The following is a 288358-nucleotide window of genomic DNA, read 5'->3' as shown; positions in this document are numbered from 1 at the left end:
AATGAATTGGACATTGTGGAAAGACACAGCTTGTGTTGGTGCTTTTACAGAGTGCTCACGACAGCCTCCCAGCTGTTGGGATTTTGGACCAGAAAATTCCCAGATACCACATCTTGCTGGCCAGTCCACACCATTTGAGGGACACACCTGCTACTGGGCACTAATGAGACCGCCTTGATGACCGAAGGACATAAAATAATCATGAAACCTGAGATACTCGTAATGTCTTGGGTGATGTCAGAGAGACACTCTAATAAGGAAGGCTGTGCCCAGAAGAGTTCCAGAATAACATGGAAATGGTTCATATAGGGGTATGCTGCCAGGGAACACAGGGAGCCTCCTTTCCTCTAGGACCGCCTTTGGAGCCACCTGAGGAGCCGCTGGAACCAACTGTCATGTGGATGGTGTCCTAGGAATGGCTCTTGTCTGGAAAACAAAGGGCTGTTTGGTTTATGGGTGGCAGTTTCAAGATGAATGGACAACATCCTGTTTGGAAATCTGTAATCTAGGCCAGCACAGTGGCCAAATAGAACGTCTCTTCCAAACGGGGAAAAGTTTGGGTTCAAATGGAGAGAAGGAAAAATAGTAGCTACGGGTAAAGGATTGAATAAATGGGTTATGTAATGAGGGAAATCCCATGTTACACGAACATCTCGAAAGAGGCTCAGAGCAAGAGGTGATACGGTCTCTTAGCTGGACTGTACCAGATGCATGAAAGGGTGAAGCCATGTGTTGTTGAGATGACAACTGCTTTGGGAACCTGGCAAGATTGAATGATGGCTTGCAAATCTGAGTGGCATCACCATAGGAGACCTTTTTACAGGAGATGATTGGATAGCTATCAATGGCTGAATGGCATTCTAGTAAGATGCCAGTTAACTTTTAAGATTGTTTTGCTAGAAGGGACCCATGTTTGAGAATGGGGTGGTGGTGGTCTGTGATGTTGTGATTTATAATAGATGTATATTTGGTCTTTGTCCCCATTTCTGGCACAGAGCTGCTAAAACCTTGGAATTTCCTAAGTGATAAGAGGGATAATACAAAGGTGTCTTTTGTTAATGAGATGACTTTTGGAACTACCTAAGGATGAGGGCTGGTTGCCAATGGAGCCAACCAGGGGACTAGTGGGTTGGAACCTTCAGTCCCACCCACTGACCTTTGGGGAGGGGAGAGAGGCTGGAGATTGAGTTGAGTCACCAATTGTCAATTAGTTAATCAACTGTGCCAATAGAATGAAGCGTCATAAAACCCCAAAAGGGGTTTAGGACTGAACCCTTAACCTGTGGAAACTGATGGGATGTCTAAGTGGATAGCATCAGAATTAAGCTGAATTTTAGGGCGCCCACCTGGTGTCTGAGAATCACTTGTTGGTGATCCCACTGCCTTTCCCACACACGCGGTGTGATCAGGTCCAAAACCTTCCCACCCATGGAGCATGCCGACTCTGTACACCGGGAGATAGGCTTCATTAATGTTTCCCAATCACTGTGGGCCTTACCTGTCCTCACTGTGGTAGAGTGATGGAAGGTGGGCACAGCCCCATGCAATAAATGGCCAAGTGAGGAGAGGGAAGGCCCTGGTAGGAATCGGAGGCTCTCGAGGCCTTCGCCTTCCCTTCTCCTCCTTCCTCACCGCTCCAGGTCTCAACCCTGGCAGATTTTCCTTTGGCAGCAGGGGGGCCTTGTGAGGTATGTTTCTCGATTCTGCCCCCGATCAGGTGAACGCAGAGGGTGGGGGCTCAGAACCTGTAGCATCTGGGAGGAAACGAACATAAAGCCCGGAATGTATTTGAGCACGTTATGGAGTGTGTGGTCTCAGAAGACACCGGCCAGTTAATGCCTTTCAGCTGCGGAGAGCCATAATGCAGAGCCCAGCCCCAAACCTGTGATAGCCGATCAGTCCCTTCTGTTTTTTGATGCACAAAATCTTAAAGGCTTGAATTTCAGTTAAGGTATAGTTTCCAATCTCAGTTTCTATTTTGTGATTTCCTCCTGATTCCTTAATCTTGTGTTGTTACCAGAAAAACGTGTGATGATGTTCCTGTGCAGCCACTTCCCTTCCCAGGAACTCTGGGATTGGGGTCTGCCTCCATGAGTGCAATACTCACAGGTCTTTGGGAAAAGTCCCCAGACCTGAGAGTGTTAGTACCAGAGCCCGGGCAGTGAGCGTGCCGTAGCACTGAGCAACGCCCAGGAGCCCAAGAAATGCCGAGGTTTTGCATTTAACAAGGAGCTGATGGACCTTCTCAGGGATTTTAGGAGATGCTGGCTGCAGATGTTCGGGATAGTTGTATTTGGTTTTTTCTTTAAGCAACATCGCACCAGGGATTGGACCCATGATATCCCATTGGGTCAGTGGACACAGAATGACAGCAGCGAGTAAAGCAGTGACACACAGACCATGGTCCTCTGCTGCATTTCCCTTTCGTGGTGCCACTGGTTTCGATGGCAAGGCTACTAGGACGCATAGTCTAGGCACAAGCCACGGCCAGGTGGTCACGGGCAGAGGGCTCCTGTCCTCTTTACGAGAACGTCCTTTCCTCGTGTCTTTGGTCCAAAACATGGACCACACTCCACTTGGGTGTCACAACAGTCCTGGGGTCCAATCCCCAGGCCTCTGGGCACGGAGGACCCTCACTGTACATTAATAATCAAGGCCTTTTCATCTACCGGTCCGATCTTGTTAGATAATATGGCCTTGACCCCGTTGGTCTGGGAAGATGCTGAATTACTACGGCAGCGGTGACATTCTGGGATGGATGCTGCAGGCAGCAGTGAGAGCGGCAGTAACCAGCAGCACAGGCAGCATGGCCTCTAGCAATTAGCGTTCCTTTCCCAGATGGTTACCGCTTGGGTTAGTCGGTCGGTAAACCAGGTGCAGCTAAAGGGCATTGCTCTCCGTTAAGTGCAAGGACAATTGTGCAGTCCTGCCCACTACGCCAACTGTTTTGGTCTCAGCCTGTGGATAGTGCCGCTATCAGCCGAAAATACCTGGGGGCACTCAGCTGGCCCAGTGAGCCCCCCACAGACCTCTCCCCTTTTGGAAACCGTGTTGTGGCTGAACCAGTCCTTGGGGTTCTTACAATCTATAACAGGAAACCGGGGGAAAATCCCAAGATTTATTACTTGTGGGTTCTGGAGGGTACAAGGCATGCCTGGGGCCATACAGTGAAGTTGGGAGAGAGGCATGAGTAAGCAGACCGGGGTTCGGCTTCTACTGGGGTGAAGGGTGGGGGCCTAGGGTTTTGTGAGTTCAGACTTGATTGGTGAATTTAAGACACAGGACAGGAATTAAAGGGAAAAACAAGAAGCCAAATAGTTACCGAGGTTAAACAGATTTCTCTAAAATAAAGGAAACTTTTGCAGGATGGGGACAGGGAGCAGCTTGGTTCTTTACTCACTTGTGCTGGCAGTGTGTTCATTTGAAATAGCTATGTTGGGGTTGCCTGGGTGGCACTGTCAGTTGTATGTCTGACTCTTGATTTTTGGCTCAGGTCATGGTCTCATGGTTCATGGGTCGAGCCCCACAGCAGGCTCCAACTCGTGCTGATGGCACAGAACCTGCTTGGGATTCTCTCTCTCTCTGCCCCCACCTCCACCCCCTTCCGTATGTGCCCATGCATGCATGAGTGCGCGCTCTCTCTCTCTCTCTCCCCCTCTCAAATAAAACAAACTTAAAAAAAAAATGAAACAGCTGTCTTTCAAGTGGATGCCTCAGCAATGAAAAGCTGAAGTCAGGTACTGGTGTTGTAACAAAAAACGAACCAATCGTCAGGTGCTTATGCTACATTTATCTTGTTACTGGTTTTCATTTAACTTTGTTGTGGTCAGGGAACACACTGTATGCTTTCAATCCTTTTAAATGCTCTAAGAGTTGAATGGCCAGGCATATGCCTGTTTTAGTAAAAGTGCTACATGCACTTGAAAAGAATGTATATTCTGTAGCTGTTGGTAAAGTGTTCCATCAAAGTCAATTAGATCAAAGTGGTTAAGTGTTATTCATATTTTCTAGGTCTTTATTGAATTTTTGTTGAGTTCTGTCAGTTGCTGAGAGGTGTTAAAATCTTCAACTGTGCTTATGGGGCGCCTGGGTGGCGCAGTCGGTTAAGCGTCCGACTTCAGCCAGGTCACGATCTCGCGCTCCGTGAGTTCGAGCCCCGCGTCAGGCTCTGGGCTGATGGCTCAGAGCCTGGAGCCTGTTTCTGAATCTGTGTCTCCCTCTCACTCTGCCCCTCCCCCGTTCATGCTCTGTCTCTGTCCCAAAAATAAATAAACGTTGAAAAAAAAAAATCTTCAACTGTGCTTGTGATTTGTCTTTTCTTCCTTTAAATGTCAATATTTGCTTTGCCCATTCTTTTTTTTAAGTTTACTTATTTTGAGAGAGTGAACACATGTGAGCAGGGAAGGGGCAGAGAGAGAGAGCAAGGATCCCAAGCAGAACCCCTGCTGTCACAGGGCTTGAACCCACAAACCTCAAGATCATGACCTGAGCTCAAATCAAGAGTCCGAGGCTTAAGTGACTGAGCCACCCAGGTGCCCTGCTTTCTCCATTTTGAAGCGCCATTATTAGGCACATACATGTTTGTCTTCCTAAATCAACCCTTTATCATTATTACCCTTTATCTCTAGCAATACTGTCTTAAAGTCTACTTGATCTGATATTAACAGTTCTACCCCAACCTTATGTTTAGTGGTTATATGTAATATTTTTCCCATCCTCTTTCCATCCTTGTCGTTATCGTAAAAACATGACTCTTAATGAGCATGTAGCTTGGTCTTATTTTTATTATCCATTAGACAATATCTTTTATTAAAATGGTTGAACTTTGGGTCTACCATTTTACTTTTCGTTTTCTGTTTTCCCTTCAGGCTTTCTCTTCTTTCTTCCTTCTTGCCTTCTTTGGGTTAAAAATACTTTTGGCTTTCTGTTTTATCTATTGGCATCTTAGATATACCTCTTCTCATGATTTTTTTTTTTTTGGTGGTTCTAGATTAAAATATGTAAACTTAACTTTTCATATTATTCGTAGAGTTAGTATTGTACCACTTCATGTACTTTGAGCAGATTCCTTACCTCTCTGAACTTGCTTCTTCATTTTAAATAATAATGAACTTGTCTCATGGGTTAACTATTAAATGAGCTAATGCATATAAAGCAAATAGCATGTTGCCAAGAGCAGAATAAGCAAGCACTACTACTCAGCATCATCACTAATAGAAGTACTGTTATTACTACTGGTCTGGTGGCAGCTGTTGTTGCTAGTATTTTTTATTAGCACTTGACCTCCTGAGGCCACAGGGGAGCCATATTGAGCATTCTCAGCAGCTTAACCTGTTTGAGGTCAAATTTTTCCACCTGCTATCGATCACCTATTCCTCCAGATGGCCTGTTTATCAATGAGTCTGTCGCAGCAGGGTACCCGTCAACTGCCCCTTCCTCGCCTAGGCCTGGCTATCCTTTGCCCACTCTTGAAGCTGTTCCTGCACCTAGTTCAGCCAAACCAGCTGAGCACAGCTAGTCCTTACCCCACCCCTAGGCTGATCCTTATCACAAACAAAACCCGAGTTGCTTTTCAACATTACACCATCTGTTGTCCTGAGCAAAGTGATCTGAGGCCAGTCCCACAGGCCTCCCACTACCTTCAAACACATACTTCCCAGCGTGAGAGGACCTCCTACATCTTGGTCTCTCCCCCCCCTTTTTTAAAACATTTTTTAAAATGTTTATTTTTGAAAGAAGAGTGACAGCAAGAGGGAGACACAGAATCTGAAGCAGGCTCCAGGCTCTGAGCTGTCAGCACAGAGCCTGACATGGGGCTTGAGCCCACGGACTTTGAGATCATGACCTGAGCTAAGTTGGATGCTTAACCGACTGAGCCACCCAGGTGTCTGTCTTTACTATTTTTGTGTGTGTGTGAACGGTTTCATTGTGTGAACAATGAATGCCAAATACAGGTTTTCACGGAGAACACAGCCTCACACACAGCATACAGCTATGAAAGCTAGAGCTGGAGAACAGCACAGAGCTGTTTGTTATGGAGGAAGAGAACCTGCCTTGTGTTATGGTGTTAACTAATGTTAATTACTTAGCTGCATGATGACTTAGTGTATTGTTTTAGTATAAATGAGGGTTAACTTAGGGACCGAGGGATACATGAGCAATTTTCCATTGGACTTAATGGTAATTATATTCTTGATATAGAATTCTATTCTCCAGGTCCATAAATTAATAAAAATACACACAGATATACATACATGTAAGGTTTTTAGACCTTTATTTTAAAAACATGGTGTACACACAACCTCCCCCACCCCCCAGTCTGATGTGGAGGCATCTGCTCCTACACATTCTTTTCCATGGAACACCAGCCAGCCATGGCATATTTTGCTGCAGTTTATTCAATCATTCTCTTACTGATGGTTGTTCACATTTTCTTTTGTCCTTATCAAAAAATACAATATACGTTGATAAACATATAATCTTAAGTACTGGCACTTTATTTTTTCTTAGGGATAGATCCCCAGGAGTGACTCCTGGATTAAAGAGTATGTATATATTTTTTAAATGTTTATGTAGAGAGCGAGCACAAGCAGGGAAGGGGCTGAGAGACAGGGAGAGAGAATCCCAAGCAGGCTCCATGCTGTCAGGGTGGAGCCCAACGCGGGGCTCGAATTCACGAACCGTGAGATCATGACCTGAGCAGAAACCTAGAGTCGATGCTTAACCAACTGAGCCACCCAGGTGCCCTGAAGGCTACGTATATTCCTAATGTTCAGAGACAGAGTAGCAACTTACATTTCTAACAGCAGTGTGTGAGATGAATCTTCTTCCCTGCTTCCTTGCCAGTAGTAGACAAGATGACAATTTGACAAAGACAAACTTACTGGACTATAGATGTTCTGTGAATCTGTTCAGAAAGTCACTCACATTCATGGGTGGTCACAGCACATCAATGATACTCAGAAACAAGGAAAAAGGCCAGTTCCCAGTGACAATTCTAGTGTGTGATTCATGACTGACAGGGAGAGGAACTTGGGAATTTGAAGTCAATAGTAAGATACTTTACCTCTGAGTTAGGCAAGAAGTTTTTTTAGGTTGTTAAACACGTATGGAGAGATCACTGAAAAGTCTAACTTATAAAGTGTGTGTGAACCTTTAAAAGAAAGGCTTAACTTTTACTCAGGTTCCAAAGGGAAATGCTTTTGGCTGATGACAGTGAAACCCAGGGAGTGAAAATGCCTCCTTTACACAGGATGTGGCAAAAATGCATTTTTAAAGTGGGTTGTGCATGTGGACATTTGAAAAAGCACTAAGACATTTATTAACTTTTTTCTCTGAAGTCTCTGAAATGTAACATTTGTGAACCACATACACATCCTACTTTTTGTAAGACAATCCATAAAATATTAAGAGAAACAGGAGAACACAAATAAAAGCACAAGGAGTTTATGGGTTACACAGTATGTTAAAAGACAGGCATCTGTATGTAAACACCCCACTGCAAAGGAACTGCGCACGAGGGACGTGGGCACTCTCTCCAGCTGTGGTGCCTACACTGAGTGACAGCCCACAGTGGTCTTTCACTCCCTAAATCCCCTCTTAATTATCTCTCACTTATATATTGATGTGAATAATGCTTTTAGCAACCTCCGAAGCAAGTTAAACCTTCAACACTGTCTTCTGTTTATTGAAGAGGCAGCTGAATAACGACGGTCCGACCAACTTCCCTATGCCAGCAAGTAGCAGGAGAAAACATACGCTACACGCTATTAAAACTGTGACCTAGTTCATGTGGAATGCGTACTGGGTTGTAAAGGTACTGAAAGACACGTGGTGTTTAGTATGGAAAATCTTACTCATGTCCTAACAGAGGACAAGAATTTCCAACTCCCAGTGACTGTGTTAAATTTACATATATAGATGTAAGACAAGATTTGTGTTTTGGGGCATAATCTCATACACAGCCACTCAACTCCCGGGGTATGGTCTGCAGATCCTTTATGCTGCTGCCCAGAATAATTCAAGATTTTAAAAAGCTCACTGTAACAGGACTAAGCATGTCTATTTACAACTGGATGTACGCTTTAGCTGGGCAGCGTATCTAACCTTGGGTATAAGGCTGTTCTTAGGGGATCTTGTTTTTACATGTGTTTTGATTTGATGGATTGTATCCCCCCCGCCCCGCGTTTCCGCGTTCCTTCAGTACCTTTGTGCGGTCTGCCCCCCGCTGGAAGGGTTCGGATTTTTCCACAGAACAAGCTAGCTGCAGTCTCAGGGCTTTTCCCCCATGTGAACCCTCTGATGGACACTGAGTCGGGACTTCCTGCTGAAGGCCTTCCCACATTCAGAACACTCGTATGGTTTCTCTCCTGTATGGATTCGCAAATGTAATCTCAGGGTTGACCTCTGGCTGAATGTCTTGCCACATTCGGTACATTCATAGGGTTTCTCTCCCGTGTGAGTTCTCATGTGTATGATCAGTTGTGAGTTCTGGATAAAGGATTTTCCACATTCGCTGCACTCATAGCGTTTCTCCCCCGTGTGAATTTTCTGATGTATAATGAGGTTGGACTTTTTGAAGAAGGTTTTTGCACATTCGTTACACTCATAGGGTCGTTCTCCTGTATGAATTCTCTGGTGGGTAGTAAGTTCAAACTTCTGGGCAAATGTCTTGCCACAGTCACTGCACTCATAGGGCTTCTTCTCCATATGTGCTCTCTGGTGAACGATGAGGTTTGACTGGTGGGTGAAAGCTTTTCCGCATTCAATACATTCAAAGGGTTTCTCCCCCGTATGAATTCTTTGATGTTTAATGAGGTTTGCCTTATGGGAGAAGGTTTTCTTACACACGTTACATTCATAAGGTTTTTCTCCAGTGTGTATTCTCTTGTGACTAATGAGGAGTGACTTAAAGGAGAAAGCCTTGTCACAGTAATTACAAATAAAAGGTTGTACCAAATTTCGTATTTTCTGATGTTTAAAAATGGCTTCTTTAAAGACTTTCCCACTTTTATTATAGTCAGAGTATTCCAACCCATGATGGGTTTTCTCTTGCTTCAGATAGAGGAGTGCTTTTCCAAATCCATTACACTCATCAGCTCTCTTTCTTATATAGCTTCTATTACCATTAAGTAAGTCTGAATTAGACTTCAAGGTTTTTTCGTATAAGTCGTATTTATAGGGTACTTGCCTTAAGGAAACAAAATCTGTGCTCAGATTAAATGTTTTTTCAAAGAGATTACCTCTTTCCTCAATTGGGGTTTGGTTCTTAAAAATGATAAATGGTCTCGCCTGCTCATCTGGGTTGCTGGGGTCCCGCTCCATCTGGTCGTCAGCTTTCCACACCTCTAGGAAAGAGCACACGAGACACGCTGTCAGCCCCTTCCTGCCATGTTAGAGAATGTGAAGTCTCCACCAGTGTTCCATCGTAGGGCTGTCTCTGTGTGTGGGATCCGGGCTTCCAGGATTAAAAAGTCTCCATTGCAAATTTTGCCTAGTTCTTAAGCTTGGAAAGACCAAAAAAGCCTGTGGCAAAAAAAGAATGGAAGCTGACAATGGACTCGAGTAGCACTGCCAGATTACAGAACGACCTTAAAAGGTAAAGTGAAATAAAAACAAAGGGCAGCAGACAGGGCACAAATGACGTAGGCAAGCTGACAAGTCGAGGGAGGCAGGAGGTTCAGCGTGTCCTCAGGGACACGGAACAGTCAGCACAGACCAAGAGAACAAGTGGACGAAGATGCGAAGGGAACAGCAAGCAGCCTGGGCAGATCTGAGTTTAGCAACTGCCACTTAGGCTCTGAATTGCTGTGGTCAGACGGGCACTTCCTCTCCACACTCCTAGTCTCTCTCCCCGTTTTTTCTCCTCTGCTCTTGCAAGCCACACACCTTGCTAACAGCAATGCTGCTCACAGGTCTGCAGACATAATCCTCCTGCCAAGATCCAAATCTCTCATGTACAACTTTTGCAAATGGATGACAAGATCCAGAACCCATAGTCTGAAGGAAATGGAAAATAAATCCAAGGGTTCAAGATCCTTGTGACAGAATCATGTGTTTTACTTTTTTCCATTGAAACACCTTATTTTTTTCCTTCTAATGTGTTCAATTTCTTCTCTAAACAGGTCTTGGCGCTGCTGTTATCGGAAGGAATCTTAAGGATCAGACTGACCCAGCCTTGACATTCCTGACTCTGGTGATCTTGCTGGCATTTGTGTCTAGGACAATGCATCACTCTTAGACTAAGGAAGAATCTATTACACCAGTTCCATCACCTAAAATATCAAAGTCACCATTCTGGCAAACTGGGAATACGAATGAAAGAGCAGCTAATCACAAAGGTTTAAGACAGGTTAGGTAAATGTCAAGGGTCAAGTGTGAGAGAAAAATATAAAAGTTCAACAAAAAATGTTAAGCAGAGACAGACTGATAGTTGGAGGTAGGATTTTGATATCTGAGGAATCTTCTGGTATTGGCCATCTTTAAAGGTTTAAGGATCTGAAAAATTGATTCTTAAAAAATATTTGAAAATAGTTCAACCCATTCATAATCCCTAGGATACTGCGTGGATTGGCTTCTGATGCTCCTTCTCTCTTTTGACATCTTCCCCAGAAAGTTCTGACCTGACCATTCTTACTATGCTATCTACACCTCTTGTTGTTGTTCCAACTTGAAAATCACATCTGACTCGATAATATCAGAGAACTTCATAACGGAACACAGCTCCTATCTGCTTAGACTTCAGAAATCCCCCAAATAAAGAAGGTAGAACTTCAGCGTCTCCACTGTCTCTCGGCTTTAACACCTGAAGCTGCAGCCCACAACCACATGGTAGTAATTCAGAAGCTCAGAATTTTTGGTAACTGAGCAAGGACATAAATGCTAGGCCAACACGGAGCTGCACTAAAAGCTGTGCTTACCCACTGAGAGTAAATTGCTGTAATTCTCCAGCATCACGTCCATGTAAAGGATCCGCTGTGAGGGGTCCAGTTGCTCCCATTCCTCCTGAGTGAAGTCCACAGTCACATCGGTGAATGAAACCGATCCCTGAAATGGCATATTACTCAGATGGCTATTCATTCTGAAATGATGGGCATTTGGCAATGTAGGAAGGATATGTGAAAACTTATTCTTACCTTGTAAAATTTACACAGGACGCCAACTGACATCTTCACTGTTTTCTCATGTTTCCAAAAAATATGTTTATAAATAAAACATTTATGCAGATCCCCTAGATCTCTGGCACTTGCCATATACAACAGGTATCTAAGATTAATAAAATACTGTTTCTCCTCTGAAAATATGTAGAGGAAGATAAATAGGTAAACAAATACACAGTATTTAATGTTATCTGTACAAAGATGATACTCAGATACTATGTTGGGGGGTATCAAGTTTAAAGAGTTAATTAAACCTTTATTTAAAAAATTTTTTTTAACATTTATTGATTTTTGAGACAGAGAAAGACAGAGCATGAATAGGGGAGGGGCAGAGAGAGAGGGAGACACAGAATCTGAAACAGGCTCCAGGCTCTGAGCTGTCAGCACAGAGCCCGACGCGGAGCTCAAACCCACGGACTGTGAGATCATGACCTGAGCCGAAGTTGGACGCTTAACCTACTGAGTCACCCAGGGGCCCCTAAATCTTTAAATATTTAAAGGCAGCAGACGAACTTCCAATTACAAGGCAAAATGTCAGACGTAAGTAGAGATCTCTCTACCATATCCAAGCCATACCAATGGTGCAAAAGCAAAAATAAACAAATGGAACTATATCAAACCAAAAAGCACCTGCACAGAATGGAAACCACCAACAGAATGAAAAGGCACCCAACTAAATGGATAAAATATTTGCAAATCATCTGATAAAACAATCCAATTAATAAATGGGCAGAATATCTGAACAGACATTTTTCCTAAGAAGACCTACATATGGCCAATGGATTCAAGAGAAGATGCTCAGCACATCACTAGAGAAATGCCAATCAAAATCACAATGAGATAATACCTCACATCTGTTACAATGGCTGTTATCAACAAGAGATCACAAATGTTGGTGAGGATATGGAGGGAACGCTGGTACACTGCTGGTGGAAAGGGAAACGGATACAGCCACTTAGGAACACACTATGAAGGTTCCTCAAAAGATAGAACTATCACATGATCCAACAATTTCACTTCTGGGTATTTATCCACAGAAAATAAAAATACTAACTTGAAAAGATATATGCACACCCACATTCACTACAGCATTATTTACAATAGCCAAGATAGGGAAACTTAAGCGTCCGATAATAGACAAACAGATAAAGAATATGTGGCATATATACACAACGGAGTATTTCTTAGCCATAAAAGAGAAAATCTGGCCACTTGTGACAACATGAATGGATTTTGAGGACATCATGCTAAGTGCAGTAGACAGATACTGTATCATCTCACCTCTATGTGGAATCTAAAATAAAACACAAAAACCAAAACAACCAAGTTCATGCATACAAAGAACAGATTGGTTGTCAGGGTGGGGAATGAGCTAAATGGGGCAAAGGGGATCAAAAGGTATAAACATCCAGTTTTAAAATAAATACAACATAGGGATGTAATGTACAGTGTAGTAATCACAATTAACAATACCGTATTGCATATTTGAAAGCTGCTAAGAGAACAGATCTTAAAAGTTCTCATTACAGTAAAAAAAAAAAATTATATATGGTGATGGATGTTTACCAGACTTATTCTGATCATTTAGCAATATATAGAAATATCGAATAACGTGGTACACATGAAACTAATAATGCTATATGTCATTCTATGTCCATAAAAAAAATCAGGGGTGCCTGGGTGGCTCAGCCGGCTAAGCGTCTGACTTCGGCTCAGGTCATGATCTCACAGTTTGTGGTTCAAGCCCCAAGTCAGGCTCTGTGCCGACAGCTCGGAGCCTGGAACCTGCTTCTGATTCTGTGTCTTCCTCTCTCTCTCTGCCCCTCCCCGACTCATGCTCTCTCTCTGCCTCTCAAAAATAAAAATGTTAAAAAAAAATTAAAAATCAATAAAAAAGAATGTTCACAGTTAAATTTTACATAGGACCCCAGAGCCAGAAAAACAAATGCTCATCGATAGATGGATTTCTTACGGTATACTAAAATAATCGAGTCTTATAAAGCAATAAAAATGAACTAGTTCCGGCTACACAGTGAGGATTTCACAAGAGCTTCAAGAGTCCTGGCTATTTTCTATTTCTTGGCCTGAAAGACGACTACATGGATTTATTTGTCTATATGCACTGGGCCAGACGATAGATGCAATAAGAACTTTTGTATGGCTGCCAGACCAACGGGGATAAACCTGTGGCACATTACTTGGACTCAAGTTATGATAATTTAGAAATGACTCTACCATCAAATATGAAAATTTTCTGTATTTCTTCTCCTTATTTTCCATACTCCATACAAACAAAAAACTCAAAAACTTGTTGATGAAACACAGTTCTGATACCATAGCATTAAAAGGGATGTCAAGCATGACCAACTTCAAAAACTTTTGCCAAAACAGTATATAGTTTCCATCTGGAAGGAATGTGGTATTCTGGCTAGAAAGCCTATGGTCATGAATAGAGGTAGAGCTAGCGTATTTGACATCTAAACAGACCATTTTTTAATACCCCTTCCTCAACTCTTCAAACTATTAGATCCTCCTTGACTTACGATGGTTACATCCTGATTAACCCATTGTAATATGAAAATATAAGTCAAAAATGTATTTTTTTTAATGTTTACCTTGATTAGACGTGGTTATTCATTACCTCCTGAAAGCTGATAAACTAACCACTAGCCCAGCATTCAACACCAAATTTCTTTTCCATCCCTCTTTCCCATGGCTTTCCTAAGCAAAGGTCTTCCCAGTAAGGTCACATCTTACATCACTCTTAGATGTGATCCTGCCTTATTGTGAGTTCCTGCTCAGTTTTAAACCCTGGAGTATTTTGTTTGTCTCTCTTGCGGCAATCATTTTGCTTTCTTTTGTTAAAAGTGTCTTATTCCTTCCACTCTCCCCTCTAGATGTTAGATTTTTTAGGACTTTCCAAAACAACTCTCCTCAGACCACAGAAGAGCATTAACCCCAAGAAGAACAAATACAATCACATTATGTACATCATCACAAAACTGTTAAAAATCCCAAAAGAAAAAGGAGGCACTGCCTAATGGGGCACATAAAACTGCTAGCTGATTTTTCAACAGAAACAATGTAAGCCACTAAACAACAGAGTATCTTCAAAGTACTGAAAATGCTAGAATATGAGTTGGCAAACTTTCTACAACGGGCCAAGTAGTAAATATTTTAGATTCCGCAGGCCACGTGTAGTCTCAACTACAACCAATCAAGTCTGCCACTGCACCGTGAAAGCAGGCACAGGAAACACGCAAACAAATAGGCATGGCTATGTTCCAAAAAAGCCTGATTCCCGGACAATGAAATGTGAAATTCATAGAATTCTCACATCGTGAAATACTATTCTTTTGATTTTTTTCATAGCCATTAAAAAAATGTAAAAACCACTCTTAGCTGTGAGCCATATAAAAGGAAGGCAGAATGCCATCTGGCTCATGGACATAGTTTAGCAGCCTGATCTAAAATGACAACTACTGCATAGTAAATGTCACATAAGTGCTAGCTTTTTTTACTGCTATAAAACGATGTGAACCACAAAGAAGACAAACCTAGCAAGAATCAGTTGGACGTAAGAAGCATCAGGGAGCAAATAAGTCAGCAAAATAAGTTATTAAAAAACGTATATATGGGATGTGGGAAGGAGGTATTAAATAATTAGCTGAAACTAATTTTTGGATGCCAGAAACCTGGGAGTTGTGACACAGAGAATGTATTGTGTTTGGAAGGAAAATATAAATCGTGATTAGCTTTTTAAGTTTTGTTTAAAATATAAGCTAAAAAAGAGTAAGTTAAACCTTTAAAAGAAATATAAAAATATATTTTGACACACCAGTAGAGGAAGAAAAATGCTCAAAGTGACAAAGAGAAGAAAACCAGTAATAAGATAAAATAGAATAAACATTTAATAAAAGGTCAAGACAAGTCTTTAAAAAAAAAAGACTTCGGACAAGTCTTCAAAAAAAAAAAAAAAAGACGCAAACTTAAATAACAAAGCCTTAAAATAAAAGGTACAGAAAAGCTAGCACAGGAACATTAATAATTCATTAAAAAAATTAGTGAAAACAGAATTCCAAGAATATGTATAAATCATGACCCCAAATTCTGTCAATTCTATTTAATGTGTAAAAAATATGAAAAGAAGTGGACAGACCTGCACAAAACTTACATTATTGGCCACGTCTAAAGTGAGGAAACAATCTTTAATGGTCAACAGGATTTTAGCATTGAATAAGGTGACTTAATGCCAGGAGTGGGAGCCTGCTAAGGGAGGTCAGAACCATGATGGTGAGACAGCATAAGAGACAGAATTCATGTGTGAATTGTGTAACATAACAACCTTCAATACACATACTGTATGGAAGCAAATAAGCCAAGATGTTCAGTCTTGACTTGGATACTGTAATAGGTTGACAATTATTAGGCTGGACCATACTGAAATTGCTGACAGGCAACTGTTGTACATACAAACATTGCTATTTCATTAGGCTCAGCCTAATCCATTTTCATTTGTATTTCTCTGCATTTTCACACTTCACAAAATCAAACCAAAAAAAGGTGAGAAGAACTATCTTAGGAACTGTCATGCAAACAGGAATTAAAACACAAATCGTCAGAAAAAAATGAAAACAGTGGATACAAAGAGCAAATTCTACAAGTTTCAGGAGACAACTAAAAGGTCACGTTCTGATAGGTAGAAAGGCCTTTGTACTTCATGACTACAACACTAAAAAGCGATCACTTCGAAATTCTGAGAGAGGAAAACAACAACAAAAGCTGGACAAATACATATAACAACTTGCAGGTATTAGCAACCACTGCACGGCTACAATTATTGAAAGAACAGTGAACATGACGGGAGGCCCACATTACCAATGATGATAAAAATGCTGAAAGAAAAGAATATATCAATCTTGAATTCTATATACAGCATAAATGTCCCTAAAGGTAATTTTTAACAGTACCACAGAGAAATAGAACTGAAGCAGCAAGTGGCACCGTTGCTACATTGAAAAAATAAAAATTAGCATTTGGGTCTGCAAAGCAACTGAGATTTGGGGGCAAAGTAATGAAGGTAAAGAAGGCATAGAGAAGGGGGTCTAAAATTCTGCATAAAAATTCACCTCAGATCTTTGGGTGGTTCCTAATACGTGCAAGTAGGAGGGAAAGCCTCTAGGAGAATTAGTAGAGGGCAACAATTTTGTTCTGCCAGACAGTTAAATTATTGGCAAAACAAAACGTAACATTCTTCAGAGCGGAAGTGTGTGTCATACACGTCTACCATACAAACAAAAATTACTAGACATGTGAAAAACCAAAATAGCACAATAAAACAATAAACAAGAGATCAACAGTCAAAAGCATATGTAGAGATAATCCGTAGGTTAGAGTTAGTACACAAGACTTCAGATTAACTGTAAAGTAATATGTTAAAGAATACAGACAGGGGTGCCTGGCTGGCTCAGTCAGTAGAGTGTAACTCTTGATCTTGGGGTTGTGAGTTTATGTAAGAGGAAAAAGAAATACAGAGAAAAAGATGGATAATGTAGATGAAATATGGGAATATTTCAACAAAGAACTGGAATCTACAAAAGGGAAGTATATGGACATTACAGAACTGCAAAAATCGTTTTCAACTAAAATTTAAAACACACTGTATAGACTTAATAGCAGATTAGATTCAGCAGAAGAAGTGTGCACTCGAAGGCAGGCCAATAAGAAAATATCCAAACTAAAGCAGAGAGAAAAAAATGGGGGAAAAGTCAAAACATAAGAAATGTGAAGTATGGCCCAAAAGTCTAATATACTATTGCTTAAAATGCTAAAAACAAAAATATATAATGTGTAGTCTCACAAGTGGAGGAAAAAAATGGGACAGAAGCAATATTTGAGATATAATAGCTAAGAATTTTCCCCAATATGGTAAATAGCATCAACCACAAATCTAAGAAACTTAATAAAGCCCAAGCAGAATAAATGTAAAGACAATTATACCTAAACACATCACACTCGAACTGGTGAGCGCCAGAAAACAGAGTATCTTGCAAGTGGCCAAAAGAAAGATTCCTTTCCTTCAGGGAAAAACAATAAAAGTGAAGATTCATTTCTTAACAGAAACCACAGAAGTGAGATAAAAACAGAACGTCATCTTTAACATACTTACGGAAAAAAGAAGCCCTAGAATTTTTCAAAACAAAGGTCAAAAGGCGTATAGAGACAAATAAAAGCTGCAAGAATTCACCGCAATATACTGTATACTGTTCTTGGACCATATTGAGGTGGTATAACATTAATTCAAGGTGACTAGTATATAAGCTATAATCCCTACAGAAGCCACTTAAAAAATACACCACCTCATCATAAAAAGGGAGATGTGGCTATATTTATATTGCCAGAGATAAAGAGGAGTATTCCAAAATGACAGAAGGGTAAGTCCGTCAGGAAGAGAGAACAATCATAAATGTGCATGTGCTCAACACAGCTTCAAATTACATTAAGCAAAAACTGACAGAACCAGAGCAACGGATGGACAAATCCACATTGATACTATCCATCAAGCAAGTATCACAATGGAATGAAGATATTTTCAGAAACGTAAAGCCTAAAAAAATGTTCTCCCATACCCTTTCTTAAGAAGATACTAAAAAATGTACACCAATAAAACAACAGTGACCCCAAAAAAGACAAAGACGTGGGAAGAGGCAAACAAAAGATCGATACCAGAGCTGAAGGAAATCCCCAGGAGTCTGAAAGAGACTGCAGGGTGGCAGGGATGTCTATTGATACCAAACCGCTTGTCGTACATGGGAACAGTGCAACTCAAAAGCAGGCATTTTGAGGCCTGTCATACACAAAAAGCCTACTGCCACTGTACCACCTTTTTAACCTGAGGGCAGAATGCCTGGGTGAGCCTGGCCCAGTTTCTTACTTGCACTCAGTCTGACTTGTTTTCAACGTGTGCTGGTGACATCTCCTACTTCTACCTTCCACACCAGGCTACCCTGCATCAGACGACACTCCACCTTACACAAGTGTCCTGCTTTGATGGACTCCTGACAGTTGGCAGTTACCACTAGGCTAAGAAGCAGCGAATACAGGCAACCCCCTGGTTTAATTCTATTTCTACCAGACATTCAATACCTGATTCACGCTTTGACCCTGCCAGATAGCCCAACCATGTGAGCCCTATGTTTTCCTATGTTTCTCATGACCTTGCCAATGACTTCTCCAAATGGAATTTTTGGAAATTCTCAGAAAAGCTGAAGCCAGACTGACTCAGAGACTGTATTCAGCTCATCTTCTCCTAGAAACCTTTATCCAATACCAGCAAAATTGCAGGACACAACCAGACTTATGCTTATTGGATAACTTTTGACACACTGCTTCCCCAGTAAGGCTGTATCATTTTAGACTATGACCAATAATGCATGCGTGGTTTCATCTCTCTTTGGTTAATACTGGCTAATAAAACTTTAAAATATACAGCGATTAAAACAGAACAAAACAAAACCCAAGTCTTGACAAAAGGGAACATGGGTGCATATAAGGACATCTTAAATCTTAGGGTCTGGAAGCAAAAGAAAAAAGAACTCCACCAATCAGAAAGAAAATTATGCAACACAAGGCAATATAAACTCCAGTTACAGTTTCTCAAAACTAAATTTCATGTTGATGAGGCATATATGTAGATAAGTGGTAAAATCTTTAAGAAAAGCAGGGGAGGGGCACCTAGGTGGCTCAGTCAGTTAAGCATCCGACTGTTAATTTTGGCTCAGGTCACAATCTCACAGTTTGTGGGATCGAGCCCCACATCAGTCTCTGTGCTATCAGCACAGAGTCTCTCTCTCTCTGCCCCTCCCCTGCTTGCTCTCTCTCAAAATAAATAAACTTAAAAAAAAAAAAAAGAAAAGAAAGAGGGGCACCTGGGTGGCTCAGTTGGTTGAACATCTGACTTTGGCTCAGGTCATGATCTTACGGTCTGTAGGTTCGAGCCCCACATCAGGCTCTGTGACAGCTCAGAACCTGGGGCCTGCTTCTGATTCTGTGTCTCCCTCTCTCTCTGCCCCTCCCCCACTCACACTCTCTCAAAAATGAATAAAAAAACATTTTAAAAAAATTAAAAAAAAAAAGAAAAGCAGGGGAGTAATTGACAAAAATGTCAAGATAGAGGATACCTACTAGGATGATTCAATGGGAGAATGTATCATCAAGAACAGAGAATGTTCTAATTTTTTTTTTTTAATGTTTATTTAGTTTTGAGACACAGACAGACAATGTGAACAGTAGAGGGCAGAGACAGAGGGAGACACAGAATCCAAAGTAGGCTCCAGGCTCTGAGCTGTTAGTACAGAGCCTGATGCAGGGCTTGAACTCACGAACCACGAGATCATGACCTGAGCCAAAGTGAGACGCTTAACGACTGAGCCACCCAGGTGCCCCGAGAATGTTCTAGTTCTTAACTTGGGCAAGGTACATGGGTGCCCATTTTCTTATTATTCTTTAATGCACACACATTTGTTATACATATTGTTATGATGCACATAAAAGTATTACAATGCTTTATATACTCTCTGTATATGTGTTCCATTACACAATAAAATAATAAGGAAACTCTAAGTTTTTTTATGGAAAGACTTCAGATATGTTACTGAGTGATAAAAATACAAAATTGAGAGAATGAAAAGACAAGGCACAGATGGGGAGAAAATCTTTGCAAAACACACACCTGATAAAGGACTGATATCCAAAATATATATAAGAATTCTAAAAAATCAACAATATGAAAACAACCTGATTTAAAAATGGGTTAAAGACCTTACTACACACCTCATCAGTGAAAATACAGAGATGGAAAATAAACATATGAAAAGATACTCAACATCATGTCATTAAGGAACTATAAATTACAATGAAATACTGCTGCACACCTATGAGAATGGCCAGAATCAACCACACCGACAGCACCAAACGCTGGCAAGGATGTGGAGCAGCAGAACTCTCACTCACTGCCCGTGCGGGTGCCACATGGCACAGCCACCTTGAAAGACATTTTGGCAGTGTCTCACAAAACCAAACCTACTCCTACCATACGATCTAGCAGTTACGCTCCTTAGTACCTACCCAAATAAGTGATTTTATCTGCACACAAAACCCTGCACGTGAATGTTTGTAGCAGCTTTATCCATAATTGTCAAAACTCGGAAGCAGCCATTCAATAGGTGAGTGGATAAATAAATGGTGGTACATCCACACAACAAAATATTATTCAATGGTAAAAAGAGATGAGCTATCAAGCCATGAAATGATATACAAGAACCTCAAATGCATATTTCTAAGTGAAAAAAACTAATGGTTACACACTGTATGACTCCAGCTATATGACATTCTGGAAAAGGCAAACCTATGCAAACAGTTAAAATGATCACCGATTTCCAGGGGCTCAGGGAGGTGGAGGCTGGGGGGGTGGGGCGGGAAGGATGAATAGATGAGGCACGGGATTTTTAGAGCAGCAAACTATACTGTATGAAACTTTAATGGTGGGTACATGTCATTATGTATTTGTCAAAATCCACAGAACATACAACACCAAGAATAAAACCTAATGTAAGCCATAGATTTTAAAGTGTTCATATTGGCTCATGAACAGTAGCAGGTGTACCACATTAATGCAAGATGTTAATAACAGGGTAAGCTGTGTGTGTGGAAGGAATGAAGGAATACACAAAAACCCTGTACTTTTCACTCACATCTTCTGTAAACTCAAACTGCTCTAAAAAATGAAGTCTATTAATTAAAAACAAAACACATATAAACAAATCAGCATGATTAATATGCTTCCTATAATAACCTGTATTTGTACTCATGTAAATATGTACATATAAACTCTGAAAAGCTACTCAAGTGGGGAGTCTGGGTGACTCAGTTGGTTAAGCGTCTGACTTCAGCTCAGGTCATGATCTCACAGTTTGTGAGTTCGAGTCCCACATCAGGCTCCGTGCTGACAGTGCAGATCCTGCTTCGGATCCTATGTCTTCCTCTCTCTGTCTCTTCCCAGCTCGTACGCACGGGCACGCACGCACACTCTCTCTCTCTCAAAAATAAACAAACATTAAAAAAATAATAAAAAGTCTGGGGCGCCTGGGTGGCCCAGTCAGTTGAGTGTCTGACTTCGGCTCAGGTCATGATCTCACAGTTCGTGAGTTCGAGCCCTGCGTCAGGCTCTGTGCTGACAGCTCAGAGCCTGGAGCCTACTTCAGATTCTTTGTCTCCCTCTCTCTTGGCTCCTCCCCTGCTCACATGCTGTCTCTCTCTTTCTCGAAAACAAAGATTAAAAAATAATTTTAAAAAATAATAAAAAGTAAATAAAAAAGAAAGCTACTCATGAAAGTAATGACAGTAAAGCTACTCATGAAAGCTACTCATGAAAGTAATGGTATTGTGGAGGTCTGGGGGGAGAATTTAAATACACACCCAGATATTTACTGAGTTTTTTGGCATCCTGCTAATTTGACTGAAAAAATAAGATACACACAAAATCCTGCATTTGCAGTGAAGAATGCTATACAAAATAACCAGAGTCAAACTGATAAACCCATGGTTTCTGGGGATGTTGTCCAAAACACCATCTGTATGAAGGTCCATAAAATTTACTCAGACCTGATATCAGAGAACGAAGGAGATGCCACTCATAATCAATTCAAGACAATTAACTTGGTTTGCTTTTTGGCTGCTGGTATTGATCAATTATTCTTACTACATTTTCCTTAAGTTTTGCTCATCTCTGCCTTTATGTTTCATTTCCTGGGTCCTTATAAACTTCCTCAAATGCACTGAAAAAACAAAACTGGGAAAAACAATCAACTCACCTGGGATTTGTTCATTTTTTGTAGTTTTGGGGTAAAGGCTGAGAACTATGAAGGCCGAACTGAAAGAAAAAGGAAGATACTGTTATTAATGATGTGACCTGCTTTGGAACTCCTACAATGACTTATTTACAAATCCTTACACATCATTTGGGAAAACACCACCTACTGGGAGAGTCCCTTGCCCTCTTCAGAAGGGACCTAAACAATCATGGTGGCAACACTTACCTTCAATCAAACATTATGAGACACCAGAAAAGGCCAAACTAAGACAACCCACTATCAACACAAACTTCAACTGATGGTTATCAGACAGGGAATTTAAAATAACTATAATTCATATTTTAGAAGCTTTAATGGAAAAGGCGGACAACATAAATAAATGGGAAATTTCAGAAAAGATGAAAACTGCAAGAAAAAATCAAATGGAAAAGAAAGCAAGAAATTACCCAAAATGAAACATAAAACAAAGTAGAATGAAAAATTAAATAGAGAATCCAAAGACTATAGTTCAATATCAAATGGCCTAACAAACATGTCATTGGAATCCCAAAAAGACAATCAAGAATGGGACAGAAGAGGTATTTGAAGACATAATGACTGAAGATTTTTAAGAAATAATGATATCGGGGCGCCTGGGTGGCGCAGTCGGTTAAGCGTCCGACTTCAGCCAGGTCACGATCTCGCGGTCCGTGAGTTCGAGCCCCGCGTCAGGCTCTGGGCTGATGGCTCGGAGCCTGGAGCCTGTTTCCGATTCTGTGTCTCCCTCTCTCTCTGCCCCTCCCCCGTTCATGCTCTGTCTCTCTCTGTCCCAAAAATAAATAAAAAACGTTGAAAAAAAAAAATTAAAAAAAAAAAAAAGAAATAATGATATCAAACTATAGCTCTAAGAAACTCAAATAGTTTATCTAAACTGAATAAATACCAAACCAAACAAATATGTAAGACATCATATTCAAACCACTGAAAACCAAGGTTAAATAAAAAGTCTGGAAAGTAGCCAGAGGGAAAAATGACACATTATATAGAGGAACTACATAAAGAATCACAGTCAATTTCTCATCAAAAACTATACAAGCCAGAAGACAATGCAGTGACATCTTTAAAGTATGTATGTATGTATGTATTTAATTTATTTTTGAGACTGTGTCATAGCAAGAGCAGAGGAGGGACAGGGAGAGAGGAAGACAGATAATGCCAAGCAGGCTCCATGCTGTCAGTGGAGAGCCCAGTGCAGGGCTCAAACTCATGATCTGTGAGATCACGACCTGAGCCAAAATCAAGAGTTGGCCACTCAAATGACTGAGCCACCGAGGCACCCCTATTTTTTATTTATTTTTTTAAGTTTATTTCTTTATTTTGAGAGAGAGAGAGAGAGAGAACGAACAAGCAGGGAAGGGCCAGAAAGAATTCCAAGTAGCCTCTTCACTGTCAGCAGAGAGCCCAATGCAGGACTTGAGCTCACAAACTGCGACCATAACCTGAGCCGAAATCAAGAGTCAGACACTTAACCAACTGAGCCACCCGGGTGCCCCTGAAGTACTTAAAAAAAAAAAAAAAAAGTGGGGCAACTATCAACCCAGTATTCTATACCCAGCAAACATATCCTTCAAAAAATGAAAGTGAAATCAAAACTTTTTGAACAAAAACAGAGAATTCATTACCAGTAGATTTGTACTAGAAGAAATATTTAAAGTAGTTTTTCAGGTAGAAGGAATATGATACCAGACAAAAACCTGGATCTACACAAGAAATAAAGATCTATGGGAATGCTTAAAATAAAGATGACTCTAAAGAAAACCTTCTTACTTTTAATCACTCTAAAAGACAAATGATTGTCAAAAAATAGCCCGTACGTTTTGTGGGCTTATGGCATATGTAAAACTACAACATATGATGGTACAAAAGATGGGATGATGAAATTGGAGAGTATATTATTATAAAGATCTTATATTACACATAAAGCAGTAAAATATTACTTAAAGGTCCACTGTGATTAACTCCAGATTTGTATTGTAAATGCCAGGGCAACAACAAAAGAATTTTTTAAAGGGGTATAAATGATAAGCCAATAGTGGAGGAAAAAAATGAAATCATAAAAGTACCAACTAATACAAAAGTAGTTGGAAAAAGAGTTAAATACGAATGAAGACCAACCAGGACAAGTAGAAAAAAAAACTAGCAAGATGGTAGATTTTAATTGAACCATCTTTTTTTTTTTTTTTTTAATGTTTATTTACTTTTGAGAGAGACAGAATGCAAGTGGGTTAGGGGCAGAGAGAGAGGGAGACACAGATCTGAAGCAGGATCTAGGCTCCGAGCTGTCAGCACAGAGCCTGATGCTGGGCTCGAACTCATGAGCTGTGAGATCGTGACCTGAGCCGAAGTCGGCAGCTCAACCGACTGAGCCACCCAGGGGTCCCATAATTGAACCATCTTAATAACTGGTATAAATACACCAATTAAATGATAGAGGTTGTCAAACTGGATAAAAAAAAGGAAGGCCAACTGCTTTTAACTGTTTATAAGCGGGTTTGTTTGAAATATAAAAACATAGCTAGATCAAAAGTAAAGGGATGAAAAAAAAGATATGCCTTGCAAACACTAACCAAAATAGAGTGATTATATTAATATCAAAGTAAACTTCAGAATAATATTACCAGAAATAGAGTGATATTACATAATGTCACTGTGATAAACAACACCTGGTGAATGTGTCAAACGGCCAGAAGGCATAACAATCCTAAATGTATATGTACCTAACAAAAGCATTTCAAAATACAATAAGCAAAAATTGACAGAACTGAAAGAAAAAAAAAAACAGATAAATTCACAATTATAGTTGGAGACATCAATACTCTTTTCTCAGTGACAAAACAGGTAGATAGAAAACCAGTAAGGATATAGAAGAATGGAACCACGCTATCAACCACCCTGACTCATTTTGTATTTACAGAAGACTCCACCACCAGCAGCACAATAGTCATTAAATTATATGTTAAAAATTCCCAAGATAGATCATATTCTTGGCCACAAAACAAACCTTTCATTCTAAAGAAATGAAATTTGTAACAAAGTGTATTCTTTGATGAAAATAGACTTAAACTAGAAATCAATTCTAGAGATCTGTTAATTACTTCTTTCCAAATACTTGGAAATTAAACAACAAATTTCTAAATAACCAAGGGTTGAAAAAGGAAGTCACAAGTTTAAAAAACCCATAGAACTGAATAGAAATGAAAGCACAACATACCAAAATTTGAGGGATATAACTAAAGTAGTATTATGGCATTAAATTATTACCTATATTAACTGTAACTACAAACAGTTATAGCATTAAACTGTATTAGAAAAGAAAGATTTTAATCAATTACCGCAGTTTCCACCTTAAGAAAGCATAAAAAATTTAATTAATTAGTTAAACCCAAATCAAGTATAAGGAAGGAAATAATAAAGTTAAGCACAGAAATCCATAAAACTCAAAACAGGGGGGTACCTGGCTGGTTCAGCAGGTTGAGCACCTGACTTGATTTCAGCTCAGGTCATGATCTCACAATTTGTGAGTTTGAACCCTACGTGGGGCTCTGCGCTGACAGGGTGGAGCCTGTTGGGATTCTCTCTCTCCCCCGCCCCAACCATGCACTCTCATACTCTGTCTCTCAAGATAAACAAATAAACATTTAAAAAATCCCTCAAAACAGAAAAACAATGGAAAAATTCCATAAAACCAAAACCTGGTTATTTGAAAAGATCAATAATATTGATAAACCTCTAGCCATACTGACCAAAAGGGAAAAAAAAAAAGGAGGGCATTAATTACCATTATCAAAAATGATGGAGGAGACACTACTACAGATGCTACAGATATTAAAGAGTTATTCTTTAATAATAAAAATAGAGGGACACCCAGGTGGCTCAGTCGGTTAAGCCTGGTGTGGGACCTGATTGTGGCTCAGGTCATGATCTCACAGTTAGTGTGGGTTAGTGAGTTCAAGTCCTGTGTCAGCTCTGCGCTGACAGGGCGGAGCCTGTGTAGGATTTCTCTTTCTCTTTCTCTCTCTCACCCTCCCCTGCTCATGCTGTCTCTGTCTCTCTCAAAATAAATAAACTTAAAAACATTTTTTTAAATAATAGATAACCATTAGCTATGCTAATTAAGGAGACAAAAACAAAAAGGGGGAGAAATCCCAAATATACAAAATAAGAACAGTGGAAAATATCAACAAATACAAGAGAAAAAAATATGAAATGATGGAAAAATGATTTCATTTTCAACAATACACTACATAAGGATAAAGAAAAATAACCTTTTTTTTAAATGACAAACTTCTGTAAAGATGATAAAGTGCACTTAAGAGAGACAAAACAAAACAGGGCTTGAACACTCGGATGGCCTACAATATGATCCAACATCATAAAGGTGTCCATTCTCCCTAATTAAATGCAGCCATTATTCGGATCATAATAAAAGTATTGGCAGATTTTTAATGCAAATAATTCTAAAGTACCAGTGGAAATCATCAATCAACTTGCGTAATCTCAAAGTGGTAAAAGGCTTCTGAGTGCCATAAAAGAGCAGAGCAGTAAATTCAACTACAAATTAATTCAAAACGCCTGCAAGGCAAAACTATCAGGGAACAAAATCAAAAGGAAAATGAAAAAACATGTGCCACTTACACAAAATACCGGGAGGCTCGGGTACTCCACCCATCTGAGCCTCCGGTTTTTCCTTCAGTTGCAACTGAGATACTAGCGACGTCACAGGCTAGGTGTGAGGATTAGAGGAACACTTAGCCGAAAAGGCTTTCGCAAAGAGGTCGGAGGTCTCCTCTGGTACGCCGCGTGCATCAGGAAACTTGCTGGGGCTTTCATTCCTCCCTGCACCAGGTGATGCTCGGGCACTCAGCACGCGGCTTCCGGGCGCCGCCAGGTGTGTGCGGCCCCGCCCCCGGCCTCGCCCCGCGCCCGCGGGGCCTGGTCACGCGCGCACCCGCCCGGGCTTCCGGACTCGCTCCCGCGCGACAGGAGACGCTGGCGGCCGGTCGGAGGCGCTTCTCCTGACAAAGGGAGGAAGGCGAGCCCTCGCCGCCGCCCTCCCTCGCCGCCGTCCCCGCCCCCGCACGTCCGGCCAGGCGGGCCCCGCCAGCCCCGTGCGGAGGACGGCGCGGGGCGGCCCCGGACACCGCCCCGAGGGTCACCGACGTCTGCAAGTCGCTGAAGTTTGGGCTCCCACCCTGCGCGGACAGGAGCCCATCCCTCATCTCCTCCTCCGCGGCCCCCAGCCCTCGCGTAGCTGCATGGCAGCCCCCCCTCATACCTGGAGGGGCACAGCCTCCACTTGTGGCTCAGTGCCAAGCCAGGTCACGGCGCCGGTCAGCGAAGATGCGCGGAGACCGGGGCCCTGTCACCCACTCGCGGCAGGAGGTGGGGGAAGGGCAGCCACCGGCGCGCTCGCAGCACTGCACATGCGCAGATGCAAGGGCTGCTAGCCGTCCCAGGGTCCTCTGAGGGGTGGTTCATCCAACCTCGGGACTACACTTCCCATAAGTCTTTGGGGCCCCGCTGTAGGGACTCTCTGGAAAGTCTTCGTTTAGTTTAGCGGGTGGCATGAGGCTAAAATGATCCCTGGCCTGGACTGTCCATTTACCGCAGCAAGGGTTATGGATTACAACCACCTATTCCCAGATTAAAAAAAACAAACCTGACTTTGAAAGATTACGTAGGTAATCCATGATAACGTATTTAAATTAGAAAATATGTATAAAATAAAAGCAAGTATCTAATTTCTCAAAGATAACCGTATGTAACATTAAGTGCATACGTTTCTCACTTTTTAAAAATCTAATTAACCATGGGGCGCCTGGGTGGCTTAGTCCGTTAAGCGTCAGACTTTAGCTCAGGTCATGATCTCAAGGCCTGTGAGTTCGAGCCCCGCGTTGGGCTCTGTGCTGTCAGTTCAGAACCTGGAGCCTTCTTCGGATTGTGTGTCTCCCTCTCTCTCTACCCTTCTCCCACTTACGCTCTGTCTCTCAAGATGTGAATAAACTTTAAAAATATTTTTAAAAAATAAAAATAAAATTGATCAGAGGCACTTGCAGAGCACGTGACTCTTGATCTCGGGGTTAAAGGCTTGAGCCCCTTGTTGGACGTAAAGATTACTTAAAAATAAAATCTTAAAAAATAAAATTTACCCTAAAGATATCATGTGCTGGAACTAGCTTATTTTTTAATTTAAAAATTTTGTTTTAATTTAAGAGAGAGAGAGAGAGAGAGAGAGAGTGTGTGTGTGTGTGTGTGTGTGTGTGTGTGTGTGTCTGCGCACGCGCGTGTGTGGGCACAGGAGCAAGCAGGGGAGGGGCAAGCAGGGGAGCGGCAAGCAGGGGAGGGGCAAGCAGGGGAGGGGCAGAGAAGGAGAGAAAGAGAATCCCAAGCAGTCTCTGCACTGTTAGCGTGGAGCTTGACACGGACTCCAACTCATGAATGTGAAATCATGATCCGAGCCAAAATCAAGAGGCAGAAGTTTAACTGACTTTGCCACCCAGGTGCCCCAACTTTTTTCTTTATTTTTAAAAGCAGTTTTATGTTCACAGCAAAATTTGAGGAAAAATTTCATATACCACCTGCCCCTGCATATACATGGGCTCATCCACTATCAATATTCCCGCCCAGAGTGGTACATTTGTTATAAGGAAATGTACATTGACACATCACCCAAAGTCTATATAGTTTACATTAGGATTTACTCTAATATATAATGACATGTATACACCACCATACATCCCTCCTCCCACTCCCTGAGCCCCTGGAAAACACTGTTATTTTTAGGTATGCATAATTTAGAATAATTGGAATCATATAGTATGTACCTTTTCAGATTAACTTCTTTCACTTAGAAATATGCATGAGAGGGGCCCCTGGGTGGCTCGGTCAGTTGAGCGTCTGACTACAGCTTGGTCACGATCTCACGGTTTGTGAGTTTGAGCCCCGCATCAGGCTCTATGCTGACAGCTTGGAACCTGGAGCCTGCATCAGATTCTGTGTCTCCCTCTCTCTTTCTGACCCTCCCCTGCTCCCATTCTGTATTTCCCTCTCTCTCAAAAATAAATCAACATTTTTTTTTAATTTTTTTTCAACGTTTATTTATTTTTGGGACAGAGAGAGACAGAGCATGAATGGGGGAGGGGCAGAGAGAGAGGGAGACACAGAATCAGAAACAGGCTCCAGGCTCTGAGCCATCAGCCCAGAGCCTGACGCGGGGCTCGAACTCCCGGACCGCGAGATCGTGACCTGGCTGAAGTCGGACGCTCAACCGACTGCGCCACCCAGGCGCCCCAATCAACATTAAAAAAAAAGAAATATGTATTAGATGGGGCACCTGGGTGACTCAGATGGTTGAGCATCCAACTTGGGCTCAGGTCATGATCTTGTGGTCCGTGAGTTCGAGCCCCACATCGGTCTCTGTGCTGACAGTGTGGAGCCTGGAGCCTGTTTCAGATTCTGTGTGTCTCCCTCTCTCTCTGTCCCTCCCCCGCTGTGCGCTGTCTCTCTCTGTCTCAAAAATAAGTAAACGTTAAAAATTTTTTAAAAAAGAAATATTAATTAGAGGTTCCTGCATATCTTTTCATGGCTTGATAGCTCATTTCTTTCTTTCTTTCTTTTTTTAAGATTAAAACATTTTTATCTCTACACCCAATGTGGATCTTGAACTCACAATGTGGAGACCAAGAGTCCCATGTTTCACTGACTGAGCCAGGCATGGGCCCCAATAGCTCATTTCTTTGCCACTGAATAATATTCTGTTGTGTGGATGTACCACCATTTATTTATCCACTCACCTATTGAATGGCTGCTTCCGAGTTTTGACAATTATGGATAAAGCTGCTACAAACATTCACGTGCAGGGTTTTGTGTGCAGATAAAATCACTTATTTGGGTAGGTACTAAGGAGCGTAACTGCTAGATCGTATGGTAGGAGTAGGTTTGGTTTTGTGAGACACTGCCAAAATGTCTTTCAAGGTGGCTGTGCCATGTGGCACCCGCACGGGCAGTGAGTGAGAGTTCTGCTGCTCCACATCCTTGCCAGCGTTTGGTGCTGTCGGTGTGGTCGATTCTGGCCATTCTCATAGGTGCAGAGTGGTAGCAAGTAGCTTTTTTTTTTTAAGTTTATGTATTTGTTTTGAGAGGGGGAGAGAGCACACGAGCAGGGGAGGGGCAGACAGAGAGAGAATCCCAAGCATGCTCTGCACCATCAGCTCAGAGTCCAAGGCAGGGCTTGAACCCACGAACCATGAGATCATGACCTGAGCCTAAGTCAAGAGCCAGATGCTTAAGTGACTGAGCCACATGGACGCCCCACAAGTAACTTTTAATTAAAATAATGGGTAGTCTCATAAAGGTATTGGTACATCAATATTCATAGCAGCATTTGGCTGCTATTCATAACAGTCAAATGGTAGAAAGAACCTAAGTGTCCATCAACGAAAGAATGGACAAGTAGGGGCACCTGGCTGGCTCAGTCAGTTGAGCATCCAATTCTTGGTTTCAGGTCTGGTCATGATCTCATGATCGGATTGAGCTCTGAGTCAGAGAGCACTGTCAGCGCAGAGCCTGCTTGGGATTCTGTCTCTCTCCCTCTCTCTGCCCCTCCTCTCTCTCTCTCTCTCTCTCTCTCAAAATAAATAAACTTTTAAAAAAGTTTTTAAAAAAAGAATGGATAAATAAATGTAGTATATACGTACATTTGGAATAATATGGAATATTATTCAGCCAAAAATGAATGAAGTTCTGACGGAGGCTGCAATGTGAATGGACACTGAAGATACGCCACATGAAACAAGCCCGATACAAAAGGAGCAATGCTGTGTAGTTCCTCTTACATGAAGTATCTAGAATAGACAAGTTCATAAAGAAAGGAGAATAGAAATTACCAGGGACTCAAGGGAGGGAGGCGTGGAGGGTTAGCTCACACTGGGCAGGGAGCTTCTGTGTGGGAGAGTGGTGGTGGCCATACCACACTGTGAATATGCTTAAAGCCACGGAATTGTATGCTTAAAAAGGGGTAAAATGGTAAACTTCATGTTATGTATATTTTATCAGAATTAAAAAATTATATACTGGATGGAAGTGATGGATACATAACTCTAAATTCATAAAAATCAAATTCTCTGAAAGGCATTTTTGTTATTTACTATTTGCACTGTTTTGATTATTTTGCTTGTTTGTTTGATGGAATAATATCATACTTCATCAGGAAGAAAAACAGAATATTTGGGACATTTTTTTTAAAAAGAGAGACTAATAACTACTAGATATAGAAATACATTACACAAATTAATGAATACTAGTGAGAGACTGGAATATTCATCATTCTTGGACTACTACTTAACAATTCAAAGGAAAAAATGTTTAAAATGTTAGCTCTCAAGACTGCACACTAGATTTATTTGTTTGTTTTTATTTAAATCTAGGTAGTTAACATATACTGTAATATTGGTTTTAGGAGTAGAATTTGGTGATTCATCACCTACATGTAACAACACCCAGTGCTCATCACAACAAGTGCCCTCCTTAATTCCCATCAACCATTTAGCTCCTTCCCCGCCCACCTCCCCTCCAGCAACTCTCATTTGTTCTCTATAGTTAAGAGTCTCTCATGGTTTGCCTCGCTCTCTTTTTAAAAAAAAATTCCTTCCCCTATGTTCATCTGTTCTGTTTCTTATAAAAATAAGAGTGAAATCATATGATATTTGTCTTTCTTTGACTTATTTCCTTTAGCATAATACACTCTAGCTCCATCTACCTCGATGCAAATGACAAGATTTCATTCTTTTTTATGGCTGAGTGACATTCCACTGTGAGTATGTACCTACACACATACATACCACATCTTCTTAATCCATTCATCAATTGATGGACATTTGGGCTCTTTCCATAATTTGGCTATTGTGGATAGTGCTGCTATAAACATCTGAGTGTATGCATGATGTGCCCCTTTGATTCAGTATTTTTGTATACTTTGGGTAAACACCTAGTAGTGCAAATGCTGGGTCGTAGGGTAGTTCTATTTTTAACTTTTTGAGGAACCTCCATTCTGTTTTCCCGAGTGGCTGTGGATTCAAGATTTAAATTTTAAAGTGGAAGCCATCAAGGTTTTAAAGACATGATTGGGGAGGAAGGGTGCATCTGGCTGGCTTAGTCAGAAGGGCATGCAACTCTTGACCTCGGGTTGTGAGTTGGAGCCCATGTTGGGTGTAGAGATGAGAGGAAAGAAAGAAAGAAAGAAAGAAAGAAAGAAAGAAAGAAAGAAAGAAAGAAAGAGGAAGGAAGGAAGAAAGAGAGAGAGAAAGAAGAAAGAAAGAAGGGAAGGAGGGAAGAGGAAGGAAAGGAACGAGGGAAGAAAAATGGAATGTTTTTTATATTCTTTGGGTGAGAAGGTATGACACCAAAGTCAGAAATCATAAAGGAAACAATGGACAAATTCAACTACAGAGAAAATTAAATCCTGGGAAAAAAAATGCTTTAAGCAAAGTTAAAGACAAACTGGAAAAATATATGTGGTACATGTATAAAAGAATAAGGAATTTAATTTATAAATTCTCACAAGTTCATTGAATCACAGTAAGAAAAATAAGGATATGAATGGCCAATTAAAGAGGAAGCACATAGAACAATAAATTTATCAAAAATGTTTCTCTTGGGGACACCTGGGTGACTCAGTTAGTTAAGCAACCGACTCTTGATTTCAGCTCAGACCCTGATCTGAAATCATGGTTCCTGAGTTTGAGCCCTGCTTTGGGGCTCCACACTTTTAGGTCAGAGTCTGCTTGGGATTTTCTCTGTCCTTCTCTCTCTGCCCTCCCCCATTCTTGCTCTCTCTCTCTCTCTCAAAAATAAAACTTAAAAAAATGTTTCTCTTTACTAAAAATCAGCATTATAATGTACGTAATATCTTTTGGACCTATAAGTTTGGCCAATATTTAAAACAATAATGATACCCAGGGTGGGAATAATTTGTAAAAATATTTTCATACACTTCTGGTAGGGGTGTAATATGTTAAAAATCTTTCTGAAGGCCTCACTGAATCAAAATTAAAAATGTGTTAATTATCATAATCCTCAATCGTGTACAAGTGTGTACATACAAGCATGTCCTCATGTTGTAGCTTATATTTGCAAAACATTGGAAACAAACTAACAATATTTCAACAGATGCAAGTAAAATCAATTGTAGTGATATCTGAATAGAACTTGGAAGGCACTGAAAATGATAATGTACACTGACTACATGGGGGAGGTGTCTAATATACTGAGAAATTTACAAAATGTAGATCCCACAAGAGTATGTAGAGTGTGATACTATTTTTGTCAAAATTATGCATGTTTTGAAAAGACTAAGTACTGGAATGTACAAAAAGAAGGAAGATCCCCCACCCCCCATATGCACACATAAAATAAATTCTCCTACCGCCTTATGCTTAACAGCACAGAATGCTGCCGGGTGTGGACTGCTTCTGAGGATCCTGAAAAATTCAAAACCACATTATTGTCTATTAATTTTCTCTTAGGAATAAAGGACTGGGGCAGAGAAAGTTTTGGGAAAACACATTGCATATTTTAATTTAAATGTTGCTTATAATTTTTTTTGACTTTCCACTGACATTTCAGGGAGGGCTGGCTTCCCAGTCCATTACTCGGTGTATCCCACAGGTCACTGGATCTCCTTCCAAGTGTGGTGTAATATCTACTTCTGTCCTGACAGACACTGGCACCAGCATTAAGTACATGCTTGGATGGCCCTGCCAAAGGATGTAAAGGGATTTTTTTTTTGAAGTAATCTCTCCATACAACGTGGGGCTTGAACTTATAACCATGAGATCAAGAGTTGCATGCTCTACCAACTGAGCCAGCCAGTTGCCCCAGATGTAAACGGATTTTCACTGTAATAGTAGTGACTATTTAAAGTGGAGTACATAGGAGTGCCTGGGTGGCTCAGGCAGTCGAGTGTCTCACTCTTGATTTCGGCTTAAATCATGATCCTGGGGACCTGGGACAGAGCTCTGGATTGAGCCCCTCGTCCGGCTCTTTGACGAGCACTGAGCACTGAACCCTGAGCTTAGAACTTGCTTGAAATTCTCCTTCCCTCTCCCTCTGCCCCTCCCCCACTCACACTCACTCGCTCTCTGTCTCAAATTAAAAAAATAAAGTGGAGCACATAAATAATAGTGTGGTTTGTTCATCAACATTAACAAAAAAAGGTTTTATTTCTGTCAACTTGCTCAAAAGACATTACCATGGGGCAGAGATCATATATCACAACACATGACCTTATGAATGAACTTTAGCACTCTGTTACATTAAAATCCATTAGTCTTTCTCGCACTTTGGATCATTTATCCAGGCACGATTTTGTAACATCATGCCTTGGTCGTTTGAAAAATAACTGGCTCACGGAGGCATTAAGATCTTTCAAGTATTGATACATTTTATTACATAGTATCAAAGGACCACACTAATATCACCATTGGTCTCATCAGAAAAGTTTTAAGCATTGGGGAAGCTGATACATGTTTTTGCCAAAATTCTTCTAAAAATTTTTCTTTTAATGTTTTTATTTATTTTTGAGACAGAGAGAGACAGAGCATGAGCAGGGGAGGGTCAGAGAGAGAGGGAGACACAGAATCCGAAGCAGGCTCCAGGCTCTGAGCGGTCAGCACAGAGCCCGATGCGGTCCTCAAACTCACAAACCATGAGATCATGATCTGAGCTGAAGTCGCACGCTTAACCGACTGAGCCACCCAGGCGTCCCAAGTTCTGACCAAAATTCTAATTTTCACCTGAAAGCTCATTTTTCCCTCGGGCAACAAATATAATCAGTTGCTTTCCTTGAAGCGACAGCTTACTTCATTCATTTTTGAGAAAGTGCCTGCCAAACACCCAGGCTTCCTTTGTCAGCCAATCAAGTAAAAATGGTGTTTCGTGAGAAAAGCCGCTAGTGCAGCTCACCACTCCAACGACTGCACAAGTGATCTTCCTGGAGACAAACATCGTGCTCCTGTGTGCAGCAGAAATACTCCTGCATACTTCCCGTTTCATCAGAGTGGCAAAAAGATACAAAGTTCGAGGCCTAACACCATTAAATTGTTACTGCTCCAGTAAGGTCATTTTTCAGTGAAACTAGCCCTTCTCCTCTGTAATTTCGTGAGAACACAGAAGGCAATGACGGCCAGTTCAGTTTGGTGCCACTCTCTGGAATCCTGCTGGGGCACCAGCAGCTCCCCCCTCTCCTCCAAATGCTTTTGCACCATCAGTGCGAAACTGATACTGAATGTCAGTTCAATGAAATAGGAAAACAATGTCTAAGCATTATTATTAAAGTAATCTTGACCTCCTGGATCTCCTGCCACTGTCTTAAAGACCCCAGGAGTCTGCAGACTACATTGACAGCACAATCTTTGTGTGGCATTATCACACCTAAAAAAAAAAAAAAAAAAAAAAAAAAAAAAAAATTAGCATCGTTTCCTTAATAGTATTCAAATATCCAGCTGGTGTTCATATTTCCAGATTCTTTTCATAAACATCACATAGTTCTTCAGATTGTCGAAACTCAAGATCCAAATGAGTCCACGTCCTAAGATCGGTGTCTTTTAATACGCAGGTTTCCTCCGCCTCCATACCTTTTTTTCTTTTCTTTGCCATTAATATGTTGAAAACACTGTGTTATTCTGCAGAATTTCCACATTCAGATTTTCCCCGATCACCTTGGAATTTAACTGTCAACTTTCTGTTCCTTCATCTGGACTTCAAATCTGAGAAGGTCAATCTTTAGGAAGAATTTCTGGCCCCAAATTAACGGTGGTTCTCTACTCCTTTCCAGGGGTTAAAACGATTCTTTTTTTTTTTTTCTTTTCTTTTTTAAAAAAATTTTTTTTCAACGTTTATTTATTTTTGGGACAGAGAGAGACAGAGCATGAACGGGGGAGGGGCAGAGAGAGAGGGAGACACAGAATCAGAAACAGGTACCAGGCTCTGAGCCATCAGCCCAGAGCCTGACGCAGGGCTCGAACCCACGGACCGCAAGATCGTGACCTGGCTGAAGTCGGACGCTTAACCGACTGCTCCACCCAGGCGCCCCACGATTCTTTTTTTTAAGGCGCTGAGTGACAGGTTCAGTTCCTCCACCAGGTGTCTTTATTTTCTACTCCTTGATTCAGCATTCCTGCAGTCAAGGTTTATCAAGCACCTGGGAAAGCACAGCTGTGAAGGACACAACACTCCCTCCGTTTGTGAGCTTATATTCCAGGTGGGGGGGGGGGGGGCAGGCAGTGAACAGAAAGCAAAATAGGAAGTGTGTCAGATGGCATTCACCCCTGAGGAGGTGCCCCACGGGGTGCATCTGGGAACAGACTGGCTAGAAAAGGCTTGACTGAGCAGGTGCGGTTTGAGCCAAGACTCCACAATCAGGTGTCAGGCTCCATGATCCTAATTCGGAGACTCTACAATCAGACCCCCCGACTGGCAGATGTCCTCGGTTATTTCCAGCGGCTGACAACACCATTCCATCTGGTTTCCGATCGCCCCAGCAGGCCGGCCTGCCTCCCTCTTTCATACCCGAGAGGATGGAAGGGAATGACCGCTGACCACAGCTCAGAGTCTGGGGGCTCTGAGAAGTGGCTTTCCACCTGTTTTTCTCATGGCAAAGTTACAGAGCAGGAAGCTCGCAAAAAATTCTCCCGAATCGGAGCAAAGTGAATACCTCATGCTTTCGTTCCTTCATTTTCAATAAAAATTAAACAAAAATGGAACAGCCTGAACCTGGCAAAATCCAGTTATCTTACTGAGCATCTGACAGGTCTATTGTTCTCCCTGATGAGTGAAGGATTCCTCACATGGCCAATGGCTCAGAAAGTTTTCGCCCAAGGACCCCCCAGGGGCGTACAGGGACTGCTTCATTCTCTCTGCCTATCCAGGACTATGCTTAGCATAGATGAGGAATAAAAGAACGACGGGGGCAGGAACTTACGATGTCTGTAACACAGCTGTCACCAGGAGCCTCCAATTCTGCAGTCCTATCCACCTGAAGGTATCAGGCACGGCCTAGGCATCCTGAATGTGGCAGTGTCACCCCTGTCCACCTGAGGGGAACCAGTGGCACCCTGTGTCTTGCATCAGAGGGAGCTGCCTCTTCAGTCCATTTCTCCTCCTGGCCGGGTCTTAGGACTGCCAAAAAGCCCCAGTCGCGCCGAGTAAGTTCTAGCACTGGATGCATTAGTTGTACAGAGGATGTAGAGATACTTTCATAGGGGTCAGAAAGACATGGGTATGAGTACTGTTGGGCAGAGTGCTTATAAAACTAAGCAGTTGAATCAAAGATTTCCATTTTTCGTGAGTTGATCCAGAAAGGGAATGGATCGGGGGGTCTACTGGTCCAAATACCTCTGTTTACAAATGGAAGGACTAAAGCCCAGAACTTCCCTGGCCTCCGGAACTGGGAGAAATACACGTTTGCGGTTGTTGATGGATTCAGCAGCTCTACTGGACTAAGATAGGCCCTTCTTAGATGGCACAGTTGCTTTGATTTTTCGTGTTTTTGATGACTTTGATGGTTTTGAGGAGTACTAGTCAGGTGTTTTGTAGACTGCTGCATTATTGGCATTTGCTTGGTGTTTTTCTCATGATTAGACAGGAGTTATGGGTTCTGGAGAGGAAATGCTCAGAGGTAAAGGACCATTTTCCTCATATCACATCAAGGGTACGTATCAGTTTCCTAACACTGTCATAACAAAGTACCACAAACTGGCTGAAAGCAACATAAATTTATTCTCATAGTTCTGGAACCTGGAAATCTGAAATCAAGGTGTGGGCGAGGCCATGCCGCATGTGAAGCCTCTGGAAAAATCCTTCCTTGCTTCTACGTCAGTGGGCTCCCTAGCTTCTTTAGCGTGCTGCTGCATTGTCACATGACATTCTCAGCTCTTGTGTCTCTGTCTCTTCTCTTCTTACAGGACACCAGTCGTTGGATTAAAGGCCAACTCTACTCCAGAATCACCTCATCTTAACTAATTACATCTGCGATACCGAATTTCCAAATAAAGTCAAAATCTGAGGTTGGGGGAAGGACTTGAACTTTGGGAGGGTACTCTTTTTTTTAAAGTTTATTCAGTTTTGAGAGACAGAGAGAGACAGAGTATGAGTGGGGGAGGGGCAGAGAGAGAGGGAGACCCAGAATCTGAAGCAGGCTCCAGACTCTGAGCTGTCGGCACAGAGCCCGATGCAGGCTTCAAACTCACAATCCATGAGATCATGACCTGAACCGAAGTCAGCCGCTTAACCAATTGAGCCACCCAGGCACCCATGGGAGGATGCTCTTGAACCCAGCACAGGTACCTGCTATCAACGTGATTTATGGCTGGTGATGTTGACCTTGGCCATCTGGCTGAAGTAGTTTGTCAGATCTCCCCCCTGTAAAGGGACTCTTTTTCTTTCCACTCTCCATACTGTACTCTTTGGAAGGAAGTCATTATGAATAGCTCACATTTAAGGAGTGGGAAGTTATGCTCCCCGTATTTAGGGTAGAGTATCTACATAACTTGTTTGGAATTCTGCACAGGGGACCTGACTCTTTTCCCCGTGTATTAACTGACTCAACCCGTCCAGTATATACGCATGGTTGTATCTGAATTGTTAATTCGTGCCCCTGTACCTATGTGCAGTTCCTTCTGCCCATTAGCCTTACAAACTCCTTTCCCAAAGTCACTTAGGTCAGCGTTTCTCCCCCACTCCTCCTTCAGTGAGGTTGCTTCCCACATTTAGAGAGATAACAGTTAGATAGTCTTGTCACAGTCCGCATTCCTTCTTGGGATCTTCCAGCCCCCTAAATGGTTTTTTAAAATTTGTTTGCAGCAGGGTTTACTCTTGGTGCTGTAAAGCTCTATGGGTTTTGAATATTGCATAAAGTCATGTATCCACCATTACAGTAGCATCCAGAATAGTTTTACCACCCTAAAAATCCCTTGTGGTTCTTTTATTCATCCCTGCAGCTCAAATCCCTGGCAAGCACTCGTCTTTTTGCTGCCTCCCTAGTTTTATTTTTTCCAGAATGTCACATGTTTGGAATCATCCAGCATGTAGCTTTTTCAGGCTGATTTCTATCATTTGGCAATATGTATTTAAGATTCCTCCATGTCTTTTTGTGACGTGATAGCTCCTTTCTTTTTGTAGCTGACAAATATTCCCTTGTACTGATGGACTATGGTTGGCTTATCCATCCACCTTTGGATGGGCATCTTGGTTGTTTCTAGTTTGGGGAGATTATGAATAAAGCTGCTATAAACATTCATGTGCAGACTTCTGTAGGGACATAAGTTTTCAACTCGATTGGGTAAGTACTTAGGAACATGACTGCTGGATCATATGGTAAGACTATATTTAGCTTTGTAAGAAATTGTCAAATTGTTTTCCAAAGTGACTGTACCATTTTGCATTCCCACCAGCAATGGATGAGAATTCTTGTTGCTCTGTGGCCTTATAAGCATTCGATGTCAGTTTTTTTTTTTTTTTTAGTCATTCTAATAGGTGTGTAGTGGCATCTTGTTGTTTTAACTTGCAATTCTGTGATGACAGGTGATGTTTAACATTTTTTCATATGCTTATTTTCCATCTGTATGTCTTCTTTGGTGAACTGTCTGTTCAGATCTTTTGCCTATTTAAACAAAATTTTTTTAACATTTATTCATTTTTGAAAGACAGAGAGAGAGACAGAGAGTAAGTGGGGGAGTGGCAGAGAGAGAGGGAGACACAGACTCTGAAGCAGGCTCCAGGCCCCGAACTGTCAGCACAGAGCCCAATGTGGGGCTTGAACTCAGGACCTGCGACATTGTGACCTGACTGAGCTGCACTTGGATGCTTAACCGACTGAGCCACCTAGGCGCCCTGCCTATTTTTTAATCACAGTTTTTGTTTTCTTATTGTTGAGTTTTAAGAGCACAGCTCACACCCAAACCCCAGGTCCTAAATATTACTATTCTCCACTAAAATGAACCAGAAGTCCTTGGAAAAGTGGTTGATTGCTGGTCTGGGCAGGGGAAAGACAAGACCAGCCTGGAGCATCTTATAGTAGTAGGAAGTAAGACAGGGCTCAAAAAAAGGTGCGGGCTGGTCTGAAGGGCAGAGAAACCTAGATGACAGAGGCCTCCAGTGGCCAAAGCCGGAACTGAGCAACAAAATAATGACAATTAGATTATAACCTACGGAATAAAATAAATATCCATGAGTCCATATCGGTAATATATAAATAATTGCGTGAATAAATAATAAGGAAAATGGCTGGCTCTTTATTAGAGAATAATTCTAATTAAATAATATAGAAGGAATAAGAGAAGGAGAAAATCACCAATAGAACACGCAATAACCACAATAACAACTATTGCAGGCAAGATCCACCAATGGATGCTAAAGAGAGTGAATGAAAGCGAGGGAAAACAGGATATTTGCAGTCGTAAAGTATCTACCCCAACATATTTATTAGTTGAAAGAGAAAAATAGTAACTTCACAGTGCAGAAACCCCACAGGCATGACCTGCACCAAGTGATCAAGGTTAATGTCACTGCTAATAAGACATATTGACATCTTAAACCACTGATATGGTATATTGAGAAGGGCAGATCGCTTCTGTGGTATTCTTGCCAGAAAGCATGACCTCAATCTACTCACGAGAAAACATCAAACAACCCAAATTGAGGGACATTCAATAAAGTAACTGACCAGTACTCCTCAAAATATCAAGGTCAGAAAGACACGGGAAGACTAAGGAACTGTCACAGATTATAGGAGACAAAGGAGCCGAGACAACTAAATGCAGCGTGAGATGATGGAATACGGACCAAACAAAACCCACCCCAAACAAGAGAACATTCATGGAAGAACTGGCGAAATCAAATCTGTAGTTTAGTAATGTACCTATTCTCTAACTGTATCAATTAATATTTTACTAGTTCTTAGTTTTGACAATTGTACTATGGTTATGTATAATGTAAACGTTAGTGACAATCAGGCTAAGGGCATATAGGAACCCCCTGTACTATTTTTGCAACTTTTCTGTAACTCTAAAATTAGTTCAAAAGAAAAAGTTAAAAATAATTTTGACACCCCCCCCCTTTTATGTGTTAGCTATATAAAAATATCTTCCTCTTCTAGCACTGGTTGAATAGATGCATCTCCAAGATGGTGCCTCAGTTGTACCTCCCAAAGGTCAATCCACCTATTGCTCTGTAAGGTCACTGGCCTCTGACCTGACCATCAAAAAAAGGGTTGTTTGACGTTAGGTGATGTTATGTGGTATATACTATGATGGCGGATCAAACACTCAGTGAGCCTTCAGACAATAGTGCTGGCTGAGGCCATGCAGGCAGGAGAGGCAAACCCATACCCATAGTATGTGTCGTGTGGATTTCAGCTGAGATAAATTAATTGCTCCCCTTTCAGAGTGGAGGAGGTCCAATGTAATCAGCTTGTTACCAAGTGGCCGGCTGGTCTCCCTGAGGGAGATTCAACGTTGTGTGGGATTCAATGTTGCAGTAGGGTGAACACTTAGCAGCGGCAATAGCCAGATGGGCCTTAGTGAGTGGGTGCCATGCTGGTGAATCCGTGAGTAGCGTCTATCCCCACTGCCATTGTGCCAGCACCGGTGTGGTCACTGACAGCGGTTGGCCAATGACAACCGGCAAAATCATGCTGTATACTTCGTTTGGTCTTTTCCACGGCAGATGCTCTCTGGTGGATGTTAACAGGTGATAGATGTGTGACTCTTTTTTTTTCTGATTTTTTAAAATGTTTATTTATTTTTGAGAGAGAGAGAGGCAGAGCATGAGCAGGGAAGGGGCAGAGAGAGAGGGAGACACAGAATCTGAAGCAGGCTCCAGGCTCTGAGCTGTCAGCACAGAGCCCAACATGGGGCTTGAACTCTTCAACTGCGAGATCATGACCCGAGCCGAAGTCAGATGCTCAACCGACTGAGCCACTCAGGCGCCCCGATGTGTGACTCTTTGTGCTTACTCCTAGAGATCCATCTACATGCCTCTTCTCCAAATCCCTTAGGCCCTGATTTTCCCATCTTTCTCTGCATAGGCCCTTGACCACACAACCAAGCCATTCACCAGTGTCCACGAGCCTATGTTTATTCTTCTCCTGGGCCACTTTTCTTTTTACAAAAGGGGCTGATGAGGTGCATGACCTGGAGCTCTGCCAAATGGGAGGACTTCAGAGTTATCCCTAAGTGGAGCTGTAGTGCAGCATTGGTCCATGTTGGCTCACACCCTCATGTTGAACCAACCCATTCACGAATCAAGCTTGAACTCTTCCCCCTTCTATCGGCTGGTCCTAAGAGTCCCCCACTATGGCCATAGGTGTGAGCTGAGGAAAAGGTGCTAGGCAAGCAATGGTGGGCGACATGGGGACCTGAGCCACTTACCCGTACAGCTTACTTTGCCTTCCGGCCCTGCTTCTGCCCAATTTTGTCTGTTCTCCTTTTGTCTAGTAATGGGTTGTTTCGGACCCACCTGACTTTATGACTTGGTGAGTCTGATAGAATAAAGCTCAGGATGGCTAGCTCTGGCTGGCCACATGGCCACTTGATGTCTCATGGCCACACCCACCATCTTAACCAGGACCTAGTAGTGGGCCAGGGACACTTTTCCGAATAGTGTATTGCTTTCTGTTACAAATGTCATGGCCCTGCTCCCAAACCTTATGGATCTACATTGTGGTTCTCTTAGGGTTCATTACAAACTCTCCCTGGCATCTCTCCTCCAACCATAAATGCCTCCAGTACCATTAGCTGCGTGTGGCTAATGGAAGCATAGATATAGAACAATTCCATAGTACAGAAAGTTGTACTGGAGAGCACCATGTCTGGATCTAACAACTTACATGAAATACAGAGACTAGAGAAATATATTAAACAATACCACATGGATGCAATCATCCAAATACAGAATGTGGAAAATTCTACAGAACAGGTGACCCAGTTTCCTTAACAAATAAATGTCATGGAATAAAGGGCGGGGGTGGTGGGAAACTGCTGGAGATTAAAAGACACTTATGAGCCATATTAACCAAACACATTGTGTGGATTTTCACTGGATCTTGATTTGAACTAACTAACTGTAAAAGAGACATTTTTTTTTTTGAGACAAGCCAGTTAAGCAGCACATTGAGAGTGGAAATGCGATTTCATTCAAACGTGGCTGGGTAGAAGGACCCAAGTAGGAGTTTGTATTCATGATTCAATTGAGAAGAAAAACAAAGCTGGAAATAGCTTTATCTTAGTAATGTTAGCAACATGCTTCTCCAAATTTGCTGTGGAAGGAAAACTGAGCTTGGAAGAGCTTCAAGAGAAGCAGCCACATCACTGCAGGATGGTTAGGAAATCCACCCAGTGGGAGGCTGGAGATGAAAGGACAGCTGTCTCTTCCTTCACTTAGCTGGTGAGTCCTTAGCTCTTCTCTTCCAGGGAGGCTTCCTGGCTTGCCTCACTGCCCTATTCCATGCCCTCCCCGTTCCTGAAGGGTCTCCCTGCACTTCCCTCCTCACGGCCCTGCTCAAAGCCTCCTCTAACTGTGACACTGGCTGAGACTTCCAGACTTGCAGGGTAAGGGAGAGGGAGGGTGTGTGTCAAGGCCCCGAGCTGAGTCAGCCGAGCTCAGGGGATATAGGAACCCTAACGGAAGCTGGAACTCAGAGGCCAAAGAGGAGACTGGAAAGAAGTGGAAAGATGAAGAGGTCAGCAGCAGGAACCAGCAAGACCTTTAAGGCCATGGCAAGCGGTCTGCCTTTGTTGGAAAGCCCAAGGGAAGCCACAGCAGAGCTTTAAGCCAGAGAGAGGTTGCTATCCTCTCCTGCTGTGTGTTAGCTAAGCCTCACCTCTCCTTTGGAAGTACTGACCTGTGCCTGCTGCCACACCTGACTCAGCAAGGTCTGGCAGGGCCACCTTAAGGCCAGATCACCTTAAGCAGTCCCCCTCCCCCCGCCCCCCCCCCCCCGCCCCCGCCCCCTGCACAGCCAATGCGCTGGGCGCTGGGGTGGCCTCAGTGCCCACGCCCCTCCGGCTGCTGCCCGGCTATGGCCAATCTGCTCCGGGCTGCGGCGACCTGGGGGCTGTTCCCCTGGAGGGGCTACTGCTCCAGGGGGACGCAGGTAGGTGGGGGGAAGCCCATTACGGGTGGGTGGGCCAGATACCAGGTTTATACCAGGCTTCGTGCTGCACCAGCACCCTGTGACCTTGAGCAGAGGATCACCGGGCTCACCCTGTGCCAAAGGTCGGTGTTGAGCGAGCCTAGCCGAGGACCCCACAGCTGCCACAGGTGGAGTGGGGGTGTAAAATGAAAAGCTTGTGGGCTCCAAGGCGCCCTCTTTGGGGCTCCCGAATGTAGACACATCTGAAACAATGCCCCGGGAGGTGAGGACGATGTGGGGTTGGGGGCGCCTCAGTTGACAGGCTGTGGAGTTTTTCCTTCCTGTCCTTCCGCATCCACTGGTGTGCCTGGGGCAGTTTTGGAGGAAGGGCAGACGTAAGTAACCTTTCCAGGCCAAGGGAGGGCTGGCTGCGTTATGGAACCCTGGGATGCTCCTTTCTGTAGAGTGAATCTGGTTCCTATTTTTACCCAGGGTTTTTTTTTCCCAAGTGAAACGTGGAGCCCGATGGTTCTGTTTGGAAAGGGGCACTCCTGTAGAGTGGCTTTGCTTCCGGGGGGCCCACTGGCAAGGCCAAGCTGTGCTGACCCCGGGGTGGTGTCAGTGGGGGGTGGGGCGGGGGAGGAGGCCAGAGGTGCTGGCAGCCCCTCCTCCACTCCCGGACCGCCACAGGGGCAGGGCTGCGGGCCCAGGTGTCTCTGAGTGACTCTTGGCTGCGTGTGTCTTCCCTGCAGGGTGAGCTCAGCAAGGGCTTTGTGGAGGCTCTGAAGGCGGTTGTGGGGAGCTCCCATGTGTCCACCGCTGTCGCCGTCCGCGAGCAGCATGGTCACGACGAGTCCATGCACAGGTGTGGGGGCCCCTTCCCCTATCAGAGCCCCGGGCTGGGAGTGAGAGTCCCGGGCTGTCTTCTCCCCCACCCATCTGTTTTTGGGGGGGTCTGGCATTCTTTACCTCTTCTCCACACCCATCCCTCACCCACTGGGCAGCCCCAGGCCCTGTGATGCCTCTGGGCTCCTTGGATGTGAGCAGGACCAGAGGGTACCACACTCCTCGAAGTTGCTGAGCGTCTTGTTCTAGGTGCCAACCTCCAGACGCCGTGGTGTGGCCCCAGAATGTGGAGCAGGTCAGCCAGCTGGCCGCCCTGTGCTACGGCCAAGGAGTGCCCATCATCCCATTTGGCACGGGCACTGGGCTTGAGGGTGGAGTCTGTGCGGTGCAGGTATGCAGGACCCCCCCTCCCCCCCCCCCCCCGGGCTCTGGCTCTCTCTCCCTTGTCACTTTTGTGGCTGCCTCCAGCCTGCCTTACCCGCAATCCTCGGGCTCTGGTCTGAGTGCCCGGAAGTCAGCCTTGAGATGGGGTCCTGTGGAATGTGGCCTGGCCCAGGGACGTCCGAGGTCGACTTCCCCTTGGCCTCCCTCCTGTCAGGGCGGTGTCTGCATCAACCTGACCCACATGGACAAAATCCTGGAGCTGAATCTGGAAGACTTCTCTGTGGTGGTGGAGCCAGGCATCACCCACAAAGCTCTCAACACCCATCTGCGGGACAGCGGCCTCTGGTTTCCTGTGGGTAGGCTGAAACTTGAAGCCCTTCCCCGGGCCCCTGAGGGCTCCCTGGTGGCGGTGCTGTTTCTAGGGTTTGAGGGGACTCCTCTGTCCCCGGGCACCTGTCCCAGGCTGCCTTCTGCCTGCACTTTGCCCTCCAGACCCAGGTGCAGATGCCTCTCTCTGTGGCATGGTGGCCACTGGGGCCTCGGGCACCAATGCCGTGCGCTATGGCACCATGCGGGAGAATGTGCTGAACCTGGAGGTGGTGCTGCCTGGCGGTGAGCTGCTTCATACCGCAGGCCTAGGCCGTCATTTCCGGTGAGCGTCTTCTACGCATGGCAATGGGGCCTCCTGGATTGGTGGGCCAGGCTTCTGAGGGCTCTGAAACTCCTGTCGCTTGGGCCAGGGTTGAAGGTTTCCTGCACCAATTAGGGCTGTGCAAAAGAACATCTGCCTTGCTGGCAGGCTGGGCCGGCTCCCTACCTGGCAGGGGCCTGGGGGACAGTGCTGGGCTTCCAGACCAGGCTTGGGGCTGGAAACCGATCGTCTTAGGCCCTGGCCACTCACCTACCTTGTGTGTCCCCGGGGTCCAGGAAGAGCGCAGCTGGCTACAACCTCACAGGGCTCTTTGTGGGCTCTGAGGGGACACTAGGACTCATCACAGCTGCCACTCTGCGTCTGCATCCTGCCCCTGAGGCCACAGTGGTCGCCACCTGTGCATTCCCCAGTGTCCAGGCAGCCGTGGACAGCACTGTTCACATCCTCCAGGCTGCGGTGCCCGTGGCCCGCATTGGTGAGCCGGGACTGAGCAGTCTGGGTGGGCTCCCTGGAAGAGGCCCCTCTTGAAGTCTGGGCTTCAGCTCACCTGCCCTCTCCTTGGCCCCAGAGTTTCTGGACGACGTCACGATGGATGCCTGCAACAAGCACAGCCAGCTGAACTGCTCCGTGGCGCCCACTCTCTTCCTCGAGTTCCATGGTTCTGAGCAGGTCCTGGCCGAGCAGCTACAGCGAGCAGGTGTGCTGGGGTGCTGTGGGGTGGAGGGCACAGGCTGGTCCCGAGTAAGGCCGCGTGTCAACCTGCCTCCCCCCGCAGAGGAGATCACCCAGGACAATGGAGCCTTCCACTTCTCGTCGGCCAAGGAGGCTGAGGAGCGCAGCCGGCTCTGGGCAGCGCGGCACAGTGCCTGGTACGCAGTGCTGGCCCTGCGGCCGGGCTACAAGGTGAGCTGGGCTGGGGTGGAGGCGACACCCGCAGGCCGGGCCAGCACCCTGTGCTCGGCCCACCGCACTGCTGTCCAGAGCAGCAGGCTGAGACCCACAGGGGGCAGGAGTGCCCCAACCCAGCTGCTACTCAGACACTGTCCAGTGGGAGAGTAGTTGTCTGCCAGACGCTCCAGAGGGAACCCCCACCTGAGCAGGGCCCTGGGCACAGGCACAGAGAGGGTGCGCTTAGGGTTTGTGAACACGGAACAGAAGCCGCCTGGAGAAAGATGATGACGCGGAAGGTGTCAGCCGACAGCAAGGGGAGGCTGGGTTCCGGGAGCCGGAGTGCAGACTAGGCGGTGTGGGCAGCTGGGGGTCCTGCATATGGGGCCAGGCGGGGATCGGAGGGGAGGGCTGTGAAAGCCTCTGCAGGCAGGGCAGAGAGCCCCCTCTGGCCAGCTGTCTGGTGGTACGGGCCTAGACAAAAACAGTTTTTGTGGGTGAGGCCGTTCTTAGCCTTGACCACAATGACCTCTTACCTCTGAGCCAGCAGGGGGTGGGGGTGTGGAGAACCTCACAAACCTGCCCCAACCTAGGGCTATTCCACCGACGTGTGCGTGCCCATCTCCCGGCTGCCAGAGATCCTGGTGCAGACCAAGGAGGACCTGAAGGCCCAGGGACTCACAGGTCCGCATGCCCGCTGCTGGAGCGCCGTGGGGGTGGGTAGCGGGAGGGCTGGCCCGGGGCAGCAGCTCTGTCGTCTGGGCCCCCAGGAGCCATCCTTGGACACGTGGGTGATGGCAATTTCCACTGCCTCCTGCTGGTGGACCCAGAGGACCCCGAGGAGCTCCACAGGGTCATGGCCTTTTCAGAACTGCTGGGCAGGTGAGAGCAAAGCCCAGGGAGGGCGGCTGGGAGGTGGTGGGAGGAACACTGCTGAGAATCTCTTCATTGCCACCTCCCCCCGCCCCCAGGCGGGCACTGGCACTCCATGGGACATGTACTGGGGAACATGGCATTGGGCTGGGCAAGCGCCAGCTGCTACAGGAGGAGGTAGGTGCCGTGGGCATGGAGACCATGCGGCGGCTGAAGGCCATGCTGGATCCCCGAGGCCTCATGAACCCAGGCAAGGTGCTGTGAAGGCCTGAAAGCACTTGGCCCACAAGCCCCCAGACAGGGGAACCTCCTGTTCTGGAACCTTTCTTCTTGCCACAGAACAGTTCCGCCTCCGCCCAGAACTGCAGGGGGCTTGCCTGCCTTCCCCTTGGTCTGAGCCTCGCTGCTGCTGGGGGCCAGCTCCCTTAGCCTGACTCCACGTGCCTGGTGACAGGAACACTCCTTTCCTGGCGTGGGAAGGGATCCCCCACTCTACGTTGATAAGGCTTCCCTGGGCCCCTAAAGCAAACCAGAGCCCCATTTGCTTCAGTGTGGAGATGAGCAGGCAGCCCCTATGCATGGCCTCCTGTGCCCGCCTCCCTCCCACCCCCGTCAGGTTCTCTGTCCTGTGGCCAGTGATATCCTCAGCCCTCATTCTGGGCCTGTCCTTGGACTTACTGCAGCCTGGGGAGGGGATGGTGCTTAGGCTACAGAAGGTTGCTTTCAGGGACCCAGGTCCCTGTCCCAACTGCTGTTTGTGAGAAGCTGAGAGCCCGAGGATTTGCCCATGGTCACCATGAGCCTGGACCGGGCCCAAGAACATTCTGAACATGTTCTTCAAGCGGCTGTTGCCAATCAATGGAAATGGAAGTGAAATTATTCTGCTTGTATTATACTTCTCGATGGTGTGGTGTATTACATTACTAGCTTCCCCCCACCCCCGAAGTCAGATCTGCCCACCCTGGGGATTCCTGGTGAGACCACTCAGTCCGTGTACTTCAGTTGTTCCCAAGCCCACAAGAGGGCGCCCACCACCATGGCATCCGCTCTGGGCAGAGGCACCCAGGACTCCCCTGTCCAGGGCCTACAGCTCTCTGCCCTGGGTACCCCTACTTCCCCAGGTTGAGGTGGGGGGAGGCTTGGTGTCCCAGAAGCCAATCTCTAAATCCCATCCCAGGAGCCTATCATGTGGGCCCATCTCCCTCACCCCCTTGGACTTGGCGTCTGAATAAAGATGAGCAAAGCAGGGAAACCAGTGGGACTCTCCATCTCACCTCACCCCTACTCTCCTGAGCCACCACTGAGCTCCTTCCCTGCCTCCACCCCACAGGCCCCTCCCACCTTTCCCCATCAGCTGTCTAGGCTCTGGGCAGAGGCCGCCCTTCTGGGACTCCTCAGCCCAGCATGATTCTCAGAAGCCCCTCCTCACTGGACTGAGCCCCATTTGCTCCTCCGTGACATTTCTAGCCCTGGGCTGTGAGCACTGTGCCGAGGGCTGGTGTGGGGGCAAGCCTCATTGCCTCTCCCCAAACCACCCCGGTACAGGAACTACCTAAGTGTTAGCTGCATGCATTCTGGACAAACAGCTCTCTAGTACCCACCCCCACCCCCCCCGCCCTGCAAATGGACTGCCTCACCCCCAAGCCCAGGGGAGAAGCCTGCAATGGAGGCTTCTCCCCTTACTGGGCAGAGATCTACTTTGATGAAAGAACAAACACACTGTTCACTGAAATACCAGCCCCTGAAGATTCAAGTGACTATTTTTGCCTTATTTTCTTTGTGTGTGTACTTTCTGGAGAGCCATCTGGAGTGGAGTTACACACTTCTTGGCACCATTTACCTGCAGAATTCAGCACCTATCTCCTAAGCATAAGGACCTTCTCTTAAAAACCTCAACACCGTTGAAGGGCTACTAGATGGTCTTAGTAAGGTGCAACTGCCCGGGAAGCCCCCCTCCCCCCTCCAAAGCGTGCTGAGCCCTTAGCAGAGAGAGGGGGATGGAAGTCACCTTGAGATTCCAGCTGACTCCCTGCCCGCCCAGAAAGAGAGACAGAGGCCTGGAACGAGCATGACAGAGACCAGGCCTACCTGGGAAGCTGGGACTAGCCTGTTCCACCCCCGCCCGAGGGGCCTGCAATCCGGGTGAATTCTGGAGGCCAGTGCAGCCAGCAGAGGGCTGCCATGTGCCGGGGGGGGGGGGGGGGGGGGGGAGTGGAAGTCACTGGGGGGTGGGGACAGGCACCAGCCCCGGGAGACTGGAATAGGGCCCGCCCGGCGTGGGCTCCAGCCTGCCCCACTGGGTCACGACCGACCGTTTGGCTCACCCAGGGCCAAGCCACCAAGGTGGTCATAAAGGCCTCTGCCTACAGGCCCAGGGGTCAGGCAAGGAGATCTTCGGGGCCGGCTTTGCTGGAGGAATTAAATTTAGAACAGGGAGACACAGTTGCCAGGCAGAAGCGGGAGGTGCTGTGAAGAGAACAGTGCTCTCTGCGATGACAGAGCTATGAGGGAGCCTGCTACGCATGTGCCAGGGGCTTCCGGGCACATTCTCTGACCCTCACGGTCACCTCCCAGCTGTGTGACTGTCCCCGCTCACATGTGATTGAAACTGAAGTTCAGAAGAACAAAGTTGTTTCTCTGAGATCATTCTGCCCAACAGAGGAGCCCACATGCAGACCGTTTCGAGCTCATGTTCCTGTCACCGTAGCGACGGTCGGTCCCCGGGGTCCCCACCATGATGCTAAGGCCCAGGCTCAGACCCACAAGGTCTTCTTCGGCGTTTCCGAATGTGCTGAGCGTGCCTGTGCCCCAGTTCACGTTTGCCCCCTGGCCCGCAAGGCCCCTGCCCAGAGTAGGTGCTTTAGGAAGCATCTGACAGATGTTGGACAGCCCGCCGAGCACAAGAGGGGCCCGAGGAGGGGTTGGAGCGGAGAAGCTTGAGGCATCTCCCTCCGGGGTTTTCCTTCACAGGCTCTGCAGGAGGCTCCGGAATGCTGCTCCAGGAGCTGGTCTGGCCCGGGGACAGAGGCTGGGCATGCGCCACTCCCCCTGCCCTGAGCTTCCCGCCCGGCTTTAGGTGTGCCAACTCTTGTGAGCCCTGAGCGGCTGGTTCCAGTTCAAGGGCTCTGAGCTGGCTCGGCCCCAAACAGGGCCTCTTTCTGGGCCTCAATGAAGCATGCCCATGAGTCAGCACTGAGACGTAGACTGAGCAACAGGCAGGGCAGGGCAGGACGTGGGATGGGGAGCGGAGGATGAAGGAAGGCAGGGGTGGGGGTGGGGAGTGAGGGGACTGGGCCAATACCTGGAGGAATCCGCATCCTTGCAGCCTCCGCTGGCTGCGCGATCTCTGCCCCCGCAGATCCTTCCTGAAGAGTTCTGTCACAGCCACGCCACAGGTGATGGCAGATGGACTCCATGATGCTTAGGAGGGTCAGTAAATCTGAAGGACTCGGGTGTGACCTGCCAGGTCCCCCTGCCCAGGCATGACTGCTCTGAGGACCACTTCACGCGCCTGCAGCGCCAAGCCTGGAGGAAGTTGCTAAGGATGTAGGTGAGGGAGCGGGGGACAGGCCTTCAAGCCCCATTTCCTGGTCGTGTAACAATTACCTCAGTAAAATAAAGTCACACAGTGCATCTTTTATTAGACATTTTAATACCATATCAAAACACCTTGACTAATGAAGAAAGCTTTTTCTCCAAGCTTTGAACATTTTTTTTAAACATTTTATAAGGTTTTTTTTTTTTGTATTTTAATATATAAATACAGAAACCTATCTTGCATGGGCTGATGCCACGTGTGAACATCAATGGCTAAAATGTTCTCAAACAGAGTGCCTGAAAACAGGGGTAACTGTACATATTCCTTTAATAAGTCTTTTGTCTGTTTAAGTTTTCTGGAAAAAAAAAAATCCACAAGGGTCTAAGAAAAATGTTCAGGCATTTTTGCAGGACACTTGTGATTGTTAAATCCTCTGAACTGACCAGAACCAGGAGGGGAGGGAGGAAGAAGAAAAGGAAAAGGAGAGGAGTAGGTCCTTGACGGGTTGTTTTTTTTGGCAATAAAGTTACATATCAGGGTCCTGGGGGAGAAATGTGCAAAACCAAGCCAGAAGAATGGAGGGAAAAAAAAAACCCAAAAATACCCAAGGCAGAGTGGTTGGTGATGGAGAGGGCCGATGGGGGCGTCGGGCATGGGAGGAGGCCACGTGTGCCTGCTCCTGGGCCATCGGGGCGTGTGGCCCTGCTCGGTTCTGTCACTGAGTGGGTTCTAGCTGGGCAGCAGACAGCAATCTGTAAACATCACGAGGGAAAACACCAGTCGACACTAGACTTTTTTTTTATAATTTTTTTTTTTTTTTTTGTAAACACTTTAGACAGACCCACAACGCCTTTCAAAGGTGAAAAAGAAAATGCCCTTTCCCTCCTGGGATGAGGGGTGAGGGGAAGGATGGCGGTTGATTCTTTCTTCTCTCAAACTCGCTCTCATCCATTTGGTGTCCTCAGGGAGAAAGGGAGAACCATTCTCTGGAAGTCAGTGCAGAAGGGGTGCCCTGTTCCCACTGGTGTCCCCAGCTCAGCTCTGCCCGTGTCCGATGCCTCCTCTCGGGAACGGGGGCTGGCCGGTCCCTGTGTGGATCGTAACACGTAAGTCGCGCCGTGTCGGCGAGGCCGGCCGCGTGCATCCTGCCGAGGCTGGCCGGGCGTCTGTGGTTCCGCTCCGGGGCCCGAAGCCAGAAGTCACGCCGGGATTTGGACTCCCGCTCCGGCGCCGGCCCAGTCCCTCTGCCTCACTCTCACCCTTGCTTTTTCTTCTCCCCGTGTCCTCAGTTTTTGAGGGGAAGGTAAAAAGAGCAAAAGTCCCTGATTTGTCTGACATCATCAGCTGTTCTGGGAGTTTACTTGGAATAAATAAAATAAACCTAATGAAGAACAAAGGAAGACAAAACAAACAAAAACAAGGGAGAGAGAGAGAAGAAAAGAGGCCCCAAAACCTTTGGATGTGAGATGAGGTGGAGTCAGGGTTTTGGTTTCCCTGGGGTTTTTGTCTGTTTGCCAGAAAAAAAGAAAGTGCTAGCCCAGGACTCGCAAGGGACAGGTGGGATGGGGGACAGGCGAGGATGGTCAGCAGAAAAGCAAGGTGCCCTGGGGAAGAAAGGGACAGTCAGACTGGACGGTTATACAGGGGACCACGTGTGCACATCTGGAGGGAAAGGTAGTCGTGCTGGCCTGCTGTGGCTGATTCATCTGGAAGCTGATGAGTGTGTGAGGGTAGGCGAAAGTATGTGGGTGTGAGTATGTGTGAGTGTGGCTGTGCGTGAGCGGCACAGTGTGCGTGTGTGAGCGTGAGGGAGGTGGCCTGCGGGCATTAGAGCAGCGGTTAAGGTGATCACTGATGAGCACCACAGAGGACAGGGCACTGTCCCACAGGGTGTCTTGTTTAGTAAGTCTGATGTCCACTCCTGTCCCCGAAGAGGCAGAGACCCCGAGACGCAGGCTGACTCGGGCCACCCCTCACGCACAAGGCGGGGCTGGTGAGAACCCAGTGTCGGTCCCCTCCCACCCGGCACCTTCCGAGGGGGTCTTTCTGAACCTTCCTCAAGGAGATTCACTCTAGATGTCTGCACACACTGGCCTCTTCCCAAAGAACCTAGTTCTGCCGAAGCTCCCCTTCATAACCATGGGAGTTTGTACTTCCTGTCCTTCCTGGAGAATCACCTCCCCCCACAGAACCACTGACGAGATGCTCCCCTACCTCCAGGCCCCAGAGTGACTTGAGCCTCGGCCTTGAGCCCAGAGCACCCCCAACCACAGGCTCACCTTTGAGAGGAGTCAGCAAGCGAGCCCAGCAGGGTCAGTCCGCAGGATGTTCTGGACAAGATCTGTTCACTTCAAACCACGAATCTATGCAACTGAGGCAGGGAGGTGGCAAGGGGAGACATGTTACCCGTGGACCAAGCCACTCCTTACGGGGCGCTCTCCAAGGGTCAGGCTTCTGATCAGGAGTTTGCTAAATCTCACTTGCTCGCGCCTCAGGGAAAAACAAGCGTGTCCCCATACACCCACTTTTTGAAGCAGGAAGGAGAGAACCAGGACGGATCTTGGCTCAGCCCGAGGCATCAGCCCGGCACGATGGGTACAGGATCGGGTGGATCTGGGTGCTGGCAGGAAACGGCGAATGTGGCCCTGAGAGGGACCAAGGCCTCGCCTACATGGAGGCCCGAGAGAGGCAACAGCTACCAGGGGGAAGGTGAGAGCTGGAGGGCCAGGCAGGGCAGTGAGCCCACCATCTCTCGGGCTTAAAGCACAAGCAGATGGAAACCAAGACCCGGCAGGCTGGCCGTTGCTCTGGGCACTGGGGTCCCGGGAACCCCTTCTTCCATCAAAGGGACAGCCTGAGGCTCCCTCCCTGGTGGGACCTTCAGGAGATCCCCAGGCTCTACGGAGCTTGGTCAGCTGTGGTGGGCACACGGCATGGAGCCTGTTCCAGAGAAGTGGGAAGGGGAGGCCCAGCCCTCCAGCTTAGGGACATTGCTGGGGAGGGCCAGACAGGAGGCTAACAGTGAAACCCTGGTGTCCAATGTTCACAGAAAGGACCATTTGAACCAGACAGGTAACAGAGATTGCCCAAAACAGCTTTCTGACTTATGTACCAACATAGGGTAATTTTCAAAGACAGGAACCAGGTTGATAATTTGCATCGTTCTCCCCCAGAGCCAAAGATTTCTATCTCCTGGTTCTGAGTGGTGCCTTCTGGGGACACTGGAGCAATCTGTGCTGGGCCCAGGCCAAGAGCACCCCCTCACCCCACCCCGACCTGGAGCCTCTCATAAACCGGCCACGTCTGGGTACCAGGCGCCACAACCACCTCGTGGCCAACAGCCCTGTGAATCGGGCTTTGGAAAAGCCCGCGTGTCAGGAGAAGCTCTGGGACTCAAGGAGCCGAGAGCAGATGGCACAGAGCGTCCTCCTGTCTTGGGTAAGGAGGTGTCTTCTTTCCAGCTGGAAACAAGAACGAGGCTCATACTGGAGCCTGAGGACAAATCTCAGCCCTGCTAATTATAGCAGCTTTCAGTGCCGTGGCCCCACAGGTAGTGGCTATTCCTGCCTCTGGCCCTCTGGGGAGAAGGGGCGGGTGCAGGGGCGGCTCGCACACCCCGCCCTGTTGCCTCTCTGGCACAGATGACGGTCCTCGCATCGTGGAGGAGAGGGGCCCGCGGAGGAAGATAAGGCTCAAGGAGACGGATGGCGAATCAACCTTCCAGGTGGGGTCCTAAGTGCCTCCAACCTGCGGGGCTCCACGGGTCTCCCCGTCAGCCCCCACCCTCCAGGCCATCAGACCAGAGACCTGCTCTGCCCTACACTTGGCATGTTCAGACCTTCTATCTGCGGACCTCTGCTTCGACCCCTCTCAGAGCCCTTGGCAGGGAGGAGAGGTCATCCCGCAACCAAAGGGGACAGAATGGCTAGTGCTGAGGGTCCGTCCTTCTCTCCCCCACCTGCACAGAAGGAGCCCTCTGGGGTCTCGGATGGGGCTGAGCTGGCCCTGCCGACCCTTTCGTACCTTTTGTGATAAATGCACAGGCAGGGCAGCCTGGCTATCGTGTCCCCCTGAAGCAGCTCCTCCAGGCAGATCACACACTCACCCGCGTCTTTAGTCAGCACGTCATCTGCAAAGGGAGGACAGAGGAGAGTGGGAGAGGGTCAGTCGCCAGCAGACAGGTGGTGCAAGGCAGGCAGGGGTCTAGGAGCTGGTTGGGACCGCCTGGGTCCCCTGAAGTGGGCAAGGCTCTGTGGGCGACACAGAAGACCAAGGGTACCTTGACCTGAAGGTACTGCAGAGACAAGACACGCACACGGCACATGAATTATCTGAAGACAAATGGGATTAATCACCAAACAAGGGGCCAGAGGATGGAGGCTGAAAAGGGCTGGGAGGGGGACAGGCACGTAGCAGAGGCAAACCATTTCCCTGAACGGAGCATGCCCCAGACAGACACACAGACCAGGGGCCGCATGGAGTTCTGGTTGGGAAAAGCATGGTGACGGGTACGAGGCAAGAGGGAACGGAAGAGACAGGTGCTCAGCAACTACTCGTGAGTGCACAACAGCCAACAGGTGGAATCAGCCCATATCCCCCCCCCCCCCCCGCCCAACTGGTCAGTGGATAAACAGACATGGGCCATCTACACTATGGAATATTACTCAGCTGTGAAAAGGAGCAAAGAACCAAGGCAGGCCACAATGTGGACAGACTGCAAAAACACCGTGCTGAGAAGCCAGACACAAAAAGTCACCTACTGAACGATTCCATTATATGAAATGTGCACGACAGGCCAATGTGGACAAAAAGCAGATTAGGGGCTGGGGCGGGAGGGGATGGGGAGTGGCTTTTTTACGGGCGAGCGGTTTTCTTTTTCTCCCTTTTGGATGGTAAGAACACTTACCACAAGATCTACCCTCTCAACAGACTTTCAAGTGTGCACTACACTGTTGCTAACTGGAGGCACAAAGCTGTGCACCAGCTCTCCAGAGCTTCTTCATCTGGCACGACTGAAACTCCACATCCCCTGAAAGGCGACTCCCTGTCTCCCTATCCCTCAGCCCCTGGCGACCGCCACGCTATCCTCTGGCTCTTTGAGAAGGACTCTATTTTAGATACCTCACGAAAGTACAATCGTGCCAGGCGTTTTCTTCCAAAAATGTGTGTAACTAGATGGAGATGATGGTTGCACAACACTGTGACTGTCCTGAACGTTACTAGGTTGTGCAATTCAATTTAAAAAGGAGAAAAAGGCCCCCCACAGAAAAGAATGAATGGAAGGAAGCTACCGCACACCACAGGCCCCTAGCGCAGCCACAGCTGGAAAGGCCTGGGCAGAATAGGGAGACACCATGGCTGAGTCGGCAGCCCTTTATTAAATTTCTGTGACATTCTGGGCACCGGCAAGTCAGTGAATAAGCCACGGTCCCAGGATCGAAGTCCTAGTCTCACAGGGGAGGCTGACAAGAAAATGGAAACGAACAGCATGGGAATTTTTAGGAAGCCTGACGATGCCCACAGGCCCAGGTGTGAGGGTATGGCAGATGCCTGCCTTATCAGGGCAGAGACTGTTCAGGGAAGGACATCCCAGGCAAAGGGAACAGTACCCGAGCATCGGGAACCGCAGGAAGCTTGCTATGGCCTCTGCAGAGAGACGCGGGGTCTTACGGGGAGGTGGGACCAACTCCCTCGGGACGGACTCGTGTTCTGCTGTGGTGCCTAGGCTTCATCTGGTTCACTGGGAGGCCCTGGAGACACGGTCTGATCACGTCTGGTCTCTGCTGACCACTGGAGAAGGGGCTGAGAGAGCCCAGAGATGGGGGGCCTACTGCGGAGGCTGACGCGGCAATGCAGGAGCAATGGATTCAGGGCCTGCACTAGCCACGGGGGCACGAAGGGAGGAATGATGTGTGCTGACCAGGGCAGCCAGGCAAGTGGCAGGTGCTCGTCACTATGAGAGGGGACCCAGGAGGAGGACAGGCAGGACAAGTGAGTTCAGAGCTGGGTAGGGGATGCTGACCGGGCATCTCCATTTGGACAAACTAATGAAACCTCCGGGAGACTATTCAAGTCTAGATGTGGGGTTTAGAGGAGAGACGTGGGTGACGGGTGTAGATGTGTGATAAAGAGATTTGACTGACATCTAAGAAGGCCGAAGACAGAACCCGGGTTAACTCTAACATCTGGAAGGCAGGTGCAAGAGATGAAGGAAGCAAAGGTTACTCAGAAGTTTCCCAAACCACAAGAGAAATACCGAGAGGGTGAGGTTATGGATGTTAAGAAAGAGCCTGAAGCAGGATCAGTTCCCCACTACTAAAAGATTGTAATTGTTCTTGAGCACCACCAAATGAGATACATCCTGAGGTTGTACGTGTGTGTTCAATTGAGCCTCACAACCTTATGAGCTAGGCAGGGCATGTGTGTTATTTCCATTCTGCAAAGGAGGATACAGAAGCCAGAGAAATCAAACATCTTGCCTGAGATGGGGGCCTGGGAGTGGCAGTGCAGGGCCTGGGACCCTCTGCTTGGTGCCCTCCTCCGCCTGTTTTTGTGTGCTCTCTGATGACTTTGGTGGAAAGGAAAACATGTGGGGCCTAGGAAACAAGGATTCTTTTTTTTTTTTTTTTTTTAATTTATTTTTAAGAGACAGTGTGAGCAGGGAAGGGACAGAGAGAGATGGAAACACAGAATCTGAAGCAGGTTCCAGGCTCTGAGCTGTCAGCACAGAGCCCGACGCGGGGCTCAAACCCATGAACCGTGAGATCATGACCTGAGCTGAAGTCAGCTGCTTAACCCATTGAGCTACCCAGGTGTCCCCACCGCCTTTTTTAAAAGTACGTTCATGCCCAGAGCAGACCCCAATGAGGCGCTTGACCTCATGACTCTGAGATCAAGACCTGAGCTCAGATCAAGAGAAGGATGCTTAACTAAGCCACTGAGGTGCCTTAGAATTCTCTCAAAACGAGAATTCTTCATGGCCTAGAAGGCTAAGGTGCCTCAAATCTCCCCACCAAGAACCCTGAGGAAAAAGCCTAAGATAGGACCAGGTCAATACTGAAGTCCCTGTGCACTTGAGCTGTGACAGAAGTCACCTTCTGCTTCCCGGCCAAGACAATTTGTGGTCACTTTTTGTTAACATCAGGTTAACCCACAGGCCCACCTGAAAGGGTGACAAGAACGGAAAAAGCAAATGGCACATCACCAGTCTGCCAAGGGGAGGGAAGCCTCAGACTCCGAATGTGGCAAGTGGCAGATCGGTAAAAGGGCAGGATCCCATTTCTTAAAGCACCAGATACCCTCCATATTGAAATGTATGTGTGTATCCACCTGGTTGCGTTGGCAGAGAAAACGCCTGGGAGAATATACATTCTGATGGTGAAGGAAAGGAGGACTAGAAGAAAAATGTCTTTATATATTTTGAAATTTGTTTGCACATGCATTGCTTTTACAATGAAAAGCGCCAATAAAGAAAAGTACTGGTGTTTTCATTCGGCTCTGAAATGCATCAAAAGATAGGATGGGCTGGTGGACAGAGGTGTGACAGAGCAAGTACCGTAAGACGCAGACTCCAGACTCTGGGTTCTCTGCGTGTTCACTGCAAAACCCTCAAACTCTGCTGTATGTTTCATAGTTTCATAATAAAACACTGGAGGAAAACACCCCAATAAAGATGGGAAGGAAAACAGTCTAGCTTTGAGGGGGCAGAGTTTTACGACGGACCTTCCTGGGAGCCCTCTCCGCCTCAGGCGTCCCAGGGGGAAAGTGAGTCTGGGCCCCAGCCCCGTTTCATGGTTCCTCCCTTCCTCCCCACTTATGGATGATTCCTATCCCTGGGGTGCAGTAACGTTACAGATTCCCAATTAGTGTCCTCTGCATTTCCCCCCACTGACTGATACCCCAGCCGTGAGCCCAATGGGTAGGTTAGAATTCCCTGGGTCCCCAAAGCTTCCCGAGCCACTGGCTGTGCTCTCCACCTGCACTGGCTCCAGGCCAGAGCAGAGGTGACAGAGATATAGGAAGGGAGCCAGGAATGGAGAGAAGGCCTGAGGTTTGCTCGACTCTCCCCTCTTTTCATACTGGATGTCACTAGGGGAAGACATAGGACGCACAGGGTGGTTCCTTGTCTTATCAAGGACTCCGGCTTGAGCACATGAAGGTCAGATGCATCTTCTTAGAAACAATCAATTACCGTTCGCACACAGTGCGGTGTTGCGCCTCACCAGCCAGCCTGGGGCTGCAGCACCAGGCCTGGAAGCCCGTGGGACAGGGGAGCTCAGGGCTGGGGCCCTGACAGCCTGGGGAAGCCAGTGGCACCCACACCCGGCGCGGTGCCCAGGGAGCAGTATTCTTCCCACAGCGGAAGGCAGGCGGTACACAGATCCGGCCACAGGCCTGAGCAGGTTGAGTAAAACTTCCTGTCCCAATCCCTGGGGCCCTGGAGTCAGCAGCCCCCAGATGTCCGTGGGAGCTCAGCAGGGGAGTGGAAATGGCTAGGGCTGACGGTTGGCTATCAACTAGCTCCTCCAAGTCTTCCATACACTTCTTGTGGGAGGCTGCTGCCTGCTGTCAGGAACCTCGAGGCACAAAGCCGAGGACCCTGGGCCTGCCACAAATTGAGGCCACCAGGGACACAAACGTCCTTTGATGTCCCCAGAGGAGGGGCCTCAACTGATGCTGGTTGATGAGAAAACAGGAATGAAGCTGTGCTTTCTGCCTTTTTCTTATTGGCTCCCGACAACCCCCCCCCCCTCCACTCCCTGCCCCACCAAGTCCCTGATGCCCTGTGCAAAGCCAGTGTCACTGCCCAAGAGGGAGTTTAGAAGTGTCTGGTCTGAGTGGGAGTGGTGCTAAGTGATGCCAATATCTGTCCGTCCAAATGGATCAGGGAGCCAAACGAGAGGCAAAGCTCTCTGGCACCACAGTGGGAGAGGGTGACACCAGGGCAGGGACTGGGGTTGGGGGGTGGCTGCATACTTCTACTCCTGCCTTGAGATACGGGGTAGAGGGGCACTCTGACAGCTGCTATTTGTCAAAGCAAGATGTAGGAGGAGGAGAAAAGGAGGCTTCATTTCTTTGGGGCCAGCTGTATGCCAGAACTTCACAGAAACATCTCAATGAGTCCTAAAGACCCTAAGGGAGTCTCTGGATCAGCTCATGCAGCTGGTAAGTGGCCATGACTCCCAAGACAAGTTCCACATGGCCACCTTACCTCCCTTCCTTAAAAGACCAGGTGATGGAGTCTCTTCCCTTGGGGCAGGAAAACACCACCCATCTCACCCACAACTTCAGATCTTCCTCTTCTTGTGACTGTGTGCATGCAGGGGCTCCGGCGGGGGGGGGGGGGGGGGGCGTGGGGGTGGAGGAACCTAGGTGTAGGGCTGCCATGTGGGGCTTGGCTGCCCCGTGGAGTGCTGGCTCCACGTTCCCCAAGGGACTGCCCGAACGGCTGGTCTGGTGGCATGGAGGGGGCAGGAAGGCCCAAATAGCTACTGATCCCTTTCTGCTGGCAGTCTGGAGGGAAAGCTGAAGTTGGTGCAGCTCGGAGCCAGCAGCTGAGAGCAGGACGATACATAATGCATTTCCTCTGGTGCTTAATGGCAGTCAAAGCCCTGGCGGGAAGGAAGGTAGGAGCCAGAGGGAGAACCCTTAGCAAATGACGCAGAGACACTGGCCCCACCTCCTGGCCTCATTTCCTGCCCAGGTGCAGCAGAGCCTGGTCTCCTCAACAAGGGCAGAGCTGCTGGCCCAGTCTCCTGGGGGACAGGGAGGAGCAGTGCCATCGGCGCCGGTTTCGCCGGCTCCCTTCTTGGGGAATCTCCAGGAAAAGGGGAAACTTGGAGCAGAGGGTTCCCCTCCCAGCAGTGGCATCCCCACCCCAACGCCCAGACTGTGGGGCACGCTCCAGTTGTTCTGGTGGGCTGGGCTGCAATGATGGTGGCCAAGAGGGGGCAGCCAATAAAGCTTACGCCCGGAGGGCTTCATCCCTACTGAGGCTTCCCACGGCGACCCAGCTCAAGTCTCTTCTGTAACTACCCGGTTCTGATTTCCCCACTGCGGCAAGCCCCTGTGGGTCTCCTGCCCACGGGTTCCCCGCTCTCCCAGGGGCCCTCCAGTCACCAGCCCTCTTCCTGTAGGAGGGGCACCAGGACCGACACCTCCGAGTCCGGCACTGCCGAAGCATCTAACGGTAGACACTGCCAGTGCCCCACTGGGCTGGGCACACTCAAAGGCCAGGACCTGGCTCCCCCAGGCCTAAGAAAAGGCATTTCCATGCCAACCACAGGCTCTCAGCAGGGACACAGGCCAGATAAGCACCATTTACACAAGTCTGCTGCCTTGGGGTAAACTCGAAGGAGGCATTCCTGCCTTTTTAGGGAGTCAGATTCCCTCTCCATTAAAGAAACTTTGTGTGGCATGCAGCATTTTAAGAGCCCTAAAGTTGGGGGCAATGACTTTTGGCGGAGAGGAGGGAAGAGGGTTGTTAGGACCCTAGAAGCAGAGCATGGGTCCAGAAGAAGAAAGAAAGAGAAGAAAGAAAGCTGAGGGGAGACAATCTCCTGAAGCTATTTTGATAGCAACCAAGCTCTCCTTAACACTGCTGGCAAAGGAACCTGAAACCCCCCAGAATCTACCAGGGCCAAGGACTCCTGGCTAGTCTTGGAATGTGGGCCCCCTAAACTTTCCACTGACAGCTGGCCATCTGTCACGCCCCCGACAGTATTATGGTTCTATTTTGTTCATAGCAAAATCAACTGCCCCATCCAATCTCAAGGCTCGTACTGCTAGCTGAGCAATGTGAAGGTCAAAATTTAAGTGCATATTCTTTTTTTTTCTCTAATGTTTATTTATTTATTTTGAGAGAAAGGGAGCGCGCAAGCAGGGAGGGGCAGAGAGAGAGGGAGACAGAGAATCCCAAGTGGGCTCCGTGCCACCAGCACAGAGCCCAATGTGGGACTCGAACCCAAGAATCATGAGATTGTCATGACCTGAGCTGAAATCGAGAGTCGAATGTTTAACTGAGCCACCCAGGAGCTCCTTGAGTGCATATTCTTGAGGGTGAGTTCCCCCTGGTCTCAGAACCACAAATTGATGTTGCACATAGAGAGAAATTAAAGGGCCATTCAAGCTCACTGCATTTATCCACAAAAGTGGGTCCCCCCAATTCCTCCCTCATCTCCCAGGGGTCCTGAGCTCAGAGCCACCCGTGGATGAGGAGAAGGATGGAACATTCAGTGCTCTGGGGCCCTGCACCCATCCTACACCCTCAGCATGGGGCAACTACTCACAAGCCTTCCTAGCCAGGTACTTGCCCTGGGAGCACCAGTTACTGGCCTGCACATTTCTCTTGAGCACTGGGTGAACCAGTTAATCTAGTCTTGCCTTTCCTAAATTTTTTTTTTTTAATCTGGCAGGCCGCTACTGGAGGCTTTCCAATCCACAGCTCAGGCCAACCCTCATAATAAGAAAAATACTACTTTCTATCTGCCTCATTTAGGAGGTTTCTACTTTTTTTCCTTTGGTGGTTAACTAAATTTCATCTTACATAACCACTGCAAATTTTCTAGAAATTTCCCCAATTAGTGCCAGCAATTACGGAAAGTGTGTGTGTGTGTGTGTGTGTGTGTGTGTGTACACACGAGAAATCTCCAGAGGAGTGACCAGAAGTTCTGGTGAATCTTCAAAAGGAAACAGCACTTTTCTCTATTCACTAAGAAAGCCTCATCTTGCCTACTTTCCAGAAGATTCTGAGAGCTCTATACTTCACAGATTAAAGAACGTAAAGAAGTCTTCTCACATTTCTTTTGAATAGAAAAGATAAAGTGAAGTTGGTGGGGATGATGAGAGATCAGGCGTAAAACAGGTTATTGGCAAAACCAAAGTAAACACCCAGATGTCCTGACCTGGGACTTTGGCCTACGGTCCCTGAAATGCCTGTGCTCTGTGTGAGCTAGAATAGGCCCTAGACAAGTTCTGGAGACTCCCACTCCACATACATATCCCCAGTGGCAAATGCCTTCTCTTATCTGGAAGGTTTAGATGTCTTCACAAAACACAGAGACTGGCTATCAGGCATTAAGTGCACACAGAGAGGCCAGCCCGCCATTTCTGAAACCTCTCCATCCCCTTAAGTCAAATTCCACTGAAAGGACCAGACACAACATGCCTCTCCTTGCCTCTGGTGGTAAAGGGTTGACTTTTGTAAAGGAGGTGCTTGAGCCTCTAGTTTACACACACACACACACACACACACACACACACACACACACACACACACTCACATCCTGAAGAGGCGGCCCTTCAATTAGAGGAGGAGTGGAAAATGGAACAGAACTGAGAACAGCTGTAGTTGGGTCTCACGTTGGTTGGTCAACTTCCTCTTCTTCTAAGGGGACTCTGACTCTGAGTGTGGCTTCTGCGGGTGGCTTGTGCTCAGGCTGGGCTGCCAAGCTGGCTCTCCTGTGGAAGTGAGGGGAGAGGGACAAGGGCCCCTTCCCTGTGGCTGTGGGCAAGGAGGAGAGCTCCAGGCAACACCGGGCACTTACAAGTCTCTCGCCTTTCCTGTTCTCCTAATGGGGCATGTGGGTACTTCTCACTCAGGTGGCCCCAAGAGCACTCTGTCCTCCACAGCTGCCCTTGCAAAGTTCTCCCTGATGACATCAAGAGCCCAGTCCTCTCGCGTGGAACCCACTCTGAGGCTGCTTTGTGTTCTTATGACAGCAAGGCAGTGTCTACAGAGAACTCTCCCTAGCAACCCACAGGACAAAAAGCGGTCTTCATGAGGGCTCTGCACATGCGGAGAATAAGTGAACACAGTTTCTGGGCCATGGCTGGGGAGGGCTGTGGGCCACGGGAGAGAACTCGGCTCCCTCCATGGTCCCAGGCAGAGACGAGGAACATGACAAAGTAGAGCTGGAACATCCTTTAAGGAACGTATGCTGACGAGTCTGACAGGAAGCCCAGAGCTCACATGACAAGTTTCAGAGATGTGGCAGCGGTCAGTGTCTAGGGACAGTGAGAGGCTGTCCATAGGGAAGAAGAAGGGCTTCCTGGGCACCAGGTAGCAGATGAAGGGGAAGGAAATGCTGGGGGCAGAGGTGGGGCCACGACGTTCCCTGCGGCTGGTCCTCTGACCTGAGCAAATACGACCAGACTGAGTGTCGTGGAGACAAGCAGATAACCAGCCTGCCCACATGTACTCAAGATCTTTCTGCTGAGCAAGTAAATCAGAGATAAGAGAATAGTAGGGTGTGTTTATAGGAGAACGAATGTCAGATTTGTCAGATTTACCTCGAGGGAACAATCTGGAATCATCAGGCCTCCTGGGCTAACGCTGTGTGGAGGCAGGAGCCCAAGGACCGCTCTGTAAGGAGAATCTACTCAGGAAACCTTCATCGTCAGGAGGGGGTTCAAGCGATCAGAGGCTCACCTCCCATCCAGTCCACAGGCTCTGAGAAATCACAGAACTTGTCCCGAGCACCGCTATGACTTTAACCCCAGAAGTAGCCCCGTGACGGGGCCGGAGCACACCCCCCTCAGATCTAGTGCCTTGCAGAAGGCGCAGTTCTCTGATGAACACGGTCTGAGGACCGGACTAAGCACACGAGAGTGAACACAGGGTGGAAGCCCACAGCACCCAGCACTACACAGAGGTCAGTCCACTCTGGAAAACGAAAGACAACCAGCCCGTGGATGGGCTCACATCTTTGAGGGTGACTGTCTCCGATCAATGCCAGCTGTAACTTCCTGAGCACTGACCACGGGTCAGGCTCTGTATTGACGGGTTTTAGGTGTGAGTATCTTACTTTGTTCTGACAAAATCCTCACAGCCAGGTTACTGACAGCTCCATTTCATGGACCTGGAAACTAAACCTCTGCTAAGCTCTTGCCTCTCAGACCGTCCAGTCAGTCAGTGATGGAGGCAGACGCTGATGCTCACTGTCCACAGAGGCACCACATTAGGAATGGCCTGGCCTGGAGATTCTACCTGTTGTGTTCACTGCTCGGCTCTGAAGCAGGAAGCAGTGGGGCCTTGGTGGAGCGACCAGGTGGCAGGTCAGCATTTTGAATCCCTGAAGGGTGTCCACTTGGTGAACGTATTCTGCTGTCGACGCCAAGGCTTAAGCACTCCGTGCACACCAGCAGCACAGATGTCCCCTTCCCCAAGGAGAGGTGGCGTCCCCTCCAGGCCCTCTGCCCTCAGGTGCGTAAATGGGCAAAGGCCGCATCTCCCAACCTGAGGTGCAAGGAACTAAGGGGGCAGAAGGCCTGGGCACCCAAGAGACTTCTGGGTGCCACGGGCCTGACCCCTGGGCCGCCTTCCTGCTCCGCTCGGCTGCCTCTCCAGCTGGTGGCACCGAGACGCCTTCAAAAGTCGGATTCCTCAACACCACGCAGGCATTCCCGCCAGAAAGGGGGGTGCAAAGGTTGCCCAGAACCACTTGAACTCGGGAAGACCCTCAGTTGGAGACTCCCCCGCCCCCGGCCAAGCCCTTACCATTGTAGGAGAGGCGAGGTTTGCTCAGACACATTATAAAGTGCATTTCCATCTCATCAGAAGCCACAGACTTGGAACAAATGGGGCACTTGAAACCTGAAAGACAGGAAAACGGTGTGAAATGTCTCCTCCAAACCAAGCACGTCCACAATAAACACAGAAACCGAAGATGGCTACAGTCACGTGGGGGTCAGAGTCAACATGGAGAATTACAATCTGGATACACCCTAGACCCGATTTCTCCTTCATGAATTGCTATTTATCACAGCTCCCGAATCCCCCTGTTTCGCCAGTGCTCTCCCTGCGACAGGCCCATCGGTGAAGCTTATCAGAAGTCACTGGCAGCTGGTATGAGTTTTATTCTCCATTTAGATCCTTTCCCCAGGGGCTCTAGTGGGCAGCAGCGATAGGGAGGAATAAAATCCAGGCAAACAAATAATCAGTCTCTGAGTAACAAAGTGTTTAATACCCTTCCTCCTCACTAGCTCCAAACCACACAGCTGATCACCTGTGGGAGGAAGGCATAGAGCCGTACCTCCTCGACCACCCATAACCAGGTGGCACCTTGCCTCCCTGCGGCTCAGGCAGCTGTCCCCTGAGAGTGTGGAGCAGCAGGGTGGCCCTCTGGAGCCCTCCCAAATGCCACGCACGCCTTGGCCATATGCCACTGACAGGAACAGCTGTTCCACTACACCAGGCAAACACAGGGCGTCATGACCCTGCCGTCCCCCTCCCAAGGAAGTCTGGACTGCTTAGACAGCCAAGGAGTTTTACCAGAACTGTGCCCAATTATTGGAGATTTTGGTTGAGAATCTTCTGAGCTGCACTCCATGAATCAAACATAGTCCCTTGAGTTATTTTTTTATAAACAACTTAAAAAAAATTTTTTTAAATGTTTATTTATTTTTGAGACAGAGGGAGACAGAGCGCGAGTGGGGGAGGGGCAGAGAGAGAAGGAGACACAGAATCCGAAACAGGCTCCAGGCTGTGAGCTATCAGCACAGAGCCCGATGCGGGGCTCGAACCCACAAACCGTGAGATCATGACCTGAGCCGAAGTCGGACGCTTAACTGACTGAGCCACCCAGGTGCCCCTGAACAACTTTTTAAAGATAAACGATCTCCAATTTCCCCCATTTTAATTTTTATTGAAATTATTTTCAAGTGATCATTTCTTTTCTTTTCTACCAGGAAGATCTAAGACCATCAGCAAGTTATTACTTATTTGTCCACATCAAATTTCATACGTCACAGCCTCTCTCTTTTATGACCACAATTCCCACGCAGCTTGGACATCTTAGGTCCGTGACGGCACATCTAAATACTGTTGTCAAGGTTTGACTCTCATGTTAAACTTTTAGTTGAACTGTTCCATGCACAGTTTCATGGGATGCTGGTAATATCGAGCAGCAACAATTTCTTCTCAAATAGATAACAGGCTGAGGGCTTGTACTGACTGTCAGCTGCTCCCTCCCGGACAGTGTCTCTCCCAGGGCCTTGTTCATTCTGTATGGAAAGCCCTGCACATTGACAGCTGCTGGTGCTGAGACAGGAAGCAAACCAGCTCCCGTGTTCCCATGTAAGGCACAAATACTTTGCTTAAAGTCTTCTCCAAACCCTCCTCTTTTCAGTGACAATGATCTATAGGACCAGACAGAAAATCCAGGGTCCGGTTAAGGACAGACAAAGTGGACCTCACTCCATGGCACAGTCCCCATTCCCCCAACCCTTTCCCTCAAAGATCGTTAGCATCCTGTGTCTCAGCTAAAATGTCTGGTGGGGTGCCAGGGTGGCTCAGTCAGCTAAGCGTCTGACTCTTGGTTTCTCCTCAGGTCATGATCTTGCAGTTGGGGAACTTGAGCCACTCACTGGGCTCTGCAATGACAGCGTGGAGATTGCTCGGGATTTTCTCTCTCTCTCTCTCTCTCTCTCTCTCTCTCACACACACACACACACACACACACACACACACACACTAAATAAATTTAAAAAAAAATAAAAACTAAAAGTCTTGCAAATGCTATCAATCCAAGGGCTGTATTTTCTGATCTCTGGGTGGTTATGAATCTATTAATAACAAAACCAGAAGACTGTAAAGAAACATGGTGAGAGAGGGTCCATTCTAAATTTTCAGCCAAAACCAGATCTCAGATGTGTCAGGCTGATTCTTTTCTAACTCAGGTTAGAAATCTACAGACCCAGTGTGGCGTATGTGGTGGACAAGGGAGTAATGCACTTGAGTCTTGTAGGACAAGGATGTCTTCACCTCTAACCCAAGTCTCTCTGCATCCTTGGATCTGCCCTCAGGCCCGGGCCCTGCAAAGAAGTTAGTATTAAGTAACATCCCACAGAATGACCAACCATTGGGAGATTGTCTTATTTTCTTCAGAGATTCCTTCATCTTTTTTTTCTGACTCAGAAGACCAAGGTTTTACGACTTGGTGACTACAGGACTTTTCTAGTTTAAACTTGCTACGTTGGCACACTGTCTGCAGGCTGAGGGCTCCGCGCTGGCATGCCAGGGTGGACGTGCTCTGGACCCGCTCCTCCAACGCCAGGCCCTGATACAGTCACTAGGAGGTGCTCAAGCGAACTGTTGCTACTGATAAAAGGCCTTACACTTCACATTACTCACTTTTCTGATACACTAGAACAGATTCATGGTTATCACTATAATAGCATCAATCACCCCTCATCCCAACATGATTCCCAGAATGCAGGAGCGGGAGTCGAGTTACAGCTGAGGTAGTGGGAAGTAGGCCACCCAACAAGAAGGCCTACAAGGAAATGTCACCGGACATTTATGTCCTAGAAAAACAAACTCCCAGGTTTAGGCCAGTACCTTCCTTGTAAAGACAAAGAAGCCTTGAGGGAAGACATCAGCTCAAACACCTGAGGGGGTGGGGCTGAGACCAAGTCAGATTTCTTAGCTTGCAATCTAAAGTCCTTTCCATCAGGGAAGAAGGCCCACCACGTGTGTGATATTGTGATTTATGATAAGACTATGTATTTGGTCTTTGTCCTGTTTCTGGCACAGAGTTTATAACGCCCTGGGAATTCCCCAACATAATAAGACCAGTAGTATTTGGTCTTTTGTCACTGGTTCCCGAAATAGCTCCAGAGCCAGTAAGGTAAAAGGAATGTCTCGTTATTCATAATGAGTCCCTTTCAACCACACCAGAATTTATGTTAATGAGGTGACTTTGGGAAGGTCCCTGGTACACTAAGGATGGGGGGCTAGTTCCAAGGGGAACCAACCAGCTCATCAGAAGGTCTGAACTTTCAGTCCTGCCCCCAACTTCTGGGGAAGGGAGGGGCTAGAGATGGAGTTCAATCACCAGTGGCCAATGGTTTCACCAGTCATGCCTATAGACCGAATCACAGGGCTGAGAGAGCTTCAGGGTGGTGAACACGTAGAGCTTCAGGGAGGGTGGTGCCCCCCCGGACAGGTTATGGGGGCTCCACGCCACGTCCCCATACCTCATTCTCAGCATTTCTTCCATCTGCGTGTTCCTGAGCTCTACCCTTTTAAAACGAAATGGTAATCAAGTAAGTAAACTCTTTCTCTGAATTCTGAGAGCGGCTCTAGCAAATTAAATGAACCCGAGAAGGGGGTCATAGGAACCACTGATTAAGAGCCACTTGGGCAGAAGCATAGGCGACAACATGGACTTGGGACTGGTGTCTGAAGTGGGGGCGGTCTTGTGGGATTGAGCCCTTAACCTGTGCGGTCTGATGCTACCTCTAGGGAGACAGTGTTGAAATTGAGTCAACTGCTTGGCGGTGCTGGGAAACACACTTCAGAACAGGGTTTTAAGAAAGAGGTGGGTTGGGAAATATTCCATCTGGCGAGGGAGCAGCACTGTGGTAGCAAGAGACCTGTACTTTAGTGAAAGCAGGGTTAGTGCCACTTTAATCACCTACCTCTGGAATGGGGGTGGGTAGGGATTGAAAAATAACTCAGTCTATTACGTGAGTGGGCAATGACAAGACCACCTGGGCTTTCCAGGCTCAAGATGTGGAAAGTAATCTACCCTCCCCAGACCTGTTTCCTCACCTGAAAAATAGAGTACTTTCCCTCACTCTTGAAAGGATCAAATGTAGGGAGCCTGGGTGGCTCAGTCAGTTAGGCATCTGACTCTTGATTTCGGCTCAGGTCATGATCTCACGGTTCATGAGATGGAGCCCCGAGTTGGGCTCTGCATTGACAGAACAGAGCCTGCTTGGAATCCTCTCTCTCCCTCTCTCTCTGCCCCTTCCCCTGCTTGTGCTCTCTCTCCCCAAATAAATAAACTTAAAAAAAAAATGAATCAAATGAGATAATAAACCTGAAAGCACACGAAGAAGCTAATCAAATGTATCATCGAGCCCGGCAGTACTTAATGAGGAGGAAGGAAAAGGAAGGCTGGGGAAGGATCTGGAGGGCGTAGAGGCCACGGGTCATGCCAAGCGCGATGGCAGGGGAAGGAGCAGGAGCTATCTCTGCTTGTCCCACCCTGTTTCCTCTGAACTTCTGGAGCACTGTGCACGGCACTTTCTACACTGCCAGTGTGGAACAATGGTCCCTGTTCAGCCTCTACGGCTCCCACTCTTGCCTGCGATGACAAATAACAGCTCACATTTGTTGAATCGTTACTGTGAGCAGCCACTGGGCTTTATGTGTTTCCTCACTTACCATAAAACAGAGTGGGTACTGATCTTCACTTTGCAAAAGAGGACACCAAGGTGACAGAGCCAGGGAGCCAGAGCAGGCACACAGCACCCGGGAAGACTGACCACCCAGCGTGTGCTCTGCTTGCCGGGCTGTGCGACAGGCAGGCTGGTCTAAGGAGGAGGCGTTATAGGGCAAAAGGATGGTAAATGCTACACAAATGCTGGTGTTACTTAATAGTAACTTCAAAGCCTCCGCACTGTCCCAGCAATTTCTTCTGAAGCATCGTGGGCCTGGATAATCCCATAAACTGAAACAATTGATAATGTTTTTTTTCCTGGGAATTCTGTTACTATGGAAGGACGGAACTATGCCTTCTACTTGGCACTGAGCCTGTAGCACTGGTTTCAAGACACTGAATTTGCAAATTACCTTTTAAATAGAAAATAAACAACAAAAGGTAGGAGAGATGGAGAGCTAAGGGGAGAAAACTATCGTCCCCACCTTCTTTCCCGAAAGGTCATCCGATGATCAAGATGGACTCTACCACTTTACTGCCCCAATCTTTTCTTGTAATTGTCCAGTCTCGATTCAGCATCAACAGCCCTATGGAATGATAAACACTGTGATCTTTATGAGCTATCTGAAGGTTAAAATATCTAGGAAATTTTGATACCATTTTGGAAAGCAGTTCAAGCCAAATTAAAGTCAGCCCTGTGAACAAAGACAAACCAAAGGTCTGCAAAGTCACCCAACTGACGAAATTTTGTGAGATTTTGTAAGGGCCCTTCATCAGCACTCAGGAAGCGTGCACAAGAGATGCTTTCTTTTCCTTCACGACAAAGCTACAGGTGGAGCCTCTGGGACACTCCTTAACTGCATCTGAGACCAGACTGCCCACCACGCCCCGGAGCTGGGCGACAGACAGCAAGCACACCCAGCTGCTTTCCCTTCCCTATCTTTATTTTCTTTCAGAGGCAGTGCCCTGCACGTGTCGGGTCTTCCGTATTTGCCAATAAGGGGGGGAGGGGAGGGAAGTGTCAGCTAACTCAGGCCTGCTGGCCAAGTCTGACCGTGGGGCCCCGAAGCCATCGTCTGCTCCCACCAGGCCTCAGCAGAAGTGAGGAAGTTACATGGTTCCTTGTGCTTCTCTGCCAACCTCCCGAAATGAGGAAGGAATCAATGACAGGGCACCAAGGGGAATTTGTCTGCAATTACCCGATTCTGCGCCGGGCGGGCTCTACCAAGCAAATGCTGCTACAGGATTTCTCCGCCCCAACCTACAGGCGCCCTTCTAATGGAGGCCTCACTTCTGTTCCTTCTCTTGTCATCAGATCAGCCCAAAATTATACAGCCAGAACAGCCCACGAGAATGTGACCAGCCAGAGCCCAGCTGCTTCCTGTCTTTCAATAGCAGATTGCGTAAATGAGGGAATCCTCAGCTGGGCTACAGACCAGAGCTCCTGAGAGAAGACAAGCCCCCACTCACCACCCACTGCAGGGCGTTGACCCCTGTAACTGCAGGGTCAGGGTAAGCCCCACTGGTAGGTGAACCAACAGAGACCCGAGAAACATGCACATGGTCATGTACAGGATGCATCTTCCTTCACCTGGGTCCTTCTGACGGGGCAAATGAGGAAGGACGGGAGCACCGGCTCAAGTTACGACTCTCTCAGTCCTCCACGACACTGATCTTGTGATGTAAACCAAAGTTTTTCTCATTTCCCAAAACTGCAACCTTCTCCTTTAAGACCTGATTTCTCGGGCGGGGCGGGACGTGTGCTCTGCATGTTGCCCCAGTTCCCTCCCTGACCCTCCCTCCTATGCTGATGCGCTATTTTAACGCTGCCCCAGTTCTGCCTGTCTCTGGGATCACCTAAAGGGAGAAATCTAAAGAAGCGACCGGGGAAAAGGCAGCCAGGCCGTCCAGGCAGGACCTGCCGTCCCGGGGAAGAGGGGCTGATGCAGACTCCTCTCCCCCAGAGAGCACTACCCTCAACACTGCAGCCCTGTTCAGTTCCAACTTTCCAGCCTGGATCTTTCCCTCTCACAGCCTGTGGTGTTTGTCTATGAAATGAGACTTGACTAAACGAATGTGGTTAAATGGGATTTATTACAAAAGAAAGATCAAGGGGTAACACAGGATGACTATCTTTGACATTTCTATACTGCTGAAGAGATGTGTCCCCACGAGCAGATGCCCCATTCTTCACACACATTTTCTCCCCCAAATCCTGAGCAGTAACTGGAAACCAATGCGCAATTTAGGAGTTGGTAAGGTGTGGGTCAATCTCTCCTGGAGAACATTCTGGACCGGGGAAAGGCTCAGCAATTCTGACTTGCTTTTTTCAGTATCTCCCTTCTGGACTCAGCCTCTGTACTTCCATTCTAGGGGGGATGCTCACCTGGTGCCCCAGCAACCAAGAAAATTCCCGTAAGTGGATATCAGAAGAGAGCCACACTGATACCTAAAATCAATTTAATATGTGTGTGTGTGTGTGTGTGTGTGTGTGTGTGTGTGTGTGTCTATTTTTTAACATGTCTGTTGTGATGGTTAAGTTTGTATGTCAACTTGACTGTGTCATGGGGTGCCCAGATATTTGGTTAAACATTATTTCTAGGTGTATTTGTGAGGGTCTTCCTGGATGAAATTCATGTTTGAATTGGTAGACTAAGTAGATGGCCCTCCCCAGTGTTGGTTGGCATCGTCCAATCCATTAGAAGAGCTGAACAGAATAAAAGGGGGAGAAAAAGAGATTTTCAGCTGTCTGCCTGACTGAAATGGGACACTGGTCTTCTGTCCTTGGACTGGGACATATACTATTGGTTCTCCTGGTTCTTAGGCCTTCAGTTTTGAACTGGAACCAACGCCAAAGGGCATTCCTGGACCTTCAGCTTGCAGAAGACAGATCATGGAACTTCTCAGCTTCCATAACTGCATGAGTCAGATTCTTACAATATGTCTCTTTCTCTGTCTTTCCCTCCCTCCTTCCCACTACCACTGGTTCTGTTTCTCCAGAGAACCCCACACCTCTACTTATTAAATTGCTAAACAATGAAGTTTAAAAGAATGACAACATCAAATGCTGGCAAGGATGAAGAGCAACTAGAACTCTCAGATATTGCTGGCAGGAGCTATTTGGGGAAATGGTCTGGTAGTTCTTTATAAAATGAAACACACCTAGCCTGACCCAAGCAATTCCTTATTTAGATATTTACCCACAAGCAGTGAAAACATAGGTCTACAAATAGATGTTTGTAAGAATTTTCATCAGAGCTTTATTCATAACAAGCAAAAACTGGAAATAACCCAACTGTCCATCAATAGAATGGGTAAACAAACTGTGGCATCATGGAATACAAGGGAACACAATGGAACACTCCTCAGCAATAAAAAGCATGACTACTGATATATGCAAAGCATGGATTAATACTAAAAACATGCTGAGGAAGGATACAAAAGAGCACATATTATGATTCCAAATATATGAAGCTTTAGAATAGGGAAAACTCTGTGGTGGAAAAAATCAGGACAGTGACATCTCCAAGAAGAGGAAGGAGTTGGGGTAGCAATTAACTGAAACAGGGATGAGCGACCTTTCTGGGGTGATGAAATGTTCTCTATCGTGAGAAAGGTTTGGTTTATACACATGCACATACATGTCAAAATTCAGTGAAGGTACACTTATGATTTGAGATTTCACTGTTTGCAAATTTTACCTCAACCAGAAAAAAACTAAGCAAATACTGAACTGTAGTTAATGGTACACATGTTAAAGCATTAAGAGGGGTGTGTACTGATATCTACATTAAAATGAAATGCATAAAAATGATGTAGAAGTTAACCTTCTTTCAACTTTTCTGTACATGTGAAATTTTCATTATAAATCACCAAGAAAAGTATCAAGCAGTGAGATGTATGTGTGTGTGTGTGTGTGTGTGTGTGTGTGTGTGTGTGTGTGTTGTGTGCATGTGTGCCTGCATCAATTTAGCTACAGTGGTCAGGGAAGGCCCCTCTGAGGGTGACAGGTGAGCAGAGAACTTGGTGTGTTAGAACAGCCAAGGCCAAGTCATAAGCACATTAAGTACCAGGGGCAACAGGTGACAGCGGGGACAGGCTCTTTCACTGTCTATGCTCAAATACCTTTTTTTTAATTCTGATCTTGTCTGGGTATAGGATTCTTTTTTTTTTTTTTCTTCCAGCTTTATTATGGTATAATTAACAAATAAGTGTCATTTAAAGTGCACAATGTGATGATTTGATATATGTTGTAAAGCATTCCCACAACTGAGTTAACATATGCATCCCCTCATATATCTACCTTTCCTTTTGGGTGAGAATACTTAAGATCTTAGCAAATTTCAATTATACACTGCAGGATTTTAAGGTTTCAGGTCTTGTACTAAACTCTTTAATCCACTTTGAGTTGATTTTTGTGTATGGTTTAAGATAGGGATCCAGTGTCATTCTTTTACATGAGATATCCAATTTTCCTAACACTACTGAACAGACTATCCTTTCCCCATTGTGCATTCTTGGCACCTTTGTAAAAAAATTAATTGACCATATATGCATGAGTTTATTTCTGGCCTCTATTCTGTTCTATTGGTCTATGTGTCTGTTTTTATGCAAATACCATATTGTTTTGATTACAATAGCTTAGTAACATAGTTTGAAATCAGGAAGTGTGATGCCTCCAGCTTTATTCTTCTTTCTCAAGATTGATTTGACTATTCAGGGTCTTCTGTGGTTCCATCCACATTTCAGGATTGTTTTTCCTATTTTTGTGAAAAATGCCACTGAAATTTTAATATGAATTGCATTGAATATGTAGATCACATTTTAACAATATTAAATCTCCCAATCCACAAACATGGAACTTTTGTATTTATTTGTGTCTTCTTCAATTTCTTTCATCAACGTCTTCTAGTTTTCAGTGCACAAATCTTTCACCTTCTTAAATTTATTACTAAGTATTTAATTGTTTTTGATGCTATTGTATACGGGAATGTTTTCTTAATTTCTTTTTCTGATATTTCATGGACTTTACTGAATTTGTTTATTAGGTATAACAGTGTTTTGGTGGAGGCTTTAGAGTTGTTTTGTTTTTTTGTTTTGTTTTGTTTTTAAGTAGGCTTCGTGCCCAGAGCAGGACCCAATGTGGGGGTTGAACTCATGACCCTGAGGTCAAGACCTGAGGTGACTCTCCGCCTCTCCCTCACTTGTGTTTTCTCCCTCTCTCTCTCTGAAAACAAATTTTAAAAACTTTAAAAATTTAAAAACTTTAAAAAGGCACCTGGGTGGCTCAGTCAGTTGAGCGACCAACTCTTGGTTTCAGCTCAGGTCATGATCTTGTGGTTCATGAGTTCGAGCCCTGCACTGGGCTCCACGCTGGCAGTGTGGACCCTGCTTAGGATTCTCTCTGTCCCTCTCCCCTCTTGCATTTTCTCTCCCTCCCTCTCTCTTTCAAAATAAATAAATCTTAAAAAAACAAAAAAAAAAAACCCAAAAACCTGAGCTGAGATGAAGAGTAGGATACCTAACCGACTGAGCCACCCAGGTGCCCCTTTAGAGGTTTTTACGTTATGTCATCTGATGTTTTACTTGTACCTTTCCAATTTGGATGACTTTTGTTTCTTTTTCTTACCTAACTGCTCTGGCTAGGACTTCCAGTATTATGTTGAATAAAAGTCTGAGTATAGGATCATTGAATTGCTTTCCTTTTCTCCCTCAACGGTCTACAGATAAATTTCTGCCATAGTCTCGCTTCTTGGTGTTGCAAATAGAAAATGTGATACCAGTGTGATTCTTTTTCCTTTGTAAATGGTATGTTCCTTTGGCCTGAAAACTTGAAAGATTTTTCCTTTCATCCTCAGAGTTCAGTTATTTTACCAGGATATGCTTAGATGTGCCTTAGTTATTTCCCCCAGTGGTAAGTCATGAGTGCCGTTCACCAAGTATTTCTGGCATTCCTCCTTCCAGCTATACATTATAGTAGGACTGCGCTTGCTTACTCCCTTTGAAGGTAAAGGTGGGTTGTGATTTGCCTGGACTAGTGAAATGCAAGTGGAAGTGATGTATGCACTGCCAAGCAGACTTTAAGCACTAGCTCACGGTCACCACACACCTGCACCGCCACATTGGGATGGACCCTCCACCACCTCAGCTTCCTGAGGACCAACGAGCAGACCACCACCCCACGCCCCCCACCCCTTGACCTGTTGGATACTGCAGGGTGGGGGAAAAAAATCAATGTGTGGAGTTAAACTACTGAGCTTGTGGCACTGTTACTACATTATAAATCTAGTTCTAGCCTGTCCTAATACACTCTTCCTCTACCTCTTCCTCCTTCTAGTATTCCTATTAGTTGTATGACAAATGTCGTGGTTACATCTTCTAGGTCTCTCATCTCTTCCATCACTTCTATGTCTTGGCATTTTGTCAGGAGCTCGGCCTTTCTAACTCCTTCTGGGCCGTGGCCGCCCATCCCCTGCTTGGCTGGAAGAGGTAAACAGCTGGCACTGGAAGTCAAAAAGATGAGACGTGCATTCCAGCCACTATCTTCCCAGAATCCTCTCTGTTTGGATATTCATATTCTGCTTTTTAAGTATACAGAGTTCCTTGCATCAGCAACAATCCGCATACTTGTCATTTTCAATGTCTGTGCATTCTATAGTGACAATGTGCTTAGCTCTTTTCTTCTGTGGGTGTTTAGATTCTCAATTTTTACCTACTATAAAGATTCTCTCAGTAGTGTTCTCCATTCTCTACTCTAAGCACAGTATATTCCACCCACAAAATATTTTTGCTGTTTCTGGATTCTAGGCTGATGGGTTTGAAGGAAAGAAAATCCTATCAGGAGTCAGAACAACCAGGCTCTCCCAGTCACTAGCCAGGTGGTCTGGTGCAAGACACTTAGCAGTATCTGCATAGTGCCCAACACTGTTCTAAAGCCCAATCAAAGACGGATGTGCGAGTGTCCTGTGCAGAGAAAAAGTCATGTGGAACGTGGAGTGGCCATTTTACCAGGCTGTACTCAGTACAGCTCAACTATACTGAGGCTTACTGTTAACATCTGCCTAGTTGAGGAAACTCACAAATTCTTCAGGCAAAGAAATGGAAATGAGCTGACCCTACATAGTATATTTTGTGGACTCTAAGATGGTCATCCATTTAAAGACACCGTTATGAACCTTCAAGAGAGGAAAAAACTCCTGCCAATTATAATTTTAAGATGTGACTATCTGACACATCTTGATTTTCGAGTTGGTAAATTGTGAAATGTATGTGCCTTAGAATCAGTGAATATATGAAAAATACATATATGGGTATTTAAAAATATATACGGACTGGGGGCGCCTGGGTGGCTCAGTCGGTTGGGCGTCCGACTTCAGCTCAGGTCATGATTTCACGGTCCATGAGTTTGAGCCCTACGTTGGGCTCTGTGCTGACAGCTTGGAGCCTGGAGCCTGCTTGGGATTCTGTGTCTCCCTCTCTCTCTGCCCCTGCCCTGCTCGCATTGTCTCTCTCTCTCTCTCTCTCTCTCTCAGAAATAAACATTAAATAAACAAACAAATAAACAAAATATATACAGAATGAATCCCAATCATATACCCAATACATGTAGTATTCCTGTTCATTTGCTGCAAATGAAAACAGGCTCAATGAAGATATCTACAGAGGGAACAAAGGGAAGATCTGTGTGCGTGGATATGTGCCTGATGACATCAAACCCACCCTACTGCTACAGCAATTCTAGGCAGGTGGAGCCCGACAGCAGCATTCCAGTCAAGTGAAGAATAGGAAAGGCATTTGCCAGGAACCAGAGCTATGGCTACTAATTAGTTCTGTTCCCTTTGACACTCTAACCCATTTCTTCCAGACAGAGGCCCTAAAAGGTCTGTTTAGGAGGGAGTGTTGGGGAGAGGGTTAAGTGGGGACCTGAGGGTCTGACGACCCAAGCCTGAGGTATGAATACAGAAAAAAGCTTTAGAGTGAGCGTGATCAAGTCCCCAACTAGGAGCCAGGAAAGATCAGTGTCAAATTATAATCCTTTGTCACCTGGCTACCATGCTTAGGCAAGTTTAGGGGCATCCAATCATGATTTGAAAAGTGTGCATGTAGACTCCAGGTGAACATTTGGCTTTTGTTTTAGAGAGGTCTTATTTAAAGGATGGATCATGGATTATAGGAGGAAGATGATCTAAAATCTAAAGAGTCAAGCCAGAATTTCTTTAAATTCTTAGATATTAGTGATCACCCAAAAGCTAGGCAACGGGAGAAACAGGTCCGGCCAGGAAATGACTAGTTACTAGCTGAATACCATGCTTTCCTCTCATTGGCTGCCCCAACTTCATTCCAATCCTTTGTATACCACACACCTATGGGCCTTGGACCTGATACCCGTAGCCACTATTGGAGTGGGCTTTCCAGTGTCTGGGCAATGCCAGAGAACACTCTTAGGAGTGGGCAGAAATCCTCAGCCTTTTCTTCCTAAACTCAACAGCAATGAGTGGGGCCAAGGTGATGTGGGTCACCTCAAAAAAGACAAAGGGAACAATAAAATCTGGTCTTGAGGCAAAAAAGGGAAGTTATCACCTGCAGAGGATCTGTGGACTGATTAGCAACAGAAGGGGGCCTCACTTCTTCCAATTCCAGAGGGGGACACCGTCTGAGCAGGACACCAGCCGCGCAGGTCTACCGTCATTCACAGCAGTGCCCACGGCCAGGACTGTGCTGAGAATCACCCTATCACTGGCCTGGTTCTCCCCTGTTTATACTCTTTTTCAAGTCCTGGGGTCTTGACTGATTTATTTAAAAATGGACCTTTAACGAACTTTGTTGTTTTTTTTTTTAACTAAAGTGTGCATATGTATGCTTTTGGAGGTGGAATTGGAGACGAAAAGGAGAGTAAGGGAAGGGACAGAGAAGGAAAGTCTCACACAAAATCTATACAGAATCAATAGTTTATTTCTGAGTTTCTGAAGGTACTGTCTACCCTAGCGTCCATATGGCCGATGGGAATTTCACTTGGAGAGAAGGAAAACAGTTGAATGTATGACTATATCATGTTCAACCAGAATCCGACTCACCAGGCAAATGGACGTGACACTAAACAGCTAAGTGACTGCTCGTCGTGAAAAACACCATTTGCCCGGCCCTATCGATGCCGACAGCCCCGGCCTTCCTGGAGGTCTGCCAGCAGGCTCTTCCGCAGCTCCCAGTGTCCTTTCAGGATGCAGAGCGCGTGCTGCGGTACTCCCTTCCTAACAACTACCCCCTCCAGCCTGGGCCCTGGCACGCAGCACTTCTGCAGGCTGAGCTCGGTTACTTGGCAGAGTGAATGTTGGCTGGCTTCTTGCCTGGGCCTAGACCTGGCCCCTTCCCAGCAGGGCATCCTCTGCTCAGCTGTACCTCCAACACAGAGGTAGATGGAAGCAAGGACTCAGAGGACACAGTCCTTGAGGCCACAACTGTGCTTTGAAATGGAATCTAAAGAGGAAGAAGCCGAAGAACAGAATGGGGCTGTTTTGATAGTCTGACAGCAGTAGAGCGATCCATCTTATCAAAGGGAACCAACCGTAAGGGTAAGAGAAGACCTTCATGCTTCAGCCTTTGCTTTTCTGTCATCCACGGCCGTGAGTACCGCAGAGGAGGAGACGGAAAGACCCTGGAGAGCTCTGAGGTACTGACCAACCAATGAGTTCAAAAAGGATTCCCCAGGGACCCTCCAGACACAAAGCACGAGCTAGAAGGATCATCAATTCTAAGCTTCCTAAAATAGTGTATGACCACTATCAAGACATATAAAGTGTGCTACTGGACTGGTTTTCTTCATCTCTGGTTCAGATTACTTTGAGTCTGGTAGACAAACAGGGGAGAGGGAGAGGGGACAGCAAGAGGAAGACACTCCGACGTGGTGGCAGAAACAGGGCAATACCTCACAAATCCCTATTCACGGTACCAGTGCCAGGTGAAGAAAGTCAGGGGTCTCCTAGGGAAACGTAATCTGGCTGGCAGGGCAGCCAAACACTGTGATATGATGTGACATATAGAATCACATGTATGTCAGTGGACAAGATGTCAAGCCAGCAGGCTGACCCTGTACTGCGCCTTACACGCATGTATGAAACGGGAGGACCACATAAACTGGGAAGTCCTTCTGCATGCTGACATTTTTGGCTTGGTGACTATTTTTGCACAGATTTTAACATCCCCTCATTTCAAGTCAGTACATCCCTTCACAAAATATTGGCATCGGGAACCTAAATACCCATAAATATCACTTAATGAAATCCGTGGAAGACAAAAGAATCAACAAACAAAAAAACAAGCAACCAAACAGAACGGAACAACATGGGTCTGGACTCAGAATTCTGGCATTCAAGTCCCAAGTGACGTCGCCAATGCCAAGTCACCTAGCCTCCGTGAGCTCCCCATTTTTTTCTTTGGCCAGCCTAGCCATTAACAAAAACATATGTGTAAAAAGCCATACAAGCGTGTGACAGGCAGAATAATGGTCCCCCAAATATGTCCAGATCCTAATCCCGGATACCTGGGAATGTTACTTTCCATGACGAAAAGGACTCACAGATGGGATAATTTAAGGATCTTAGAACAGAAGATTATCCTGGATTAACCAGGGAGGCCCAGTGTAATCACAAGTCTCCTCCTTAGAAGGGGATGAGACTGACCTGAGAATCAGGGGAGCAGACATCAGAGTCAGATGTGAAGATGCTAGGCTGTGGGCTTTGAAGAATGGAAGATGCCATTGAGTCAAGACAAGCAGGAGCCTCTACAAGCGGGAAAGAGTGAGGAAACGGCTTCTGTTCTAGAACCTCCAGAAGAAATGCATTCCTGCCAACACCTTGATTTTAGCCCAGTCAGACCATTTCAGACTTTAACCTCCAAAAATGTAAGAGTAAATTTATGTTATCAAATTTGTGATAGTTGTTATAGCAGTAATAGGAAATGAATGCAAAATATTTTAGGAGACATGGTTATTCTCCTAAAGGATTGAATTTTAAAAGGGGGAAGTAGCTGGGGTTCCCTGACTCTACTAAAAATTACTGCAGCATGATATCCTCTCTTGAGGCCAGCCATCTGCACACACTCAAATGGGATGAGCAACCAAGTGGGTCAGTCTGTCTGTCCATTCATTTTTACTCTAGTTATTAAGGGGTTAGGAAACATGGTGAAACACTGAATATAATTTCTACCCTCGAGGAACTGACAATCTATTAGGGAAGAAGAGAGATAACAAGGCCACAGAGTTCTTATTCTTTCTGCCATTTTCCTAGCCTTAAGTGACTGTCTAGTGGGTGCACTGAACATGCAGCTTCTTGACCTGAACACTTCTAGAATAGACACCATAGGATCCATCAACCTGAAATAATATGCCAGGTTCTGTGGCAGGTATGTTTTTTTCTGGGGAACAGATCCATAGGCTGTCAAAAGGGTTTAGGTTTGTAACCCCAAAGTTCAGAACCATTTGTATAATAAAAGATTACAGATAAAAGATTATCCACTATTTTGAGATATTTTGAGAACAGTGCAAACACTTAGGACTTACTTTTAGTATGGAGAAGAGGGACTGCCAAGAGAAAGAGAAAACTGAACCAGGCCTTCCAGGGCTCCCTACCTCATGATCAGGGTCATTTAACATTTACTAAAGCATACCAGAGGGCCACTTACAAGTTCCACTAAACACATTTTCCCGGGGCGCCTGGGTGGCTCAGTTGGCTAAGTGGCCGACTTCGGCTCAGGTCATGATCTCGGGGTCTGTGAGTTCGAGCCCTGTGTCGGGCTCTGTGCTGACAGCTCAGAGCCTGGAGCCTGTTTCAGATTCTGTGTCTCCCTCTCTCTGACCCTCCCCCGTTCATGCTCTGTCTCTCTCTGTCTCAAAAATAAACGTTAAAAAAAATTAAAAAAAAAACAAAAAACAAAAAAAACCAAAAACACATTTTCCCTCTCTACCGAGTCCGCATACATGTGCTAGTCCCCAGCTTCTACAACACTCTCATTATCACCCACACCTTCAGCAACTGCCCCATTTACAATGAGGAACACCAACAAGGAGTTATCTGCGATTGCCTTCTTCACTTCCTCTCCTTCCTTTCCTTTTGAACTGGCCCAAACCCCAAAACTGCCATTACCAAGATTACCAAGGACCTCTCCATGGTGCTGTCCTAAAGTCAATTTTCCAACAATCAGCAGCATTTGAGAAAGATGACCCTCCTCCACCTGCCCCCACCACGTTGTTACACTTGCTTTTTGGTCCCCTATGATGCCCTTTCCTCTGACATCTGCTAGTTCCCTCTCACCTCCTTAGACAACCCCTCTAACAGACACCAATCTCGATCCACCCTCCCCAGCCCAATGTGTTTTATTTTCTTCTTAGCATTCACCACCGCTGCGCCGGCTATCTGTCACCCCCATTACAATATAAGCTCCTTGAAGGCAGAGTCTTTTTCTTTTCCTGCTGTGTTCCCAGACCATGGCATATGACAGACTCTTGAAAATATCTGCTGGATGAATGAATATCACACTTCATGGAACTGTGTGAAAGAGGCCCAGCTGTACAACTGGAAAGAGATAACAAATTAAGAGTATGTTACACTGTTGTTTGAGTCCATTCCCAGCGGAGGCTACCTTCCACCACTCAGGGCTCCACCAACTGCCATACCACAGTGAGAGTTAAGTAGGATGGTGAAGTGTTTGTGAGACCGAATGTTAGTTCAAAACCCACTGCGGTCACGCTGCTTCCTGCCCAACTTGTGGTTCTGACACAGGGTGTTGATAGTAATCACATGTGCGGGTGCACAGAGCGCAGGCACCCTTGCTACCGCGAGCGTGGTGTGCAGCGGATGTGGACGGCTCCGCTCGGGCTGCCACCTGGGCAGGGCTTGAAAGTCCTGGGGGCCAGAAAGAGGTCAGCCCTGCGCCCGTGCTAAACCAAGTTATGTTGAGCTGAACACCCTCTGGTTTCTCTGGTTTCTCATTTCTCCTACCAATGAGAGCAGGCAGGACCTCGCTACCTCCTCCTCCCCGAGAGGAAGTGCCTGCAGGTGGAAGAGCAAGAGCAGTGACCTTTCTGCCCCCTGCAGGGACTGCCTAGGGTCCCCATAACCATTTCCTGGAAAGTGAGGACTTTGGAATGCTTTAGCTAATAGATAGATTTCCTTAAAAAAAATGGGGGCACCTGGGTGGCTTAGTCAGTTAAGCATCCGACGTCGGCTCAGGTCATCATCTCTCAGTCTGTAAGTTTGAGCCCCGCGTCGGGCTCTGTGCTGACAGCTCAGAGCCCGGAGCCTGCTTCAGATTCTCCATCTCTCTCTCTGCCTCTCTCCTGCTCACTCTCTCTCTCTCTCTCTCTCTCTCTCTCTCAAAAATAAATAAAACATTTAAAAATGTAAAAAAAAAAAAACAACCCTCTTTATTATGGAAATTTTTCAGACAAACAAAAAATAGAAAATAATGGGCTTCCAGGTACTCATCACTTAGTTTCAACAATGATCAACTCAGGGTCAATTCTGTCTCATTTTCTCTTAGGGTATCCAGGTCTTGGTTTGCCTAGACAATCTCAGTTTAAGCTTGTCCTGGTGTAATTAAGAGCCCCTCTTCAGTCTCAAACATGCCTGGGACTAGACAATAAATTATATAGTCACCTGATCTCTACCCCAACCCACTCCTCCAGGCACCCAGATTCTTTGGAAACAAATTCCAGACATAAGTCCATCTATAAATAATTCACAATGTGGTAACAAATATTTTAATAGAGATCAACACCCATTAGACACTGTGCTCTTTCAACACTCTTACCAGGGGCTTTCATGTCTCATAAGAGGGGAGCCAAGAAGGGAGAGTAGGAATTGCCCCTGGACAGGCTCTGTGCTATGTGCTTGCATGTGGGTCCCCACAGCTCATGGACAGGGCGAGCACACACATGGGGAAGGCAAATGTGTGCTTGTGCCTGCCTGACTCCACTGACTGGCCTCTTGGCACTATACCTGTATGGAGCTGCCTCCATACAGGACTCTAGAAACAGTCATGGACAACAGGGTATCAGGATAGAACTCGGCAGCCGCGGCTTATTGTACACATGGACACAAAAGGAGCAGTGGGATTTTGAACAATTCAAGTGAAGAAACTCAGACTTCAAACTGTCCCACAAGAGAATAAAACCTCAACCTTTGTCTCTGGGTGGTGTCGCCGGGAGACTGCAGAGCTAGGCTAAAAGCTGGGTGGTCTAAGCAACCTATCTTCCTAGCATTTAGGAGACAATAGAGAAATGAAACACAATCGTCTCTTCTGAGTCCTCAGAAGAAATAATCCTACAAAGTTCACTGGTCTACCCCACCAATGGGGTATGTTTCCCAGGCCACCTCTGGGTGTTTCCCAGAGGCCAATCAAAAGACAGCACAGGATGTTCGCTACAGCATCCAGTCGGGTAGCAGTGGGCTTCAGGCAGCCCCGACGATAAATGGGTAAGAACCGTGCAGAGCATGGACACTATGAGGCAGTACGCAGCAGGCATCAGCAGTGGGCGGAACATACACACAGGATAGATATGAACACAGCGCCAAATTAAAACAAAGGAACAAAGCATTTTCACTTAAAAAACATATGCACATGATTAACTAAAATCCACACACAAAAACAAAAATGAAAACTACGCATATGCACACAAAGTAACAACTCACGATACACCAATAAGAGAATAAACGTGTGCACGGCTGGCTGTGGAGGGGGATGAAGACTAGGAGTAAAAGGGAGTAAATCAATGTACAAATGAATAAAACCAAGAGAACGGCCTTGCCCAGACCAATGATAAAATGCCACAAACTGAGCAACAGTATTAACTCAACCTCTGCTCCAGAGGGAGCCACACACACACACACAAAAAAAAAAAAAAAAGAAAGAAAGAAAGGAAAAAAAAAGCGCTATTAACAGAACCCAGCAAACCATCAATACTTGTGAAAAGTAGCCTGGCCTCAATTTCTCTAACAGTATCTTTCACCCAAATAGCTAGCTGATTGACAAATGGTCCAGGACTCGGGATGGGAGAGGAGGCCTCACTTGTCTTCGCCATCTGCACGTGGGAAGGGTATGACGAATGGCAGCACCTGGGCTTTGTCACTTTAGCCCCTGCCTTTCAGAGGTGAAGGTGTGGGGGTGGCTCAAAAGGAGGCCCATCCGCTGCAACGCCTCTCCTCAGAGTGTGGACCTGGGAGTGCTGGTCCCAGAGGCACCTACTTCCGGCTGGATGACTCATGTCACAGCTCTGGTTACATTTCTTACCAGAAAAAGAAGGGGGTCTGATGGGAGGCTCTCAACCCACAACTGCTAAGTGCCAGGCACTGATTGGCATATAAGTGCCAGTCACTGATTGGCATACAAGGCAGAAAGCGCTCCTTCATGAAGCTTAAACTCTGATGGGGGCTGCATATGTATGGGTATGCAGGCAGGGGGACCACCTCATCATCACTGCTAGGACAGGGACAGGACAACGTGCCAAATGCAACTGGCAGCAGAGCCCTCCCTGAGATCTTGAGGCTGGGGGCTGAGGAGGCAGTGACGTCAGAGAGGTTTCTGGTAAGCAGGCACGCCTCAGCTGAGACTAAAGGGTAAGTAGAAGGCAGCCAGGCAGCTAGGTTGGGCGAGCAGAAGGCCTGAGGACTGTTCTCTCAAAGAACTAAAAAAATTATCAGTGTGGCTGGATCAAAAAGGTAAAAACCCATCACCAGTCGCATGGAGTAGCAGACTGTATTCTCCAAAAATGGCCTTAGGAGTATTCCGAGTCCCACACACACTTGCAGAACCTTGCCGGTCTTCACCAAGCTCTGGAATCTTTTCTCTTCCCATAAACCTGGACGGGTTTGTGACTGTTCTGACCAAGTGAGTCGAGTGGAGATGCTATGATGCATGAGGCTGTCATACAAGAGATTCAGCTGCCATCTCGCTGTGTCTCAGGACCCTCCCCCTGGAACCCAGCTGTCATGCTGCGAGGAAGCACAGGCCAAACATCGAGGTCTCACGCATCAGCGTTCTGGCTGAGAGCCCTAACTGAGGTCTCAGCCAGAGCCAGACATGTGAGTGAACAGACCATCAAGACACAGTACCCAGCCAGCCGGTTTTCCAGCCGAAGCCCCAGATATCAGGAGGCAGAGGCCAGCTGCTCCTGCTGTCCCCAAGCAAATACCAGAGCCACAGAATCTGTGAGCATAACGGTTATTTTACACCTTCTAGTTTGGGGCTATTTTGTTACACAGCTCGAGGGTAAGAGCAAACGGACACATAAAAAAAGTAGTGTATTCGTATAATGGAAAACTACCGCAGCAAAGCAAATGGAAGGTCTATGACTACGCACCTAACAATACGGACGCGTCTCACAAACATACTGTTGAGGAAGGAAACAGACATAAGAGCATATGGTTTCTGATTCTATCTAATTAAAGCACAATTATAAGACAAATCCACGTTTTACAAGTCAGGATGGCTGTCACCTGCTAGAGGGGCAGTGACTGGAAAGGGGCATGAGCGGGTCTCCTGGGATGCTGGTTACAGAGTTGCTCAGTCTGTGAAAATTCATCAAAATGCACACTTAAAATGTAATATAAGCACTTCTCTGTATGTACATTAAACTGTAATTTTTAAAAAGTTTCATTTTTAAAAAAATGTTGACAGGTAGAATGGCAAAAAAAAAAAAAAAGTGAGAGCTAAGAGGGAGATAGGGATCAGATCTGATAGGGCCTTGTGAGGCACACTGAGAACTTAGGTGCCTCATTCCGGAAATACTACAAACTATCCAGAAACTCTGGATTTTAGAACATTTTAGAAACACTACTCTGGTCACAGTGCAGTAAATGGACTGGGTTGGTCTGAAAGCCTGCAGAGCAATTAGGGGGTGCTGCAGTCACTCAGGCCCAAAGTGGTGTGAATGGAGAAAAGCAGGTGTGGGCCAGGCTACCCCACTGCCCTGCCAACCCCTGGCAAACATTAAGGTCCCTATGCCACTGGGGCCTCCGGACTGGCTGCCCAATGGGCCATCTGGCAGACTCAGAATCCAGGAGGGACATCTGGTCAACGCGACCCTGAACAATTATTATCTTGATTACTAAAATTTTCTGCTTCCTCTTATATATTGTGCCCAACCCTGGGAGAAAAGCGTATGGATGACAAAGATCTCTAAGGGGTTCATACTCTGGGGTTTGTTATCTTAGAAGTTAGAAGAACGGGTGCAGGAGTAGTTAACAATGACGCTCAAGTTTCTGGCATCAGGAAGTGGGTTTTTATGAAGCTTTAAAAAACAGTGGTTTTTATGAAGGTATGAATCCTAGGAAGAGGACGGGTTATGGGAAGGGGGTGGGGATGAAGATGATGGGCAGTTTTGAACACACCAAGTCTTGAGGACTCTGAGAGACATTCAAGTGGCGACAGCTGGCGTGTCTGGTGTAGGAGCTGAGGCCCAGAGGGAAGATGTGGACTGGGGATGTTCATGAGGGTAGAATCAACTTAAAACAGAAAAAAAAAAAAAAAAAAGAAAAAGCCACGGGAACAGATAAGCCCACTCTAGGAGAACGTTTGAGGATCTCCGCCTGGGCCCTGAGGGAAAATAATATTTAAAAAACCACACTTAAACATGAGCGCAAATACTACGGATACTGGAAGTAGAAGGGCACAGCTAGGAATAATATTTACAGTGCATACGCTGAGATCCTAAGCAAAAAACCCAACCAAAACAAAAAAAAATGAAGTTCCCAAACTGCAGATATCTGCAAAGCAACTCTTCTTACTTTCTTTCCTTTTGTTCTTGTTTCTCTTAGCTGCAAAGTGGTGTTGCTAAAAGGCTACGTCTTGCCTTTGGCTAACCTTCACTCAGATGGTAAGACAACGCTGTTCACCTCTCTGGCTAACGAGCGGCAGGAAGCACACCTTTTCTCACTTTCTTCGGCCCCACTGGTTCTCCTCAGGCGTCAGCTCGGTTCCATCCATGTGCTGAATGGAACTGGGGAGGTGGGAGTGGACCCTCGCATTTTTGAGTGCATCCAAAATAACTTGGTGAGGCAGCCTCGGGTCCATTTGGCAGACAGAAAAGAGGCTCACACAAGGAAGGAAATGGACGCAGGGTGACAAGGGAAGTGTGTTCTCCAGCCCCGGCCACCAGGGCCACATTTCAAACTTGGATTAGGGAGATTACACTCCGTGCCCGTGGGGGAGGCACGATGGCTGGCCGGGGATGTGGAAGTTTGCTGCACAGACTCCGGACCCAGAACCACTCACTCACTCACGGTGGCAGCTGGTGCTGGAAGCCCTTGCACGCACCTGGGGCGCTCTGCCTCCAGAGGTCACGCTCCAAAACCAGGTCACTGGGTCTTTCACTTTTTGGACTGACCGATGTTCGAGCTTGGCTTTAAAAGGCAAAAGCAACCAAGGGGACAATCTGTGAAAAAGGAACGGCAGGTGTGGAGGAGAGCTCGGCGCAGCCTCCCGAGGAGGGGTTTGCTGCACCAGTGCGGCCGCCCCGCGGGCTGCTCCCCACGCACACGGGGACCTCGGCCAGGCAAGGTACCTTCACTGGGGATGGCGCACCGTGTGGGGATGCCCCCCAGTCATGTAAGCACGTTATAAGACGTTCGCTAATTCTGCCATGCTCTTCCAGTTCAAGGCTTTCCCAGGGCAATGTGCTCTTGAGGAACGCGGGCACTGGAATCCAAACTTTGAGACCGGTTTCACGTGATACTTTTCTTCCCCAATGTAGATCAATAGGTTTTTATTTGTAAAATATATTTCTGGATAAGATATTTATATTTTCATTTTTTTTTTCAAATCATGCCATCTCCAGGATTTTGAAATCTGCTTTGTTTTAAAGTAGATTCCATGCCCAAAGTGGGACTTGAACTCATGACCCCAAGATCAAGAGTCACAGGTTTTACTGACTGAGCCAGGAAGCACCCTGAAATCTGCTTGCTTTTTTTTTTTTTTTTTTTTTGAGAGAAAGAAGGAAACAGAGAAAAGCCCATGTTCAAGAGTGAGGGAGGGGTCAGAGGGAGAGGGAGAGAGAATCCTAAGCAGGCTCCCCACCCAGAGCCTGACTCAGGGCTTGATCTCACGACCTTGAGATCATGACCTGAGCCGAGATCAAGAGTCGGCTGCTTAACCGACTGAGCCACCCATGCACCCCTGCTTTTTCATTTAAAATATATTTTCTTTACATGGAAATAATACAACTTCCCTCATCTCTTTTTTTTTTTTTTTAATTTTTTTTCAACGTTTTTTATTTATTTTTGGGACAGAGAGAGACAGAGCATGAACGGGGGAGGGGCAGAGAGAGAGGGAGACACAGAATCGGAAACAGGCTCCAGGCTCTGAGCCATCAGCCCAGAGCCCGATGCGGGGCTCGAACTCACAGACTGCGAGATCGTGACCTGGCTGAAGTCAGACGCTTAACCGACTGCGCCACCCAGGCGCCCCTCCCTCATCTCTTTTAAGAAATGGTTACGTTGTACGGAGATATAATTTCTCTAGCTAATTTCCGACAGATAGACATTTAGGCAGTCCCCAGTTTTTCAGTATTAGAAACAACACTACATCACGACAGCACCTGAGTATCTTGGGCACCGTGTCCAGTATCATCCTTTGGGTAAATCTCACATAGTAAAACTGCTTGGTTAAGACACAGATACCTTACAACACAACTCGTACCTACCACAAAAGGGTACAAGGCTACAATTAAGTAAAAAGTCCCCAGCTGAACTCCCGGAGGTATTAATAACAGTGTCGTCTACATCCTAGAAGGACATCACCATCTTACCATCTCCTCCTTTGCTAGATCCCCTTCCCAGGATTCCAGGTTTTCCTCGTTCTCGGTTTGCTCCCTCCTTAGGATGGAGGGCACCCATCGGCAGTTTCCAGGGAAAGAGAGCATTTTGAGACTTTACAAATGACCTAATTGTCACCTCACATGTCTGTGGGTGGGGGGCTGGCTGACTGGTGGTGTCACTGCAACAGGTCAGAGACATCATGCTGCTCTTTGCTGATCTTTGTTCCTGCCCTCTGGTTGCCAAGGCCGATTTAACACAGCCCACAGTTCATGGCCCACGGGCCTGTGCAAGGCCTATCTCGTTTTCTTTCGCCCTCAAGTCATTCCATTCACCTCCCTGCAGACCTTCTGCTCCAGAAGGTACCCTTTAATGTACTTTACGTGCACACCCTGCTTTATAGGTGTGCTCGTGAAACGTGGATCATGATTTTCGGAATGTGGCTATTTTACTTTTTTGCTCTTTACTGAATCATTCCCATCAGCAAACAAATATGCTGGGATTTCAGCAATTTTGGAAAAATGCCTTCTCTTGACTCAGCTTCCCCTGACAGCTATCTCCCGTTTTTTTTTTTTCTCATCATTTTGCATCCAAACTCCTCCAAAAGGCTGTCCATACTTGTTAATGCCTGTCTCTTCCCTCTCACCCCACACCCACCTCCATGAGACTTCTGCCTTCACCACTCCGTCAAAATGGCTCATCAAGGGCACTGCTGGCCTGGTGCCACCAAACCTACGAGTCGCTTTTGGGTCCTTATCTGCACGGGCTCTCCCAGGGGCACAAGCCAGGCCAGCGCTCCTCTCTGACGTGCTCTCTTTACTTGGCTTCCGTGCTGCACTCTTTTGGCTTTCCTCTCACCCCGCTAGTGGCTCCTTCTGTCTCCTGTTTTGTTTTCTCCTCTTCCTCCCAACCCCAGGATAATAGTTGATGCCCACAGCTCAGTCCTGACCCTCTACTATTCTCTTTCTACATCTTCTCCCTTCTGAGTATGGAGGCTTTAAATACCAACTACGTTTTTGCCTTTTTGTGCTTGAAAAAGTTCTTCCTTGTTCCTGTGACACAAAGACATTCTACTTTTCCTCCTACTTCTTTATAATCCCACATCTGCAAACCTTGGGGCCTGGGAGTTTTGGAATTGAGACTGTTCCAGACTTAAAAAAGGTGATGTTATGCAATGTCTCTATTAACATCTGGGACAGCCCCACATAATTACACGTTAATAGTTTTGAAGTGACCCACCAAAGAAATAATTGATTCAGGCCAGGATCATCAATAGATATGAAAACGATTAAATTTTATCATTAGAATGATAAAATCATTCCGTTGCCAGAGAAGAGGACACCTGCAAGTCACAATAGCCCTGGTAGTAAGTTCCTCACTGCAAAGGGAAAAAGTATACCTTCACCAGGGGAAGCCTTGGCGGTCACGATCGTACCATATGATCAAACTTAACAGAACTGTAATGGTAGAAAAATCTGACATTCAGTACCTATCTCCTTATGTGATACAATACAAAGTATGCAGCAAGAACACCTACATTCTTCACCAAAATGTTTAAGCTGAAATCAATCAAGCCTTGAGACCCAGCTTCCAGTTTATAATGAAATACCAGGGAAGGTATAGACAGAGAAACAAAGTAAATGATACCACAAGGAAACAATCAGACAAACCCAGAATGAGGGACATTCTGTAAGTCAGTTGGTTCTGGTCTTTATAAGATGTCAGTATCACACACATGCACACACAGAGCTGTGAATCAAGAGAAATTAAAGAAACAGACCAACCACCAAATGTAATGCATGAACCTTGACTAAAAATCTTAGTTCAGTAAAGACAGCTGACAAATATATTTTTGGTCTGAGACCAAATATCCTTCAAATTCGAATCTGAAGATTGAGCAGAGAGGGATCTGGGTTAGGACCAGGGAGCTGGCAGTTCCCCCAACATGCTACGGTGGGAGGAACCCCCTTCCAGAAGGAATCGATGACCCTATGTCTTACAGAGTTTTATCCACAGTCTACCTTGCATGCTATTTTGTGTATGTTTGTATCTCCCACACTAGATTGTTCCTGAGGATAGTGAACATGCCTAGTTTATTTAGTTTTTTAAACTTATTTTTGTATTTTCCATAGTGATTTATAATAGCAGCTGTTCAAAAATGTTCACTACACATTGTTCAATGAACAATAAATAATGTTCCAATGCTCAATAAACATTTATTGAGTGGGGGAAAAACATTCTGGGGATAAATGGGGGAAGTCTGAATATGGACTGGGTATTGATATTATGGAATTGCTGTTAAGTTTTAAAAGTGTGACAATTATAGGGTGATTCTGTAGGAAAATGTCCTTTCTCTTGTCCTTTCTCTTATACTACCTATAGTAGTAGTAAGTAGTATGTAAAGTTTCACAATGTTTGCAACTTACTTCAAATGGTTCAGCAGGAAGAAAGAAAGAAAGAAAGAAAGAAAGAAAGAAAGAAAGAAAGAAAGAAAGAAAGAAAACAGAAAAATCTATATATATACACACATATATAGATAAAGCAAATACAGCAAAAATGCTAAGTGTTGAGTTCAGGTACTAGACATGTGGGTGTCCACTGTGATATCATTTAAATTTTTCTGAATATTTGCAAGTTTTATGATAAGTTTTTTAAAAAACTGCAGTGAAATCTGTGATGTTCACACAAACAGGATAAATAAATGATTACAAATAAACAGCCTAATCTCAACTAAGTTTTGCTGCCATGTGGGTTATGAAAGAGCTTCCAGTTTTCAGAGTTTTCTGGGTTTCAGATTTGTGGATAAGAAAAGGTGGACCTGTATTAATTTTGTGGTGTTACCACTCTCATTTAGGTCTTTTAATTCCTCTAGAATTTTCTGTGACATTATGTGGAGATCCGGTTTATGTATTTCCATCTAGTAAGTCAATTATCCTAACACTATCTAATGTGCAATCCATCCTTTCCTCACAGATTCACGGTGCCCCTTTATACCAAATTATGGTCCCACTGATACATGGGTCTATCTTTGAGATCTTCATTCCATTTTTGTCTGTTTTACCTATTCTTGCATAGACACTATACTGCTTTTAGTACTATAGTTCGATAGCTCATAATATCTGGTGTAAAAGTCCCCCTTTTCTCTTTTTTCTAAAAGTTGACTTTGTTACTTCAAATGCATTTAACGATAAAAGATTTAAAAAAATCCAGTTAGAGTCCCAAGGAGAACTGCACTTGTGGCAGACTATATTTTCCAAAGATAGTTGTGCCAATATATATCTCACCCCACACATTCTTTCTACAATGTGATATTAACATTCCTCAATCGACAGATGGGGTCTATGTTCCTTTCCCTTCTATGTAGAGTGATCTTCGTATCTGCCTCAACTAGTCATGTGCAGAGGTGCACAGCCACGATGCCAGGGGACTTCCAAGGCTAGGTTCAAAAAAAGGTAATATGGCATGCATCTGGCTCTCTCTTGGGACAAGGGCAGTGGGATCCCTCAACTAACATGTAAGAAGTCCAGGTGCCCTGAAGGCACCATGCTGGGGAAATCACGTGTAAAGTACTCATAAATAGAGATGCCCAAGGGCCCCAGGTGTCCCCACCCCCAACTCCTGGGGTCTTCCCAGACCAGACACAGGGTACATGACTAGAAAAGCCTTTGAGATGGTCCCATCCACAGCCACCATCTGACTGCACCCTCATGGGAGGCCAAAAAGCCAAAAATGCCTGAAGGAGCTGCTCTCAGATTACTGGTTCACAAAAATAGAGAGAATGATTACTGTTGTTTAAGCTCATCAGTTTTGGGGTAATCTATTACTCCATAGTTACTGGAATAGCACTGAAATTATAAATCAATGAGAAGGAAAGATTATCATCTTTATAATATTGGATCTCATGCAAGATTACAGAACATCTTTCATTTAGATCTCCAGTAGAGAGTCTACAAATGGCTTCAGTTAAATACCAGATAGTTTATGGTTTGTTCTGTTATTATTTCTTAAATTTCTAGTCAGTTAATGCAGACATTGGGAAATACAATCTGATATTATAGATTCATCTTATATCTGATAACATCATGAGGAAAACAAAAAGGGTTATCTCTTTCCTTCCAATTCTTACATTTAATTTCTTTTCCTTTCCTTAACCTGTTGATCAGGATCTCCATTATTAAGTTAAAGAAAGTTTTTTCCATTGGATATAATGTTTGCTACAGATTTTTGTTATATAACTTTTGTCAAATCGAGAAAGTTCCTTTTATCATTATTTAGTGAGAATTTAAAACATAAAATGGACTGAATGATCTAATTCTTTTTCTGTATCAAGTGAAATCATGTGTTCCCTCTTTTGGTCTATTGATAAAACAGGCTTTCTGATGTTGAACCATCCTTGCATTTTGGGCAAAAATAGTATTTGTTTGTGATATGTATGTTCTCAATATACTATGAGAGTGGTTAGCTGATATTTTATTTGGAATTTGGTAACAGAGGTGCTAGGGAGATTTTTCATTTGTGACCAAATGTTAGTATCTATAGGTCTTTCCTCTGTAGTAGTTCAGTTTCTTCAAAGAAAGATCCTCTAAACTCTTGCCTCTACCCCTGGAATTCCAAAATAGAACAGGAAAGGAAGTTTGGAGCCTCATGGTACAGTACAGACTCCTGTCTGATCCTCCTGTCTGATCCTCCTGTCTCAGTGCCTGACCAAGTCTACAAACTCCTGCTCAGTTCTTCTGGAGACAATCCCCCACCCAAATGCTACAGGGCTGGGAAAGGGGAGTCATCCAATGGAGGAGAAGAGGCAAGTGGCTCGTTAACCAGACTTTCAAACTATCCCCTCATTTTCAAGGCTAATAGAGGTCTGGCTGACCATGTGTGGAATGTCCACAGGATGGACTATCAGACTGCCAAAATAAAAAGGCAAAACTTTTGTACACTAACTTGTCCACAAATTGAATTTTTTTATAAAAGTTGCAGAATAATATGTAGAATGTGAAACCCTTAGAAAACAAAGAAACCCACACACAATGGCATCGGCACAGACACACCCATGTGTCACAGTGGCCACCTGGTTACCCACAGACAGGGAGATTGGAGTAGGAGAAGGGACACAATCTTTTCCTTTAAACACTCTGTGTTGATTTTGTGATAATGCACTCCAATTACTTTCCCAATTACAAGAACCAAAAAAAGACAAAGTTTTGTTAAGTTCTCCTACCTCTTGACCCCCACCATAATTAACCCCAGATCTCTGCAAAAGAGATTCCTGCTACTTAGCAAGAAGGCACGACCAACAGTCTGGGTCCGAACGGTGATTCTGGCCGAAAAAACCCTGACAGAGTTTGCAGCAGATGGCGGTACTCTGGGGCCATCCCCGCAAGGGAGCTGCCCCACAGCCCCAGTTGCAGGAGCAGCCACACCTCTTTGGCTGGACAACTGTGCTGGGATGAGTAGTGAAGAGCCCCCCCCCCCCGCCCCCATCCCCGCTTTCTTATCATTTTGCTTTCCGCTTCTCCCTTTCCAGCTCGGCCTGCCTGCATTTAGCTTGTGTAATACTATAATCAGCAAAACAATGGGATTGCTATAGTTTCTCACTCCAAGGAAGCACATTCTCCTTTTCCTTATTTTAAGTTTTATTTATCCATTTTGAAAGAGGGAGAAGGAGGGAGGGAGGGAGAGGGAGGGCGAGGAAGGGCGAGGGAGAGAGGGAGGGGGGAAGGAGATAACATGCACGCATAAGCGGGGGACTGGCAGAGAAAGAGAGAGCGAGAAAGAACCCCAAGCAGGCTCTGCGCTGTCAGTGCAGAGCCCGATTCCACGACTGCAAGATCATGACCTGAGCCGAAACCAAGAGTCGGCTGTTTAACTGACTGAGTCACTCAGGCTCCCCCACCCTTTCCTTATTTGAAGGCACGAAAGCTCCTGAGGAAGGAACACAGGAACAAAGCCCATCTCTCACAGAAGGTAAGGTGAGAAGTATCCTCCGTGCCCCCGTGAAAAGCAGCCTCATCGGTCTGAATTAACTGAACACAGCATTCCGGTACCACCGGGTCTGTACCCAGCGTACCAGCTACTGGTGTTCCACACTGCCCTTTGCTGGGCCCTGTGATGGACACAGGATGGCACGTGTGAGGCCGGGGAGGACGCACAGTGAGCCAAGGGCGGGGCCGGGCAACAGGTCTTTCTGAAAAGCCCCTGTGGCTCTCACCAATGCGAGACACACTCGTGCCAAATACTGCAAGGATAGCCAAGAGCAGCCAGAAAAGAATCTCAATTCTCTTGCTACGGCAGCTTCCAGTTTGCTGCTCATTTAGCTTTTCCATCCACCCGGGACAGTGGGAAGAGGAGGAAGAGGAAGAAAAAAATGAGAACGGTAGCTCCCATCTTCAGAGCCGCTTTGAAGAGCCAGGAACAAGTTCTGGGCGCCTTGCTCGCATCGCTGCATTTAATCTCTGGAACTTCCCTGCTATGCACCATTATTATTCCTACTTCCCATACGAGGAAAATGAGGCCCAGGGAGGTGAAGGTCAGACAGCTCTTGAGTGATCAGAGCTGCGAGCACAACCCAGGCAGACAGACCTCAGGATGATATGAAGAACCAGATGGGGAAGTGAGGTGGGGAGGGAAGAAGGAATAAAACCAAGCAAACAAAAGTGACTTGTTCTTCCTTTTCAATCAAGGACAAAGCAACTGAATTTTGGTTTAAAATCAGGCCCTTCTATGGGGCGCCTGGGTGGCTCAGTCAGCTAAGCGTCCGACTTCAGCTCGGGTCATGATCTCCCGGTTCATGGGTTTGAGCCCATGTGCTGACAGCTAAGAGCCTGGAGTCCACTTCGGATTCTGTGTCTCCCTGTCTCTCTGCCCCTCCCCTGCTCATGCTCTGTCCCTCAAAAATAAATAAACGTTAAAAATAAATATAAGTAAGTACAAAATCAGGCCCTTCTCTCAAAGCTGAACTAATGCAAGCCTCAAGGTAGGAGAGATGTTTCCAGGAGTAATATCCCTCTCCTCCATTGGGTGGTCTAGAAATCCACAGGAAGAGCTGTGACAATAATGAGGAACGGACCCTGTGCTGTAGCAAAGATTATGAGCTGGGAGACAACTCCCACTTGTCTAGTCTCACCTGGTCTGAGGGAGGCAGACACACAGGGAGGTCACAGCCAACTCAAAAGGCCACTTGTCCCCCACCTTTATTACTGAGGACAAAAGTGGCAACAGCTTTGTGCCTGGAGTCTTCTCCGTTCTCATTCTGATTCTGTCTGGTAAGAACTGTCTTGCCCTTATCACATGAGCAGAGTGGCAGGGGGACGAGGTGCTCACAAGCACTCACCCCTGTGACAGCCGCAGAACCTCAGAGCTCAGAGAGTGACTTCACAAACTTCATTATCCACTCTCAAAACCAATAGTGCATGATCTTCATTCATTAATTAATTCAAATACTTTCCCAAAATGAAATCAAAGTCTTCGGGCTAAAATTTAAAACATACAAATGAAGGCCACCATATATTTTTTCAAAGCTACATAACACGAACACCTATCCAGGGCAAATGCTGAACCTGGCAGGGCAGTGGGGCTGGGGGGGGGGGGGGGATGCGGCAGAGGGTCAGAGACGAAGGGGGATAAGGTAAAATGTCAAAGCAGGTGGAGCCTAGCTATCTACACCCACCCCAATCTAGGCTGGAATCTACCCCTGGACTCCGGGAATGCACAGGCTGGAGGCACCCTCCCCCACCTTCCTGAAGGCACTCCAGAGTATCCAGCTTGCGACCGGTGTGGTGTGGGCGGTGTGGTATGGGCGGGAAGATGTGGGGTGGGATGGTGGGGGTGGGGTGGTAGAAAAAGGAGTAAGCAGGCAGCTAAAAGTATAAGCATTCTCATCAAGGGTCTGTCTCTAACCTGGACAAACTTAGCATTTCTGAGTGCCCATTTTTTCCCTTATAAAGCGAGGAGACTGGCTTAGATCTCTGAGATTCCTGCTAATTTTAAGCCTTATGGATTTAAAGTTAGGGATCACCGTGGTTTTCTCCCCTACCGAGGGTCCCCTTCAGTTCAGGGAAGACCCCGGGCTCTTCTGCCCCTAAAGAAAGGCAATACTGTTCCCAGGTCCAACAAAAGGACTTGGGAAGCCTCACACATGATAAATAGTCTAAAATATTTTCAGAATTAATACACCTGGCTTTTTAAAGCCTCTATGAGAAAAGGTAAGGGGATGTCTGTTACTCACATTGTTAAACTTCAGAAGACGCCCCTCGATGCCTCTCCTTGGACCCTCGTGCAGCACCCCATCCCCACCCCCACTAAGCCTCCGTCACTTACAGTGACCTGAAGGAGCGACACTGGAACACCCCAGCTCCTGGGTGACCCTGCTACACCCCCACCGCTATGAACTTGAGTGGCAAAGTGAACTCAGGTGCATGTGGCCAAAGCTGCGGCAAAAAGGTAAAGACGTATTCCATATTTGCACTCACTCTTAGCTCTTTTAATCAACTCTTTCTGGCAAAGGATTCATCTCACTTGAGCAACTCTGAACCTCAGCAAAAGGTCAAAGCACTGACCTTGAGCCACTGTCCACAGAAACCTCTCCAGCTCTTCAGAAGCCTCGAGAGATTTTGTGAAAGGAATAGTATTTCCCACGTGACTAAGAAATGCCATTTCTGAAGAGACAGGAGTCGCGTCTGGCGCCCTAAGCTCCCAGGGCTGTGCCTGCCGGCGTTTCCAGTGGAGCATCCACGCGGCACTGCCTCCGTGTGAGGTGCTCTTAGACAAACACGGCTCTAAGCGTGTTATTATAAATGAGATATAACAGGTCTGTCAAAGCAAGTTCTTCAAACTGTCTCGATTCTTTTGAAGTCACTGAACAGCCATTTGCTTAGATCCTTCTAAGCAGCCTAACAGCGAGAACACTGATACTTTGTCAAGTCCAAAGTATAACCTGATTTTAAGTTTCTTTCACAGATTAACTGGAGGGAAATATGCTATAAACCAATGTTCTTCGCGGTCACAGCCGCCAGGCTCTCGGGCACGGGAACCTCTCGGGTAGTAGTTGCGTGAACTACTACGTCTAGAGGCCGGTTTTCATTAGAAGGCCTCAGCCAGGTCAGAAGCTGTTACAAAGCTGATTCCACAAATTAATACTTTAATTTTTTTTTTTTCAACGTTTATTTATTTTTGGGGGCAGAGAGAGACAGAGCATGAACGGGGGAGGGGCAGAGAGAGAGGGAGACACAGAATCGGAAACAGGCTCCAGGCTCCGAGCCATCAGCCCAGAGCCTGACGTGGGGCTCGAACTCACGGACCGAGAGATCGTGACCTGGCTGAAGTCGGACGCTTAACCGACTGCGCCACCCAGGCGCCCCAGACAAATTAACACTTTAAACCGAGCTGGTGGCAAAACGATGAACCGTGTCAGGAAACCTGGTGGGATGGAAGTCACACTGGGACACAGGGAGCCTACTTCTCATGTCTTCTTCCTTGGTCACTCCCGACCAGGCCATCAGAAAATCTGCCAGCAGAATACCAGAGCTCCACTTACACGGTCGGCATTTATCATGTCCCCTGAAGGGAAGTCACCAGCAGGCAGTCTTACGGAGATCGTCTTGCCTCTCTTTGTTGGCTTCCCCTCCTGCAGTTAAGAAATGCAGTAGTACCCTCACAGCACGGGGGAGAAATGAAGACATGACCTCAGAAGTCTTCCCCCAAATCAAGGGTGCAGCCAATGTTAAAACCCAGGTTTCTGGACTCCTCAACTCTCTTTTGAGACCGGTGTGCTCGGGAGGACCTCAAGGCTCTGGTGCTCACGTGTGTGGAAGGGATTTATCCCCCCAGTCCTGCCACCCAGGGTAGGACCAACCAGGTTAGAAAACTGCCCATCACCTGGTTCAGCAATGACATGTTCAAGCGCTTCTGGGTTTTCCACAAATAATCACAAATAATATAATGACACCAGAGGTCTGGTCATATAACCCTGTCCCAACTCTCTATCTGCTCCTCTAGAGTTGGTAAGTGCAAAGGAATCGCGGGGGTGGGGGGTGGGGGGTGGAAAAGATACAGGAACATAAACAACATGACTTCCTAGGGTCAAATGAAACAAAAAGATGGCTGCGAGAGAGAGGGGAGCGGTTAAATCTAATAGCCTAACACCTTTAGTCCACTTTTTATTTTTTCTAGTGTTTACTTATTTTTCAGAAACAGAGAGAGACAGAGCACAAGTGGTGGAGGGACAGAGAGAGAGGGAGACACAGAATCCGAAGCAGGTCTCAGCTGTCAGCACAGGGCCCGACACGGAGCTCGAACTCACAAACCGTGAGATCATGTCCTGAGCTGAAGTCAGACACTTAACTAACTGACTGAGCCACCCAGGCGCCCCTTTAGTCCACTTTTTAAATTGATTTCTGCAACTCCTAATCATTACAGGTAGAGTAAAACACTGAAACTGTTGGCTCCAAATCTTCCTCTGCTCACATCTAAAAACAGAAGGATCAAATAAGACCTAAGAACAAACTTCAACAGACGGGCTTCTTTTGATGGCAGAGACGGGTTCCTAGCCCAACTAAGTCATTTCACCACAAACAAAACTAAAAAGACTATAGTTTTCTCTGATACCTTCACAGTATCAGAGATTTATCATGCTTCATCTTGATTTATTATGCTGTTCTTTTTTCAAATTCCACAGATATTTGACACCAAGAAACGGGAAGGGTGACTGCAAAGTGTCTATAATGAGTCCTGTAATCTAACCTGGAAGCCGTTCTGATAGCAGGTTCTGCCTACAGCAGACAGGTCTAGGACACTGTGAGGGCTCCCTTCACAGCTCCCAAATGCTCAGGCAGCTGGAGATCAAGGCCAGTAGCCAGTTATTCACATTCAAATATGAAAAGCATAGCATGAAGCAGCCCTTGGGATGGCAGCAGCACAGAACCAGAACAAGAAAAAGCCAACGTGGTCAAAAACTCTTAACTAAGATGTGCAGAGAGCCTAGTGTATCTTTTCGGTGGTGAGACTTGATTTATTTAAAGGAGAAGGGGAAAGGGACCACATGGAACGATTCCCCTGGAACCAAAGACCCAAAGCTGTACCAGAGGCAAGCAGGAAGCACTAGCTGCTGCTAAGCTCTCATCAAGTTACCAAACTCAGTATAAACATGTCTTTTCAAAGCAACGTGATGAGGTCTGCTGCGTACCTTCTGCCCAAGTCCACTATGAAGGGTTGGGATCCCTATTGTCCAGGAAGGCTCCAATTCCCCTGCAAGCTGTCCCCATCTGTAACCACTCCTTGCACTCTTCTGTGAGGCCTTGGCCACTCTTCTTCCCTTCAGTTCCTGCTGCCTGCAGTGGTGCTGAGCCAGCAGGTATGGGGAAACCATCCTTGGACTGGGAGCCAAAAAGGAAAAACCGGCACACCACTGATGAGAGTGGCCCACCTAACAGGACAGGCTACTATCCTATCTGCACCCCTGCAGAGAAAGAAGAGGAAAGGGGGAAGGCCAGCTATTTATAGGACCAGTTGGGTATAATCCAGGCTTCTCTCTCAGCCCCCACATTTGTTAATGGGGGTTTACAGTGTGCACTGGTCCCTGCCCTTTCCACACACAGCTCACAGTGAAAAAAGCAGTTCCCCAGGCAGACCTATAGAACTCACTCCACTGACTTCCCGGCAAAGCAGTTGCTGGGGACAATCCAGAGGCCAGGGATGATGAATTCTCTGTTGGTTTATGAAGTCAGCATTCTCTCCTGTAAAGCTATTTCCACTCCTATGTCCTAAGACCTCTGACTCTGGAACCAGAACTAGAAGGTTCAAAAATGACAGAGGGGCGCCTGGGTGGCTCAATCAGTTAAGTGTCCAGCTTCTGATTTCAGCTCAGGTCATGATCTCACAGTTCGCGAGACTGAGTCTCACAGTTGAGCGAGATTGTGCTGAAAGTTCAGAGCCTGCTTGGGATTCTCTCTCTCTCTCTCTCTCTCTCTCTCTCTCTCTCTCTCTTCCCCTCCCTCACTCGTGCTCCCTCTTTCTCAAAAATAAATAAATAAACATTATTTTAAGTGATAGAGACTCAGAGAAAGCGCAAGAAACAACAGCAGGAATCTGGTCATCCTGCTGTCCTGACCCAGCCAGCCTCGTGGCTAAGGGAGGGCTTTTTAGTCTTGGGGCTGAAGGAGCTCATCCTCTTGGAGCCCCTCTCAATTCAGGACCAAATTAAGTCATTTAAAAAATGCTCCAGGTGTTAATCAAACCCAGTGATTTCTGCTGAGCAAACAAGAAAACAAAACCCTGTCGCCATCTATATTTGTACTGGAACAACCTCAGTAAATTCGTTGAGATCAGAAATCCTCTTGGCATGAATAAGCACAAAACGAGCATTTGAGTTACACAGGAGTCAAAGGAGCAGGCAAACGGAGGAGGAGGCTGGCAGGGTGGAAGTTTTCAAAGAAGCCATCAAGATTCTGACTGAGGCAAAACCCCAGGAGATTTTGAACAAATCTGAAAGGAAATACAACCACATGACTCAGAATAAAAACCCTAAATCTTGAATTCCAACAACCCAAGAAACAGAACTGGGAAATGCTACAAGGCTGAATGCATCGGGGGATCCAAGTTCTCCTGAGAAAACCAAGAAGTTTAAACAGAGTCAGGGTCTTGCAGGGAGCCAAATGTCACCTTTACCAGCTTGCTCGACGAGCAAGCTTAGTCCACGGGATGCTCACCTGCCCTTCAAAGACTGAACAGTTTACACACTCACTGGAGTGACATTCCAAAAACAGGCCTGCTGGGAAATCTTACCTCAGAACAAATGGAAGGACATCAACAGATTCTCAAAGCAGTAAGCCAGGTAACACTGACTCATTTTCACTTTGGTTAACTTTAGGGAATGAAGGACGTCCATACACTGCAATCCTGTTCGTCTTGCCTTTCTGGCAATAAAAATGGCCAAAGGCAGAGAACTCTTAGGTTTTCTAGCTGCTTCCCAAGGAGATTCCCACGGAAGGTGGTTGAACCTGGTGGCATTAAAAGTCTCTTCTATGAGGGGCGCCTGGGTGGCTCAGTTGGTTAAGTGTCGGACTTCAGCCCAGGACATGACCTCACGGTTCGGTTTGTGAGTTCGAGCCCCACGTAGAGCTCTGTGCTGTCAGTTCAGAGCCTGGAGACTGCTTCAGATTCTGTGTTTTCCTCTCTCTCTGCCCCTCCCCTGCTCACACTCTCTCTGTCTCTCAAAAGTAAATAAACATTTAAAAAAAATTTTTTTTTAGGTCTCTTCCATGAGGTAAGTCCACGGTAGTTTGTGCTCCTGCACACGATGTGTGAACTTCAAGATCTTCAAGTCTTTGTATGAGTATCCAGTTCCCATTCGTAGAGTGCCAGTGCCAGATTTACTATTTAACCAAGAAAGGTAAACACCAACCTCAGATAGAACTGTGTACCAGACTCTGAAACCTGTTCTGGCCACAGCCACTGGAACACATGACCATCATTGAAAAAAGAGGGACTTCTCAGCCCAATACTTTATTTTATGGGGTTTCTGGCCAGCGCTGGCTGATGGGAATGTGAACTAAAATGTCCACTGGGATCCGTGGAAGGAGATGATCCTTTCAGTCAACTTCCTTAAGCCCTGACCTCTCAAGAGGAAGATTCCAGTTCATCTTTTTTTTTAAGTTCATTTATTTTGAGAGAGAGAAGTTGCCAGAGAGCGTGACAGCAGGGGAAGGGCAGAGAGAGAGGGAGAGAGAGGATCCCAAGCAAGCTCTGAGCTGTCAGCACAGAGCCCGATGCCGGGCTCAAATCCACAAACTGTGAGATCATGACCCGAGCTGAAACCAAGAGTCGGACGCTTAACTGACTAGGCCACCCGGGTGCCCCTGATTTCAATTCATCTTATGGATCCTTAAATTTTAAACTAGACATTGAGAAAAAAAGACTCTGTTTGTTTTAGAGAAAGAGAGTACATGAGGGGCAGAGGGAGAATCTTTTTTTTTTTTTAAAGTTTATTTATTTTTGAGAGAAGGAGAAAGAACAAGCACAGGAGGGGGGGAAAAGAGAGAGAAGGAGGGAGAGAATCCCAAGTAGGCTCTGCGCTGCCAGCCTGACGCAGGGCTTGAACTCATCAACTGTGAGATGAAGACTGGAGCCAAAAATCAAGAATCAGATGCTTAACTGAGCCACCCAGGCACTGAGAGAGAGAGAATCCCAAGCAGGTTCCACGCTCAGCGCAGTGCCCAATGCAGGCTCTATCCTACAACCTAGGATCATGACCTGAGCTGAAGTCAAGAGCTTGGCACTCAACTGACTGAGCCATCCCAGTGCCCCTAAAAGAAGGCTTCTAAAGTGATATGGGGAAGGGAACCTACAGGAATAATCATCAGATTTAAGAGCTAAAATGACGGCAGCCTTCAGAATTTTCTCTACTAGCAAACAGTCCCGATTATATATAAATATAACCTGCCAGCTCAGCAAAGGAATGGATCTAAATTCTGAGCAGCTCAGGGACAGCTTTGGGTCATGGACTAGCAAATGTCTTTATTGAGGAAATACCGGAGCAGGAACATCACTTGTTTTCTTCAGAGCTTGTGACGCAAGAGACACCCTCTTAGTCCTTCAAGGATATGCCCAGTGAGAGACGAGGCTGACTTTCCCAGGGAAAACTCATTTCAGTTGGAATGGCAATAATTCCCCCCATAAGACTTTATGCTGCTTTTTCTTCTGTAAAATCAAAGTCTTTGGCCACCAGGCTCACTTGACGAGATCAATGGGCATTGCGTTCTTACGCGTCTCCAGCAGAAGTGACGTTCCACAGACCGGCAAGAAGGGGTTTCTTGCTCCAGAGGGTAGCTGGTGTGTCCAAATATCTCTGGCTTTATGGGCACAGGAAAGCTCTCTCTCCCGGAGAGACAAGCGGTGCCCGTCGTCAAGCCCACAGGCTTTCCGAGAAGACCTGTTCCGGGGCCAGTACCACACGAAGGGCCGGGGACCAAGTTCTTCCCAACAAGAGATGCTAGGACCTTAAATCAGGACCCTGCTTCTGCACAAGAAGGGTGAAATTCAAAATCCTGGTGGAGCGGGGGACTGGAAAAACAAAGGAGGAGTGGTTCTCGATTCTGGTTAGCTAGCGCCACCACTTTATCTAAACCAGAGAAATAATTCCTTTAGAAAACAGTAACATGGGAGCAGGGGGAAAAGCCCAAACAACGTTCCCACACTTCTCAATTCTCTCCTGCATCGATGCAGCAGGGGATGATGCCGGGCCCTGCTTGTTGGGAGAGGAAAGCCATCCCTCTACAAATGAGAGTGCTGGCCCACCCACTCTGCCGATTACAAAGGCCTTCTTTCTGCATTTGCTCTGGGAAGCTGATAAGATCACAGGAACAGGTTCATCCAGACACCTGCTCCTTCAATTACTACTCTAAAACAAGAGAGCTACACAGGGGAACAGACCAGGAAGAGAGTTGGATCCTCTTGTTTGGACCCGACCAGTATGAAAGGCCAGGTGTGAGAGACAAGGAGAGGCTAAGATCCTCCAACTGACGGGGGCAGTCAAAGCCAAGGCACCATCCCCAGGGAGCAGGTCTCACGCTCCAGGAGAGGTGATGCTCCACACGAACGGGTAAGGTCAACCTCCCAGGGGAACTGAGATCAGGAGAGAAATCTCAGAGCAGTACAGTGGTGCCATCACAGCACTCAGATGCAGGAGCCGGTCAGGGAAGCACGGCGCACTCGTATTATTGACTGTGAAGTTATTAAGTCGGTTCTTAAAGTAAAAAAGCAATGACTCTAGACCCTTAATTAGACATACCAGAGTCAAGACTGAACACCCAGTGTGTGGCCTCAAAAGCCCACAGTGATCTCCCCTACGGCTGTCTCCACCCCTTAACCCCCTCCCCACTCTTCCCTCTCACCCAGGCCTGATGGGATTCTGTCCTGGCTCTTAGACCTTAGTCTGTGCCTAGCTTGTCCTCTGACCCGGAGAGATCAGCAAGGCAGGCAGAACATCCAGGGCTCTGGAACACAAGCGTACAGAGAGACATTATGCTGCTCAAGTACACACATCAGGCTGATTATTTTCCACATGGGCTTCTTTCATTTCCATGGGAACTACAAAACTAAAGGAAACTAAGGGGCCCTGCGGGGTACACGGGGGCATACAGAGTGAACTGTCAACAAGGAAGGAAGAAATAGCTTAAAATAGAAGCAAACCTGGGGCACCTGGCTGGCTTAGTCAGAAGAGTGTGCAACTCTGGATCTCAGGGTTGTGACTTCGAGCCTGGGTATAGAGATTACTCTACACTACACTACTGGATGTAGAGATTACTTAAAAAAAAAATCTTGAAAAATAAAATAAAATAAAATAGGGGCATCTGGGTGGCTCAGTCAGTTGAGTGTCCGACCTCAGCTCAGGTCACGATCTCATGGTTCGTGAGTTTGAGCCCCATGTCCAGCTCTGCACTGACAGCACTGAGCCCGCTTCAGGTCCTCTGTCACCCTTTCTCTCTGCCCCTCCCCCCACTCACTCTCTTGCACTCTCTCAAGAAATAAATATTAAAAATAATTTAAAAAATTTTTAAATACAGTAAAACGGAAGCGAACCTATACACCGAAGGAAGAGACACATAATTCAATGAGAAGCAAAGTTTTGACCTGAGCTTGGAAAGACGCTGACCACCACAGGGAATGTAACAGAAGAATCTGAGCCACCAGGATGAACCAAATAAGCCCACGGCCACTACAGCAGAGGCGTAGGGAGCCCAGGCCAACCGAAATACCCTACAGATTCTTTTCCTGTCAAGATTTTCTCAACAATGTGAAGTGTCATACCAAAGCGTAGACTGAAAAGACATAATCTGAGCTTATGAAGAAAACTATTCAGATGAGTCAAATTTGCTTATTTAATACACGAATCGTGTTTTGCAGCATGAGGCACACCTATGATAGGAATTACAGATGCAAAGAGAAGGAAACCTCTAGGCTCACACTCAACCCTTGACGGCTGCAGATATTGGGCACTGTAGTTTTTATCTTGTCAGCTGGAGTCCTCAAGTTGGAGAATATAATTCTTTTCTGACCCTTTGTTCCTACCTTACATGTATATTTAGATAATTGCTGTTTAACATTAGGATTCTAACCACCCACCTGAACTAATTTTATAAGGTAGGGTGGGAAGTGAGATAAAATCCCCTAGATTTCCTCTGGGATCTATAAATAGGGCTTCAGGAAGGCAGTCAGCCTACCTAGCCAGGACTTTAAGAAAGAGTCCACTTCCTCGGGAGGTTCCTCCTTCGCTTCCAGTACAGACGCCTCACGGAGCCAAGTCACAGGATGTCTAGCTAGCCTTGGGAATACACACGTCATCTCCCCAATGGCAGCAAACGAAAATGCTTCTCACATCTGCAAGCTTAGATTCTCTTCATTTTCACATGGGCTACCAGCTCTGTTTTAGTTCTCTAAGCTTGTGCTGCAAAGGAGCAGAATCACAGAGGAGATCATGCAGAGCTTAACACTGCATTTGGGGAAAGGCATCGAAACAGTTTAGAAGATAGGTTGGTGAAGGATTGCACTGATGAATGATTTGTGATCAAGCAAATACAGGAAAATGTTGATTGTAGAGTTTATGTGGTGGTCACATTGTATCTGCTGCACCGTTATCTCATTTTACTGTCTCTGGTGGACCCGTTTCCTTGAGGATGGAGGTGGCTTTGCAGGAGTAAGGATGTCACTCACCCCTGAGATGAGAAGACCTAGCCTCACCTTAAGCAAGTCTTTGGGCCTGAAGAAGGTCTATCACGTCACCAGGGGTTCTTTAGAAAGACATGCGTCATACTCGGTCTCATCAAAATTAGGGACCTTTTGCTTGGGCTCATGCTTGGGCTGCCAGTCTACTGTAAGTCTACTGACCCACAATCTGAGGTTGGTAGGGTGATGTAACTTTTCTATTTCGATAGGAGTTTGAGGTGTGCTTGTATATGCATTTGCCAAAACTCAGTGAACACATTCTCAAAATGTGTGCATTTCATCGTATGTAAATTTTACATCAAGAGAAATTATAAGGGCGCCTGGCTGGCTCAGTCAGAAAGGCATGTGACTCCTGATCTCGAGTCCCACAATGGGTGTAGAGGTTACTTAAAAATAAAATCTTTAAAAAAAGAGAAAGAAACTATAAACAAGTATGAATACCAGTTAATGGTATGCATGTCAAAATATTTAGAGGGAAGTATAGGGATGTCTGCAATTTACTTCGAAATGTATCAAAACATCAGATTGATGGATGATGGATAGAAGAGTGGATAGATGAATAGGCATATGATGACGAAACAAGCATAGCAAAAGATATATTTGAGATGGGCAGTGGTGGAAGTGGTAGTAGGGTGTACCAGCAGATGGGTATTTTTGTAAGAATTTTGTTTACTGTTTTTTATTTTATTTTTGAGAGAGAAAGAGAGCACGAACAGGGGAGGTGCCGAGAGAGACGGGGACAAAGGAGCCGAGGCGGGCTCTGCATTGATAGCAGAGGGCCCGATGTGGGGCTTAAACTCATGAACTGCAAGATCACGACCTAAGCCGAAGTTGGACGCTCAACCAACCAAGCCACCCAGGTGCCCCAGCAGATTAGTATTTTTTAAAGTTCTTCAAGTGGCTTAAATAAACTATGGTCCATCCGTATCATGAAATATACTTAACCTTCCCCCAAAAAGGGAGGAGCTACTGATACGCACAACAACACAGAAAGGGAATTACGCTAAGTAAAAAAAGCCAATCCTGAAGGTGACATACTCTATGATCCCATTTATACAACATAAACAAAACTATGAATTTATAAAGATGGAGAACAGCTCAGTGGCTGCCAGGGGTTAGGAATGGGGGAAGGGGGATTGGCATGATCACAGAGGAGAGCGCTAGGGATCTCTGCAGAGATGGAACGCTCTATCTTGACTGTGGTGGTCGATACTCGAACTCACACGTGTGATAAAACTGCAAAAACTGCCTAATGTACGAATGGGTGCGTGTCAAACTGGTGAGACGTGAATAAGGTCTGTGGACTGTGCCAAGGGTACCAATGTCAGTTTCCTCATTAAGTTATGGAAGATGTACCACTGGGGGAAATGGCACAAAGCTACAAGCCACTCTATTATTTTCACAACTTCCAGAGCATCGATAATTATTTCAAAGTAGAAAGTTAAACTGAAGTTCTTCAGACGATTCTGAAATATTTCCCTAGTTAAGAACTACTAACGTAGTCTAACCACTTATTGGAGAGAAGGAAAACCAAAGTCCGTAGAGGTTTCTCAACCACAGAAACCTTTACCTTCTAATTCTAAAACTAAAGGAAAGTTAATCAATTACCAAAAATGTTAACTGATATTTCTGAACCATTTATGCCTAAAGACAACTTCTCTTCCTCCTTGGGACAGTATTCTTGGCATTACATGAGATATGAGGAGGGAGATCAATAGATAATTTTGGGGGTGAAAATGTAGGTCAAGTGGGTCACAAGGAGAAAAAAACAGATGTTTTCTACAGTTACATTGGGGCAGCAGCAAATATGCAAACTGAAAATTATAGAGAAGTTTTTTTTTTTTTTTAAATGAGTGTTTCACACCCACCACACCCAAGCCTGGGTTTGTCCAAATGGAGTTCTCCCAGCTTTGAGAGCTCCTAAACCATCATTTGCTGCTAAAGTTCATGAGAAACAGGAGAAAACATGCTCTGGACCCACAGTTTCTATCTGTTGTTGACAATAAGATCCTGTCTAAAAAGAGAAAATGTTAAAAAGTCATAAATCCTTCAAACTACAACCTCAGCAGGGGAGAGAACCATGATCCTTCTCATCTTATAAAAGGTAGTAACTTTGCTGGGGCTCGATCACATTGAAAAGCAGTTTTGACACATTTCAAATGCTGACATGCTGACGTACTGACGCCCTAAAGAGCTGAAAGATTAAGCAACAAGACACTTGTGACTTCAGACAACATCACTACCCTCCCTACACGGCTCCATCACCCCATCCCTTCTCCAAGCCTCAGTTATTTAAAAAATTATAAGGATTTGTAAGAACTCTGTAATCAGGGCGAATAATTTGGGAGCTAAGATTCCAGGATTTGCTCGATGGAGAGAAAGACAACAACTCTGGACACTTGCTGGAAGTTCGCAGAAGAGTAAACCTGTGACCGTAAACATTCTTTGAGGCACCAAGTCTCAATTCTGAAGATGAAAGTCAGGGGAACTTCCAGTTAGACTAATAGGACGGCCTACAGAAACAGAAAAGCCTACTGCTACAAATATCTCATACAATTGGAGAACAAAAGAAAAGACTGGAAATCCCCAAGTGCCAGAAACTGAGAGAGAGAAAGGTCTGTCTATCCACAGAGCAAGGAAAGTCTCCCCTGAGGCCTGTGGCCCTGGGCCTGGACTTCCTACACCCTGCTTGCGATGAGCTTCATGTCAAAAATTACAAAACGATCAGTCAGGGGCAGGAACCCAGAAACAGTCCAATCTGACTGGGCCTATAAAATAAGGATATTTGAAAATTAAAGACATAAAGAAGGATTCAGAATTTCAAAGGGTAAGATACTATGGAATGAAGGAAGCAAGGGAGGGAAGGAGGAAAGAAAAGGCAAACAAGAAAAAGGACATTTTGGGGACAAGTGGAAACTTGAATAAGGATGTAATATTAAGTATACTAATTAGATCGTATTTAGGAGTAAATGTCATGGTGACTACACCTTACTTTCAAATGGTACAGAAAAAAAATACATGAGACACAGAGGGAAGAGAAGTTCAAATACAGCAAGATGTTAACTGGGTGAAACTAAACGACAGTATACAGGTGTTCATTGTCCTGTTCTTTCAAGTTTTCTATGGGATTGAAATTTTTCAAGGGAGCAAGTTGAGAAAAAGAAAAAAATGTATTTCGTACAATTACAAACATAAAAAACCCTGGGTATATATCAAGGCAATTAAATATGGTAATGAGTGTGGGGGTTAAAAAGAAGGGATGAGAAAACTGGAAGCACTTAATGAATGATATGATTCCAATCCAAGTAACCTAGAGAAGTAAGGAAGTCCCCAGGAGCTCATTAAAGGGAGAATTAGTTCATTTATTTCAGGGGATCTAGATTTCATACTACTTTAAACACAGCAGGTAATAGTGTGCATTTGTGTTGGATCATCTAAGGAAATGTAACTGCCAACTTCACCAAGAGATCTAAGAATAATATTTTCATATATATTCAATAGCCATGAATCCCAAATATTAACTTACCAAACATAAGGCCTCTTATGTTAATATCTAAGTGATCTCTAGAAAGAAACAATAAAAGGGGATAAACAATAATTCCTCTATGATTAAAAATAGTTTGTGGGACACAGGAAAGCAGAACCCAGGGGCAATTTAAAATGCATATACTTAACAGGCAAATCTCTACAAACAGCAAGCAAGTACACTGCCCAGCTCCAGGAGACTTGGGGGAAATGGGACATGTCTAGAGAGAGTGGAGTTTTTTTTTGGGGTAATGAGAATATTCTAAAATTGATGCTGGTGGTGGTTGCACAATTCTGAACATACTAACAACCAGTGAACCGTGCACTTTAAATGGGCGAATTATATGTAAACTATATCTCAGTAAAGATGTGAAAAATGCATGTACTAGAAAATAAACATAATGGAAAATCATAAATTGGAGGGCCCAACTCAAAAACCTAGGGAAGGACCAGAGAGCATACTCAGAGAGAGTGGAAGGGAGGACAACTGGGCCAAAAAACGTTCCTCGTAGCAACCAGCAGAAAATGACACGGCGTTTAGACAGAAAAAAAGTTAATTAAAAGGATGGTAGCAGAATAACAGGAACTGGAAGCTAATCTTCTAGTGACAAAGCCAAACACCACACCACGACACTGGACGGATGAGGGGCTTCCACCTCGGGGGCATCTGAGGAAAGTGCCACCATTGTATCCATCGCCCTCCCCCGCATGCCATTTATATGCGAGAACTGGACTCTGTTAGCATGCTGCCTCCTTGGCTTCAGATTGTTCTTTCCACATTAGCCTTTGGACAGAGCCAAGGCCATGTCTCTAAACCCCGCTGTTAGGAAGGCCAGGTATTTCCGTTTTCTGACTCTAACTTGTAAAGAGAGCCCTCATGGGGTTGGAAAGTCTCCAAAATCGATTTCTGAGAGCAAACAAGATAAAGAAAGGAATTTCTTTAATCTAGTGAAAGGTATCTACAAACCACAGCAACAATCACTTTCCATGGTGAAACTTTAAGAACATTCTCTTTAAGGGGTGCCCGGGTGGCTCAGTCGGTTAAGGGCCGACTTGGACTCAGGTCATATCTCATGGTGTGTGAGTTCGAGCCCCGCGTTGGGCTCTGTCCTGACAGCTTGGGGTCTGCTTTGGATTCTCTGTCCTCCCCCACTCTTTCTGCACCTCCCCTGATCTTCTCTCTCTCTCTCTCTCTCTCTCTCTCTCTCTCTCTCAAAAAAAGAACATTCTCTTTAAAATCTCTCTATGGTCAGAAACAAATCAAGGATGCCCACAATCACTGCTTTAATTTAGGGGTGTATTAGACAGCTGAGCCAGTATAGTGTTATGGGCTGAACTGTATCCCCTTAAAAGTTCTACGTTGACGTCTTTACCCCTAGTAACCCAGCCCATGACTGTATTTGGAGACTGGGCTACTAAAGAAATAGTTAAGGTTAAATGAGGTCACTATAGCAGGCCCTAATCCAGTATGACTATATCCTAATGAAGAAGTGGAGATTAGGACACACACACAGAGGACGACCATGTGAAGACACGAGGAAAAAGCCGTCTACAAGCCATAGATGGAGGTTCAGAAGAAATCAACCCTGCTGAACATTTTGATCTTGGACTCCCAGTCTCTAAAACTGTGAGTAAATACATTTCTGTTGTTTGCGCCACCCAGTCTGTGTACCTTGTTACGGCAGCCTTAGCAAACTAGTAGAATAAGAAAAAGAGAAGAGGGGCGCCTGGGTGACTCAGTCGGTTGACAGTCCGACTTCAGAAGCTCAGGTCATGATCTCACGGTTCATGAGAGCACAGCCCACGTTAGGCTCTGTGCTGACAGCTCAGAGCCTGGAGCGTGCTTCGGACTCTGTGTCTCCCTCTCTCTCTGCTCCCTCCCCACTCATGCTCTGTGTCTGTCTGTCTCTCTCAAAAGTAAATAAAAACATTAAAAAAAAAAGAAAGAAAGGAAAAAGAGAAGAGATACAAGGACTAGAAAGAAACACAGGTGTGATATGATTGTCTGCATCAGGAAATGGTATCAGTGACCTAAAATTAAATGCATGAACTCTCCCTGCCCTTTGCATTACATTTTGTTGTTGTGGTGGTGGTGGTGGTACAAGCACAGGTAAATTCACAAGAATGTTAAAGAATAATAGAAACATTTCATCTTGGTGATAGGTACTTTTTCCTTCTTTCTGTCTTTATTTTTTTTTGGGGGGGGGGGGTGGGGGAAGAGAGGCAGGCAGAGGAAGGCAAGCAGGCCCCATGCCCAGCCTGCTGCCCCATGAGGGGCTCAGTCTCACAACCGTGAGATCATGACCTGAGCCGAAATCAAGAATTGTACATGCAAGGGACTGAGCCACCCACGTGCCCCTCATATACTCCTGTATATAGTTGAAATGCTTAATTTTTTGTAAAAATAAAAAACTCTGAGATCTAAATAAACGCAAATGTTAAACTCTAAAGGACTCATAATGTTTTTTAAAAGTCCCACAATGCTGTTCTCTACTCTCTGTACACATCTGTCTTTTCAGAAGACAGTAAGCTCACCCGCATAACTACCATCACCGCAGCAGGAAGGTTAAGACCAGCAAAGAGGGGCACCTGGGTGGCTCAGTCAGTTAAGCATCTGACTTAGGCTCAGTTCACAATCGCGTGGTTCGTGAGTTCGAGCCCCGTGTCAGGCTCTGTGCTGGAGCCTGTGTCCCTCTCTCTCTCTGCCCCTCCAGAGCCTGTGGATTCTGTGTCCCTCTCTCTCTGCCCCTCCCCTGCTTGTGCTCTTTCTGTCTCAAAAATAAAATAAAAACATTAAAAAAAGAAAACGGCAAAGAAAGCATTTTAATATCCAAGACGCTTATTTTTAAGTCAGAATAAACACCAACTTTAGGTTACTGCCCCCCTTTCAAGCCTTGCACAATCTCCTATAATCAGAAAGGTGCTGGGGGCAAATATACCACACTCTGCACCTGTGAGTACTCAGTGAGCTCATTAAGGAGAAGACTCAGCAGAGTAGGCTTACAGGCACCAGGTGTAATAGGGTTCATGGTCAAAGTCAAGATCATAACAGGGATTGTTGGGACAAAACTAGGGATGGATAATGTCATGGAATCTTTATTGCTATTGAAAAACAAAATCTTATAAACTTCTATCTCCTTAAAAAAAACAACAAAAAAGAAAATCTCAGATTCAGTAAAATTTGCATTGGCCCCACCTGTGCTTTTTAACAATAATCTTCCTTCCCCAATCATCCATCCCTTCTCTGTGCTTAGGATAATGACTCAAATTTTTCCCCGGACTTTTCCTAAGGGGAAAAAGGACAAGAATACCTAACAACAACAACAACAAAAATGTAATGCAAAGGGCAGGGAGAGTTCATGCATTTAATTTTAGGTTACTTACCAGGTTTTTCTTGAGTCATGGCCAGGGTTATTTTGGTGCTGGCACGGGGAATGTGGTTTGCATGGGTGTGGGTTAGATTAAAAACAAACAAACAAACAAACAAACTCTCTCTCACACCAAGTGCTCAAAGAACAGGTATGTAAACCGGATCCATGAGACCACCAGACAAGCCCCGCCCACAGATCCAACCAGGATACCTGCCAGGAGATTCTGCTAAAAAGGGTTTCCCACAGTCCAGAAAGGGACAGGAGAGTGGCTAACAGAGTCACTATTTCAAATCCTCTGACACCTTCTTTTTCCGGTGGAAGTATTAAGCAACGTTAGAGAAAAGAATCCCACTTTAAAAAATACATTAAATAACAGATGAGGTGCTTAAAATATTATGTTACTCCCTTTATAAGCATGTTACCCATAGTTCATTTGTTTTACACACACATATGTGTGTATGTATATGTGTGTATATATATGTATATGTATATATATATAAATATAAATATATATATATATATATATATATATATATATATATATTCCCCCCCCCCAAGGGAAAACAGAGTACCCATCAAATAACATAATTAAAAATACATCCTAGAGCCTGGTAAAACCAGAGACAGCAAAGTGACCCAAGAGGACAAGGAAGTCTGGAAGTCAAGCACTCTATCTGTTCTACAGTCAGCAAGATTAAACTGCCACAAGAGACTTCCAAGAATTAAATTCTGAAAGATCATGGTTTTAAAAATATGAAGCAAAGGGAGCCCCTGATTCACAGGAGGTTCCTTGAAGAACCAGGACTTCATCCAACCCTGAGACCTTCCCAATTTCTTAAATTGCTACCTTCTATAGCTATTTGTGCACTTAACATTACCCAGTGTCTCTCTGACCAGACTACAAGCTCCATGAGGCCAAGAACTAGGTTTTATCCATTTCTCCACATCTAGTAGGGCCTAAACTGACAGTCTGAATATATCAAACTCTCAGTAAATATTAGTTGGGTCTAAGTGAATCTGGCATAAAAGGCCTGGTGAAATAGAAGGAAGAAGTATACAGTTTTTGGAAAGAGCCTGTTCAAAAGAAATGCCCATTTAAAATGTTAAAAGATGAACAGCCAACCTTTGCAAGAAAGAGATAAAATGTTCCTCTAAGTAAAATTGAGGAAGAAAAGCACCAGAGCTTCCCCTTGCAAGCTTCTAAAAAGATAAAAGCATGTCTGGTTTGAGTGATAATGTATTACAGGCTTAGGCAAGAACAGGTGAAAAAAATCTGATAAAAGCAATCAACCAAGACGCTGCCTGTAACTCAATGAAGAGGGAGCCATGCTTGGCCAGGCTGCTTCAAAACATCCTGGTATCAAGATGGCTTTAAAGTAAGGAAGGCTCAAACAGGAGAGAGAAGATAAATGCTTCATCTTCAACTTGTTCTTTATCGCAGATGCTCTCTCACTCCTATTAAGTATTTATGGAGTGCCAACAACCGGTGAGACTTCGAGGTGAAGGGAAACACCCCAGCCATTGCTGCTCAGGAGTTGGCCTTGACCTGTGTTCTCACTAGCTGTTAAACATAACATGCCTAACTTGGAGCAGTGCCATGACAGCAAGTGTCTCTCAGGAACCGTTTGTCATAACCTCTCAAAGAGCAGTGAGTCAGTTTCAGCTCCTCTCTGAGAAGTCTGAGACTCCTGAATGAAAAATCTTCAAGATTCAAAAAGGGATAACCATTTTGTAGAAATCGGCAAGGTGATCCTAAATTCAGATGGAAATACAAACAACCTGGTATGGCCAATTTTGAAAAAGAATAACAAAGTTGGAAAACATATACTACCAGATTTTAAAACTTACTATAAAACTGTAAGTAACCAAGAGTAACCAAAACACTGATAGACTCGTAAGTCAATGGAAGAGAACTGAGTCCAGAAATAATCCTTTACACTTAATGGCCAGTTGATTCTGCCAAGGGAATTCAGTGGGGAAAAGATGGTCTTTTCAACAACTGGTATCTAGATTACTGCTGCAATGATGTTAAAAAAAAGAGAGAGAGAAAAAAGAACTTACACCCTTATCTCACACCTATCTCAAAATTAACTCAAAATGGAATATTGACATATGTAAGGGCTGAAACTATAAAACTTCTAGATAAAAACATAGGAGAAAATCTTTGTGACCTTGGGTCAGGCAAAGATTTTTTTATATATGACACCAAAAGCATAATCAATAAGAGAAAAACATTGATAAAACTGAACTTAATCAAAATTTAAAATGTTTGCTCTTCAAAAGACAACCACTTAAGAAAATGAAAAGACAAGCCACACATTGGGAGAAATTATTTGCAAATCACATATCTGATAAAATATTTGTATCCAGAATACATAAGGAATTCTTATAACTCAATAATAAGATGACAACAACCCAATACAAAACCAATTGAGCAAAGATTTGAAGATATTTCACCAAAGAAAATATATAAATTGCTAATGAACACATGAAAATAAGCTCAACATCATTACTTATTAGGGAAACACAAATTAAAACCACAAATAGATACCACTACATACCTACTAGAATTCCTAAGACTGACAATACCAGGTGTTGAGAGGATGTGACAAAATAGGAACCCTCACTCACTGCTTAAACGTACAGCCACTTTGAAAATGTTTGTCAGTTTCTTAAAAGGTTAAACAAAGACCTCCCAGGTGGAAATACACGACCACACAAAAACCTGCATGTGAATGTTCACAGCAGCATCATTCATAACTACCTCAACTAAAAACAATCCAAATGTCTTATCACCTGGTGAATGGATAGCCAAAATGTAGTAAATTCATATACCAGAATACTATTTAGCAATAAAAAGGAACAACACATTCAACATGGATGAACCTAGTCAAGGAAGCCAAACGCAAAAGACCATATAGTCTTTCATTTATAAGAAATCTCTAGGAAACACCAATCCAGAGACAGAAGCGTAAGTGGTTGGGACTGAAGGTGGAAGCAGGGACCCACCCCAAACATATAATTGGATTTTAGTTGCAAAACTGGATTTTAGTGATAGTTGTACTACTGTGTGTTTACTAAAAATCACCGAATTGTACATTTACAATAGATGAAGTTTATAGTACGTAAACTATATTTAAAAAACCACCAGCAACCAACCACCTGTATTACTTAAGAGCCCTAACTGCAGGTTCCTATACTGTGAAAATCTTTTTGGGATATTTTGTAGAAGAAATGGAACTTTCAGGCAGAGAACTAAGAAATGGAATTCTCTGCAAGAGTGGTTCTCCAACTTTAGCACATGTAAGAATCACTTGGAAAACCTGTTGAAACACAGATAACCCCAGATATCCCTCCACCCCAGATAGGTCTGGGGTGGGGTTCATTACTTTGCACTTCTTTTTTTAAAATCTGCATTCCTACAGAGCGCCAGGAACACACAGGAAAAACACAGATTGCAAAGTCCCACCAGAGATTACCTCAAATCTTTACAAAAGAAGGACAAGCAATCTATACCTCTTACAGGATAGAATCTTATAATTGATCAATCTCATGGTTTAGCACTCTATGAGCTACAGCACTCTCATGGACCATTAATACATAGTTTCAAGAGTAAAATCTGTGTTCCCGTGTTGAAAGTGACAGAGAAAATGTCCTATATTTTAAATGGTTCAAAGTCAGAAGGGTTCCGCTTTAGGCCTTTCTAAATGAAGTCATTTGTGGAGAAGTTAATTAAATTTATTCAAGGTTTCTAAACGTGCTTCCACATTTAAAAAAATGTTTTCTCCTTTAAACATGTTTAGGTTACCTTTCAAGTTGAATCTAATTTTAAATCTGTTCAAGTGCAAGATCATGTGTTTTTCTGGATTCTTAACAGGGATGTGTAATTGTTTGATCTATAAGATCACAATTCTGGGGCGCCTGGGTGGCTCAGTTGGTTAAGCGTCCGACTTCAGCTCAGGTCATGATCTCACGGTCCGTGAGTTCGAGCCCTGCATCAGGCTCTGTGCTGACAGCTCAGAGCCTGGAGCCTGCTTCAGATTCTGTGTCTCCCTCTCTCTCTGTTCCTGCTCTGTCTCTCAGAGGGCTCATGAACCCTCCCCCGTTCATGCTCTGTCTCTCTCTGTCTCAAAAATAAATAAACATTAAAAAAAAAATTTTAACATCACAATTCTGACAGGCACTGATAACACTCAGCAGCAGCAGCAGCACCACCATTTTTAATGGTTCAATTCTACAGTGTCCTGCATACCTACAGCAGTCTAATCCTGGGCTATCACCGAAGACACAGACACAGAAGACACAGAAGACCCCGTTCTTACCAGGAATTCACCATACTTTTCAACAATTATAAAAACAATACTACTCAACATCAGTGTATGTGGGAACAGACAGGGGAAATTCTTATAGAAGTAGGACTGCATCCTAGAAAAAAAATGTAACGGCACTTAAATTATTTTCAATTTCTCTTATCAGTATGGCTCAAAGGAGTGGGAGTAGTCTCGCACACTGCAATGCCATATTGCAAGAGCCAGAAAGAGCCAGACTGAGGACCTCAATGTAAACGTGCCTGGAGGAGCGCGCGCGCGCGCACACACACACACACACACACACACACACACAGTATTCCCTAATAGCACCTCATTGTTTTGTCAGATTCTGACTGAACTGGCCTGGAGTGGGGCTCAAGCACTCTAGGGAGAGGATTTGGTGGTAGATTATGTTCCTAAAGAGTCGCAACAATACTGTCTGGCCCACAGGCTCCTCTGCAATGGCCCCTCTCCATATCACCAGGCTAGCCCAGATTCTTGTTTTGACCCACAGAATGGGGAGGAAGTGACTTCTGAGGCCAGGCCCTGACAGAACTGCAGCCATGCCTTCACTGCTTGGCATGCTCCCTCTTGGAACCCTGCTGCCATGTAACAAAATCCAAGTTAGCCACGTGGAGGAGGGGTCCTTGCCTCCTAGCCACACCTAGCCACACCTAGCCACACCTCCTAGCCACATCAAGGTGCCAGACTGGTCTTATGAGTGAAACCATCATAGATGTTCCACTTCCAGTCACCATCTTGACTACAACCTGAGATGCCCCTGCTATGGCCACACAGAGAAGAACTGCCTGGCTGAGCCCTGCCTGAATTCCTGAGTCACAGAAGTATGAGCAAATATAAGATTTTGGAGTTGGTTTTGTTACCTAATAAAAGACAACAGAAATAGGTTTCAAGCTGGTTCTCGAACATTCTTCCAGGGAAATGACATGCAGATTGTAGTCAACAGGTATGGAGTATACTTACACCTCAGGGGTAGGAGAAGCCTGAATCTAGCTACTGAGGGAAGAATCACAAGACAGACCTGATCTGCTTCCTTATCACTGAAGTTTTCCAGATCTGTAGACAAAAGGCTTTATTGTTTTCCAAATTTTATACTAAAAAAGCAAGTTACATGAACATTTCTAAATTCCTTTCTTAAGGCCGAATGGAACACAGGACTGCCATTACACACCAACCCATCAATGTGGTTCTACTCTTTTTTTTTCTTAATTTTTTTTAATGTTTATTTATTTCTGAGACAGAGAGAGACAGAGCGTGAGTGGAGGAGGGGCAGAGAGAGAGGGAGACACAGAATCCGAAGCAGGCTCCAGGCTCTGAGCTGTCAGCACAGAGCCCGATGCGGGGCTCCAACTCACAAACCGTGAGATCATGACCTGAGCCGAAGTTGGTCGCTCAACTGACTGAGCCACCCAGGCGCCCCAATGTGGTTCTACTCTTAAGAGTTAGCTGCAACAGAAGGAACAAGAGATCTTGCAGATGTGGATTTCAACAGTGTCATCTATTCTGCTCTTCCCTCTAAATACCAGCACCTCATGTTAATTTTGTAATAGGAAAGAAAATGTATACCTAATCATATTTAAAATGCCACCCATGACAAAGGCTGCAAAAGATGATGCTGGGGTCACGCAGATTGAAATCCTGGGTCTGCCATTTCCCATCTGTAAGATGGGAAGCCTGGTCCACAACAAGCACTCAAGAAATGTCAAGTTCATGTTTCCCTTCTCTCTTCCCTCCCAAGTCAATGTTGTATAAAGTGTTGTAAAGCCCTAGGATTTTCTCGAATGTACTCTAAGCAAATACAATAAACAAAGTCACATATAGCTCACCTAACAGTGCTCAAGGGAATTAAACAGATGTATGTACACATACACGTATACCATCCAGGTACACTGGACAAATCCTACTCATCCAAGTACCACGCAGGTATTACTGTCCCTTTTAAGCATTTGAAATGTCAACTATCTGAGAAAGAAAATGAACGAAGTTGCTTCTATGTTTCTGGACAGGTTGTCCAAAGCTCTTTGGATGAGAAAGCAGATAACTTAGCTGCCAGAGAACAGGCCGTGCTCATTTAGAGATGGATCCTTAAAAGGAGAACTGCAGAGATGAGCTCTAAGCCCAAAGCAGCTATGTGAGTCTTAATGATCTCAACTCACAACTGAGAGCTGGCTACTGAACACTTCAGCGTTGGGAAGTAACAAGTCCTGGAGTCTACTGCTTGAGAGAGAGGAAGCTTTCGTTCAAGCAGGGCAAACAGTCTTCACATTCACAAGGATGCCGGCAGGTAGAGGAGCTTAGTTCTGGTAGGATTTAGGAAACTGATGATACTCAATGGAATCCTTCCTGATTCTTACATAAGGTGGTAAACAGAATCTCCTACTTTAACTGGCATTAAACTGCTAATGGCAGCCTCCTGCTAATTATAGCTCAGTCTTCACCTGTCTCTGTTACACTGAACTTTCCCTCACTCTTTTAGCCACTGAAATCACAGAACGAAAAAAATGAGACTATATCTGCTTTTCAGGTCTCAACTTTATATGACTTGTTCAAGATCTTATGTCTGCTACATGAAGTGTGAAATCTGCATTTCATCATTTTGGGCCTGTTTGTTCATTCTCCTCTCAGGTACAAGGGCCGAACTTGGTGGCAGTGGTAAAAGACTTAGAGATCTTCTGAGGCAAGCAAGTAAGTAAGAGAACATTGTTGCAAAGTTCTCATCCAGTATATGAAGTGATAAAACACAAACTGAAGGTACACTGTGATAAGTTAAAGATGTGTATGGTAAAACCTAGAGCAACCACTAATAAAATAAACCAAAGAGGTAAAAAGCTAATAAGCTCATATTGGAGATAAAAAGTAATAATACAAAATTCTATCAGTCCAGGGGTGCCTGGGTGGCTCAGTTAGTTAAGGGTCTGACTCTTGATTTCGACTTGGGTCATGATCTCATGGTTTATGAGTTTGAGGCTTGCGTGCGGCTCTGTGCTGACAGCGTGGAGACTGCTTGGGATTGTCTGTCTCCCTCTCTCTCTGCCCTTCCTCAGCTTGCTTGCTCTCTCTCAAAAATAAATAAATAAATATATTTTTTAATGTTTTTTAATTTTTAATGTTTATTTTTGAGAGAGAGAGTGACAGCACAAGTGGAGGTGGGGCAGAGAGAGAAAGGGAAACTCAGAATCTGAAGCAGGCTCCAGGCTCTGAGCTGTCAGCACAGAGCCTGACATAGGGCTCGAACTCATGAACCGTTGAGAGATCATGACCTGAGCCAAAGTGGGACACAACTGACTGAGCACCCAGGCGCCCCAAAAAATTTTTAAAAATTCTTAGTCCAGATGAGGTCAGGAAAAGAGGAAAAAATAAAACAAACAAAAAATAAATAAAACAAAAAAAAAAGAGCAAAAGATAAAAAATAAGATGATCAACTTCAACCCAATTATATTGATAACTGCATTAAATGCAAACATTCCAGTTAAGAGGCAAAGATAATCTGGATTAAAAAAAGCAACACAAAATTATATGCTTTCACTAAGAAATCTACTTTAAATAGGATTAAATACAAAGATATAGATAGGTTAAAAGTAAAAAGATTGAAATAACCATGCAAACACTAAGCAAAAGAAAGCTGGATTGGCTACATGTATTTCTAAAGATTTTAACATTTTCCTCTGTGACTGATAAAACAAGTAGACAGAACATCAGAATAATTCCAGAAGACTTGAAAAACACTATCAACCAAATTGATCTGGCATTGATAGAAAATCCACCTAAAAGCAGAAAAGACTTTTCTTTTCATATTCTTGTGGAACATTCACCAAGTGAGAACACATTCTGAGTCACAAAACAAATCTCAAAAAATTTAAGAGGATTCATTTGCAATGATTTGGATGGAGCTAGAGAGTATAATGCTTAACGAAATAAGTCCGAGAAAGACAAATACCATACGATTTCACTCATATGTGGAAGTGAAGAAACAAAGAGCAAAGGAAAAAAAGAGAGAGAGAGAAAGAGACAAAGGGAGAGATTCTTAACTAAAGAGAACAGAATAACAGTTACCAGAGGGGAGGTGGGGGGATGGGTGAAATAGGTGAAGGGGACTAAGAGTGCACTTGTCACGATGAGCACTGAGTAACATACAGAATTGTTGAATCACTATATTGTACACCTGAACCAGTATGTTAACAATACTAGAATTAAAATAAAAACTTAATGGAAAACTTTTAAGAGGATTTAAGTCATACAAAGTATGTTTTCTAATCACAACAGAATTAAACCAAAATTAATAACAGAAAGATATCTGGAAAACCCTCAAATATCCGGCAATTAAATAAGATGCTTCTAATAACCTGTGAGTTATAGAAAGAAAATCAGAGAAAATTAGAAAATACATAGAAATGGACAAAAAAGAAAAGCAATATATGAAAATTTATGGAATACATAATACAAAAAATAAATAAAACACTGTTTACAGGGAAATTTACAGTTTTACATGCTTATAGGAGAAAAGAAGAAAAGTCTAAAATTAATGATCTAAACTTTAATCTTTAGGAGCTAAAGAAAGAAGAGCCAATTAAACTGAAAGAAGGATGAAATAAAAACCAGAAATCAACAAAACAGAAGACAGAAAACAATATAGTAATTGAATCAATGAAACCAAAATCTGGCTCACTGAAACAATTAATAAAATTGATAAACCTCTAGCCAGACTAATCAGAAAAAAGGCACAAATTACCAATGTCAGGAATGAAAGATGAGTCATCCCTAAACATCCTTATAGTCAGAAAAAGGAAAAGGAAACACAGCAAACAGCTTTCGGCCAATAATAACATGCATAATAACAACAATAATGTTGTTGCTAAATTCAACAAATTAGACTAAATGGACAAATTACACGAAAAAGACAAATTACTGAAGCTTACTTGGTAAGTAAGAAATACATAATCTGAATAGCTCTATACCTATAAAGAAAACTCCAGGCTCAAAAGGCTTTATTGGTGAATTCTATCAAACATTTAAGAAAAAAAGAAAAATACTCTACAACATGTTCTAGAAAATAGAAAAGAAGCACTACCCAACTTGTTGCAAGAGGCCAACATTACTGATACCAAAACAAGACCAAAATATCGCATGGAGGGGCGCCTGGGTGACTCAGCCAGTTGAGTGTCATCTGAGTCTTGATTTTGGTTCAGGTCACCATCTCCAGGTAGGTCGTGAGATTGAGCCCTGTGCTGGTCGGGCTCCACAATGAACGTGGAGCCTGCTTGGAATTTTCTCCCTCCCTCTTCCCCTGCCCCTCCCTCACTTGTGTGTGCATGCTCTCTCTCTCAAAAAAAAAATTAATATATATATAAACATATATATTTTAATATTCTTTAAATATATAAAATATATTCATAATATATATAAAATAATATATATTATTGCATGGGGAAAAATTTATAAATACTACTGATAAACATAAAAGCAGAAATCCTCAACAAAATTTCAATAAACTGAAATAAACATGAACAAACTGAAATATACTGTTTGTCATATTAATAGAATAAAGGAGAAAAATCCTATGTTCATCAATAGACAGACAATAAGCATTTGACAAAATTCAACAATCATTGGTAATAACGACTCTCAGCAAACTAGAAACAGAAGGAAACTTTATGAAACATGTACAGATACCATCATACTTAATAACGGAACACTGAACACTTCCGCCTAAGACTGGGAGCAACCCAAAGATATCTGTGTCACTACTTGTAATCAACACACTGTATTGGAGATCCTAGCCAGGGCAATGAAGTAAAGCATAGGGATGTGAAAAGAAGTAAAGTCTTGATTCACAGATAATGTAATGATGTGTGTAGAAAGTTCTATGGACTACACAAATGTTGCTAATTAATAATTAATTTAGCAAGGTCATAGGATATAAGAACAACATATAAAAATCAATTGCATTTATATAGACTAGCAACAAACTGGTATAGGAAAATAAAGTTTCAAAAAAATAGCATCAAAAGATAGGATACCAAAAGCACAGGCAACAAAAGTAAAAACAGATAAATTGGACCACATCAAAATTAAAAACTGTGCATCAAAGGATACAACAGAGTTAAAAAGCAATATACTGAATGGGAATAAATATCTGCAAGTCATATATCTTATAAGGGGTTAATAACCAGAATATATAAAGAATTTCTACAATCCAACAAAAACAAAATACAATCTAAAAATAGACCAAGGACTTAAATAGACATTTCTCCAAAGCAGATGTACAAATAGCCAACAAGAGATGAAGAGATGCTCAACATCACTAATCATTAGGGAAATACAAATCAAAACCATAATGAGAGATCACTTCACACCTGTTGGAATGTCTGTTCTCCAAAAGACAAGAGGAAACAAATGCTGGCAAGGATGTGGAGAAAAGGGAGCCCTTGCACACTGCTGGCAGGAATGTAAACTGGTGCAGTCACTATGGACAACAGGATGGCAGTTCTTCAAAAAATTAAAAATAGAATTACCATAAGATCCAGCAATACCACTTCTGAGTACACATACAAAACAACTGAAAGGAAGGTCTGGAAGAGATGTTTGTACACTCATGTTCACAGCAGCATTATTCACAAGAGCCAAAAGATGAAGCAACCCAAGTGCTTAGCAATGGATGAATGGCTAAACAAACTGTGGTATATACGTGCGATGTATATACATGTGATGGGATATTAATCAGCCTTAATAAGGAAAAATAATCTGGCACTCGCTACAAAACAGATGAACCTTGAGGATATCATGCTAAGTGAAGTAAGCCAGTTGCAAAAAGACAAATACCATGATTTTACTCATGTGAGGTAGCAAGAGTGGTCAAACTCATAGAAACAGAAAGCAGAAGGGGCGCCTGGGTGGCGCAGTCGGTTAAGCGTCCGACTTCAGCCAGGTCACGATCTCGCGGTCTGTGAGTTCGAGCCCCGCGTCGGGCTCTGGGCTGATGGCTCAGAGCCTGGAGCCTGTTTCCGATTCTGTGTCTCCCTCTCTCTCTGCCCCTCGCCCGTTCATGCTCTGTCTCTCTCTGTCCCAAAAATAAAATAAACGTTGAAAAAAAAAAAAATTAAAAAAAAAAAAAAAAAAAAAAAAAAAAAGAAACAGAAAGCAGAATAGTAGTTGCCAAGGACTAGGTGAAGGAGAAGTAGGGAGTCGTTTAACAAGTACAGAGTTTTAGTTTTGCAAGACAAAAAGGTTCTGGAGATTGGGCACACAACCACTACCACTGAACTGTACATTTAAAAGTGGTTAAGGGACGCCTGGGTGGCTCAGTCGGTTGAGCTTCTAACTTCAGCTCAGGTCATGATCTCACGGTCTGTGAGTTCAAGCCCCGCGTCAGGCTCTGTGCTGACAGCTCAGAGCCTGGAGCCTGTTTCAGTCTGTGTCTCCCTCTCTCTCTGACCCTCTTCTCTGTCTCAAAAATAAATAAGCATTTGAAATAAATAAATAAATAAATAAATAAATAAATAAATAAATAAATAAATGTGGTTAAGACGGTAAATTTTATGTTATGTGTAGTTTATTACAAATAATTTAAAAAATTTTTTGAAAAACAAACATGAAAGGACACCTGGATGGCTTATTTGGTTGAGCATCCAACACTTGATTTCTGCTCATTATCCCAGGGCCGTGGGATACAGCCCCATGTCGGGCTCTGTGCTGAGTGTGGAGCCTACTTGGGATTCTCTCTCTCCCTCTCCTTCTGCCCCTCCCCTGCTGGTGCTCCTTGCAAATAAATAAATAAATAAATAAATAAATAAATAAATAAATATTAAAAAATTAAAAAAAAACCATGAAATACTTAAAGATAAATGTTTGGGGGCTCCTGGGTGGCTCAGTCAGTTGAGCGTCCGACTTCAGCTCAGGTCATGATCTCATAGTTCATGGGTTTGAGCCCCAACTCAGGCTCTATGCTGACAGCTCAGAGCCTGGAGCCTGCTTTGTATTCTGTGTCTCCCTCTCTCTCTCTCTCTGCCCTTCCCCTGATCGTACTCTGTCTCTGCCTCTCAAAAATAAACAAACATTAAAAAAAAATTTTTTTAAAGAGAAGTGTTTAAAAATGTATGCAACACTTTTATTCTAACACTACAAAACACCGCTGAGATTATAAAGATCACTTAAATAAACGCAAAGAAATACTGCTTTTATGGATTGGAATTTGCAATATTAAAATGTTAATTCTCCTCAAATTTATTCATAAATTTCATTCAATCCAAATCAAAATTCCTGCAGGCTTTTTTTTCCCTAGAAATTTATAAGCCCATTCTAAAATGTGTATGGGGAAAAAAAAAAGAAAATGTGTATGGAAATGTAAAGGTTAGAAAATACCCTAAACCATTAAAAAGTATAAGGAAGAGGATTTACAACACTTGATTTCAAGATTTACTTTTAATACCACAGAAATCAAGAGTAAGGTACTGGCATTAGGACAGTCATAAAGAGCAGAACGAGAATACAGTCCAGATGTAGACCCACACATACATGGTCGACAGAATTTCTATACAGGTTCCACGGTAATTCGGTAAGGGAAAGGATAATCTTTGCAACATTTGTTGCTGAAACACTAAGGGGAAAAATGAACACTGAAAGGAAGTGTAAGACTTGTACACTGAAAATTATATAACATGGCTGAAAGAAATTAAGGAAGATCTAAATGAATGGAAAGACATCCCATATTCATTCACTGAAGGACCTAATATTGTTCAGATGGCAATACTCTTCAAATTAATCTAGAGATTCAGCGCAATCCCTATCAAAATCCCAACTGCCTTTTTCACAGAAATGGGTAAGATAATCCTAAATTCAAATGAAATTGCAAGCAACTTCAAATAGCCAAAACAATCTTTAAAAAGAACAAAGTTAAAGGGCTCTTATTTCCTGATTTCAAAATTTACTACAAAAGTACAATAATCCAGACAGTAATATTGGTATAAGGATAAACATATAGACCAATGGAACAGAATAGAGTACAGAAATAAACCGATATATCTATAGGTCAACGGACTTTTAAGAGGGGTGCCAAGACCATTCAGTTGAGAAAGAATGGTGTTTTCAGTAAGTGGTGCCAAGACAAGGGGATGTCCCTGTGCAAAAGAATGAAGTTGGACCCTTACCTCACATTCGATACTAAAATTAACGCAAAATGGATCAAAGACCTAAGCATAAAAACTAAAACTATAAAATTCTTGTAAGTAGACACAGGGTAAATCTTTGTGACCCAGAATTAGGCAATAATTTCTTAAATATGCAAACAAGTAACAACAACAACAACAAAATTGGCCTTCATCAAAATTTAAAAACTTTTGTGCCTCAAAGCCATATCAAGACGGGCTCCTGGGTGGCTCAGTCAGTTGAGCATCTGACTCTTGATTTTGGACCATAATCATGATCCCAGAGTCGTGGGATTGAGCCCCAGGTTGGGTTCAGGGCTCAATGTAGAGGCTGCTTTAGATTCTCTCTCTCTCCCTCTCCCTCTGTCCTTCCTGCTGACCACATACACATACATACTCGCTGGCTCGCTCTCTAAAAATAGTAATAATAATAATAATTTTTTAAAAGCCCTATCAAGAAAATGAAGACAACACCATGGGAGAAAGTTTGGCAAATTCTGTATCCGATAAGGGATTAGTATCTAAAATATACAAAGAAATTTTACAATTCAACAAAAGATAATCCAATTAAAAAACTGGCAAAGGACTTGAATAGATAGTTCTCCAAAGAAGATATATGAAGGACCAACCAACAAACACATGAAAAGATACCCAACATCCTTAGGAAAATGCAAATTAGAACCATAATGAGATACCACTTCAGAACTACTAGGATGTTACTATCAAAGACAGATAATAACAAGTATTGGCGAGGATGCAGAAAAATCAAAACCCTCATACACTCTGGATGGAAATGTGAAATGCTGCAGTTTATCTGAAAAACAGCGTGGAGTTCCTAAAAAATATCAAACATAGGGGTGCCTGGGTGGCTAAGTCGGTTAAGTGTCCGACTTCAGCTCAGGTCGTGATTTTGTGGTTTGTGAGTTTAAGCCCTGCATCGGGCTGTGTCTCCCTCTCTCTGCCCCTCCCTCACTCACGTTCTGTCTGTTTCTCTCTCAAAGATAAACATTAAAAAAAAAAAAAAACTTAAAAAAAAAAACATCAAACACAGTTACCATATGACCCAGCAATTCCAGGTATAGGCCCAGGTGAAATGAAACGTACGTTCACACAAAAATTTGTACTTGCGTGTCCATAGTACTGTTGTTCTTAATGGCCAAGAAGTGGGACAAACCCAAATGTCCATTAACTGATGAACAGATGAAATGTGCTACTCATACCATGGAATGTTATTCAGCCACGAAAAGGAATGGAGGATTAATACAGGCTGTAACACGGATTAACCTTGAAAAAACAAGCTAAGTGAAAGAAATCTGGTACAAAAAAAACACACTTTGTATGATTCCACTTCTATGAAATGTCTAGAATAGGCAAATGGGTAGAAAATAGATGAGTAGTTGTGTAAGGCTGGGGTACATTGAGGGAAACACAGTCACTGTGATGGTTATGGGGTTTCTTTTCGGGGTAATGAAAATGTTCTAAAATTGATTGTGGTGATGGTTGCACAATCCTCAATGCACTAACAAATCACTGAATTATACATTTTAAACGAGTGAATTGTATGGCATGTGAATTATATATCAATAAAGCAGTTAAATTAAAAAAGACCAAGGGAGCTGTTGAGTCGGAGAATAAATTTTGGAGTCATCAGCATACACACGGTACTTACAACCACTAACCTCGAAGACTTCACAAGGTTGTGATACACAAAAGAATGAGAAGTAGTCCAAAGACTGAGCCCCCATGCCTTTCAACATTAGAGACAGGAGCACTGAGGAGGAATCAGCAAAGGATATGAGGTCAGTGAGAGGTGGGAAAAAAGCTAGGTGAGGGTGGCATCTTGGAAGCCAGTGAAGACAATGTTTCAAGGAGACCAAATGCAGCTGGCCTTCCCAAATTGAGAACTGAGAAGGAATTATTGGATTTGGCAACACAAAGGTCCTCAGTGACCTTGTTAGAGCAGTTTCGCTTCAGCAGTGTGGGCAAATACCTGAGTGGAGAGGGTTCGAAGAGACTGGAAGGAGAAAAATCAATCAAGAAAAGAGAATTCTTAAGGAATTTGCCATAAAAGGAAGCAGAGAAATGGGGTAGTATTTGGAGAAGCAGAATCAAGAGAATCTGTTACTGTTTTCAAGATGGAAGAAACAGGAACGGTGTGCAGGCTGATAGAATGTGCCACCAGAGAAGCAACACTTTGGAGACAGAGAGGAGGACGGCTACAGCAATGCTCCTGACTCAGCAAGCAGGAATGAAATCTGGTGCACAAGTGAGGCCCTGGCCCTTACCAGGACACGGACGGATCAGACCTCCTAGTAAGTTACAGGAAAAGGGAAGGCAGCAGAGATGCAAGCAGGTGGAGAGATACAGTAGTGAGTGGCAGGAACTTGTTTCCTTGATGAAACAGGAAGTAAGGTCATCAGCAAAGGCTGAGAAAGGAGTTTTGAGAAGAGAGGGGAAGGCAGGGACTAGTCCTCTAGGACGGTGGGAGAATGAATGAGCTGTGGAAATACGGCAGGATTCCTTGGCAGCATTCAAGGCCTGCTTGAGATGACTGATCGTGAGCTAAGAGTGAGGTCTGCAAACATGCTGGGTGTTTCCTCCAGCCCAGGAGAACACCCACAGAGTAGGCAGACACGTGGATTTAACCAGAGCTGTGGCTTAGCCAAGAAAGTGTGACAAAGCAAAAGAGGGGAAGGGGACTGAGAGTATATTGCATGAGGCAGTGTTTGTAACGGCTGCCCTTGGAATCAAAGTTATTTAAGGAAGTAAGAGCATGAGGGGATAAGGATCAGGGAGAAAGAAGGACTAGAAGTCCTGCTGCGGTCAAAGACCACTGAGAGGACTGATGTTATGATAAAGAGAAGAAAAACATCCTCACGAGTGGTAACTCTTACAGCTGACATGGTAAGACACGTGTTTTAGTTCTCCACCGTTTTTCGAAACTACGAAGAATGCTGTAGGCTCATAAGCAGTAGGAAGGACACAGGGCTGAAGATCCCCACCATTTAATTTTTGATGGCCAAACCGATGCATTCAGTAACGATACGAGATGCTATTAATTAGAACAACATCAGTCCCTAGTTGTGTGGGGCTGGGCAGATTCCCTAACCGCTGGGGCTCAGTTAATCTGTAAAATGGGGATAAGAGTAACCACCTCACAGGACAAAGACTGAAAGAATATATGAGAAACACAACTGAGTCTGGCACTTAGTAAGTAACAAATAAATATCGACTATCAGTAACATCATTACTAATTGCTAAGATTATGCGTGTTTCTTGTTTTTAAAAGATGCAATAACCAACAAAAACAGACTGTTATAAAAGCAACAGTCTCAGTAGGGAAGAGTTCAGAGACTCAAGTAGTAAGGCTGGTGGAGGTTCAACTCATTCCAGAACTTTTCCAAGTACTTTTCCCACTCTGCTCCTGTTTCTCCACTTTCTGGGGACATGGGAGAAAAGACACGTGCCATCCCAAAGGGCTGTAAGCTCATGGGAACTCTGTAAACATCAAACCTTGCCGCTGAGGGGTTCAACTTCACCCTAAACTCGATTTCCAGGTTCTGTGCCAGCACCTCTGCCTTCTGCGCACACAGCTGGCCTCAGACAGTCGCATGCAATAGCAACATCTTTGGTGAAACACCTTGAGAAGGGTACTTTTTCTTATTTACAAATATCTCACGTGTCCATTTAGGAACAGACCAGACTTCTTTTCCAGTTCAAATAAGATGCTCGGTTACTGTTTATTACATCACAGGTCACTGGAGGAAGGAGGAGAAATAGACCCTGGCCTGTCATCTGACAGCTATTTAGACTGTGGAGCTGTGGGAATCAAGCCCACGTGACACCCCTCCATGGGATAGAATCCCAGACAGACAGTCGCTAAGTCCCAGGAGATTGCGGCAGACCCCACTGGCACACCGCCTCTTTGACAGTTTCTGTTTTCGATGCCACAAGGAAGCAAAAGCAATGGCTGAGTGCAGAGCCATCCATGGTTAGCTGCCTCTTACATCTTTCAGGCCTGGCTTGAAATGTCTCCACCCCCAGTCCCCGCCCAGGGTTTTCTTTCAGAGTAGCTGGGATCAGAGATCCAAGAGAAAAATTTCTTAGGCTCTAAGTGTAGCTACTGGCAGAAGCAATCATCTCATCAGGAAGAAAAATGGGAAAGAAGCAGCAAACTCTGGAACAAGTGAGACACACTCAGAGTGCTTCAGAATCGAAGGCCGGGAGAGAACATGGGCTCCTAGGAATTCTAGGAGCCTGGGGTGATTTATTGACCAAACATCCTCTGTAGCTGGGACTGAGCTCTGAGCTCTTTCTAGCTTATAATTTTTTTTAATAAATTTTTTTATGTTTATTTATATTTGAGAGAAAGAGACAGAGAGAGAGTGAGTCAGACACAGAATCTAAAGCAGGCTCCAGGCTCTGAGCTGTCAGCACAGAGCCCAACACAGGGCTCAAACTCATAAACCGCGAGATCACGACCTGGGCTAAAGTCATATGCTTACCCAACTGAACCACCCAGGCGCTCCTCTAGCTTATAATTTAATTGCTCTATGAGAGGAATGAGAGAGGAGGGGCTTCACGATCTCTCCTTGCGGTATTCTTCACAACAACTTACAGAGAAGTTTTGACCAAAGAGTAGATATGGTCTGTAGCAAAGAAGTAAGGGGGCGAGAGCGTTTTCCGGCAAACTTCACAGTTTTATCGTGATTTCACCCAAACAGGCACAATGACTAGGGGACAAGGGGAGGGATTTGCTGTGAATAGGTTCCACTTTCAGATACAAGTTTCCGGAAATGACAACAGAAACAAAAACAAAACAAAATAAAATCCACATATGCACACAGAACGATGAAGAAGACATGAAATAGAAAACGCAAGTTGTGAACCGCTAACCTGATTTCTACTGTTTTTACATATCCATTCATTCATCCACAGGGGCAAAAATCTGTAACACATACCGAAGGAATCCTGTGAGATTTCTGCTTTCTACGTTAATGTTTGAAATCTTTACAATCACTATTCTGATGACCTCAGGGATGGGGGTCGGGGGGAACAGGAAGAACTCATGCTTCCAGATTTGCTTAAAAACAAAAAAACCCACTGATTTAGAAATTACAAATGTCTGTTACCCTTTCTGTATCTGCAGAACACCTATTAGTTCATCCTTCCCTACTCCTTCACCTGCTCAAAGGCACTCTTTTCTTTTAGAACTCCCTCCTCTTTGTACAAATGCAGCCTTGAATTCCTCCTAAGTCACTCCCAGTCATGGTACAAGTTCTCCTTTTCTTTCCTATTAATTTCTTCCAGAAAGCTGACTCCAAGCTGCCTTTGCCAACCCTACAAAAATCACCAGAATGAACTAAGTATTGAACCCTTTTCCATTATGAATTCCCTTTACCTTCACCCCTAAAATTACCATCCATTACATGTATATCTTCACTGAACAACTTTTATTTTGGTACCCGTTCTGTATGTTATACCATAAATACTCAATATAGACCTTTTTAAAAAAATTTTACTTTAAACTTTCTGAACTACTTCATTTGGCTTAAAATAGGTACTACACTCTGAAATCAACAAGAACGATGTCCCTTCTCTTAACAGCCAACTCCAAGCCCCAATCCCCTGTCAAGGGCAGTGAACAGGGTTAGTGCCACCTACCAACTCCAGACGGTTAATATGGACTGGGAACCCAGAACACAGGGTTGAGGAGGACTGAGTTCACACAGAGTTCCCTAATAAGGAGGGAGGGAGGTTAAGTTTTAGCACTGTCTGCCATGCTCAATGAACAAAGTTGGGGTCAGTGGCTTTTCCCTCTCTGCATAGCCTGCTGGGTCCAGCACTGGTGTGACCTACATTGCTCTTATTCTTGGTGTATCTGGAGTCCAGTCACTGTGAAACATTGCTATATTTGAAGAAAGTGTGGGTGTTTGTGTGTATGTGGTTGGGGGGAGGAAGAAAGTATCTCTTTTCTTGAGAATCTTTAACTGTTCTATAGCAACTCAAAAGAGAATGAGATGACAGATTAAGGGGGTGGAAAAAGATGACTTCATTACAAGGAATTTCCAACCTGAGTCAAATTTCAAGTAATAAGAACTTGGGCTGGTTTTCTCCAGTTACCTCACAAACCCATCCTCCCTATTCTCACTCTAATCACAACTACATAAAATCAGTATCCCTGTGCAGTAATTTTTCTCCATGTTTCCCAAAGTTTATTAAACATCAGGGGTTCATTTACCTTTCCACTAAACCTGACTTCCCCTCTTCCCATGGCACCAAGTTATAGGTCAGACAAGTAGGCTTCAGTACCCCCCTTTCATCCTATGAATCGTTCTGTGAATGTAATGGCCTCTCTGAATTCTTCCTACTCATAGATGGTGCAGAAGAGTAGTAACTCTAAAAAGATTCTGGGTATCAACAGGTTCATTTGATCCATTTTCTGAAACTTCATGTTTACCAATCCTCTATCTACTATTAAGAATACTGTGGAAGAGTTCCAAAGAGTACTGCCCAAGAGAGCTTTCTGCAATGAAGGAAATGTTCTACATCTGTGCTGTCCAAGTATAGCAGTCACTAGCAATTTGTGGCTAGCGAATACTTGAAATGTGGCTAGTGTGATTCAGAAACTAATTTTAAATTTAATTAATTATAATTTAAGTAGCCACCTGTGGCCTGTGGCTACTCTATTGGACAGTGCTGTCTAGAAGAAGAAAGAGAATAAATTCAGCCGCATGAGAAAACAGAAAGCTCTAAAAGTGTATCCAGAGTACAGAGGAAGAGTTAAGGCTTCTGTGGCCACAGACATAGATCCTTGTCACAGTTGTGAGGCAGCCCCCCACCAACCCCGAAGAGGTACTGTGCTAAAAGGGTTCCCTACATGACTCAGGAGCTGCTCTTCCTCTGGGGAGTAGGAACCAAAATGAAGATGGGCTTCCAGTTTCCTGCCTCCCTGCTCTTAGTGCCTGCTTGCTCAAGAGAATAATGTCAGTGATAAGGCTCCATGGAATTTTTGAGACAAGAACAGAAAGCAAGTAGCCAGCCCCACTTACTTTCCAAAGGAGGAAAACCAGAACCATCGAAGTGAAGAGATTTATTCATTTTTTTATTTGTTTTTTTATAGTTGAAGGCAATAAGTAAACAATCCACCAACTTATTCCAAGGAATTTCAAATGTAGTTCAATGAAATACAAAAATCAACCGATGGGTTAAAAAGCAGGTGAACAAAGAACTAGTGTGCTGGAAAGTGTAGGTAAGAAATTACCCAGAGCACAGCATACAGAGCTAAAAAACTGGAAAACATGAAAAGAGTTTGAGAAACATGAAGTCGATAGAATAAGAAAGTCCAATATATGACATCTAGGATTTCCAAAAGGAAAGATGGAAGAAAATAAAGGAAAAGCACAATTTGAAGAGATAAATGGCTGAGAATTTCACACATGCTTTGAAAGAAATGAAATCTCAGATTCAAAGACAAACAGCAAAGCAGGATAAATAAAAATAAACCAACATGGCAGTAAATTTGCAGAATACCATGAACAAAGAGAAGATCAAAAAAGCAGCTAAGAGAAAAAATGGATTAAGGGTTGATAAGCAGCCTTCTCAATTACAATATTAGAAGCTGGAAGATAATGAAACAGAATAACATCGTCCTATTGCTGATAATAAGTAACTGCCAACCCAGATTTTTGTATCAAGCCAAATTATCATTCAACGGTGATGACAAATAAAAACACTTTTAGGCAAGCAAAACAGAGTTTACAATTAAGAGACTGAAAAAAACTTTAAAGCCTACCTCCAGAAGACAGAAATGTAACTCAGATAATAACTCAAGAAGTTAGAAAAACGCAGTGTACACCCAAGGGGAAGTAGAAGGAAAGATAAAATATGGTTAATAGCAGAAAGCAATGAAATGGGGGCGGGGGGCAGAGGGTAATCAAAAACTGGTCCTTTGAAAATAAACTAAGAAAGTAGAGCTCTGGCAAGACTAATCAAGAATAAAATGTGCAAATAATATTAGGAAAGGAAAGGGGGACATAATACAAAGATACACACAGAGATTGCCTGGAAATATATACCTTATCAACACTGACACAAGAATAGAAAACTTGAGCATACCAATAATACTGAAGAACTTGAATCATATTAAATAAAAATTTACACACACACACACACACACAGCCTAGGTCCAGACAGTTTTACAGGGGAATTTTACACGCAAGTTCTACCAAGCATTCATAGTACAGATATTTCCTCGTCTCTGTTTCCTCCAGATCCATTTCCCTCTCTGTTCTGTTCTCTACAAGGCTAACAAGTCTGGACAAGATTCCCTCACCTCCTAAACTTCTGTTGGGTTCTGTCAATGGGAAGCACCAGCAGGAGATGAGGACAAGATGATAGAGAAGCTGGGGCGCTTATTCCCTGGCTCTCTCTTTACCTTGCTATGGTATGGCAATGGTTTCATTCTTCTATGTAAGCCCACAGTTCTGTGGGACATCTTTCCCTGGGCTAGAGTTTTCACCAGGTTTTATAATCACTTCCCTCCCCCTTGTACTTCAGATCTAGGAGGGGCAACAGATTTCCACTGTGGCCAATCTCCAGGTGCTTCACCCATCCACTGTTCATTCCTTCAATCCTGCCCACACCTTTGTAAACCCTCTCTTCAATTAAATTTGATTCAATTACCTCTCTGAGTGCACCATCTGTCTGCAGTCAGAACTGTAATAGGCTTTTATAAAACTCTTTTAGAAAAGAATAAACATATACACATTCCTAACTCCTTTTAAAAGTCTACATTAATCTTAATAGCAAGAGAAGAAAAGAAAATTGAGTGAAATTTCATCACATATATACAGGAATCCCAAGTAGAATATGGATGTATTAAATCTAGCCATGTATATGGGATGGTTTGCTTCAAGACTTTAAGGGCGGGTGCCTTGGTGGCTCAGTCAGTTAAGTGTCTGACTTCAGCTCAGGTCATGATCTTAAGGCTCAGGAGGCTCTCTGCTGTCTGCACAGAGCCTGCTTCAGATACTCTGTCTCCCTCTCTCTCTGCCCTTCCCCCCCTCATGCTCCCTCTGTCAAAAATAAACATTAAAAAAAATAATACAAGTTAAACATTAAAAAATCTAAAAAAAATTAAAAAAGGATATGTTAAACATTATAAAGTCGGGGCACCTGGGTGGCTCAGTCGGTTGAGCGTCTGACTTCCACTCAGGTCATGCTCTCACAGTTTGTGGGTTAGAGCCCCGCATCGGGCTCTGTGCTGACCTCTTGCTCAGAGCCTGGACTCTGCTTCAGATTCTGTGTCTCTTTCTCTCTCTGCCCCTCCTGCGGTCACGCTTTGTCTCACTCTGTTTGTCAAAAATAAATAAGTGTAAAACATTATAAAGCCTATTAATGTAATCATTAACAAATGAAAGGAGAAAGACCATCTGACTGAATGTAAGGGAAAAATCTGATAGAACAGCCACCTGTGATACTTAGTTTAACAAATTAAGAATAGAAGGGATTGAAGGAAATTTATTAAAAACAAACACAATGGTTCCAATGCAAGGAACACTCCCTTTAATAGGAGGAAAACAAGGATGCCCATGATTACAGATTCAAATAAACTTTTTACTGGAGGAACTAGCCAGCAATCTTGAAAGAAAGAGAAGTGACACACAAAAGGATTAGAAAAGAAGAAACTAAGTAGTCATTATTTGTAGATGTGATTCTCGGCTTTTCTCTGTAGATGTTTTCCATTATAACTATTATACTCATTCTCTCTCTCTAGAAGAGTTCAGCAAATTTGCTGAATATACAAGAAATCTGAAATGATTAAAAAAATTTAAAGCTATTTACAGTAATAACCCAAAAACAAGGTATCTAGTGATAAATCTAACAAAAGGGATTCAAGACCTTTAAAAAACTATAAAGTTTTATCCAAAGACATTAAGCAATAATCTTAGGTTATATTTACTGATCACTTACTATCTGCTGGGCACTGTTCTGAATGGTATGGCTATGCCTATATACTAGTTTAATTCATAAAATGGTCCCATAGGATAGATACAATTATTATCAGTCTCACTTTAGAAATTAAGGCACAGGGTAAACCACTTGCCCAAGATTCCAAAACTAAAAATCAGCTACACTGAGATTCAACTCTAAGGCAGTCTGGCTCCAAGCCTGTAACCTTAACCACTACCCCACAGGGCCTCTCCCAAAAGGGGGATCCCACTCTTCCCACGAAGGCACCTCTGGCTTAGCTGAGTTAAGCCTCCACGAGAGAGTCTCATGTCACGCTGAGGCAGATTTGACCTGAAAGAAGCCCCTATCTCAACAGGTGGGATCATAGCAAAAAGTTCAGGAGCAAAGGTTGGAACTGGATCTGCTTGGGTTCTGACAAAAACACACCTCAGCATTAGACCTAGCCACCCCTTCAGACACTGTGTCACTTTTAGATCATGTGGTTTTATTTAGGTCTTCCTAGTAACATCTGAGGATTCTGGGTGATGGAAATGCAATATTGATTTGTACAAACTCTGCAATTTTTCTGCAAATCTGAAATCATTTCAAAGCTTTAAAAATATTTTAAAATTTGGGGTGCCGTGGTGGCTCAATCCATTGAGTGGCCAACTCTTGATTTTGGCTCAGGTCATGTTCTCATGGTTTGTGGGTTCGAGCCCCACAATGCGCTCTGTGCTGGCACTGCAAAACCTGCTTGGGATTCTCTCTCTCCCTGTCTCTGTGCTCCTCCCCTGCTCACATGCTCTCTCTCTCTCTCAAAATAAACATTTAAAAAAATTTTTTTTAATATTTTAAAATTCTATTATATCTGTAAATTCAATCCCATCAGAGTCACAGGCAGACTCAATTTTATAAAGATGGCATTTTATAAACTCAATGTAATTCCAATAAACACCCTAACAGTTTTTCTCCCACAGAAGGTGACAAAGCTGATTCTAGGAGCAGAAAGTGCCAAAAATAGCTAACTGGTTTTTGTTGTTTTTATTGTTGTTGTCTATAACATACAGAAAGAACTGTTTATTCTGCTGTTTGCAATACAAAGACATAGGGAAATGTTACTGTTTGTGCAACACAGTAAGGGAAAAAATTTTAAACTGTCCATTAGGGTCACTTGGCCAGATGTCCTGTCATGAAGAATACCAGTTATAAACAGAGCAGCCCTAGGACTCTGTATTTCATTTTGCTTATTCTATCCTGATTCCCTTATCTGTCCCCTAGAAAGCTTCACTTAGACAGCACAGCTTTGAAAAAGAATAACAAGATGAAAGGATTTGCCCTTCCACACAGCAAGATAAAGCCACGGTAATTAAGAAAGTGTTAGCACAAGGATAGACAAATTGACCAATGGTACAGAACAAGAAGCCCAGGAACAAACACAGGCCAGGAAGGAAACTTGATATATGACAGAGGTGGCTTTGCAAATCAGTGGTAAAGGACTTTATCATTCTTCACTTGCTGCTAGGAGAGCTAGTATTCCTATGGGAAAGAAAATATACCCTTATCCTACCCCATCCAAACAATTTAACTCTCCGGGATTAAAGACTTAAATAGGAAAGGCAAAATTTAAAAGCTTTTAGAAAAAAGTGTAAGAAAGTCATAAGCAAGTCTTTCTTAAGACATAAAACACATATGGCATAAGGAAAAACACTGGAATATTCAATTACACAATTAAGTTAACTATAACAAATCACAAAAGAATAAAGAGATAAGCCACAGGGGCACCTGGGTGGCTCAGTCAGTTGAGTGTCCAACTCTCGATTTCGACTCAGGTCATGATGGTGGCATTGGGGCCCCTGTTAAGCTCTGTGCTGGTGGCGCACTCCTGCCTAGGATTCCCTCTCTCCCTCTGCCCCTCCCCCACTCACTCTCTCTCAAAATAAACAAACATTAAAAAAAGAGAGAGATGAGCCACAAACTGGGAGAAATAATCTGCATTACATACGACAACAAATAATTATTGTCTGGGAACAAAACAAAAACACAAATTCATACAAACTAGTAAGAAAAGGATAAACTATCCAACATAAACATCAAAAGACATGAACAAGCATTTCATAGACGAGGAAACATTTTGATTAACTAATACTGATGTATTAGTTATATATGAATACATATTATCAAATATATAACAAAATCAGAGTGATATGCCATTTCATACCCACCAGAGCTTGCCAAAAATTAAAGTATGACGATATCACATTTGGCAAGGACATAGAGGGAGTAAAAATATGCTATTTTGGGAATGTAAATCGGTACAAGTATATTGGAGAGCCACTGGGCAATATCTCATTTAAGCTGAAAATACATACACTCTATGATCCAGCTATTTCACAACTAAGGATGTACCCTAAAAAAACCTCTCACTCGGGTATGTAAAGAAACATAGAAAAAATTCTCAAAGCAACTGAAAATAACTTCAATACCCATTATAAGGGAATGGATCAATAAATGGTGATATTAAAAAATTTTTTAATGTTTGTTTATTTACTTATTTATTTATTTATTTAGTGTGAGAGAGAGAGAGCAAGCACAAGCCAAAGAGCTCTAGCAGGGGAGGGGCAAAAAGACAGAAAGAATCCCAGACAGGCTCCGCGCTGCCAGCACAGAGCCCAACTCTGTGTTGGGTTCAAACTCACAAACTGTGAGATCATGACCCGAGCTGAAATCAAAAGTCAGACGCTTAACCGACTGAACCACCCAGGCGCCAATAAATGGTGATATTTGTGACACAGTCACACAACAGAGTGCAACAGTGAAAATGAATGTGTCAACACGAACAATAAGTAGCACACTGGATTTACAGATCTCAAATCCATTTGGGATATACAGAGGGATATGAGAGGATAGAGGCATTATGATAAAGTTTATATGAATTAAATGAATATCGTTTTAGACAGAAACATGCAATAAAACTATGAACATATAAAGGATGATAAACAGGAGAGCCAGGCAGTCATTACCTTTGGGGAGGGAAGGAAAAATATGGGAACTGGGTGGATTTATGCAATTACATCTGTAATAGTTTATTCATAAATCTGTTTGATAGGTAAATACATTACCTCTTTTGAATGTCTAAAGTAGATTTTTAAAAAAGGTTCCAAGAGACCAGAGCTCCTATTCAGAGCCACACCACTACCTGATTTCCTGAAATGTACCAAATTGACAGAGTATAAACCCCTGTGACTTCCATTTTTCTTTTTTTTTTAATTTTTTTTAACGTTTTATTTATTTTTGAGACAGAGACAGAGCATGAACGGGGGAGGGGCAGAGAGAGAGGGAGACACAGAGTCGGAAGCAGGCTCCAGGCTCTGAGCCATCAGCCCAGAGCCCGACGCAGGGCTCGAACTCACCGACCACGAGATCGTGACCTGAGCTGAAGTCGGACGTTTAACCGACTGAGCCACCCAGGCGCCCCTCCATTTTTCAATCATAGGACTGAAACTTTAGAGTTCATCTAATATGAGTGAATGGACAAAAAAAGGAAGGGTCAGACCCTATGACAAGATGTACCCTGGGGACCCTCAAGGAAAAAGGGAGGCAAGGAAATAATTCTTGTTATTTTATAAAAGTAATTATCACCTCCCAGAAAAAGCATTTGACAACATACAGCTTCCATTCATGATAAAAACCCTCAACAACATAGGTCTAGAGGGAACATACCTCAACATAACAAAGGCCATATATGACAAACCCACAGTTGACATCATACTCAATGGGAAAAAACTGAGAGCTTTTCCCCTAAGGTCTGGAAAAAGACAAGGATGTCCACTCTCACCACTTTTATTCAACCAAGTACTAGAAGGTTCTGGTCACAGCAATTAGACAATAAAAAGAAATAAAAGGCATCCAAACTGGTAAAGAAAAAGTAAAACCTCCATTATTTGCAGATGGCATAACCCTAAAGACTCCACCAGAAAAAAACTATTAGAACTGATAACTGACTTCAGTAGAGTAGCAAGATACAAAATCAATGTACAGAAATCTGTTGTATTTCTATACACTAATAATGAAGCAGCAGGAAGTGACATTAAGAAAACAATTAACATTTGCAATTGCACCCAAAACAATAAAACACCTAGAAATAAACTTAACCAAAGAAGTGAAAGACCTGTACTCTGAGAACTATAAAACACTGATGAAAGAAATTCAAGACAACGCAAAGAAAAGGAAAGACATTCCAGGCTCATAGGTTGGAAGAACAAATATTGTTAAAATGTCTATACTAACCAAAGCAATCTACACATTTAATGCAATGCCTATCAAAATACCAACAGCATTTTCCACAAAACTAAAATGAACAATTCTAAAATCTGTATGGAACCATAAAAGACCCCAAATACCCAAAGCAATCTTGAAAAAGAAAAACAAAACTGGAGGTATCACAATTCCAGACTTTTCAAGTTATGGTACAAAGCTGTAGTAATAAAAACAGTATGGTACTGGCATAAAAACACACACAAAGAGGGGCACATGGCTGGCTCAGTCAGAAGGACGTGTGACTCTTGATCTCAGGGTCATGAGTTCAAGCCCCACTTGGGGTGTACAGATTACTTAAATAAAACAAAAAATTTTTTTAAAAAAAGGTTAAAAATAGAACTACCCTACAACCCAGTAATCGCACTACTGGGTATTTATCAAAAAAGTACAAAAACACTAATTCAAAAGTGTTTGTTTATTGCGGCATTATTTACAATAGCCAAACTATGAATGCAGCCCAGTGTCCATAGATAGATGAATGGATAAAGAAGATGGGGAATATACATATGTGTATATATATGTACGTATACACACACACACACACACACACACACACACCATGGAATATTACTCAGCCTTACAAAAGAATGAAATCTTGCCATTTGCAATGACGCAAATGAAGCTAGAGAGCATAATGATAAACGAAATAAGTCAGAGAAAGACAAATACCATGTAATTTCACTCATATATGTAACTTAAGAAACAAAACAAACAGGGGCGCCTGGGTGGCTCAGTAGGTTGAGCGTCTGACTTCGGTTCAGGTCATGATCTCGTGGCCTGTGGGTTGGAGCCCCACGTGGGCTCTGTGCTGACAGCTCGGAGCCTGGAGCCTGTTCCGGATTCTGTGTCTCCTCCTCTCTCTGCCCCTCCCATGCTCATGCTTTGTCTCTCTCTGTCTCTCAATAATAAACGTTAAGAAAAAAAAAATTTTTTTTTAATTTTTTTTTTGAACATTTTTTAATTTTATTTTTGAGACAGAGAGAGACAGAGCATGAACGGGGGAGGGGCAGAGAGAGAGGGAGACACAGAATCGGAAGCAGGCTCCAGGCTCTGGGCCATCAGCCCAGAGCCCGACGCAGGGCTCGAGCTCACAGACCGCAAGATCGTGACCTGAGCCGAAGTCGGACGCTCAACCGACTGAGCCACCCAGGCGCCCCAAAAAAATTTTTTTAAAAGAAACAAAACAAACAAGCAAAGGGTAAAAAAAAAAAAAAAAAAGAGAGAGAGAGAGAGAGAGACAAACCAAGAAATAGACCCTTTAATATTAGAGAACAAACTGATGGTTACCAGAGAGGAGGTGGGTGGTGGGGGTGGGTAAAATAGGGGACGGAGATCAAGAGTATATTTATCATTATGGGCACTGGGTGATGCATGGAATCACTACATTGTATACCTGAAACTAATGTAACACTGTATGTTAACTACACTGGAATTAAAATTAAAAACTCAATTTAAAAAGTGACCATCACTTTTACCTTAAGTGTTTCGAACTCCTTAGGCAAAAGGTACTTTGTAATTATGGGATCAATTAAAAATGTTGAGCCTACACCATATCACCCAAGAAAAAGTAGTCCGCTCAGGGAAGCAGAGGTTCCTCTTGCTCTTTCCTCATTTCAAGGCCATCCCCGAAGGATGGATCTGTAATCCTACAGGCCTGATAGCTTCAAGGCCCAGAAATCCCCCTCTGAGTCCCTTGTTTGGGCCTTGTTTTCTATTGCTGGTTCTTAGGCATCAAACGCTGACTTCCTGTTCCCCTTTTTTTGAGCTCTGGGGCCTTGGAAGAACTGGTAAGAGGCTTTGAAGAAAAGTACAAAGCCAGGAAAACAGAGTGGAGACAGCTACGACTTTCCAAAGGAAAGCAAATCTTAACACAGTTGTAATAACCTTTCAGACTTTCCTCTGTCTGTAGCTTACATAAGACTGGTTCAGCCGCAAGGACTGAAGAGTTGTAAGTCACTGAAGTTGAAAACAGTTAAAACTCAGATTTGGGTGGGCAGAGATGTTGAGGATAGCATTCTGGATGCTGATAGCATAATCCTTGCTAGTTCTAAACTCTTACTATCTCTAGTGTATCCTTTTCAACATCCTACAGAGGGCTGGCTGTATAATGTGTTCACTTTGGGTGTCGTTCTAAACACTTTATTAGACCTAAAATCTTAAGAGCACAGATGACCTCACATGAATCGTTTCCTTGCAAAGTAGTCTCATGGTCAGTGTCAAGTGCCATGCCACCATTTCACAATATAGAAAAAGGAGGCACACTTGTGACTCTTATATTCTCATCATTAGGTCCACAGCCTTCCCTTAACAAGAAAAGTGATGCTCTTCCTGTAAATTGGCCTCAGGGCCTCTGACCCAAGGCCTCAGTTTCATGATCCTTTCACACTACAAAGGTGTTTTAATGAACTGAGTTTGAATGTCAAACTCCAATCTCATTGGTCATGCTACTGTGGCTATTCACTGAGCACAGTCCTCCCCATTCTATTCTGCTGTCCTGCACTTTGAATTCAGGGCTCACTGTCAGCATGGAAAGCACCAGAGTTCTGATATGGCAGCCTCTGGTTATGTTCTACCCAGGGATTTATCATCCACAACCTACTCAAATCCCTCCCCCAACAGCTACCAAAAATTCCCCTGGTGAGAAATGCTATTATGAGAAGGAGTGGCTGCTTTGTGACTCACACTGTTTCATTAAAAAGATTTTTTTTTCAAACAAATTTTCAGTAGAAGAATCCAAAGGTTTTCCAAAGCCACAGCAAAAACAGAACAGCTCACAATACTATTTCTCAAAGGTCTGCCACTTCATAGGCGATTCCTATACCTCAAAATACTGCAGATGCTTAGATTCGCCATCCTTTTATGTTGCACTTGGCCTCCGGGCCGAGAGAGGAGGTAGGGAATAGATGAATTAAACACAGCCAACAAGACTGGGCTGGTCAGATATTAAGGTGGAAGGCAGCTAGTGTGCAAGCCAGCCCTCACCACAGGTATTAGACTTGCCAGAGTTCTCTAAGGCAACCGGCTGCAATGGTATGAATATTTTAGTCAGATCTGACCAGGACTGAGGAAAACTAATAATATATGGTGTACATGAGTATTTGGTGATGCTTGTTATAGTAGTGAGTGGCATTCTAACAAAGTTTCTCTGGAAAGCTGACTTAGATGGCATTGTATCTTAGTGGGCGTTAAAAGTGTAAATGATCTAAGTAGAAGAGAACAATTGCACAGAAAGTTAATATTTATGGTAGTCAAGTACTTCATTGGTTTGAGTTGGAATCCCAAGGACTCCCTCAAATCCTTGTAGGATTCCCAGAGTACTTAGGCAAGTGGCGGGATAAAAGAATTCTAATGGCCCTCACTAAGGAAAAGCACCCTCTTAGCAGGAAAAAAAGGGTTATTGAAGAAGAAACAAGTGCAAATATCTCCAGAGAGTTGAGCAATGTGGGCAAAATGACCAAAATGGCTGGGGTCTAGGGTTTTGGGTTCTCCTACCTCTGTCCCAAATCATTGGGAGACTCCAGATTTAAGTTTCTCCCGCATGCTAACAAATCAACTTTGACCTTAAAAGACATTGTACAGCAGAGGTGACCAATTTTAGAACAACTTCTTGTGAAGTATGACTTATTTAACTATACTTTTAGAGGGCTAAAGGTACTACTGGGGAGAAAGCTGGAGCCAAGCTACGACAAGTCTAATTCACTAAGATAAAGATGACTGCATAATTCCTAAATACAAGGTGAGGTTTCTCCAAAAATCAAGGCACCCTCTTAGAGCTAAAGTCCACATTAAGTCTCTGAGCATGGAGCACTTTTTTTAAAACCCTTTACTCTCAGCAAAAAAATACTTGACTATAACACACACTTAATAATCATTTGGGGGAGGTGAGGAGGACATTTGGTCACCAATGTTGGCTACCATAAACAAGGCTTTAAAAATCACTTAAAATAGCACTGAGTATCAACAGTGTCTGGAGCTCAGAGACATACAAGGGTTAAAACTGTTCCTCATATTTCCTTATGGGTATTTGTGGCTTGGGATAAATTTTATAGAGACAAGATTACTAAAGTGGTGGATCATGCTTCTAGAAAACAGTTTTCAATGACCAGAAAGAAAAGTGGCCCTAGGGAAGACAAAGATACTGAAGCCAAATATACACATGAAGAGCCTGAAAAACAGTTTTTCCTTTTGATATTCTCATTGAGAAGATAAAGGACCACTTGTATTAGGATATAGGAGGAATTTTTAACAAGCACTTGACTAGAACTGCAAAGAAATGATCGCCTACTCTAGCCCAGAAACAGGGTTTAGGAAAGAATTAAGAGTATCAGTGAAGAGGGGCGCCTGGGTGGCTCAGTCGGTTAAGTGGCCGACTTCAGCTCAGGTCACGATCTCACAGTCCGTGAGTTCGAGCCCCGCGTCGGGCTCTGGGCTGATGGCTCAGAGCCTGGAGCCTGCTTCGGATTCTGTGTCTCCCTCTCTCTCTGCCCCTCCCCCGTTCATGCTTTGTCTCTCTCTGTCTCAAAAATAAATAAAACGTTAAAAAAAAAAATTAAAAAAAAAAAAGAGTATCAGTGAAGAGTAAGGAGGAAATACCATCCATGTAGCAGCCTCGTGGACAAAACCTTGAATTTGTTCATCCAAGAGAAAAACCGAGGAAGAAGGGAAAATGTCCCATAAGCTGCAATATTCAGACTCTCTCTTACGGAGTAAGGAAGCAAAGATCCTTAGAAATAACAAAGTAATGCTAATCAGTCTTATAATGAACATACCTTCCCACCACCTGACACAGGTCCTAGTATACTGGAGGCACTCAATAAATACCAAGTGAATAAATAAATGTCTTAGTGCAACAGATCTCCATACGCACACTCAAAAAGTCTCCTACTTTTGGGTCTGCAAGAGAAAAGGAAAAATAGGTATTTTGTCCATCTAAAGTTTGGATTCATTCTAGGATCTTGACTTGTCTAGCTGCTGGTTGGGGATACATAAAAGAGGATACAGCTCCGTAAGCCCTTCAATAGCACAAGCAGCCAAAGGCAGCTGTGCCTTAGAATGAAAATCAGGGGGAAGACAAGCACAGAAGGAAAGGAGACATTGCCACAACTCTCTTCTGTTCTGAGCAACTTCAATTCTCAGGACCAAGGCAGCCGGGCTCACGCCTCCCTCCTGGAGAAAAATGCTTAGTTCCATGTAAAAGAAAACCGTCAAACAATGAGCAATGCTCTTGCTGGGGGACGCTACCCTCTGGGAGCAGGTGAAAGGAACATTTGTATGGATCCTGCTTAGGAGATACTTGATCCGTTTAGTAATATTGAGAAGCATGCTAATGAGTGCACCAAAAAAAAGCATTTAGAGTTCTTTCAATGGGAAGAGAATTTTCAGAATCATTTGTTACAAATTTAGATTCTTGGGTCTCTCCTTAGCTCCACTGAATTCTGGGAGTGAGGTCCAGTCATCTGCACTGTTAACAAACCCCCTAGAGAATACTGGGCAGAGTCAAGTTCGAAAACCCTTTGAACCATTCACAGAAATCAGGGGAGCTTGTTTATGTCTGCCTCCTTCTTGTTATAGACCCAAAGAGGGCACTAGAAATTATAATGCCTCCTTTAACTTGGTGTTTATAGGGACCCAGTGAATTCCCCCTTCCTCTTTACTTCCAGCAGAGGAAGGCTGTACTGTCACTTCTAACAACTCCAGGGAGAACTCACTGTAAACAGTCTCATCAGGAGAGAAGCTACCCCAGCTGCTGCTTTAAGATTAAACCTGGCTCAGGGCACCTGGGTCGCTCAGGCGGTTAAGCGTCTGACTCTTGGTTTTGGCTCAGGTCATGATCTCACAGTGTATTGGGATCGAGCCCCATGTCAGGTTCTGAGCCCGCAGCACAGAGCCTGCTTGGGATTCTCTGTCTCCCTCTCTCTTTGCCTCTCCCCGGCTCAAGTTCACGAACTCTCTCTTTCAAAAATAAATCAATAAACATTAAAAAAAAGATAAACATTTTATTTTTTATTATTTTTATTTTTTTTTAATTTTTTTTTTAACGTTTATTTATTATTGAGAGACAGAGAGAGAGAGCGTGAGCAGGGGAGGGGCCTAGAGATGGGGAGACACACAGAATGTGAAGCAGGCTCCAGGCTCCGAGCTGTCAGCACAGAGCCTGATGCGGGGCTCGAACTCACAGACCATGAGATCATGACCTGAGCTGAAGTTGGACACTCAACCGACTGAGCCACCCAGGTGCCCCAAAACATAAACATTTTAAAAAAGATTTTAAAAAAAAGACTAAACTTGGCTCTTTATTTGCTTCTCACTTGAAGGTTGTTGGTCTTCAGGTTATTCAATCATACCTACAACTCACCCCTCAAATATCAAGACCAGGAACCCTGGGGCACCTGGATGGCTCAGTCAGTTAAGCCTCAGACTCATGACCTCACAGTTCATGAGTTGCAGCCCTGCGTTGGGCTCTGTGCTGACAGCACGGAGCCTGCTTAGAATTCTCTCTACCTCTCTCTCTGGCCCTACCCCACTCGTGTTCTCTCTCTCTCTCAGAATAAATAAACTTAACCACAACAACAACCAGGAACCCAACTGTTGCATTCAAGGATAAACCTTTGTTCTTATGAGAAAAGAAGATTCAGAAGTGAAAACTGCTGGGTCTCCGAGAAGTCCCTTTACATATTCAAGCCTGTACCCACAGTAATCACTAGAGACAGTCTGATACACACTAGGCCATGACAAAGCTTAGAAAAGAAACAGATGGCAATTTATACTCCTCTAACATTCTAAAAGACTGGGATTAGGGTTTAGGGTTTGAGCTAACTTTGAGATTCTAGCACTATAATCTCAGTGACCCACTATCATTAAAAACACCCCTATTTTAGGTGCGCCTGGGTGGCTCATCAGTTAAGCACCCAACTCTCAGTTTCAGCTCAGGTCATGATCTTACGGTTTGGTGGGTTTGAGCCCTGCATTAGACTCTGCACTGATGGTGCAGAGCCTGCTTGGGATTCTCTCTCTCTCTCTCTCTCTCTCTCTCTGTGCCCCTCCCATACTCATGTTGCCTCTGCCTCTCTCAAATAAATAAACTTAAAAAATATATATGAAAAAAAACAAAAAAAACCTATTTAAGGGTAAGCAGAAATGAGACTCGTCCATTTAAGTTACCACCACTGCTCTATGAATTTGTTTCCAATTCTGAAACTGTCAAAATCGAAATTTAGTTTTATAACCAGATTTGCCAAAATGTTAGTGCCCAATAAGCTTGGGTTGAATATCACATTTGTAAAATACAAAGCATGTTCCTTTTCCCAAAAGGAACTAGAGGTGTATTTCTCTGGTGCGGAGTGGCCTGGCTCAGAGTATTCCTTATGACATATTTGGGGTGTGTCTTTGTTTAATAGCAAAATGTACACGTCCCATAAAACAAACACTTTAAGAGTGAAACCATTGTTTCTTCCAACACCCTTCAAACCTCAATGAGGAAGAGTTGACTGTGACCTTCAAGGAATCATCAGCTTCTCAAGGGAACTCTTTACTTTATAGAAAATAAGCCCTCATGGTAAAAGAACTAAATTTTTTTTTTTCAACGTTTATTTATTTTTGGGACAGAGAGAGACAGAGCATGAACGGGGGAGGGGCAGAGAGAGAAGGAGACACAGAATCGGGAACAGGCTCCAGGCTCTGAGCCATCAGCCCAGAGCCTGACGCGGGGCTCGAACTCACAGACCGCGAGATCGTGACCTGGCTGAAGTCGGACGCTTAACCGACTGCGCCACCCAGGCGCCCCTCATGGTAAAAGAACTAAAAACAAAGAACAAAGAACTAAAAACTGTGCTTTACCGAAAAAATTTTCATTAAGAATAGGACTTTTGCAGAGCAGGAGAGCCGTCATGGTTTTTGAAGACCACAGAATGCTTTCCTTCCCCAGAAACCATGTAAAGGACCATGACCTCTCGCACACCTATGGTGAGGCACAGGGAGGCTGTCTGATCCACTCCAATAGGGTTGGCAACTCTCTTTAATTATTTAAGAAGAGACAATTAAATCACTTGAGAACGCCAGCATGGTGGCAAAACAGAATCCATGAGATATCCTGCTAGCATATTCAAAGATTTATCAAAAGTTACCTTCTATCAGCCCCAGTCGAAGACTTGGTGACAACAGAGAACAGTTGAGATTTTTCTGAATATGCACATGTGTACGTGCACATGGCTAAGAAGCTGGATTGAAACCCTCAGTGACCATTTTATAGCAGGACCCAGAAAATAGGCAACCTCTTCCTTCTAACATGGTGGATCCTCTATGTTTCCCCCCAACATCCAGTAATCCATGTTCTGAGATCAACAGGACCACCAAAAAAGAATGACCAGACCTCCAGAACACCACCCAGAAAACCACTAGGGGGTTAAACACCTTAAAGCAAAATTTACATTTTAATGTGGAAAGAAAGGGACACTAACTCTCATCTTATAAAGCAGCTCTTCTCAATGGCATTCATTATTATCAACGGCCTGTCGATGTAGGTCAGATTTCAATAGAGAGCACTAGCTTCCATTCTGGAGAAACAGTTCACACAGTTCTAAATCTCTCTGCCCAGCAAATTCTGCAGCGATGAAAGGCAGAGAACTATCAGAGAAGTGCCCCTACAGGAACACCACCTTCCTTTTGTATGTTATTTGGCTTTTGTAAACACTGTCTCATGAGACACTCACCATGACTCTGAAAGGTAAGCAGGACAGGTGTTATCTCCACCTTACAGGTGACAAAATGGTGAGTCTGAGGCTAAATGACTCACTTGCCCACGGTCACAAGTCAGGCAGTTAACTCGTAGTGCAACCAGTAGATGAGCCTAGCCCTGTGACTCGCAGGCAGTACAATTTCCAGTACACTACCCAGCTTCCCGGTGTTTCAGGATGACAGGCCGTGGAGTGTAATGGTCAGGAGCCCAGGTTCTCACACGGGACACCTACATTCCAATCCCAGCTCTGCCACCTCTTAGCTATTTGACCTTGTGGAGGCTCCTCACCCTCGTCCTGTATCTCAGGCTCCTCGCCTGTAAAATGGGAATAAAAACGCCCACCTCTTAGAATTGTTGTGACAATTAAAAGAGATGATGGACACGGGGCACTCCAATTCATTCACTCGAGAAGTATTTGTGCCAGGCACACACAGTGCAAGAGAGACAACAGTGAGCAAGAGGCACAGCCCTGCTCTCAGAAGCTTAAAACTCAAACTAAACAGAAAAACTAAAAGGATAAATAAAACACTTATAAAGTGTGTTAAGTGCTGTTAAGGTAATAGGTGAGTCACCGGAGAGATTAACATGAGGGAGGCAATTTATAAGAGTGGCCTCTGAGGAGAAATTTAAGTAGAACTCGAAGGGACCAGAAAGAGCTATCCCATGTACAGAATGGAAGGAAAAGCATTCCAATTATAAGGGTCACAACCTGGGGAAGTGTAGGAACAGATGCGATGGCTACGTATCCTCACAGGCTTTCGGGAACAACCTTTACAGGCTGACTGCCAAAGATTTCCACATCTATTTTAAAAATAACAAAGATGAGGCTCAAGAGAGGTGATGTGTCTTACCCAAGGTCATAGCTACTCCCAGGAGGGGCCGAGACCCCAGCATCCGACCTCCAGATACAACATCAGCTCACTCTCTCTGAGGAAGCTTCGTGTACATTGAGCTCCCCTACTTATTTCACTGACAACTGTTTTCTGTGCCCATGAAGAGTTCCAAAAGCACCTTAAAAACACAAGCAACAACATCGCATCAACTTCCAGGCATCTACTCAATTGTGCACTGAAATCCTTACGCTTCCACTCTTGTGACACAAGAGCAAAAAGTGCTTGGACCTTACTCAAAAGCTCCAAAATAGAAACAAGTTTCTCCTCTTACAGCAATAAACGAGAGAGGAAAAGGATGTCCTGGAAGGAAGATCCTGTGGCCTGTTCCGGAAAGTGAGACAGAACCACCACTGCCCAAAAGTGGAAATATGAAGGTTCACATCAAGTGAACTGCAAAGGAAAAATTAATGATTTAATTTTGAATAAAACAATGAATTCCTAAAGCGGTGGCTTTCAATCAGGGTGATGCCCCCCCCCGCCCCCACTTGAGCATTTGGAAACTTTGTGGAGGCATGTCGTAGGCATGTAAGGCAGGCCATGTCTTACAAAAGGACAGGACGGTCCTACAAGGAATTTCTTACCTGAGGCACCTGACTGGCTCATTCCATAGAGCATGAGTTGGGCATAAAGATTACTTTAAACCACATATATGTGTGTGGGGGGGGAGGTGTGTATAAATAATTTCAAAAAAGAAGGTATTACCCAAAATATTAGGAGCAGCCTCACACACACTTTATTATCAATCCCAAAGGGATTAATATGCCCCAACTTTTCCTGTATTCTCATGGTTCAGTGGCTCTTCCTACCCTCACCACAGCTGGATGAAAAAAATTAAACTCAGGTTTTACAGCTGAAGAGTCTGAAATTTTGGAATCCAACTGTAAGCTCTTAACTCCAACATGGAACCTGGTACCAGGTGGAATAAGGAAATGAAGTTTCTAGTAAGAGACAGATAAGAAATTTTAGCCAAATGCAAACTCCTTTCCCAGACAAGGGTCTATATAACATTACATTTGTTTTGCAACACACAAAATTCTGTGATTTTAGAGAGAATCTTCTTACAGTGTTTTTCAGTTTAAAATCGGATACTAATGACGGTTCTTTCAAAAACTTAACCACCGTCATCTCACAACTATAGCTAAGTGTTTCTGGACCAAATTTTGTGGAGAAAAAAATTTTAATTTCAACATGTCTAAAAATGATCAAATGTCTCGAAGTGCCCAAAGCAGTCACACCTTGCATCTCATTCAGAGCAAGAGACTGATGCAGGTCGAGGAAGCTCCAATGATATCTAGAGGTCTGTTCAGGGACTAAAATACCATTTTAGCAATTCAAAAGCCACTTTCAAGCGGTACCCTAAGTCAGTCACTATTTCCCCCTCAAAAAATTACTTCACAAATTAAAGTTTATAGAACTGAACCAAAAGCCAACCTATTACCAGAAATTAAAAAAGATTCCAAAAGTCTACCCTATTTCAACCATAGCTAGAACAGCGATCCAATAGATACATCCTCCAGAAAGCAATCTTTCTTCTTTCTACACAATACCTAGATTTTCTTCACTCTCTCAAAGAAGTCTGAATATGTTAACTTCTTCACTCCAACTTGCCAATTAGCAAATAGCGGCCCCACGCCCTCGTGACCAATTTTCTAGAAGCCTAACCTGGCTTCTCAGGTGAGCTGAGCCGATAGACCTGTTTTCCTCCAGAAGCTCCTGCCGGTGCCTTTTCCGCCCTGCCACTCAGGGCCTGGGAAACCCTCCTCCAGCTTTTTGCTGGCCTGTCACCAGAAGTTCACAAAATGAATTCATCCAGATTCTTTGAATCCGCCTCTTGCCCTGTGATGTACCAACAGCCAGGCAATCAAGTGCCGCCTCCCCATTACGAAAAGATACAGACCACCGGGAAGACCTAGCACTTAGCATGGAGGAGAAGAAAAAAGATGGAGGGATGCGAGAGTCATGGAGCCAAACCTACTGCATGCAGCACCCGCCACCAGAGCCCTGGTCCTGCAAAGCCTCAGAGGGAGGTTCCCTGGCTAGGCCCTCCATTCAGCAGGCCACACCTGTCTATATGCCAGCAGCCTTCCGGCTGCTCCATTTTTACCAATTCAAACGGATCTCCAGCAGGAGACTGGCAAAGCTGGGCACCCCCTTCTCCCAGCGAAAGTGAGAGCCCTAATGCAAACAACGCTTGCCCCCAATTTTCTTTCTTTTCACACTCTTTGTTCGAGAGACACTGCTTGGTCAAAGTGGATCCCCCTCGCTGCTAACGGTGAGGCAGGCACAATGCTGCAGTGACAGAGAGGAAGCCTCGAGGCCGACTTGTTATAAGCCAGACAAAACCTCCTTTCTGAGGATGGTGATGCCAATAAACGGGACTTCAATAGGCAGGTTTGGCTCTGCTCATCCACAAGTGAATCAACGCCTGAAGTCCTAATACGCCCGGCTCCGCAGCCTCGCAGGAAGCCTCTCTTCTAGAGGTTAGATATCCCATTCATCCCCAGGAACCAAAGGGAAAGCAGACAGATCCAGGTCGCGCTCTCCATCTCCAAATCTTCGCAAGCGCGCGAAGGTCTGGGGCGCCCCGACGCGCCCTCCCTTGCACTCCACCCTCCGAGGCCTCCACCGCCCGCGGACTCACCACTGTGCGAGCTGAACCACCTGGGTGCGATGTGCAGAGGTAGAGCATCCGCCAGCGAGGCTCGGGAGCCTAGGTACAGCATCCCGTCTCTATGGTGACCGCCGCCGGTCTCCTGGTAACCATTGCCATGGGCATAGGTGGAGTCGGACGCAGACCCTCCGCCGCCGGGCGCCCTCTCCGAGTCGCCTGTCCCCCGGGAGGCGGGGGTGTAGAGGCCAAAGGGCACCCCTCCGGCCGTGCTGGGGTCCATGCCCATGCCCGCCACTGAGCTGACCGAGCGGCTGCGCAGCCCCATGGCCCCGCCGCCCGCCCGATAGTGCCCAAAGTGGGGCGCCCCTCCCGGCGGGGGCACGGCGCTGTCATCGGTGGAGACCCCCGGAAAGGGGCCCCGGGAGCGGGCCGCCGTGCTCTGCTTGCCCCCCATGCTCGCCCGGGCCCCGGTGGGGCGGGAACCTGGAGGCCGAGACCCTCCCCCACTTCTCAGCAGCGGGGGGAGGGTTGGGCGAGCATAAAGGGGGAGGGAGTCAAAAAGGAGACCGGGAGGAAAAAAAGGGGAAAAAAAGAAAAAAGGAAAGAAAACCCGCGGGGCGGAAGAGGCAGGCGGGCGGGGATCCCAAACTAAGAATTTAAAACGATCCAAGCCAAACGCATGTTTCCCCTCAAGGTCCAAAGAGGCGCAGTCCGGCGCGGTCTCGGCGCGCCACAGGCCGCCCCCGGGCTCCCGAAAGCCGGGGGAGCCGCAGGGAAGGAGGGAGGGAGGCGGCGGGCGGGCGCAGGGAGGCGCCGGAGGAGGCCGCCCGCCGGACAGGAGGAGGCAGAGGAGGGCTGGGGGCGCCGGGCGCGTCCCCCTCCTCAGGTCGCCGCGACCATGGACGCCGGCCCGGACCCCTCCAGGCCTCGGGCGGGCTGCGGCGCTGCGCGGCCAGGCGGAGCTCGGGAAGCCGCGGTCGCGTCGCGTCGCGCTCTAGCTCCAGCCGCCGCCGGCCCCGCCAGCCGCTCCGCCCCGCTCGGTCCCGGGCTGCGCTCGCCGGCGCTCCTCGCCGCCGTGGAGACAATGGAGGGCGGCAGAGCGCAGGCGCGGCCCGCGCCCCCTCCCCTCCCCCCCGCCGGGTTAACCCCTTCGCGGCCCCTGCGGCGCCGGGCCGCTGACGCCCGGGAGGTCTCCACCCACCCACCCACCCACCCTGCCCGACCGGCCTGTGACCCGAGTGGCCCGAGCCACGGGGTATCAGGAACAGAAGCCAGGCGTCTTTTCAAAGCAAGCACTCTTTAAGTCCCCGAAAATGGCTAATTATCGAGGGGAAACCACCTATGGGAGGAGGGGCGGCGATGGTTCAAGGGGCTGGGAAGGCAACGCCAGGAAGAATGAAAATTACTCAAGACGCCTACCTGGCTCTGAGGGTCACTGGTCAAGCCTCCCTCCCGGCACAAATTTGCCCCCACAGCACCCTCTGGTGGACGTGCTGTCCATTCTTTAGGAGGGTTCCCAACCAGGAACCCCTAAGATCAGGAAGCTAAGCATTTGGGGGATTCTTAGCTGTTTGGGGGTACCGAGCGAACTGGGGCACTTTTGATTCCGGATTTTGCTGAGAGTAGATCACAATTTCCTATGTGGGGCTTATGCAATGGGTAGATTCCTTAGCTAAAATGTGATCCTGAAAATCACTAGGTGTACGATAGAGTGAAAAGATATAGAAAGGGAGTAAATAACACAGCTAGGACTGGGATTTTAGAAACTTCCTAGTCCAAGGTAGGTCCTCTGTTTGTTTACCTTTTGTTGCAACATGCACCATAGTGGGATACAGTGGGTACTCAATAAATGTATGTTGATCAAGTCTGCATTTTGCAACATATCTCTGACATATCCACATCCATCCATCCATCCATCCATCCATCCATCCAACAACTATTTTTCAAGTGCTGGGTGCTGGCTATGAGCGTCATCCAGTCCCTCGCCTGACTTCCTTGCTCTAAATGTCCCGAGATACTTCCACATCAAGGAGCCAAGACGGTGTAGAGAGATATTAAAAGAAAACCTCCAAAAGAAGAGCTCGTCTGTCATAGTTCTTGACTGTCCCAGTGTGAGCAGTTTAGAAGGAAACAAAAGGAAGACTATTTATTTGCAAGCATGGAGTGCTTCGGGTGAGCAGAAAGCCCTGCAGAAGGAAGTAGAGAATTCTGCTGGAGAAATGAACATAGGAAAAAACAAGGTGTTCCAGTACCCAAGAAATTATCTGTAAGTGCCTAAATAAGGAATCTGTGCACACCTAAGATCCAAATGAGTATCTGAAGGAAAATTAGAAAGCTTAAATTTGAGGTGCCTGGCTGGCTTAGTCAGTAGAGCATTGTGACTCTTGATCTCAGGGTTGTGAGTTCAAGCCCCATGTTGCATGTAGACATTATTTTTTAAAAGTAAAGTCTTAAAAAAAAAGAAAGGAAAGAAAGCTTACATTTAACCCAATTTTCTCCCTGAAGAGAGACTATGGTAACAGAGGAGGGGTGGTACAGTATTGTGCAGAAAAAGATACTAGATCCCTTGATAGATCTCTACTGGGGAGTTAAACTCACAATCAATAAAGATGGTAATTATCTAAGTAGCTTTTGATTTACCTATGCATTCAACACTTTTTGAGTATATCAGACAAAATGTGAATGTCTGGTAAGTGCCAGGCACTGTCCTAGGTTCTGGGACACAGTAGAGAGCAAGATGGATGGAGTCCTTGTCCTCACAAAGCTTCAGAAGGACCAATTCACACTCACTAGGATGGCTAGAGTCAAAGAAGACAAATACAAGTGTTAGTGAGATGTGTAGACATTGGAACCCTCATACCTTGCTGGTGGGGATGGAAAATGGTACAGCCGCTTTAGAAAGCAGTCTGGCAGTTCCTCAAAAGGATTAAACAGAGTTACCATGGGACCCAGCAATTCCACTCCTATGTATACTTCCAAAAGAAATGAAAACATAGATTCACAGAAAAGCTTGTACATGAATGTTCACAGCAGCATCATTCAAAATAGCTAAAAAGTGGAAACAACCCAATCGTCCATCGCCTGCTGGATGGATAAAGCAAATGTGGTATACCTATGCAGCGGGCTATTATTCAGCCATAAAAAGAAATAAAGTGCTGATGTGTGCTACACCATGGATGAACCTTGAAAACATTACACTAACAAAAAGAAGCTAATCACAAAAGACCACATACTGTGTGATTCCACTTATGTGAAATTTCCAGATTAAGCAAATCCACCGAGACAAAAAGGTTAAGGGTTGCCAGAGCCTAGGGGGGTTGGTGAGGATGGAGAATGACTACTAGCAGGTTTCCTTTTGGGGGGATGAAAGTGTTCTGATTTAAATGATGGTTGCACAACCTTGTGAATATACTAAAAACCCCTGAATTCTACATTTGAAAGGGTGAATTTGATGGTATGTGCATTACAGTGCGTTACCGTACGAAGTATTGAAATATTGAAGTAAGCAGTGACAATACAGTGTGACAGATAAGCCGAGGACAGGGCCTGGCTTGTGGTTAGCACTCAAATATTGGTCAAATGAATGAGTGAATGATGAAGTGCTGTCAGAGTGAAAGCACATGGCGCTGATGGAAGGGGATGGGCACCAACGCAGATTTCCCAGCCAAGGCTGAAAAGATGAGCTGGTGATTAGCCAGAGGATGGGGTTGCAGGGGGAGAACTGTGTTTCGGGAAGACAAGAATGTTCCAAGCAAAGGGAACAGCATGTTAGAAGTCCTAGGAGCATGGCATCTTCAAGGAACCAAAAGCTGCTGGAGGGCTGGTATGAGAGCATATGGGAACCAAAGACGAAGCTGGTCCCTCAGGGGTAAACAAGAGTGTCCTAGGAGCCATGGTCAGGAGCGTGGGTCATATCCTGAGGGGACACAGACTCTGGGAAGATTTATCAACATCATTAACAAGAATAAATGCTGGGGCACATGAGTGGCTTAGTTAAGCCTCTGATTCTTGATTTCTGCTCAGGTCATGATCTCACAGTTCCTGGAATGAAGCCTTGCATTGCGCTCTGTGCTGGCTGGCAGCACAGAGCCTGCTTGGGATTCTCTCTCTCTCTCCCTCTCTCTCTCGCCTCCCCCAGCTCGCTCTCTCTCTCTCAAAGTAAATAAACATTTTAAAAATAATAACGGCCAGTGATTATTGAGCACTGAAGATGCCAAGACTTGAAAAATTAAGAAACTTGCCCCCTTCCCACATAAAGATCACGGTTTTTATATTCATAAAGATACCGGATGGAAACATGAAACAACATGATGTTGTCCCCTGGGGGTGGGCAGTGGGAACTGAATAGCTGGCTGACAGGATGGATGACAAATATTTGTTTCATTATATACGTTTTTGTATTTTGGTATGTGAGCCATGTAACTTGAGAGAGACAGAGAGACAAAGTATACACGTGTGCATTAAAGTCACACAGCTCACAGGACCAGGGCTGAACTTCCAGGCTTAACAGGGAACGTGCTCATCACGGACTCTTTGGATGACGATTTCATTTCCTCTGTATGCTTGCCGACACGGTGAAAAAAGAGTAGATCTCTTTAACAGCTCTATTTCTTTTTGTAAATTAAGAATGGGGCGCCTGGGTGGCTCAGTTGGTTAAGTCTGACTCTTGGTTTCAGCTCTGGTCATGATCTCACAGTTTCATGAGTTCGAGCCCCACATTGGGCTCTGTGCTGACAGCAAAGTCTGCTTGGGATTCTCTGTCTCCCTTGCTCTCTGCCCCTCCCCAACTTGCACTGCCTCTGTCGCTCTCAAAGTAAATAAACAAAAAAAAAAAATAGATAAATGCATTTTTTAAAAAAGAATTTGCCCTTAAGGCTTATATTCCAGTCTAGTGATTATGATAGGCCAGTCTCTCTCACATCTGGCACCACAGAACAGCTGGGAGCTTGAAGGGCAAAAGTGAAGCCTCTCTCTCCTCTCTGCAGCGAGATGACCTTAGGCTTAGGTGCCCTGTGGGACTCTGACCAGCAGCCTTGCTCAGGCGATGCCCTTGTTATCTCCTCGCGCACTTATTAAATAACAAATTTCCTTTTAAATTAAAATATTAAAACACAGAGCAGGGAAAGTGCTTCATTCAGTAGCTTGACTCTACCCTTTCCATCTTAGGGAGAGTGACTCATGGCGTAACAACAGGCATCCACGGAGACCTGCAGCCTCAGATTAGTTTCGTTTTGTCATTTGTTGCATGGAGAGTCCAGTATGGGTTTTGCTGCAAGTTTCTCCTGTGGGTTCCTGGTTTAGAGTTAATGCATCCGGGGAGGCGTCAAGTCATTTCGGATGCTCTCAATGCAAGGATACCGGATGCAGAAATGGCCCCAGCTAGATTTAGGACTCTTGTGTTACTATTTTTTTATCTTCATGCTCTCACTGACCCTGGGTGAGCTGCTTCCTGGCTCTCCTTCAGCTGTGAAACAGGGTTAATAAACCACTGACCCACCTACCAGAACTATCAGGAGAAAGGGTTGATAAAATTGGGGTTGCCAAAGCCCGCAAATGCCAGTGCATAACACTGCTGCAAAGCCCCAGTTTCAAACATCTCTGGAAGAATGTAAGTCTGGGAGGTTCCTGAAAGGTTCAGAAAATGAAGGAAATAGCTTGCTGGGGCCTGCTCCTGGGAAGCCTTAGGAAACCTGTGGCCTCCTTCCTCTCTGTCTCCATGAACCATGGCTTTGGAGGGAGCCCCCAGCACCTCCTCTGGCGGGGTGCAGGATAAGTGTCTCCCAGTAAGAAATTTCCTCCCAGACCTCTCAGAGCTCTTTACGTTTTTATTATTTTGCTTGAAAGGGAAACCTCAGAGAAGCCAGGGTAATAGGTAACCAAATGCACACAGCGAGGAGCAGGAGCATGTGTGCACGTCCACAAATATTTGTTGATGGATGGAGAGGGAAATTACTAGTGGGGCTCAGGGCAGGATTTCAAGATTCCCAGATGTAAAGGGACTGAGGGGTCGGCTAACTCCACATTCTGCAGAAGAGGAAGCACGGGACTAGAAAGATAAAGGGTCTGAGCTCAAACTCACAAGGCTAGTTGCTGATAACAGCCAGCCAAAGCCCTGGATTTCTGGGTTGACCACGTACCCTGCCTTCCTGTGGTGTGGCTAGCAAGTGACCTTCTGAAAAGACCTTGCTTGGTGATAAGAGCCCTGTGGCCTGGTCAGCAAGCTGAGATCTACTTGACCAGGGACCCCCAACCGTCTCCCAGTCTCTGATTCGGACAGGACATTCATATGCGGATCTCAAAGGCACACAGCAATCAAGAAGCAGCCAGAGAGCTCTAGATTTAGCTCCAGAGTCCCCCACTCTTTTTGTGATGACAGTGTGGATGGGAGGCAGAAAAAGGAAGGGCCCCAGGGGGCAGTATGATGAAAGTTTCTCATGCTCATGCTCCCTCTCTCTGGGTGGGCTCATTCGGTGAAGCCTCCCACTTTGGCTCAGGTCGTGATGTCATGGTTTGTGGGTTTGAGCCCCACGTTGGGCTCTGTGCTGACAGCTCAGAGCCTGGAGCCTGCTTCGGATTCTGTGTCTCCCTCTCTCTCTCCGTCCCTCTTTCCCACCCACTCACTCTCAAAAATAAATAAACATTAAAAAAAATTTTTTTTTAATTCTACCGGGGCTTTTTTTCACATTAAGAAAGAAGACATTGAGAGAACAGAGGGCACCAAGGACTTGGAACCCAAAGTACTTTCTGCGCCTACAAATCATGACCAGCAGGTTTTGAGAACTAGACACATGTGAACTAAAGAGGCGGGCGTGGAGAAGGGTTGCAGAAGTGCTCGGGGCAATTGCAAGGGCAATCCTACCAGTTGTAGTAGGAAATATTACCACGCTACATATAGACAGAAAGCTTTGGAATACCTATATCTCTATCTCTACCTGTATCTCTTTATCCAAAATAAAATTCAAATGCCCAAGCAGGGCCTTCCTCACCAGCCCTTTCCAGCTTTTCCAGCTGTACTTCTTGCTACAACCTGCCACATACCCTAAGTTGTAGCTATACCTGACTATTTGCTAATCACTTATTTAGCACCTATTTATTGAGCGCCTACTATATCCAAAGCTACAGGCAAATAAACAAGACTATGGCACGTTAGATGAGTGAATTCACTTATTCCTATGTGATGGCATGAGCATGCCTAGAACGTACTCTTTTTTTTTTTTAAGTTTATTTATTTATTTATTTATTTTGAGAGACAGAGAGTGAGGGAGGGGCAGAGAGAGAGAGAGGGAGAGAGAGAATCCCAAGCAGGCTCCGTGCTCTCAGCCCAGAGCTGGATGAAGGGCTCTAACTCACGAACTGTGAAGTCACAACCTGAGCCCAAATCAAGAGCTGGAAGCTTAACCCACTGAGCCACCCAGGCGCCCAGAGAAAGTATTCTTTATCTTTCCTTCTCTCTGGCCTTGAACCTTGTTTGCAGTTTTTTTCCCTTCCCGGCCTGGTGAGCTGAGGCCCTTCTCTCCAGAGCAGTCTTTGGCCTTTTCTGTGATAGAGACTTGGGAGGAAACTGGGAAGCAAGAAGAAAGGCCAAAGCGGGAGGATGAAGGCCAGGGCTGGAGGAGTTTTTTAAGGGCTACAGTGTGTGAGAATAAGGAATAAATGGATAGGAAAGAAGGCAAAGGGTTTTAAGGAGAAGGAAAGGTGATTCTGTGTCCCCTTGTGGGCGTAAAGAGTTACAAGTAAAGACCTTGAAATTACTTTTGGTTTCAGTTTCGCAGAAGGCATCCTTTTGACCTAGACAGTACTCTAGGGACATGACTTTCTATGCTTTTCCCATTCTTGCACAAATATGGAGTGTCCTGTATGTGTAGTCACCATACAAGACTGAACGAAACAGATCTGGTCCCTCTCTTCCCGGAGCTTGAACAAATTAAATAAACAAATATTGAATTGCAAATTGTGATGTGTATTTTGAAGGAAAAGAAAGAAGCACAGCTTCGTGAGTGTTTTTTGGGGAATTCCTTTATCTTTGGAACACTTTATCTTTGTTCACGCTTCCGGCCCTAAAATACTTCTTTTGATAGTGTATTCTACCGAAACGCTAATATTATACTGGAAAGCTTAAACGTCACCTTGTTCAGGATGCCGTGTCAGGTTTCTTCTTTAGGCTGTCCTCTCCTGCCACGTTGCTTGCAAGTCTCATAAAACACAATTCAGGGGTGCCTGGGTGGCTCACTGGGTTAAGCATTTGACTCCTGATTTGGGCTCTAGTCTTGATCTCACGGTTTGTGAGTTAGAGCCCCCCCTGGGCTCCATGCTGAGAGCACAGAGCCTGCTTGGAATTCTCCCTGTCTCTCTCTCTGCCTCTTCTCTCTCTTTTTTTTTTTTTAAACGTTTATTTATTTTTGAGACAGAGAGAGACAGAGCATGAATGGGGGGAGGGTCAGAGAGAGAGGGTAGACACAGAATCTGAAACAGGCTCCAGGCTCTGAGTGGTCAGCACAGAGCCCGACGTGGGGCTTGAACTCACGGACTGCGAGATCATGACCTGAGCCGAAGTCGGACGCTTAACCGACTGAGCCACCCAGGCGCCCCTCTCAGCCTCTTCTCTACTAATGTGTGCTCTCTCTCTCTCTCTCTAAAAATAAAGAAGCATGAAAAAAATTCAGGGGGCACCTGGGTGGCTCAGTCAGTTGGGCGTTTGACTTCGGCTCTGGTCATAACTTCGGCCTGCATTGGGCTCTGTGCTGACAGCTCAGAGCCTGGAGCCTGCTTTGGATTCTGTGTCTACCTCTCTCTCTGCCCCTCCCCCACTTACACTCTGTCTCTGTCTCTCTGTCTCTCTCTCAAAAATAAACATTAAAAGAAAATTGGGGGGGCGCCTGGGTGGCTTAGTCGGTTGAGCATCCGACTTTGGCTCAGGTCATGATCTCACAGCTCGTGGGTTGGAGCCCCGCATCGGGCTCTGTGCTGACACCTCGGAGCCTGGAGCCTGCTTCTGCTTCTGTGTCTCCCTCTCTCTCTGCTCCTAACCCACTCGCATTCTGTCTCTGTCTCTCTCAAAAATAAACATTAAAAAAAAAATTAAAAAACAAAATTGGGGCACCTGGGTGGCTCAGTTGGTTAAGAATCTGACCTTGACTCAGGCCATGATCTCGAGGTTCACGTGTTCAAGCCCCATATGGAGCTCTCTGCTGTTCTAATGGAACCTGCTTTAGATCCTCCGTCCCCTCCTCTCTTTGCCCCTACCCGTGTGTGTGTGCATGCGCGTTCACTCTCTCTCTCTCAAAACTAAGTAAACACTAACAACAACAGCAACAACAATAACAGGGGCGCCTGAGTGGCTCAGTAGGTTGGATGTCTGACTCTTGATTTCAGCTCAGGTCATGATCTCGCGGTTCCTGGGATTCAGCCCCGCGTGGGTCTCCATGCTGTGAGCATGGAGCCCGCTTGGGATTCTCTCTCTACCTCTCTGTCTCTCTCTATCCCTCCCTCATGTGCTCACTCTCCCTCTCCCTCAAAATAAATAAAGAAAAAAAAAACACAACAAAAAACCCTATTTATTCTCCAAACTGTGTACCTGTTGTACTGTGACCAACTCTCCCACTTTGTCTGGACTGAAGGGATTCCTGGGCAAGTTGGTCACCCTAATTTGTTGATATTGTCAGTCTTCCCCATTATATCCAACACTCCAGAAGGAAAGGTGATCCTTCTTATCTCTATTCATGCCGGGACTTGTACCTAGAAATAGTGATAACATTAACGACAATAGTAATTTTACACTTGAGTGTTGACTACGTTCCTGGCCCTGTGGTTAACTCCTTACAAGAACCAAACAGAAGTAGGTCATTTCTCCTTTCTTTCTTTTTTAAATATATTTTTTCTTTTCTTTCTTTTTTTTAAATATATCTTTTTTTTTTTAATTTTTTTTTCAACGTTTTTTATTTATTTTTGGTACAGAGAGAGACAGAGCATGAACGGGGGAGGGGCAGAGAGAGAGGGAGACACAGAATCAGAAACAGGCTCCAGGCTCCGAGCCATCAGCCCAGAGCCTGACGCGGGGCTCGAACTCACGGACCGCGAGATCGTGACCTGGCTGAAGTCGGACGCTTAACCGACTGCGCCACCCAGGCGCCCCTAAATATATCTTTTTAAATATATTTTTGAAAGAGGGACAGACAGAGCATGAGTGGGGGAGGGGCAGAGAGAGAGGGAGACACAGAATCCGAAGCAGGCTCCAGGCTCTGAGCTGTCAGCACAGAGCCCAATGCGGGGCTCGAACTCACAGACTGTGAGATCATGACCTGAGCCAAAGTCAGATGCTTACCCGACCGAGCTTCCCAGGCGCCCCCATTTCTCCTTTCTGTAAAGAAATTGAAGCTAAGCCAGTTAAGCCGGGATTTGAGAGGGTGGGACGGAAGAGGAGCACCTAATCACCACTCACCATATCAGCACAGTGGTTCTCAAACTCTTTGTCAGGACCTCTTTACACTCTTAAATATTATTAAGGACCCTCCCTACCAAACTTTCATGTGGGCTGTATCTACTGAAAGTAACTATTAGAAGTTAAAACCAAGGGATGCCTAGATGGCTCAGTTGGTTAAACATCTTACTCTTGGTTTTGTCTGTGGTCGTGATCTTATGGTTTCGTGAGACAGAGCCACGCGTCGTAGAGCTCTACTCTGAAGGTGTGGAGCCTGCTGTAGATCGTCTCTCTGACCCTCCCTTGCTCATGCTCTCTCTCTCTCTCTCTCAAAATAAATAAATCAACATTTAAAAAATTAAAACCAGGAATTTAACATATATTATTTCATGATTTCACTTGAACATTAATGTGCATTATTATTGATACATTTTGTAAGTAAAAAATACCTGTTTCCTAAAACGAAAAAACTCTAGTGCAAAGAGTGGCAGATCTCTTTAACGTCTGGCTTAAGAGCAAACCTCTATTCTCACATCTGCTTATGTTGTTTACTATATACCACATAGCTTCTGGAACGAAAGTGAAAAAGGCAAATAACTACCTTAGTATGATTATGAAAAATGTTTCACCTTTGGAGACCCCCTGGGGTCCCTGGTCACTTTGGTAGGCGCTGCTGTTTCCTATGAAAAAAAAATCGTGCCTTCGGACTTATCAATGCCTTTACTGGCGGCCTCAGGAGATGAGGTAAATCTTTGGTTTGCGCGAATGCCGGGTTTTGGTTCGCCGGGGCCCTACTGGGGGACACCCGCGAGGAGACAGGGAGGACAACACGCGCCTCCCCTCGCCAAATCCTAACTCGCGAGCTCTCCGCGAGTTACCCCCGCGCCGCTCACCCTTGGACTACGACTCCCGGTAGAGCTTGCGACAGGGGGCGGGTACCCGCAGCTGCGGGGAGCGTGGGTCACTCAAGCCGAGGGACGGAAATGGAGGGGGCGTGTCTGTTTGGGGTAGGCGCCGTGCCGCAATTGGAGGAGCCGAGGAGAGGGGGCGGAGCCTGCGTTTGGGTCAGCCAATGGTTTGAGGTCAGGCGGAAGAGGGGGACGGGGCGTGGCAGGGCTCCCTCGCGGGCTGCGTGGGGCTCACCGAGCCCGGGAACGCAGGTTTCGGGGGGGGGTGGGAACGCGCAGCCCTGGGGCCGGGGCGGCTGCGTGCGGAGATGGCGGCGCGATGGAGCAGCGAGAACGTGGTGGTAGAGTTCCGCGACTCCCAGGTGAGCTGGGGGCCAAATGGAGCCTTCTGGGCATGCGCCCTCCGTGGTTCCCCTCCCCCACGTTGCCGAGTCCGTCTTGGGGGTGCCAAGGCTATCCTCTAGCCCCTTCTGGGGAATTAGGTTAGGGTTGACCCGGAGCTGTCAGACCCGAGCGGACGAGGGGAGCCTTGATGACCTTTGGGGGCGGTTGGGGCGATCGCGGATGGGGTATCGGGATTCCCCGCGGTGGTCCGGGTAGTAGGGTCGGCCTTGGGACACCGAAGCGCAAAGATTGAGCGCGAGTGACTGCTGAGGGAAGGCTTTCCCAGACCAGGGTGGTGAGGAGAGGATATGCTCCCCGAGGCCCCGGGACTCGAGGCTGAGTGACTTTGGGTGAGCCGCACAACTTCTCTGAGCCTCAGCTGCGTGACCTTAACCTTGCCTCACGGGACTTTGGAGTGGATTTGATGAAAAGAAAAACAAGACTGCGTGTAAAGTGCCTGTTTCTGCAACTAAGCTTTTAAGTGGTTGCTGATGGTAGAATAGTGAAAGTATTATATACAGAGTAGGAGTGTGCGCTGCACGCATTGCTCGGGTTCGAATCCGGGCTGAGCCCTAGAATCCCGGCTTAGCCCTAGCCGGTCATTCCCCCTCAGCGCATGAGTTTTCTCACCTGTGAGAAGGTGCGAGTCGTTCCTACCTCCGTAGGGTTGGCGTGAGAATTTTATATTTAGAATATGTGGCACAGTGACGGGCACGTGGTAAGCCTCCAGGAACAGGAACGTTAGCACTTACTAAAGAGATTTTTACCGTTTTTCTATGTCGTGCCTTCCTAATGCCTGGCCTTGTGCTAAGCGACTTGTCTACATTTTCTTTTTCTAATTCATGAAAGAACCAAGATAAGTAGATGTTATCCGATATTATCCCCCTCCCCCCACCTCTTTTTTTCCCCAAAGGAGGAAGATGATCTCCGTTTGGGTGATCTCAAGTGACTTGGCCAAGGCCTCCCATTATGTTGGCCAGATTGGCATTTGAATGCAGGCATCCGGCCCCAGGAATCTTGTTGGGTTCATTGCACTACTTTGCTTCGGGTCTGTAGGAATCTGTCATACAGTCATTCCACAATAAATATCCCATTTCCCCTACTCCATCACCTAGGACAGGGTCTTGGTGATTCTCCATTTATTCAACAAATATTTATTGATTACCTTCTGTGGGCCAGGCTTTCATTCACAGATTGATTCAACAGGAATTTATTGAGCCCTTGCCTGGGGCACAGCGCACACTGTATCAGTACTCAGGTGAATTATACTGAAGGGAACTCTGGATTACATCAAGGGGTGATGTGGTTTCTTCTTTCTAAAACTCCATCGCTTTTTTTTTTTGCCATAAAGATTAATGAGTGGAGGAGCCACCCACCGCTTTGCTCTGTGGTCCCCTCTGATACATAGCCCCCAGGGAGAATTTGAGCCACAGGATTCGGATTAAAGGTTTCTGAGACATTTTGCACTGTCAGCACGGTGTCTTGGGAGGCCTGCTGTCCCCAAGGGAGGCGCCAGACTCCTCGGGAAAAAGAAGTGTACTCCTGTTGCCCTCCTTGTTAATTGCTTTCACGGGGACTAACAACAGAGTCATGTATGGTACCTCTGAGCCTGCTAATTTGGAAGCTACTAATCTGCAAATGCTTTAATTCTCACTGAAACCCAGGTAGTCCCACCCCTCCTTCTCTATGGAGATGTAATTGAAGAGGCCTGCTGAGAGGGTGCTGACACATATATTAGGATGTATGAAGTAATATCAAATAATTAAATCTGAACAGCAGTTGTCATAGAAGGAGAACAAAGTAAATTGGGCAATTTAACTGCCTTGTGGGAGCTTCTCTTTTTCTTTTTATATTTTTCTATTCGTTTGGAAAGGTGCAACCTAGTTTGAATTAGCAGGGTTTTGTGGTTGTTTCTGGTGGCAACGGGGAGGGATCTGGACCCGCTTTATTAACTGTTTCATTCAGACAGAAAAAATCAAAACTCTTCATATTGTGTTTTTGAAAAGGAAAGCCAGAACAATAAACTTTTCAAAACACCCTGCCTCTTTTAAAAATAGTTTTTTAGGGGCACCTGGGTGGCTCAGTTGGTTGAGCATCTGACTGCGGCTCAGGTCATGATCTCATGGCTTGTGGGTTTGAACCCAGAGTTGTGGTCTGTGCTGACAGCTCACAGCCTGGAGCCTGCTTTGGATTCTGTGTCTCCTCTTTCTCTGCCCCTCCTCTGTTTGCTCTCTCTCTCTCAAAAATAAATAAACATTAAAAAAAATTGTTTTTAAATTGTTTTTTAAAAACTTAAAGCATTTTGGTTTTTCAGAGAAAACCCCCAGCCTGAAAGGTGAAACTTTTTTTTTCTTTAAAAGAATTGTTTGGAATTAAGATTTTTTTTTTCTTATTTAATGTTTATTTATGTTTGAAAGAGAGAGAGAGAGAGCATGAGCGGGGTAGGGGCAGAGAGAGAGGGAGACACAGAATCTGAAGCAGGCTCCAGGCTCTGAACTGTCAGCACAGAGCCCCATGTGGGTTTCGAACTCATGAACCATGATGACATCAAGACCTAAGCTGAAGTCATACCCTCAACCAACTGAGCCACCCAGGTGCCATGGAATTAAGTTCTTTATTGATGGTTTCTTTATTGATGGTAGTCTCTTTATGATATTCTTTTATTGAATTGTTAATTTTTATCTATTTTTTGCAGTTTTTATTTATTTATTTTGAGAGAGAGTGAGAGAACCCATGCACATGCGTAGTGCAGGTGGGGCGGGGGTGGGAGGGAAGAGAATCCCAAGCAGGCTCAGCACTGTCAGTGCCCAGTCCGATGTGGGGCTTGAACTCACAAACCATGAGCTGTGAGATCGTGACCTGAGCTGAAATCGAGTGTCAGATGCTTAACCGGCTGAGCCACCCGGGCGCTGCAGATGAAACTCTTTTTTTCACATTTTCTACAAGAGTCATGCACTTCATAAAACAACGCCTTGAGATGTCCCTGTCACTGATCAGTAGTAAAGAACCTGTGGTGCTTGGCAACTGCTCCGAAGTGATCCCTGGAATCGATGAGTGTTAAGACTGTAAGAAAACTTAGAGATAACTTTCTAGAGCAACACCGTCCAGTAGAATTTTCCGTATTGATGGAAATGTGACCGTTGAGTACTTGGAATGGGGCTAGGGCAACCAAGAAATGGCATTTTTAATTTAATTAAAATTTAATTAATAGACATTTAAATAGCCACTTGTAGCTAGTAGCTATGCTCTTGCATTGGAGATGAAATAGTTTCACTCTCAAAGACGTAAGATGGTGGAATGTGCAGTTCACAAGCTCTAAACCAACGGGAAGAGCAGAAACAGTTCAGAATAGGAGTCTGATGAAGACAGGAAACCAAACCCATGGCAACAGTTTGCCTAATGTCTCTGCTTTGGCAGCCATGAGGTGTCTAAAACTCAGTATTCCAAGGTAGTTGGACATACTCAGCACCACTTTCCCTGCATCCTGGCTTTTTGCTTCCTTCCACTTCATCTTCCGCAGAGCCGAGTGGTTTTTTTAAAGGCTTTTATTTTATTTTGTTTAAAATATTTCTTTAAATGCTTTTTATTTTATTTTTGAAATAGCGAGAGAGAGAGAGAGAGAGAGAGAGAGAGAGAGAGAGAACGTGAGCAGGGGAGGGGCAGAGGGAGATGGAGACACCGAATCCAAAGCAGGCTTCAGGCTCCGAGCTGTGAGCACAGAGCCTGACGCCAGGCTCGAACTCACGAACCTCAAGATCATGACCTGAGCTGAAGTCAGACGCTTAACCAACTGAGCCACCCAGGTGCCCTTAAAGGCTTTTCTTTTTTTTTTTAAGTTTATTTGTTTATTTTGAGAGAGAGAGAGAGTGTGCGCTCATGAACAGGAGAGGGGGAGAGAGAGAGGGAGACAGAGAATCCCAGGCAGGCTCCAAGTAATCAGCACGGGGCTCATACTCACAAACTGTGAGATCATAACCTGAGCTGAAATCAAGTGTTAGATGCTTAACTTGCTGAGCCATCTAGGCTCCTCCCCCAGAGTGGTTTTTTTTTTAAACCAAGTTTATTGAAGTATAGTTGATATACAATTCCCCCTTTTAAGTATAAAATTTGTTGAGTTTGGCCACTGTATGTAGTCCTGTAGCCACCACCACAATTAAAATACAGAACCCCGCCACACAGTTCCCTGGTGCCCCTGTGTAGACAGTCATAGCACCGCCCTCTGGCAGCTGCTGAGGTGGTTTATTTATTTATTTATTTTTTAAATTTTTTTTAACGTTTATTCATTTTTGAGACAGAAAGAGAGACAGAGCATGAATGGGGGAAGGTCAGAGAGAGAGAGGGAGACACAGAATCTGAAACAGGCTCCAGGCTCTGAGCTGTCAGCACAGCCCGACGTGGGGCTCGAACTCACGGACCGCGAGATCATGACCTGAGCCGAATTCGGACGCCCAACTGACTGAGCCACCCAGGCGCCCCTGAGGTGGTTTATGTAAGACAAGGATTGTACAGTGTGGAGCCCTTTAAACCTGGCCTGTCACCCTTGACCCAGTGCCTTTGACATTCATCTGTGTTGGTTGTTAAGCATCCCAGTTAGTCTCTTCTTTTTTATTGCCCACCAGTAGTATTCCAGTGTATGCAGAGGCCACAGTCTATCCATACGCCCGTTGATGGATATTCAAGTTGTTACCACTTTTTGGCAATTATGGTTAAAGCTGTGATAAAATATCAAGGTGATTTTTTTAAAACCTTATTTTGTTCATATCCCTCCTTTGATGAAAATGCTTCAGTGACTTCCTATTGCATGGAGTGTAGAATATAAATTCCTTATTTTAGACTGTTTTGTGGGCTGGTCTCTGCCTACTTCTCAGATCGCATCTTGTACCACTTTCGCCCTCAGTCACTGTTTATTTTCATCTTTCGCCGGCTGCTCCAGGGGGAGCACCCTGAGGGGGTGCTTGGTATGCAGTAGCACTCAATAAATGTTTGTTGAGTTAGTAAGTGTAAAAAAATCAATTATGTTGATGAACACTCTTAACACGAATTAGGAAAAAGGTGTTTAGATTTTCATAGTTTTAAAAATAAGTTTTAGAATAATTTTAGACTTACAGAAAAATTGGGAAGATAGTACAGAGAGTTCCCATATACCCTGCACCCATTTCCCCCTATTAAAAACCATCTTATACTCTGGGGTGCTTGGGTGGTTCAGTTGATTAAGCCTCTGACTCTTGGTTTCAGCTCAGGTCATGATCTCACAATTTGTGAGTTTGAGCGCTATATTCTTCTTCTTTTTTTAGTTTAACATTTGTGTTCACTCTTGTGCACATTTGTGCTCTCTCTAAAAATAGATAAAAACTTTAAAAATATTTACAAAAACATCCTATACTAGTATGGTATATTTTCTACAATTAACAAATCAATATTGATACTTAACTCGAATCCATACTTTACTCAGATTTCCTTAGTTTTCACCTAATGTCCTTTTTCTGTTCTGGGATTCCATTCAGGACGCCACATTACGTTTACATGCATCTCCTCAGGCTCCTTGGCTGTCACAGTTTCTCAGATGATGTCTTTGATGACTTTGACAGTGTTGAGGAATACCAGTCAGGTGTTTTGTGGAATATCCCTCAGTTTGGATTTGTCTGATGGTCTTTCTCGTGATTAGACTGGGCTTATGGGTTTCGGGGAGGACCCTAGAGATAAAGTATCATTCTCATCACATCGTATCAACGGTACTTACTGTGAAAGTGATGTTGACCTGGCTGAAGTAGTGCTTGTCAGGTTTGTCTACTATAAACTTACTCTTTTTGCCTTCTGTTTATACTACACTATTTGGAAAATCGTCTGTATATGCAGCCTAAGTTTGTTTATTTATTTTTAAATTAAAAAAAATTTCTTTTAATGTTTGTTTATTTTTGAGAGATAGAGACAGAGCACAAGCAAGGGAGAGGCAGAGAGAGAGGGAGACACAGAATCAAAGCAGGCTCCAGGCTCTGAGCTGTCAGCACAGAGGCCGACACAGGGCCTGACCCCATGAACCGTGAGATCATGACCTGACCTGAAGTCGGGCGCTCAACCAACTGAGCCGTCCAGGCTCCCCCATGAGGCCTGAATTTAAACAGTGGAGGGTTGGGGCGCCTGGGTGGCTCAGTCGGTTAAGCGTCCGACTTCGGCTCAGGTCACGATCTCGTGGTATGTGGGTTCGAGCCCCATGTCGGGCTCTGTGCTGACTGCTCAGAGCCTGGAGCCTGTTTCAGATTCTGTGTCTCCCTCTCTCTCTGACCCTCCCCAGTTCACGCTCTGTCTCTCTCTGTCTCAAAAATAAATAAACGTTAAAAAAAAAAAATTAAAAAACAAAACAGTGGAGGGTTCTTTCTCCCCTTCTTTGTTTGTTTGTTTGTTTCTTTCTTGAATTAGTTGCTTGTATCAGTGTGATATATATTTTATACCTTGGATTATAATCCAATACTACTTTATTTTACTATATTTATTTTGTTGCTCCAATTGTCCCAGTTTTCACCATTGGGAGCTCTTTCAGATGTTTCATGTATTCCTTTGGCATGACCCCCATCATTGTTTCCACTTGTTTGTATGTTTTTAAAATACACAGTACTTCCTTATTTTCTGGTACTATAAGATGCTTAACTCTCATCATGTATATTTTCCTGCCCCAGTCCCAGAATTAGCCATTTGTCCAAGGAGTCCTGGTTTCTTTTATTGGAGAATGACATCAGATACTAAAACCTGGTTACAGATGTGCTCGTTGCTCGTGGGGTGTCATCACTTCCAGGCACTCATATGACAAAACAGGAAATATACTACTAATCCATGAATATGTGTGTATCTGTAAGTGTATGTATATGTAACCATCTGTATATTAAGCTGAACGGGAGTTCATGTTTAACATCTACTCTAAGTCATTACCACAAGTGTCGTTGTGGCTCCACCCTTTGCTTGTCAGTAATCTCCCACGCCAGTCACGAGAAACGGGGCCCCAGCCATCCTCTGTCCATTTACTTAATTGTTCATTCCAAAATACACGGATGGTCGTTTCAGAATTGTTAACCTGTACCCTTGTAGGAGTGACTTTATCAGCTGGAGTGCGGTGCTTATGTACAGTTCTTTTCCCCTTTAGTCTTACAGACTCCACTAAGGTTTTCATCATTTTTAAGCAGCCTTTCACTTCTTCACACTGTGGTCAAGTTTGTTCCTTCATTCATTCTTTCTTTCTTTCTTTCTTTCTTCTCTCTCTCTCTCTTTTTGAAGATTTTATTTTATTGAAAAAAATTTTTTTACTGTTTGCTTATTTTGAGAGAGAGAGAACGTGCATGGGCACAGGTCCTCACACTGGGCAGGGGCAGAGAGAGAGAGGGAGAGAGAGAATCCCAAGTCGACTCTGTGCTGCCAGCTCAGAGCCTGATGTGGGCTTTGATCCCACGAACGTGAGATCATGACTTGAGCTGAAGTCAGGAGTCCAACACTTAATCGACTGAGCCACCCAGGAGCCCCTAGAAGTGTATTTTTAATGCAGTTGAATTTATAGGTTGTGGTTTTTCAGTCTATTTAAGAAAAATCTATATTCTAGGTTCATAGAGCCATTCTCCAATAAATTTTTTCTTGCTACTCTGTTTCTTTTTGAAATTAAAAATGAAGCATCTCAGCAGAAAGTGTATTCCCTGCTTCCCTAATGGTGGGTGACTTATTAGTCTCAACATTACAGCAACTCGTCCAGACAGATAAAAATTGAGGCTTTTTTTTTTTTTGCTCTAAATAAACAAATCAAAAATAAAACACAACTCAGCAAATTCTTTAACTAAAAGGCTATGAATAGTTAATATAGTCCAGACGTTTTCCTGGAGCAGTCCAGCTTTGGTCCCAGCTTTCCTAGTTTCCCTGAAAGTTCATTTTGAAAACTATGGGGATGGAAGGGCATAGTAGAGCTGTTTTTGGTGAAAGTGACTATTATGCTGTGAATTCTGCAAATTATTTGTTTTCTAGAACTTTTGATGTAAAGATGCAGTAATGAATAGGGGAAGAGTATGTACAGCCAAGAGTTTAAGAGTTTGGAGCTGGAGGGGCGCCTGGATGGCACAGTCGGTTAAGCGTCCGACTTCAGCCAGGTCACGATCTCGCGGTCCGTGAGTTCGAGCCCCGCGTCGGGCTCTGGGCTGATGGCTCAGAGCCTGGAGCCTGTTTCCGATTCTGTGTCTCCTTCTCTCTCTGCCCCTCCCCCGTTCATGCTCTGTCTCTCTCTGTCCCAAAAATAAAAAATAAACGTTGAAAAAAAAAAGAAAAAAAAATTAAAAAAAAAAGAGTTTGGAGCTGGAGCACAGTGTCAGGATCCAGGTTATGTCATCTATCTGCATGTGATCTTTGGCACGTTAGTTCCTTTTAAGCTTCAGTTTCTTTATACATAGAACAAGAGTAATAGTATCTGCCTGTGTCCAGGATTCCCCGCACCACTCCTGGTTTCGCTAGGAGGATTCACAGCTGTATTTGCACTTACGATTTATTACAGTGAAAGGACACAAAGCAAATTCAAAGTGAAAAGGCACATGGCGTGAAGTCTGGAGGAAACTGGGTGCAAGAGACCTTTCCCAATGGAGTCCCTCAGACATGCTTAATTCCTCCAGTTTTGAATTATAGCAACGCATGTGAAATGTACCAGAGAAGCTCATTAGAGACTCAGTGCCCAAGGTTTTTATCTGGGGCGGGTCACCCAGGCTCCCTCTGGAGCGCATGAATCACAATCGCACACCCCCAGCAGGGCGGCAGGCGCTCAGCATAAACCACATTGTTTGTACACATAGCGTAGGCACAGTGAGCCACTCTTATCAGTTAGGGAATGGTGGGAACACTCCAAATCCAAGTTCCCAGACACCAGCCGAAAGCCAGCCTTGCAAGCAGGCCTTTCTGAGGTTAGCCGTCTCCTGCCTGCTGGGGTAACTCTTTTCTGCACACCACCTGACAGTTAATGTGAGGATTGAGTGAGATAATCAACATAGAGCGCTTAGCACAGTGATCGGCATATATTAATTGCTTGCTATGTGTTAATTATTATGATTATATTAGAAAGCTTGTGTAAGGAAGCAAGAAACAGCCCGACAAGATAGCCTTATGGAGCCGAGAGGACCTGTGGAAGACAGCCCGTCTACCCTCTTATTTTATGGACATGGAACCTGAGATTCAGAAAGGTTAGGTGATTTTCCTAGTGATACCCACTCTGTGCCATCTTAGCTTGTGGGAATGTGAGGATGTTCTCATATTAGACGGAGACTTCCCAAGAAACACCCATTGTGCTGAGTGTGTGAACAGAACCTCGGATACAAACCTCTAGAAAGCATTAGACAAGGATGGTTCAAAAGCAGCCTTGGCAGCAGTGGCTGTCTCTGATTTATAAAGAGATTGGATATTGTCATTGGAAATGCTCTGATCCTTTTTATGTCAGTGGGTTTCAGTCTGTGGTTTTATTCTATGAAATCTGATAGTACATACGTTACAGTCATTGCTCAGGCATGTGACAAACTGATTTTCGGGGAGCTGACCTAGCTCTGATTTGCACTGATTGGATGTTTCCACTTTGCGTCATTTGGAAGGATGAATAGGCAAAGTGTTTTCATATTTTTGAACTGCTCTTTCTAATTCAGCTGAGGTTGAAAGAGGAAGAGTTGATTTCTTTGCTAGTTTATTTGAAGAAATAAACAAACGTTGGCTTTTGTTCTGCAGATAGCAGTGGTCTCTGTAGGGAGGCTTTCTTTTGCATTGAATCAGGGTAGCAAGATAGCCCTATGAAGCTATGTATTATCTTCCCAGAGAGATGAGCTTTCTAACAGAACCATTGTGTTTGCACCAAAATTTAACTGTAAATCCAAAATGGATTGGTAATGCAATCCATCTCCAAATTCAGTGTCCCCTGACCATTTGTAAAGTATCATACCGGTTGTTTTCTAAAAGATGAAAATGTTAACTCGGGAAACAACAGATGTTGGTGAGGATGAGGAGAAATGGGAACCCTCTTGCACTGTTGGTGGGAATGCACATTAGTGCAGCCGCTCTGGAAAACAGCGTGGAGGTTCCTCAAAAAATTAAAAATAGAATTACCTTACGACCCAGCAACAGCACTACTAGGAATTTATCCAAAGGGTACAGGAGTACTGATTCATAGGGGCACATGTACCCCAATGTTTACAGCAGCACTATCAACAATAGTCAAAGTATGGAAAGAGCCCACATGTCCATCAACTGATGAATGGATAAAGAAGATGTGGTTTATATATACAATGGAAGACTACCTGGCAATGAGAAAGCATGAAATCTTTCCATTTGCAGCAACGTGAATGGAACTGGAAGGTATTATGCTAAGTGAAATAAGTCGTTCAGAGAAAGACAGATATCATGTTTTCACTCATATGTGGAATTTGAGAAACTTAACAGAAGACCATGGGGGAAGGGAAAGGGAAAAAAATAGTTTCAGAGAGGGAGGCAAACCATAAGAGACTCTTAAATACAGAGAACAAACTGAGGGTTGATGGAGGGGCAGGGGAGAGGGAAAAATGGATGATGGACATTGAGGAAGGCACTTGTTGGGATGAACAGTGGGTGTTGTATCTAAGTGATGAATCATGTGAATCTAGTCCCAAAACCAAGAGCACACTGTATTTATCAATTTTGGGGGGGGGGGGAGGATAGCAGTTTTATTGAGATCTAATTCACCTCTTGTATAATTCACCTGTTTAAAATGTACACAATTTAGTGGGTTTTAGTACATTCACAGAGTGAAACCATCACCACAGTCATTTTTAGAACATTTTCATCACCCTAGGAAGAAACCTTGTACCCTTTAGACATCACCTCCCCTGCCCCCTATCCTTCAGCTCCCCCCCCCCCCCCCCCAGCCCTAAGCAATCACTAATCTGCTTGCTTCTCTATAGATCTGCCTCTTTGGACGTTTCATAGAAATGGAATCCTAGACTATGTGGTCTTTGTGACTGACTTCTTTCACTTAGTTCTTTTAAAGGCTCATCCATACGTATGTATCAGAAGCTCAGTCCTTTTTAGGGTTGAATAATATTTCACTGTAGGGCTATATCACGTTTTGTTTATCCATTCATCAATTGTTGGACATTTGGGTGGTTTCCGCTCTTTGCCTGTGAGGACTAATGATGTCATGAACGTTTGTGTACAAGTTTTTGTACAGCATGAGCTTTTAAGACCTATATTGTCTATGATAGGTAGCATTTATTGAGTACACGCCATGTGCTGTGCTAGGCATTGTACTTGTGAATTGGTTTTTACCCTTAAGGAATTGCAGTCAGACCGAGGTCATGTAATAGTAAATAGGGGATTATTATAAAGTACCACAAGTAGTACGTAGAGATAAGCCTTGGGTCCTGTGGAAGCACAGGTGACTCCCTGGTGTGTGCCAGAGGGGATGGGTCAGAATAACTTCCTGGGATGAGCCTGAACTGAATCCTGAAGGACAAGAAGGCATTGGCCAGGTGAAGCATGGAGAGAAGGGTCACCCAGGTGGAGGAAGCGGCTGATGTGAGGGTCCGGAGGTGAGAGGGTGGTGCTTGCTTGGATTTGGAGGGCTGGAGGGAATTCATGATAACAAATTCATCATGGCGGGAATGTTGGGATGGGGTTGGAAGGTGAGAGGCCTAAGATGGACTGTAGAAGTGAGCCAGAGAGAGGTCTTAAGTGATCTTTAATGTCATGCTAAGGGTGTTGTCCTTCATCCTGAGAGCTGTGGGACCCAGCACCAGCCCTGAGGGTGGCTCTGGGCTGGTGGTAGATGGGTGTCTCTTTCCAGGTGAGGACCGACACAGGCCTGAGCTGAGGCAGAGATGGGGAGAAATGGATTGATTAGGAACAGACTAGAAAGGGACGTCCAGAGTTAGGTCCCAGGAGAGAGTCATGTTATGGAAGCCAAAGGTCTTAAGGAGAGAGTGATCATTAGTTCTGATACTGCCATGAAATCAACTAAAACAGCTAATAAAAAGTATCTGCTAATTTCAACAACACCAGAGGTCTGTGACAACCTTTGCTGGATCATTTTCTATTGTACACTTGAGAAGTGGTAAAAGACAGTTTTTAATCCAATTCTGACCCCAAAGCTCGTGCACACCCTTTCTGCTGTGCCAGATGATTTCCATTTTACACATGCAGAAATGCCATGTAGAGTCTTTCTTCCTTCTGATAAACTGTGGTCAGTTTCCTTGGTTTGGTGAAATCAAGCGCTTACAAACACAGCTGGCTTCGTGCAGAAATGGCTTTTTAAACCAGAGCAGCATCCATTCGTGTACAGAGGCCTACACAGTCTCTTGGAGTTGATATCTTTTTAGTAGCCTTCAGTTAGCCATCTTTTTCCAAATTATTAATTACATATTTTCCAGGCCAACAAGAATCAAGTGTCACTGTCAGCGCCATGGTTGTGTTATTTCAGAAAGGTCATACGACTCCTGAAGTGTGTCACAAAAGCTCCCATCCTGCAATTGGAAGAACAAGGGCTATTAAAAACTTTATTCTCTTATGTTTAAAGGTCTCTCTCTCTCTTTTTTTTTTAATGTTTATTTTTTAGAGAGAGGGAGAGTACGAGTGGGGGAGGGGCAGAGAGAGAGAGAGAGGAAGACACAGAATCTGAAGCAGGCTCCAGGTTCTGAGCTGTCAGCACAGAGCCCTACGCGGGCCTCAAACCCGTGAACCGTGAGATCATGATCTGAGCCAAAGTTGGATGCTTAACTGACCCAGCCACCCAGGTGCTCCTAAAGATAACCTCTTTTGACAGAGAGCAGTTCTGAGCAGTAAGTTTGTTTTCCTGCAGTCAGGAGAGGACTTTTTAGTACCTTAAAAACAAAGGCTGAGAGAAGATATGATTGGAATTTTACATTATAAAGTGTGAGTAAGGTGCACACATTTGGTTCGTCAAATGCTTCTATTCTTGTTGAAGGTTTCACAGAGCAGACAGCAAACTACTAAAGTTTATTATTCTAGAAGGCATTAAAGAAGTGAAGGAACTTTACAGATGTAGATAAATTCATGGATGATAAATTAACCAAGGGAAGCTACTGAAAAAATTCTTTGAGATGTCAAGGAGCGCCTTGGCACATTTTGGAAAGGAAGGACCCAGATTTTGACCTGGTTCTGACCTATCTTCCAAACAGAAGATGTTCACAGAGCACCTGCATGTACAAAGCACCTCGCTGGGTGCTCTGGGAGAAGGAAGATGGACCCTGCCTTCTGGGGGCTCCCCAATTAGTGGGAGAAGATAAACGTGTGCAGCAGCCGCTACCACATGGCAAGTGACAGCAAGCCCTGTGACGGGGGCAGAGAAGGTGCTTTGGGAGAGGGTGGAATCCCTATGGCAGACTCTGGGTGAGGTTCTTAGGGGACGTATGTCTTGGAACTTAAAAGATGAGTAGAATTTCAACAGCAGAGCAGGCGAGAAGGACCTTCCAGATGGGAAGAGGAGCTTAAGCATCTCTTTAGAATTGGGAGCATCGCTGACCTTGGAGAAAGGTGAGAGCTTTGAATGGGTGTGGCCTGGGCAAGTAGAGAAGGAAGGTCAGACTAAAAAGTTCTGGAAGCATCCAGTTTGGAAGATTTCCACTTGATTGTCTTCAGCCTTCGGTAGAAAACCAAGGAAGGTTTTGGAGCAGCGGAGCGATGTAGTCCGAACTCCGCTTTCAGAAGTTCCGTGTCGGGTGGAACAGAGGAGTGGGGAAGGCACACTGTCTGAGGTTGTGTCCGCCAGGCCGCAGGCGTTGAGGACTGAGGCTAGGACGGAAGCGTGGAAACAGAAGAGGCTTGGGATGCCTTGAGAAAAAGTTTTTTTTTTTTTTAATTATAAAGTCATGTAAATATGTAAGTAGTACAAAAACGTAGGCTCATGTAGAGGAGTAAGACAAAAACCCTGTGGGAACAACTGCCATTGAAACATTCTGATATATGTTCTTCAGTGTTTTTTAAGGCATAAGTAGCTGATTTAAATTTCAGTTCATAGTAGGTATAAAATACTACTTTACTCCTCTAAGTCTTTAATCTCCCTTTCCTGCAGGCTGTGGGGGAATTCTCCCACAGGGAATTCTCTCCTAGCCATCACTGGGGCTCGCTTCCTCTCTTGCAGCAGGATCACGGGGTTGCTGTGGTTCTTAACCCCCTGATGCCCAGACTTAGCATCTCCCAGCCAGTCCCTGCCTGGTGCCCTGAGGTGAGGAGGCCTTCCGGGGACTCTTGTCCCCCACAGAGCACCAGCTTCTACCCTGGTTAGGGGATCTTCTCTTTTCTGCTTTCCCTCTTTGCATTCTCCTGACAGCCCAGCATGACCGTCCTTAATGTGCTGCTACGAACATGATGATGTTGGCCCCTTTTTTCTGAGGTAGGAGTAGGGAAACCTCAGTTAGTGTTTTTTGTCTTCCTTTTAAATAATAACTTCCTCCGATGAGGTGATATGGTGAGTTATGATACTCTGTTTGCAGTTTTTGGCTCCTGTATTTTTCCGTGTCATTTTTAAACACTTTCAGGATACTCCCTTATGTGAATATGCATAATTTACTTGTAGATAACATGAAACAAGCAACTCTGTGCATAAAAGTTTTCCTGTGTTTTGGATGGATTCTGGAGGTGGAATTTTTGAGTCAAAGGGCATGACTTTACGATGATGATTATTAATTATTGTTACTGGGTCACTCTTTGTTATCACTGTACCACAAACTAAGCAGCTTGAAACAGTACCTACTGATTAGCTCATAGTTCTGCCTGTCAGAATCCCAGGCGCCGCGTGGCTGCTTTCTCGGTTTAGTCCCCTAAGCTGAAATCCAGGAGGCAGCTGGCTGTGTTCTCATCTGGAGGCTCAGTGGCCTGAGGAAGAATCTGCTAAGAGACCCATTCAGGTTGTTGGCAGAATTCAGTTTCTTGGGGTTATAGGACTGAGGTCCCTGTTTTCTTTTCTTTTCCTTCTTTTTTCAAATTTTGAGTTTTGTCCTTCATGTTTTATGGAATAAAAAGTTTGGCCTTTTTATTGCATGAAACTACAATTGGCACAGGTTGGGGGACTAGAGGAGGAAGGTGGGGGCTGAGGAGGAGGTGGGAGAGACCTCTTCCCCAGCTCCTGGGTAATGACACCTCACTTCTTCTTGCATAATTTCTGGCGTCTTCCCACCTGGATGCTGGCTCTCTCAGGGTCTCAGAGAAGAGGAGAGGATCACATGCTCGTTGTCATAATTGTCATTCTGGAAGGAGTGGAGGAAGTTCCTTCCTAGGTCACCATTATCTCAAGGGGTTCTCTTCTCTTTCATTTTTTTTTAAGTTTATTATTGATTTTGAGAGAGAGAGAGAGAGAGAGAGAGAGAGAGAGAATCCCAAGGAGGCTCAGCGCTGCCAGCACAGAGCCCTACATGGGGCTTGATCCCACAAAGCATGAGATCATGGCCTGAACCGAAGTCAAGAGTTGGATGCTTAACAGACTGAGCCACCCAGGTGCCCCTTCTTTCATTTTTAAGTAAGTTCTACACCCAACATGGGGGTTTAACTCATGACCCCAGGATCAAGAGTCACATGCTCTACCAACTGAGCCAGAGCCAGGCGCTTCTTTTAAGAAAATTTTTAAGGGGCGCCTGGGTGGCGCAGTCGGTTAAGCGTCCGACTTCGGCCAGGTCACGATCTCGCGGTCCGTGAGTTCGAGCCCCGCGTCAGGCTCTGGGCTGATGGCTCAGAGCCTGGAGCCTGTTTCCTATTCTGTGTCTCCCTCTCTCTCTGCCCCTCCCCCGTTCATGCTCTGTCTCTCTCTGTCCCAAAAATAAATAAACGTTGAAAAAAAAATTTTTTTTTAAAAAAAAAGAAAATTTAAAAAAAAATTTTTGATGTTTATTTATTTTTGAGACAGAGCATGAGCAGGGGAGGGGCACACACAGAATCCGAAGCAGGTTCCAGGCTCTGAGCTGTCAGCACAGAGCCTGACGTGGGGCTCGAACTCGTCAACACCGAGATCATGACCCGAGCCGAAGTCGGATGCTCAACCGATTGCACCTCCCAGGCGCCCCTTTTTAAACATTTTTTTACTGAAGTCTCTGTTTTCTTGCTGGTTGTTATTTAGGGGACACTCAGCTCCTACAGGCCACTTTCAGGGACTTGCCATGTGGTCCCACCTCCACAGCCAGCAGCAATCTTCACATAAATGCCTCGTCCTTAGAATCTCTGAGTGCCTCTGTTTCCGACTTCTAGACCTAGATTTACAGGGCTGATGTGATTAGGTTTCTCTCTCTTCCCCCAACCCTCAAACAGAATGTACTCACTGAAGAGTAACTCCCCATTCCCCACTCCCTGTCCCCTTCCACTTCTTTTCTACTTGCCCTTTTATGAATTTACCTATCCTAGGTACCTCATAAGTGGAATCATGCAGTATTCTTTTGTGCTTGGCTTCTTTCACTTAGCATAGTATTTTCAAGGTTCATCCACACGATAGTATGTATGCCGTCGTATGTGTGTGCCGTGTTTTGTTTATCCATTCACCTACTGATGGACATTTGGGTTGTTTGAGGTCTCTTAAGGTCGACTGATTTGGGACCTTAACCACATCTGCTAAATCCCTTCACAGCAGCACCTAGATTCATATTTGAATAACGGGGAGAATGTGTACAGCAAGGGCCCAGAATGTTGGGGCCACCTTAGGATTCTGCCTACCACACACCTCCTGGAAGGATCGTACCACCCCTGGTTGGAGGTGCCATCTTGCCTGCTTTCATACTTTTAATCTATAAATTGTTCAGAAGAGTGTAGAAGTCGCATCTCACTTCACTGCCTGCCTTTCCAGCTGGACTTTTCTCTGCTCACGACTCTAGTGGGATGAAGGATGCATAACAACCACTTTTTAGCCTCCAGTGACAGCGCCCTGGTTTCTTGTCCCCAACATTACCTATGGCATATTTCTTGACGGTGTATAAGAGGGAGCACTAATGTCTTGAGAATGCAGGAGAATTTGGACTTGTCCAAATAAGAGAATTTAGGGCTGTGACTGCCATGATTTAAATCAGCCTCATGCTTCAGCCTGAATGCAAATTCATTTGATTCAGTGTGGTCCTGAAAAGATGGTGCTCCCTAGGAACTGGGAGACCTGGGAAATGGAAATCATTAGAATGTGCTAGAAATCTCAGATTAAATGGCAACTGAGCATCTCAATAACGTGACCGTGGATTCAGCACGGGTGGTGTTTGACTTTACCACTTCCCATTTAGCTTGGAGGAGAAGTCCATGCCCTTTGGAAAGGCATGGGGGTGACGGGTGGGGTGGGGTAGGTGTGTTTGTGTGTATGTGTGTGTGATGTCCCAGGTTAGGTTTTGCTTGGAAGGGGCTCTGAGTAGCTCTGTTAGCTCCAAGCTAGTTAGCTTCTCCGAATTCTAAGATGATGTCTCCGCAATTTAGAACACACCAGCTTGCTTGTATATAATCCTGGTGTCAGGGAACAGATAGCAACTGCCCTATTAAGGAAGGTGAGTATGAGATCTGGTTGAGGATTAGAAGGGAGTGAAAGCATCCACTGTGGAGAACTAATAATACCTGCCAGCGGGGGACTTACCTGGGCCATGGGAAGAGGAAGCCCCAGACGAGGCTACCCACCTGTCTTCCCCAACCCGAGCTGGCTTTGCTGGCAGAACTGACCCTGTGTTCTCTCTCACAGGCAACCGCAATGTCCGTGGACTGTCTGGGGCAGCATGCTGTGCTCTCCGGGTAAGTGAGCTCTGCTGCAATTTCTGGGGACAAATCGCAAATTGAGAGGTTTCTGGGAAGTTGGAAAATACTCTTTATCCTTAAGGATTGTGGTTGTAGGGTTTAGTTCCGCTATCCTAGTGACCTCAGGGGTACTTAACAGGGATCACTTGCAGTTTATTTTTGTCTCCTCCCTAATATGTAAGCAATAAAATTCCTTTGAAATTTGCGTGACTGGTAGTTTGGTCTTGGAATTGCAATTTTCTGTTTATTGCCCAGACTCTGCAGAAGGGTGCTGTCTGGTGTGGTCTCACAGGTTCAAGGGGATCTGGGTTCTGGTTTGGCAATGCCATTCATGATGAGCCCCTGGACATTTGTCCAGTTGGCCTCCCTGGACTTTGGTTTGCTCGTGAAGGACTTTGATTTCATTATGAAGAACTAGAACTACATGATTTCTCTAGTGTTTTCCAGCCCAACATTTTTAACATTCTGGCAACTAAGGGCCATCCTAGCATTTGCTGATCACTTTGTCATTGTACCAGTATAATGCCATTTAATGGTCAGAGTCCCCTCCCCTTTCATACTCACTACCTAAGTCTGCAGTGTTTTCTTTAACTTACTTGTTTATGAACTCACTTCTAAATAACGAACTAGTTTCTGTTTCATTATTTTATTTTGAAATCGTATTTTAATTTACCTTAAAAAAAGCATAGCAAACATTTAAATAATTCAAAAGGCTCTACATTGGGAAGTAAGTTTCCCTCTTCTCTTTGACCCCCATCCCCAGAGACAGTTACCAAATCCATTTTTTTGTGTCACACTGGATGCATAGATAAGGAAAAATTGATATGTTTCTTTACTGCCCCCTCTGCACTCACTTAAAAAAAAAAGCTTTATTGAGATATAATTCACAGACCATGCAATTTACCCATTTAAAGTGGCAAGCCAGTGGTTTTGGGGATATATTATTCATTTCCTACTCCGTTTTTAAACCTTTTTTTTTTTAAATCAAGGAAATACCTATACATAGTTGACAAAGTCAAGTAGCATTACAAAGATTATATTGTCAGACAGCAGAATCCTAGCTCAGCTTTTCCCCAATCCTGATCCCACTCAATAGAAGCAACTACTTGAGACTCTTTTAGCTGTTTCTCTGGGGTTGCCTCCATTTTTCCAAATAATACACAAATATTCTGTTATCTTGATTTGTCCAGATATTACCAATTAGCTTTTTAAAGTAGATGAGGATTTAGCACTTTTACTTTGCTCTGTGAGTCCCTGACTTTCTTCTCCTTCCAGTGTAGTTATATAACAATTGTTGTGTTGAATCAGTATTTGGGGTTCTTTTCTCAGAGTAATTTTGAGAGTTCCTATACCATTCTGATTCTGGACTTTGTTTGCGGCCTATTTTTTCTCTTTGGAAGCTTTAAAATGCTGTCTTTGTCTCCGGCATTCCTTTTATCTCCAGGTGTGTGAAATCTTCACCGTGACTGCTTTGGCGTGTGTCCTTTTTCATTCATTGTGCTGGGCACTTAGAGGGTCCCTTCTTTTTTTTTTTTTTAAACATCATTACTTGTTTTATCTAAACAAATAGACATACACTTGACATCATGTAGTCATATTAACAACCCACAAAATACTCAAGTGCTGGGCACCTAGGTAGCTCAGTTGGTTAAGCATCCAGCTTCGGCTCAGGTCATAATCTCATGGTTCATGGGTTTGAGCCCCGCATTGGGCTCTCTACTGTCAGCACAGAGCCTACTTCAGATCCCCTGCCCCCTTCTCTCTCTGCCCTTCCCTGCTTGCGTTTTCTCCCTCTCTCTCAAAAGTAAATAAACACTAAAAAAAATACTCAAGTGCTAAGGAATAACTGTGTCTCAAATGTTAGACTTCTCTGTATTCACTCATGTGGGCATTGCCATTTGTAGCATCCAAGGAGGGAATGGGATTATGTCACTGGAAACCAGGCAAGCATTCCTGTTTTGGTGTGTTCTTGGGTACATACATACCTGTTTTATTTTTCAACATAATCTTGAAGGTTCACCATTTTGTTTTCTTATACTGAACTTGAAATATGTACAGTAAAGAATGTACTTGAGTTAACCGCTTGAGTAAATTTACAAATATATACACCCATGTGATCCCCATTCAGATTAAGACCCAGAGTAATTTTTAGCACTGTGGGAAGGCCCTTTCAATCTGGAAGGTCTGTGTCTTCTAGTTTGGAGAAGTTTTCCTGCATCGTGTCTTTGGTAATTTCCCCCCTCTATTTCCTGCACTCCTTCTTTCTGAAGCTGTTCGTCCGTGTTGGATATCCTATGTGGATTCTCTGTTGGTCCTTTTTGTTTTGCATTCTGACAGTTCCCTTCAGCTTTAACTTTCTACTCTTCTATCAGATTTCTTTATTTCAGCTGTGCTTTTCATTTCCAGGAGCTCTTTCCTGTTCTCTGTTCTTTACCTCGTCTTCTTTTACCTCTCTGACAATATTAATTCTAGGTTTCTTCTTGCCTCGGCACTACCCATTTCCTTTTTTTTCTTTTGATTGCATTGGTCCCTGTCTTTCAGGTTTCCTCTGGTGACCGATACTCACCTGGCTCTCTGTTACTGTCAAAGAGTGATCAGTTTACATGTGTGACGGTGGGCTTCTTTGGAAGGAGGTCGTCTGGGAACCAGACCCTTTTTTTGGAGGGTGCCCAGATGTCACTATCTCCTGGGTTCTGTGTTACTTATTTGCTTTTGTTCTTTTCTTGGGCTGGTCATTTTCCCCTGAGAAGAATCGTTTTGTCACTGTGCGAAGACTGTACAGATCAGCTGTAGGGGAAGAGGCCTGAGGGTCTCACATTCCACTTCCTGCCCTGTTTTGAGCACAGCTCCTCATATTCCCACACTGCTCTGCCGTTTGTCCCAGGCCTGGGCTCCTCTGAAGTAGTTTGTCTGAAGCACATCACCCCCCCCCACCCGGGTGAAGGAGAGGTGGCTCTGTGGGGTGTGTGTAAACCGCTCTCCTTAGTCCTCTTTCAAACAGTTCCTGTTCTGTTCTGCTTTTGGTTCTCCAGGCCTCTCTTCCCTTGTGTGCAGGCTGAAGCCTCCGGCTCCCGAGCCGGCCTCGGTTCTGCAGCGTGAATCAGCTCGCCTCTCATCCGCTTCCCCTCTGCAGGCACTTTGGTGTTTGCCTTCTTTAGATCGATCACCATTTGTCCATCCGCTTTTCATTTCCTCTCTCATTTTCTTTGTGGGTTTCTGTGTCGTACGTTTTTACTCTGACTTTCGTGGGTCTTCAGGGGAGAAAGGAGATATGTCAGGTATGTTTATCCTGAAGTGCCTACTTTTCTTCTGCTGCTCTGCACTTGCTCTGTAACGTCTCTGGGCCCCCCTGTTGATGGCGCCCCATGTGTATCGCTCTCAGCCTTTCCCCGTTTGTCATGCTTTCCCGTTTTTCAGGCTGAGAGGAAGATGCCAGCCTGCCTGCTCCAGAATCAAGTGATTCCTTCAGAGTAGGTCAGAGATGCTAGATCTTTGTTCTGCACCAGCAGTTCTGAAAGTTCTGTGGATTTGTCTTACCTGTGCTTGCTTTCTTCTCCCCTAACCTTCTCTTCTGGGGTTTCTGCTAGAGTTTTACAGGCCGTGTTAACTTGCATTTCCCATCTCTTCTGAGCAGGGACTGTTAATCTTTTTCTTCACCATTGAGCCCACCTGTCCTCATGGATGCTCTGGGGCTTGAAGTGCTCTCTAACAACAGCTGATTAATGGCTGCTGAGACGTTGATTCACACAATGATTTTTCCCTTAAAACAAAGGGAAAATAGGCGGAACACAGGACATTCCTGTTTTCAGATCCTTTATACTGATTGGCACCGTGAACATTATCAGCCCTTAATGTGTTATTTTCGTTATCGTTTTATTCGTTATTATTTCCCTCCCAATAGACTTGATTTAGTTGCCTTTCCCAGGTAGTCAACTTGCAAGGGAATTTGAGATTTTCTCCAGGATGTTTGGCAAAGTGATAAGTGATAGGTTTAACACACATTTACTGAATGCCAAGCACTATGCCTGGTGAGGAGGGACATACAGACACTGGAGACTTGGTCCGTGCTCCACTCGGTTGGTTCAGGACCAGAGCCTTACCGTGGGCAGTTGTACTACAGAGATCAGCGCTGCTGTCGCAATGCACACAGCGCGGTGGGAGTTGTGTGGGAACCGGAACCACCCCTAGCTGAGCAGTTGGGAAAGGCTGGAGCGAAGTGGGCTTGGAGCTGAAGCTGGCGGGAAGATGTCAGACTCCCAAGGATCCAGTCGGGAAGACCATCTCTGGAGACAGGTTCTCGCAGGGACGTGGCTTCCACTTGCCTAACTGTCACCTTGAATTCCTCCTGTCCCTTGTATGCCTTTCAGAGTAGATAAACGTCATATAAACCTGGGGATTTTTTGAGCACTCTTTGCAAACCATATGTAATTCCAAATGTGCTTTTCTGTCTTAATGCTAATGCTGTTATATTGTCATCATGTTGATGTTGTTTTCCTAGCCGCCGATTCTTATACATCGTTAATCTAGATGCCCCTTTCGAAGGTCACCGAAAGATCTCTCGCCAGAGCAAGTGGGACATCGGAGCTGTGCAGTGGAATCCTCATGACAGCTTTGCGCACTATTTTGCAGCTTCGGTGAGCCATTTAAGGAGTACGGGAAAAGGCTGTTAAAAGTGTGAGCTGGGGCTGGTAGGTCTATGTTCTATGGAGAGAAGAGAATATAACTCTCATTTCTCAGGCAGAAAAGAAGTGTGGATGGTTCTAAAAGGAAGATAGAGGCAAATTAAAGACATATATGTATACATACACATATGGCGTATATCTATATATGAACGGAACTGCTGATCCCATCGGTGTCAGATCTTGTGTTTCTGAAGATCCAGATTTTAAAGGGAAATGAATAGATGCCTCCATTTCTGTGTGTGATAAGATCCTGTTTTCACCGGCAGGAATGTAACTGGACATGACTCTGACCTTCACTGTTTTCAGAGGGATCAGAAGACTCCACACATGCTTTCGCTCAAAGGAAGGGATTCTTTCTTTTTCTTAAAGTTTATTTATTTATTTTGAGAGAAAGAGAGAGGGGAAGAGAGCATTATCATCACGGAGCCCAACACAGTGGCTTGTGAGATCATGACCTGAGCTGAAATCAAGAGTCAGGTGCTTAACTGTCTGAGCCACCCAGACGCCCCAGGAAGGGATTCTTTCTTGATTGGGATTCATTAGATCGGCTAACCCCCTGAGATTTTATGTGCCTGTTTCTGTGTGAATTCTTCCAGGAAAAGATGCATGCATTTTATTAGGTTTTCCAAGGGATTCGTGACTGAAAGAAAGATCTAGGCTGGATCACCTCTGGTATTTCGTCAGATTCTACACCAGCATTCTACTCTCCTAGAACAATTAGAGATCTAAACCTTTGGCTCCTTTGCACTGGGCTGGAAGAACAGTATTTAAAGAACCCTGCTTATCATCCAAGGGATGCAGGCATTCACAGTGCTGTCTGCGTCTGTTCTTATCAGAAATGACAGTCTGTGAGAGGGAAGCACCTGAGGAAAAGAAAGACGAGCAACGCTGTCAGCTTTAGAAGGAACAAAAAGCCGCTCTTCCCCTCATTTCCAAAATAGCATCTGACTGTCTGGGGCACCTGGGTGGCTCAGTCGGTTGAGTGTCTGACTCTTGATCTCAGGTCATGATCTCACGGTTCATGGGTTCAAGCCCTGTGTCGGACTTTGCGCTGACAGCCTGGAGCCTGCTTGGGATCCTCTCTCTCTCCCCTTCTCTGCCCCTACCCTGCTTCTGCTCTCTCTCTAAACAAACAAAGAATCTGAACGTCTGACTCTCACCATGGACATCTGCGGTCGAACTGATGTGGGGGGGCTGTTCTGAAGGAGAAGATAGGGCCAGTCTACTGCTTTCCCATTCCCGACCCCTTTCCTGTGAATTAGGAAGAATGCTCTTTTTGTTGGCTTACGCCTTACAACTTCCACTCCCCTCTCATCCTCAGCCCCTGATCATTGGGTCCAGGGGTCCTAGACCTTGGAGCTACTGACCTCCCAGGCCACATAATTCTTTGCGGCAGGGTCTGTCCTGTGCATTGTAAGAGATGAAGCAGCATCCCTGGCCCCTACCTACCAAATGCCAGTAGCATCTTCGCCATCCCCGTCACCATGACAACCGAAAATTTCTCTAGACGTTATTAAATGTCCCTGGGAAGCAAAATAGCCCCTGACTGGGAACGACTGGTTTAGGCTAACTGGTCAATACTTGGCCCATGTGGATTAACATTGCATTTGTTTACAAATGGTGAGATAGCCTTTTTTTTTTTTTTTTTTTTGACAGTCTTTTTAAAGTAGACAATGTAGGGGCGCCTGGGTGGCTCAGTTGGTTACGCGGCCGACTTCGGCTCAGATCATGATCTTGCGGTTCGTGAGTTCGAGCCCCGCATCGGGCTCTGTGCTGACAGCTCGGAGCCTGGAGCCGGCTTCGGATTCTGTGTCTCCCTCTCTCGAGCTCTGTCTCTCTCTCTCTTTCTCTCTCAAAAATAAATAAACATTAAAAAAAAATTTTTTTTAAAGTAGACAATGTAATGTCATTTACATTCACATGTTACACAGCCACCGCCCCTCTCTGGTTCCCAAACATTTTCATCCCTCCAGAGTAAAATTTTACCCCTCCCATGAAGCGGTTTCTCCCTATGCCCCCTCCCCACGGCCCCTGACAGCCACCAGTCTGTGTTCTGTCTCTGTGTTCTGGATATTTCATATAAATGGAAACATACAATATGTGACCTTTTGTGTCTGCTTTCTTAACTATGCTGGGCCGTGTATCTGTGCTTTACTCCTTTTTTATGGCTCAGTAGTATTCCATTGTATGGCTATAACACGTTTTGTTTAATCGTTCATTCACTGATGGACATTTGGGCTGGCTCTTGTGAATAAGGTGGAAGTGGACGTGTGTGTAAATGTAGTTTTTTGAGTACTTGTTTTCAATTGTTTTGGGTATATACTTTGGAGTGGAATTGCAGGGTCCTATGGTAAGTCTGTGTTTAACTTTTTGAGGAACCGTTAGACTTTTCTACGGTAGCTGAGTCGTTTTATAGTCCTACCAGCAGTGTTCCAGTTTCTCCACATTGTCCCCCAAATTAGTGTTTTTCTGTTTTTTTTTTTTTAATTTTTAAAGCATAGCCATCCTAGTGGGAGAAAGTGGTATCTTACTGTGGTTTTGATTTGCATTTCCCTAATGACTAATGATGTTGAGCATCTCTTCATGTCCCTGTGGGCAATTTGTGTATCTTTTTTGGAGAGATATCTATGCACATCCTTTATTTATCTTGGAATTGGGTTGTATGTCTTTTTGCTGCTGAGTTGCCAGAGTTCTTTCTATATTCTTGATACTAGATTCTTATCGGAGATATGATTTGCAAGCATGTGTCTAATTCTGTAGATTGTCTTTCACTTTATAATGTCCTTTGTTACATAAAAGGTTTGATTTTGATAAAGTTCAATTGATGGATTTTTTTTGTTGTTGTTGTTGTTCTTGGTTGGGAGAGAGCCTTTTTCAGGAGAAAAAGCTTTGGAGTTAGGCACATCTGAGGTCAAGTCCTAGTTTTGACACTCCTGTTTTATCTTTTGTACTCTCCCAACTTTCTGAGCCTCAGCTGCCTCACCTGTAACGTGGGTGATGATAGCCAGCGTGCAGTGTTGTGTGACAGAACGGAGGGCAGGTCTCTGAAGATTCCTAGTATGTTGGGCGCCTGATGGCTCCGTTGGTTGAGTGTCTAACTCTTGATTTTGGCTTACATCGTGGTCCCAGGGTGGCGGGATCGAGCCCCATGTCAGGCTCTGCTGAGTATGGAGCCTGTTTAAGAGTCTCTCCTTCTCTCTCTCTCTCCCCTCTCCTCCTCTCTCTGCCCCTCTCCCCCACTCACGCTTTTTCTCTCTCTTTAAAGTAAATAACTGAAAAAAATGAATAAAAACAGAATCTGTGTATTAAAAAAAAGATTCCGGGGCGCCTGGGTGGCGCAGTCGGTTAAGCGTCCGACTTCAGCCAGGTCACGATCTCGCGGTCCGTGAGTTCGAGCCCCGCGTCGGGCTCTGGGCTGATGGCTCAGAGCCTGGAGCCTGTTTCCGACTCTGTGACTCCCTCTCTCTCTGCCCCTCCCCCGTTCATGCTCTGTCTCTCTCTGTCCCAAAAATAAATAAACGTTGAAAAATAAAAAAAAATAAAATAAAAAATAAAAAAAAGATTCCTAGTACATAGACTGGTGTTAGCAGACCCTCTGGAAATGACAGGGGATATTATTATAATATGAGGGGACTTTTCTTTTCACTCCTGTTCCCATTGGAAGCTGTTTTGAATTCTAACCTTTGACCAGAAACCTTACCTATTTAGAATTGGAAACTGGCATTTTTGGATAAACACCTTGGAACTTTATACATCTGTCCATCTCTGAGCTAAAATGAAAATCAGTCTAGTAATATATAGATATTAATAGATCTGCATCTGTATATCAGTTCAGAAATTATTAGATAGCCTGTGTATTAGTAATCAGTCTGTTGTAGTCTTTATTCACTTTTGGTGTGTTTCATAAGCTCATGATATTTAGATATTTTGCTGGCTTGTTGTTTCTTTCAGTGAAATGTAGCTTTTTCTTTCCTCCTTTCCCTATTGCTGTGTGTTTTTTTCTGGTTAGTCTTTCCTAGTCTTTCCTAGGTCTTTATGCCTAACCCTTTAAGAAATTCAGTATAGGGATGCCTGGATGGCTCAGTTGGTTAGGCGTCTGACTTTAGTTCAGGTCACAATCTCATGGTTTGTGGGTTTGAATCCCAGGTCGGACTCTATGCTGACAGGGCAGAGCCCGGAGCCTGCTTCACATTCTGTGTATCTCTCTCTCTCTCTCTCTCTCTCTCTATCTCCTGTTCGTGCTCTGTCTCTCTCTGTCAAAGATAATGAATAAACATTAAAAAAGAAAAGAAAAGAAAAGAAAAGAAATTCAGTATTAGGGACACCTGGGTGGCTCAGTCGGTTAAGCATCCGACTTCATCTCAGGTCACAATCTCACAGTATGTGAGTTTGAGCCCCACACTGGGCTTTGGGCTTTCATCACAGAGCCTCTGCTTCGGATTCTTTGTCTCTTTCTCACTCTGCATCTCTCTTTCTCTCTCTCAAAAACAAACATTAAGAAAAAAATGTATAAAAAAAGAAATTCAGTATAGGCATATTTCAAGGAGTCTTCTGTAATTTTGTCTTCTAGGATACCCCTTTAATAGTGGTTCTGTTTTCTTTCTTGTGTTTATGTGTTTTTAAAGTGTGATGGATGGACTCTGGGCCTTTGATAAGTGGGAAGAGTGAGCTGAAAGCCTTAGTGTGACAGCAGCTGGAGAGATGGGTGTGTGATGCTTAGAGCTGGGAGGTGGTCCTTTGAGCAGCCTGCGGGGTGGGGGGGGAGGCGTGGGGGTGGTGGGGTGGGGTTGGCGCATCTCTTCATTCAGGTGCTCAGTAGCGCCTCGGTGGCTTCAATTCAGCTGCAATGACTCAGGGTAGATTCACTTTGAAGACAGCACTGCCCTTCCGTTTGGAAATTTATAGTCCTATGTACTGAGCTGAGGTTGGCTCACATGTTAATTGTACTTGTTTCTTTTTTTAAAAAAATATTTTTTAATCTTTATTGTTTTTGAGAGAGAGACAGACAGACAGACAGATCATGAGTGGGGGGGGGGTATAGAGAGAGGGAGACACAGAATCCGAAGCAGCTCAGGCTCTCAGCTGTCAGCACAGAACCCGACGTGGGGCTCAAACTCACGAACTGTGAGATCATGACCCAAGCCAAAGTTGGACACTTAACCGACTGAGCCACCCAGGAGCCCCTAATTGTACTCATTTCTGATGGCTCTGTGAGCAAGTCAGTCTGTAGGGTCTCTGCCATGCAGGTTAGTTTCTGCATGGCTTCGTTTTCTCAGCCCTAGGCAGATCGCGGTGAGAGCGTGTGTTCGGGTGTGGGACTGGCTGCCTTCTTCCCCTTGTTTCTTTTCAGAGTAACCAACGGGTTGACCTTTATAAGTGGAAAGATGGCAGCGGGGAAGTTGGCACTACCTTACAAGGCCACACTCGTGTAATCAGGTAGGCACCAGGCCTCCGCAGCTCCCGGCCTGTCTCGCTCTGTCATAGTCCCTCGGGAAGTGACGTGAAAGCTCCGTCCCCCTTCCACAACTTGACCCTCTGTGCTGCATTGGCCACGGGTGACTGCTAGGTCCTTGGTGCTCACTGAAGCGGTGGCTCTCATACTGGGGATCAACCAGTATTTAGGAACCAGCATTCCTGTAACTGCTGTCCTCGATTCCAGAAGGCCCTCGGTCAGCCCAGTCTGGAGTGAAGGATCAGAGCGGATTTTTGCCATGGGAGGGAGACACAGTTATGCCGGCAGAATCCTCAGCTCACATTCGGCAGTGCGTGGGAGCACAGACAGCAGGACGCAGCCCTTTGCTCTTTCTCCAGTGGCTGTGGGGCACAGCTGCCTCCCACCCATGGCCTTCTGGAGTGTTCCTTGATCCATCCTGTCCTTGGGTCACTATTCCTGGGTAGGGAACACTCATCCTGGGAAGTAGCAGCAGGGAGTACAGGAGTGGGGGAGCTGACCCAGAAGTAACGGGAAAGGCCAGACCCCTGGCCTATGTTAGGGAGGCCTACCCTTCCTGAAAGCTGCATGGCAGTGTTACAGTTTGCCGCTGCTTTGAGAGATGTTGGTTTTACTCAAGGTACTTGTGGTTGAATCTGGTTTAGAAAATTCCAACTCGAAAATCACTTGATGTTTTTGCTTTGGGGTGTGTGTGTGTGTGTGTGTGTGTGTGTGTGTGTGTGTGTGTGGTTGAAGTTGAAGTCCTCCATTTCTTTTTTGGGAGCAGGTGATGGGATAGCTGGTGATGACAGGGAAAGGACCTGAAAGCTTTTTTTCAGAGCTCAGTTAAGTCTTACTCATTCCCAAAGAAGTTTGGAGATTTCTAGCCTATATCATGTTAAGGAGGACCATTAACAGTGACTCTCTGAAGCCACTAGAAATGAAATCTGCTAGCGCTTTGGAACTGGACTCTGAATTTTCTTCTCTTTGGTGTTGTTCTGTTTATTTCTTGTGTTTCCAGTGACTTGGACTGGGCAGTGTTTGAGCCGGATCTCCTGGTCACCAGCTCTGTGGACACCTACATCTACATTTGGGATATCAAGTAAGAACAATTAAAAGGCCAAACCACTGGGTTGTGGGACGATCTGGGACCTTTGTTTTAGAGATCAGCTGTCTTAGTTTGGTTTCCCCTGGGTGCAGACCCCGAGATGAGGACGCCTTGCAAGGACGTTGTTTAGGAGGCGACAGAAGCACCGGCGGGAGGAGAGACGGGAGCGGGAAGGCTGCACACGGAGGGCGCGCTGTCCACGCGGGAGGCAGAATGAGCACGTGGAGCTTATTCCTGCCGGGGACCGCTAGGTGCTAGTGCAGAACTCCTCAGAGGTGTCCCACCCTTGAGGGCTCAGGAAGTGCGGGCGTCATCCACTGTCGGTCACTGGTCGCAGGCTGCACCCTGGGGCCTCCCTTCCCTGGCACTTCAGGCCTGGCACAGAGATGTGCAGGACAGGCTTCAGCAGTCAGGGAAGTCCCTTTGGCAGAGAAACATAGGTGCTGGCGTTTGAAAGTCAGGCTGAAGTTTAACTGACGTGGCAGGTGACAGTGGGGAGTTGTGGGCACAGACACACGTCTGCTACAGCAGGTGATGCTATGAGACACATCTGCTTTGCTCTTTGTGAGGCTTCAGTCCCCCAGGCGGCTGAGGGCCACCTCTCAGGGTTATCCTTCATGAGGCGAAGGGGGAAGGAGCCCCCAGCCCAGGACTGGGCATGTTGTCTGTCCCCCTTCTCCCTTTGTAGAGCGAGGCTCCCTTTGCCATAACAATTCGAGGTGACTAACTAGAGGGCGTGGTCTGTAGAGTCCCCCAGGCGGGACCCTCTCTCCCCTCAGCGGACTGCTGTGCTCCCAATGGCAGTGGCTCTGTGATGGTTTGCACTGAGAGGTGGACAGATCAGGGAAAGGGAGTCCGAGAGGGTGTGCGCAGCGGACTTCACCTGCATCCGGGACACTGCCTTGGTGGTGATCAGTCTAACGGCAGCGCCGGAGTGGGGACGGAGCGCTAAACCCAGGGGAAATGGGAGGGAGGCGCTTTTAAATAAACAAAACCCCAGGGAGTTAGGAGGCAAGGTTAGAGTATTCCTCATTTACATGAAATCGTTGTTTTCATAATTTAAGGATTAAAAAATGCTGAACAGATGATGCCTTTTCAAGTTTTCTGGATTAGTAAGCCTGAGCCACGGATTGGCCGTCCGAACCCTCTAGCCCTGGGTTGGTGCCCTGTTCTGTCACTTTACCATTTGGTGGAGAAGTTGCCCTGTGGCTTTGTGGTGAACCCAGGAATCTCTCTCTTTCCAGGAGCCTCCCGTTGTATCCAGGAGTAGGGTTTTTGTTTTGTTTTTGTTTTGAATTGTGGTTGAAAAACCCAAAACATGAAATAAGCCATCTTCACCATTTTTTTTTTAATTTTTTTTTTTTCAACGTTTATTTATTTTTGGGACAGAGAGAGACAGAGCATGAACGGGGGAGGGGCAGAGAGAGAGGGAGTCACAGAGTCGGAAACAGGCTCCAGGCTCTGAGCCATCAGCCCAGAGCCCGACGCGGGGCTCGAACTCACGGACCGCGAGATCGTGACCTGGCTGAAGTCGGACGCTTAACCGACTGCGCCACCCAGGCGCCCCGATCTTCACCATTTTTAAGTGTGTGGTTCTGTTAAATATATTCACATTGTTGTGCAACGGATCCCCGGAACTTTCTCCTCTTACCAAGCTAACACTCTGCTCATTAAGCACCTTCCCACTTTCTGTTCCTATGGTTTTGGCTACTTTAGATCCTTCAGACAAGTGGGAGTGGAGTCATGCAGTGCTTGTCTTTTCGGCACTGACTTACTGGACTTAACGCCATGACCTCAAGGTTCATCCATGTTGTAGCGTGTGACAGGATTTCCTTCCGTCAGAAGGCTGGCTAATATTCCGTCGTGTGGCTGGACCACATTTTGTCGATCCACTCGTCTGTCAGTGGACACTTGGGTTTCCACCTCTTAGCAACTGTGATTATCAGAGTAGCTTTTGACTTCACCTTTGAAGTGTTGCTGGGAAGGTTCTTGCAGAGTTATGACTCCATGACTGTTCCTTCATTGCCACTGGGAGAAATGACGCCAGGAACGGCTTCTTATGGCTTCCTCCACCCCTACAATCACGGTCACGCTGGACACGCTGAATCACATAGTTCGTTTTCTGTGGCTGCAGCTATGTGATTTGAAATTTAGTCTCAGCCTCATTTGAGGCAGATGAGAAAGTTTGTCCCCGAAGGGAGACACTTTACAGTTGCTTCTAAGGCCCTCACGTTCTCTCCGAGCTCCAAGTACCCACTGAAAGGAGAGTGGAGAAATGCGTGCAGAGGGTGAAAAGTACAGGTGGATGGTGGCCTATGAATCGGGCATTTGATTTCTGACTTTTCTGTTTCAGAGACACAAGGAAGCCTACCGTTGCGCTCTCTGCTGTAGGTGAGTGTATACTTCCCCCACCCCCACGGGGACTGCCCCCTGCCCACACCCTGGCCGGTGGGGTTGTGAGTCTCTCATGGCAAGGGGCTTGCTTTAGGCTGCTCTCGGAAGTTACAGTCAGGACTGCTGAGTGCGCTCAGGAGCTTATTTCGGGATTCAAGGACAGGAGCTGAAATTGTTTTTAAACTTTTTATTTATGTATTAAAAAACATTTTTTTAATGTTTATTATTTTTTTTAATGTTTATTTATTTTTGAGACAGAGAGAGACAGAGCATGAACGGGGGAGGGTCAGAGAGAGGGAGACACAGAATCTGAAATGGGCTCCAGGCTCTGAGCTGTCAGCACAGAACCCGACGCAGGGCTCTAACTCACGGACCATGAGATCACGACCTGAGCCGAAGTCGGACGCTTAACCGACTGAGCCACCCAGGCACCCCTTAATGTTTATTTTTAAGAGAGAGGGACAGAGAGAGTGCGAGTGGGGGTGGGGCAGAGAGAGGGGGAGACACAGAATCTGAAGCAGGTCCAGGCTTTGAGCTGTCAGCACAGAGCCCAGCGCAGGGCTTGAACCCAAGAGCTGTGAGATCCTGACCTGAGCCAAAGTCAGACGCTTAACCGACTGAGCCACCCAGGCACCCCTGGGTGCATATAAAAATAGAAGAAAACGAACTGCTTCGTGTTCATGATCCAGCTTCCATAGTTGTCCCTGTCTAGCCAGTCTTATTTCATCTTTACTCCTACCTACTGCCCTGCCCCCCACTCCCATCTTCTCTGGAATTATTTTGAAGTATGTCGGTGTCATATCATTTCCTCAACAAATATTTCAGTCAGTAATACTTCTACAAGAGAAGAATCCTCTATGGAAATGTAACCACAATACTATGAACAGACCTCTAAAAATGTTAATGGTGGCTCTTTAATATCAAATATTTAAGCAGTATTCTGATTTCCCTAATAGTCTCAGTTGTTGTTTTGTTGGTTTTTTGTTTTGTTTTGTTTTTACAAATTATTTAAATCAGAATCCAAATAGAGAACATACTTATAATGGTTGATGGAATTCTCATCTTTTGTGATTGGTAGGTTTCTTCCCCTTCTCCTTTTTTGGTTTGTTTTTCTTTTCCTGAGGTTCATTTATTGAAGAAACCAGGTTTGTCCTGCAGTTTCCCCACAATCTAGATTATGCTGATTGTGTCCCCATGTTGTCGTGTAATATGGATGTCCTGAAACTTTGAAACTACTTTCTGGTCTACCTTTTTTCATTGCTCGGTTGGAATGGATTGTTTTTGAAGTTCTGCTTTGGGTCCGTTGTGGGGCATTCCCACTAATTCCTGAGAGTCGAATTTGGGCACAGAACTGGTTATATCACAGCAATGAAGGTCAGTCATCAGTATTGTATTTTGGCACCCTTGTTAAAAACATACATCATCTATCTCTTAAATCCTGCTCCTTTGTATCTGTTCGTTACATTTGAATTCACATGTGGTATTTGCTCCAAAATGATTATGCGATATTTTTTTCTTCCACATCTCCATGCCTCATCATTTAAAGACATTGAACATCACACCTATATTAAGCAGGTGGATTATCTGTTTTGTGAAGTTAGGGACCACATCTCTTTTTTTCAGTGCTGTAGCCCAAGGTCAGCATTTGTGCCTGACTCAAGGAGATGCTCCGTAAATGTTTGTTAAATGGCATGGGAGTCAAGCCCCTGTGCCTCTGTGCTAAGTGCGTAATAAATCTGTTGATTTGGGCCCCCCCCACCCCCACCCCCGCCACCTCAACCTTTAGGCAGTTATGGTCTGAGACATATGATGGGGCACAGACATGGTTGCAGAAGACATCCAACTGAATGAAAACACAAATGGTCTATAAATGCCTCAGTTGCTCCCCCGGGATTTTGTTGCTTCTACTTAAAGGTTTCTAAGTTAGGTTGGTTTTAGAGGAGCTCCCAAAAGAAAGTTCTTTTTTTCAACCCACTCCTTCTGATTGCTTTCTTTTCTGTTCTGAGTCCTCTAAAGAATAGAGGTAGGGGAGTCTTCTTTCTTTTTTGCAGGGTAGCAAAGATTTCTCAGGGTAGCAAAGAGGAGAAAAGAGGCAAATGAGAAGCTGTGGATTTTTGGAAGCTGCTTGATCTACCATTCCCTGAGAGGTTCAGCCTTGGTTCGTATTGCTTCCCAGAGGCCATGGTTCCTATCTCTCCATGAGCACGTTGTTTATACCTTTGGGGTGGGGAGTAAGCAAGAGCATGTGTGTATTCAAGAGTATTCTCTGTCTGAGGACACCTGTGGTCTGGGACCTCTGTTTGACTCTGTTGTCATGAGCCTAGTAAAACAGGTTGAATTAGGCAGTTCCCAGAGCCCTTTGGAAGGCTTCATGGTCTGATGGACCCCTGCACTGGGGAAAGTCTTCAAGTAATTCTATCATGAGGAAATGGGACAGACCCTTCTTACTCACCTTCTCCTTGAGCTGATACCTTTTCTTGCTAAGAAACTGTGTCTCCTGAGTAGTGTACTACCTTCCTCCTTTAGGGGTCTCCACCATTCATTCTTCAGTGACTTAAGATGTCCTGTGTCTCAGGCAAAAAACACAACAAACAAACAAAGACTGTCCCCAGAACCAAGCAGAGGTAATTTCTGGACACCAATTCAGTTTCGTAATAGATTCTCAGTCCTTGCTCTGTTGGTGTCACTCTAGACCTCGTGGTTCAGGTTGCTTTCCAAAGCCCTGGATTCGCTATGGTGTCCCCATTAGTAAACAGCACCCCAAAGGAAGAAATATTATGTGTTGTCTGAGCGAGGACAAGAAGAGATGGGAAGCAGAGCTGTCGTGTTGTTCTGGTTTAACTTAATTAACTTGGTTATTTTATTTTTTAAACTTCATTTATCTTGAGACAAAGAGTGAGAGAAAGCAGGGGAGGAGCAGAAAGAGGGAGAGACAGAATCCCAAGTAGGCTCCGCACTGTCAGCAAATAGCCTGACACAGGGCTTGAACTCATGAACTGTAAGATCATGACCTGAGCCGAGATCATGACCTGAGCTAAGATCAAGGGTGGGATGCTTAAGCAACTGAGCCACCCAGGCACCCCAACTTGGTTATTTTTAAGAGTCCACCAGAAGTGCTGATGTGTCCCGGTTTTCGACAGACCTCAACCCCTCTGGCATTTTACACTATGCCTCCTCTCTTAAATAGCTCCTTTGTTATTGTTGTTACTTCTTTGTGTTGGCAGAGTGGGGAAAGGACTCAGTTCACGGTGCCAGGGACGTTCCCTTTCCCTGACCTAATGCAGGGCCAGTGACCACGTGTAGCCGCTGATGGGAGAAGAGAGCGTAGGAGGGGGGTGGTACACATACCCTTCTGAGGGCAGAATTGAGCAACATGGAGGCTTATTCTTCAGCTGAGGAACCTTTGTTTCTCCAAGATTGCCCTCCTAAATAGGTGAGGAGGTGAGCAAGTAAGTGGGAAGGAGCAGGCGTTGAGCTGAGGCTCTTCTGGGTGGGTGCTCCAGGTCGGTCGTCGGGGATGATGAAGAGTCAGGTTGTGTGCGGGGTAGTCAGTTTCCAGCCAACAGAGCCATGTTGAACTGCTGCTCATGAGAAACTGTGTTTCCCTGCTGCTTCTGTGCCGAGGTAACCTGTAGAGTTTTTTCCTAAGTCAGATTGTTTCTTCCGTTAGGTGCCTCTGATCCTGTTCCAGTGTGTTAATTCATTTATTTTTTGGCTTCATTTTCTCTTTAATGGTGGAGCTGGTGCAGTCCTAGAAACTTGAAGGGTTCTGTTCTCATTCAGCCAGAACTCGTTATCCAGCCCCCCTGGACACACTCCACTCTGGTTCCAGAGGAGTTGACAGCAGCAGCTTTCTTCCCCCGATTTTTCTTTCCAGCGGGTGCCTCACAGGTCAAATGGAATAAAAAAAATGCTAATTGCCTCGCCACCAGTCATGATGGGGACGTGCGGATATGGGACAAGCGGGTGAGTAATCGCTTCCCTCCCACCCCAGGTGGTCTTTAGTCCCTCGCAGCGGGAATGAAGAGGATGTTGTGAGTAGCAGGACTTGTGTTGAGAAGCCAGGGTGTCCTCTGCAGTGTGGCAAATTGCCATTTTAAGATCACAGTGCCAGATGACATTTGCTTCGTGATCAAACTGATGTTGAAGGAAGATAGAGAATATTCCAATCAGTGGTTAAGCAAATGAACTAGGCCTGACCTAAGTGAGGGCCCCATTTTGCTGCCTCCTTCCTAATTATGATGTCAGGTGAGCCACTCCACTACTCCAAGCCTCAGTTACCTCGTCTTCAAAATGAAGATAATCATAGCGAATGGGTCACTGAGGAGGTCGAGCCTGGGAACCAGACACTGTTCTAGAATGGTCAGCAGGCTTCTTACCCCTGCCCCAAATTGTGAAGTGCAAACTAGCTGTTCTAGGACATATTCCATCCTGAGTATTTCTGGTATAAATCACTGAGGCGAGGTACGTAGCGTGCTCAGATCCTCCCTTAGACGTCTAGCTGTCCTTTCAGCCTCCAAAGAGCCGGCAGAGCCCGGATTCTCCCCGCACAGCCCATGTAACTGACGGGCAGGGAAGAGGGGCAGGGTCCCGGGCAGCTGCCGCCACGGAGAGTCTGTTCGGAGTTCGGTTTGTTGGTATCGGAGAGGACAATGACTCGGGGAAAGGCCCCCCGAACTTACCTGCCGGATGATTGGGTAGTAACGCACAGAGCAGTCGACTTCTTTCTGTAAGATCTGGGGTGTCCTACTGCTTCCTGCTTTCTGGAACTGGAGGCTAGAGCTCCTCAGCCTCCGGGGAGCACCCACTTGTCGTTTTCCCAAAACCGTCAGCCTGGGTGCTGACTGTCCAGTCTCAGCGTGGCCCTGGCAGCCTCGCCCCTTCCCTCGTGGCAGGGAGCTGGTCGTGTGGTTGGGGAGAGGGGAAGGAGATGAAGCGGAGACGCGGAGCCTGCCGCGTTCGGTGCCAGGACCTGCTGGGGCAGCGTGTGCCGCCGAAGCCCTCTGCCTTAGGTGGCTCTCAGGTGAGCAGGTGAGTCCGTAAGTAGAGGTGGCCGGGTGCACCTTCTATGTGTTAGTTTTTGTCTGTGTCCCTTCGTCCAGTCTGGTGAGAGCCATTCGCCCCTGTCTTTATTTCTTAAATTGGCGACTGGTTTTATTCCTTTCATCATTAGCATAGCACTTAAACATAGTAAATGGTTTAAATAAAATATCTGGTTAATTTGTAGAGCATATATATTTGCTTTAGAATGTTTTCAGGCCGTAGGCAAGGTAAACCATGTGGCATTCAGCCATCAACCCTGTCAGTACTTGTTTTCCAGACTAGCATTGGAAAACTAGCTTGTTTTCCAGACTGGCATGGTTCTTTGTCTTTCAGAGATCGACTGCCAAACTGTTCCTTTCTAGCCTTCTGACTGTTGCACTAACAATCCTGACTTCCCTCGGCAATTTTATCTATTTTGTTTAAAGGGTTTTAACCTTGTTTTGTTCCATTAATACTTGAGACTTTTGCTCCCATGGATTGTGAAACTCGTAGGTCATATTCTTACTTCTCTGGCACTTTCCCACGTCAAAGCGGCACTGATGGAACCAGGCATCACAGCCTTAAAAAAGTGCAGTATCCGTGGGAGTGTTGGATTTCGTTCACACACCCAGATGACTGATAATAGTAACATTTACTAATCGTTCATTATGCACAGGCATTGTTCTAAGAACTCTCTATATGACTAGCCTTTAAAATAAGTGGTTTTTTATCCCCATTTTACAGACGGGTAAACTGAAGCATGGTATGTTGTCAAGATTTAAACTCAGGGAGGCCTGATTCTGGAGACGGCTCTTAACCTCACAGACCAACACTAATTATAGAAGTAATAGATGCTCTTTGTAGGAAATATAAAAGGAAAAATAAAAGTGATTTATAGACCTATTACTCAGAGGCAAGTGCTAACATTTTGGTGTTTTCTTACGCTTTTTTTTTTCAATATATGAAATTTATTGTCAAATTGGTTTCCATACAACACCCAGTGCTCATCCAAAAGGTGCCCTCCTCAGTACCCATCACCCACCCTCCCCTCCCTCCCACCCCCCATCAACCCTCAGTTCTCAGTTTTTAAGAGTCTCTTATGCTTTGGCTCTCTCCCACTCACGCCTTTTTTTTTTTTTTTTAATGTTTTTTTTATCTTGAGAGAGAGAGCAAGCATGAGCAGGAGGAAGGGCAAAGAAAGGAGAGACAGAATCCGAAGCGGGCCCGACAGTGTCACTGTGGAGCCTGACGTGGGGTTCAACCCCACAAAACGTGAGATCATGACCAGAGCTGAAACCAAAAGTCAGACGCTCAACCGACCAAGCCACCCAAGTGCCCCTGTACTTTTTTCATTTAATGTTACAACACATGCATTTTCCCTGTGCTATAATCCCTAAGTAGAACATTTCGTGGCTATATCATATTGGATCAGATAGCTAGTCCATAATCGACTCTAAAATTTAATTATTCCCCACTTACTATTTGTGTTGTTTCTGGTTTTCTGGTAGCCCAGATAATACCAAGATGAACATCTTTTGTTATCTAAAGCTTTTTGTGAAATGAAATACTCTCTTAAGAAAGGAAAATTTGAAGTTGGTTGATAAAAATTGTCAGTTTTTTGCCAAAAGGTTGTGCTATTTGGTATAAATAGCAGCAGTGACAAATGCAGCCTTGTCAGCATTGAGTGTTATTTACATATGTCTTCTAATTTGATAGCTTAGTAATATTTTATTTTCTTTAAAAAAATTAAAAAAAAATTTTTTTTAATGTTTATTTTTGAGACAGAGAGAGACAGAGCATGAATGGGGGAGGTTCAGAGAGAGGGGGAGACACAGAATCCGAAGAAGGCTCCAGGCTCTGAGCTGTCAGCACAGAGCCTGACGCGGGGCTCGAACTCACAGACTGTGAGATCGTGACCTGAGCTGAAGTCGGATGCTTCACCGACTGAGCCACCCAGGCGCCCCTTATTTAAAAAATTTTTAATGTTTTATTTATTTTTGAGCGAGAGACAGACAAAGCATGAGCAGGGGAGGGGTCGAGAGAGTGAGAGAGAAAGAAAGGGAGACACAGAATCTGAAGCAGGCTCCAGGCTCTGAGCTATCAGCATAGAGCCTGACGAGGGGCTCAAACTCATGAACTTGGAGATGATGACCTGAGCTGACGTCAGACATTTCACCGACTAAGCCACCCAGGCGCCCTGTAAAGTCTTACTTTAATGTATATTTCTGAGGTTTCCTTCTGCCTTGGTCTTATATAAGCTTATTAATCATGTATTGTTTTCTTTTGCAATGTGTGTTTGTTCTCTTGGGTCTTGGTGCTCGATTACTTAAATTTGGTGGTTTTACCTCCAGGATCGTGGGGTGGGGTGGTCTGTTTGCATGTCACAGCCCTTCTCCTTGAGTGATAGTGAGGAAGGGGGGCCGACACTGCAGTCTGTCCTATTTGGGGGAAGAGCACACACCGCCTTGTGTCCTTCATTAAAACTACGCATGGCGACGGAGCAGAAAGAAATCTGGCTCACAGGCCCATATGCCAAGCATGTGTGAAGGAGAGCTGGATAAGTCTTTTTCTGTTTGTTTGTTTGTTTGTTTGTTTGTTTGTTTTAAGCAAAAAAAGGGGAGTTTCTTAAGGATAGAGAGAGGATCTGGTAATACTCTTGTGTCCCCCCGCTGCCCATGTAACAGTCCGTTACATGGTAGACCCTCAACGAGTGATTTGTAAATCGACAACACTCGGTGCTGATCCTGTTGTAGAAACCCAGCACCGCAGTGGAGTACCTCGCAGCCCACCTCTCCAAAATCCATGGCCTGGACTGGCACCCAGACATCGAGCACATTCTTGCTACCTCCAGCCAAGACAACTCTGTCAAGGTGAGTGATCCACTGGGACAGTTGGGGTTCCGTGTGTGGGAGGCACCAGATTTCGTAACAGCACTTTCTTTGGAAAGAAGGCTACAATAAGTGAGCACAGTGTGTGTGTTTTAGGGGTGCACGGGCACGTAAACCTGGTTACGTAGGCCAGTAGGAATGATGGGGTAGCGTATCTCCGTTGTGGCTCCTGGGATTTGTTTAGACGGTTTCTTCTTTCCCTTTGTGAAAGGGAGTCAGAGACTAAAGCATTTAGAAAGGAAAAGCTTATTTGCAAAGTTGTCAAGAAGTCAGCTTTCAGAAAAAAACCAAACAAACCAAAAGCAAACCAAACCAAAAAACCACACCAGATGTATGTAAGTGAAGGAGAAAAGCCCCCAACGTTGTTAAGGTTACCGAGTTTGTGGTTCGTCTCCCTGGGGTGGAAAAATAGCAATTTTCTCACAAGATGATCATGTCTGCAAAAGTTAGGACATCTTCAGTCATCAGCACCGCAAAAAGTCGGGGGCAGAGTTGCTCTACTAGTTTCTGTAACTTGCTGGAAATGCTCGAGGGTTTATGTGTTTCGGTGACCCTCGTGTTTGTGGTTTATCGTGGAGTGTGACGTTTTGTGTTGTTTGCTCCTCTCCCGACTGTGGGATGTGCTGTGTTTAGGAAGTTGCAGGGCACAGAGTCAGCCTCGTTCCACATGTCCTCCTTGAGGTCAGGTCCCTGTCTGGAAGGACAGAGATTTGACCACAGAAGTTGACTTAGCAGTTTTGCGATTCAGCATTGTTGATTTAACGCTCTGTTTACATAGGCTCCCGTACCACGTCTTCTTGCGGTGTGGTCAGCAAAACTAGACTCAGACACTACGGCCTAAAAAGTTAACTTCTGCCTTGAGGATTGTCAATCCCTTTGGGTTGGAATTTACTTTTATGTGCCACAGCGGGGTTTTGTGGGTTTGCTTGTTTTGGATTTGGGTTTTTGTCACCTTGTTGCCCAAGTTCAGAACCCAGAAACCATCCAGTTCACCCCCTCCTCTTTCCTCAAGTTTGTCGCCATTCAGTGACGTCTTTCCCACCTGTGAGGCTGGGATTCCATAGGTATTAAAGCAGGTGACTGGCTAGTTTCCACCTGTGAGATTCAGCCCCTGTTCCTTACTTGTAGGCTTAGCCTACGTATTAAATGAGATTTTTTGACATGGTATTTGATGTGTTCCACTGTATCCTGGTGGATGGAAAGCAGTTTTTATTGAATGTAAATAAATAGCATAATTGCAGAAAGGGTAGGAGTTTAGAGGAACTTTGCATAATATTCAACCGTTATTTTTAATAATTTGTAGATAAGGGTCAGTATGTCTTTTTTTTCCCTACATAATCATTTTCTTAAGTTTACCTTAAGAAATATTAGCTTATAATTATAGTAATTTTTATTATATTTTTATTTTCTGAATTCTAAGGGGTGCACTGGAACAAGGTGCCGTTGAATGAATGTTTCACTCGAGTTAGGAAATTGTTAAACTGTAAAACTGTTGAATTGAGGCTTAGAACTAGATCGAAAAGAAAGAAAAGGATTTTTTTTTATGGCTATTAAAATTAGAACATTAAGGAAATAAAAATAAAAATAGAACATGACCACAATGAAATGACTTCATACCAGGTTAGGTGGTTGCCTTTTTTCCTGAACTTGAGTTAAGCAGCCTATTTTACAACATTGCCTTCTTTAGACAAAGTGTCCTGGAAATCCAGACACGGTTCCTCGGTGCATCCTGACAGGTGTGTGTCTGCCCATGGGTCAGGGTCACCTTACTGAGAGAGTCTTGTACCCATGACGCTGTTCAAGAATGTGATTCTTTCTTGCCTGAGGCTCTTCTGATATTTCTTCAGAAGCCTTCCTTTCTGATCTGTAGCTCGTAGCAAAGGCCCTTTGGCAAGTGAGAGAAAAGCAGAAATCACCTATGAAGGGGAGGATGGCATGGCTCTGGTTCTTATAGTGACCAGTCTGTCAGATTGAAACAGACCAAAGTCCTCCACTCACATGCAATATGTAATCGTTCCGTAAGACTGTCAGTGGTTGCCTTGAGAATAAGATCGTGTTCTGGTGAGCGAGGACTTGGTCAAATCCCCAGGGTCCTCTACCTTGTCTCCTAAGTTATATAATCCTTTTTAAAAAAAGGATTACTTTTGTTAACAGTTACCGTGACAGTCTGTAAATGCGCATGAATATGCTTCTGTCCGACATGACAAGTAACCAGTTGCCAAAATGTATTCATAATACTAATGTTTTACTTGTATGTAATTAGCTTAGGGAGACTGAATTTTTTTATTTGCTTGTTTTTCACATATGGGAGACTTGGTAACAGGAAAGCATTCATAAAGTGTTGGGCTAATTAAAAATCTGGAGAATGCCAAGCAGACCTAATGATGTCTAGCTTCCCTTCTTTTACAAGTTGAGGGAGCAAGTTGTAGTTTTCCCTGTGGCCATCTGGGAAATGCTGAGGCAGTTTAGCTGGAAAAGACATCTTAAAAATTTTATTATTTTGAATATGGAGCCCGAATTTGACAAAAATAAAGTGTTGTCAGAAGGAACAAGAATTGCTTTATGTGATTCCTTTAGAGCCACACTCTCCCTGAACCCCTGATTTCTAGCAACCAACCATTGTTGTGTTCTCTATCCCTGTAGTTTAGTCTTTTTGAGAATGTCATTTAAATGGATACATTCAGTATCTTACTTTCTGAGTTGGCTTCTTTTGCTCAGCATAGTGCCTTCAAGATTCATCCAAGTTGTTTTCAAAATCGATAGATCATATACTTTTTATTGACGAGCAGTAATCCACTATATGGATATACTGCTACAGTTTATTTTCTGTTGACCCATTGAAGGACATTGATGGGGCTGTTTCCAGCTTTTGGTGATTATGAATAGAGTTTCTATAAACATTCATGTATCGATTTTTCTGGGAATGGACCGTTTCCATTTTCCAGGACAAATACACAGGAGTTGAGATCACTGGGTCAGTGGTATGTGTTCATTTACTTTTTAAGAAACTGCCAAACTGTTTTCCAGAATGGCTTCTGTCATCTATTTTTTTTTTTTTAGTGTTTTATTTATTTTTGAGAGAGACCAAGCAGGGGAGGTGCAGAGAGAGAGGGAGTCATCTATTTTTAAAAATAATTTCTTAGTGGGGCGTCTGGGTGGCTCAGTTGGTTAAGCGCCCGACTTCAGCTCAGGTCACGATCTCACTGTTGGTGAGTTTGAGGCCCGTGTCGGGCTCTGTGCTGACAGCTCAGAGCCTGGAGCCTGCTTCGGATTCTGTGTCTCCCTCTCTCCGTGCCCCTTCCCCGCTTACGTTCTGTCTCTCTCTCTCTCTCAAAAATAAATAAACATTAAAAAAAAAATTTTTTTAAGAGAAAATAATTTCTTAGTACTTGAGTAATTCAGAGTCTCACTCTCGGTCCTCCTGCCTTTGTGCTCTGCCATTTCCTGCTTTCATGACAAATGTTCAAGCTCTAAGTGTAGTTGTCCCATCATGGAAAACACAGGCAGCTCAGGCAGAGTGTGTCTGGCTTACCTTCATATGTTCCGCGGCCTCAAGTTCCGCGTGTTCGGGGGCGGTGGCGGAGCGGGTGTGACCTTGCACGAGTTAGACTGTTCAGTAATTTAGCTTCTTCATTTGAAAAAGAGATGAATAACACCCGTTATTTGGTTGTAAAGATTAAGCGGGATACAGAGCTGAAAGCTCTAAACTCTGGAATGCAGTGAGTAGTCAGTACATCAGCCTAGTTCCTAGTTACATTACCCTACACGGTGTAAACGCGATGTGGCGTGAAAAAATGTTATTCTTACCTTTCAATTACAAGGCTGTTTAGTAGGCAGGATGATGATGGTGATCTGCCCCCCGGGGCCAGTCCTCGTGGAGTCCGGAAATTCCCCGGGAATGTTTGTAAATGGGAGAGGGAGGGTTGTGTCTCTGCCACGGTCCCGGGGCCAGGGGGCTGCGTGGAACACACCGAGGACAGAGCGAAGCTGGGCTCATTTCGGTTGTCGAGTCTTTCGATGGCGTTTAGTTCACACATTATCCTGCTCTCTTTCTTCCAGTTCTGGGACTACCGCCAGCCTCGGAAGTACCTCAGTATTCTCCCTTGCCAGGTGCCCGTCTGGAAGGCCAGATACACGGTGAGTGGGACACCCCCCCACCTCCTGCTGGGGAGCTTCACCTTGGTGTTCCAGTTGGGGGGGGGGGGCGAGGGCCACGAGGGCCATTTTCTCTTACTTTCTCTGTGAGGCAGTTTTCACTTCCTGTCCTGGTTGAGGGGTGGGGGCACAGGTATTTAAAAACTGGCGCTTCGAGTGTTGGGGAAGAATCTGCACTAGGATTGCTGGCCACCCCCTGGGAAGCCGGGCAGCACGAAGGTGGTCACTAAGGGCAGGGGAAGTGGGGAGATGGAGCCACAGGGTTGAAGCGCTTTCAGTCAGTGGATTTCTTCCCGATGGTGGGAAGAATTCTGGCTTTAGATTCGGAAGACCTGGGTTTGGGATCCATCGATGCCATTTAATTTTTCCCCAAGATTTATTGAGATATAACTGACATATAACATTGTGTCAGTTCAAGGTGTCTGATACACTTATATATTGCAAGACTACTGGTACCATAGCGTTAGCTAATACCTCTGTCACATCACATAATTACCATTTCTTTTTTGGCTTGAGAACATGTGATATTACTCTCTTAGCAACTTTTATGAGTGTAATATGGTATTGTTCACTCCCGTCACCATGCTGTATATTAGATCCAAAACTTACTTGTCTTCTAACTAGAAGTCTCAACTGGAAATCTGACCAGCATGTCCCCATTTCCCCCACCCATCAGTCCTTGGCAAACACCATCCTGCTCTCTGTTTCTGTGAATTCAGCCGTCTTAGAGTCCACATGTAAGTGACCTCACCCAGTATTTGTCTTTCTCGGACTTATTTCACTTAGCGTAGTGCCCTCAAGTCCACCCATGTTGTGGCACATGGCAGATTTCCTTCTTTCTCCTGGCTGAATAGCATTCCGTAGAATATATCTAACACGTCTTTATCTTTTCATCCATTGATGGACACTTAAGTCGTTTCCATATCTGGGCCGTTGTGAATAATGTTGCAATGAGCCATTTAATGTTTGTGTGGCCTTGGGCAGGCTACTGGATGCTTTTGAACAATAGTTTCCTCCTCTGTAGAATATGAATAATAATTTTTACTAGGTCTTCCTTTTTATTATTGTGATAAAATTTACCACTGTAAGATGTTCAATTCAGTGGCATTTAGCACATGCACAATATGCCTTTCCTTTTGAAAAATTGTGTGTGAAATGCTTTGTAAACCATAAAATGCCACAGATGGGGTGGGAGGCAGGCTGTTATCAGCCTTCCCACAATTTTTCCCATTGCCACATTGATAGCTGCTGATCAGATATAATCTATTGTCCTCAGTGTCAATTTGAAAGGGAGCACAGAGGTGAATAAAGCTGCATTTCTGCATTAGGCTGTCACCCCGAGACTCTGTGGAGCATAGAAGATAATTTAGGGATTAAGTGGCTTTTGCATCTAGGAGTGCTTGTCAAGAAATCAGACATTGTTCTTATGCATTGAAATACTTCTCTGGATTAATATGTTTCCTTTAAAAAATAAACAGAGAAGTCCAGGAGTGCTGCCAGGAGGGCAAGTGAAGATAAATGTGCTTTTAGATGACTGTGGTTTATTCCTTAAAGAACAGAGGCCGATTATCTACCAAATGGGCCCCTCCCTAGCAAATGAGGTGTGGATAAGTAAAACATGTCAGTCCTGAAATTGGAGGGTTTTCCTCTGAAGAGCTGCAGTTTTGGGGCCAGGGAGGTGCTGCCTGATGTGGATGTGTGCTTCCGGTGTGTGTCCACATGGCAAGAATTCTGCTTGCCGCTCTGGGGTTTTCCCCAGGGTGTCTTGCACACTCGTTCTGGGGAAGCGCTAGGATGCGACACAGTGTTTCATGATACGCAGCGGTCAGAGCCATTTGCTTGTTTCAGAATTTAAAGTTCTCCAAGGATTTGGCTTAGCTTTATTTTTTACCGGCTGTGGTCCTTTCCACGCGAAGAAAAAGTATAATAAATTCAGAAGGAAAGTAGATGTGATGATTAACTTATGGTATTGGAAAAAAATCTCCCCCGAGTGGTTGGGATCCCCCCATCGTGTAATTTATTTTAGTCAGGAAAGCATCCCAACTTGGGTAATTCAAGATTCAGCGGAGTCTCCCTGGAATAATCACCTTCTTTTCCCTTTCCTGCCGTAGCCTTTCAGCAATGGACTGGTGACTGTGATGGTTCCCCAGCTGCGGAGGGAAAATAGTCTTCTCTTGTGGAACGTCTTTGACTTGAACACGCCAGTGCATACCTTTGTGGGGCACGATGATGTGGTGCTGGAGTTCCAGTGGAGAAGACAGAAGGAGGGTGAGGGGGAGCCTGATTTCCTCCTGAGCCGTGGTCCACGGCATCTCCAGTCAGGGTTGGCCGTGTGGCCCAGCATGGGCACCTCAGGGCTGGGCTTTAGAAACGAGAGAGTCAGGGGGGTCGCCACCTTTCACGGTAGATGGGTAAGGGGGTGTACGGCTGTGGTTTCTCTCCCAGGTTTCCTCCTCTTCTCTTATGTTCAGTGTCATCTCTCACCTGTGTGGAAGAGATCCGGAAGAGATTGATAGACTTCCTGTCGGATCATCTCTGGGGCTGAAAAACTCTGGGGTCAGAACCCTCAGAAGTCTGGCATTCGCCCCTTTCCACTCTGTTGAGGAAGGAGACCTGAGGCCGTCATCAGCGCTGCCCACCAAATAACCCTAGTTCTCTTCACGGCACGTGGTGGTGTTTTATCTCCCACCTCCCTGAAGATGGGTTTGGCCAAACGTCTTGCTTTGGTCGTGAAACGTGAACAAAGAGATGCCGTCTCTTCTGGGCTGAAGCATTAACGGCCATTGTGCAATTAACACGCTCTCTTTGTTTCTGCCACAGCAGCTGGCAAGACTCCAGCTGGAGCTGTGCCCGTCGGCAGCAAGGATGAGGTGGGGGTGTAGAGGGAGCAAGATGTCCTTGCTTTAGGCCACTGAGTTTCGGGGATGGTTCTTGAAGCTCCATCTAGCCAGCCCTCACTAATGCAAGGTCGAGTGTAATGGGAATCACAAGCCCTCGGCCTCCGCTTCTCCACCAGCTCAGTGTGCCAATTTAGTTGCAGCCTCTCTTTTCTTGAGACCTTACTGTCGTGATCTCTAAAGGTTTTATGCAACGGAAGTGGATTTCGAGGTCTTTCCATACGATAGACGGAAAACCAGGCAGTGGAGTGGTGTGGACTGTCCAGAGTCCCGGGAAAGGTCTCTGGTAATCCTGAGATCAGAGCAGTCCTCTTATCCCGGCTTGTTTGTGACTTCACAAGCCTCTTCCAGGATAGTTTTTGAAGGGACTCATTTGATCACCCCCTGAATTTTCCCGTCTTTATTTCCCAAATCTCCCTGCTTCTAGAAACATGAGGCTGCTTGGTTTTTATCCCATTAATTTGCATGCATGACTTTGGCTCTCAACTTCCTCTCTTGCATTTTGCCATCGTAAATAGAAGATGTAGTTTCCTCATGGTTTGGCAGGGAGAGGTTGGCCTGTAGTTTTGGATTGGAATGAAAAGGTTTTAGCAACCCATTTTCAGCTATCTGTGTTGTCTGTAAGCCGGCAGGGTGAATTGTGTGTGTTGGGACCGTCTAGTCAGTAATGAGATTTTTGAGTACTGGTTACAGGTGCTTTTTTTTTCAAATTCCTTTTTATCGTAAAGTATATCATCTGTCTAGAAAATTGCATAAAACGTGTACATTCTAACAAATTATGAAGTGAAAATGTACATAACTACCACCAGGGTCTAGAAAGAGAACATTGCTAGAACCCCAGAAACTTCTCGATCACAGTGCCCTCCCTTCCCCAGAAGGACATGCTGTCCTAACACTCATGAGAATGATTATTTTTTTAGAGTTTTGCCACCCATTAGCGCATCCCTTGAAATAGTTTCAGTGTGCTTGTCGAACCTTTTATAAGTCTAATCATCCTGCATGTATTCCTGTATTTCACTTCTTTTTCAACTTCAGGCTGCCCCATTTTATTTTTACTGCCATGTCTTCCTAGTCAATTTTTACTGGTTTAATTTTGCTTTTCACTGCGGTGCAGGGGCTCTTAGAGAGGTAGGAAGAGAATCGGGGTGTTGTAGCCAGGGGAAGAAGATGCTTCATGAAGGAAGCGGCAGTCGCTGGTTGTAGGTGTTGCCGAAGGATGGATGTGCAGAATAAGAGAAAAGCGCTTAATGGTACAAATAGGAGGCCATATGATCATTAAGAGAGGAGTTCCAAAAGCGGATTGAGGATAGAAGCCAGACTACAAGGCAACGTGAACAGAGGCAGTAGGGACTGGATTCGTGAAAGAAATTGCCTTCAAAGGCAAGGAGCAGACTGAGTTGATGTGAGAGCTGCTGCCCTGTCTCTGAGGGCGAGGAGAAGGTGCAAGAAAGGGAGGGCGTGGGAAAGCAAGGGCCCTGTGGGAGTAGGAGAGAATGGGGGTGAAGGCACTGGTGGAGGAGTTGGGTTTAGAAGGGAATCAGGCATAACTTTTCTTCAGTCAGGGATATGAAGAGAAGCCAGATGTGGAGACAGACAGTGGCTGACACGAGCAGGAGTCTGTACGAGGGGACTCCTGGCAGGCAGTTATTCAAAAGAGCTGTGTCCTGTGGGGCACACACAGGGAAATGCTGACACATTGAGGAGCGGAGGCCCAACTGAAGGCAGTGACACAGAGAAGGAATTTTTGCTCCTCACCCACCCTGTTAGCTCGGACAGAGTATGTGCTCTGGTGCCTCCATTTTCCCATCTGTAAAATGAGGGAATTGGATGAAATTAAAATTCTAAAGTCTTCTAAATTCTCGGCTGTCTAAGGATGGCCATAAAGGCGATTCTAGATAGGACCTAATTACTCTGAAATGCCCTGATTTTTCATAAAGCTCTCTAAACCTTTTTAGAATAATTTCCCTTTGACCAGACCTAATATGTGAAAATGTAACTCAGGCCATTAAGAACATTCAAGATCGATTATCCATTTTATGAAGAGATGCATCTCTTTGCCAAAAAATTCTTTTCAAACAGTAAGGTGTCATTATGCTTTTAAAGCAATTCATTTCAAAAAATCATATTCACGCTCAGCTCCTCTGGAGCGTGTAAAAGGAGGAACATTTGTGGAGGCGAAAGTTCAGTGTGACGTTAAATCCCAGCATCCCTTTTCACCTGCTCACCTGCCAGTTATTATTTCGCTTCATTTAAGTTTCTGCTCAAATGCGACTTCCTCAGGGAGCCCTGTCTAAAAATAGCTCCGCCGGCAGTTGTCTTATCCTTTTTTGCAAGAGCGCTATCACTCCCAGACATTTTATCGCGTATTTATCTGTTTGTCTGTTGCCAGCACTGGATTGCGAGCTCTGTGAAGACAGAGGTTGTTGCATTCGCGCCGTTGCCCTAGTATCTAGAACGGTGCCTGGCATATAGGCGTTGGTCAGAAAGTATTTATTGAATGGATGGATGGCCAAATGAAGGGAGGAATCTTGCTCCCCTGCAACTTGTAGCAAAGTTGATGTTGAATCCGCACCCCCCACCCACCCTCCAAAAATTCCAGGATTCTTATTTGGTGATTTCTAGGGTCCAAGGATTACCAACTGGTCACGTGGTCACGGGATCAGACCTTGAGAATGTGGCGGGTGGATTCCCAGATGCAGAGGGTATGTATTCAGCACCCTTGTGGAGGAGTATAACCGGGTACGCTGGAAACCTTAAAACAAAACAAAACCAAAGGTTAGTAGTTGTGGAAGTTAGAGGGTACATGACAGACATTTAATAATACTTGATGGTTGGCTGAGTGGCTTGTATAGGCCACACTGAGGCTGTGCGGTCTCCAAGAGCCAACTTTCGTATCTGGCACTTCTAAGCGTGAAAAGCCTCTGACTGCCTTTTCTCCTGTCCCGGTAGGAGACTGTAGATAGCCTACTGAGCAAATGGCCTGTGGGCTTAATTTCTTTCTCTTCTTCTAAATGAGCTAGGAAGTCGAACCTTACGCTCTGCAGTGTTCAGAGCCCTTTACATCCATCAGTGGCACCTATTCTCTGAAGCCTTTTTCAAGGTTTGCCCCACAAGTTGTTTCTTCCACGAACCACGGTGGCACCTGGTGTGACCTGCTGCCACGACCCCTTGCTGTGTTCCCGCCTCAGTGTGGTTCTTTCGTTCAGTGGCCACGCTCCTTAAAGGCAGGAGCCACACCTCCCTTGTATTGCTTCCCCCACAGTGCTCCGTATAGGGTGGATGGAAAATGCTGGCTGAAATTTACAACACCGTGGAGTTGGGTTTTTGGTTTATTGTGTTTTGGGTTTTTTTCGGTGCTGAAACCTGGGAATGAGAACATGCAACTCCTGCTCTTAGGTTTGTGAGTTCAAGCCCTACATTGGATGTAGAGGTTACTTAAAAACAAACAAACAAACAAATAAATAAAATTTAAAAAAATGTGCAACATTGCTTAGTAAGAAGTCACTCTTGAGCATTTTGGTCAAGTATCATCACCTTACTGCCTTTCAAATATATTTTCTCCAGAAAGTACCATGTATTCATTTTTGGTCTTGGGTTAGCTGAATAACTCCATAAAGGCTTGGAATTTAAAATAATGTTTTCTGAGGCTTGCATAAAGGATGAACAGGATGAAAAATTTCCATGTAGATAATAGAGCCTATTCTCCTGTGTATTTAACCAGGGGGAGCTGGTGGTGGGTAAAACCTATTTTGATTGTCTCAGTTTTGGGCTGACGTCTTTTAGCCTTCGTGAGTCCCATTTTTAAGTCAGAACCAGACTCGATGAACGTTTCCGCTGACTTCCGGAGACCTAGATCTTTTACCCTTTGTTGCAGCTTTGTGCAAATGACATATTAGATGGTGTTGATGAGTTCATTGAGAGCATTTCTCTTCTGCCGGAACCAGAGAAGACCCTTCACACTCAAGATACGGATCACCAGCACAACTCGAGCCATGGGGAGGAAGAAGGTAATTGGTTAAACTGATGTTTTAGGTGAGGTGCCCCTCTGCATTTCAGTTCTGGCAGGTACCCCAGAACTGCTCTCTGACTCATTTTCAAAAAACATTTTCCAACAACTGGAGACCCTCTCTCTCCTGCTAGTCTTAAAGGAAGACCCCCCAAGCAGTATCCTGGAAGAGAAGAAGTCAGATCAGCTGGGACTGCCTCAGACTCTGCAGCAGGAGTTCTCCCTGATCAACGTGCAGATCCGGAATGTCAACGTGGAGGTACTCGGTAGTCTAATGATTGGCTCATGCTTGCAGATGGCACTTTGTGGGAGTGGGGACTATTTGAGCCAGGATGGTGGCTACAGATAGCTCCGCTGCTCTAACAGGTGTACCTCTCTGCTTGCTTTTTTATTTTCTAGACTTTCTAAGGAAATAGAAGTCTTACAATGTAAATTATATTCTTGCCATACTCTCTTCTCATAAGCTGGACCGAGGAATAAACTGGTGTTCACGTGTCCTGAAATCCTCTTAGATGCTCCAACACTTCATTTTCCCATGTGTGAAGATCCTTAGATCCAGGAAGGCTCCGTGAGTTGGCAAAGGTTCCTGCCATAGTTAATGGCAGAGCTGAGTTTGGCAGCCACGCCTGCCTCCCCAAGGTTCTTTGTGCTCTGCTGTACTACCTGCCCTTAGAGCTGGTCATTTCCTTAATGACTTCAGCTCCTAGTGAGATCACCAAACCTCTCTGTTCGTCTAACATGTGGAAAGATTTACTCTTTTCATTTTGGGTGGGTAATGAAATGCTTTCCTTCAGAGAACTGAGTCTGTGAAGAAGGTTTTTTTTTTCTTTTAATGTTTACTTATTTTGAGAGAGAGGGAGAGACACAGTGCACGTGAGCACAGGGGCGGGGTAGGGGCAGAGAGTGAGGGAGAGAGAATCCCAAGCGGGCTCTGCGATGTGAGCACAGAGCCCAATGCAGGACTCTGTGTCATGAGCTGTGAGATCATGACCTGAGCCAAAATCGGGAGTTGGACGCTTAACCGACTGAGCCGCCCAGGCGCCCCTGTGAAGGAGTTTTGAAGCTTGATTCGTTTCTCTTTTGCCCAGATTCAACAAACGGTAGGCATGGATATGTACCTGTGTGTACATACTTATCTCCTTTGGCCTTTAAGACAACTCTGCAGGGGGGCACCTGGTGGCTCAGTCGGTTGAGCGTCCGACTTCAGCTCAGGTCATGGTCTCGAGGCTGGTGAGTTGGAGCTCTGCATCAGGCTGGCTCTGTGCTGACAGCTCAGAGCTTGGAGCCTCTTTGGATTCTGTGTCACCCTCTCTCTCTGCCTCTTCCCTGCTTGTGTTCTGTCTCTCTCTCAAAAATAAATAAACATTAAAAAAATTAAAAAAAAAAAAAAAAAACAACTCTGCAGGGGCACCTGGGTGGCTCAGTCAGTTAAGTGCCTGACTTCAGTTCGGGTCATGATCTCGCGGTTCGCAAGTACAAGTCCCGCACGGGGCTCTCTGCTGTCAGCATGGAGCCCGCTTGGGATCCTCTGTCCCCCCTCTCCCTCTGCCCCTGCCCCCTTGTGCTCACTCTCTGTCTCAAAAAGAAATAAACAAAAAAAATAAATGAAACAACTCTGCAACACGTGCTTTTATCCCCACTTAACAGAAGAGGAAACACACACTAAGAGATGTAATGACTTGTCGGAAGTCAGCAGCTATTTGGTGGAAGAGAGAATATTTGAAATCTGTCCCCAGATTTCCCACCTGTGTTCCTGTTTTTTGCTCTACTCCAGCTGCCTTCTCTGGTGGGCCGCACAAGAAATCAAGAGAGAGAAAGAATCCTCTGATTAATTGGCTATCTGTATCGATTCAGATCATACCCCCTTTGTTGAGAACAGTTGAGAAGAGTGTGGATAGCCAAGTGATTCTCTTTTCAGAAGGAGATCTTGATTCCTTTTCCAGGAGTGCTTTTTTAAAAGTATTGAGATAAAATTCACATGGCATAAAGTTTACCCTTCTAAAGTTTACAGTTTGGTGGTTGTAAACCTCAGTCGCAGAGTTATGCAACCATCACCCCTAATTCCAAAGCATTGTCATCGTCCCTAAAAAATCCCATATCCATTAGCAGTCACTTCTCATTGCCTTCTCCCCCCAGCCTCTGGCGCCGACTAATCAACTTTCTGTCTCTATGGATTTTCCCAGGAGTTCTTTTGAACTTGAGTCAGGTATTTCCATTCTTCCTGCTTTCTTTTCTCGTCTCAAAATAAATATAACAAGTTCCAGTCTACCTCACAGCTTTAGGTTGGAGCTTTTTTACGTCCAAATACTTCGAGCTTATTAAATCAGTGCTAAAAATGAAACATCTGTCTTGAACACAAGTTGTCTGAATCTTCCAGATTCACTTGTCTTTGGGGAATCCCCCCCTCCACCCAGTTACCAGGAACCTTGAGCTTGCACTTAGCTTGTTTAAATTCATTTGCGTCTGTAAACGAATGGTGGCCTACCTCCCAAGTGGTTGTCCCTTTGTCCCCTGCAGATGGATGCGGCGGACAGGAGCTGCACGGTGTCTGTGCACTGCAGCAGCCACCGCGTCAAGATGCTGGTCAAGTTCCCCGCGCAGTATCCCAACAACGCTGCCCCCTCGTTCCAGTTTATCAACCCCACCACCATCACATCCACGATGAAAGCCAAGCTGCTGAAGGTGGGGGTCTGTGTTCACAAATTCTCCTCAGGTGTCTTAAGAGGAAACCTCTGTCCACGGGCGTCCGTGTCTGAGTTGAGGAGTAAGGTCGAGTGAAAAGTCCGATAGAGAAGATTTGAAAGTGATCTGTCCTTCCGCGCCACCGGGTTAGCCCTTGCTGTTCACTGTGTGTAGCAAACAGTGGAGGTGGTCCTCAGCCTTTTTGGGTCGTGGAGCCCCTTTGAACATCTAATGAAACCGACAGAAAAATTTGCGCAACTGTGGTATATAATTTCAGAAACACTGTGCGTGAATAGGATGCGGTTCCAGAATTGCCTCTCATCTGCTCAGAGATCTCATTAAAGCTGTGCATCAGTCCCGGGTTAAGAGCCCTGCAGTACATTTTCATTTATCTGGAAACAGTAGGCAAGATGTATTCTGAAGCTAAGAGATACTTTATAATCAGAAAACAAAATGTGAGGTCACTAAAAAAGTTCATTCCATGAGAGGAAATGGTGTCATCCCAGAGCGCGGCTGGCTCGTTGAACACGTGAGGCGTCTGGAGGCATGGCGGTGCCCGAAACAGGGCCGACCGGCACGGCGTCTGCTCTTAGCTGCTGGCTCAGGAACTTGCTCTGTCAGTTCATGCAGAGCTAATCAGGCAGAACCCCCATTTAAACAGCCCCACGAGCTGGGGATGCTACACCTTTTTCAGTGTGAGCAGCAGCCTGTGTGAAGTAACTGAAAAGTCCTGACCAACCAAGTTGACCCAAATGCTGTTCGCTTTGGCCTAGTTTGTATTATACACACTTGGCCTGTCTTCTTGGGATAAGATACGTAGCCAAGAAATTTTTCAGGTGGCGTAAAGATCTCTCAGACGTTACTTTGGTTTTGTGGTAGAGGTACATTTTGTGCTTGGAATTTTTTGAATCCAAGTATAATTAACATACAGCGTTAACAGTAGTTTTAGGTGTACAATACAATGATTCAACAATTCTCTACATCACTCAGCACCACTCATCGCGTTAAGTGTGGTCTTAATCCCCATCACCTATTTCACTCATCTCCCACCTACCTCCCCTCTGGTAACCATCTATTTGTTCTCTCTAGTTACGAGTCTGGGTTTTTTTTTTGTTTTTCTGTGCTTGGAATTTGAATATTTCATTGTCTTATTTGCACATACAAAAAAAAGATAGATCTTCCTATTGGTATACAAATGATAGGATTAGGAAGTATCTCTAAAAGTCTAATTGAGTACTGTCTGACAGAAACAGAATGTAGGCTACACGTAATTTAAAATTTTCTAGTAATCACACTAAAAAAAATGGAAAGTAGCAGGTAAATTAATTTCAATACTATTTTTACTTAATCCAGTATGTGCCAAGTGTTATATCAACATGCAATCCATATAACAATTGTTGAGACACTTTGCATTCTTGTACTAATAAGTCTTCAACACTTGGTATGAATTGTATGCTTCCAGAACCTCTCGATTCAGACTCTCCTCACTTCCCATGCCCCGTAGCCCCACATGGGTAATGACTTCGTTACAGGACAGCCAGTTTACATGCCTGTCTTCAGTATGTGTATGTCATTTTAGGTCTCCAGTATGTGCCTTAAAATGTTAGGATTTATGTTTTTAAAGAAGAAAAAAATTATAATAATTTCCACTGGATTGAAATCTTCTCCCCCGGGCTTGTATTGAGCACTACTTCTAAGGTACTGAGATTTTCCTGGGAGGGATAGGGGTCACGCTAGGACAGGGCAGGAGTAGAATTCACAGTAAAGATGTGTGTGCACACCCTGGCTGAGGAACGGGCTTCTCGAAGAGGGCACAGAAACGCATCTGCTCTCCGCGCCTCTAGAGCAGGTGGAAAGTAGGTTGCTGCACTGGAAGCCTGAGGCACGGCTGTGCTCCAGTCTCCCTGCGTCTTCACGGCCTCCCACTGCTTTGAAGAATAAAAGTGAATCAGGAGAGAGAAGGTTGCTATTCTTGACTGTGTTTCGTGCCTTTTCTAGATCCTGAAAGACACTTCCCTGCAAAAAGTGAAGCGCAACCAGAGTTGTTTGGAGCCCTGCCTGCGCCAGCTCGTCTCCTGCCTTGAGTCTTTTGTGGTGGGATTCTTGTACCGACTCGTGCTTTGGTGTTTTGTTTCATTTCTTCCTCCCCAAACTAATGTGTCCTCATTTTGTAAGTCAGCTTTAAGACAGCCTGTGGTTTTTAGTATGTTAAAATTTTTTTTAAGTTGATTTATTTATTTTGAGAGAGAGAGAGAGGCAGAGAGAGAGGGGGAGAGAGAGAATCCCAAGCAGTCTCCACACTCTGATGTGGGGCTGGAACTCCCCAAGTGTGAGATCATGACCTGAGCCGGAACCAAGAGTCAGACGCTTAAACGACTGAGCCACCCAGGTGCCCCTAGTCTGTTAATTTTTAAATTTCAGAACCAAGAAGACAGCACTTCCAGCAACCCCTTTGCACTCCCAAACTCCGTCACTCCGCCCTTACCAACGTTTGCCCGGGTGACCACTGCCTATGGGTCATACCAAGATGCCAACATTCCCTTCCCTAGGACCTCGGGGGCCAGGTTCTGTGGAGCAGGTTTGTCTTTCTTTTGGTTCTCTGACTGTAGATTGTGAGAGTGAGAAGCTGCGACTGTTCTATAGTCTATAAAGAAATCTCAGACAAATCAGAAAATTTGTCGTCGTTTCCTGGTAACTCGAAAGATTGCGAGAGTGTTAAATGGTATGATGCTGAATTGGCTTCTGTGGACATTTCCTGAGAATACTCAACAGAATTGCAGTTTTAATTTTTTCATTCTGACGATCCCTGATTCTCAACGTAGGACAGGTCCCCTAGCAAAGAAGTAGAAAGTACCTGAGAAGATTTTTTCTACACCAAACACATCCCATCCTTCCTGGATCCTAGAGATTCTGACCTTTGTCCTTGTTAAAGTGTGGCTGTAGCGAGGACTGACCGGTGCTGCCTTCGGATTTCCCGCGTGCAACTCATTGACCTTGATGTGCCCATGTGGTGTCTCCTTTGTCAGGCTATCTGGTGTATTTCACGCGGCCTATGACGATGCATCGAGCAGTGTCTCCGACAGAACCTACTCCGAGGTGAGCCTGGGAGAGGCAGGTGTAAGCTGCACTCACGGAGCCATAAGTGGGCAGACATCCGGGGTTTATCACTGCGTTGGTCTTGGGACAGTGTGTGTCAGTTCTTCAGTAAATACCCATTAGAAGATTCATTGGAGAAAGATCAGGTTCATTAAATTGCTACTCAGCTGAGATTTGTACTGTCAGGTTACCACCAAACCACTAGAAGAAGTTTGATAAAAGTTGTTGTCAAAACAAGGCAAATTCTTTTCCCCTGTTGCTAAAGTATTATTTGAACATTAAATAACAATAGAAAAATAACAAAAAAAAGGTCATCTCTAGTTCCACAACATTAGTATGCCACTTCTAACATTACCAAAACATGTGAAATTTTTATAAACTACATTCAGTGGTTGGAAAAACTCCAACATTATGGAAGTTTTCAGTTAAGATTTGAAAGCTGTTCTTTTCCATGGCGAGTCATCGTTAGCAATTTAACATGCTTCCTGTCTGGTCTCCATTATTTTTCTGTGTGTCGGTTTTTTGTTTGCTTTGTTTTGCTTTTAAGAGGAGATCTAAGGTAGCAAATGGGAATGTGGACTCCGGAGCCAAACCACTGGGTCCAAGTCTTGGCCCTGCTGTTCTGTGACCTTAGGCAAGTTATCTAAACCATCCTTGAGTTTCCTCACCAATAAGGTGGGGATGATAGTGACACCTACATACTTGGGTTGCTGGGAAGAATCACTGAGTTAATCCCTGGGAAGCATTTAGAATACAGCCTGGCATGTGGCTCTGTGTTTCCTATTACTACTGTTTAAGTTTTCACTGTTTTACTCAAATATAATTCACATAGTATACAGTTGACCCATTTAAAGTATATAATTCAGTGGCTTGTTGTGTATTCACAGATCATGTGCAGCCATCACTACAGTCAGTTCTAGAACATTTTTCATTACCCTCAAAAGAAACTGCATCCCCTAGGTGTCAACACTCCCAAGTCCCCCTTTCTTCCAGTACTGGGCAAACACTGATGTACTTTCTGTCAATCATTTTGCCTATTCTGGGCATTTTATAGTAATAGAATCATATAATTATGTGGTCCTTTGTGACTGGCTTCTTTCACTTAGTGTAATTTTTTTTTTAACTTTTAAAAAATGTTTACTTATTTTTCAGACAGAGGGAGAGACAGAGTGTGAGCAGGGGATGGCAGAGAGAGAGGGAGATCCAGAACTCAAAGCAGGCTCTAGGCTCTGAGCTGTCAGCACAGAGCCCGACGAAGGGCTCAAACTCGCAAACCATGAGATCATGACATGAGCTAATGTCAGATGCTCAACTGACTGAGCCACCCAGGCGCCCCTTGCTTAGTGTAGTGTTTTCACGGCTCATACATATTGTAGCATGGTCAGTAGTTCTTTTTTTGTTTTTTTAATTTTATTCTAGAGAGAAACGTGTGAGCAGAGGAGAGGCACAGAGGGAGGGAGAGAGAGAGAGAGAGAGAGAGAGAGGAAGAGAGAGAGAGAATCTTAATCAGGCTTCCACACTCAGCTCAGAGCCCAACAGGGGGCTTAATCTCACAAACCGTGAGATCATGCCCTGAGCCAAAATCAAGAGTCAGATACTCAACCGATTGAGCCACCCAGGCGCCCCAGGACTTCGTTTTTATTGCCAGATAATATTCTGTCATATACATATGCCACATTTTATTTATTTCTTTATCAGTCTGCGGACATTGGGGTTATTTGCATTTTTTGGCTATTACAAATAATGCTGTTTTGTGCATTCATGTACAAGTTTTTGTGTGGACACAGCTTTTCATTTTTCTCCAGTATATACCTATGAGCAGAATTGCTGGATCCCATCATAAAGTTTTTTTTTTTTTCTTAATTAATAAACTTCATGTTTTAGAGCAGTTTTAAGTATGTAGTAAAATTGGGTGGAAGGTACAGAGGGTCCTCATATACACCCGTCCCCACACATGCACAACCTCCCCCATACCACTGGTTTTTTAAACTTAAAAATTATAAGGTGCGTACGAGGGACTTCTGCCCCTGCAGTGCGGTGTCTAGGATAACATGAAAGTCCTCCCATTGCGAACACCTGGATGTATGGGATGAAATATAATTAGCATACTTCCAGGAAAGAAAGATTGAACTGAGTGCACCAGGAGGCACCACTGCTGTCCCGGGAGTCTGCCAGTCTCTGCAGTCACCTGAGCAGATGAGACCTTGACTGCACAGGCCTGGGGAGTTAAGTGTCAGAGACCCCATGTATTACTTGGGTTCTATTTTCGAAAGGTTGGACTAGAAAACAAGCACCTGCTCTCAAAGGGAAACAAGAATATGTGTATCTGGGCTTCGGATAAGAGGGAAGAATGTTCCTATTAGAACGGTTTGCACACTAACAGTGTTTCAGTGAGGTCTGATTTACAGTACACAGATGTGAAGTGTATACCTTGATGACCAACACCCAGATCAACATAGAGAACAGGAGTTTTCTCTGTTTACACCCAGAAAAAACCAGTCTTCCGACTTCCATCATTGTAGTTGTGGTTTTGCCTGTGCTTGAGCTTCATCTAAGTAGAACATCAGGCAGCATGTGCTGTTTTGTGTCTCACCTGTTTTGCTAACTTAATGTTTTTTTGTTTTTTGTTTTTAATTTTATTTTTTAAATTTACATACAAATTAGTTAGCGTATAGTGGAACATCCAAATTAGTTGGCATATAGTGGAACATCCAAATTAGTTGGCATATAGTGCAATGGTGATTTCAGGAGTAGATTCCTTAATGCCCCTTGCCCATTCCCCCCTCCCACAACCCCTCCAGTAACCCTCTGTTTGTTCTCCATATTTAAGAGTCTCTTATGTTTTTGAAATTGATCCACAGAGTTGCATATATCGATGGTTCCATTGTATGAAAATAATACAATTTATCATTCTCTTCTTGAGGGATATTTGAATTATTTCTAGTTTGGGGCTATCATGAGTAGACCTACACACAGAAGTCTTTTTATGGACATGTATATTAACTTCTCTACCCAAGGGGCAGAATCCCTGGGTCATAGGTTAGGTGTATGTTTGATTTTTTTTTTTTTTTTTTTTTTTTTAGCATTGCCAAAAAGTCTGTCCCCAGTGGTTGTGTCATTTTACACTCTTACCGGCAATGTTTCAGAATTATAGTTGCTCCACATTCTTTCCAAAATTTGATGTTTTCACTCTTTTCAAATTTAGTCATTGTGATGGGTATGTGGTATCTCATTGTGGTGATGACTGGTGATGTTGGGCAGCTTTTGTGTGCTCATTGATCATTTGGGTATATTCTTTTGTGATGTGCCTGTTCAAGTATTTTGCTCATTTCTGTAGGACTAGGTTTCTTATTATTTATTTGTGTCAGTTCTTTATTCTGGTTCTAAATCGTTTGCTGGAAGTCCAGATAGATTTTCTCTTAATCTGTGGTTTGTCTTTCTCCGTAATGATTTTTGATAAATACAAGTTTTTAATTTTGATAAAATCCAATCTATCACTTTAAAAATTTTATGTTTAGTGCTTTTGTGTTCTAGAAAAAAAAATCTTTGCCTAACCCAAGGTTACAAAAATATTCTTCTCTTTTAAAAGTTTATAGTTTTAGAGTCCTTCTTTAAGGTCTGTAGTCAATCTCAAATTAATTTTTTGTGTGTGTGATGTGAGGTAGGGGTCAAAGTTTGCTTTTTTCAGTAGAGCTATATAGTTATTGTTCCAGCACCATTCATGGAAAAATTTTGACTTTCCTCATTGAATTTGCATTGATTAAAAAAAAATTGCATTGATACCATTGTTGAAAATCAATTGAATATGGTTGTGGGTCTATTTCTAGAGTCTACTTTTTTCCTTTGCTCTATTGGTTTCTCTTTATGCCAACACTATACTCTTAATGTAGCTTTTATATTGTAAGTCTTCAAATCTGCTAGTAAGTCCTCCAGTTTTATTACTCTTACTCAGGATCATGTTGGCTATTGGCTAGGTCTTTTGCATTCCTGTAAAAACATGACATGGCTAATCGGTTTCTACACAAAAATTCTCTTCATATTTTGATTGGAAATGTGTCAACTCTACAGATCAGTTTGGAGAAAACTGACATCTTGACAGTAATATGGAAACTTCTCATCCACTAACATGATACTTCTCTGATTTCTCAGCAATATTTTGTGTTTTCAACGCACATTTTTAAATTAAGTTCATTTCTAGGTATTTGATGCTATCGTAAATGAAAATTTTAAGATATTTCTAAATGTTTGTTTCTAATGTATAGAAATGCAGATTTTTATAGATTGGCCTTGTATCTAAATTCACTTATTCATTCTCATAGTTTGTAGATTCCTTTGATTTTCTATGTATACAGTCTTAGAAGTATTCTCCGCTTTTGCAGACAAAAGTCGTGTTTTGTTCTTTTTGTTGAGTTTCCTTTTTTTCCCGTTTTACCCATCTTTTCCTCTTGGTTTCATCATGTGCTTAAGAGCAACAGTATTTGGAAATAAGGAAAGACTGAAGCCAGTATGGATAATTCTGTTTTCAACTACAGGTCTCTGTCAGCCTTGTCTGCTTATCATACTGGCTTGATTGCGCCAATGAAGATCCGCACAGAGGCCCCTGGCAACCTTCGTTTATACAGTGGGAGCCCCACTCGAAGTGAGAAAGAGCAGGTCTCCATCAGCTCCTTCTACTACAAGGAGCGGGTAAGCAGGAGAGGCATGGCCTCTGATTCTTATTCCTTCTAGATTTTCGTTCTTTGTCTCCCTGCCTGCTCTGCACAGCAGCTAAGTTAGCGATGCCCCTATAGTCTCTAACTGTCAAAATTAGTTGGTTCAAGAAAGACCTTTGCTTCGTTCCTTTCAGTTGGTTTTAACTACTGTGAATTGTGTGTGTGGAGGGATGGGTTGGTTCTTAGAATCCATATTCTTCGCTCCCCATTTAACCCTATCCTTGTTACCCCCATTTACGAAGCTTGATTCCCCTTGTTTCAGGTAGCATAATTTAGCTGCAGATCTTCCTTCATATTCTGATGTTTGTCAACAAATTTAGGGATGTTTCTGAAGGCTTGGGATCTCGATATATTTAGAAGTTCATAGTGGTGAAAAGTTATAAAGTTGATCTCTAAGAGGTCTTAGGCTTTTACTAAATCTCCACTGAAATGCCCATCTGAATGGTCAGTTTATACAAAATCACCCGAGCCTGTCCTGTGTTCCTGAGTTCTTAAGGAACTCATCGTTCCTAATGTAGCTATTAAGCTGTCAGAAGCAGAAGCCTTGGGTGACGACAGTGTAGAGAATGTTGGCAGAGCGTAGGAATGCTTCTAAGAACTCTTCCTGTGTTGTCAGATTGAGAGGCTGGTTTAAACTGGCTTTTAACTGAAATGATGTTTTAAGCAGAGCTCGGTCCTTAGGAATTCTTTGTTGTTGTCCCCGGCTAAATGATGGATTGACTCTAATTGAAATGTGTTTTTTAAAAAATTGAATTATTTTAAATAAAAACCCAATTTCCAGCAAGTGTTAGAGGTGTCTTCACCTCGATTGCATTGTATTGTCTAACCTTGGTTCACACTGATAGTTGTCCACCTCTGACTTTGTGTAGTCTTAGAGTTTGTATGTGACTGAAATGAGCGAGCGGCAGGAGCTGATGCTTGAGATAGGACCGACCTTGGACAAAACCACTCACTTGAATGGGGACAGTGATATTTTTGTTGCCTTTCCGTAGTCCCCTTCTTCACATCTCTGATGGAACTGTGCCCCTCTGGCCGTTGCTGACTGTCTCAGAACACATATATCCCCACGAGTCCTTTACATTCAAAATTTTTAGGATTCCCCCCCACTCCCTCCAAGCAAGCTAGCAGGCAGCTGGCTAGATGGTCAGAACTAGGGCATTTTATTGACATAATAGCCAAACAGACTCATGGTTGGGTAAATGAGGGAATTTTCTTGAGTGTAAGGGCCCATTTGAGGAGATCTCTTAGTCCAAGAGAGTTCTCAGTCCTCCTTCGAATCATGTCATGTGTTACTCATGCTTGGGTTTGGATTGGGAAAGTAGGTTGACTAGCACTTTTGACCCTGATAGTGCAAAAAGGCCATGTCTAGTCAAAATAACTCCGTTTCCACCAAAAGAAACTCCGTTTCTAGGGGCCTCTCCTAATGCAAAAGCATTTGTAAAGCCTTACGCCCATGTTTTTCACGGTCTGGCCTCTTTTACTATAAATACCACAGTCACAAAGAGGGACCAAAGGCACATAGATAATTACCTTGTATCAGGTAGGATCTTCTGGGGAGGAGGGGGAGGACTGTGATCCTTCATTCCCGGTGTACAGCTTCTCCACAGAAAATGGGCTCTTATAGTCCCTTAGGATGACCTAGTATAGCACATGGTCTTTAGGTTTTATTTGAGGTAGTGACCACATAAAAGGGGAGCAGACACTTTTATTATAATTTTATTTGAAACTTTTGTATTTCTGTATAATATATGTACAGAACAGTTCACAAATCATTGGCAATAATTCAGTGAACTAACAACACCCAGGCCAAGAAGTAGAACATTATAAGAACTCTAGAAGCCCTGGGGGAGGGAGGCACATTTCAGTGGGTGACAGATAGATAGTAGTTACTAGGTGACATCCTATGAAATTACTGATATTTGACCATTTTTAATCTCAAAAAAAAGTTTCATGTGGTTCAGCTGTATAAAGTAGTTAAGTGAGTGAGTCATTTTGTGATGAATCTGAAATACATTCATCTCTCCTTAAACCTTGTTCACGTTCATCCCATTTACACGGGGCAGAGGGCGGGGTGGGGGAGTTAGGGAAATGAAATACGGCAACCCGGCCATGATATCTTATATAGGCCATCTTCCTTCCTGTTAGAGGTCAATATGGTTTTATCCCTCAAGGAGTATTTTCTTATCCTCAGGTATCTAGTTTGACATGTCAAATAATACCACTTTTATTACTTTTGTTCTCGAAATGATTCCAGATCACTAAATTTCTCTGTGCTGAAGTCTTTATTTTCAGCCCCAATTTTTCTCCTACATATCTTTATTCTCTTTTAGATCTCTACCCCTGAGGTCTATAAATGAGTAAGAATAAAAGAAAAAAAATATGACCATGTTAAAGTATAGCAGTGAAAGAATTATAGAGTATTTTGGAGATTATAAGAATCTTTATGGAGTCTTTGGGGATTTTCTGTTCGTTTCTCTTGTTTTTTGGTGTGTTTTTAACCTGCCCTACTTAGGTCATATTATCATATTCACCCAAATGTTCTCCAGATGAAATTCCAAGGTTCTCTCCTAAATATTTTAAAATGTGAGAGACCTAAAAAAAAAACCCAGAAACAACTATCAAATTTCATAGGAAGTTAGAAAGCCCAGAGAGATGCTAACGTTCATTTGGTAACTGGACCACCTATTAATAGTTGGTGAAATATTGTTTATTCCTAGGGCAAATCAGAAGACCTAGAACTTGTGATAAACATTAGGCATTGGCCTATAAACATTTTTTACATTTTGCAACCTCCACCCATGCTTCAGTTTATGTTACTAAAATAGCTCTAGTGTAAATAACTGAGGAGGTCTTGAAGTTAATAGGATAATTTCTGATTTCCCATAAACAGTGCTTTTCAGCCCCAGTTTCACACTGATGCTCATGTTGTTAGCACGTGCCCCCGGGACAGCAGCTTTTCAGCTTTGCTCCCTCATTCCCTTCATTTCTCATGGGCTCTTGCCTCCCTATGGTGTCACTCCGAAAATAGTCCTGCAACCCCAAGGTCAAGGCTTCCAATTTCCCCCATTGGCCCCACCCACCCCAACCACACATCAGAAACAATTTGGTGTTAGTCTACCAACGAACTTCTTCATTTTTAGGAATGAGAATCTTCTCGCACAAATGTATGCTCTTGATGGGGAGAGTAGACCCTCTACCTATTTCTCTGCTTGCCCTACGATCTTAATCCTCATGAGAGTACTATAAACCTTGACCTTGTCAGAGCTGTATTGATGCCAGCCTCCTCAATATCTTGAAATGTGTTTTGAACCAAAGAATTATGACATTGAAGCTGGGTTTTGGAGTGCAGTGGGTCTGGAGGGAGGTGAGGGAATCTCCAAACATTGCTGTGGTTAGGTTCAGATTTTTAGTCATGCAAACCTGATTTTGCAGTATATTGTGGTACCTTTTAATCCATCAAATATGTGGGAAGCTTTCATTTTATTCTATATTTTTCCCTTTTAATTTTCTTGGTGTTTTTCTTCCCTCCTCCTGGGTGTAACGTTTTCACGCACAGATGTCTCCTCGCTCTGCCCGGCGACGTTGGTCCATACAAGCAATTAACGACTTCCCGGTACTGTGCGCTGTGCAAATGCTCTCCTTGACTAATCCTGTCTGCCCAAAGGCCCAAGAATAAAATGCCACCTGCCTGGCTTTGAGGAACCTGAATGACAGGCTGGCTGGTTTTCAGGACCAGCACAATAAATTTTTCACTCTTGGGAGTCAAGTGCCGAGGGCTTCCTCTTTTTTTTCATCCAGTTTCAAATGGATGAGTACTGGTATCATTAAGGATTGTGAATGGACTTCTTTGAAAATGAAGCCAAACACTGGGTTTCTTGGAAAGAACCCCATCTGTAAGCCTTTAGCTCACCTGATTTCATTTGGAGTATTTGTATAATTTCCTGGAGCTTTCAAAAGCCTACCTTTGGCATGGGGTGAAGCAGAGGAAGATATAAGAGGCTTCCACCATTTTGTCTCTCTGTTTTTATTGTCTTAGTCTAGTTCAAAGAGGGAAGTGCTCACCTGCTTCATTGGCATGATGCATAAGCTAGTTTTTAATCCTTCGGGAACTCTCTGGAACAAATTTTTTCCTTACCATCAGTATTTTGCATTGCAACAAAACCTCTGCTGTGGACATCTCTCTTCCTTTTCTTTCCTTCTTACTCATTCCTATTGGCCATCCCCCTCTTCTGTCTTCCTCTCCCACCCCCTCCATGTTTCAGTAGTGCCAAGGTGGCCTCAGGCTGTGTAGGGCAGCCTTGCGGCTTTTGTGTAAATTTCACTGGGTCTACAAAATATTTAGGGGAACAGTCCTATAGCCTTTTCATATCAAAACCAGTTGAAATCAGGAGCCCTGATTCTCAAGTGCCACTGCTGCCGACAACTTGGAGGCGGAGCCGCCAACGTGGCCACCTTTCCTCCAAAAGCCTGTCCCAGCCAACCCGACTGTGGAATTTCCACTGATTTTCCAGAAGTCTCTGCTCCTGCTGCTATTGAAATAGGAACTCATTTTGACTCACTGCCCACTCTGCTGATTATGCATTGTTGGTGGGGTTGCTGCGAAGCAGTTGGTGGCTTATTCTTGGGCTGTTTTTACATTTAACCCATTTATTGGCATTGATGTCGCCTCCGGTTGTAGCAGTAACACTGGTGGTACAGTCGCAAGCTGGCTATATTGGTTGTCATTCAGTGCTATTCGCACCAATGCCTCCCCCCCTCCCCCCGGTCCTTTCCTCCCTGTCCTCTTTCCTATGATCCCATGAACGCCTTCTTGGTATGTTCAGAGGAGCATCCCGGTGCTCATCATGTGATAATTGTCTGTCTTGTTGTGTCTCTCTTCCCTCAATCCCTGCTTATGAAATCTGTGGGGAAGGGGGCATTTTCTACCGATGGGGCATTGAGAAGACCTAAGAGAAGTGCAGGGCCCTTGGCCTCCCAGAGGTATCGATCCTTGCACAGAAAAGTATCCAGATGTAAGCCCGTCAGAGTGGGACTGCGGCAGCGCAGGAGGCTTAAGGGGCTTTCGTGCCAAAGTGCCCTCCCCTCCCCTGGAAAGTTCAGCCACATGTCAGCCTCGTGTGTCATCAGCTGACAGTTGCACAGACCAGAGATTCCTAAAATCGCCAGCAAGGTGGAAGGGAAGAAGAAATCTCGGGGAGGAGTAGATGGGATGGGAACCCTTTCTTGCTGCAGGGAAGTTGTCCGTGCTCGTTAGGAAGCAGCAAGGACCCGTGGCCCAACCTCTTATTTGAGACTGAGCATGTCTTCATTTAGGCAGCCTTGTTATAATTGCATCCCCAGAATATTTGGCCACTAGACTGAGTACCGAGGGACCCTCTAGGCTGAAGGGGAAATAGTTCATACCTAAAAACCACCAGCTAATAAATAGAAAACACAAAACTTTTCTGACCCCTTATAGATTTCGATAATGTTTTGCAGTTATTCCTTGCTGGATTCAATGACTGAGTAGCGCTGTCCCACACTTGCCTTACAGTTTGATTCTTGGTGGCAGCTCTGGTGAGGGAGATCCAGTGGTGGCAAACCTCCTTCTGTTACAGGCTCAAAGGCAGCTTCGTGAGTTTCCACAAAACGTCATCTCTACATCAGAGAAACACCTAGAAGCCTGGTGTCTCCAGAAGTTGACAAGGAAGTTCCAGGAAATACAGACTGTGATTCCTATAATTCAGTGAAGGATAATGGCAGCAAGTGGTCCAAGACCACTGTCTTTTCCTTTTCTCCCAGTACTTTTTGATGACTCCCATGGGTTTGTTTCCGCCAGTCTCTATAACCAGGGACGGCAGACAGGCAGGGGCAAAGCATCTCTTTGGACTCACTTCTCTTCTCTCTGAACGTGCCCGCCCTTAACGCTTCCCAAAAGGAGACTAAACAGACTGAGGCTGCGGCTCTGGAGCCGGGCCTCAAGTACAGCATCTGGGCCCGAGCCTGGTGCGCTCCACGTGAAGCCAGTAGCTTTGGCCGCCGCGTGTCTCGGCCAGTGTTCAACGTGCTGCTCTGGCTCCGCGGAACGTGCTCGTGGTACTTGGCGGAGAAGTGAAATGAGAAGTAATCGTAGAGGCTGTGTGTCGGGGAGGCCTCACTGCAGTCAGATGTTGATCTCCTCACATGCAGAAGTGATTCCATTTAAAAATGGACCACACTGCTTACGTATTAACAGGTAGCTTCGGCTTAGGGCTTTTTTTTTTCCTTTTTTAATCCGAAATCCTGCGCTCAAAAACGAGTTAACAGGTATGGGCTTAGCAGCCTGACAGCCTGTGTTCAAATCCCAGCTCTGCATGGCCTCACATCCTCGTTTGTGAGGTGGAGGCAACGCCCGCTCTGCCGGAGAGCCGTGTGACGCCCACACTCGCAGAGGGTGAACGGCCCCAAGCAGCAGCTGATGTTCGTAACGACAGACACATCTTTCAATCCTCTGTCAAACATTTACACGCTTGGACTGTGTCAAGGGCATCTCTCACTGCCCGTGTCCTGGCTCCTCCACAGCCGTTTGGAGTTAAGGCTGTGGGGAAAATAGGACACTTGCTCATGATTTTCCACGTCCATTATCCGGGTCCCTGTGCTCAAGTATTCTTGACATTCCAAAGTGATCGCTTTCAGAAATAACTCAAGTCCGCGAGGAAAAACATGTTTAAATGAGCTAGGCTGCATGCAGAGGAACCAGTTTGGGCACACGGACCTTAGTATTTTGCTTTCATTAGGTTCGCTTCAAAAGGCCAGAAATTGAGGTTTGCAGTGTGGTCTGAGAGCTAGTAGACCCCGTCCCTCGTGAGGCCTTTTATTTCCACTGTTGAGTTAAATGGAGCTACACTGAAGTGCTCAACTGTCCAAGTGCTGCTCGTTTTCTCTTTGTAATAAGGAGCCAGAGTGTCTGCCTGGAACAGTATTTGAGAAGCCTCCCACCCAACCCGGAAAACCCGTGAGGTGGATCATATTCCATTCCAGGTGGAATCTTCTTACTGTAGGTCTTTTCTTTTATTTCTTTCCTATTTTTTCAACCCAGTCCCCTCAGTCTCATCTGAGATGACCAATTATGGGAGACCTACTCGGGTGTTGTTTCCTGGGATTTTTAAACTCCTGGAAACCTGGATGAAAAAGTCTGTGTACTTACACCCTCCCCTTTCAGTTAACCACACTGTGCTGTTCCTGTCACTGCCCTGTAGATGTACACGAAATTGCCCTCCCTAAAACCGGTCACATCAAAGTATCTCCTGCATGTGTGACGACCTCCGTCTTGCGTCAGTTAACACTGCCTGCCTCCAGCCCATGCTGACAGGTTGTTTGCTCTTTAGCACCTTCTCCCCTTACTTGCATCCACATCATGTTATTTGTGGCTAAAAGACTAGTGTTTTCATGAATATATACATAATTCTTTAGAAAATAGCCAGGGCTGGTAGAGAACTGAAGGGCTGCTATGCAGTAATCGATGAGGCTTCCTGATGTATTGGTAATAGCAATGTGTACGAATAAAGAACACATGGTAACTAAATTACTTCCAACGATCAAATGGCTTAAGGTTCCAAATTGATAATGTAGCCATATACATTTACAAATTTTGATAAATAATTCAGAGACTTCAGCTAAACTTCGTTTCCCTGCCGTGAACCAAGTCCAGGTGTCCTGGATCTAAGAGGTTCCGTACACTTACTGAGCCAATAGGAAGTTACCTGCATTGGGCACCTTTGGGGATTAGAGGGGACATCACTGGTCAGAAGCAACTAAATGCAGACCGTGACTCAGGAATGGAAGAGTGATTGTATAAAAATCACTTGGGGAAAATGAATTATTTGTGAGTAATCTAAGTAATGATTTAATCTAAATTCCTGTGGGCTTATAGACGTTCATCATCATTGCATATTTTTTAATTGCACGTTTTCAGTGCGCACTGTCACCTTTTCATTGTGCCCTTATTAATCTTGCAAGATTGGAATGGAGCTCATCCTAAGACAGTTACCAGTGAGCACAGAGAGCGACATGAGACTAAACTCACAGCCAGTGAGTAGCTCAGCCAGGGTCACGGTGAGCCAGCCGTGCCGTAATAAGACCAGCACACCTTGGTTTTCTGACTCCAGTTTGCAGACTCTTTCGCTAGCAACTTTGTTAATTAATAAGTATGTCACTTCCCCCCTGAGTTGAGTCACTCTGGTGGCCCCCTTTTTTAACTTCAGCAATAAAATAAAATAGAATATTGCTCCCTTGGCTGGTTGTCATTTTGAATGTACCAGATGAGGCTACACTGATAATTCTCCTTTTCCAGGACATCTCTCGTTTCCCACATGCAGGCTCCTTTGTAGGTGAGGCTCTGGGGAGACAGGACAGTTGCTCATGATCATCCACATCCATTACCCAGGTCCCTCTGCTCAGCTATTTTTGACATTCTAAAATGATCACTTTTAGAAATAATTCAAATCTGCTAGGAAAAACCTGGTAATTCTCTTGAGCTGCTATGTTTCTCTGTCTGCCTGCCACAGATTAAGGTTTGCAGAGCCCACACCGCTGTGTGTGAATTACATTCTCAGCAAATCCTGTTAAAGCTGTCTGAGAAGAAGAAAACCTTTGGTTAGTTTCAAGCAAGAACTTTGAATCTAAGGCTGATCCCAACCTTGAAAGTTGCTCTTCCCCCACATTTTTGTGGTCTTTACTAACTTATTTACCTGCTGTTCTTTCTTTCTTTCTTTCTTTCTTTCTTTCTTTCTTTCTTTCTTTCTTTCTTCTTGTTTTTGGGGGGTTTTTTGTTTGTTTTTTTTTTAATTCTAAATTCAAGGCGTCTGTTTTTGGGCACCTGCAGAATGTATGTAGCATTGCGGTAGGGTGCTTATTTTCCTGTTAGGATTTTGGACCAAGAGCTCAGTGCCCTTTGCCATCCTTTTATTTCCTACAGATGCTGATTCATATAATTGTGGGCATGATGTAATGCAAAGCCTCTGCAAATAACCAATGACCCAACTCTGATGTGCTCTGCAACCGTAGGTTTCCATTCGTCCAAGTCCCTATTAGTTATATCTCGTCATCTCCCCCAGAAATCCAGGAGATGGAAAAGCAAGCGTGAGGGATCGGACTCCGGCAATCGACCCATCAAGGCTGCTGGGAAGGTTATCATCCAGGACACTGCGTGCCTTCTTCCTGTTCACAAGTCACTGGGAGAACTGTACATGTAAGTGCGCGCTGCTTATCACACAGTCATCACAATCAAAGTTGTGTTCGTTTGCTTGTTTTTAAGTATCGGAACCCTTTCTTCAAAAGCAGTTTTAGAAGACCGGTGTACCAGCTTTCTATTGCTGCATAAGGAGGTACCAGAAACTTAGCGGCTTCAAACAACATACATTTATTGTCTCAGTTTCTATGGGTCAGGAGTCTGAGCATGGCCTAGCTAGGTCCTTGCTCAGATATCACCAGGCTGAAATCTGGAGGTGGCCAGGTGGTGGTCTTATCCAATGTTCAGAGTCCTCTTCCAAGTTCATTCAGGTGGTTAGCAGAATTCAGTTCCTTGAAGCCGTAGAACTTGATGGTTTTCATCTTCTCTGAGACCAGGAGAGGACGCCTCACCTTCTTTCTAAGGTCTCACCTGATTAGGTCAGGCCCACCTAAGATAATCTCCCTTTTGACGCATTCAAAGTGGACTGATTAATAACCTAATCTTGGGTGTCATAGCCCATCAACATTCACTGGTCTCACCCACGATTAAAGGCACAGGATATTATAGAAGATGTGTAGAGCAGGAGGCCGAAATCTTGGGAACGGCCTCAGAATTCTGCTTTCTGTGCCAGTATGTAAACCAGTTAAAAGCAGAGCCATTTTGCTTGAAGAGAGTTGGGAGGCTAGTAGCAGGCATACAGAGGCTGGCCTGTGGCCGCCCTTTTTCTCGAACCTGCATACATAGCAAAAAGTGTTTATTTTGTAACATATACACAGCACACCACCCTTTGTGTTAGAAACCTCGGTGTTACACATATTTAAATCCATTTTTATTCAACCCTCAAGCCTGGGAAATCCATAGAAGGGCTGGTTGCCAAATTGACATTTGAGGCTGTCCTCCTGTCCTGACTTTAGAGAGGCGAGCAATTTCACCTTCCCCAGGCGGGAACCCACGGCCTCATATGAGCTGTAGGTAAGCTTTTTCTCCATATCGTGTAGCAAGGCAGAAGTGGAAGGCCCACACAGATAAGACATTTTGCGTGACAACTAAAGAGGCACCTTTTTGTCTGTCTGTTAGTGCAGGGGTAATTGGTTCAGGAAGTTAGACTAAAAAAAACTTCTTAACTCTTTTTTTAAATCTCAGATTGAATGTGAATGATATTCAAGAAACATGTCAGAAGAATGCCACTTCGGCCTTGCTCGTGGGAAGGAAGGACCTTGTCCAGGTATTGTGCATCCCTTCTGATGGCAATCTGGATTTTCCTTTTTGAGCAGGTTGTTGTCACTGTATGGTTGTGGTTTAATGACATTTCAAGCGGGGCCTCCTAGTTTGTAATCCCTCTCCCATTTTCTTTGATAAACATCAGGGCAAGAGCAGCTTTTTAAATCCTTTGGGTATTTTTCTCATTAGTGCTTAGTTGAGAAGATCCTAAAGCTCACATACTGAGAATTTTTTATTACATTTCTTTTCTGTTCTGGTACCATGGTGATTGTTATACATCTAAATGTGGGTATCTATACCCTTGCCATTTGCGCCCTTAATTCCGTTTTGTTGGGGTTTTTATACTTTTAAAAATGCTTTGTTGCATAAAAAGTTTACCAAAGCATTCCTTTAGGTGGAAACATGTTTCCGTTTTAAAATACGACGTAAAATAAAATATGATGTAATCGAGCAAAAATAATTCCCTTCATCCTTGCAGGAACACATCAGTATATTAAAGCGAGCTGCTCCTATTTTTCTTAATAGCTTTATCGAGATATAGTCCATATATCATGTGATTCACTCATTTAAAACGTACCGTTCAGTGGCTTTTAGTATATTCACAGTTTTGCAACCATGATCACAAGGGTTTTAGAACACTGCCGTAGGGGCGCCTGGGTGGCTTAGTCGGTTAAGGTCCGACTTTGGCTCAGGTCATGATCTCATGGTTTCTTGAGTTTGAGCCCCATATCGGGGGGGCTCTTTGCTGTCAGCACAGAACCCACTTCAAATCCTCTGTCCTCCTTTCTCTGCCCCTCCCCCCCACTCTCTCTCTCTTTCAAAAATAAACATTAAAGAAGAAATTTTGAAAAAAGAAAAACTAGAACACTGCCATAAACCACCCTACTTGGCTGTCTCATGTCAGTCCCCTCTTCCCCACCCAGGCCTGGGCAACCACTAGTCCGCTCTGTCTCTCCTGTGCCCTTTATTCTGTAGTGTGAGCCTGTGATTGGGCAGTGAAACCCCTCTCAGCTCAGTTTTTCCCTCATAACTCTCCCACTGGCCCAGAGCTAAGGCCTTCCCATGATTTTTATCTGATTAAAAAATCCTTAAGATTTCCTTTTGTCTTCTCATAAACACTGTCCGGTCTCCACCCCCCAAACCCTTTTAAGTGAGGTTGAGGGTCCTAGATTGAATCTGCTTCTCTAAGGACTTAGCCATCTCCGGGTCTGTGTATGCTAAAAAGGCACAAGAAAGTAGTAGAAACATTGTGGAATTTATCCCGGGAGGTGAAGGTCCAACTCTGCTCCTCATGGGATAGCCCTGGGTAAAGTATTTCGGACTCGCTCAGCCTCTGTGTGTCTTTGTAAAATGAAAACCGGAAGGTTAATTGCATCATAAGATCGGTGAGGTTAGCAGATGCAGTCAGTCCTAAGGCATACCCACAGTTCGTGTTGTGAAAAATCATTCTCTGTGAAAAAACTACTTCCTAAGGTATTTTTGTTTTGTTTTATTTTGTGGAAGTTTTCAGTATTTTTCTGGGAGTTGATTTGGAAGGTCAGACTAGTCTGCGTGAACTTGAAAGACCCTTCCCTTGGGTTCAGACAGACTCGGGTTTAAACCTAGGCTCTCACTTTTTTTGTTGTGTGATCCAGGGTAGCCACCTAATCTTTCTGAGCCTCAATTTCCTCGACCTGAGCCAAAGTCAGATGCTTAACCAACCTCAGGTTTCTTGCCTGAATGAGTACTTGTGTGCATTAAGTACACTGGTACCACTTAATTTATTACTTATTTATTTATTTATTTTGGTGAAAAAATTTAGATTTAGCCAGCTGAACTCAGTTTTGTTGGCAATCCCAATTTTGTTGGCAACGTCCAAAGCATCATAGTCGGGAGCCAAACATATGCTTTCTTTTCTCCGTCGGGGCTGATCAGAGTGTTGACCTTGGCCACATCATTGTCATAGAGCTTCTTCACAGCCTATTTGATCGGTGCTTGTCGGCCTTGACATCCACAATGAACACAAGTGTGTTGTTGTCTCCTATTTTCTTCATGGCTGGTGCTGGTAGTCGGGGTGGGGGTGGGGTGGGAACTTGATGGTGGCATAGCTTGTTTGTGTCAGGCTTGTTTCTCCTGGGGGTGCTCTTTCGAGGATATTTGGGCTGCCTTTGGAGGCACAGTGTCTTGGGCCATCGGAATGTAGGTGATGTGCGGATCTTCTTTCGTGACTGTGGACGCCTTTCAGCACTGCTTTCTTGGCCTTCAAAGCCTTTGCTTTGGCTTCAGCTTTGGGAGGGGCAGAGGCTTCTTTTTTCACTTTCGGTGCCATCTTCATGAAAGGGCTAATTTAATTGCTTTATTACGTAGCTGATGTATTTCTCTACCTGTTTTCCAGTATTTTTATTTGCTTCTTTTTTTCTTATAGACTCTTTGATTAAAGTCTAACTTTCCTTCCTTTCAGGTTTCTCAGAGTCTGGTACAGGGTTTTCCAGTCCCTGGTCGTACAATGATGTATTGCTACTAAGAAGAAAGATTTCCCAAAAGTAGTATTCCTCTTAAGGAGGCTCTTAATATTAAGCATGTGCTAAATCTTGGATTTAATAGACACTTAATGGACATTCATTTCGGCTTGATGACCCCAAGCCCTGTGAGATTTCAGGTTTGGTGATGTTCCTCAGATTTGATGTCAACAAAAAGACAACCAAGTCTATTTTGTCCTGGCCTCTTTTTCTTTAGCTTTGTGTGTATACTGAAACTTTTGTAATGAAAGCAACATAGCTTCCTGTTACTTGGGCAAAGGACAGATCTGCAGTGTGATACAGAATTCTATTTTTTCACCTCTGCCTGTTCACTAATGAAGCAGCAGCAGAAGTCACATGAGTTCGTGGTTAAATAGACAACCCATTGAAGTTAATGCACAGTGTCATTCCTCTGAAGTATACTTAATAAAAGGCTTTTAAAATATTTATTTATTTATTTATTTATTTATTTATTTATTTATTTATTTATTTTTGAGAGAGAGAGAGAGAGAGAGAGAGAGAGCGAGCATGTGCGTGTGCTTGTGCACGAGTCGGGGAGGGGCAGAGAGCGAGGGAGCCAGAGAATCCCAAGCAGGCTCCAAGCTGGCAGTACTGAGCCTGACGTGGGGCCCAAACTCACAAACACTCAGGAACACTCACAAACCATGAGATCAAGACCTGAGCTGAAATCAAGTGTCTGACTTAACTGACTGGGCCACTCGGGTGATCCTGCTTTATAGAAGTTTTTAAGACTAGTGTTTCTTGAGCGGTGCATTCCCCTGAGCATCTTGTTAAAATGTGAATTTTGAGTCAGTATGTCTGGAATGGGCCTGATATTCCCAGGTTTTACTGCCCTCAGAGCAGCAAGGCTTTAGGATAGGTGGGGTTCTTTCATGCTTCCTGGTCCTCTCGTCCCCAGTCTGACTTTGAATGTTTCTCTTTGATCTGTCCAGGTTTGGTCGCTGGCTACAGTCGCTACAGATCTTTGCCTTGGCCCGAAGTCTGACCCAGATTTGGAAACGCCCTGGGCTCGACATCCATTCGGGCGACAGCTGCTGGAATCCTTGTAGGTTTAGAGAGCTAAAAGGGAGGAAACGAGTGATGTAAATTTTAGGTCTGTACACACTTTTCAGTGTTATCATCGAAGAAGTCTGAAGAACGGGAGGAAGAAGTGAGATCTTTCCCGTTAGTGCTATAATAATTTCTGTGCAGAACTAACTTCTTATAACAGAAGGAACTATACAGTTTTTGTCATTTACGACAAAGATTGGAGACTCATGCGTCCTTTAGAGATTTATGCTTTAGTCTATAAGTAACATCAGTCTGAATAGAAGAATTTGAACTCTTCAGATGGTAAATATCTTGGGTGCTGTAGAGCTTTGCCCCCAAGAGCGGAGACTCTAATGCCACAGTGGCTTACACATTTTCCAAGGGCAATGATGTTTTCACCCTATTAGGCAATTTATGGCAACACTGAATTTGTGTTTGATTGTTGCATTGGGATGTGGCAAGCTGGAAATACAATGTGCAAAATGATTTACCAGATAAAACCACTTGAACCTTCATAACAGTTTGGCTCAGATCTGGATAGAAAGACAGAGAAGCTCTAATTCCTCTGGTGGAGAATTTCTTTACTTACTTCTTGAGGCCAGACCTCGGACCTGTCCTCAAGCTTCAGTTGCCTCATGGTCAGGCAGGGATGATAACAGTTGTTCTGTCCACATCACAGAAGGCTCAAATAAGATAGTGTGAAAACACCTTAAGAAACGTTAGACATTACTTGGTAGGAAAGTATCAATATCATTCTATCACAAAGGCCACGTTGCCCCGATCCCTACCTCACATCCTAGCATAGTAGTCCTAAAAGGAGCAAAGAGGATGTGAGTACCTAAAAGGTAAAAATATTCCTGTTGTTCTTATTTAATAGCTCACGCTCATAATTCCACCTTTGAGTCTGTCGCCAGCTCGCCATACAGTGGTGGTTGTACAGTGTTCTGAGCACCTTCACGCAGCTTTTGGTTCCACGAGTGAAGTGTGTAGAGACCCCCAGAAAGCAGTGGGATTCTTCTTGGAGTTGGAGAGACTGAGAGCACATGCATGGCCTCATTCAGATGTTAGTTTAGTCCCCTTAGTTCTTGGAGAAGCTGCATTCAAGTCTGAGCCATCCCTGGATGCCAACCAGAAACTTTTGAATGGGTTACCCGCGTCATTTGTAATACTTGGATATATTCTTTTCCAAAACAAATTTAGCCAGATTCTAATCAAGCAGCTAGATCTGTAGAAAACCCTGGTTCCCGACAGGGGTTTGTGAGGCAGAATTAAGAACCTTTCCTCTCATCTCTATGGCAGCAACCTGCCATAAACTGTGACAGTTACCCTTCCTCTGTCTCTTCTCTTGACTTTTTTTCTGCCATCTTCCTCCAGGTTGGCTCATTACTGCCGACTCCGGGACGTCCAGACACTGGCCATGCTGTGCAGTGTGTTTGAAGCCCAGTCTCGGCCTCAGGGAATACCGAACCCCTTCGGACCCTTTCCCGGCCGGTCCTCTAACCTCGTGGTGTCCCACAGCCGATATGTAAGCTTGTGGCCTTCCGCTCTGTGTCTGACTTCTCCGAGAGGGAAGCATTCCCAGGGCAGCGTGTTCTGACGCCGCGCCTGTCTGTCCTTCAGCCTAGCTTTACTTCCTCGGGCTCCTGCTCCAGCATGTCGGACCCAGGGCTCAACACTGGTGGCTGGAACATAGGTTGGTATGGAGCTGACTTGGCCACGCTGGATTTCTAGTGCTCTGAAGCTGTGTGTGAGTCGTTGATGTGTACACTTCGGTTGATGGATATGCTCCACTTTTTCCTTGTTTCCCATTTCTCTTCCAATTTCCTATGATGGGGATGCTGTAGTCAGCAAGGCCTGGGCTTTCATGTTTGAACAGGCCAGTTTCCGGTATGCCTGTGTGCCTTGCTGGGTTGCTTTTCAACTTAGAACTTTGTGAAACTGACAGTGGGACTTCTTTGTGCTCACCCCGTAAACCCAACCCTCATCCTTTCTCCTTCATGGCACCCTCCCCGCCCCCCTCCCCCCCCCACCTGCCCCCGTCATCTGCCACTTCTGTTATCCGCCTCTTCCCACGCACTGTTTTCAACGTGGAGAAGTAAAGATGAGCCTGATTGGCTGGCCATAAAGACCTATTTAATGAATAAGTGTATTTGTGGTTTACGGATTTTTGCAATTTCTTTTTAAAAATCATCTTAGTTTTCTTGAGGGTGCCTGGGTGGCTCGGTCAATTAAGCACCCGACTCTTGATCTCACTTCAGGTCTTCATCTCGGGGTTGTGAGTTCAATCCCTGCATTGGCTCCATGCTGGGCATGAAGCCTATTTAAGTAAATACATAAAAATTATCTTAATTTTCTGGATTATAAAAGTGATACCTGCCCAGTGAAGAAAAACAAAAAGTATTAGAGAAGAAAATAATCACCACTGAACCTCCACCTAGAAACAATGTCTGTTAATATTCCAGAACATTTTTTCCCAATCTGTATATGTGTGTGTGTGTATATGGGGGGGGGGTGTCATTCTATATATATGATTTTGCGTTCTGTTTTTAATTGGATCACGAGCATTTTCTCATGTCATTTAAAAAGTCTTTATGAGTCATGACTGCTTTATCCAATGTTCCCTATCACTACACCATAATTTGCTGCTTGAACATTATGTGTATACTTAATTATCTGGTCACCTGAACAGTAAATACCTAGACAAAAAGGCAAGGCTGAGAAAGAGTTCTGTTCAGTTATATTTCTCAGCATCTTCCAGGGACTAAATTGGGCGCATTCTGCATTATGAGGGTGTTCAGACCCTTTCCATGCCTTCTCTGATTTCCCTTTTTCCTTCCCATTTGATTTTTTTCAGCGGGAAGGGAGGCAGAACATGTATCTTCACCTTGGGGAGAGTCTTCTCCAGAAGAAATCCGCTTTGGGAGTCTTACCTACAGTGATCCTCGTGAGCGAGAACGTGACCAGCATGATAAAAATAAAAGGTAACGACCTTCCCGGGCGAGAGCTGCAATTTCATAATGCTTAGATTCTCCAAAATTAGGACTCTTGCCTTAAGAAAGGCGTATTGAGTTCATTTGGTATCGAGCTTGTTTTTTCTTAAAGGAACTGACAGGAAATCTTTTGAGTTTTATCCAGGCTTCTGGACCCTGCCAATACCCAGCAATTTGATGACTTTAAGAAATGCTATGGAGAAATCCTCTATCGCTGGGGGCTGAGAGAGAAACGAGCTGAGGTGCTGAAGTTTGTCTCCTGTCCTCCTGATCCTCACAAAGGGATCGGTGAATATCAATTTCTTTCTTTTCCTGTCACTGTCTGAAAGGTCCCATAATTTAGTTTGTCTGTAATGTAAGACTTGGAGTGAAGTGTTTTAGCTTCTCACTTTCAAGCTGCCAAAAACCCCTGCCTTTCATGACAAGCGTAAATTTCTATTCTAAATAGAAGTAGTTCTGTGTGTGGTACTCAGATAGTGATTTGAACGAGGGGTACTTATCCATATATTCCCCTATTGTATATCAAGCACATTCTTCCCCTTCTGGAGTTCACAGACAAGTAGGGAGCAAAATTAAGTAGTTATAAGTGGTGATCCGTGTTTATGAGCAAACAAAAAGGATGTTGGTGCAGGGAGGGAGAATTTTAGGTAAGGTGTTGCAGTGGACTGGGAAGGCCTTTCTGAGGGGCTGAGGTCTGAGGGGTGAGAAGGAGCCATCCGTGAGGAGAGCAGTAGACATAAACAAGTGAAGGAAGGCAGTGGCTAGAACACAATGAGCAAGAAGAGGGGTACCAGGTCAGATTGTAGGATAATTAGGGACTTGTAAGTCAGGGTACAGCGTTGGGCTTGTATTCTGAGTCCAGTGGTAAGCGTAAGCGTCCAAGGTATTAAGAGGTAAGTGACATGCTCTCATTTTTATTTTAAGAGAATCACTGGCTGTTAAATGAAGAAAGGATTGGAGGAGGGCAGGGGTGAAAGTCTGAAGGCTGTTAGGATAGTCAGAGGGAGATCTCCGGTCTAATGTCAGGCTGTGTCAATAGAGGTAGAGAGAGAGGGATTAAAAATACATTTTAGGGGCGCCTGGGTGGCGCAGTCGGTTGGGCGTCCGACTTCAGCCAGGTCACGATCTCGCGGTCCGTGAGTTCGAGCCCCGCGTCAGACTCTGGGCTGATGGCTCAGAGCCTGGAGCCTGTTTCCCATTCTGTGTCTCCCTCTCTCTCTGCCCTTCCCCCGTTCATGCTCTGTCTCTCTGTGTCCCCAAAAAATAAATAAACGTTGAAAAAAAAAAATTAAAAAAAAAAATTAAAAAAAAAAATACATTTTAGAGGGAGACTTACCATAATACGCTAACAAATTGGATGTCGGATTGCGGGGAAGAGACAGAGCTTATTAGGTAATTTCTGGGTTTCTAGCTTGAGCAACTGGGTAGGTGGTGGTGCCCAAATTAAGACAGAAAATTAGGAGCCCTGTTAGGGGCCGGAGGTGTGTATGAGATGCCAGACCGTTCAGTCCCATATGTGGCCAGATGTGTGTCTGGAGCTCAAAGGGGAGCCTGGGGCTAGAACTAGGAGTCTGGGAACCTCCGTCATGTAGGCGGTCCTGAAGCTGTGATAGTGGGTACCTTGCCCTGGGCCTGGGGGTGGGGAGGGGGGAGGCCCCGTGGGGCGGGGGGAAGAATACAGGGAGAGCGAGTGCCCACCCACTCCGGGCCGTGAGAGAAACCACCCCTTGCACTGGCGTCTAGAGGAAGAACCAGAAACAAACTTAGAATGAGACACCAGTGAGTTTTGAGGAAAAGCAAGACCGTGACCTGAAAGGAGCCAAGAGAAGAGATAGGTTTTAAAGGGTGACGTGGAAGACTGCCAGAGAGGGTGGTTTGAACACACATGGATTTCCTCTCTCCCCCAGATGCCCCAGAGCAGCTATCCAGAGCTTTCCTGAAAAGGCATAACCGTGTACGGGGAACAGTGTTGGCAATAGCATTTGGGGTCAGGGAGGCAGATAGGTTAGTGGTAGCTGATTTTACGGGGCCTGAACGGACAGGTGGAAAAACAGTAACACACGTCACAGAACCACCTGCCCCAACGATGGCTCAGGATTTAGTTATGCCCAGTTCCTCTGAAAGTGGCATGAAGGTAAGAGTAAGCACAGTATTGTTTGATGGCCTTTTTAGGCCAGACCCCTGCCCCTAGTTTGCAGAGCAGGTTATTACCCTTTCTCTAGCACTATAGAAAATCGGAAATATTCGTTCTCCAGAGAAGGCAGACACCTTTCCACATTGAAAGGGCCCACCAGTGGGGCGCCTGGGTGGCTCAGTCGGTTTAGCATCCGACTTCGGCTCAGGTCATGATCTCGCAGTCTGTGAGTTCGAGCCCCCGTGTCGGGCTCTGTGCTGACAGCTCAGAGCCTGGAGTCTGTTTCACATTCTGTGTCTCCCTCTCTGTCTGACCCTCCCCCATTCCTGCTCTGTCTCTCTCTGTCTTAAAAATAAATAAACGTTAAAAAAAATTTTTTTTTTAATATAAAAAAAGAAAGGGCTCACCAAGCACTTAGTGTAGTGAATGAAGAAAGACCCAGGATAAAGAGCATACCCTGGGAGCTTCCAGAGAGGGAAAGCAGGATAAGGAAAATGGATGGCACCACACTTCTCAGGAGCAGTGAACTAGATACTGGAAAGGAGAGGACAATGAATGCATCAGTGCCTTCAGAATTCTCCAGAAAATGGTTTCTCACCTGGAATTCTACCCAAATTATCAGTCACGTGTGAAAGTAAACCTTCACCCTCTCCAAGAAGGAGATTCAGTCTAAGAAAGCAGGGAGTCGGGATGATGTTAAAGGGAGATCCACGTGGCCAACCCAGAGACAGATCCAGTTTGGAGCTTCAGGAGCATTGTCTCCAAGAAGAGAAAGTTAGCAAAATATCTAATGGATTTCAGTGTCCGACATATTTATAGAGATTCAGATATTTGATAGAGGGTTCGCAGGTGAATTACGCTAAGCCAACTAAGCAAATGAAAACGACAAGACGGTTACTAACTCTGAGAAAAACCAAATGTGCAGGAAAGGAAAAGTCATCATGGTTATGTGGCTCGGCTTGATTCATGTTCACCTAGGTAGATGGTGGGACGGGGTATATGAGTGGATGGTGGGATTGAGGAGTGGAAGAAGCTGCCAGGTGAAAGTTGAGGTAATGCTTCAGTGTGGAAGTTAAGAATTGGCTTCATAAATGTGGTGTTTGAGAATAGGAAGGTAGAAACAGAAGAAAAAGTTAAATGAGTTGGAAGGTTTTCCTCCTGAGAGTGAGGGGCAAGGGAGGTGGAAGGGAATGTTGGTTTTGTTAATAAGATGTATAGCATTATTTGACTCTTTAAGTTGTGTGTATATAGTTTCAATTAAAAAACCCAAACAGGGCGCACCTGGCTGGCTCATTCGGCGGAGCATGTGACTCTTGATCTCAGGGTTGTGAGTTCAAGCCCCATGTTGGGTGTAGAAATCACTTAAAATCTAAAAAACAAACCAGAGTAATACATAGATCTGCATATTGAAGGATTATTTTAATACGGATTATTTTGGTGTATGTACTTGAGGAAATGCAAAGATGCAAAATGCTATTTGGGTAATATATTTTTCAGAGCATATAAATGCATGAAAGTTTATCAGAGAGAGGATTGCAGGCCTAGAGCAGTTTGTCTTGTAGAATTAGTTTTCAGGAAAATCTATGAGTCACAGAGACAGGTAACTGGTATATTACACTCTTACTGACATCCACCATGAGAAGAAGCATGCCAGGTTCTGTTGGCAGTACGAGGAAATCCAGGGGGTGGTTTGGTGGGGATGGGCGGGGGTTAACAAGAAGCCTGTAATCCAATCAGAGAAGTAAAACAGGAACTCACAAAGACTCAGATGATCTTGAAGAATGAATAATATGTTCTAATACCTTTACAAAGAGCACTGCAAGACTTCAGAGGGAGGGGGTTATGAAAACAGACTCACAGACAAAAGCATTTAAATATTTTCATTTTTATTATTTGGAAGAATTGGACTGTTCACATATAGCAAACAGGTATTGAGAGAAAAATGCTACAAGGTCACCAGGGCTACGTACAGTTAGGCTCCAAATTGCTGGAAAACCAGCACTTTCCTCTTGGGCTAATCACGTCGGCAAGGGTCATCCGATATCAGCAGTGAATTTTAGGAATAAGATTGTTTTCATTTAGGGAGTTAGATTTATAGAAAGAGGTCAAAGCTTCATCTATTTTGAAGGAGTACTGCTGGGCAGAATATTCTTTTGAAAAGCCATCTCCATCATAAGATGGGTTTTGATTTTGTTGTTTTCCACTACGGCGTGTGGTGCTTGGTCACAATGGTGGCAGAGCAAGGTGTTTGCTTTGCTTTGTCAGCCCCGCCTCCCACATCTTGCGCCAGAGGCGTGCATCTGCCCACCTCAATTTTGTTCAGCGATTTTTATTTAGCTTATTAATTAATTTATGTCTTATTTTATTTGACTTCCATTTATTAATTTAGCATCTTATTTTTTTGGCTGGTTTTATTTACACTTGTGTAATTGATGTTCATGACACAACTCTTCCCTATGAGGGGCCATATGACACTAAGCCTCCGGAGCTGGCTTCTGCCTGAGGGTTTCATAGAGCCTCGGAAATCGTAATTTCATCGTTTATGTGCCAGACGTGTTTTTATTGTCCTTATTAGTTTGTCTCTTAGGAACCAAGAATGATCCACTTCACCTCCGCCACGTTTTCCCTGCAAAGCCTACACCTGGGGTTGTATGCTTCCTTCCCTGAGATCCCCAGGTTTGTCAGTATTCCTATAAAAGATACCTGACTGCTTCCCGATCACAAACAAAGTCTACAGCCCTTTGCATATCCAAATGTGGTGACACTTGGCGCGAACCCCACCAGCATGGCCCAGATGTGTGCCCACCCTTCTCAGTAATGGCCGGTCCATCATGTGTAACAGTAAGAGGCAAGAGAGAAATACTAAAACTACACTTAGTGACGTAGTGTTTCTGTATTTTCTTTGTGAATTTGTATCCACTTAGAAGTTGTTCACATCCACCCCCCCCCACAAATGATTCATTAATTAACTAAATGAAATGTTAGTTCAGAGCCTTAATAAGGATTTTTAGAAATTATACTTAAACTGACTTACTGTGAAGAAACACAGTTACCAATGACATTGAGTTTTTCAGGGAGATGACATTTTAGTAATTTTACCCGGATAGATAAGGAGGATAATTAAGTTTACATATACAGTTATCTGAAATGTCAAAGAACAACCCTTTTTTATTTTGTGTCTTATTATTTTATTTTTTAATAATTTTTTTAAGTTTATTTATTTATTTTGACAGAGACAGCACAAGCAGGGGAGCGTAGAGAGAGGGAGAGAGAGAGCGAATCCCAAGCAGGCTTGCAGGGTCAGCAAGCCCGACGTGGGGCTCAAACTCATGAAACTGTGAGATCATGACCTGAGCCCAAATCAAGAGTTGGACGCTTAACCGACTGAGCCACCCAGGCGCCCCAAGAACAACCTTTTTTTTTTTTTTAAAGCCATACTATAATTCACTATGTTGAACATGCACTTTTTGCATTCTCATAATCTTTAAAGGTTGAATCTTATCAAACCAATAAAACTACTAAAGGAAATATAAGAAATTTAAACTAATTAGGCTTTTCACAAGAACATAAACCGAAGTCTTACCTGACATAAACAGTCAGGCTTAGAGGGACAAGACATGGCTGTTTTTAACCAAGATCACCAAACCACTCTAATTTGTCTCAGGATTGACCTGAACCAGGACTATCGTAAAATCTTTCCTTAGTTACCATGTATTTTAGAAGTCTTTAGTGGTACATTTTTGTGACCACCCGCCGTCACGAAGCAGAGGGAACTGGCTCTGGCGAAAGGAAGGCTCCTTCCTGTGTTGTAGGAGGTAGAAGGAGTAGAGGAACAGGTAGGGAGATGCAAAGGTTTGGTGGCCGGAGATGAAGGCTTCTCTTTTCTCAAGGCAGAGGGGAGCCCGGCAGGTGAGGGGAGCAGGGTGTGTGCGAGGAGTGTGCGGGCTGCTGCGGAGGCCGGAAGTGCCGTCTGGGGAATGGCAGAGAAGCCCCCCCTCCAGCCCGCCCCCCCGCACTGGGAGTCTGTCGTGGATTTAGTGGGAAGTGCATCTTGACGGTGGGCCTTCCCTCACTAGTGCTCGTGGAGTCGGCAGCTCCACCGGGGCCGGAGGTTCTTCCGGTCGGTACCGTGGAGGGAGAGGTGGGGATACTTGCGAGCAAGTGATTGGGAGGTTGGTTCGCGTCACTCAGACTGGCCCCGGGGGAAGGTGACGCCAGAAAGGGTAAAGGCTGTACATGACAGGTGAGGACCTGCGAGGCCAGGTGGGCGGAGGGTCGGGGGGGTGGGTTTTGAAGGCACCAGGGATGGTGCCAAGAACCGGGGCTGAAGGAAGAGTGAGAACCAGAAGAGAAGTCCTGAGGGAACGGGGGTGTGTCCACGGTGCCACAGGTGAGAGCAGAGGAGAAGAGACAAGAGTGGCGAAGCCAGGTGGCGTTTCCTCAAGAGGAAAGGTGACGGTCTGGAGGCAGTAATGGGGCGCGGGCCTGCCGCTCCTGCCCTGGCGCTCTTCAGGAATCGAGACCAAGGTGGCCTTTGCTCCAGAGCTTGGCAGAGGTGGCAGGCTACAGGCAGGGCCGGGCGACGAGGGCACTGTCCCGGGAGAGAGCGCAGCCGGTGGGGAGGTTTGCTCCCAAGGTGGCCCGCTGGAAGCGGGCCAGGCAGACGGGAGGTCGGTACTGGCCGCCCAGACTCGGGGTCATGCCTGAGGTAGACTAGGATGTGCAGGTGAGGGGGTTGGCCCTCGGGGTCTCTTCCGAGAGGCCGGGGGCCAGCTGTCAGGTGGTCCTGACCGCAGTGTCCTGACCCGGCTCCTCTCGTGCCACTTGGTCATTGGTGGGCAGGTAGGGAAGACGGCGTGAGACTGGTCAGCCGTTGCTGGGTGTCACTGAGTCCTTCGCTTCTGTCAACAAACGATCGGTGGCCACCTCCACGAGCCAGGCCCGCGCAGCCACTGGCGTAGGAGAGAATGAGGCGTAGCTACCTCCTGGGCTTTTCACCCGAGGCCCCTGGCCACCAGGCGTCTGGCACGCTGTCCACCTGCACCCCGCCGGCAGGGACGGCAGCTTCTCTTTGTCAGACTTAGTGAGATTGTGGACGAAGAGCTGCTGTTGAAGAAAAGGGAGCACCACGGCTGTGATAGAATCCCGTAGAGTCCTCCAGCGAATACGTCGTTCTCACAGTGCCGTGTCCATCTGCGGAACTAACTTACCGTGTCTCTTGTTCTGGCCATCCCCACCCGTTCGCAGAGTTTGGCGTGTACTGCAGCCACTGTCGGAGCGAGGTCCGTGGCACGCAGTGTGCCATCTGCAAAGGCTTCACATTCCAGTGTGCCATCTGCCACGTGGCGGTGCGCGGCTCGTCCAACTTCTGCCTGACCTGCGGGCACGGTGGGCACACCAGCCACATGATGGAGTGGTTTCGGACCCAGGAGGTGTGTCCCACCGGGTGTGGATGCCACTGCCTGCTTGAGAGCACATTCTGAACTTACAGACCTTGGGAGTTTTCACGAATCCCGGAGGACCCCGTAAACGCTGGACGGCAAGTTCTCCGCCAGGAGAGAGGCTCCCGAAGCCATTCCCAGCTAGACTGGGGCACGTTCCCCTCAGAGACTGCCACAGCCCCAGCCACTCATGAGCTTTTGTTTCTCTTCTGTGTGGCTGTTGATGGCAGGGATGTCACCGGGCAGGAGGAGAACAGATGTGCAGAGCCGCGTAGCCAGGTGGAAATTTCCTTGCAGAAAAGCACCTGGCTCCAGAGCCATGTTTACCTTTAAGGTGTTAACCATAAACCACTGAGCAGCATCCTTTCTGATGGCGTTTCAGACCACGGTGGGATGCAAAGGACAGTCTCCTGAGCCGAAGGATGATGGACATTAACTCAGTTGACAAGTGGGCCTGTGATGTAAATTGGTACATTTAATGGACTGATGGGTAGTGGCCTTTTAAAAATGCTAAATTATAAATATGTGATGTACTTAAAGAGTCTAAAGGTGTCTCTTTTGTTTGTTATTTCTCTTCAAGCTGATCTTCCTTGGCTAATAAAATTCAGGTAATTGTTTGGGAAAAAGATTGGACAATGTTTCATTTTTTTATTTTTATTTTTAAAATTTTTTAATGTTTTATTTATTCTTGAGAGAGAGACAGAGCCTGAGCGAGGGAGGGACACAGAATCCAAAGCAGGCTCCAGGCTCTGAGCTGTCAGCACAGAGCCCCACACGGGGCTCAAACTCATAAGCCGTGAGGTCATGACCTGAGCCGAAGTCGGACGCTCAACCGACTGAGCCACCCAGGCGCCCCTGAACAATGTTTTCATGAAATTGTTTTTCCCCTGCTTCTAATTGAAGTTAACTCTTTTGGATAGGACCAAAGTCAGTGCTCACATTTTCAAAGGAAATGCTGATTTACTCTTGTCATCTGATTGGAGAAGATAGAATTTGACATTGCAGTTTCTTTCTAACCCTTTTAATCATTTTATTTAGCAAAAGGAAAATGAGATGGCTTCACAGCATTGATAGTCAAGTCTCTCATTGCCACAGGGTAGCTTGGCTGAGTTCCGGTAAGTTCCTTCCACTCTTCATTTGGGCTTCCTCACAGACGTTGCCCTGTGTTTATCTGCATTCCAAGTGACTGTGACTCACATGTCCACCTATTTTATTCTTCAGAACGATTTTCAAACTCTTCACATATGTGCCAGGGAAATTTTTTTTTTCACATTTCTACTGAAATATATATTTGTTTCTTAGAATTTTATAGTTTCAGGGGTGCCTGGGTGGCTCAGTCAGAGTTAAGCATCCAGCTCTTGATTTCAGCTCAGGTCATGATCTCACGGTTCATGAGATTGAGTCCTGCGTCAGGCTCTGTGTTGAAAGTTCAGAGCCTGCTTGGGATCCTCTCTCTCCCTTTCAAATCTCCTCCCCACTCTCCCAAAAAATAAACGACCTTTTTTTAAAGAATTTTTCTGTTCCAAATTGATTAACTTAAGAAATATAACTACATGTCTCAAAACATGTCATGCATCACTATGTTTTAAACTGTAGGTCAGGACCCAATAATGGATTGTGACGTTGATTTAGTGGATAAAAACTAGCATTTAAAAAAATTGAAATAGAGTAGAAGAGAAAAGATGAACATATACCATACATACAATGAATATCATTTTGTGTAACTTGTTTATGAGTGTATATGCACAACATAACTTCATTTCTAACTGAGGGTTGTGGTCAAAACATTTGGAAAACACTGTTCAGGATGATGCATCTACTTTGTCCCCTATGTTGCCAGGCACAGAGCACCGTGACGTAAGAGAAGCCTAGATTGTGTGCAGTGTGAGAGCAGAGGTATATAGCCTGGGCTCTGACCAAGGTCAGATGCCAGCATCTCCGCAGACTGAGCTGAGAAACGAGGTGCAACAGGTAGGTTGGGAGGCTGATAAAGGACGTGGCCCAGGAAGCCTGAATTTCTCCACTGTCTGTTTTTCATTTGCGCTGAGGCTGATGTAATGGCCATCACAGGATGGGTTGACTAATTTATACTAAGATAAAGGATCTGTTACCTTCTTAAATGAAATCACACCATTTGCAGAGAACAATCTTTTCTTGTTCCCCACTGTTCAAACTAATGTAAAATCTGTCCCTATCTGTCCTCATCAAGAATTAGATGTTTTCATTGTTTTAGTTTATTATAATAACCTTGTCTTCTAAAACTAAAAAATCATCATAATGAGTGTTAAGAAATTTAAAGCTTAAAAGATTACATAACGTTGGGGTGCCTGGGTGGCTCAGTGAGTTGAGCATCTGATTCTTGGTATCAGCTCAGGTCATGATGTCATGGTCATGGGATCCAGCACTGGGCGTAGAACCTGCATGGGGTTCTCATTCTCTCTCTGCCCCTATCCCACTCATGGGCTCTCTATAAATACATACATACATACAGAAGTAAAAGATTACATAATCTCTTCTTTCAACACGTGTGTTCCTTTTGAATTTCTAAGTTACCAGAACAAAAGCCTAATATATATATATATTTTTCCAAAGTCTAATACTTTAAAAATATTTGCATTTCAAGGGGAGCAGGAAGATGGTGGCACATTGGGAGGACCCTAGGCTCACCTTGTCCCACGAACACAATTAGATAAATATCAAGTCATCCTAAATACCCCAGAAACCGACCTGAAGACTGACAGAACAAACTCCACAACTAAAGGTAGAGAAGAGGACACACTGAAGAAGGTAGGAAGTGCAGAGGCATGGTTTAGGGGGGAAATGGACCATGGCTGCTGCAGAGGAGAGGGAATTGTGGCCGCAGAGAAGGATGAGAGAGAAGAGCACACAGGCGGATGCATGAGGGGAATATTTCCCCAAGGCCGTTGGCTTAGAAAATGAGAGGGGCCGAATTTCATGAGTGCTTGCAACCAGTGGGGCTTAAAGCCTGGAGTTTTAAAGGTCAGTGGACTTGGCTGGGATAGACGCTGGAAGACACTGTGCTGCTCCTGGAGGGAAGGCAGGCAAACAATCCAGGGGCATACCGCATGGGAACTGATTTGAAGAGTGCCTAGGGTACACAGTCGGGAGAGTATTTGCTGTTCTTAGAGCACATCTCTGAAGAGGCAGTGTTCACAGAGACACCTCTCCAGGAACAAAGGAGCTGACTGGCGTCATTTCCCTCCCCCTCAGCATAAACACACCGACCAATGGGAAGCAGTGTAGCACAGACAGTGGCTGTCCAATTTGCTTACACTAATTTCCCCCCCCCCCTTCCAGTGGAACTGCCTTTCTCAGTCATGCATATCTCAGTCCATTGTGGCAGGCCCCTCCCCCAAAAGACTAGAACAAACCTGTGCCCATACCATGTCTCCTAACAAGAGTTTTGCAGGTGTCTTAGTTCCAGTGGAGGCAGTAACTGGTCTCATTTCACAAGCAGACCAGAGCACTCCTAGTTAAAACTTGCCACATTCAAGCCAGGGACCAAACACTGCCCACCGTAGGCAAAGAGAGCCTCTGCAACGATTGACCTGAAGGATAGAGCATCCAGAACACAATAGCAGAGCACACACTAGAGACACTCCTGAAGTGCCAGGCTCTGAGCACTACATGACCTCTTCTTCATAAGGCCATTACTTTCACAAACAGGAGACATAACTGGCTTTTCTAACACAGAGAAGAAGGAAGAGGCTTAGACAAAATGTGAAGGCAGGAATTTATCCCAAATGAGAGAAGATAAGGCCACAGCCAGAGATCTAAATGAAACAGATTTATGTAACATGCCTGATGGAGTATTGAAAGCAACGATCATAAGTATAGTTACTGGGCTTGAGAAAAGAATGGAAGACATCAGTGAGACACTTGCCACAGAGATAAAAGAGTTAAAAAAGAATCAGAGATGAAGGGTGCAAAAAAAATGAGATTAGGAATACACAGGATGCAATGAACAGCAGCAGGCTGGAAGAAGCAGAGGAACAAATTAATGACCTAGAAGACAGTAGTGGAAAGCAATGAAACTGAACAGAAGAGAAGAAAATTATGCAAAATGAGGATAGACCTAGGGAATTCAGTGACTCCAGGAGTCCCAGAAGAAGAAGAGAAAGGGGGCAGACTATTTGATAAAAAATAGCTGAAAACTTCCCTAATCTGGGTAGGGAAACAGATATACAGATCCAGGAGGCACAGAGAACTCTCATCAAAATCAATGAAAGCAGGCCCACAGCAAGATACATTGTAATTAAATTTGTAAAATAGAGTAATAAAAAAAAATCCTAAAATTAGCAAGACAAAATAAGTCATTAACTTACAAAGGAAAACCCATAAGGCTAGCTGGAGATTTTTCAAAAGAAACTTGGCAAGTCAGAAGGTAGTGGCATGATATATTCAAAGTGCTGAATGGAAAAAATCTGCAGCCAAAAATACTGTCTCCAGCAAGTCTATAATTCAGAACAGAAGGAGAGATAAAGAGTTTCCCAGACAAAAACCAAAGGAGTTTGTGACCATTAACCAGCCCTGCAAGAAATATTAAAGAGGTCTCTTTGAGTGGAAAGGAGAGACCAAAAGTGACAATAAAGGTGGGAAACACAAAGCAGTAAAAATGACTATTTCTGTAAAAAAAAAAAAAAATCAGTCAAGGAACTCACACAAAAAAAGGATGTAAAATACATTAGCATATACCTAAAACATGGGAAGGAAAGGAGAAAAGAATGGATTCAAACCTAAATGACCATCAACTTAATATAGACTGCTATATGCAGATTTTATATACAAACCTATTGGTAACCATATATCAAAAACCACTAATAAATATGCAAAGAGTAAAGAGAAAGAAATCCAAATATACCACTAAAGAAAATCAGCAAACCATGAAGGAGGAAAAAACAAGAAAGGATCAGGGAAAATCTCCAGAAACAACCACAAAACAAGTAATAAAATGGCAATAAATACATGTCTATCAGTAATTACTGTGAATGGACTAAATGCTCCAGTCAAAAGACATAGGGTGACAGAATGGGCTTAAAAAAAAAAAAAAGACCCATCTATATGTTGCCTACAAGAAATTCACTTCAGACCTTAAGACACCTGCAGGTTGAAAGTGAGGGGATGGAGAAATATTCATCATGCAAATCAATGTCAAAAGAAAGCCAGAGTAGTAATACTTATATCAGACAAACTAGACTTTAAAACAAAGACTTTTTAAACAAAGAAGGACACTATATAACAATAGAGTGGACAATCCAGCAAAAAGATATAACAACTTTAAACATTTATGCACCCAACATGGAAGCACCCACATACATAAGACAATAACAAACGTAAAGGAACTAATCTATGATAATAATAACAATAATAATAGGGTACTTTAACACCCTGATTACATCAATGGGCAGATCACCTAAACAGAAAATCAACAAAGAAACAATGGCTTTGAATGACATGCTGGACCAGATGGACTTAATAGATATATTCAGAACATTTCATCCTAAAACAGCAGAATATACATTCTTTCAAGTGTACATGGAGCGTTCTCCAGAATAGATCACATATTAGGCCACAAAACAGGTCGTAACAAACACAAGAAGATTAAAGTCATACCATGCACCTTTTCTAACAACAACACTATGAAACTAGAAGTCAACCACAAGGAAAAATCTGGAAAGATCAAAAATAAGTGGAGGTTAAATAACATCTTACTAAACGATGAATGAGTCATCTAGGAAAAGAAACTAAAAAAATATGTGGAAACAAAATGAAAAGAGTTGTCCAAAACCTTTGGGATGTGGCAAAAGCAGCCCTAAGAGGGAAGTTTATAGCAATGCCTACCTCAGGAAGCAAGAAAAGTCTTAACCTAACCTAACCTAACACCTAAGGGAGCTAGAAAAGAACAATAAAGGAAGCCTAAAGCCATCAGAAGGAAGGAAATCATAAAGATTGGAGCAGAAATAAATAATATAGAAACTAAAAAATCCATAAATAAAACAGAGGGGCAACTGGGTGGCTCAGTCAGTTAGACATTATTAGTTCAGGTCATGATCTTGCAGTTCACAAGTTTGCATTGGGCTCTGTGCTGACAGCTCAGAGCCTGGAGCCTGCTTCAGATTCTGTGTCTACCTCTCTCTCTGCTCCTCCTCTGCTCACACACACACTCTCAAAAACAAGTAAACATTGAAAAAAAAGAAGAAAAAAAAAAAACACAGATCAATGAAACCAGGAACTGGTTCTTTGAAAAAAATCAATAAAATTGATAAACCTCTAGCCAGACTTATCAAAAAGAAAAGAGAAAGGGCCCAAATAAATAAAATCACAAACGAGAGAGAAATAACAACCAACATCACAGAAATAGAAACAATTATAAGAGAGTATCTTGAAATTTTATATGTGAACAAATTGGACAATGTAGAAGAAATGGATAAATTCCTAGAAACATATAAATTACCAAAACTGAAATAGGAAGCAATAGAAACCTTGAACAGACCAATAACTAGCAGGGAAATTGAGTCAGTAATCAAAACACCCCCAACAAACAAAAGTCCAGGACCAGATGGCTTCACAGGCAAATTCTTCCAGAAATTAAAAAAAAAAAAAAGTTAAAACCTATTTTGTCAAACTTCCAAAAAATAGAAAAGGAAGGAAAAGTTCCAAATTTATTCTACGAGGCCCGCATTATCATCATACCAAAACCAGATAAAGACACTGCTAAAAAAGAGAACTATAGGCCCATATCCCTGATGAACACAGTTGTAAAAATTCTCATTAAAATGCTAGCGAACTGAATCCAACAATACCTTAAAGAAAAGTCATTCACCACAATCAAGTGGGATTTATTCCTGGTTTGCAAGGGTGGTTCAATATTTGCAAATCAATCAGTGTGATATTTCACATTAATAGGGGGTTAGAGCCATAAAATTATTTCAGTAGGTGTAGAAAAAGCATTTGACAAGAAGTACAACATCCATTCATGATAAAAACTCTTAACAAAGTGGGTTTAGAGGGAATATACCTCAACATAATAAAGGCCATATATGAAAAACTCACAGCTAATATAAATGGGGAAAAACTAAAGAGCTTTTCCTCTATGGTCAGGAACAAGGCAGGGATGTCCACTCTCACCACTTTTATTCAACATAGTATTAGAAGTCCTAGCAGCAGCAATCACACAACAAAAAGAAATAAAAGGCAAGGAAGAAGTCAAACTTTCACTATTTGCAGATGACATGACACTATATATAGGAAACCTTAAAGATTCCACCAAAAAACTGCTAGAACTGATAAGCTCACTCAAGTCACAGGATACAAAATCAACATACAGAAATCTGTTGTGTTTCTATACATCAATGAGGAAGCAGCAGAAAGAGAAATTAAGGAATCAATCCCATTTACAATTGCACCAAAAACAATAAGAATAAACCTAATCAGAGTAGAATAAACCTAATCAAAGAGGTGAAAGACCTGTCTTCTGCAAACTATGAAAAGCTGATGAAAGAAATTCAAGATGATGCAAAGAAATGGAAATACATTCAACGTTCATGGATTTGAAGAACAAATATTGTTAAAATGTCTATCCTGCTCAAAGCAATCCACACATTTAATGTAATTCCTATCAAAATACCAACAGCATTCTTCACAGAGCTAGAACACACAATCCTAAAATTTGTGTGGAAGCACAAAAGACCCTAAGTAGTCAAAGCGATCTTGAAAAGGAAGAGCAAAGCTGGAGGCATCACAATTCCCAACTTCAGGTTATATTACAAAGCTCTAGTAATCAAGACAGTATGGTACCTGCCCAAAAATAGACACAAAGATCAATGGAACAGAATAGAAAATCCAGAAATGAACCCACAGTTATATGGTCAGTTAATCTTCTACAAAGCAGGAAAGAATATTCAAGGGGAAAAAGTCTCTTCAACAAATGGTTTTGGGAAAACTGGACAGCTACACGCAAAAGCATGAAACTGGACCACTTTCTACACCATACACAAAAATAAATTCAAAATGGTTGAAAGACCTAAATGTGAGATCCAAAACCATAAAAATCATAGAAGGAAACACAGGCAGCAACTTCTTTGACCTTGGCCATAGCAGCTTCTCTCTAGATATGTTTCCTGAGGCAAGGGAAACAAAAGCAAAAATTAACTATTGGGATTATATTATAATTAAAAGCTTCTGCACAGTGTATGAAACCATCAACAAAACTAAAAGGCAACCTATGGAATGGGAGAAGATATTTGCAAATAACCCTTTATAGGGTTAGTATACAATATAAAGAAGTTATAAAACTCAACACCCAAGAATTCAATAATCCAATTTAAAAATGGGCAGACCAGGGTGGCTCAGTCAATTAGCATCCAACTCTTGATTTCAGCTCAGGTCATGAACTCACTGTTTGTGAGACTGAGCTCCACATGGACCTCTGTGCTAACAACGTAGAGCCTGCTTGGGATTTTCTCTCTCCCTCTCTCTCTGCCCCTCCCCTACTCACTCACTCTCTTTCTCTCTCTCTCTCAAAAATAAACTTTTTAAAAACATGGGCAGAGGACATGAATAAACATTTTTCCAAAGAAGATAAACAGATGGCCAACAGACATAAAAAGATGCTCAACACTGCTCATCATCAGGGAAATGTAAATTGGTACTACAATAAGATCACCTTACACCTGTCAGAATGGCTGAGCTCAACAACACAAGAATTAACAGGTGTTGGCAAGGATGTGGAGAAAAGGGAACGCTTTTGCACTTTTGGTGGAAGTGCAAACTGGTGCAGCCACTGTGGAAACAGTATGGAGGTGTCTCAATACGTTAAAAATAGAACTACAATCCAGCAATTGCACTACTAGGTATTTACCTAAAGAATACAAAAATACTTATTCAAAGGGATACATGCACATACATTCAAAGGGATAGCAGCATTATCTACAATAGCCAAATTATGGAAACAGCCCACGTGTCCATTGATTGATGAATGGATAAAGATGTGGTAGATATACACAATGAAATATTTCTCAGCCATAAGAAAAAAAGAATGAAATCTTGCTATTTACAACAATGTGGATGGAGCTAGAGAGTATTATGCTAAGTGAAATAAGCCAATAAGAGAAAAACAAATACCATATGATCTCACTCATGTGGAATTTAAGAAATAAAGGGAAGAGAGAGAGAGAGAGAGGTAAACCAAGAAATAGACTTTTAACTATAGAGAACAAACTGATGGTTACCAGAGGGGAGGTAGGTGGGGGGATGGGTTAAATAGGTGATGGGAATTAAGGAGTGCACTTGTGATGAGCACCGAGTGATGTTTGGAAGTGTTGAATAAAAAAAATAATAAAGTGAGGGGCAGCTGGGTGGCTCAGTTGGTTAAACATCCAACTTCGGTTAAGACCTCATGGTCTTGAGGTTTGTGAGTTCGAGCTCATGTGGGGCTCTGTACTGACAGCTCAGAGACTGGAACCTGCTTCGGGTTCTGTGTCTCCCTCTCTCTCTATCCGTCCCCTGTTTGTGCTCACTGTCTCACTCTCTCTTTCAAAAATAAATACATTATAATTTTTTAATTAAAAAAAGTAAGAAAGTGGAGTAAACTTGAACTCTTAAAAAAACTGAAGTGTAGTTGACACATAATGTTACTAGTTTCAGGGGTACAACATAGTGATTTGACAACTCTATACATTATGCTATGCTCACCACAAGTGTAGCTATCATCTGCATCATACAACGCTATTACAATACCTTTGACCATACTTCCTAGGCTGTGCCTTTTATCTCTGTGACTTACTCATTCTATAACTGGAACCCGTTACCTCCCACTGTCCTTCACCTATCTTGCCTATGACCCCGCCCCCTCCCTTCTGGCAACCATCAATTTGTTCTCTGTATTTATGGGTGTTGTTGTTTTTATTATTCATTTGTTTTCTAGGTTCCTTATATGGTATTTATCACATCTTCTTTACCCATTCATCTATGGATGGACACTTTGGTATTGTACATAACATCTTCCATGTCTTGACTATTATAAATAATGCTGCATAAACATATATTTTCTCAAGTTAGTGTTTTTTTTTTCTGGATAAATACTGAGTAGTAGAATTACTGGATCATATGGTATTTCTATTTTTAATTTTGGGGGGAGGCTCTATACTGTTTTCCACAGTGGTTGTACCAATTTATTTTCCCACCAACAATACACGAACGTTCCTTTTTCTCCATACCCTCGTCAACACTTGTTATTTCTTGTCTTTTGATTCTAGCCCTTCCGACAGGTGTAAGGAGATATCTCATTGTGGGTTTGATTCATATTTCCCTTATGATTCATGATGTTGAGCATCTTTTCATGTATCTGTTGGCCATCTGTATATCTTCTTTGGAAAAATATCTATTCAAATTCTCTGCCCATATTTATTTGGGCTTTTTTTTTTTTTTTTTTTTTTGCTCAACTGTTGAGTTGTATATGTCTTTATGTATTTTCGATATTAACCCTTTATCAGATACATCATCTGTAAATATCTTCTCCCATTCAGTAGGTTTTCATTTTGTTGATAGTTTCCGTTACTGTGAAAAAGCTTTTTGTTTTGGTGTAGTCCCCATAGTTTATTTTTGCTTTTGTTGCCCTTGCCCCAGGAGACATAGCTAGAAAAATATTGTGACAGCCAATATCAAATCAATTGTTGCCTATATTTTCTTCTAGGATTTTAATGGTTTCATGTCTTCCATTTCGGTCTTAAATCCATTTTTTATTTTTGTGTGTGGTGTAAGAAAGTTAATCAGTCCACTTGTATCACTATTGTCAAATTTTTTAACCTTTTTAAGCCATTGATCTATTTTTGCAAATTGGAGGTATGTTACATACTAGTAATAATGAAAATGCAAATGTAATAGCGTAGTCATTTGATAGACAAGATTAAATGGCAATATAGTCTTTATATGCTTATGTGCAATCTTTGAGGATATCGTTAAGAACATATTAAAATCATAGTTAATATTATGTATCAAATTTGAGAAAACATATACACACACCAAATTATCTTTTTACCTTTGAAGGCTTGACCTGCAGACCAACTGGGAACACCCATGGTTTGAAGATCTCACTTGAGAAATAACTAACTGCTGTAGAAGATGGGGAGCCATCAAGGAGAGTTAAACGGGAGAGTGACAGGTCAGGTTTTAATTTGACCATGTGCACGTTACAGGTGAAGAGACAGTAGAAAGGGACAGTGGTTAGAAGTCCATTTCTGTGCCTTAATTAGGATGGCAACAGTGGGAATACAGACACTAAGGCAAAAGGAGATGAAAACCATCTCCTTGGGAAGAATGCTTAGCCTCAGTACTGCCTCCCAGACGGGGAGAGCAGCTGTCACTAAGAACACTTCAGTACGGGGAGCTTATACTTCTCTGTACCACTATCCTGTTGTGCCAGAATTTGTTCTTTTAAACTTCTGTTTTTAGGTCATTGTAGATTCACATACGGTTGTAAGAAATAATACAGAGTGACGTGGTATACTCTTCATCCACTTTCTCCCTGTGGCTTCGTCTTGTGTAATTGTAGTAAATATCACAATTAGGAAATTTACTTTGGTACTATCCTTCAACCTTATTGACCAGTTTTACATGCACTCGTGTATGTGTATGTGTGTGTGCGCGCGTGTTTAATTTCTCTGCAATTTTATCATCAGTAGATTTGTGTATCTGCCACTACCACAGTCCACATACAGAGCAGTGGTCCTTTGTGCTGCTCTGTGATAGCCACAGTTACGCACCCACCCACCCCCCTCACACACACACACATACCTCCTAAGCTCCTGGCACCTACTAATTTGTTTTCCAGATCTGGGATTGTAGAGTTTCAAGAATGTTCTAAAAATGGAATTATACAGTATGTAATCTTTTGAGTTTGGCTCTTCATCGTAATTCCCCTGAGATCCAACCACGTTGCTTATGTGTATCAATAGCTTGTCTCCTTTTATTGCTTAGTATATTCCATGGTATGGATGGACCACAGTGTTTAACTGTTCACCTTTTGAAGGACATTTGGGTTGTGTCCAGTCTTCAGAATTGATTTTTTTAAATGTTTATTTATTTTTGAGAGAGAGAGATAGAGTGCATACGCGCACACACACACACACACACACACACACACACACACGAGAGGGAGGGGCAGAGAAGGAAAAGGAGACACAGAATCTGAAGCAGGCTCCAGGCTCTGAGCTGTCAGTACAGAGCCCAACGTGGGGCTCGAACTCACAAACTGCAAGATCATGACCTGAACCAAAGTCATCTGCTCAACTGGCTGAGCCACCCAGGTGCCCCTTCAGAATTGATTTTTAAAAATTATTTTAGTTTCTTCTTCAAGAAAGTTTTCACTGCAATCAGTGGAAAAATACATGGAAACAAACAAACAAACTCTCCCCAACAACTAGTGTTAACAAGCTTGTGCTTATCCTTACACACTTTTCTCACATACGAATATGCAAACAAATACAAGTTATTTTTTGTGTGTAGAATAATGTGGTCGTATTATACGCTTTACACTGCAATTAGCCTTTCTCACTTTATGAAAATACTTTATAACATCCCTCCAGATGTCAAAGAAGAACTTCCCGTTTGCAGCAACACTACCTAGGAAATATCAAAACTGGTACGGCCACGGGCCAGGGGTTCTGGTCTGGACAGGAGAGGGTAGACTTGCCTCTCCCTGCTCTTCCCCGCAAAGTACAGCTCTTAACTCTGGAAACAATGCAGGAGACGACCAGAGAACTCTGCAAGGTGGAAAAAGAAAGGTGAACTGGTAAAGACACCAGGGCTAGAGGAACGACATAGAGGGAGGACGTTTTACAACCCCTCACCCAACTGAAGGAAGCGACCTGCACCCTGCATTTTCCAGCCGCCACCCGAGCAGTAGAAGGCAGCCCAGGTGGAACAAGAGCTCTACCAACACCAGGTGAGGCAGCAGCCCCAGCAAAAGATTGGTTGGGAACTCGCTGACACCAAGCAGTCCCCCCCTGAGGCACCAGGTGGCTGGAGACTCCGGCAGAGGAATCTCAACATGACCAGCACCTGGTTCAGGAAGTCTCTTTGTTCACATGCCTGCAGAGACCAGAGAGTCGGCCTGGAATACTCCTTTGGTCCCCTCAGGCAGCACCGGCTGGGACCAGCGGAGCCCCAGTGGCACCAGATAAATTAAGCACCCTAAAATAATAGCACAGAGTCTCTGAAAATTAAATTGTCATTGGAACCACAGTCCAGAAAAGTAGGACAGGCCCACCTAGAAACCTTAAACGTGAACAGGGTGACTGCTTGCTAAAACATAAGACTTAAATAGGACCCAGAGCCTCCTAACAGACTAGCCGAAATGTCCGGGATACAATAGAAAATCATCTGTTACACCAAGAGCCAGGCTGACACGACTCAAATGGAAAAGACAGTCAACTGACCCAACACAGCGATGAGTAGATGTTAGAATCTCTTGACAAGGATTAAACAAACATTTTTTTAATGTTTCATTTATTTTTGAGAGAGACAGAGTGAGAGCGGGGGAGGGGCAGAGGAAGGGAGGGAGACACAGAATCCGAAGCAGGCTCCAGGCTCTGAGCTGTCAGCACAGAACCTGATGCGGGGCTCAATCCCATAAACTGTGAGATTACGACCTGAGCTGAAGTTGGACACTTGACCGACTGAGCCACCCAGGCTCCCCTGGGATGGTGCAGTCTTAGATGAGCCCCATGGTAACTCTGCGTGGTGGTTCATCCACCTTAGGTTCTAGTTTCTCATTCCGATTTTAGACCTTCCACTCTCTTCCCTTATGGTGGTTGTAATTGTTTTCCAGTAATACCTGTGGTCAAAAAGCAGTTAAAACTCTTAGGAATAGAGGCAAATGTGATGTCTGCCATCACTTTGAAAATATACAACTCGTCCTGGGAGACTGGTTATTGCCTCTGAAACCAGACATCAGAAGTCCCCAGTGCTGCCACTGGGGAGATTGACTGTTTGTGTTCAGGTAAGATCTATGGATAAACTCTTCCAGATTGGACTAACAGAAAAACGGTAAGAAAAGTACATTTCTTCTACCATAAAAATTTTCTTACAGTAGCATAATCTGAAAACAATCTCTAATTACTACCTTTATTTTGCTATATTAAGCCAAGACAATATAAAGGAAGAGAAAATGATTAGATTAAATGGCCTGTGTTGAAAAAAAAAATGACCTATGTTTTGTCATTGAACTTAGCTCTTGACTGCCATGGCTCTGGACTGCCCTTCAGGAAGGCATTCTCTCTCACCCCCCAGTGATTTCAGAAGGTTGAAAGTTTGCTAGAACTCCCTGGTCCACGCTGGGACTGACTCTAGCTTAAAGGCCCCAGGCCAGACCAGACGTTACTTTCTTCTGTGACTTTCTTAATTGAGAACACTCTGCACTACTATGTTTTTGATTCTTTTCCTAATGGAAATCAGAAATGGAAAAAAAGACAAAACAAAACCAACAGAGCTGAGTTTTCTTTCCCATCTGGAAAATGTTTTTGCTGGCTTTAAAAGGCTTGGGCCAATCTGTACCTTAAAGGAATCAAACATTTTAGACACATTTGATACAACAGAGTGTAAATGTTTTTTGCAGTACGAATAGAGGATATTCTTGGTTTTTCCCACAAAAGGCTCCGATATAGTTGGAAAATCTGAGGTAGAGATGGCAGAGTGGAGCTCAAGGTGTAATTTTTAGAGCCCAGAATTTCCTGAACATTTACAAATTTAAAGCTGAGAAATTATTACCACTAGGTGGCAGCAGAGACCTCATTTGAAGAATCTGCTCAGTTCCTCGGTCTGAAATGAGGTTGAGGATAAAGGTTAATCCAGACTAGCCTATACCTGTTTCTGTACTTGTGAAATGGAAGATCTGCTCACCTGTATGTAATTCACCCTAGATTGATACAGTGATTGAACAAACATGTATCATCAGAAAAGTTGTTTCAAATCCTGCCCTGCACCTTCGCGAGTATGAACATTTCTCACATACTGCTAAAACCTGGCCTTTTAACATTAATTTTAAATTGCATTTTTAAATGAGAAACCTTGTTAAAATTTATAAATGAGGAAGATGGATGCGGTCAAACCAAGTCTAGGAGCCTGGTGGGTGAGGCGGTGCAGAGGATTCTACCAATATCAAATCTGGAAGTCAGTGAGAAAGGCAGAAGCTGAAATAAGGAGAAAATAAAATAACAACATTAATCTGGAGTCCGGTGTATGTCTTTTTATGTGCTCTCACCATTGACCTTCACCAACCCTACCAGGAACACAGCGCATTTTACATTTGGGAAGACTGAGACCCACAGACATTCTGAATAATGAAGCTGGGATTAGAACGCGGGTTTCCTGTAGGTTAGCCTGACTTACTTCACTCACATTGCTTTAACAGCAAGAATGTACAACAATTCCTGATGGATGGCTTATATGAAAACGTCTTTATTTGTTTAAGATTGGTCCGTGACACAGAGCTGAGATGCGTAATTCGCACATTGGATAATTGCATCAAATCATGATTTAAAGGGCGCCTGGCTGGCTCAGTCGGCAGAGCATGCGACTCTTGAGTTTGAGCCCCATGCTGGGTATAGAGATGACTGAAAGAAAATAAGCTTCTTGGAAAAAAAAATCAGCAAATTATGGTCATGGATCCTGACTAAAAAGATGAGTTTTATGAAGGATACATACAAAATCCACAGTTAGTTAGAAATAATTAGCTGTAGAAGTACAGGATGCAGGGTTCGTACAGAAAAGGCCTAGAGGGTCTAGCTAACTGCATGTTTAGTATGTGCCAACAATGTGTATTTATGGCCAAAAGTCAACAAAATCTCAGCCTTTATTGTTTGGATGGGGGGAGGTAATAGTCCTGTTTAGGCACAGTTATGGATCATTGTGTTCAATTCCTGGGCATTTTTAGAGGAACAGAGTTCAAGCAATAAGCAAGGTGGTGAAGAGTTTGGAAACTATATACAATGAAGAATTATTGTAAAAGTTGGAAAATTTTTGACCTGATGAAGAGAAGATAAAGAGAAGACATGAAACACGGACTTTCAGTGGCTGACGGATTTAATCTGTAGTTCCGGAAGCCCAAAGTAGGATGAACAGAAACAGGTTGCAAGGGAACAGCTTTCAAGTTCGTGGAAGAATAGCAGGAAGAAATGACAACAGTTGATTGTAATGGCTTGCACATATGGGTATAATGTAACTCCCAACGAGCCTCTTTGGGTGTGAGAGGTGAGCCGTCTCTGGGCAGGTCAGAGAAGAGACACAAAAAACAAAGCTTCAATTTCCTGTCTAATCAGATGAGAGAGCTTGCACGTTCCCTGGAGAGCTTTGGGGAGAAGAGAGAAACGCGGCAGAAGGTCTCACTCCACAGAGGGACACGCCCAGAAATTTCCTGAGGTGGGGAATGGCTGAAAAGTTTTTCAGAGCAGTGATACTTCACATTCAACTTGAAGTCTTTCCCCATTCTGAGCCGTACTTAACCTCAACTGCTGGTAACCCTTTGCCACACGGTAACTTTGTGTCACCGGGGTGCGAAGGAATGAAAGAAGAGGGGTGAGGTTCAGGATGGACTGATGGGTGAAAGAAGGAATGAATGTGGGTGCTGAGGTCTGAGCAAGCAAGCCGCAGCCTGGACTGCCTGGATCAACGGTGAGTTCCAGGAAATCTGTGAGAGCGCGAGGGGAGGCAGCCCAGAACTGCCTTCCTGAGATATTAAATATAAAAGTGACTTCAGCAGGATGGGGGAAGGGGGGTGGCGTGTTCCTGGATTACAACAGGGGAGACTTGAACTTGACATTGTTCAGCAAAAGTCAGCGAGTTCCCATCACTGGAAGAGTTGGTAGCCCCTGCTAAGGGTGTCGTAGAGGGGATTCTTGCATTGATTAGGAGGCTGCACCGGAACCATAGGAATCTTGATGAAGGAAAATCACTGCCTTTCCCTCTGTCTGCTTCATGATGTCCTTTTGTGCCAAGATCAACTTTGGGTTTGCAAAAATGTGCCTCAATACATTAATGCTTAATGGAGTATTTTCTTAAAGGATATTCCACTGGTTCTGACCCCACTTTTCCACCCATTCACTGAACACGTATCTGTTGGGTCTCAGGCACTGTGCTACCCTTTACAGGGACACACTATGGGACACAACTGTGGCTGTTTTATGATCTTGCATCTTAGTGTGCACTATAAGGAGGGCTTTCGGGTTACAGATTTGGAGCAGTCGGGATGGTGTCTGTGACTATGGAGACCTTTTTTCTCATCCCGGCTTTGCTGTGTGACTGCAGAGAGGGCACAGGACTCCTGTAAATCTAATCATTCTTCTGTAAAGTAAAGGTGCAGAACTATTCCAGGAGTCACTAACTCCAAAGCCTGGGCATTTCAGGTGTAACGTAAGTTCAGTGTAACCTAAGCCCTGGAGGCAAGCAAGTGTTAACAATTTGTTTCATAATGACACCTTGAGCGGAATTCTCTGGAAAGACACTTTGCAGAGGTAAGCACGCAGTGCTTTTCTCTTCCGTGAAGAATTGTGTACTCTCCTCATCTTTTCTTGAAACCTTCCAGATCTTTCACTGATCTTCCCGCACTGATGGAGTCACAGTGTAAGAGGTTTTCGTGTCACACGACAGACGACTCTTCCATAGCTTTTTGAAGCAGGGAAGAGATTTATGAAAGAGAAGTAAGTCACAGAAGCTCCAGGTGGGCTAGGACATCAGGCCTGGGGGTGGAGGGTGCCACCGTAGCCAGAGGGTAGGTTGCCAGATAAGATACTGGATGCCCAGGCAAATTTGAATTTCAGTCGGAACACGCTTATTTGTGGTTAATCTGAAGTTCAGATTTAAGCGGGGATCTTGTTTTTTTGTGTGCTGAATCTGGCAAGCCCAGCCCAGGGACATAACTGAAATTGTGCCCTGAAATTAGTCCAGCTGCTGGCACCAGCACGGGCGCCACGCCTCCGTGTCTCTGGCAGCTCTGACTTTGGCTTTCACCCTGTATGTCCCCCTGGGGTCCTCCTTTGTATCCCTTGTCCAAACAGAATTCTTGAAAAGAAGTCCATTGGCTGATAAACCAAAGGAAAGATAATCCAGTCTCACTAATAGTCTGGGAAATGCAAGTTAAGACTAGTGAGAGCATTGGCAAGGCTCTGCACCCAGTGGTCTGAACTTGGACCCTGTGCCCAGGCCGCGTGGTCTCCGGCGCATCTCGCCTGTATCCTTGGCGCCGCGCCTCGGTTTTCTCCTCTGCAGAGCGTGAGTACCAGTACAGTAGTGCCCCCTTATCTGCTGTTTCACTTTCCGTGGTCTCAGCTCCCCACGGTCGACTCCCATCCAGAAGCAACGCTTCCTCCTTCTGATGTATGGTCAGAAAGTCAACAGTAGCCTGTCGCTGCCTCACAACACCCACGTCATTCACCTCCTTCATCTTGTCACGTAGGCACCTTATCATCTCCCATTATCACAAGAGGGGCGAGTACGGTACAGTTAAGATATTTTGAGAGAGAGGGGCGCCTGGGTGACTCAGTCGGTGCAGCATCTGACTGTTGATTTCGGCTCAGGTCATGACCCCAAGGTCGTGGAATTGAGCCCCCCGTGTCGGGCTCAGCACTGAGTGTGGAGCCTGCTTGGGATTCAGCCTCTCTGAATCCTGCTCTCTCTCTGCTCCTCCCCTGCTCGCTCTCTCAAAAAAATATATTTTGAGAGACCACATTCATGTAAGTTTTATTACAGTATATTGTTATAATTGTTCTATTTTATTTATTTTTTATGTGTGTTTATTTTTGAGAAAGAGAGAGTGAGAGGGGAGGGGCAGAGAGAAGGAGACACAGCATCTGAAGCAGGCTCCGGGCTCTGCACTGTCAGCATAGAGCCTGTTGTGGGGCTCCAACCCACGAACCACAAGATCATGACCTGAGCTGAAGTCGGACACTTAACTGATTGAGCCACCCAGACGCCCCTTTTCCATTTTATTATTAATTATTGTTGTTAATCTCTTACTGTGTCTAGTTTATAAATTACACTTTATCATAGCTACGTATGCATAGGAAAAAGCATAGTGTGGTTTATAGTGTTTGTAAAAAACACAACACAGTACACAGGGTTCATTTCTATCTGTGGTTTCAGGCATCCACTGGGGGTCTGAGAATGTATGCCCTGCCAATAAGGGAAGGCTACTGTACTTCCCTCACTGGGGTTATTTTGAACAATTGTATTTATAAATTTCCAATATTGCTTCGAACTTCATTGTAGTCTGGCATAGCGTTCTCTCCACTCCCTTGGCAGGGTCCCCAAGAGAATTAGGGGTTTCCTGCTCCCTAATACTCAGCCTTGCCGGCACAATGTACTTTGGAAATACTCAAGACTCAACTCATCACTGTAACCTTGCTTATGTCAACACAGGAAGTTTATAAATGGATTTCACTCAGCCAGGTGATAGAGATCAACAACAGCAGTGATGAGTCATGTTGACAGTGTGATATGACAGTTGACATGGTGGATGAACGGGGCATTTACCTCTGGGGTCTTCCCCCCTCAAATCCCTAAGCCCAGTCGAATCATGAGAAAAACATCAGACAAATCCCAACTGAGGGACATTCTACAAAAGACCTGGCCAGTACTCAAAACTGTCAAGGTCATCGAAAACAAGGAAAGTCAGAAAAACTATCACAGCCAAGTGGAGCCAAAGGAGACATGACAGCTGAATGTAATGTGGGATCCTGAATGGGATCCTGGAACAGAAAAATGATAGTGGGGAACAACTGATTGGGGAACAAGTGTTCATAAATGGGGAAACTGAGCGTGGGGTATACCGGAACTGTCTGTACCATCTTTGCAATTTTTCTGTAAATCTAAAACCCTTCTAAAGTAAAAAAGATTATTTCCATGTATTTCAAGAAGGGATTTAAAATTCCTCCCAGTGGCCCTAATAAATTGCTTTCAAAACTGTTCATAAGAGGTAAAGAAAAGCTTGAAGAATTACTACACCCATTTTTCTATTTAGCCTGTTCTTGAGACCGCCTGTTTCACATAAATACACAATATGGATTTGTCATTGTCAAGATTACAAATGACATGTGCTGCCATTTCTAAATAACGGAATCAAAATTGTAATTATTTCTTACGTTATCAGGGTAGTGGTTCCCTTTAATTCTTAGCTTGACCTTTTAAGATCAAGGAATAATCTGAAAGTGACACAGAAGCCCTGCTCAGCATATAATTAATCTTCCAATGTAGGCTGCAAAGGCAACCACTCATTCGTAGAAATCAGGATAAACTTTTTTTTTAATGTTTATTTTATTTTTGGAAGTGACAGAGCATGCAAGGGGGGAGGGGCAGAGACAGAAGGGGACAGAGGATCCCAAGCAGACTCTGTGCTGACAGCCGGGGGCGTGATGGGGGACTTGAACTCACGAACTGTGAGATCATGACCTGAGCTGAAGTCAGATGATTAACCAGCTGAGCCACCCAGGTGCCTCTAAATAAGGATAAACTTTTGAAATAGCTTCCATCCCTGTTACCACCCTGATTTTATTTAATCGGGTCACCCCACGCAGAAATGGCAGTAACCTCGCACTCACTGTGTACTGGTTAAAAACCCAGGCACACATAGAACATACCATTTCCCACGCATCAGATTGGCGAAGATAAAAAAAAAGTTAAAAAACCAGCGTTGGCCAGCATGCGGTATATATCATATACTGCAGGTGGGGGTGTTAACTCGCACTGCCTTCTTAGAAAACAATTTGGCAATAGCTCTCAAATGGTCCGATACCCAACCCTTTGACTCCATTTTATTAGTAGGGATTTATTGCACAGATGCGCTTACACAAATGCACAAAAACATTAGTATGAGAATGTTCACTTTCCCATTGTTTATCCTAGCAGAAAAAATGAAACCACCTGAATGCTCATCAATAGGGGCCGAATTATATAAACTGTGGTATGTCCATACAATGGAATATTATGCACCCTTGTAAATACATGGACACAGATTATATGTGCTGCCATATATATTAAGTGGAAAAACACCCAAACTGTGTATAAAGTGTGGTCCTATTTCTGGCTTTTTGAAGAATAATGTATACATATACATTTATAAATGGAAGCATATACTGTTAATAAGAATTTTTTCTGGAGAATAGGCCTGGAAGGGTTTTGGGGGTGATAAAAGAGTTTTATGTTTTATTTTTAATTTTTTGTACTGATTTTTTACTGTGTAAAAAATGCTTTGCTTACTTGCTATGCTTTGACTCTTTAATGTAAGAAAATTAGTATTTTAATTTAACATTAAGTTAATATAATATTAATTGATTTAATATAATATTAAATGTTATAAGTATTCCTTGCCAGAAGCAAACAAATAAGTAACTTTTTTTTTTAATATAAAAAGAGAAGTTTTTGCTGGCTACTCAGTGCCTGACTGAGAAGAATTTTGTGTGTTAGAAATAGCTAGGTGCAAAGCAGTTGAGTCCCTCAATTTTGTTTTAAATGGGACAGCTGTAAGTGAGGCAACATGTTTATATGGGTCAGAAAAGCCCACACCCAAAGAATATGTGCTTATGCCTCTAGAGTTCTATTGAACAGATTTATCACTAAAAAAATTTTATGAGTGTGTTTTCCATTTCAGATGCAATAGCACTGTGGTCCAAAGTAAGCAGATGTCATCATTATTTTAAGGTTAATAGCTTAGGTAATAGGTAGTGACAATTAAAAGCATATTTATTTATTTTTTAATGTTTGTTTATTTTTGAGAGAGACAGAGTGCAAGCAGGGGAGGCGCAGAGAGAGAGGGAGACACAGAATCCAAAGCAGGCTCCAGGCTCAGAGCTGTCAGCAAGGAGCCTGATGCAGGGTTCAAACTCACGAACCAAACCGTGAGATCATGACCCAAGCCGAAGTCGGACGCGTAACCGACTGAGCCACCCAGGCGCCCCTTAAAAGTCCTTCCCTAAAAAATGCTGACATTGTATATATTACATAGTCCTTCCAGTAACAGTGGCACCCAAGAAAACTTGACTCGTCTAAAATAGTCTCCAAAATTGAATATAAAGAGCAAAAAAAGAGATTTACCTCACACAGGCTAGCTGAGGTCTGTCCCAAGAAATTTGAACTCAAGACATTTGGAGCAATTTGGGGCAAATGGTAATACACTAAGTAAAAAAGACATGATAAAGAACTTAGGTTAGAATTCCAGTTTTATCAAACAAAAAACCGCACGCAGACACATTTAAACATGAAATAATAATCATTTCCAGCCCCGGTTCACCTGCCTCTCCTATACTGCGTAGCTGTGAGGCTCTTGGGCCGCTGGGTGTGGTAAGGACCTGGGTCCGCCCAGCCACAGGAGAGGCGCCTGCAGTGTGGTCCCGGTGGCTCCCCATGAGAGGTGGTCTTCACTGGCCATATAGAGGACCCGAGTCTCTAAGGCTCCTGGTAGCCAATGAGTTGAACGGGTAGGCTGAGTGGGGATGGTTACCCAACAGAATGAAACTGGTGATAGATACCAACAGAAATGGAAAATAGATACCGGGGAGGTGATCACTAAATCCACTGTGGGAAGCAATCACTGATGAGGGTTGATCTATGAGAATTGGAGGGCAGGACGCACTGTTTTTAAAGTTTGTTTATTTATTTTGGGAGAGAGACAGAAAGGGAGAGAGAGGATCCCAAGCAGGCTCCACGCTGTCGGCACGGAGCCCAATTCCGGGCTACATCCCGTTAACTGCGAGATGACGACCTGGGCCGAAATCAAGAGTCCAGGGGCGCCTGGGTGGCGCAGTCGGTTAAGCGTCCGACTTCAGCCAGGTCACGATCTCGCGGTCCGTGAGTTCGAGCCCCGCGTCGGGCTCTGGGCTGATGGCTCAGAGCCTGGAGCCTGTTTCCGATTCTGTGTCTCCCTCTCTCTCTGCCCCTCCCCCGTTCATGCTCTGTCTCTCTCTGTCCCAAAAATAAAATTAAAAAAAACGTTGAAAAAAAAATTTAAAAAAGAGTCCAACGCTTAACCGACTGAGCCAACCAGGAACTTCAGGATCCACTGTTTCAAAAGTTTTCAAGAAAAAAAGCCTTGTGAGGCTGAAGACCACCAGGACCAGACCTGTAGGTAAACAAGCTGGCTTTATTCCTCCTTGCAGAGAGGGAGAACCTCACCGTGGTCCCTGCGGGGCCGCTCTGTGAGACGGTGGGACGTCATTACGGGATTTGCACTGGTGTTAGGTGATTTGCTGTTAGGTTCATGGAAGTGAAGGTTTGCTCTCAGTTGGATATCATATTCCTGTCAGAAGCAAGGATAGTTCTATGATTAGATACATTAATAAAAATTATAAGACGGGAGACCAGAGAGAGGCTACAGCTGTTACTGGTAAAGCAGCAGCAGCCTCTGCTCATACTGGCTGAGAGAGGGGGGTAGTTTGTAGTTCGTGGCTTGATGCTGTTTGGGTTTTATCTGTGTTCAGGTGTAAGTCCCAAGTGCTGTTGTTTTTGTCTTGCGCCTTCCTGGCCTCAGAGTGGCCCTCTCTGATGCTGATGTTCTATGCAGGTGTTTATGTTCAATGTTACAGCAGGACCTCGCTGAGCACACAGGCCAGCCTTTAGACATCAGGGTCTCACCCAAGATTACAACAGATTTTGTCAGGTTAATGCCACTTGCAAATAACGAACCAAGTTTTTATCTACTAACCCAAATTCTTAGCATCTTTGTAGTTATTCTTATCCTTAAGAAGTCATTTTATGGGTGTGTGTGTGTGTGTGTGTGTGTGTGTTTACCAGATATTGTATAAGAGGGTCACAGAGTATTATCAATCAGTACCTTAATGATCACTTAACCTTTACTCAAGGGGTCACTTACCAGTCAGATGACAGCAGGGAAGCTGTCATGTATGTATCTATAAACATGTGGTGCATGTATGTGTCTATAAATATGTAGGAAACATTCTGGAAGGATACGTGTTAAACTGATAACTGGTTACCTCAGAACGGCAAGCAGACCAAGATAGGCAGTGATACCTCACTTACAAAAAAAAAAAAAAAAAAAAAAAAAAAGGCTTGGAGGCCCTGGGTGGCTCAGTCCGTTATGCGTCCGACTTTAGCTCAGGTCATGATCTCGAGCCTCAGGTTCGTGAGTTGGAGCACTGTGTCAGGCTCTGTGCTGACAGCTCGGAGCCTGGTTTGGATTCTGTCTCTCTCTCTCTCTCTCTTTCTCTCTCTCCCTCTCAAAAATAAATAAACATAAAAAAAAATAGGCAGGGCACCTGGGTGGCTCAGTCGGTTAAGTGACTGACTTCGGCTCAAGTCATGATCTCACGGTTCGAGGAGGGTTCGAGTCCCGCGTTGGGCTCTGTGCTGACAGCCCAGAGCCTGGAGCCTGCTTCAGATACTCTGTCTCCTTCTCTCTCTGCCCCTCCCCTGCTGGTGCTGTGTCTCATTCTGTCTCTCAAAAATGAATAAATGTAAAAGAAAATTGTTTAAGGCTTTATTTTTAATTTTAGGTTCACAGCCAAGTTGAATCGAAAGTATAGAGGGTTCCCGTTTACCTCCTGCCCTACACAGTCACAGCCTCTCCGCTATCCACGTTCCCCACCAGAATGGTTCATTCATTACAGTCGATGAACCCAGCACTGACACATAGTTGTCACCCAAGGTCCCTGGTTTACCTTAGGGCTACTCTTGCTGTTGTACACTCTCTGGAGTTTGGAGAAGTATATAATGACATGTATCTATCAATGGTATCATACATAAGTTGTGGTATCATACCTTAAATATTGTGAGAAAGGATTTGTAAATATTTGCGAAAATGTTCTAACCAAGTGTGAAAGTGCACCAATCGCGCTCTTACTATTTTCAGGTTTTGTCACTAATTGCTAATTACATCTTGAGGCTTCTGCCTTCATGTATATTTTCTAGCCATTGTGGAATTAAAGACTGTGGGGCATAAATTTTTCTGTTTCCCTAATGTTTCTTCCCCGTAGCCCCCCATCTTTAAGCAGACCCTCCCCGCCTACCTTTCAGTGCTATTCTTGGGAACCTCCAAGACCTTTTTTTTTTTTTTTTTTTTTTTTTAAATTTTTTTTTCAACGTTTATTTATTTTTGGGACAGAACGGGGCAGGGGCAGAGAGAGAGGGAGACACAGAATCGGAAACAGGCTCCAGGCTCTGAGCCATCAGCCCAGAGCCCGACGCGGGGCTCGAACTCACGGACCGCGAGATCGTGACCTGGCTGAAGTCGGACGCTTAACCGACTGCGCCACCCAGGCGCCCAAGACCTTTTTTTGTTATGCTAATTTTGGAGTTCTTAATCTGAAATCTAAGGATCCTCAGGTTCCAGAGGAGCCTCTGGGTGGATTCAAGGAGTCTGTTGACAGGGGAAACAATAGCACATTTATTTTCACTAAATTGTAATTTAAATTTATCATTCCTTTCAATTATTATGAAGGCATGCAAATTTATATTTGTGTCTTAATATTTTGTTTAAGTTCTACATGTAAGCCTCAGTTTTTCTTAAACACCCCTTTTAAAAACTTTCAACAATTTTTCAAATATATACAAAGATCATGTGGTATATTTGTATAATTTTTAAGATTTTAATTTTTTAATGTAATCTCTGTATCCACCATGGGACTCAAACTCACAACCTCAAACTCCAGGGTTACAAGCTCTACCAGCTGAGCCAGCTGGCACCCCAAAATCATATGCTATAAAGAACCATTTCCCACCCAGCTTCAACACCTGTCAGCACCCGCTGATGTCATTTCATTCCAGCCTCTTTCCCTTCCCACTTGCCCCAGGGTTATTTTGAAGCAAATCTGGGACATCGTATCATTTCATTCATAGGACCTCAGTATGTATTTCAAGAGGTCAGTATTGTTCTGTGAAGCACAGCTATGCCACTTAAAAAAATTTTTGTTAAGTAGGGGCGCCTGGGTGGCCTAGTCGGTTACGCAACTGACTCTCGGTTTCCATACAGGTCATGATCTCAGGATTCGTGAGATTGAGCCCGGCGTCACTCTCTGTGTCTATGGTACAGAGCCTGCTTAGGATTCTCTCTCCCCCCTCTCTTTGCCCCTCATTCCCTCTCTCTAAATAAATTAAAAAAAAAAACATTAAAAAGATAATAAAAATGTTTAAGTAAATTCTGTGCCCACGACCCCCGAGATCAAGGGGGTCTACCAACTGAGCCAGCGAGGCGCCTTGACACTTAAAACTTTTAACAATAATTCCTAAATATTCAGTTAGCATTCAAATTTCCTAAATTGTGTCACAAATGTTTATTCAAATCAGGATCCAGAGTCCATACATTAAATTCATTGCTATGCCTCTCAGTCTCTTTGAATCTAAAGGATCTATAGGTTTCCACTCTTTTCCATTCTTGCAATTTACCTGTCAAAGAACAAATCATTTTTTTCTTCCAGTTAGCAAAAAAATCCCCTATTGTTGCTCCACAATTTATTTGTTGAAGGATATTTGTCCTGTAGAAATTTCTACATTCTAGATTTTGTTGATTGCATGCCTATGTATTTCCTGTAAACCGGTAGGTAAACAGAGCTGTGTAGGGTTTCCAGAGAAAATACAGGACACTCAGTTAAGTTTGAATTTCAATAGTGAATGATTGTGTGTGTGTGTGTGTGTGTGTGTGTGTGTGTGTGTAAGAATGCTCCATGCAGTATTTGGTCGTCTTGTATTTTTATTTGCTAAATTTGGCAACTGTAATCTAGAGGTTTGATTACATTCAGGTTTGCTTTTACGGCAAGAATTCATTCAATATAGTGTTGTGTACTTGCATCAGGAGACACATAATAACTGGTCGTTTCTCTTTTTGTGATGTGAAGAATGATCGATCTATGGACTTAGGTTTTGCCAGATGTATCCTTTGTCAACATAACTCTTCAGCTTTTCACTGCTGATTCTGGCGGGGGAGAGTCATTGCCCCAAATCACTGCTTTATTAAGGTTTGCAGCATGATGCCTTTCCAAGTCTGTCATTCCTTCTGAATTCAGTGGCTGGTATTCTTCTATAAAGAACTCATTCTTGTGGCGCCAGAGGGGCTCAGCCGGTTAAGTGTCTGACTCTTGATTTTGGCTCAGGTCATGATCTCAAGGTTTGTGAGTTCCAGCCCTGCATTGGGCTCCGTGCTGACAGCGCAGATTCTCTCTCCCTCTCTCTCTGCCCCTCCACCGCTTGCACTCTCTCTCAAAATAAATAAATGAACTTAAAAAAATAAAAATAAGTGAAAAGAGTAGGTCATTAAAAAAAAAAGAACTTATTCTTAGGGTGCCTAGGTGGCTCAGTCATTTGGGCGGCTCTTGGTTTTGGCTTGGATCATGATCTCATAGTTTGTGGGATCACGCCCCACATCAGGCTCTGCACGAATGGTTCTCTCTCTCCTTCTCTATCTGCCCCTCCCCTGCTCCCACAAACGCACTCGCTCTCTCTCAAAATAAATGGATAAACATTAAAAAAAAAAAAGAACTTATTCTTCTGTATGCTTTATGTAGGAAAGTTAAGCTCTTTCCTTAAATCTGAATTTTGTAGGCACCCAAAGAAAAGCCTTACAAATCCAATTATACAGTTTTGCTAGGGATTTAGATAACTTTTATCCAATAAATCAAAATATACATTTAGTAAGATAAAAATCTTAATGCACTTCTATATGTTAAAAACCAAACTTATACATTTGGAAAATCAGAACTCCTCTGCATTTAAATGTCGACTGCACACTTAATTAGTTAAATCTTCCTTAGGATTACAATTAAAATTACATGTCAAATTCTCTAGTATATCAGATTGTCTGAAATGTTTCAAACCATTGAAAACTGAATGAATGAAGCCCTATAAAAAAAAAGCACAAGCATACAACTTTTCACACCAGGATTGACAGTTTAGATCAAAACTCTATTTCCTCATCATGCATATGTTTATTATTTATGCCTTTCTGGGACTGCAAACTCACTTAGCCACTTAAGGAGAGCTGAGTAAGCTTCTCAAACATGCCGTGGCCCCGCGAGAGTGGTTCAGGGCAAGTGGCCAAGAAGGGCAGCCAGAACTGGGGAGCTTGGGTCCACACATGGACCGGTTCTGGCTTTTCTGAGTCTGGCTCTCAAGTCCGCATCTGTGAACTGGACTTAAGGTCATCGTATATTCTGGTCATCTTTCACATTTCATCCTTACCAGTCTCTCTGAGTTTGGCAACACTTCCCTAGCCTCAACTTCGATTATGGCTCATCTTCCCGCTGCCTGTTAAGAGCTTACTGGGTTCTGTACTCTACGTTGTGTTTCTGTAGCTACCCCATCAAGCCCTTTCCACACTTGTGTGTACACAAATCGAACTTAGAACTCCAGATAAGTGTGAAAAGTGTCCCCTGGTCAAGTTTCTCCTTCTTACTGATATTTTTCAGGTAAAGAAATAGCCACGGAGAAATGAAGTAAGCGTCTCTCATGACAAGTTTCAGTTGAAAAGCCACGGCTCTCACTCAGGACTACTTTCCCACAACTAGCGGGTCACGAGTGGGCAGGATGTGACCTGGATTCTGTTCTTGGGTGTTCATCTTGTTGGCTCAGGTGGATGCCCTCTGCCCTTTAGCTTCTTACCTTCTACCCTCCCATTTCCTCACACCTATGGGTGAGAGACCATTGAAAAAGAATGAGCCTACATGCAAAAAACACGATGGTGCAACAATTTAATTGTGCCACCTGTGTTCCTTGAACACAAAAGTACCTTTAAGGTCATTGTTAACTCAGTTATATCAAATAATGACATCCACCGATCTGTCAAAACGGAGGGGCTTTTAGGTAAAGTATTATTTAAAGTAACCTGTACTACTCCCTTTACAGTTAAGCAACACATTTCTTTTTTCTTTTTCTTTTTTTACACTTATTCATGTTTGGGAGACAGAGCATGAGTGGGGAAGGGACAGAGAGAGGGAAACAAAAGAATCTGTAGCAGGTTCCAGGCTCCAAACTGTCAGCACAGAGCCCGACGCGGGGCTTGAACTCACGAACTGCAAGATATGAGCTGAGCCAAAGTCGGACACTCAACCGACTGAGCCACCCAGGTGCCCCAGGCAACACATTTCTAACTAAAGATGGAGATGACTGCTGTGTCTCAGCTCATTTAGTCCATTTTTACTGTTGATTTGTCCTTGTCTTCTAGAAGGACATTTGTACTTTCTATGACATGTGAAATAACAATCTATTCTACTCAGTAGCTTTAAAAAGTCTATGTAGTTCTTTGAAAGCAGAATGCTACTCCTGAAACCGATATTACACTACATATTAACTAATTAGAGTTTAAATAAAAACTTGAAACAAGCAACAAAAAAAGCAAAATGCAAGATAGGGTCTACATTATGCCATTCTATGTTGGCGCATTAATTATTTTCATAGGGGTGACTATAAAAAGGGCTTTTATTTGTCTTTCTGATTGCAATAGCCTCCTCTTTTCTCATGGACTCTGATGTTTCTGTTTTTTAAGACTTTTGTCATTAGGAACACCATGTGAATGTTGGAAGTATGGCTGGAAATTTCCCAAAGGAGTAAACCAGCCACGGGACAGATCTTGGCCAGCTCATAGAACAGAGAAGCCAAAAGCACCCCGTGCCTCCAGCCTTTTCAAATATTTACGCAGCTTAACCCTAGAGGGATTCGGCAGACTCTCAGAGGTTCCCATGGCTGGTTAGCTCTGGCTACCGTATGCCAAGTTGGGTAACAAGAGCTGAGCTAATAAAATCAGCACCAAGACTAAAATTCTGTTTTCCGTGCCTTTGGACAAGCAGTACTGTAGGCAGCTGACAGCTTAAAGATCTCACCGAGGCAGGCTGAATAATGGGCCCCAAAGATGTGCACATCCTAATTCCAAAACCTGTGAAGGTGTCATCCTGCAGGGTGTCTTAGTCTGTTTGTGCTGCTGTAACAAAATTCCATAGACTGGGGAGCTTATAAACAACAGAAATGTGGAGTGATGTGCTTTGAAGATGGAAGGAGGGGCCACAAGCCAAGAAATGTGGGCGGCCTTCGGAAAAGACAAGGACACAGACTCTCCCCTAGAGTCCCCAGAATAAATGCGGCTTTGCCAAAGCCTTGATTTTTAGCCCCAGAGAACTCTTTGGGACTTCCGACCTCCAGAACTATAAGATAATACATTTATGTCATGTTAGGCAGAACAAATGCACAAGCAAATAAATCATAAACAAATGACCAAATAAATAAAAAACACTGTCGTTGCTAACTCCCTTGGCTCAGAAAATACGATAAGGTCACTGAGGCAGAGAGAAGAGAGCAAGAGTCCTGAGCCCCCACAAGGCGAACGTCCTGTTTGACTGCAGCCTGGCCAGCCCTTAGAGAAATTAATGACCAAGGACGTGTGAGCTGTGGGAAAATTTCAAAAGCTACAACTGTGGCAGGGCCACTGGTCATGCCGATAAGCGGTTGGTGTTAATAAAGTGAAAGTGATTCTTGCCACCTTGGAAAATGACAACCGTATTAGTCAAAGTTTATGTTCCAGAGGGTAGAGTAAGTGCTCAATAATCCTTTCTCTCTACCCCTTCATGGTGCCCTTCACAGCTTTTTAAGTCAGCACTTTACCTAAATGCAAAATGGTTTAAATAAATCTATGAACAAATAAATCATTGAACAAATGACACCATAAAAAACGAAGATAATTAAGGACAAATCCTGGGCTATTACTTCTCCACACAGCACCTGTGAGAGGTCACATGGGTCACCCAATGTGTTAGCCTCTACTGGTTCTAGCTAGAAATACTTTACAAAAAGAGTAATTAATTAGAGCAAGAGTCCCTGTAGGAAAATGCCTTCTTCTCTTGAAATACTTAAGTTCTAAAGATCCCATGAAGGGGCACCCGGGTGGCTCAGTCGGTTAAAGGTCCTACTTTGGCTTAGGTCATGATCTCGTGGTTCTTGAGTTTGAGCCCTGCATGGGGCTCTGTGCTGACAGCTTAGAGCCTGGAGCCAGCTTAAGATTCTGTATCTCTCTCAAATTAAAAAAAAAAAAAATTAATTTTTTTTTCATGTTTATTTATTTTTGAGAGGTGGGGGCGGGGAGAGTGCAAGCAGGGGAGGGGAAGAGAGAGGGAGATACAGAATCTGAAGCAGGCTCCAGCTCTGAGCTGTCAGCACAGAGCCTGACGCCAGGCTTGAACCCATGAACTGTGAGATCTTGACCTGAGCCAAAGTCAGACACTTAACTAACTGAGCCACCCAGGTGCCCCTAAATTTTTTTTTCATTAAAATAAATAAATAAAGAAATAAATAAATATCCCATGACAGGAAGGTTGGTTGAATGTTTGAGTAGCTAATGAATATCAGAGCTCTAAAAGTGTCCATCTGTTGAGAGTTTATTGTTGATAGTTAATGCCATTGCTATTTTTTTTAAGTTTACTTATTTATTTTGAGAGAGAGAGAGAGAGAGAAAGGGTATGAGTGGTGAAGGGGCAGAGAGGGAGAGAAAGAGGATCTCAAGCAGGCTCCATGCTGGGGAGCACAGACCCTGACATGGGGCTCGAACTCATGAACCAAGAGATCACGACCTGAGCCAAAGTCGGAAGCTCAACCAACTGAGCCATCCCGCCACCCCAACAACATTGTTATTATTAATAATGTAACTACTAATAGTAGATAATTAACAAGGTAGTTATTAATATGGCATCATTAATTAGATAAACATTATTGTTACTAGGAAACTGGTCCTTAACTATGTCTCTCCTTTTCTCTGATTTGTTCTAAGGAGTAAATATTTGTTTGCTTTATACTCATTGCATGACTCTCCTACCAAATTTTGTAAACAATGCTCAATCTTGTTTAATGCAAGAGTGAAGACTAATAATGTATTTTCCCCCTTTTTCCAGTTTTAAAAATTAGATATAAATGACATATGGCATTGTATTTGTTTCAGGTGCATACATTATTTGATACACGTATGTACTGTAAAATGGTCACCACAATAAGTTTAGGTAATATCCATCACCATGCAGTTACATTTTTTCTTATGATGAGAACTTTTAAGATCTATTTTCTTAGCAACTTTTTTTCTTTTTTTTGAGAGAGAGGGTGCAAGTGAGCGAGGGACAGAGAGAGAGAATCTCAGGAGAGGCACAGAAAGAGAGAAGCAGGCCTCACCTGAAGCAGCGCTTGTGTTTACCCAGAGCGGGGCTCAAGCTCACCCAATGTAGGACTCAAACTCACAAACAGTGAGAACGTGACCTGAGCCAAAGTCAGATGCTTAATGACTGAGCCACCCAGGCGCCCTCTCTTAGCAACTTTTTTTTTTCAGTTCTTTGTCCCTTTTATTATTATTAATTTATTTATTTATTGTTTAATTTATATCCAAGTTAGTTAGCATATAGTGCAACAATGATTTCGGGAGGAGATTCCTTAGTGCCCCTTACCCATTTAGCCCATCCCCCCTCCCACAACCCCTCCAGTCACCCTCTGTTTGTTCTCTGTATTTAAGAGTCTCTTATGTTTTGTCCCCCTCCCTGCTTTTTAAAAAAATTTTTTTTAATGTTTATTTATTTTTGAGACAGAGACACAGCATGAGCAGGGAAGGGGCAGAGAAAGAGGGAGACACGGGATCCGAAGCAGGCTCTAGGCTCTGAGCTGTCAGCACAGAGCCCGACGCGGGGCTCAAACTCACGAACTGTGAGATCATGACCTGAGCCGAAGTCGGACGCTTAACCAACTGAGCCACCCAGGCGCCCCATCCCCCTCCCTGCTTTTATACTATTTTTGCTTCCCTCCCTTTATGTTCATCCGTTTAGTATCTTAAATTCCTCATATGAGTGAAGTCATATGATATTTGTCTTTCTCTGACTAATTTTGCTTAGCATAACACCGTCTAGTTCCATCCACGTAGTTGCAAATGACAAGATTTTATTCTTTTTGATTGCCGAGTAATACTCCATTATACCACATCTTCTTTATCCATTCATCCATCGATGGACATTTGGGCTCTTTCCATACTTTGGCTATTGTTGATAGTGCTTCTATAAACATTGGGTACATGTGTCCCTTCGAAACAGCACACCTGTATCCCTTGGGTAAATACCTAGTGGTGCAATTGCTGGGTCATAGGGTAGTTCTATTTTTCATTTTTTGAGGAACCTCCATACTGTTTTCCAGAATGGGTGTACCAGTTTGCATTCCCACAAGCATGCAAAAGAGATCCTCTCTCTCCGCATCCTCACCAACCTGTGTTGTTGCCTGAGTTGTTAATGTTAGCCGTTCTGACAGGGGTGAGATGATATCTCATTGTGGTTTTGATTTGTATTTTCCTGATGATGAGTAATCTTGAGCATTTTTCCATGTTAGCCATCTGGATGTCTTCTTTGGAGAAGTGTCTATTCATGTCTTTGGCCCATTTCTTCACTGGATTATTCATTTTTTGGGTGTTGAGTTTGATAAGGTCTTTATAGATTTTGGATACTAACCCTTTATATGATATGTCATTTGCAAATATCTTCTCCCATTCTGTCGGTTGCCTTTTAGTTTTGCTGATGGTTTCCTTCGCTGTGCAAAAGCTTTAGATTTTGATGAGGTCCCAATAGTTCATTTTTGCTTTTGTTTCCCTTGCCTCCGCAGATGTGTTGAGTAAGAAGTTGCTGTGGCCGGGGTCAAAGAGGTTTTTGCCTGCTTTCTCCTCGAGGATTTTGATGGCTTTCTGCTTACATTGAGGTCTTTCATCCATTTTGAGTTTATTTTTGTGTATGGTGTAACAAAGTGGTCCAGGTTCATTGTTCTGCATGTCGCTGTCCAGTTTTCCCAGCACCATTTGCTGAAGAGACTGTCTTTATTCCATTGGATATTCTTTCCTGTTTTGTCAAAGATTGGTTGGCCATTTGGCTGTGGGTCCATTTCTGGGTTCTCTAATCTGTTCCATTGATCTGAGTGTCTGTTCTTGTGCCAGTACATACTGTCTTGATGATTACACCTTTGTAGTATATCTTGAAGTCCAGGATTGTGATGCCTCCAGCTCTGGTTTTCTTTTTCAAGATTGCTTTGGCTATTCAGGGTCTTTTCTGGTTCCATATAAATTGTAGGATTATTTGTTCTAGCTCTGTGAAGAATGCTGGTGTTATTTGCATAGGGATTGCATTGAATATGTAGATTGCTTTGGGTAGTATTGATATTTTAACAATATTTGTTCTTCCTATCCAGAAGCATGGGATCTTTTTCCATTTTTTTGTGTGTCTTCTTCAATTTCTTTCATAAGCTTTCTCTAGTTTTCAGTATATAGATTTTTCACTTCTTTGGTTAGATTTATTCCTAGGTATTTTATGGGTTTTGGTACAATTGTAAATGGGATCGATTCCTTGATTTCTTTCTGTCGCTTCATTGTTGGTTTATAGGAATGCAACCGATTTCTGTGCATATATCCTGCCACTTTGCTGAATTCATGAATCAGTTCTAGCAGCTTTTTGGTGAAATCTTTTGGGTGGCTCAGTTGGTTAAGCATCAGACTTCAGCTCAGGTCATGATCTTGCGGTCTGTGAGTTTGAGCCTCACGTTGGGCTCTGTACTGACAGTGTCGAGCCCACTTGGGATTCTCTGTCTCTCCCTCTCTCTGCCCCTTCTTCACTTTCTCTCTGTCAAAATAAATAAACTTAAAAAAAGGAAAAAGAAAATGGTTATATGGGTACAGAATGGTTTAAGTGTATCCGTGGTTTATCCTCATTATCACATGGCTGACTGGGAACTGTCACCGTCTAGCATTACCACAGATTATTACACCACATATTGCTAGCCCAGGAAAAAAAAATCAAAATTCATAATTCAAAGTACAGTTTCTACTGAGTGCATATCACTTTAGCATCATCATCAAGTCAAAAACTCATAAGTTGAACCATGGTAAGTTGGAGACTGTCTGTACTTTCTTGTTTCTTTGAATGTCTCATAAATTTTAATTGAAAACTGGACATTTGAAGTCATATAATTTGGTAAATCTGGACATGAGATCCCTCTACACTCTCGCACCAGAGTTTTTGTTGTTGCTGTTGTTTGTTACTGCTTTTTTGTTTAGTGACCTTTCTGAAGTAATTCTCTAAATTCTGTATTCCTTGATCGTGTTGGCCACTGCACTCTGGTTTGCTTCGTGTCAGCTAATGATTGGACAGAGATTTCCTTAAATGCCTGGAACCAGTAAGTCTTTGCCAAGGGGCTATGTGTGTGTGCTGGGGTTTGCTTTCAATACTCATCCCGGCCGTTGACAACTCCTCCTTAGCCTCCGCTTCCTGCTTACGTAGAGCCTCAAAGTCAGACAGAGGTAAGAACTTAGGGTTTTCTGTGTCATTCTTGAGCATGCACACTGGATTTCCCCATGATTTCAAGCTCTCGGTTTCAAGGTTACCATGGAGGTGGAGAGAAGGGCAAGGACGAGGGAAAGTTAAAACACTATAGCTTTTGCCATTCTTACCAAGACTTGGCCACTTTTCTTTCTTTCTTTTTTAACAAATGAAGTTTTTATTTGGTGTACCTACAGAAACTATATGGGAGCTTTTCTTGAATAAATGCTCCTTGATTTGCTGCAAGATTTTGGCTATTTTTTAGAATTCTGAAAAAAAAAACTGTTTCTGGACACTTTTGTCAATTTTCTCATTGCTTTATGGAGGAGAAAATTGGGGGAGGTCCCGCAGGTTTGTGAGCTTACTCCAAATATGTTAAATCAACATCTCAGAAGATTGGGGCAAAAAGTTGCATTTTTACAAGCAAGTGATTGTAATCCCAAGTGATTCTTACCATACCCTAAAATTTGAGAAATCACCACTTCAAAATCATTGTTTTGTCACCACATTTAAAAAATCAGCCTCGGTGAGCAGGCAAAACAGTGGAATTTACATAATACCAGAAATTGTAAGGACTTCAGAACCCTTATGTTAGGAACCTGCTTGGCCAGGTGTGTATGAGGATTTTGGGAAACAAGGTAGAAGCTACTCAGGAAAGCAAGTTCTGCCTAAGGCTCCAGGCTTGGCTCCTTCACTCAGTAGCTGTGTGGCTTTGGGCTAGTTTCTTAATACCTCTAATTCTCAGTCCCCTCGTGGTAAGTATGCATAACAATGGCATGTAGCCATAGGACTGCAGTGAAAATTAAATGCAATAATCCACTAAAGCTGTTAGCATAATGCCTGGCATGATGCAAGTAGGAAACATGCAATACGGTCTGATTATAATTGTTTTTATTATGATGACGTGGGTATAAAGTGCTCAGCATAGTGGCCGTTGTATAGCAGATGCCCTAAATCTGTGCTGCTCAATACAGTAGCCTCTGGCCACTTGTGGCTACTGAGCACTAGAAATGTGGCTAGTCTGAATTGAGATGTACTGTGAATTCATACTGAATTCCAAAGACTTAATACATTA

General features: G+C 44.5%; 4 protein-coding genes across 14 annotated transcripts; 2 read left to right on the top strand and 2 right to left on the bottom strand.

Moving 5' to 3' along the window:
- Window positions 1-7461: 7461 nt before the first annotated feature.
- Window positions 7462-27448, bottom strand: ZFP1 (ZFP1 zinc finger protein). 3 transcript variants are annotated; one of them, XM_047078779.1, is made up of 4 exons: window positions 27345-27448; window positions 22031-22089; window positions 10920-11046; window positions 7462-9347 (listed from the first exon to the last, which is right to left on the bottom strand). In XM_047078779.1, exons 2-4 carry the CDS (start codon window positions 22043-22045, stop codon window positions 8272-8274), a joined length of 1218 nt encoding a protein of 405 aa, XP_046934735.1. In that variant the 5' UTR covers window positions 22046-22089; window positions 27345-27448; the 3' UTR covers window positions 7462-8271. The 3 variants fall into 3 exon arrangements, with proteins under 3 accessions (XP_046934735.1, XP_046934736.1, XP_046934734.1); XM_047078780.1 differs by lacking the exon at window positions 27345-27448 and adding an exon at window positions 26705-26858; XM_047078778.1 differs by lacking the exons at window positions 22031-22089; window positions 27345-27448 and having other exon boundaries at window positions 10920-11363.
- Window positions 27449-44126: 16678 nt separating this feature from the next.
- On the top strand, window positions 44127-48109 carry LDHD (lactate dehydrogenase D). Its single transcript, XM_047079254.1, has 11 exons — window positions 44127-44216; window positions 44948-45060; window positions 45291-45432; window positions 45640-45781; window positions 45918-46077; window positions 46353-46552; window positions 46646-46774; window positions 46853-46980; window positions 47559-47649; window positions 47736-47847; window positions 47937-48109. The coding sequence occupies exons 1-11, from the start codon at window positions 44142-44144 to the stop codon at window positions 48100-48102; spliced, it is 1458 nt and encodes a 485-aa protein (XP_046935210.1). The 5' UTR covers window positions 44127-44141; the 3' UTR covers window positions 48103-48109.
- A 3288-nt stretch (window positions 48110-51397) lies between these two features.
- ZNRF1 (zinc and ring finger 1) lies at window positions 51398-155949 on the bottom strand. Its single transcript, XM_047078777.1, has 5 exons — window positions 154966-155949; window positions 65874-65969; window positions 55400-55505; window positions 53656-53747; window positions 51398-52464 (listed from the first exon to the last, which is right to left on the bottom strand). The coding sequence occupies exons 1-4, from the start codon at window positions 155387-155389 to the stop codon at window positions 53690-53692; spliced, it is 684 nt and encodes a 227-aa protein (XP_046934733.1). The 5' UTR covers window positions 155390-155949; the 3' UTR covers window positions 51398-52464; window positions 53656-53689.
- A 10575-nt stretch (window positions 155950-166524) lies between these two features.
- On the top strand, window positions 166525-252594 carry WDR59 (WD repeat domain 59). 9 transcript variants are annotated; one of them, XM_047078769.1, is made up of 26 exons: window positions 166526-166622; window positions 184319-184368; window positions 188870-189005; window positions 194404-194489; window positions 195506-195586; window positions 197946-197983; window positions 201864-201952; window positions 205762-205878; window positions 209956-210033; window positions 212163-212319; window positions 215571-215650; window positions 216823-216955; window positions 217089-217213; window positions 219472-219636; window positions 221635-221730; window positions 222058-222214; window positions 222663-222732; window positions 227265-227418; window positions 236519-236652; window positions 237778-237859; window positions 241307-241419; window positions 242778-242928; window positions 243024-243096; window positions 244258-244384; window positions 244539-244681; window positions 251370-251768. In XM_047078769.1, exons 1-26 carry the CDS (start codon window positions 166569-166571, stop codon window positions 251486-251488), a joined length of 2808 nt encoding a protein of 935 aa, XP_046934725.1. In that variant the 5' UTR covers window positions 166526-166568; the 3' UTR covers window positions 251489-251768. The 9 variants fall into 9 exon arrangements, with proteins under 9 accessions (XP_046934732.1, XP_046934725.1, XP_046934723.1 ...); XM_047078767.1 differs by lacking the exon at window positions 251370-251768 and adding an exon at window positions 251775-252594 and having other exon boundaries at window positions 166527-166622; XM_047078771.1 differs by lacking the exon at window positions 251370-251768 and adding an exon at window positions 251775-252594 and having other exon boundaries at window positions 166544-166622; window positions 188914-189005.
- The last annotated feature ends 35764 nt before the right edge of the window (window positions 252595-288358 follow it).

This window comes from Lynx rufus, unplaced genomic scaffold (genome assembly GCF_022079265.1).
Source record: "Lynx rufus isolate CCGP_SWC_20201006 ecotype Redwood Valley unplaced genomic scaffold, mLynRuf1.p SCAF_16, whole genome shotgun sequence".
NCBI classification, from domain to species: Eukaryota; Metazoa; Chordata; class Mammalia; order Carnivora; family Felidae; genus Lynx; species Lynx rufus.
This window is presented reverse-complemented; position numbering and strand designations above follow the sequence as displayed.

Coding starts and splice junctions, on each gene's coding strand:
- ZFP1 (XM_047078778.1), bottom strand. CDS start 11,079: ATGAATAGCCATCTGAGTAATATGCCATTTCAGGGATCGGTTTCATTC. Junction 9,348..10,919: donor CAGCAATTTACTCTCAGTGG/GTAAGCACAGCT, acceptor GCTCTTTCCTAG/AGGTGTGGAAAGCTGACGAC.
- LDHD (XM_047079254.1), top strand. CDS start 44,142: ATGGCCAATCTGCTCCGGGCTGCGGCGACCTGGGGGCTGTTCCCCTGG. Junction 45,433..45,639: donor GTGGAGTCTGTGCGGTGCAG/GTATGCAGGACC, acceptor CCCTCCTGTCAG/GGCGGTGTCTGCATCAACCT. Junction 46,078..46,352: donor GGCCTAGGCCGTCATTTCCG/GTGAGCGTCTTC, acceptor CCCGGGGTCCAG/GAAGAGCGCAGCTGGCTACA.
- ZNRF1 (XM_047078777.1), bottom strand. CDS start 155,389: ATGGGGGGCAAGCAGAGCACGGCGGCCCGCTCCCGGGGCCCCTTTCCG. Junction 55,506..65,873: donor ACCTCGCCTCTCCTACAATG/GTAAGGGCTTGG, acceptor CTCCCTTTGCAG/ATGACGTGCTGACTAAAGAC. Junction 53,748..55,399: donor CTGTGCATTTATCACAAAAG/GTACGAAAGGGT, acceptor TCCCTGCCTCAG/TTGCATAGATTCGTGGTTTG.
- WDR59 (XM_047078767.1), top strand. CDS start 166,569: ATGGCGGCGCGATGGAGCAGCGAGAACGTGGTGGTAGAGTTCCGCGAC. Junction 166,623..184,318: donor TAGAGTTCCGCGACTCCCAG/GTGAGCTGGGGG, acceptor TCTCTCTCACAG/GCAACCGCAATGTCCGTGGA. Junction 216,956..217,088: donor GAGCCATGGGGAGGAAGAAG/GTAATTGGTTAA, acceptor CTCTCCTGCTAG/TCTTAAAGGAAGACCCCCCA.